The 232,273-nt window shown below is 42.6% G+C and overlaps 2 protein-coding genes and 1 pseudogene across 2 annotated transcripts in view; 2 read left to right on the forward strand and 1 right to left on the reverse strand.

Moving 5' to 3' along the window:
* RNF217 (ring finger protein 217) overlaps nucleotides 1-60,340 on the forward strand; it is a 130,523-nt gene extending 70,183 nt beyond the window's left edge. Inside the window, exons 2-6 of the mRNA XM_073627191.1 lie at nucleotides 27,798-28,031; nucleotides 30,226-30,390; nucleotides 43,847-44,048; nucleotides 45,967-46,038; nucleotides 49,661-60,340. Of these exons, the coding sequence (XP_073483292.1) occupies nucleotides 27,798-28,031; nucleotides 30,226-30,390; nucleotides 43,847-44,048; nucleotides 45,967-46,038; nucleotides 49,661-49,734 (747 nt within the window). The 3' untranslated portion in view covers nucleotides 49,735-60,340. The remainder of the gene's footprint in view (nucleotides 1-27,797; nucleotides 28,032-30,225; nucleotides 30,391-43,846; nucleotides 44,049-45,966; nucleotides 46,039-49,660) is intronic.
* A 20,265-nt stretch (nucleotides 60,341-80,605) lies between these two features.
* LOC141141527 (uncharacterized) lies at nucleotides 80,606-177,701 on the forward strand. Its single transcript, XM_073629130.1, has 10 exons — nucleotides 80,606-80,738; nucleotides 81,049-81,140; nucleotides 87,262-87,340; nucleotides 92,890-93,004; nucleotides 95,201-95,385; nucleotides 121,273-121,427; nucleotides 122,061-122,223; nucleotides 141,182-141,340; nucleotides 146,280-146,447; nucleotides 177,294-177,701. Exons 2-10 carry the CDS (start codon nucleotides 81,052-81,054, stop codon nucleotides 177,480-177,482), a joined length of 1,302 nt encoding a protein of 433 aa, XP_073485231.1. The 5' UTR covers nucleotides 80,606-80,738; nucleotides 81,049-81,051; the 3' UTR covers nucleotides 177,483-177,701.
* LOC141142006 (U2 spliceosomal RNA) lies at nucleotides 152,509-152,641 on the reverse strand (annotated as a pseudogene).
* Nucleotides 177,702-232,273: the final 54,572 nt, after the last annotated feature.

Genomic DNA, 232,273 nt, shown 5'->3' on the forward strand with positions numbered 1-232,273 from the left:
ACAACCAGCCCACCCCTTTGTTATATGCAGCTGCAAGGTGGAAATACCCTGCATGCAGCTCATTGGGCTGACAGGGGATGCAATATGTGACAGCTTCTCGCATCCAAATGTATAAAAAATAAGTTTCTTTATTGTACATTACGGGATACGGAGCATTGGGGTAACCACATGAGATCTTCCCCTTCAAGATTCCTGCCGCAGGACTCCCTCCACAAAAAAGGAGCCGTGTCTTCAACAATCATGGTGGACTCTGCCCAGCGGGCTTTCAGGGACTAGTTCTCCTAGTTGGGGTTTACTTTCCTGGACTTGTACAGCACCCTACGAAAAAACAGCTAGGCAAAATCATACATCGGATCCAGTGCGGACCGGCAACATTATAGGCCATCCTTGCGTCATCCTTGTCATCCTGTGCGGGGCCCAGGTACCATTCTGCAGTCATAATAGCCAGGGGAATGGATCTGGATAGCAACTAGCCTCCTGAGTCTTAAAGGACCATTTCGAGAATCTTGCATCCATGTGCATAGAAAATGCACAGCAGTGACCAACACCTTCAGACACCAGCAAAAAAACGGAGGTCTTTCCTGTATGGGAGGGGTTATACAGGGGGAACTTCCTGTCTTGTTTGTTTGCCAGTGTCCAAATCGGCTATAAGTGGTGCAAAACCTTGTTAGTAAGGAATAATAAGAGTTGCTCTGTGTCCTGTGATGTACTCCAAGGATTGGATTTTACAATCGAGTTTTTGACTTTACATACTTATACATACATATTAAAGGGGTTGTAAACCTTTTAGATTTAGGAGCCGTCCTAACTGGTCCGACACAAGTCGTTCCGACTTTAGAAATGCTCCCTGTACTACTTTGGTCCGACTTTGATCCTACTTCAGCCCATTGCCTATCACTGAAGTCGGATCAAAGTCGGATCGCCATCTCGCATGATCCGACATTCGGCATGCGACTTGTGCTCAGATGATCTTGAGGGGGAACTCCGCACCAAATTTTAAATAAAAAAACGGCATAGGTTCCCCCCTCCAAGAGCATACCAGGCCCTTGGGTCTGGTATGGACCTTAAGGGGAAACCCCCCTACGCTGAAAGAATGGCGTGGGGGTCCTCCCCAAATCTGTAACGGACCCTTATCCTGAGCACGCAGCCCTGCCGGTCAGGAATGGGGGTGGGGGACGAGCGAGCGCCACCCCCAGCAGCACTCGATTGGGGTGCATTCATGTAGCCAGGAATTCGCTACAAAGAGGCTTGGGGCTCAATTCACAGAGGTATTTTCCCTCTTTAAAATCTGAGATACAATAGCTCAAAAATTCAAAAATATTTTCCCATTTCCCATGAACCATACCAGGCCGCATGCCCTCAACATGGGGAGGTGGGTGCTTTGGGGCAGGGGGGCTGCCCTGCGGCCCCCCCACCCCCAAAGCACCTATGTCCCTATGTTGATGAGGACAAGGGCCTCTTCCCGACAACCCTGGCTGTTGATTGTCAGGGTCTGCGGGGCGGGGGGGCATATCGGAATCCGGGAGCCCCCTTTAATAAGGGGGCCCCCAGATCCAGGCCCCCCCACCCTTTGTGAATGAGTATGGGGTACATCGTACCCCTACCCATCACCTAGGGAAAAAAGCGTCAATGAAAAAACACAGTACACAGGTTTTTAAAGTAATTTATTAGGCAGCTCGGGGGGTCTTCTTCCGACTCCGGGGGTCTCTCCAGGGTTCTCCTCGCGGTGTCCTGATCTTCTGCTGACTCCTCCGCTATCGTCTGCAGCTCTTTTGCTAGCGGTGGCCCTGCCTTCTGGTCTTCTTGTCGTCTTCCCTCTTCTTCCCATGTTGATACAAAGCTCTCTCCCAGCTGGAATGCTCTCTGAGCGCTCCGCAATTGACTTATATAGGCGGTGACCCCGCCCCCTTATGAGGCCACTGTCCCGGGGGCATGCTGGGACTGTGCCGTCATAAGGGGGGCGTGGTCAGCATCACCCCGGGTGACCACGCCCCCTAAAACGTCCCAGTCCCAGCATGCCCAGGGACTGTGATGGCATAAGGGGGCGGGGTCACCGCCTATATAAGTCACACTCGGTGCGCTCAGAGAGCATTCCAGCCGGAGAGAGCATTCGTGTCAACATGGGAAGAAGAGGGAAGAAGACAAGAAGGCAGAAGTCCGGGGCCACCGCTAGCAAAAGAGCTGCAGAAGATAGCGGAGGAGCCGGCAGAAGATCAGGACACCGGGAGGAGGAAACGCCCGAGAGACCCCCGAAGTCGGAAGAAGACCCCAGAGCTGCCTAATAAATTACTTTTAAAAAACCTGTGTACTATGTTTTTTCCCATTTGACACTTTTTTTCCCTAGGTGAAAGGGTAGGGGTACGATGTACCCCATACTCCATTCACAAAGGGGTGGGGGGCCGGGATCTGGGGGCCCCCTTATTAAAAGGGGCTCCCGGATTCCAAATAAGCCCCTCGCCCGCAGGACCCCGACCACAACGGCCAGAGTTGTTTGGGAAGAGGCCCTTGTCCTCATCAACATGGGGACAAGGTGCTTTGGGGTGGGGGGGGCCTGCCCCAAAGCACCCACCAGGCATGCGGCCTGGTACGGTTCAGGAGGGGGGGGGGGGGCGCTCGCTCGTCCCCACCCCCATTCCTGACCGGCCGGGCTGCGTGCTTAGATAAGGGTCTTGGTACGGATTTGGGGGGGACCCCCCCACGCCGTTTTTTCGGCGTAGAGGGGTTCCCCCTTGAGGTCCATACCAGGACCCAAGGGCCTGGTATGCTCTTGGAGGGGGGAACCCATGCTGTTTTTATTATTAAAATTTTGGCATGGAGTTCCCCCTCAAGATTTATACCAAACACAGTGCCAGGCATTGGATCCCCGTTCATTGAAAGTCGGATGCATGACGGCTTCATGTCGCAGGGCAAAGTCGGAGCCAAAGTAGGACGGCTGTCGCGTCCCACCAGTGTGAACCCAGCCTAAAGCTGGGTTCACACTGGTGCGACAAACACTCCGACATTGGGAGCACATGTTGCATGACGTGTATAAATCAGTGGTTTCCTATGAGAGCTGTCTTAACTGGTCTGACACAAGTCGGTCCGACTTTACAAAAAGGTTCCTGCACTACTTTGGTCCGACTTTGATCCTATTTCAGCTCGTTGAATATCATTGAAATTGGATCAAAGTCAAATCATTGTCTTAACTGATCCGATTTTGGTATGCGACTTGTGCTCTGAGGATCTTGAAGGGGAACCCCACGCCAAATTTAAAAAAAAAAAAAAAAAGGCATAGGGTTCCCGCTCCAAAGCTATACCAGACCCTTTGGTCTGGATTTTTAAGGGGAACCCCCACGGCAAAAAAAAGTGTGGGGTCCCCCACCAAAAATCCATATCAGACCCCTATCCGAGCACACAGTACAGCAGGTCAGGAAAAGGGGGTGGGGGATGAGCGAGCAGCCCCCCAGAACCATACCATACCAGACCACATGCCCTCAACATGGGAGGTGGGTGCTTTGGATGCCCCTGTGCAACCCCCCCCCCCCCCCCAGCAACATGCCCAATCATGCCTACGGGCGGTGACGTCACAAGAAGGTGGGGCCTCCGCCTGCCACACAGATAACATTGATAGATCTGCAAGAGTCCTGCATGGCACCAGTGATCTGCTGATCGCTGGTGCAATGCTTTACAGGCTCCAAAAAAAAAATGCATTTTTTTGACTTGCAAAGAAAATGTGGATTTTTTTTTTTTTTAACTGAACATATCCTTTAACCACTTCAGCCCCGGAAGATTTGGCTGCTCAATGACCAGGCCATTTTTGCGATACGGCACTTAGTCGCTTTAACTGACAATTGCGTGGTCGTGCGACACTGTACCCAAACAAAATTGACCCCCTTTTTTCCCCACAAATAGAGCTTTCTTTTGGTGATATTTGATTGCCTCTGTGTTTTTTATTTGCGCTATAAACAGAAGAGTGACAATTTTGAAAAAAAAAAAAAAACAATGGGGGTTATTTACGAAAGGCAGATCCACTTTGCACTACAAGTGCAAAGTGCACTTGAAATTGCACTGAAAGTACACTTGGAAGTGCAGTCACTGTAAATCTGATGGGTAGATCTGAAATGAGGGGAAGCTCTGCTGATCTTATTATCCAATCACGTGCAAGCCCCCTCGGATCTACAGCAACTGCACTTTCAGTGCAATTTCCAGTGCACTTTTCACTTGTAGTGCAAAGTAGATTTGCCTTTAGTAAATGACCACCAATATCTTTTACTTTTTGCTATAATAAATATCCCACATTTTTATAAAAAAAAAAACACATTTTTTTTCCTCAGTTAAGGCTGATATGTATTCTTCTACATATTTTTGGTAATAAAACGCAATAAGCGTATATTGATTGGTTTGCGCAAAAGTTATAGGGGATAGATTTATGGCATTTTTATTATATATATATATATATATATATATATATATATATATATATATATATATATATATATATATATATATAATTTTTTTTTTTTTTACTAGTAATCTGCGATTTTTATCGGACCTGCGATATTGCGGTGGACAGATCGGACATTTTTGACACATTTTTGGGACCATTGACAATTATACAGCGATCAGTGCTATAAAAATGTGCTGATTACTGTATAAATGTCACTGGCAGGGAAGGGGTTAACACTAGGGTGCGATCAAGGGGTTAACTGTGTTCCCTCACTGTGTTTTAACTGTGGGAGGATGGGACTGTGTAGAAGGAGAGAGAGATCGGTGTTTATACATAGTATGAACACACAATCTGCCTCCTCTCCCCTGAGAGAACCGGGATCTGTGGGTTTATACCCACAGATCCTGGTTCTCACTCTGTCACAAGCGATCGTGGGAGCCCAGCAGTCATCGTGCCCGCCAGGCACTTGCATCGGCTCCTACCACGCTCGCCCCTAGTGGCCAAAAGGCAAAGCGACGTAAGGTAAAATAGTTTTGCCCAGCCGTGCTATTCTGCCACAGTGAAACTGCGGCGACTGGTCAGCAAGTGGTTAAGGATGTAAAAGTGCACATCAATCACCTGTCATACACTAAATATGTTGTGTGTCTTAGGCAAATGAGGAGGAAAAGGTGAAACGCACCTCAGGGCTTTGAACACCCAGGTAGCCACAACAGAGTGATATATACAGAGCCAATGGAAACTCTAGACTGTTCAGTAACCTGGAAAATACAATTTGTTTCTGTGTTGCTGAGTTGATAATGACGTTTGAGGGTCAAAGCCTGTTCTGTGGCTTGAAAAAAGTAAAGTGCTTTTATACCTTTTTCAGAGTTTTGTTTTGTTTTTTCTTCCTTTCAGCAAAATAATTGGTTGATTGTATTCCTCCTATAGTTCCACATAAAAATTTCTAATCATAGCTTGCTTGTTTGTAATTTTTTTTTTTTTTTTTGATTTGTGCATGTGTGCTGCATTTTATTTGCAAGTAGTATAAAAATATCTGTCATATTTACCAGCCTTAACCACTTCTGGACCAAGCCTATTTCTGACACTTGTTTACAAGTTAAAATCCGTATTTTTTGCTAGAAAATTACTTAGAACCCCCAAATATATATATAAAAAAAAAAAAAATATATATATATATATATATATATATATATATATATATATATATATATATATATATATATATATATATATATATATATATATATATATATATATATATATATATATATATAATATTTATTTATTTATTTGGGGGTTCTAAGTAATTTATATATATATAATCTTTTATTTCGCACTCTATTTGCGCAACGGTATTTCAAATGCAATTAAAAACTAAACAGTAAAGTTAGCCCAATTTTTTTGTATATTGTGAAAGATGGTTACGCTGAGTAAATAGATACCTAACATGTTACGGTTTAAAATTGCGCATACTCATGGAATGGCTGTACTTTAAAGTGTTGTATATGGAGATTTTTAACGGATACCAGTTTTGAGTTACAGAGGAGGTCTTTTATGAGGATTATTGCTATCGCTCTGAGGATCGTTGCGATACCTCACATGTGTAATTTGAACACGTTTACATTTGCGAAGGCGATATACGTATACGTTTTCTTTGGTGCACAGGGACAGGGAGCTTTAAAATGTAAAAAAAAAAAAAAAATCAATCAACTTTTATTGCTGTCACAAGGAATGTAAACATCCCTTGTGACATTAAGGCCCGGTTCACACTTGTGCGATGCGAGAACACCGCAAATCCACTGTGGGTTCCCACATCGCACCGACTCGCATGTCAGTTCACACTGCCATATGCGAATCGCTGGAGAGTGTCAATACATTGTTAATGACACCCCCAGTTCAGCTTGTATATCGCACTGCGAACTGACAGTTCGGACATGAATCGGATCGCATATGTGTGAACACACATGCATTCCGATTCTGGTCTGAACAGAAAAAAGGGCCCTGTGCGTGTTTGGACCGAATGCGGTGCGATATCGACCATACTATCTGTATGGCTGATATTGCACCGCACAGACATCGCATGTGAACAGCAGTGCGCTGCGAATTACATGGGATGCCTGGCATCGCACAAGTGTGAACCGGGCCTAATAGGCAGTGACAGGTACTCTTTATGGAGAGATGTGGGGTGGGGTAAAAGACCCCAAATCCCTCCTTTGCAGTATTCAAAACGCCAAAATCGGTGTTGTGAAATACTATGTCTGTCTGTCCTCTGCTCTCCTGCCTCTTTTCCGGGGGGAGGGGACATTTTCCATCATATCTATTTAATACATATGCTGCAGAGACCGCGCTGACTTAGTGAGTTGCCATATTTCTACAGTTTAAACCCTTTTACCTTTCTTAGCAATAAAAACTGACAGGGGTTCTTGTGCTGTATTTTAGTAGCGTTTTTTTGGGAAATGCGAAAATATTTTTTGAATTTTTGAGCTATTGTATCTCAGATTTTAAAGAGGAAAATACCTCTGTGAATTGAGCCCCAAGCCTCTTTGTAGGGAATTCCTGGCTACTTTAATGCACCTCATCGAGTGCTGCTGACAACCTAGGAGTGGAGTATAACTTGGAAACAAGAAGTGTTACATTTAACAGGAAGAGCCTAAACAATGACTCTATGACAGAATTCCCAGATATTTTTTAATAAAAGTCTGAGACCGAAAAGAAGAAGAAAATCTTTAACTCCTTCAGATCCGCGCTATAGCCGAATGACGGCTACAGCGGGGATCTGCTTTGCCGAGAGTACCTCTATAGAGGTCCTCCCGTTTGCAGCCTCGCCACGCCCCCCTGAAGGGGGCACGCGGTGCACGCTGTGATCACCTAAGTCAATGAGACTCTGGTGATCACAGATCCCAGTAAGGGGTCGATCCCAGCCCCTTACCACGTGATTAGCTATCAGCCAATGACAGCTGATCACGTGATGTAAACAGGATCGGTGATCGTTTTATTTTTCTTCTCACGCTGTCAGCGTGAGAGGAAATAAAGCCGATCACTGGCTTCAGTTTACTGGGACATCGGTCCCGAAGAGGAGCAGCATGTTATGTGCCCACCAGTGCCGCCTGCAAGTGCCGCAAATCGGTGCCAAAAATCGTGCCCACGTTACTTAAATGCCACCTATTAGTGCCCACAAGTGCCAGTCAATGCCCACCAGTGGTGCCAATCAGTGCTGCCTTTCAGTGTCACATACCAGTGCCCATCACTTCCACCCATCAGTGGCCACTGTTGGCATCAGGGCTAAGACTCTTTAAGAAGTACTAAGGCAAGGTAATGTGATGTTTTCAGGAAGCTATGTACTTCACTCTACAGGCCACTTCCACCAGTAATGATCTGTCTGCATTGCCTAGAGAAGCATAGAGATCCAGTGATGACGACACTGATTGTAATGGTTTGTAATAAAAACAGGTTTTATTTAAAATGTGTTAGCAGCAAGCTGATGGGGGGGGGGGGGTATAAACAGATTAAACTTCAGCTTTAAGGGGGGGCATGGGTACTGGACTGTGTACAAAGAATATGAAGCATAATATGAGATCCTAAGATTATTTGACTATTTTTTGCCTGGAATTCTGCTTTTATGATGAGGGGTAGGAATAGGATTTAGTCCAGCTTGAGTAAGGGCAGATGATTCATGCAACATTTACTTCCTGGAATCCATCTCCCCCTAACTCAGGCATGCAGGGAGGAAGGTGTCCTTAACTCTAGAAAGCCCATTCTCCCAATCTCCAGATAAAATAGATAAAATGCCCATGAAGACCCCTGGGATGTATGACGGCATTTTGGTCTAGGCCAGAAACCAAGAAATGGGGGTGGGGGGCTAAAAACATGTGAATATAATATACCTTTCTATCTATACAGTATACTAATGCTAGCAGCATAAGGCATAAAAACTGTTAATGTTGACTGGGAGAGAAAAGTTTCACTTTAAGGATCAGATACCTTGTGCACATTTACTTTTTATAAACTCCAGATGATGCAAAAAAAAAATAAATCTGTGTCTGGTTCTTACAAGATTGCCATAGGAATATATATAGAGATTTCCACAGTGATAGCAATGGCTTGGTGGAAAAGACAACCTCTGCTGCTTATGGTGTCCGTTTATGAAATAGAGATCAGCCGCAATCTTCAGGCTGAGGAGTATACACACATTATTTATATACATACACATACATATGTCTGAAAACATGTAATTACATGTTCCTTTAAACTTTAGTTTCACTTTTTGAACTTGGCTGCACCATTATCTCACAAGGTTTCCAGGCAGCCTATACCCGCTTTTACACTGATCGGCTGTCTTCAGAGGAAACACTTCTCTGTTCTCAGCTTCATAAACTGGCTGCAGAGGAGATCATTTTCCTCTGAGAACTGCCGAGAAATGAACTGAGAAAAAACTTCAGTTTAATAAACGTACACCAATATCTATTGTGGGGCTGAGTCTACTTGCTAATATCCTAGACCAGCCATTCTCAAACTTTTTAACATGGAGGAACCCTTGAAATAACTTTTTGGTCTCAGGGAACCCCTGCTAATAATTTTTGTATCTGCAGCCCATGGTACATTATTAAACTGATGATCTCTGGGAAGAATGCTTTTTACATTTGTGGCAAGTGAGGAAGAAATTGTCCTTTTGCTCAAGGAACCCCTAGCAACCTCTGGAGGAATCCTGGTTGAGAAAGTCTTTACTACTCTCTGAGACAGCCGGAGTGGGAAAAGGAATCCAGCCCTATTTCTCCTAAAGCAGAAACAATTGGCTTGGCTAGATTTTCATTATAAGCAAACCAGCCCTAAAGTAGTATTAAATACAAAACCAAAAATGTAATGCATTGCAGCTTACCAATTATTAGATGTGGTGGCTGTGTTTGTTTTATTGTTTGTTTTGGTTTTGTTTTTTTAATCTTTTTTTCCCTTTTTGTTTTTTTTACCTTGTGATCTGGCCAGAAATGCACCTTCTGTATTATAGTGCCCCCACTCTGGATGAGCAAGTACAGGGGGCAGAGCAGACCACGCCATTGTCAGTCTGAGGGGCAGTGGAATGTTAGATGGACCAGCAGATTTAGAGCCGAATTGAAGCCAAACTCCAGCTCACACTTTATAAGCAGTTACAGCAAACCACTTTTTTTTCCTTTTTTGGGATAAAGGTTTTACATAAAATAAAACTGTATTGTATTGTAAGCACCCCTGCCAGAATTAAATGGTTTGTCTCATCCCTGTAACTGCTACATTTGCAGGAGAGCTTGTTTTTTTGAAAAAACAGACTTACTGGCTGGATCACCAGATTGATATGAAAATAGAAGAAATGCTTAAAACATAAGTGCAGACACCTTATCTAGGAATTGATAAGCTGCAATATAATGTTTTATTTTGGGTAAATACTGCTTTAAGAGACCCTCTGTACGAGCCGGATATTATTTGGAAAATGCTAGTTACGCAGACTTCACTGGCTTTTTCAGTCATTGACCCGGGATATAGATGCAGCCCAGGAAAGTCAGAATATGGTCGGGCTCCTTACTGCATAATTATTCCAGGCCAGAGACTCCATGCATTGAAGCCAATCATCAAACAGCCAGGTAACTAGCATATTCAGAAAAACTGTGGAAAAAAATCGCAACATTCGTATTTCCATCATTCCAGGTTTCTTCTAGTGTTATAATTTTTGTGATTGTCAAGAATATACATTACCAACAAAATTGGTTCAGGAGTCACTTGAGTGCAGTTTTGTGTATTAATTTAAAGCCATTTTATTTTATAATCATTTTATATATGTCTGCAGCATGCACTGTGTAATCATTATGTTTATATATAAAAAAAAAAAAAGTAATCCTAAAATGCTTTCAATGGTATAAATGCATGTGTCTAATTAGCTGTTCTGCAGGAAGAAGCCCTATACAAATTGTTGAACAGTTTTTGGGTGGCTGGTAGAGAACCAGTATGAGATAATTGGCTCCTTTCTATGCGTTTGCTACTGTGAATAAATGTCATTTTCTGTGTTCTGGTGCTTCCTGTGTGCATGACTCAGAAGAGGACTATTTAATGGCTCATAGTTAAACATGTGAACATCACTATTAGCAATTAACGTCGGCCGAGTAGTTGTTAAGACCTCTTCCATAAAAAAAAAAAAAAAAAAAAAAAAGTATTATGGCTGGCGGGTCCCCAGAGTAAGCCTGCTTGAGAACACTTGTAATTGGCAGTCAGAGAAAGTGACCCACTACCTTATTAATAAGCTGTTCACCGCTTCCCCTGGCTGAGCATCAGACATGTTTTTAAGTGTACCTAGAGCAGCCCACAGACTCCAACATGCGAAAACATTGCAGCTTTCCAAGACTTCTTGGTCTGACAGTTCACCGGAAGGCGTATGAGATTATGTGCATTTACTATTTATAATATACAATGGTCTGTTACCCAATCTCATCCCTGAAACACTCAGGCTTCATTTCTAATTCAATTTATCCAGCTACTGCTAATTTGAGAAAAACAGCAGGACTGTGGCATATTTTGCCAGCAGCATTTTCTTCTTTAATGATATGTGATAAGGGCTCAAGCACATTAGCGTCTGTGACTGTATGCTGTAAAATTTGGGCAGTCTGCATATAGGGTTGTATGTCTATACATATTTGCACCTTTACAAAAGTACCAATGTTTACACACTTAAAGTTATTGCTTTAAGTATATTGCAATATGTTTGGTTCCTGGGCAGGGAAATACACCCACATTGTATGACATGCAGTCAGAGGGGCCTGTGTGCATGAGTCCTATAAACAAAGTCTAATATACATTGGTTTAATTTGGAATGTTCATATTGACTGTATTGGTCTTATGTTATAGCTATTTCATTAGATCTGAACTCCAGACAGATCTAGAAGGCACAGACTAATTAATCATTAATACATCATTTTATGCATTTGTAAATACAATCAATGTGTACACCTGAATTGGGCCTGATTTCAACCTGTTGCAGTCCCCATATAGTAGGGCAGGAGTGTTGGAGGAAGAAGTAACACAAGAAGCTAATCATTGTATGGCTGTTAGGAAGACCACACAAAGTGGTAGAGAGATGAGCTATTTACTTTTGCTGCTTTTACTTTCACTGTCCAGTCACAGGCTGGCGCAGACCCAGAACTAACTGGGCTCAGAGGAAGTGGGGTAAATTTATGCCAGTTGAATGATAAGTTTGAAGGCTCCTGGTTGCAGAAAAAAGTACTGCTCAAGAAATCTGGACTGAAGGTAAATATTGCAGCCAAAGCTGACTTTATGGTATCTCTTAAAGTGGTAGTAAACACCACGTGGAGACTTGTACCCACAGGTGAGCTTATAGTAAAGCTTACCTGTAGGTACAAGGAATATCTCAGAAATGTGCACCGTTTAAGAGATTATTCATGGTTTCTGCAGCTAGTGACATTACAGTGAATGTGCACTGTGCTCTGAAGAGACTGCGCACGGAGTGTGCCATCCCTTCAGAGCACTCTGCCATGCCCGTGGCTCTCGTGTTCATGTGTGGCAGTGACGTCATCGTGGCTTGGCCATTCATACGGCTAAAGGCTGCAAACCCGGAAGGAAAACCGGTTCAAGATGACAGCGGAGACAGCATGCCACTGGAGGGTTTTTGTTATAAGGCAAGTCTTTCATAATGTGCTAGTATGAAATGCTATTTGAAAATAGCATTTCATAGCATAGCATTTATTTTCATCTTCTGTTTGGCTGGAGTTCTGCTCTTAAATTATAGGGTGAAGTAAACTATAAATATCTACTCACCTAGATGTCTGTAAAGTCATTCGGATAAAGCTTTGCGCAAATGAACCACAGTTATTTTTCTTTATTTTTTTTCTTTGAATATTTTCTGAAACGGACCTTAATGGTTAAACTCCATTCATCTTCTGTGTAAACGGATGTATATTTAGGTGAGTGCTTTACCACTCCGTCTATAGTTGTACTCAATTTCTGTATTTCTCTGTGGATAAAATCAGCAGGTGCACAAAGTACATCTTCCAAAAAAGTTAGGATGCTGTGTAAAATCTATTTAAAAGCAGAATTCATTGATTTGCGAATCTCACAAACCTATATTTTATTCACAATTAAAAATAGAAAACCTATCAAATGTTTAAACTGACAAAATGTACCATTTTAACCACTTCAGCCCCAGAAGAAGGCTGTTGTTGACCAGGCCATTTTTTTGCAATTCGGCACTGCTCCGCTTTAACTGACAATTGCGCGGTCGTGCAACGCTGCACCCAAACAAAATTGACGTCCTTTTTTTCCCACAAATAGTTTTCTTTTGGTGGTATTTGATCGCCTCTGCGGTTTCTATTTTTTGCGCTATAAACAAAAAATAGCGACAATTTTGAAAAAAAAAAAAACGCTATTTTGTACTTTTTGCTATAATATCCCCATAGTTTATTTTTTTTTTTTTATTTTTTTTTTTTTTTAAAAAGCGAATTTTTTTCTCAGTTTAGGCTGATATGTATTCTTCTACATATTTTTTGTAAAAAAAAAAAAAAATCATATATTGATTGGTTTGCGCAAAAGTTATAGGGGATAGATTTATAGCATTTTTATTATTTATTTACTAGTAATGGCGGTGATCTGCGATTTTTATCGTGACTGCGACATGGTGGACACATCGGACAATTTTGACACATTTTTGGGACCTTTGGCATTTATACAGCGATCAGTGCTATAAAAATGCATTGATTACTGTAAAAATGTCACTGGCAGTGAATGGGTTAACACTAGGGGGCGATCAAGGGGTTAATTGTGTTCCCTGGGAGGTGATATTAACTGAAGGGGGGGGGCGGACTGACTAGAGGATGTGACAGATTGTGGTTCCTAGCTAATAGGAACACGCAATCTGTCACTCCTCTCAGAACAGGGAAGTGTGTGTTTACACACACTCGTCCCTGTTCTGTGTCTCCTGCTCACGATCGCTCGTGGCCGGCGGTCATCGCGACCGTCGGCCACGAGCATCGGCATCCACGCTATGCAGTGGGCACACGCGCCTGCTATCCAGATCCCGCGAGCTGACGTATAGCAACGACGGTTCGCGGGATCGTGCCGACCTGCCACCGTATAATGACAGCGGCTGGTAGGCAAGAGGTTACGAAACAAATAGGGATATTTTAAAATTGATGGCAGCAACATGTCTCCAAAAAGAGACCGGATATCAAAAAGCTAGCAAAGTAGCAATAAAAAGGAAGAACATTTTGCAAAGTTAGGTTAATTGGTAACTGGTCAGTAATATGAATGGGCATCAAAAGGGCATCTTAGAGAATCGTGTCTCAGAAGTAAAGATGGGCAGAGGTTCACCAATCTGTAAAAAGCTTCCTCAACATAAAATTGAAAAGACTTTAAATCATCATCTACAGTACATAATATCATTAAAGGATTCAGAGAATGTGGATAAATCTCTGTTTACAAGGGACAAGGCCAAAACGCGATATTGGATGCCAGTGATCCTTGGGCCCTCAGACGGCACTGCATAAAAAAAGGGATGATTCTGTGATCGACTGCATGGGCTCAGGAATACTTCTAAAAATCACTGTCTGTGAACATAGTTCACCATGCCATCCAAAAATGCAAGGTGGAGCTCCATCATGCAAAGAAGAAGCCATATCTGAACATGATTCAGAAACACCACCATCTTCTCACTTCTCACCTTCCAGCTGGACAGCTACCCTAAACATACAGCCAGAGCTACAATGGAATGGTTTAGATCAAAGCATATTCATGTGTTAGAATAGCCCAGTCAGAGTCCAGACCTAAATCCAATTGAGAATCTGTGGCTAGACTTGGAAATTGCTGTTCAGACGCTCTCCATCCAATCTGACAGAGATTGAGCTATTTTGCAAAGAAAAATGGGCAAAAATGTCATTCTCTAGATGTGCAAAGCTGGTAGAGACATCCCCAAAAAAACTTGCCGTTGTAATTGCAGTGAAAGGTGGTTCTACAAAGTATTAACTCGGGCGGGGGGGTGCTGAATACAAATGCATGCTACACTTTTCAGATATTTATTTGTAAGAAAATTTTGAAAACAATTTATCACTTTCCTTCCACTTCACAATGAGGTGCCACTTTGTTTTGGTTTATCACATAAAATCCCAATAAAATACCTTTTACATTTTTGGTTGTAACATTACAAAATGTGGAAAATTTCAAAGGGAGTAAATACTTTTTCAAGCCACTTGTATGTGCATATACATCATCTCATTGCTATGATGTCTGTTTTTTTTAGCTATACATTCTTTCAGAATATATACAAACAAGCCACTGATGCAAGAATGTACTGTAGATAGAACAGCACAATGATGTCCTTTCAAGTGACTGCCACCTTGGGAGTGCTTAGCTGTGGGAAAGTGTCTGAATAGAGTGCCTAGTAAGGCATATGAACTAGTGGCTGCCTCTGGATGGACTCTGTAGATGTATTCCATCACTCTTGTGGTAGCTGATTTGGTTGTCATACTGTGGCTAAAGACAGCAGCTGTACTGGATAAGATCTTAATGTGACGCCATGTAGTCTACAACAGAGCACAGAAGTGCTAGAGAGAAGGGTAAATATTCTATTAATTTGTTGGTTGGTCATTTTTGGCTATACAGCACAGATCAGTTTTTCAAATTCATATATGGGAAACTACTCAACAGCTGTAACAATTGTAATTGTTTTCCATTGTTTATAATGTCATGTATTTAATGTACTGAGAAAATATAGATGCAGCCGTTGCTGACCTGTACTTGTTCCTGATCAGCAGGTTAGAAAATATTGAAATGAATGAAGCTGGTTCACACCAGCTGCTGCCCTGCTCTCAAAACAAAAAATGTTAATAAAAAAAAAAAATATTTAAAATCATTTTCACAAGTACGCAGGCTTTTTTTTTTTGTTTACCTGAACTAGTGTGCTGCCGCAAGGGTTAAAATACCCTGTGATGGCAGTATGCTGGAGAGCCAGACTGCTGCTTTAATACACAATGTAGCTAGCAGCCCTGGTCTCCAGGGGTCTGACGTTTACGTTTGTATGTGTGTGTATATGTGGGGGTAGGGGGGGAACGTGTGTCTCCTCTCCTCCTTCCCCATCCACTCTACCTGGTAGCACCTGCTAAGCAGGTCCCGGGCCCACAGATGGGCAAGCGGAGCCTGGGATACATAGTGGGGGGGGGGGATACGCGTAGTGTGGGGAGCATTTGAGCAGCACCCTTAAAACTTCTGGTCGCCTGGGGTTTGTCAAGTCCTGCTCTAACCCTCCTTTTTTGTGTCAAGTAAAGCTTTCCTTTAAAAATATTGTATGAATCATTTACAAGATACAAGGCTTTCTTTGAATGGAGGGGTGGATAAACAACAGTATGGTTTCTGTGTATGTGAACCACAGCTCTCATAGTTGCAGTGCTGAAAGTATGGCGAGAGCTAGAGCACTTATGCACATCAAGCGTTTTTTCTTTTTCTGCCCAGAAGCTCCTCTCAAAAATGCACTTGTGATGGGTATTTTTTTCAGGCTGTAAACGCTTCTCTGTAAATCTGTATGTAAACGCCCAAATGTGCATGGACACATAAGTTAACATAGAGTTGCTTCTACAGGTTTAAAGAAAAAAATGCCAAACGCCTGTATAAGGAGCATTTTTTTTATGCCCAGTGTGCATGAGGCCATAAAGCTCAACTTTCACTAGGGTTTATTTCTGATACTCAATAAGTTTTACAGATGAACGGGAAAAAGTCAGTAAGCTTCTAGTAACAGGCTCTTGCCAGGAGGATTCATAGCAGTAATTAATGATCGCTTTCATTAAACCCACCTGTCTACACAAGTTGGCTGTCACTGCTATGCTCAAAGAGATTAACAGCTTGTAATAGCTTGTTTTCAGACGGTTCTCTTGTTACCTGGAGTACAGCTAAAATGTCCAACCTGTAACAAAAGCTTTGCTAATTATTATTTCATGAGACTTGCATAACTGCTTTAATCTTCCTTTGATACTTCATGTAATTGTGGCATTTAGTAAAAAGTAAAGTTTTATGTAAGTTTCTAACATTTTTAGGCAATGAATGGCAATGTAAGTATGCAATGCGTTTCAGTGCCCTACATTTTTTTTATGATGGCCTTATTGGCATGGTTTTGGCCTGTTAAAAATCTATAAAATCCACCCAGACCTTTTACTAGATCCCCATGACTAAGCTCTGGGGGGGGGGGGGGGGGGGGGGGGCGGAGTGAAACACGTTGGACGTGGCCTGGCAGGAGCCCAGGCTGAGGTTGTTTCTCTGATACCACCGTAGGACACTGTGGATGTGTGACACCAGGGATCTTTCTTCTCGAACTTCCAGTGTCTACAGGAGCTGATACGAGCTCCATCCCTTGCTGGCACTCCTGCAGTGGATGCAGCATCACCCACACTGCTCCCCATAGTGGTCAGGCCTTAGCGGCACACTAAACAAACTGTGGGTTACGTTTTACTAGATGCTGGTAGTGTGGGGAATGGGAGATAGAATATGGTGACATGTGTGATGGAAGATTGGAAGAAAAGAATATAGAACTATAGATATCATTTGTATATCACATATTACTTTATTGGACCAATTATATTACCAAGTTATAAAATGTCTGATATCTACAGTAGTCTGGAGAATGTGACTTTTTCATAAGACCCAAAAAGTCTGACATTCTTTAAACAGTAGTAAACTTGCTTAAAGAGTAACTCCACTTTTGTTGAGGAAAAAAAACATTCCCCTCTAGGTGATCTATGTATATTGCAAGGATTATAACAACCTTTGTTGCAGATTCCTACCTTTTTTTTGTTCTGAAGTAACCCCTGTATGTTCCTCTTATCTATCAGGTGTGCACCTGCAGAGCACTAATGAGGAAAGCAGCTGGCCTGTATCCCTTTAGACCCCTTTCACGCTGAGCCACCTAGGCGTCAGCGGTAAAGCGGTGCTATTTTTAAGTTCTAGCGGACAAAAAAGGGTTAAAACTGCCGCTGCCCCATTGTTTTTAATGGGCAGGGGCGCTTTAGGAGCAGTGTATTCACCATTCCTACAGCGCTGCAAAGATGCGGCTTGCAGGACTTTTTTTACCATCCTGCAAGCGCACCGCTCCAGTGTGAAAGCCCGAGGAGCGGTGCTCTTTACAGGCGCAATGCAGGTGCTATTTTTAGTGCTGTAGTGCCTGTAAAGCGCCTCAGTGTGAAAGGGGTCTTAGTGCAGACTTCTGGGAAAATTGGTGAGCCAATCACACAGGCAGGAAATGTTTCTGGGGAGTGGTCAGTACACATTCTGTGTACAGAACAACTCCAGGTAGCCATATTGCAATGCATTCTCAGAAAATTACAGCGGCTGCATATTGAAAAGGAAAGGTAATTTTTAATAACATTCAATTAAAATATGACTTGTGTCACAATTGTATATGCTATAATATTTTTTCTTTATTTGCAATATATCTTCCCCCACGAAAGTGGAGTTACCCTTTTTAAAAGAAAAAAAAGAAAAACTCCCTCCCAAGTTAATGTCATAATGTGCATAGTATGCATCATACATTGCATATAGAGGAAGGCATATTATTACCTTCCTCTGGATCAACTATGGGTGTTGGATAGTGTATATTGAGGTTTTCTATTTGAGGGTGTTGGGGGTTTTCTTTTTTTCTCTGTAGGTTGAACTGGATGGACAGGTGTCTTTTTTTTTTTTTTTTTTTTTTCCAACCAGATTAAGGCCTCTTGCACATGATACCCCCTGTTTGAGCATCTGCTTTTTCAGACATAATTTCAGGCGTGTCTTTTTGTATGCATTTGCATTTTCACGTATATGCATTCGTGCAATTTCACGCAAGCTTAAGCTCGCGTTCTTATTCTGTATAATATGCAAATGAGCATTTGCTTGAGGCGTAAATTACTGAGCAAACATGCAGATTTTTCTACTGAAGAATGTGCGGCGCTCGTTGACGCACCTGTGTGCATAGGCACATTACAAATAATGGGCTGTATTTGAGCTCAGTAAAAAAAAAAAAAAAAAACTTTTTTAAGCCGCAGTGTGCAAGAGACCTAACTGTGTAACTTACCTTTAAACAAAGCCCTCCAGCAGAGCGCTGTTAGTGCCGACAGGGCTTCCATTTTCACCCGGTCTTCCTTCTGGGTTCACTAGCTGTGGCCTTTTGAATGGGGCCATGTGCATGTCAGTCAGGGACATGGCACAGGTAAGCTTTATTATAAACGTACCTGTCGGTACAAGTGTCCAAGTCGTGTTTACTACCACTATTAGCAATGTTATAAATAACATTGTTAACCAAAGTGAGAGGTCTATTTTGTTAATTATGTTATATTGGGCCTGATGCCAACTGCTCATTAAATATAAACAGTATTCTTAAGAGTTCTTAAGACATCATTGAATGATCTCTTGAATAGGGTGAGCTCCTGTAACACAAATCATTGGCGTTTAATCCTGACATATAATATGTTACTTGCTTCTTATGTAAGCAATGACACATAGTAGATTTTACCTATAATTTGTCTATTTATACTGTACTGAATAATTAGATCCTCGTTCATTGGATTGGTTTGTGTGCTGCTCTAGCTGGCACTAAACCTTTTTTTTGTTTATTTGCATGTAATGTAATTAAGTATGACTAAGCTTTTAAACCTCTGCTGCTCCGTGTCAGTCTGTACAGAGGAAAATACTTCAGGTTGAAATTGTCAGTCGTATGTCAATTTAACATAAGCTGAACAGATTAAAACAGGACATCGGCGGGTCACAAGTTGCCTGCCTTGGCTTGCACCAGTTCTTACTAGGCTATGTCATGCAAAACAACAACACTGTTCTTTAGTCAACATTGATGAAGTTTGACCCCTGTAAAATCCATTGTACAGAATTGTGCATGAGTTAACATGCACTTTTTTTTTTTTTTTTTCTTTTAATAGTTGTATTTGTTTTAGTAATACAGGAGGTCCCCTAGTTACAAACATCTGACTTACAAACAACTCCTACTTACAGACTGAGGGAGACAACAGGAAGTGAGAGGAAATCTACCCCTAGGAAGGGAAATTCACTCCTGTAAGAGCTATTATGGGGAAAAAGTACCTCCACTGATGCTTTATCACCAAGGCTTGTTTCCACAACCCAAAATTTTCAAAATCCAATTGTCATTGGGACAGAAAAAGAGGTGAAATCTTCTGAACAGGGGCACAGACAGCAAAACAAATGTTACAGGGGTGATAACCCTTCCCTATGTTATCCAAAAAGCTTAAAAATAGTTTTTTTGGCTGGAGCTACACTTAAAAAATGTACCTGTTCCGACTTACAAACAGATTCAACTTAATAACAAACCTACAGTCCCTAACTTGTTCGTAACCCGGGGACCCCCTGTACAACATTTTCATTTATGAATGCCAAACCTGGCTGGTTTTAGGACTTGGTTAGCAGCAGACATCTTTTGCAACTGCTTTTTGAGAAAATGACCAACTGGCTGAGTTGAATTGAGCTTAGCGAGTTGCTATGTATGACTGCCATGTTTGCATGTCCAGGTTAAAGAGAAAGCATTGTGTATTTTCAGTGCGTGCCTATGTTGAATTATTATGGCAGTGTTTGTATTATTTCATTTTATGTTCTCTTACACTTTCTTGTACTTCCTTATGTGTGCTATTATTTTAAATGTAGGGATTTGTAGATTAGATTAGTCAGTTGAAAGAGCTCTGTAGATCCCTGCTAGTAGGAAAATCTAGTCTTTCTACTTAAGGCCTCATGCACACGAGACACTGTTAAACGTGCGTTCAGAGGCAGTTGGACACTTTTTTCAACTGCCCCTGAACTAATTCAATGTTATCCTGTGTGTCCATGTACACAGTCTCGTTTTTTGGCGTTTTTAGGCAGTTGTGTTTTAACCTCGTTTTTCCAGAAGCAAAAAAATGGGTTCAGACGCAAAAGTTTTCTGCGTATCAGATGCCAAACGCTGGTACTGCGTTTAGATTTTAGAAGTGTTTTTAAAGGAACCCTATTTTTTGGACCAGAAAACACAGAAATATGATGGTAAACTGCAGCAGAGAATGACATTTTGCGACCCAAATTTGGGGCCCCATATCGCGGGGCAACTTGGTGCTAGGAACCCCAAATTTGGTGTGCAAACACAGTTAAACTAGCACTACAACATATCCAAAGTTGGGTTTCCTAGCACCAAGTGGCCCCGAGATACGGGGCCCCAAAATCGGGACGCAAAATGTCAAGCACTTTTCTGCAGCAAAGAATGACAATTTGTGACCTGAACTTGGGGCCACTTGATGCTAGGAACCCCAGCTTTGGATATGTTGTAGTGTTCCACTGCGTTAGCACACCAAATTTAGGGTTTCTAGCACCAAGTGGCCCTGAGATACGGGCCCCAAAGTTGGGTTGCAAAATGTCATTCTCTGCTCTGCAGACGCTTCTAGATGCAAACGCGGTTAAATGCGGCATGCAAAAGTGGCAAAACAGGCGTTTCTAAACGCCAGTTTCAGCTTTTAAAAACATGTGTTCAGCAGAGTTTGCACTGGCGTCTCGTGTGCATGAAGCCTAAAGCTCTTCTGAACCTAAAAACAACAATGTAATCTGTTTCAGCCTATAAAGTGTATCTTACCCCAACATTTCATATTCATGATATGTGTCTGTTGTACCATGTACTTGTATAAAAAAGTATCCTTTTCTCTTTGTATTGTATTTGTGTGGAATCACTGGTGATCCTGCCAGTCCCCCTGCTTGCTTATTCAAAATGACCACACCAAGCATTAGAGCACATCCATCTCAGTGTGGTCAGTTTTCTTCTTTGCATTCTACTTGGGAGCACAGCCTTACTGTACTCCCATTGGGCACAGATAATCACTGGGAAGATCGGTGTACTGTTCTGCCTCTTGCTGACTCCCTCTGCAGTCTCCACATACCCCCCAGCACTCTAAAGCTATGTACACACGATAGGATTTTCCAACAACAAAACTGTGGATTTTTTTACCGAAGGATGTTGGCTCAAACTTGTCTTGCATACACACGGTCACACAAATGTTGTCAGAAATGCCAAACGTCAAGAACGCGGTGATATACAACACGTATGACGAGCCGAGAAAAATGAAGTTCAATAACCAGTGCGGCTCTTCTTCTTGATTCCGAGCATGGGTGGACTTTTGTGCGTCGGAATTGTGTACACACGCTCGGATCCTGCTCTCTAAAAAAATTTGCTTGCTGAAATTCCGACAACAAATGTTCTATGGAGCATACACACAGTCGGACATTCCGACAACGAGCTCACATCCAACATTTGTTATCGGAAAATCCTATCATGTGTACGGCCCATTTGCATTCTATGCAGCTCAGCATAAAGGTAGTGATCACTTATTACAAAAGGAAGAAAAGGTATTTAGAATGTGCTTATATTTCTGCAGTGTGTATGTGTATAGATGGATATAGGTCTATATGCATAGAGATAGTTTTGCCTTGCATTTGTTTTAAAAATGGGGTGTTTTACAATGTAAGGGTTCACTTTTAATATGGTGGCTGTGCTGGTTTTAATTTTACATAGGAAAAGAACATTTTTAACAAGTACTGACAATACCTGTTGGTCTTGCTGGAAATGTAATGTCCTTGTCACTTCCTGTAAGCAAAAACAAGGTTATCTATCTTGTGTACACCACTAATCCTATCACCTACCTTGTAGTTAGGATGAAAAAAATGCAGACACGTCCAGCTTGGATCACAAGCATGCCTGCCTCCATACATTGTGAAGAAATTAGCAGTGAAGGGACAGGAATATTTTACATTTTTGTTGGCCATACGTTTTTGGCAACATTTATGTATTATTTTAGACTTTTTTTTACCAAGTTGCATTTACATAAATTTGTGGTGTCTTCATATATGTGCAAAAAATTACGGCATGCTGTTCTTTTCTTAATCTCACGTCAAATCACCATAATGGTGTGTAAACTAGCTCATTGTACTGTACATTCGTTTTTTTAATTTATTTTTTGCATATTTGTACTACGTTTAAAAACTCATTAAACTGCATCTGGGGTAAATGAGCACTTCAAAACACCCTACCGCTTTACCCAATCGGGTCAAAGTGACAGTTTATTGAAAGCTACCGACTGACCAATGTACAGCAATGGCCTGCCTGCTTGGATACAAATTAGACAGGTCCTCATATTAATTTTGGTAAATCTAAACTTGATTGTACATATGGTCAGATTGTGTAATGTGTGTGGTGACCCTAATACTCCCCTTTTCCCCACTTCTCTGTCACTCCATTCTTTAGTCAGAGTTCATACCCTTTGTAAGTGCTGTCAGATGCCATTGGAGCTTGCACAGAGTTGATGACATTTTCTTCATGCAGTCAAATGCTTCCCTATCCCTTGAAGTATTTTGTGAGGACTATGACAGAGCAACGGAGTGGTTGCAGGTTGTAGCCAGTGTAAAGTAAGAATAGGTCAGGAGGAAGAGGGAGCCTTTCAAATCAGTTTAAAGTAAACATGTCATGAGAGAAATAGGATGCAATTTCTGTTAAAGTGATATTAAAGTCCTCTGGTTTTTTTTTTTTTTTTTTTTTTTTTTTTTTTTTTTAAATAACATTATACGTACCTGCTCTGTTGCAGTGGTTTTGTACAGAATAGCCCAGATCCTCCTCTTCTTGGGTCCCTCGCCAGCGCTCTTTGCCCCTCCCTCCTGCCCCCACAGCAAGCAGCTTGCTATGTGGGGAGCCATGCCACTACTCTGTGTGTCCATTCAGACACGGATCCGTGGCTCAGTCCCGCCTCATCTTTCTCCTCGTTGGCTTACTGACTATGGTAGCAGCAGGAGTCAAGGGCGCCAGGCCGCTGTCTCAGCCAATGAGGACTTCGTGGCTCTCGTGCAACATCGCTGGATCGAGATGGGGCTCAGGTAAGTATTAGGGGCTGAGGGGGGCTGCTGCACACTGAAGGTTTTTTATCTTAATGCATAGAATGCATTAAGATAAAAAACCTTCTGCCTTTAGCACCACTTTAATTGTACTAGGCAGTACTGTCTATTAAGAAATAATCCTTGTGCCAACATTAAAATTCATACAACGTACAGCATAAATGTACTTTTTATTGGGGTACATGAGCATCCTGTGTCCGAGTAGCCAACAATGATAGACCGCTAGAATCAACCGATATACTAATTCACAGCTTTGAGTTACAAAAATAGATATGAAAAAAAGAATGTGTACACCTCTAACACTACAAAGAATTTAAAATGACAACGTTGTCACACCTGACGGGCAGCTGCTGCAGACATGCATCCATACATACATCAAACACCCAGACCAGGAATTGGTTAAGTATATGGCACGAATAAATCAAACTACAGTAATGGGGATTATATCTACAAAATCAGCAGTGACAGTCCTGTACCCATAAGGTATTAATCTGGAGCTCTATGAAGCCTCTGAAGAAGCTCCAGTGAGTGAATCGCGTTAGAGTGATGACAATCTCTGGACCGGACTCTGCAGACATGTGCATCCACGCCAGGAAGTATCCGCGAGACACCATATGTGCGGGGAAGCAGAGATGAGGGGTGCACGGGAGACGGACCTATATGGAAGCCAGTCCTATCCAGGATTTACAGGAACACACCAGCGCTGCCGGGGAGTGGTAAGAATTTACCGACTGACTCCGTTTTATGCTTGTCCATAGGACATGAACTCACCCACATGCAGCCTGGCTTCGATCATTACTACTGCACGCATACTTCACCTGCCTGCACCCGCCCTCAGACCGGCCCTGCTCAGCCAGGCCAGCTGTCTGGTTTTGATTGTACCATCGGCTTGCAGACTTCTGCTCCTTACTTGTGGACTGACAACTTGACGTATATGTACAAGCAATAGACAGATCTGGCTCTAGCGGGCCTTCCCAGTCATCTACACCCCGTTAACTCCAGGTTACTACTGGCCACTCACTGGTTTTTATGGCTCCTGACGGATACCTTATGGGTACAGGACTGCCATTGGTGGTTTCAGAGAGATAATCCCTATTACTGCAGTTTGTTTTATTCGTGCCATATACTTCACCAATTCCTGTACTTTTTTTTTTTTTTTTATGTATGTGTGGATGCATGTCTGCAGCAGCTGCCTGTCGGGTATGACAACGTTGTAATTTTAATTCTTTGTAATGTTGGTGGTGTACACACATTTTTTTACATATCTATTTTTTTTGTAACTCAATAAAGCTGTAAATTAGTATACCGGTTGATTCCTCTATTCTTGTGGACCTGTAGTCTTCTTAATTATATACTGCTGCTAATCTGGAGGATCATGTTCCTCTCCTCCTTAAACCATTATTATAGGGGTGACGGTTTATATGATAGTACAAGGGGTATTTTACTTTAATATAGTTATCTTGATCTATCGCCAGCTGAGGTGAGGTACCAGTGGCACTTTTATTCTTTTGGTTAAATGTAAGGATGCTAGGCGGCAATAGTTGCCTGCATTTTGGCAACCAAGGATCCTAGGTGGCAGGAGCCACCTGTGTCCTACCAATTAATCAATGGGCTGCATGAACACACTATGCTTGTACGCATTTTAAATGTTATACAAACATTACTTGCTTACAGAGCTTGGACAACTTACTTTTACATTGTATAACTCAGGATGCCTATGTACATGAGCCCTAAATCATGGATGGAAACTTCTGAGAAAGGTACCTGGACAGCTCCAAAATGCGCAGCCACCACCCTTTTTGTGCTCCAGCAACATCTGACATCACTTCCAGCCCTGAGCTCCACTGAGATCCCTGGCTTCCTGGTCTTTTGTCCCGAGCTTGCTTTAAGGTTTCTGACATCTGGCCAGCGGCAGTGAGGCGGTTTCCTGGAATGACGTGATCTGCCATCCATCTATATGGGATCTCTACCAGGATGTGCTTATAACAGGCGCCATATTTTGCTAGCAGGGTGGATTTGATTTAAATCGACTCAATTTTAAATCACAATTTAAATCACTAGTAAAAAGGCTTGATTTAAATCATCACTTTTAAAGAGCAATTGTCATCTCTGTCCCACAGCGGCTCCTCCTCTGATTTGCTTTTTTTTCACCAACAGTCCCATTCACTTTAATGGGACAGCTGGTGATGCAGCAGTTGACACAACAAGGCGAGGGACGTGGCGGCAGCAGGTCTGCTAACAGGAGCTGCCATGATGGATCTGAAATGACAGGTGCTCTTTAAATGTAAGGACTTATTCTTGCTGGTAGTTAGAATGTTTAATATTTGCAAACAAAATGAAGATTTCCTATTTAGAATAATAAGCTGTCAAGTTAGTAAAACAGGGATTCAATCATACAGTTTGTAGCGTACATAGATTTGCAATTTTTTTTTTTTTTTAATCATTGATTTATATTCACCCTGCTTTGTGAGGTGTTTCTTTTTTATCATTAGTCTTTCTAAATGCAACATTTAGGTGTGAGTCTTATGGTATTCTTTTCAACTGGACATCCAAAATCTCTAGTATACAGTATGGATACAGACGTTTATTCCAAACTGTATACAGCTGCTTCAAGCTTTTCGGCCTTTGTTAGTGCGGTATATTACTTTATAGAAGAGATGATTTCCATATGTTGCACTGATGATGGCCAAATAGCCTGAAACAGCTGTATACAGTTTGGAATTAATGGCTGTATGCGCTGTATACCAGAGATTCTGGATGTGCAGTTGGCCACTGGGGCAAAAAAGGAACTTATTTGTATGGCTTTGCCCACTGCCCTAAAATCAGAAATAATCCTCTATATTTTGAAATATGGAATGGTATTTCTTACCAGAACCCGATAGTTCCGGGGAGGAGCACAGCAGCTCCAGCCGCTGTCTTGGGTCCTTATTGGATATATTGTTAGCAGCAGGAGCCATTGGCTCTCGTTGCTGCCAATTAAACCCAGTGAAACGGGAGCTGGGGGCGCGGCTGAGTGCTGCTGTCTGTGTCAATGGACGCAGCAGCAGGACTCAGGAGCACGCCCACATGAGTGCCCCCATGTAATGTGGCTCTGTGGGGGCACTCGAGAAGAGGAGGAGCCAGGAGCTGGCAAAACCAACTGCACAGAGGAGGCAAGTATAACATGTATGTTATTTAAAAAAAAACGATGCTCAACCACTTTTAGGTTAAGGCAATGTACTGTGGGCGGGCAGCTTGTGCAGGCAAAGCAACGTACGCGTACATCGCTGTTTGCTTCAGGGTTTAGGGCCTGGGCATGATTGTACTCAGTGGAAGGCTGTCAGCAGATCCAGGCCAATGATTCATGGCTGGGACCTGCTGATTGGTGGTATCCAATCACGGCCCAGAGACCTGTGTTAACAATCAACAGAGGGCTCTGTACAGAGGGACCAATCTCTGTTTCTTATCCCTGCGATCCAGTGCCGTTCCCAAGAGCAGAATCGCTGTTCTCTCCTTGGTGGACATGGAGGCCGCAGTGGGAACCATTGGTTCCTCCTGCTGTCAATCAAATCAAGTGGGGGGGGGGGGTAGGTGTAAGAGTTGCTCTTTATCTGTGGGGCCCAGCCGCACTATCTGCGTTTATAGACACAGAGCCCGACTTGGGAGCAAGCCTGCACATCTACCCCTATAGCAAACGCTTGCTATGGGCACAGACACTTAATAGGAGGAGCAGAGAGCATCAGGGGGGACCCTGGAAGTGGTTCTGGACCGCTCTGTGCAATAACATTTTAAAACCTTTTAGTAACACTTGAAGGTTATGACCACCAAATGGTCAATGTAACCTATGGAAAAAAGGGTCACAAAAAGATAACACTTTGCTTAATTGGTTAAAGCCTAACTTCAGCCAAAACACATTTTAGTTTTTTAATAGAGTAAGAGTGAGAATCTGGAATCTGTTTTTTATTGCTTACTTTGTCTACACTCGCCGTCCTGTCTGAATGACACCAGAGAGAATTATGGTGTAGGTGTTCCCAGCACATTAGGACACTGAGCAATAAAAACCTCCATAGATGTTCAAACCCTTCCTTACTCTACTAACTAAATGTGCTTTTGTTGCTGTCTTTGTCCCTATCAGTGAGAGATCCCACCTTTTCCTTGTCCATCCTGGCAGGAAGTGAGTTTAAAATCTCCAATGAGGATACAGATGGCAATAAAAGTCACCTTGCTTTTTTCTCCTATCAGCATATGTATATGCATCACAGGAGAATAACGCCTTGTTTTGCCCCCCTCTTTCCCAGTTTGAGATGCTCTGTATGATGGATTACAAGTCAGATTCAGGTAATTTAAAAATAAATGTACTTTTTTAAAATGAATACATAACCAAATTGTGTGTTTTTTTTTTTTTTTATCTGCTTGAAGTTTTAACCCTTATGAGTTTGCAAGCCCATAAATGGGTATTTTAACGTCATCTGATGTTTTGACTTCACAGGTGCAACTTGGACAAGTGGAGATTAAATGCCCCATAACCGAGTGCAATAAACATCTGGATGAATCCACCATCTTATACAGCCTGCCACATGATGACATCATCAAGTACAAGTACTTCCTGGAACTTAGCCACATCGACTCCAGCACCAAACCCTGCCCGCAGTGCAAGCACTTTACGACCTTTAAAAGGAAGGGTCACATTCCAACACCGACCAAAGCCGAGAGCAAGTTCAAAGTGAGCATGTGTAGCCAATGACACTTAGATTAGTGATCCTAAAAGTAGGGCACGGATTACTGTGGCATTAACAGCCATTTCATTTCAGGGGAAGTGCCTTGGAAATGATCAAAAAATGTTTAATTACAGGCTAAATGATTCTAAACAGGTTTAAATACCATCTGTATACCTAGCTTATATTATGGTTTTCAGTTTTATTTTTTTTATAGATCTTACCATCATTAATCACCTTTTTATAAAATGCATCTGTTCTCATGTCATCTTTAAGAACGTTTAAAGGGGAAAAGCACATGACAAATTTGCACAGGGAGAGACTAGACTATAGCATATTAAAAAATCATGAATAAATGTTGAGGCATCAGTTTGATTTAGCTGGTCTGTGTAGCCATAAGAGGAACGACCTGATTTTGAATTCTGTTTTCTTTAGAACCAAACTGAACACATTCCCTTTAGGATTATGAAGGGATCACATTCATTTTTAGCATACCAACCTATTGACTTAACTGTAGCATGTTAAAAGGTTTAAGTATGTGGAGCAGTTGCATAATGTAGTAAATGAACCTAATGTAGTATAAATTAGTTAGATAACTATACATTGCAATGCATGCTACCTATGCACTGTCACTGAAATTCATACCAATTCAGTTTATTTAAGGTTTTATTTTCATACAGGAACATTTCATTTAAATGATCCATTTTTTTTGTTCTAACTCATTATAACAGAGTATTTTTCTATTTTGTGGTTAAAGTTTTAAAGAAGTAAATTGGTATATATAAATATGATTGCAGCAGAAGTAAATGCAGGTACCGAGAGGAGCTAATTTTCCAGTGTGCATGAGAGCCCTAATACCTTCCTGTCTACAAATCTGTAGATTAATATTCCCCAGAACATTCACTCATATATTGTGGGAAAATGAATCTACACTCTTTTTAGGCTAGGGCTGTGTCACTGATAGCTCAGGGCCTCCACTGATTGGGAGCCAGTCGGCAGAGTTCCCAGTCATGTGATCACCATGCCTGCTTAAACTTAGGCTTTCTTTCCAGTCACAGCCGCTGAGCAAATGAGAGCACAGCTCAGTGCTCCCTCTTTGTACTGATAGGGGGCACTTACCCTAATGGCTATTCTTTGCTAGAGAGAGGACAGTATGGAGCTATGAAAAATATCAGAAGTGTTTGGGGCAGGCTTTACTCAATTTTACAAAAGGAGGTATATAAATGTATGTGCTTAAAATAACGGAATAGTGTTCATGGACTGCATAGAATAACCCTTTAATTCAAGATGTCATCATTTGTTAAATGTGCACTTTCTGTAAATTCTGAACAAAATTTTATCATGCATTTTTAACTTTGTTTTCATGAAAGTTTTTTAAAATATTTAAAAAACAAAACCTAAACATACAAGGTAAATTATGAGGGCAGTGGTCCAGCACGGTTTCAAATTGTGCACATATTATCAAGTACAGTACTTAATAAATCTTCTCCAGCCACTCGTGAGAGAAAAGTAGAATCTGTAAGGTCAGACTTACCTTCTTCCATATAATCAGGGGTAGGTAAAACATGGGTCCAACAAGGGAAATTGGGAGTTGCATATTGATTTATGACAAAAAAGTTATACCTTAGCTGACCATACACATCAATATATTAATTTGGTTGTATGCAATTTTGATGTGTTCAGGTCATACGTCATTTATGTCCAGTGATGTTGAACCTTGGCACCCCAGATGTTTTGGAACTACATTTCCCATGATGTTCAACTACACTGCAAAGTGCATGAGCATCATGGGAAATGTAGTTCCAAAAAATCTGGGAGGCCAAGGTTCGACATCACCAACCTAGTCTGTTCAAATTGCATCTATTCCATCCTGATGTGCGTCGTGGAATAGAATAGTCATCAGTGAAAGACTCTCCCTGGGTCCACATTTTACTTGTAGACCCCTTCAACATTCTTCAGTAAGTAAAGAGTAGCAAACTGTCCCGTTTTCTCATAGCATGTGGCCTAATTGGGGTTGGATGAATTGGCAAAAAGTGGCTATGTACTCTTTTGTATAGTTAGCGAATCACAAGTTCTTTGTTAAAGTATACTGGAAAACTGCAGTAACATAATTTTAAACATAATGATTAGTGTGCTGTCTGACCCTCTTTTATGGTGTCCTAACTTAAATTTACGTTTTTTCTTTTTATTTCCTCTTGCCAGATTCAGTGCCCATCTTGCCAATTTGTATGGTGTTTTAAGTGCCATTCTCCCTGGCATGAAGGTGTTAATTGTAGAGATTACAAGAAAGGGGACAAGCTATTACGGCACTGGGCCAATGAAATTGAACATGGGCAAAGAAATGCCCAGAAATGTCCTCGATGTAAGGTGAGTAATTACATGTTCAGGTCGTTCATGCATTTATGCTGGTAAAATAGGACTGCAATAATGCAAATGGAATTTGTAGTGCTTATTTAGCTCAATACAATGCAAAGAGAATACATTGCTTGGCATCCCGAAGGTTGTTGACGAATGCAGCGTTAGAGCTCACTGGAAGAAGTTGGCAGCTGTGCTTTTGGTGATGGATCCTTTGTTTTACGCTATGGAAGAGTCCAATAAAGGGAATTTCTGCTTTCCCGGATTATATTTAACAGTGCAATCTGATTTCTCACCATGGGATCAGTGAGACATCTCTGTGAATTGTTAGGCATTGTTTTGTTTTTTTTCCCCCTCTTCTTCATCTTTATGTAGGAAATGCTTCTGATTAAAGCCTGGCACACATGGACTGAGTACTGGTCAGTTCAACAGAAACCGACATTCAGTCTGTGTGTACAGCAGCCTTTCCGACAGAAGCCGGCCGAATTTCTGTCTTCTGTTCAATGGGCATGCTGGAAAAACAGCAGCCGACCAGCATCTGATCAGCGCTCACAGCCAAGGGCTGTAAACGCTTACTGGTGTGTTCTGGCAGGGGGCAGCAGTCCTCCTGTCAGAACACAATAGCTCTGCGGAGAGATACCATACTAGCATCACGTAGTACAATGAGCTCCTCAGACTCCTCATACTGTCAGTGTGTACCAGGCTTAAGGCTATATATCTATAGCTCTAGTTCCTGTGGCAGTTGTGGCTGTAATCTTTCTTTTGTCTACCTGACCTTGGCTTGGTATCAAAAGAGCCTCTAATTTTCCACTTCTTAATAAGTGATTAAACAGTACGGACTGGCATATTCAAGGCTTTGGATATCTTTTTAAATCCTTTGCCATCTTTGTAAAGTTTCATTACCTTGTTACGCAGGTGTTTTGACTGTTCTTTTCTAGCTCCTCATGGCTCAGTGTCTAGCCTGCTTAGTGCGTCCATGCAAGAGCTAACAAACTCATTGACTATTTATACACAGACACTAATTGTGATTTAAAAAGCCACAAATGTGGGAAATTAACCTTTAATTTTCATTTTAACCCGTGTGTGCAACCTTCTGTGTCTGTACCAAGGCCAAACATTCCAGGGTATGTAAACTTTTTATCAGGGCCATTTAGGTGATTTCTGATCTTTTAAAAAGGATCCAAAAAACGATTGGGTATGCAAACTTTTGAGCACGACTGTGTGTGTGTGTGTGTGTGTATGTATCTCTAGATAGATAGATAGATAGATATATAGATAGATATAGATCTCTCTCTCTCTCTCTCTCTCTCTCTCTCTCTCTCTCTCTCTCTCTCTCTGTCTCTCTCTCTGTGTCTCTCTGTCTCTGTCTCTCTCTCTGTCTCTGTCTCTCTCTCTGTCTCTGTCTCTCTCTCTCTGTCTCTCTCTCTGTCTCTCTGTCTCTCTCTCTCTCTCTCTCTCTCTGTCTCTCTGTCTCTCTCTCTCTCTCTCTCTCTCTCTCTCTCTCTCTCTCTCTCTCTCTCTCTACTCACATTTTTGTAAATATTTTATTATATCTTTTCTTATGACAACACTGAAGAACTGACACTTTGCTGCAATGTAAAGTAGTGAGTATACAACATTTGCTGTCCCCTCAAAATAACTCAACACAGCCATTTAATGTCTAAACCACTGGCAACAAAAGTGAGTACACCCCTAAGTGAAAATGTCCAAATTGGGCCCAATTAGCCATTTTTCCTCCCCGGTGTCATGTGACTTGTTAGAGTTACAAGGTCTCAGGTGTGAATGGGGAGCATGTGTGTTGAATTTGGTGTTATCGCTCTCACTCTTTCATACTGGTCACTGGAAGTTCAACATGGCACCTCATGGCAAAGAACTCTCTGAGGATCTGAAAAAAAAAAAAAAAGAATTGTTGCTCTACATAAAGATGGCCTAGGCTATAAGATTATTACCAAGACCCTGAAACTGAGCTACAGCACGGTGGCCAAGGCCATACAGCGGTTTAACAGGACATGTTTCACTCAGAACAGGCCTCGGCATGGTCGACCAAAGAAGTTGAATGCTTGGCGTCATATCCAGAGGTTGTCTTTGGGAAATAGACATATGAGTGCTGCCAGCATTGCTGCAGAGGTTGAAGGGGTGGGGGTTCAGCCTGTCAGTGCTCAGACCATACACCGCAGGCTGCATCAAACTGGTCTGCATGGCTGTCGTCCCAGAAGAAAGCCTCTTCTAAAGATGATGCACAAGAAAGCCCGCAGTTTGCCGAAGACAAGCAGACTAAGGACATGGATTACTGGAACCTTGTCCTGTGTTCTGATGAGACCAGGATAAACTTATTTGGTTCAGATGGTGTCAAGCGTGTGTGGCGGCAAACAGGTGAGGAGTACACAGACAAGTATGTCTTGCCTACAGTCAAGCATGGTGATGAGAGTGTCATGGTCTGGGGCTGCATGAGTGCTGCCCCCACTGGGGAGCTACAGTTCATTGAGGGAACCATGAATGCCAACATGTACTGAGACATACTGAAGCAGAGCATGATCCCCTCCCTTCGGAGACTGGGCTGCAGGGCAGTATTCCAACATAATGAACCCAAACACACCTTCAAGACGACCACTGCCTTGCTAAAGAAATTGAGGGTAAAGGTGATGGACTGGCCAAGCATGTCTCCAGACCTAAACCCTATTGAGCATCTATGGGGCATCCTCAAACAGAAGGTGGAGGAGCGCAAGGTCTTTAACATCCACCAGCTCCGTGATGTCATCATGGAGGAGTGGAAGAGGACTCCAGTGGCAACCTGGGAAACTAGTGAACTCCATGCCCAAGAGGGTTAAAGTACTGAATTTTTAAGCCCCATCATCCTTTTCTGCTATGCAAAACTACAGTTGTGCTCATAAGTTTACATACCCTGGAAGAATTTATGATTTCTTGGCCATTTTTCAGAGAAACTTTTCTTTCACTCATGGTTAGTGTTTGGCTGAAGCCATTTATTATCAATCAACTGTGTTTACTCTCTTTAAATCATAATGACAACAGAAACTAGGCAAATGACCCTGATCAAAAATTTACATACCCCAGTTCTTAATACCGTGTATTGCCCCCTTTAACATCAATGACAGCTTGAAGTCTTTTGTGGTATTTGTGGATGAGGGTCTTTATCTTCTCAGATGGTAAAGCTGCCCATTCCTCTTGGCAAAAAGCTTACAGTTCCTGTAAATTCTTGGGCTGTCTTACATGAACTGCACGTTTTGAGATCTTCCCCAGAGTGGCTCAATGATATTGATGTCAGGAGACTGAGATTGCCACTCTAGAACCTTCACTTTATTCTGCTGTAGCCAATGACAGGTCGACTTGGCCTTGTGTTTTGGATCATTGTCATGTTGGAATGTCCAAGTACATCCCATGCGCAGCTTTCTGGCTGATGAATGCAAATGTTCCTCCAGTATTTTTTGCTAACATACTGCATTCATCTTGCCATCAATTTTGACCACATTTCCTGTAGCTTTTGTAGCTCACACATCCCCAAAACATCAGCGATCCACCTCCACGTTTCAAAGTAGGAATGGTGTACCTTTCATCATAGCCCTTGTTGACTCCTCTCTAAATGTAGCGTTTATGGTTGTGGACAAAAAGCTAAATTTTGGTCTCATCACTCCAAATGACTTTGTGCCAGAAGGTTTGAGGTTTGTCTATGTGCTGTTTGACGTATTGTAAGATGTATACTTTGTGGCATTTGCGTAGTAATGGATTTCTTCTGGCGACTCAGCCCATCTTTCTTCAATTGCCTCCTTTATTGTGCATCTTGAAACAGCCACACCACATGTTTTCAGAGAGTCTTGAATTTCACCTGAAGTTATTTGTGGGTTTTTCTTTGCATCCCGAACAATTCTCCTGGCAGTTGTGGCTGAAATTTTAGTTGGTCTACCTGACCGTGGTTTGGTTTTAACAGAACCCCTCATTTTGCACTTCTTGATTAGAGTTTGGCATTCTCAATTCCTTGGATATCTTTTTATATCCCTTTCCTGATTTCAACTACCTTTCCCACAGATCCTTTGACAATACTTTTGCTTGCCCTGTGACTAAGAATCCAGAAACGTCAGTGCAGCACTGGATGAAAGATGCAAGGGTCTGTCAGGAGTCCAGAAACTCATTGACCTTTTACACACACACACACACACACACACACACACACACACACACACACACACACACACACACACACACACACACACACACACACACACACACACCCATCACAAGCAAACAGATCACAGGTGAGGATGGTTACCTTGTTAATAGCCATTGAAACCCCTTTATGTCAACTTGTGTGCATGTTATCAGGCCAAAATCACCAGGGTATGTAAACTTTTGATCAGTGTCATTTGCCTAGTTTCTGTTGTCATTATGATTTAAAAAGAGTAAACACCGTTGATTGATAACAAATGGCTTCAGCCAAACACTAACCATGAGTGAAAGAAAAGTTTGTTATTCATATTCTCTGAAAAATGGCCAAGAAATCATTACTTCTGCCAGGGTATGTAAACTTATGAGCACATTCTAAGTGAAAGAGAAAATATATATTAATATTACATTTTGTCCAGTAAAGACGCTTAGTTTAGAGGGACAATAATTAAACGATCACCGCTGTTCAGTTTGCTTTTCTTGTGAATGTAAGATGTGCTGTCAACTATTGCGTATAAAAGCATATACGCTGAAAAGAGCACACTTTTTTTTGTTTTTTTTTATTTTGAGGTACATATTCCTCTGAGGACCACAAGCAATGCTCCACAGAGGCTGATCGAGCCTTCTTGTGCTATGTATAGAAATGTATGTATAGAAATGATGTTATCATACATGGTCAGAGTCTCCACTGGGTCAGCATGTTAACGTTAATGCTCTTTTAAGAACGGAGATACTTTGACTTCCTAGATGTCCGTTTCCCCTCATATGAGCATCTGTCAGCGGATTGCTCTTTTAATGCAGATATGTCAAAGCATTCCATGTCAGAATCCTTTTAGCTGCTCTTGTGTAACCGGGTGAAGGTGATAGGTGAGCTGCTCTCTCTCTGTTCTCTTTTGTCAGCAGGATTGCTTTGGATCTGTATTTACACTCAACGTCACTCTCCCATTAATAATTTACATGGCATTGCAGCAAAAGGCTGCTTTGTAACCAGAGGTTATTTAACTGGGCCAGTCTTTCTTCCCAACAGCCCACAAGTGGTTATCTGTTTTCTAACAAATGATTATCATTCAAAATGTTTTCTACCACAGCACTAAAGTAATCTATTACACCTGCCCATTTCTTGACCTTCTAACCATCCCTTCCTCCATACTACAAAGCAACTCTGCTCCATCCACAGTGGTTTTATTTTTCATCTGTGTCCTCCGTATGTGATCTGTGTGTTTTTGAAAGACAGGACTGACAACTGCTTGTTCTTTGAGATAAAAGCTTTTGTTTGAGCAACACCTTTGATTTGACTAAAGGCCAAAGTTTACAGTTTCACATTGCCTAAGGTAAAAAAGCCTCGATGGCCATCTGATCAGAGCAGGTGGGGAAACCCCCAGTAATGAGCCCAACTCTGGTGCAGTCCTGAGCAGACAGAAAAAAGCATAAACACACTTTGTTATTGATTTCTACCATTGTTTGGAGTTGACGTTCTGTTTTCAGATGAAACACAAGATGATCTTCAGTGTTTTCTATAATCTAGTGCTAAAATAAAAGCTACAGAGGGCAATCGTTGAGCTAGATTTCCTGTAGGCAACTACTGTATTTATTGGCGTATAACACTCACTTTTTCACCATGAAAATCGAGTGCAAATAGCGTGTGCGTGTTATACGCCAATACTTCAAGTTTAGCTGCCTGGGAGGGGACAGGGACGAGCACCGTCAGATTACATACAGTGAGAATCTCCTGTTTACTTGGCGGCCTCTGTAATAGGAAGTCCCGTCTCCTGGGCCACCATTGGACCACTGTTCTGTCTATTATGGGATATTCTCATTTTATTTAATCTGTGAGCGCTCGTCCCGCCCCCCTCCCTGTCCCCTCTAGGCCGCAGATGGGCATCGATCAGGCTGCACTGATGGCAATGGTGAGGCTGCTGCATTGAAGGCAATGGTGAGGCTGCTGCATTGAAGGCAATGGTGAGGCTGCTGCATTGAAGGCAATGGTGAGGCTGCTGCATTGAAGGCAATGGTGAGGCTGCTGCATTGAAGGCAATGGTGAGGCTGCTGCATTGAAGGCAATGGTGAGGCTGCTGCATTGAAGGCAATGGTGAGGCTGCTGCATTGAAGGCAATGGTGAGGCTGCTGCATTGAAGGCAATGGTGAGGCTGCTGCATTGAAGGCAATGGTGAGGCTGCTGCATTGAAGGCAATGGTGAGGCTGCTGCATTGATGGCAATGGTGAGGCTGCTGCATTGATGGCAATGGTGAGGCTGCTGCATTGATGGCAATGGTGAGGCTGCTGCATTGATGGCAATGGTGAGGCTGCTGCATTGATGGCAATGGTGAGGCTGCTGCATTGATGGCAATGGTGAGGCTGAGGCTGCTGCATTGATGGCAATGGTGAGGGTGAGGCTGCTGCATTGATGGCAATGGTGAGGGTGAGGCTGCTGCATTGATGGCAATGGTGAGGCTGCAGACGGGCATTGATCAGGCTGCTGCATTGATGGCACTTGTGAGGTTGCAGATGGGCACTGACCCTTATTTTGCTTCAAAGTTCCTTATTTAAAATTTTAAGTTTTTTTTTTTTTTTTTTGTCCTGAAACTTCCCTCTTAAAATGAATGTGTGTGTTATACTCCGATAAATACGGTACTTCACTAGCATTTTAGTGTGTTGAGGCATTCACTTTTAAGGGACTTTCAATAGTCCTCAAAGCCCCAAAATGCACCTGTGCTATTTTTGCCATTGCTGTACATCGTATTGTACAGAGCATTCAAATGTGTGCATTGTGCTGCCCTTCAGCACAGAAGCATTCATTTCTACTGTATATGTCTGTTGGGGTGCCAGTCAAAATAAATAGTAATGCACCATAACACCACATATTCTGCATATTGCCCTACTTTATTGTAATGTATTAAAATGTAGGCTTTACCTTATGTTATCACAAAAAAAGGTGTGAAGCCAGCCTAGATGATATGAATATTTTGAAAACCTAGGTATTCCAGAAAGAGGCAGGCTCGATAGTGTGCATGGCATGTTAGATATCCATGCTTGATAGCTAAATAGGGAATGAGGAATTGTGTTAAAAGATGGGCAGCATTTTCTAATTCTTCTTGGGGTAATGCAGATGTTTGCACTCCCTGATTATACAGCATTCAGCCATCTGTCCTAGAAAACCTATGTCTCGTTATTGGGCCACAGAAACCAATACATTATTCATTTGATACTGTCAGTCCGTTTTCCCTGTCACCTTCACAAATGTAATCCGGATTACCAGGAGGATTACAGCAGTGGGTGGGATAAGCAGTTGGAGAATGGAATACCCTGTATTGCAGAACAGTTGGAGATTGAGAAAAGATAAAGTGTTTTGGAGGGGTGATTACGTATTCCATATGGATTGTAGATTACCAACTGTTACTGCTACATTCATAAAATTAGAATTCACACATTTTTATTTTTGTATATATTAGCCATATGTGGGTGAGTGGATGATTTCATTATTATGTTTATTTTTTGACCATCTGGCAGGATTGCTGTTGGTGACCTGGAAACTATATTAAACCTCTTACCAACCTGGGCACATCAGATGGACCATACGATCGCTATGAAATGCATAGTCAGATGCATTCACTGAAAACTAAAAATCTGATCAATAAGTAGACCTAGTGATGATAGCTGCTGGTTGTTATATGTAAAAGGCAAGCGTTCCTATAAAAGTCAAATTTAGTCCTTCTTTTCTCTTCCCTGTGTGAATTTTTCTTAGTGATTCTAAAGGTTGTAATTTAACAAATTAAATAACAAGCATGTTATACTTACCTGCTCTGTGTAATGTTTTTTTCACAGAGCAGCCCTATCCTCTTCTCTTCTTTTTGGTTCCTTCGCTAGCAGTCCTTGCTCCTCCTCCCTGCTGAGTGCCCCCAATAGCAAGCCTCTTGAGCTGCGCTCCTGTGAATGGACATAGTCCATTCACACACACAGCACAGCTCGGCCACCCCCATTAACTCTGGCTGTGATTGACAGCAGCAGGAGCCAGTGGCTCCCGCTGCTGTGTGAGCTAATGAGGAGAGGGAGACCCAGGACAGCCGCTGCTCTCACACACTTCGCTGGATCAAGATGAAGCTCAGGTAAGTATTAAGGGGGGGGGGGGGGGGGGGGGGTTGGGGTGGCGGCTGCACCCGGAAGGGTTTTTATCTTAATACATTAAGATGAAAAACCTTCTGTCTTTAGAACTACTTTAAAGGGGTTGTGTAAAGCCTCGTGTTTTCACCTTAATGCATTCTATACATTAAGGTGAAAAAACTTCTGTCACTGACCAGCACCACCGTTCTTATTCACCTGAACCCCATAATTCCTACGCCAGAGACATGCTCTACCTCTTTGGCCGGGCTTCTCGGCTCTTGATTGGATAGATTGATGGCAGCGCAGCCATTGGCTCCTGCTGCTGTCAAATCCAATGACGGGGGGGCGGGGCCGAGTCCAGCATTCTGTGTTTAAGGACGCAAATGCTGGACCCCATTTTGTATAATCTGTGGCATGATGAGTCTTTTGAACATGTCATTTTTTTTTCTACAAGTTTTTGGAAAATGTGTAAAGAAAATGAAAACACTCTTTGTGTTAAAAAAAAAAAAAAAAAAAATTGTCCATTTATACAATATTTCTAACACATAGCATGTACATACCAAAAATTACACCACAGAATAGTCTCCTACTCCTGAGTATGGTGATACCACATTTGGGAGACTTTTCTACAGCCTGGCCACATACAGAGGCCCAACATGCAGGGAGCAGCATCAGGTGTTCTAGGCGCATACATTTCTCAAATCTAAGTTGATTACACTTTTGTGAGGCACTGTAGTGGCATGGATGAGCGTGGATAGGGATGGTTGATCCATAAATGTGAATGAGTATGAATGGGATGGCTGGGTACGGCTGAGTACGGTAAGGCTGAGTACGGTGTGGATGGGATGGCTGAGTATTGCTGTGTGGCTGGCTGAGCATGGAGGGATGGATGAGTATTGTTGAGTGTGGATGGCTGAACATGGATGGATGAGGCGACACTACAGATTCAGCCCACAGCGCTGCTGCACCCAATCTCTCCCCTCTCCGCTCACACTGTACCGATCAGTACAGAGAGGGGAGAGAGGAACCAGACATGACGCCGGTTTGTTTACAAGTCACGTGGTAAACGGCTGGTATCAGCGGCCATTTACTGTGATCCGTGATGCCTGGCGGTCACGGATACTCCTGTGTGTGCACCCCACGTCAATGTAAGCCCTCCCAGAGCCTCGCTCCGGATGGAAGACTTTTTAGCCTCTATCGATATGAAGGATGCGTATTTACATGTACCTATCTTTCAGCCTCATCAGAGGTTCCTGCGATTTGCAGTAGATGAACGTCATTTTCTGTTTGTGGCTCTACCCTTCAGGCTTGCTACAGCTCCCCGGGTGTTCACAAAGGTCCTAGCACCAGTACTGGGTCTTTTAAGGGCCCAAGGGATCCTGGTGCTTGGGTACCTGGATGACCTCCTGCTCAGAGATCACTCATTACAGGCTCTAGAATAGAGCCTAACATGCACAGTGCGGTATTGGAAAAGCTTAGGCTGGATCAGAAATACTGAAAAGTCAGCCTTCAAACCAGCTCAAGGTCTAAAGTATTTAGGTCTAATCCTAGATACTGTCCAAGCAAGAGTATTCTTGCCACTCGGAAGAATCTATGCCCTGAAGAATCGGGTGCATCAGATAAGGGGCACCAGACAACCCTCCATTCGACTCTGTATGAGTCTTCTAGGGAGGATGGTATCCTCCTTCGAGGTGGTGCCCTATGCCCAGTTCCATTCCAGGCCTCTACAACAAGACATCTTGTTGGCTTGGAACCGGAGAGGACAAGCCCTGGATTTTCCAATGTTCTTATTTCCTCGGGCACGCTTAAGCCTAAATTGCTGGTTCCAGGATCAGAACCTGCGAAAGGGAAGATCCTTCCAGTAACTTGGAGAGTACTGACTACAGATGCCAGTCTGTCAGGCTGGGGAGCGACCCTAGAAGGGCTCACAGCTCAGGGGAAATGGTCAAGGACAGAACAGATCCTGCCCATCAACATCCTGGAATTACGGGCAGGAAGACTGGCTCTACGGTCCTGGATGGTGGAACTTCAGGACTACCCTATCGGGGTTCATTCCGACAGTGCCACGGCAGTGGCCTATATAAACCACCAAGACGGTACCAGGAGTCGTTCAGCTCTGAAGGCGGTGAACCACATACTAGCCTGGGCAGAGGGACATGTGCCGATTCTATTGGCAGTCCATATTCCGGGAGTAGAGACCTGGAAGGCAGTTCAGTTTATCTCAGCCGCCAGCAGATCTGCCCGGTGGAAGGGTCCCTACACCCAGGGGTGTTCCAGGAAATTTGCCAACGTTGGGGATGGCCAGAGGTCGCCCTACTGGCATCCAGGTTTCAACAACAAGCTACAGCAGTTTCTGTCCCGAACAAGAGATCCTCTGGCAATCAGAGTAGATCCTCTGGTAGTTCCATGGAGTCAGTACTCCCTGGTTTATGCTATCCCTCCAATCCCTCTTCTTCCACATTTGTTGCACAGGATTCGGAGAGAGGGAGTTCCAGTCATTCTGGTGGCACCAGCCTGGCCCAGAACGCCCTGGTTCCCAGAGAGTGAGACTGACAATAGACAGCCATGGACGATTCCACGGCGTCCCAATCTACTGTCTCAAGGTCCTATATTCCACCCCAATTTACAGTCACTAAATTTGATGGCATGGCTATTGAAGCCAGGGTGTTAAAGAACCGTGGCATCTCACGACCATTGGTGTCTACCCTAGTGAATGCTAGAAAAGCTGTCACTAGGAAGATCTATCATAAGGTCTGGAAGACTGATATTGCTTGGTGTGAAGCCAAAAAATGGCATCCTCGGAAATATGTGATTGGGAAAATTCTCTTTTCTACAGTCAGCTGTGGAACTCAAACTGGCTTCGAGTACAATCAGTGGTCAAGTTTCGGCCCTATCGGTATTTTTCCAAAGACCTTTAGCCTCCCATTCACTGGTCCAAACCTTTTTGCAGGGGGCAACTCGCTTGCCTCCCCCCATTAGGTCACCTATGTGTCTTTGGGACTTAAACTTGGTGCTGTCTGTGTTACAGAAACAACCATTTGAACCTATCACGCAAAGTAGCCTTCCTGATGGCTATCACCTCGGCTAGAAGGGTATCGGAGTTGGCTGCCCTTTCATGCAGGGAACCAGAATTGATCCTTCACCACGACAGGGTCGTGTTACGACCTGTTCTATCCTTTTTGCCAAAAGTGGAGTCGGCCTTTTATTTAAATCGGGACATTATTTTGCCTTCTTTTTTCTCTCAGCCTCGTTCGGCGGAAGAGAGTCGACTGCATTCTTTGGATATTGTCCGGGCAGTCAAGGTTTATTTGTCTAGATCTGTGGAGATCCAAGGATCAGACTCCTTTTTTGTTTTACCAAAAGGACCCAAGAAGGGGCAGGCAGCTTCCAAAGCTTCCATTGCTAATTGGGTCCGTCAATTGGTCATTCAGGCCTGTGGTCTGAAACGTAATGTTCCTCCCTTTAGGGTGAGAGCTCAGAGCTCATTCTACCAGGGGTGTAGGAACCTCCTGGGCTTTTCACCATCAGGTAATCTGTGGCTCAGATTTGTAAAGTTGCTACCTGGTCTTCAGTGCATACGTTCACAAAATTTTATCAAATGGATGTTCAAGCAGCTGAAGATTCAGCTGAGGATTAAAGCGGAGCGCCGCCGAAAAAATTTTTTTTTAAAAGTCAGCAGCTACAAATACTGCAGCTGCTGACTTTTAAAACATGGACACTTACCTGTCCAGGGCGCCCGCGATGTCGGCACCCGAGGCCGAAGCATCTCTCCGTCCTCGGGTGCTGCCGCCTCCATCTTCGGTAAGGGAATCAGGAAGTGAAGCCGTGCGGCTTCACTTCCCGGTTCCCTACTGCGCATGCGTGAGTCGCGCAGCGCAATACGGATGGTCCCTGCTGCCTCTGGGACCCGTGTGTTTCCCAGCAGGCAGCGGAGAGGGAGCAGGAAGTTGCGTAAATAACCGCAGATTCTGCGGCTATCTATGCCGGAAGTGGGTACAGATACCTGTAATATACAGGTATCTGTACCCCCCTCCCCCCTGAAAGGTGCCAACTGTGTCACCGGAGGGGGCGAGGAATGTAATGAGTGGAAGTTCCACTTTTGGGTGGAACTCCACTTTAAGCTTTCGCAGTGTACTGCAGGCTGCCGTATAAGGCCTGATGGCTGTTTGACAGAGTGTCTCCCTCCCCTCAAGGCTCTTGCTCTGGGACGTCCGAGCAGGTAATGAATATTAGCCTAACTCTGTGTCCCATGATGTATGAAAAAGAAAATGGGATTTTTTTCGTCAAATCCTTTTCTTTAAATACATCATGGGACACAGAGGTCCCTCCCCTCTTTTTGAGGATTCAGTGCTTGCTACAAAATTGAAGTACTTCCTGTATGGGAGAGGTTATATAGGGGATCACTTCCTGTCTAAAGACCTTTTGGTCCACCAGTGTCCATTCACCTGGAGATGGAGTATAACCCAGCAGGTAATATTAGGCCAACTCTGTGTTCCAAACTGGACATTACTGCATACTATAAAAGCAACATAAACTCTCTGAACTGGCTACAGTAATATGAGTACTGATAATTTTTTTTACATTTCTTGTACAAAAATAGTTTTACATTCTGGCATTTCTCAAAGAAAACTTGTATAAAAAAAGAGATCCAAGATGTTCCACTCCTGACCACTGCCCAATCTTGTCAGCATGCCTCTGCCCCCCTATGTGACTCAGCTTAGGTCTAGTCGAGTACAGCATTCTAGGAATGCAGGCGAGTGTGACCTATTCTCCTATTACCAGAATTGCCAGTGCTGTCAAGGGAGAGGTCAGGAACAAGGAAGCAAGTCAAAAGCCTGCTGTACAATGAATGAATGGAGTGTTATATATGCAGGTTATATATGCTATGGAAATCCTGTTGGAGAAATGTGTAGGGTGCCATTGCTGACATTACTTTTCAAAAATGCTAACCTGTTTTATCAGAATTGTATTTAATGACCTGGAACAAGTGTGTAAATAGTATTTCTAAATATTGTGTGACTTTATAGCTCATCATACTTGTTTCAGGTCAGCGGCTCAATAATCAGAGAAAGTAGCATTTCCAGGAGGTGGTCAGCAAAGGCAGAACCAAACAGAAAAGCCTGGAATGGTTGGTTGGCCCTAGTTCCACTTTATCTGGATATGTGCTATTATTGTGATGCTTTTTTTCCCCCAGGTCCACATTCAGAGAACAGAAGGCTGTGATCATATGACCTGTTCCCAATGTAACACTAATTTCTGCTACCGCTGTGGGGAGAGATATCGTCAGCTGCGCTTCTTTGGTGATCACACGTCAAACCTCAGTGTATTTGGATGCAAATACCGCTACCTCCCCGAGAGACCGCACCTAAGGAGATTAGTGCGAGGCTCTGTTTGCGGTGGGTATATGTATTACCGGCTTTTTTAAATTGCATATCAGTGCGCTGCTTAGGTTCGGATAAGTGTTTACATCTGAATTAAAAATGTGACATAACTTTAATATACAATCTAAGGGGTCTTACAGTTATGGAGTCCTTGTGTTTAAGCACATGTGGAAACCAGTGTGGGAAATCTCCATCCTTGTGTTTTTTTCTTTTTTACCAAGGAGATCTAAATCAGGGGTGGCTCTGTTCCCATAAACCTTGGCTTCACTTTGTTTGCTGTGTGCTAGATGCACCGAATGTTCAGTGGGCGAAACATATTGGCTGAAAATGGTGTTATCTGCATCTTCCTAATAGAGAAAAAGGTGATGATAATGGCGCAGAAAACGCACGCAATTTTGCTGCAATTTAACCATGATTTTACTGTACTCATAGTGTGTTTTTCATAGGTCATGTGACTCAAAAACTGGGGTGCATTATTGATGCAGTCTTGATGCATTTCAATGGGGAGGTGTGGTTTTTTTTTTTTTTTGGTATGGTGTTTTGTTTTTTTTTCACTGACCAAAAATGCAGCAAGCAAGACTTTTAACACGACAACTGAAGTGCAACGGAAAAGTGTGAAGACATACATAGAATTGAAAGGGATGCATTTTTCTTGAGCTTTTCTTGTGCCACTTCGGATTTGATTATTGGTTGGTACGCTAATATTAATGTCACACAATTTTTGGGATTTATTATTTAAGTAGCAGCGCTGAAATCTAACACTATAGTCGATTTTTGGAATCCTAAGCGCAGTGAAACACACTAATAAATTCAAATCATTTTTTTAAAAAGTCATTTTCGGTTTCGGCCAAGTGCATCCTGAATTTCCGATTTCCGCACCAAAAATGTCCATTTGGTGCACCTCTAGTGCTAGTTCTAGTGGGTGAGGGTGCACTGACACTGCATAATAGCCACTGATGAATATTTTTAATGCCCGACTCTGGGCATAAATAAAAAAATAAAATGTGTCCTCATCCCTCTATCCAACCCCAAACCTTCCCCACTAATGAGGAATATAATGCTCCATTTACATGAAGGTAACCTAATACACAGGAATGCTTACCTTAATCCTCGGGCTTCCTTCCCACCAGTTATGGTTGTAACAGCTTGTCCCTTGAAGCCACTCCTCTTGCCGTGTACAATGCAGAACCAGTGATAGTCGCCGATCTTGACCTGTACATTAAGATGTAGAGGTGCTCATTCATACTCTAGCACCAGAGACTGGAGGGCTGGCTGCTGTGGGAGGATAGTAAGGTAAGTATTTCTGTGTATTAGACCATATTTTTTTTTATAATTTGCATATATTCTTCTGCAGCTGAAGGGCTGGGGGTGCACCTTAAACCATAACAGTTACAGACCCCCAATTATTCTGGTTGAATGGTTTGTGATATTTGTAACCCCTAGACAGCCATTATGTCTGTGGTCATGCCATGATACTGGGTTTTAAAAACCATGAAAGCTGCAAGAAAAGGCTTTCATTTCAACAATGGAGCTGCATGCATGACAGACCAATGCCATATCAAAAAGCGATCACAACCAAAGTGCAACAAAGGAGTTTCCTCTGAAGGCTTTTCAGGTTTTTGAAACAGTGGTAAAAGCATGCAGTACTAAAGAGTCAATTGGCATTTGATCCTGGCACACACTCTCTAAAACTTGCTGATTATAACAAAGTATAATGGCCTCAGAGCTTTCTTTTATGACTGAGTGGCACGTAGATGCTCTTCCAGCCCTAAAGTCAGTTATATTAAATTCACTCTTAGCCAAATAACAGCTAGGTTGGGAGATAAGTGGTCATCAGAAGAAGTGGGCCAAGATATGTAAACAATCATGTAACACTTTAAACAGAATGAATTATTTAAAATGGCTGTTCTTCTTTTTTACTTTTTTTTTTCAGCCGGCAAGTTACTCATTGCACCCTTGCTCCTTGTCCTAGGTTTGGCTTTGGGAGCCATTGCAGTTGTAGTAGGTAAGAATATATGGTGTGGCACCATGTAGAGTAATAACTATGTGCTGTATATTACTGTGATATAATTCAATACTTTTGGTGTTTCATTAGCTTGAATAGTTCATTATGAATTGACATCTAATAATATGAATCTAACAAATCATTTACCATACCATTCTGCTGTTTGTGCAACAGTGTTTCTAATATTTAAAAGGTCAACTTGTTGCTCAGAAAAAGAACTTGGACAGCGGGCGCTAAGGTAACAAGTCATGTCCTGCTAGGTGAAAGGAAATCAACAAAGGGACTGCATACTTCACATATGAATGTTATGAGATGATCACCATGTAAGCCCATTAAAGAACGCACACAGTGTATGATATTCCGCAGGGCTTGTAGTGCAGTAACTTTGGCATTGGCGATAATCGGGCAGCGCAGAAGTAACTGTTAAAATCCACAATTTTATTTGTCCAATGACAAGAATGTCAAGCTCATACAGATAAGTGTGAGATTGTAGTGCAACATCTCAATAATTGATCATTACACAGAGGACTCGCTCAGAAAGGCTGACCGCACCACTTCCCATCTGGGCTCATCTCCACTGAGAGGCTCTGGCGGCCGCCAGAACTCCTCAGGACCACATTCTGTGTTGGGGAGACCTTTTCACAGCGCTACCCCACTTTCTGGAACTGGGACCTTGAGCACAGCGGTACAGATTATTGGTGGGGCAGCCTTTCTGAGTGAGTGTGTAATGATCATCTGTTAGGGTGTTGCACTACAAACTCTCACTTATGTGTATAAATGTGACATTCTTGTTGGTGAATAAAATTGTGAATTTTAACAGTTCCTTTTGCATTGCCTGATTATCTCTAATGCCCTCCACTACAAGGTCTGTGGAATATCATAGAATGAGTGTGCTCCTTAATGGGGTTACATCTTGTTGCTCAGCCTATTTTAAAACATTTTTTTCCTGTATTCTGAAAGTTGGCTATTTTCAACTTTGTGCACACTGACAGATGAAGTGCCTGGGTCAATCTGCTTTTTCTGGACATAATCTGAACACCAACTGTGCGTTCTCATGTTGATTTTAGGTTTCTGAAGTTCCTTGGCTTGTACAGTTGGATGGCAGTTCAAAATTAAATATTGAAATACAGATTACTCTGCAAGCCAGGTTGCTGTTGATTATATCAAAGAGCTTAACCAAAGGTAATAGGAAAAATTACTGTAGACCTTTGGGATTAAACATTAGCAACCAGCAGGGAAATTCCAACCACAACTTGTTGATCCCCGAGAATAGCCTGCTGGGTGTTTCTGCTGTGATCATAAAGAGGTCAGTTCTACACTGAAATTGCAACCTTATTTCTGGGTGCTCACAACTTGGTTGAATGACCTGCTGGCTTCCAATCTTGGATACTTTATTATTGAGACTTTTCATCAATTGGTTTCTCTCTCTTACAAATAGTAAAGATGTCATTCTCACACCCTGGATCCTCTAAATATTAGTTTATTCTATATTCTGAGGAGTTCGGCTTCATCAGTTGGCTCTGTAATGGTCATGGCAGTTAAGCCGGCCATGGACTGTTCAAATCTCGACCGGTTCAGTAGGACCAGCCAAGATTTGAACCATCTATGGGCAGGCTGATTGTACTCAAGTTGATCCATCAATCAACTTTGGTACAAACCGCATGCCAGATTTCTACATGTGATTATTGCCTAAGGCTATAGCCGCTAGTAGTAAACACTGTGTTCCCCCGGCAGAGAAGTGTTGATGGGCGAGTCGAGCCTAAGTCAGAACTGGGAAGTCAGTTTTGTAAATTTCACCATTGGAGTTCTTGATATTTGCAAGATGAGATTTACTTTGACATATTAGGTGGAGCTGCCCGGCTCCTAGACATATCGCAATCTTTACTAAACTACCACAAATTTGAATTAGACGAATTGCACTATCAGTTTAAATCTGCTACACACATTTCAGGTAAATCACAACAAAAAATATTTTTTCTTTCTGAAGCAGCCACAACTTGTTTAGAAAAGCCTGTCCCCTGTCAGCGTGCTGCATAATGGGGCTCTTGCACTGTGTGTGAAAGAAGTGGTAGAAATCCAGCATGCCACCTAAGAGCCCATTCACACAGGGGCAACTTTGGATCCGACTTCAAGTCGCCCCTAGTCACCTCAAGTCGCGCTACATGACTAAATTAATGTAAGTGAATGGATCTGTCTTAATGCACACTACTGCAGTCGCTCCGACTTCAGAAAAGGTTCCTGTACTACTTCAATCCGACTTGAAGGCAACTTGTACCCATTGATTTCAATGGAAGTTGCCTCCAAGTCTGATTACTGTTCATACTGAGGCAACTTTACAGGAAGCAGAAAAGAAACAAAGTAATTTCCTCCACTAAACAGCCAGCCTCCTCCTTCTCACACACAGCTGATAAGCTCTGATTGGCCACTTGTAAAGTTCCCTGTCCTGGAGGCGACTTCAAGTTGTGTTGTAAGTTGCCCCAAGTAGTGCTGTGATTCATACTCAAGTCGTGTCCAAGTTGCCTCCCAAAGTCGTGCTGGAAGTCGTGTTGCCCCTGTGTGAATGGGCTCTAAATCATAATACAGCAATCAGCAAAGCAGAGCTCTGACTCAGCAGGGAGGAGTGTCACATTTCTGCTAGGAGATCAGCGAGCAAAAAAATCCCACTTTACTGCTTTCTGTCAGGACACAGGCTTTTCTACTCAGAATGACGTTGCTTTTTAAGGAAAGCAAACTGTGATTTTTAACATTTTGCTTTGATACCCCTGCAATGCATTTAGCCAGTTTAAACTGAAAGTTCAATTTTGGCTTTTAATCTATTTTCTATTTAAATGCTTCTCATGCACTGAAGTCACTTGATCTGTGAAGCAAAAAAGAATATTTAAAATTATTATAAAGCAGTGTTAAACCTTCTTGTATCAAATAGCATTTGTGTGTACATGCATTTGCACTGCTTTTAATGTCATTCATTCTTAAAGCCGCTTCTAAAGGTTTTTCATATCTTTATAAATTGTCCCCCACTCTGATCAGGTGCAGCTCTTCTGGTTGGGGAACACACACACAAATTTGCTAGAAAGCCTTGGTGGGGTGGTACTACATGTCCCCTGAGTACTTCCGGTCACCTTAAGTGCCCATGCAAGCATGGTTTTATTTATTTTTCTGCTTTTCTATTAAAAGTCAAGGTCGGGCTGTTCTTTCAGTCAAGTGAACAGGGAAGTGGGCAGATCAAATGTCTTTGTCGCCAGCCAATCTGTGCTGCCCCTGCATGTTGGCACACAGAATGGTAGGACACAGCTGTGTAATCCTTAGGTAGGGAGTGCACACTGCGGTGGTGCCATAGAGACACCATTAGTGATAGGAGCCACCACAGCAGATGTAGTGTACTTAGGAAATAAAAAATTGTTGTTGTGCTGGACAGAAGTGACTTGGAACAACATGCATTAGAAAATATGATATAATGTGTGTGTGTGTGTGTGTGTGTGTAAGTTCATTCCGTTTATTAACACTAATTGTGCATTCTGTAGTTTACAATTCTATCTATCTGTATGAGATAAGATTGATGTTATTACCATTTCTAGTGAGCAAATTGGTGCGTCTTTTATTCCAAACTCTGATTTCTTTTTAGGGTTATTTGGATTGCCTATCTACTGCCTTTGTAAAAAGAAACGGAAAAGGACACGGACGGGTATGCCGTGGTAAGGATAGGGGACCGCCTAAAGCTTGAAACAGACCTGTGGGGGGTAATACTGTGTACTGGAGTTTTATCATCAATAAAACGCTGAATTCCAGAAGATGGACTGTAGAGCACAGTACCATTTGATGCTTTGCTTTCCGTACCACCCCCAAAGGCAGACCATAAAGCCACCTCTTCATGGTGCACTCCCAGCTGGATATGCCCAGAATTGCTGCTTCTTTTTTATTTGTAATATTTGTATGTTTATTTTGGAACATTATTTGAATTGCCATTCCCTTCCTAGAAGTGTAGGCTAAAGACTAGATTTCCATTGGTTAGACAATCAAATGAGTACTTTGGTTGGAATGTGAAGACTTGACAAATCCCGTCTCTCCTCCTAAAGCCTTTGTCAAAGAACCGAACTATGTAAGGAAAAGTCCAGTACCAGTTACTGAAGAAATCTTAAAGAATCCTGTAATTTTACAGAGCAAACTTGGTCAATCATCATCAGCATTGAAGTCCACGTGGAGCTCTTTACGCATTCTGTATGTGTAGCACTAAGACAACATTACAACAAACAGTTGCCGTAAAAAATTGGTAATTTATGGTGTACCAGCTAGCTTTTGACATGTTTGAGAAGCGATATGTCAGCGATAAAACAATTATTTTGTTAGGGGATAAAAACACTAAACACCATTCTGTATCACCTAGTCACAAGTTGACTTTTAAATACAATGTTATGATCACATTTATTTGTATGTCACACTTCCTAATCAGTAAGCTCACCACACATGTTTGCATTACCATAAGTGTAGTGCAAGGTCCTGCCTGATTAGATATACATTTTGAACCACAACACGGCCATATTAGTTTTGATCAATCTAAAGACTGTGCACAGATAGATTGTAATGTTTGTGGTGAGTTTAAACAGAGAAAAAGTGTGTTAAAGACAGGACAGTGCCATGTTTTCAGCACAGTAAAACCTATTGGGTCTCCTGGAGGGGAGGGGGGGGGTACTCAAGGCATCTTTTGTGTAGACCTGTAACAAAATTCCCTCTGCAGTTTGCTCTTGTTGGTTACACAAGTGAGCCATATTTATCATTGTGCCTGACAAAAAAAAAATGGTTTTGTTGTCCATCTCCTAATTATTTATTTATTTTTTTATTCTCCTTCACTGCATTGGGGATTGACTGTTGGAGGCTGGTTGCTGCAGGTTTTTCCATCTATCATTTTGGAAAATTATGTGCACTACTGTCACTACCAGCCAGAACTGAAATATGTACCCTGCTGAGTTCAATGCAAAGTCTTGTGACTTCTGGAAGGGACCAGCAGTGTATGTGTCAAGGTTTTGCTACAAGGGGGGATTCAAAGGCAAGTACACCACTAGCTGAAAGCAAGTATACTATTATAGTGGAAATCACAGTGGTGATATGTAGTGTGGAGTAATTAAAAGCAGCCAGCCCAGCCTCTTTACTGATATGACTACAGTAAATGCAATGTGCACCTGTAGCCAGCCTTTTGACATTAAGGACCCATTCACACTCTAGCAGTGTGTTGACTCATGCATTAACGTATGTTGCATGAAAGCAGTGCATCCATTTTGAATGGGCTGTCAAAGCATCACAATGCAGCCAAAGCCATACATGACCCATTTTTTAAATTGCATAGCATTTGCACTGTGGTGCCCTGCAGTGCTGGGATGCTGTGGGCACATTGCTGACTACTGTTTTGGTGTGTTAACGTGCCCCACAAAATGAATGGTACCATGGTATGCGCGTTGCAGTAACAGACATGTGAGTGGACACTTTAATATTTACATATTTGTGACAAGAACTAAATGCACTTTATAACAAGCCCTCTCTGACCTCCTGTAGCTACATAGACTAAAGGTTGGTTCATACCGGGAATCGCACAGGAACATGCTGTGCGTTCCTATGCCATTCAGTTTGCATGGGCTAAAATCGCACTGCACCACTCCAAAAGTAGTGCGTGCACTGCAGCCAGATAACATGGTACTTCTGCATTGGGGTTTCATTAACTTAACATTTACACCCTCTGCAGATCGCAACTGCAGGGCATTTTGAACATGGTGCAGGTAATGCACACAGGATGTGTGTTTCCGCCATCACGTTCTAGTGAAAACTGGGCCTGAACACAAGTTGTAGACAGAACCTGATGTTTGTTAACATCAGAAGGTTGGCAGGCTGCCAGGTCTAGAAATTTCTTCAGAGTGCTTTAGCTTCCAAGATCAGTGAGGGCTTGTTTTAAAGCTAGTCTATTACTTGTCGGGAAAGTGTAAAGATTTAAATGTCCGTAGCATAGCCAAACTTTAATTTTTAGATTGGTTACCAACTGTTATTGCCACTTCATTTTACACAGCCTTACTGAATGAAATTATGTGTGTTCTATACTCTCCCCTTACTCCATACAAAATGATTTAAATGGTGACCTTATTAATATATTCCTGTACAAAAATCATTGTAGCTACCCATAGCCCCAAAAATGTATCAAACACCTCTCTTTTACCTTTTTAAGCTGGGTGGGCTTTATAAAAGAAAATAAAAAATACTTGCATGCCCAGTTAATCCAGCATTGTTCTCATATAATCCACCACTGCACGCCTGGTCCAATGCTGCCACCTTTACATCTTTGGGACGCGGCTGTCTTCTCCCAGTACTTGCAGTCGCTCCCCGATGAAGCAGATCGATCTTCCAGTACTATGTGGCAGTTGATGCCTCCAGGAATATGTGATGTGAGATTGCACAGATTGTAGTATCTCTGACTTTTTTGTTTGATTTTTTTTCTCCCTAATTTATCCTCTATAATAAGTTAACCATGAGACTGCATATTGCATCTTTATTGAAGTCCAGTCCCAGTTAGCAACAAAAATGAGTGAGTATAGTTATGTTTGCATGTTTTTTTGCATCTGAGTAGTACTCTGTTAATCTGTAGATGACCGCCTTGAGAGTAGCATAAAAGATGAACCTTTTTGTGAAAGAGTCATAAATGCTGGAGAGAAGAAAAGTGTTAGTGTTTCCCAGTAGCCAATCATATTTGTAGTGTCTTTTTTTTTGAGAGCAAGTTAGTTTTCAATATAATTGGGCATAGATAGAACCTCTGCCAGGTGTCCCTGTGTAGGAGATTTGCTTTCACTTCCTGCCATTCCCTGGCACACAGTATGCCTCTGGGGCAGGAAGATGGGAGCTCTCCTCAGTAGGGACACAGACTGCAATAGAAACTTGGAAAACATTGTAATCCTTTTCCATGCAAATGAAGGAAATTCATTTTATTTCCTTCTTCTTTGGAAACATTTCCCATTGCTTCTGCCCCAAATAGGGAAATCTCTGTACCACGGACACCACAATTGATACCAGACTGAGGCATTAGTCACTCCACAAAATATAGATGTACTGTTCTCTGAAAAAGCATCCATATTAATAAGCCTCTTTGTGCTATTTCTATAGTTAAAGCAGAACTAAAATCTGTAAATACCTCCAATGCAACACCTGCAAAGTCTCTTGCCAGCCCTGACATCTTCTCCCCAAATTATTCCAGATGCTGGATCTTTAGCGGTCTTCATTGGCTGGAGAAGGATGATGTTAGACTCATGCTGGAATTCATCCCTGCACCTCTCAGATGACTGTATTGTACAATGAGCTACATATGCATAGCTTAGTGTACAATGTAAATGAAACTGAAAGGAGGAAGGGTGAGAATCCTTTATGGCAGATAGGACATATGTCTCTTCTGTAATAAAATGGCTTTTTGCTTGCAGTTTAAGGCCACAGTTCCACTTTAAAATAGTATTTTGTGAGTTGAACCATAATTCAGTCTTCATCTTCAAAGTTTCAAAAAAGTAATCTATTTTTTAGCCAGTAGTGCCTCAACTATTATTACCAGTGACACGGGAAAGTTTGAATTGGATTGCTGAATCCAATTGAAATTGGATTCAGCAATTTGAATTTCTACATACTGTATGTGGTGCCATACAGTTTGTGGTGCAATCTGTATGGTCCAGAAAACATTCAATGCCTATTTATCCATTACTACCACTTGAATTATGTGACATCTCAGGACAGTTCACAACAGAATCATGAAGGTTGCCAATCGCAGTAATGCCAACATGAGCAGCAGTGTTCACGTTAATTGCCAAAGATAGTATATTATTCATCCAATTGAAGTAGCTCACACACATCTTCTGTAGATGGGTTTTGAATGTAAAACTTCAAACAAAACCTGGGCTTCTTGGGATCCTCTCTTTAGTTTGTAGAAATGTGAGTGTCTGTCATCCCCTTTTTCCAGAAATACCCTTTCTAGTGTCTATAAGGCTGGCCATAGATGGAGCTATTTTTTTTCTTGCAACCACGGTTGCAGGAAAGAAAATTGCTTGATTCCACCATCAAAACAGTGAGTAGTAGGAATCCCTCCCACTGAGCCATTGTGTTCTCCCGATGGGGTAAGCCGCCCCCAACAAGAGAGTGCAATGATTATTGCTAGCAGCTATAACAGCCGCTAGCAATAAGCACATGTAAAATCCAACAGGCTGGTTGTACGCAAGGTGATCGATTTGATCAACTTGGCTCCATTCAGCCTGCCCATACATGGTTCCATTTCTCAGCCGGTTCAGCAGATTTGAACCGTCTGTGGCCGGCTTAAGCAATATTTTGTTAGATTATTTACAGGCCTGTACATATGTACTTACTGGAGGATATGAAAGAGTGAAAATAGATGTTGCTCATAGATATTTTAATTCTCTTTGGTGTAATGCAAGGTAGATGGTAAAAGCAAGGCCCCTTAAATTTGAACAGAACTTTAAAAAATGTTAAATGTGCCTAAGCAGTTCCCTGAAAATGTACCTTTTTACTCTGGATTTCCTTCCTGAAAAATAGCAGTGCACTTCCTGGTATGTAAGGTTGTCTATGCGCTACACAGCCTCATAAGCTATATATCTGCAGTGTAAGATATAGGCTAGGTTTCCACTGTTGCGACCCCAAAGTCGTGCGGTTTTACATTGCAACTTTGCAGTGTGATTTTTGATGTGATGTCATGCGACTGGTGAGAACCATGGGAGAACAAGTTTCACCAAAGTCAGAACAAAGTAGTACAAAAACATTTTTGGAGTTGCTGCAACTTGAGTCGCACCAATTAGAACTGGGACCATGGAAATACATGGATTTTGACTTGTCATGCGACTTCACATGTGTCAGGTCGCACAACAACTCGAACAACAACTGCCTCTGACTCCTAGTCTTGGGAGGCTTGGATGTATATTTGGTGATGTCACTACTGTGCTGTTCGCTGTTCTCCTTTTTGGTTTTGCACAGAGCAGCCTCTATCCTCTTCTGGGGTCCCCCGCTGGCACTCCTGGCTCCTCTGCTACTAGACACACACAGCACCGCCCAAAACCCAACCACTCTCTTCTCACAGGCTGTGATTGGCTGGACAAAGAAGGTTTTTTATCTTAATGCATAGAATGCATTAGGTTATTAAAAAAAAAACTCTTCCACTTTAACCCAAGCAAGCCTGATCATATCCACAGCAAAGTTAAAAGGATATCCATATCCTAAGAGTCATTTAATGTTACTCCACACAAAAACAGAAAACAAAACCACCCTGTACAATTTAAGTTGCCCCTTTATTGCAAACATACATACTGTATTGTTGTGAATGGTGGACTTGATTCAAAATCATTTGTTTAGGTCATTGCAGTCTCATAGTGATTAGGCGGCTATGACAATCCCAAACTAGCAAGCAAAATAATTGCCTTGATTTCCTTTTAACAAAAAATATATACACACACATATGGTAAAAACTTTCATGCAATAAAACACAAAATATGGCAACCCTAATGAGAGTTCCATTTCTTGTAGATGCCATTTATAATGTTTATTTTGCCAATAAAGTATAGTTAATGCATTATTATTGATTTTTTTAATGTTTGCCTTCAAGGATGTTTTAGTCAGCTTAAAATTCTGTTTAAGTTCCATCTGAAAGCCATACGCTCCTTATATAATGAACAATATTTAATTATAGGGAATTTAAAGCAGTGAATTTATAATGGGTGCAGTTAGGGGCCAGAATGTACATACAAACATTGTCTTAAGCAGAAGAGACAAACTGTTGTTGCCTTATTGCTTTTCATATTTGTTTTTCCATTGGCAGTCAGAAAAACTGTGCTGAGGGTACCCATGGACCCTATGTGTGATTTTGACACTGATGATGATCACACAGTGTATAGGGTAGAAGTGATCACAAAAGAATACCAGACATTGCCATCAATAGACTATCATCCAGGCTGGAACTTTTCAGTCAATTCTTTTTTTTATTTCATTGTGCCATTGTTCATGTTCTTTGGTATGATTGTAGGATTACATGAACTACGTATATATGTTATGTAAGAATATTTTTAGTGTGTCTGTGTATCTGTGGGTACCTTTAGCATGCATATGTAAATTAACCTATGTGTTAGATAAGTCACTCAATACGTTGCAGTGCACTGACTTTTATGTGTCATTTTTATTGAAAAGTTCTCTACAATTGTCTTCTAGTCATTTTATTTTTTAAATGTGAATCTTGTTTTCAAGGTTATAATTATTTTGACCTAGCGCCAAATAACTGTAAGATTATATAGAAAATAAATGTTATTTAATGTGTCACCTTACAGCCTCATATAGTAGCTATAATGAGACGTATTTTCGCTACTAAATAGTCTAAGTTGACCATGATCTAGAAATGAAATATTTGTATAAATCTGCAGTACTTGACCTTTTTAAACATGTTATTCCTAACAAATGACAAAACCAAGTTCTGAGTATTTCTGTTTAGAGGTGAGTTTTTTTTTTTTTTTTTTTGTTTTTGTTTTTTTGGTTTTTTTTTTTCGTTTTTTTGCCTATTTTACTTTGTTTCAAATTCAATTAAATTTTGAAATGCGATTTATTTCATTGCCGTAATGTACCATGGAGGTTCTGTTAAATGTGTAAACCTACTGTTGCTGTGTTTTTTTTGTGTTTTTTGTTTTTTTTTATGGTGGATGTCTCATTTGGGTTGTATAGAACATTCTAGAAAAGTTTTTTTTTTTTTTCTCGTATATGCTCTGTTACCAGCAGTGGACAATATTGTCCATATGTGGGCAGACTCATGCATGATTTTCCAAACAGCATAGCTAATAAAAAAAATTAATTGGTTTAGTGTACTGCTAATGTGCCAACCTAAAATAATTTTCAAAAGTACAGATTCTCCATTTGGCATTACCAGCTCTTTGACTGTGGAGACATTCTCTAACCTCATACATTTTTGACATTTTGTTTGAGCAATTTGTCTCAACTCGTCTCAACTTTTCTCGCCTCAACAGTTTTCCGTTTTTTTTTTTTTTTTTGTCTGTCTTTTTTTTTTTTTTTTAACTAAGACATCAGATGTGTCTCAAAATTTGGAAGAGTCTGCTCTTGTATGGATATATTTATCATTAAAAAGAGTTATCCATTTTTACCTTGTTAATTTATTACTGCACAGAGGGAAGAGGGCCGTATACTGTCCAGACCCTTCTTGTTTACTGGCTATTTTCAGATGGTAAGGTTGGCAGTGAAAGGCCTGCAACATGGCTATTTACAGTATTTACTAAATATCTGTTTTAAAGGATCCTTCTGTAGCTAGTATTTATAACCGCTGAATGAACCAGGCCTAGGCTCAGTACAGCCCTCATAGTTCTGTGCATAACGAGAAGGCCAGCCTCATGTGTGCTATTGCATGTCTTTTCAGGTGCACATCTTGACTTTTGTGCATTGACACCTTTAAGTAAATCCATGATGGGGGAAGAAATGCAAACCATTATTATATAAGTGCAGGCACCATTAAAACCTATTTAAACCCAAAAACAAACATGTAATCTATTGGTTCTTACCAGTCCTTAAGCTGGCCATACACTGATTGAAATTCAGCCTGTTCAGCGGGGACTGGACGAATTTCGATCAGTGTCTGGTCATACCCACTCAACAGAAGTCGATTGACTTCTGTCAAAGTGACAAGTTGAAATTTTTTTTCTCCATCAGTAGTGGCTGCTGCTGATCAGTGTGTTCTGACAGTGCAGGGTCCAGCTATCAGATGTCCCAACAGGGTGATAACTCCATCTACATTTTTTGTTTCCAGACTTTTTCACCGTTATTTTCACCTGGTAATCCTGTGAATAACACACTTTTTTTATCCCTTCATGGCTATGCTTTTTTTCTACACCGTAGAAGGTGAAAAACCTTCTGTGCTGCAGCTCCCTTCCCCCTCCCTTTTTTCTTACCCAAGCCCGATCCGATCCAGCTATGTGTATGAGCGCAACGGCTCCAGCCTCTGTCGCTCTCCTCATTGGACAGATTGAAAGCAGCGGGAGCTATTGGCTCCCGCTGCTTTCAGTCAAAAGCTGTGACGCGAGGGGCAGGATCATGTCCTGCTGTTTGTGTCCATGAACGCAGCAGCGGGACTCTGGATCGAGCCCGCTCAGGTGTTCCCATGGAAAGTGGCTTTCCATGGGGGCACCCAATGAAGAGGTATGGCCTGGAGTGTCGGCAGGGGACCCCAGAAGAAGAGGATTGGGGCTGCTCTGTGAAAAAAACATTGCACAGAGCAGGTAAGTATAGGCATGTTTGTTATTTTAAAAAAATAAATAAAATCAAACGTTTACAACCACTTTAAGCTGGCCATAGATGGAGCGATTTTCTTTCCTGCGGCCATTTGTTGTAGGAAAGAAAATTGCTAGTTTCCCCCAACAACACAGTCAGTGTTGATGGGTGAGTCATTCCAGCTGAGCCATTGTGTTCTGGTGGAGGAAGCCGTCCCCGCCAAGAGAACACAGTGATTATTGCTAGCAGCTATAATAGTTGCTAGCAGTAATCGCGTGTAAAACCTGACAGGCTGGTTGTGCCCAAGTTGGTTTACTTGGGTATATTCAGCCTGCCCATTCATGGTTCAAATTGTCTATGGCTGTTTTTAATAGTTTGCATAATAAAGATATTCTGTGTCATATCTTCACAGCTCACTGGAAGTGACAAGGACACTGCATTTCCAGCTAGATCAACAGATCTTTTCAATACTTGCTGAAAATGTTCTTAGTCTGAAAAGTGAAAACCGATACAGCCACCACATTTTTAGGATTTCTAAGCTGCAATATATTAAAAATGTATTCTTGGGATTAGACCCTAATGTGGTGCTTCTTCAGCTTCTGGATAAACAAGTATAGAGGTTTGATTGTGAGGTATGAAGTGGGGTTATGGCCTCCAGAACATAGAAGAAAAGCTTTGTGGGACATGTTCTATACATACCTGGAGTGCTGGTACCTTATGGTGCCTGCAGTTATGTCATACGGTTTTTCTTCTTTTCACATCACAAAGCTGCTCTGCTGATGGGATAAATTATTATTTTTTAAGGTATAACCTTTTTAGGAATATTTTCATTACATGCATGGTTACATTTGTTTATGCTAGAGTTTCTTTATCATAATTGTTTATGCATTTTACTGTTTTACTGGGAAATTATTCACTTTCTGGGTTATTCAATAATGTGGAGCAGGAGCAAAGTCTGAAGTGCAATACTCAAAGCAACTGCTCAGAGTCTGTCCTTTACTGATCGGGTTTGCCTTCTGATTGGTTGCTATGATTACTCCACTTTTATGCTTAGCGCTTTCCTCTTTGCATTGCTTATTGAAAAATCAATGTGTGTCTCTTGTACTGTAACTTAAAGTGGAACTTCATGGACATATGAAAAACGAATTTTAGCCCAGTTATGTATTCATTTAAAATCATTAATTATCTTTTAAATTAATACTACTATAAGCACCTAAATTCTGTTATATTATCTCCAACCCCCCCTCCCTACATATTAAAAAAACACCCCGGGAAGACATGAATAATAATCCCCCTGTTGCATTGTACAATGCTGCCAACTTAGGCAATGCACAGGAGGAGGAGGCACAGCAGTGCAGTGATGGCCAATCATAGCCCAGTCAGCAGATGGAACCCTGGATACTGCAGTAGTAAATAGCTGATCCTGAGTGTGCAGGGGTTTATGAATGACTGCATTGGCTAAACACAATATGAAGTATTTTAATAGGTAAAACTGTTCTTGTGTGCTTACACTTTTTATTTTAGCTGTTTGGCTGGAGTTCCACTTTAATGTATCTTTTTGGCATTACACACCATCATTTTCTAATGTAACTTATTTAATTATATTGTACAAGCTGCACTTTACAAGACAATATTAATTGCACATGATTTAACCATGGCTTCTAGCTGAATACAAACATTGGTTCCATAGGCTTCCATTTGGTGCTTTAAGTATGTTTTTAGATGTGTATGTATCTACAAATAGTATACAAATACACACAGCTGTTGCATACTTGTTTAAATATACTGTAGTGCCTTATTTCCTGAATTGTTTTCCTGTTAGTTATGTATGACAGTGGCCAGAATGTTTCAGTTTCTCCGTTTGAATTATTGTTTTGAGTAGATATGTGTTTGAGGTAGGTAAGCATTAACATGCCACCTTATTAAAAGAATTAAGATAGTAAATGCTGAACATAAAGAGACTTGTATGTTGAATAAATAAATGGTCAGGGTAACATAAATAAAAAAAAATAAAAGTTTTTTTTTATAAGCCTGTGTCATGTATTTCATTAAAACCATATATTGTATGTACTTAATTTTCATTTTTGCATATTTGTTTAACAAATCTATTATCCATTTTTTTTCCTGCTGACAGCGGTTTTATTAGACAGGAAGGAAAGAAAATCTGCATCAGGGACACAGACAAAAATATAAATCTAATAGGTGTTCTAACCTACCCCCTATGCTTAAAAGGGCATTTTTATTTGTCTATTTTATATATATAATATTTTTTTTTGTCTATGTTTTAAAAGATTCCTGTCCTTTCGTTAGCAGGCCAGGAATTGCAGGGAAATCTAACAGAGCCCTGGACAGCAATAAATAGTGGAGGGGAGCTCCAACCCTTCCACCTCTGTATCCAAAACTAAGAAAAAAGTTTTGGCTCTTTGACACTTTATATTGAAAGTCCAGTCAAATCCTACCTATTCTTAAACCTGCCCCCACTCAGATCCTAAGCCTATTCTAATGACACTGTGAAGCAAAAGATGTCTATACATACCTATGCTGAGGGGGCTCGGTCCAATCACATGATCAGCTCCCAACACCGGCTTCAGTGTAGAGGAGGGACCCCTGACAATGGATGGCCCATAGTAAGCCTATGGGTGATGTCACCGTCCATTCTCTGCTGCTGTTAGTGATCTCTCTTTACTGAAGCCAGCCACTGGAGAGATCATGTGGCCGGACAGGAGCTCACTTAGCATATGTAAGTATAGACATCCTTCCTTTCACAGAATAGTTAAAATTGGCTTAGATGGGGGTGGGAGCAGGTTTAAGTATAGATAGGATTTGACTGAACTTCTACTTTAAGGTAAGAGCACATTGATGATATTTTACACTGGCAGCAGCACTTTTTTTTGACTGCTTGCAGGGAACAGTATTGGTGAACATGGCAACCCAATCAGATTTTGGGTTTTATGCTTCTATCATAGAAATATTGAAATGATTGCTGTGAACAAAGATGATACTTAAAGGGTTTGTTCACCTTTTCAGAAAAAAATGAAAATATGAACTAACCCCATTACACGCAACATCTGTAGACAGTGTCAACCTGTCATTCATTTCTTCAGGCTTCCTGTCTGCAGCTGATTGCATAAACTTGGCTCTACCTGCTGCAAAACACAGTGCACACACCCAGTAATTCCCAGTAAACTCTGGGTTAGCTAAAGAGACTGCACAGCATTAGTTATCCCTTTTTCACATAACCTGATTGAAACTTGGGCCATGCAGTGTGATAAGTGATGAGTCACTGGTCTGGTCTGATGACTCATTCAGTTGGAGTTGTAAACATGCTTTTTGCAACACTTTACAGTATGTGAAAAGGAGCTTGGCTCTCCACCTACTGGTTGACTTGAATATATTATTTTATATTTCTTGACTTTTTTTTTTTGCAAACCATAATAAAAAAAAAAAAAAAAGAACGTATGTACAAAACCACTATATAGTCTTTATTTTGGTGTGTTATTAATTGATTGGTCTTAACAGTGTAAGTTTAGTTAAACATTAGGATTTTTCCGTCAGACTTACCTGTAAAATCCTTTTCTTGGAGTACATCACGGGACTCGGAGCAACCATAATAATGACTATATGGGTTATACGCCACCTACTGGTGGATGGACACTGGCAGTCAAACAAAGTCCACCCCTATATAACCCCTCCTACACAGGAAGGATCTCAGTTTTGTAGCAAAGCCATGAATATCCCCAAAAAGATGGGGGGAGGGGGGGCCTCTGTGTCCCATGATGTACTCCAAGAAAAGGATTTTACAGGTAAGTATGATGGAAAAATCCTAATTTCTTTATCGTACATCACGGGACACAGAGCAATAGTAACAGATATGTATGTAGTCCTAGGCAAATAAGCACATAAGTATACAGTTTAATGTAAATAAGCACATATGTATACAGTTTAATGCAAGTAAGCACATATGTATGCAGTTTAAACTGAGGATATACGAATGCATTACAAATGAAAACATGCCAGCATGCGTTTAAGCAATATGCATTTATGGAGGCATGCGTTTATATTTTGCCACGTATATCTATGCAACATGCATACAGACTTGTGCCTACACGTCTATACAAACATATGCTTAAAAAAAACTGCGTTTATGCAACATACGTCCACACAGATTCGCCATCGCAGCCAGCTTTGGGGGGCTGCATGCTGGGCGCCGCCCGCTTGTTGGGCTCAGGGGCCACAGGGCGGGGCCCTCTACGAACATGTGCCTAATGCAGGCTTGTATTCTATGCAAGTAAGAGAGCATGTATACTATGCTGCACCTGGGCCCATACCTGTTATAGTCAAGATTAGCCAAGTACATAGGCATCCAATGCAGCCTCTATGCTGCTTCAACGGCCTAAGGCAGTGATGGCGAACCTTGGCACCCCAGATGTTTTGGAACAACATTTCCCATGATGCACTGGCACCCTGCAGTGTAGTGGAGCATCATGGGAAATGTAGTTGCAAAACATTTGGGGTGCCAAATTTCGCCATCACTGGCCTCTTGCACACCTCTGCGCCCTGTCCTGCGACTTGGGACTGCAAGGTCCCTGACCAGTCGCACCACATGATTTCCATTGAGTACCCTTCCGTGTGACTTCAAGTCACAGTGACCTCGAAGCAACCCCTGCGCAACTCCGGTCTGACCTTGGTGTGACTTGAGGTCCATAGACCTCAAGATTACACAGGCACTGCTTCACATCGCTGCAAAATTGCATTAAAGTTGCAACCAAAATATGTGACTTTCAAATCACACAAGTGTGCAAAGGTGGCCACAAAACATGCTATTCTGTAGACAACTCCTTCAAGTGCACCAATGCCCATGGTCTTCCAAACATGTGCTTATGCCACATGTATGTATCTATGCAAAACATGTGTTTATTCAAGCATTTAGGCAACAAGCTTGCAAGCATGTATACTATACTGCATCTGCCCAACTGCACTTGGCCACATACTAGTTTTTACTAGTTTAGCACATATGCATGCCAAGCAGCCTTTTCCTGCTTCAGCCTAAAAGTATGCTCCTGCAGACCAAATGCACATTATTCTGAAGTTTGCAAGTATGCACTTGTTCAACTGCACAAGGCTCCATACCATTTTTGTGCCAAATGCACAGTATTCTGAAGACCCAACACTTTAAAATGCACTGCTAGGGGTGTATCGGCTTACAGTTGTACAGGCCCCCCGACTTAAGCCGTAAGTATGCAGTATATAATCATGACTTGTCTGGCCACACATTTCTCCCATAGTAAGTACTCACACTTCACTAGTATGCATGGGCTGGTGTTATGTCTCAAGACGCCCTGCGGAAGCTGTTGACCACATGGCTGTCTTAACATGGTTGCCCTTCCACTTCTTGCCTATATAAAAATAGGCCTTACTGAGCAAGCCTGCACCCTCTAGTGGCTTTAGAAGAAACAGCAGCCCACACCACTAAGAAGTACACAGCATGATTAAACGGCACACTGACCCCAGTGGCCACTGGGAGAAGAGACAGTCAGATCTCTTTCTTTAAAAAAAAAAAGAGGAACTGCAAAAATGCAGGAATCCATTCCCGCTGCAGGACTCTGAACATAATAGGAGTCCAATCTTCACCCATCACGATGAGCTTTGTCATAAAAGACCTTCAGGGATTGGGCCCCCTTAACCACTTAAAGACCAGCTTCGTTTTGGATTTTAGGTGTTTACATGTTTAAAACTGTTTTTTTTTGCTAGAAAATTACTTAGAACCCCCAAACATTATATATTGTTTTTTTTTCTAACACCCTAGAGAATAAAATGGCGGTCATTGCAATACTGCAAGAATCAAGGTTAACGGGACAGTATCCGAATGTTTCAACATACAAAATGGCACCAGGCAGGGGTGCCCGCTGTCCCCCTTGATATTTGCGATAGTAATCGAAACACTTCTGCGCAGAATTAGAAAGAATAAGGAGATAGCAGGGACGTATATAGGCCATATGGAACATAAAGTAGCGGCATATGCGGATGACTTATTATTTTTCCTCTCCGCTCCCCAGACATCTATAGCCGCATTGATGGTGGAAGTACAGGAGTTTGGAAGGGTGTCCGGTTTTAAGATTAATTGTGAGAAATCAGTCATCCTTCCTAGTCATGTCCCGATGGAGAGGTCATTGAAAGAGATGTATCCATTTTATATGGAATAAGGAGTCGCTGATATACCTGGGGGTACAGATTAGCGCAGATTATGAAATATTGTTTGAGCATAATATATTTTGAAAGAAATAACAGAAGAGCTAAAGAAATGGAAGGGTAAATACCTGACCTGGTTCGGGAGAATCAGTGCTATAAAAATGAGCATACTGCCTAGAATAGTTTATGTGCTGCGCACAGTGCCAATCAGGTTGCCAGCGACTCTCTTTAAACAAGTGCGCCGGCTGTTTGTGGCCTTTGGGTGGAGTGATAAAAGGCCTAGATTAGCTTACGATATCTTAAGAAGGAGCAGAGCGGAGGGCGGCCTAGGACTCCCGGATATAACATCCTATTATAAGGCCATGGCGCTAGTTAGAATACTGGACTGGTGCCATGACCTAAAGAGAAAACCATGGGTACAGGCAGAAATGTCGATGGCGGGGAGAAATCTGGCAGGAGCACCATGGATTCAAGGGCCATTGAGGGGGCTGTCACAATGGACATCACCGATGACCCTGAATTCACTGGAAGTATGGGACAGAATGAACAGAGAGGGTAGATATGCCCCACAGACCGCTCCTCTGGAGGGATTCCCTTGGTTCCCTCCGGGGGAGGAGATGGGAAGTCTGGGGGTCTGGGGTCAAGATGGGAATACTGGATGTGGTAAGTTTGCCCCTAGTGGAGCTCTATTATCACTGACAGAGATGATCTCGAGATTTGGGGAGACAAGAATGGCGGAATGGAAACATCGTCAAATGACGAGTTTCCTCAAGAAAACAAAACCGTTAAGACCCATAAATTCACTTACTGCATTCGAGAGACAGTGTGCACAGATATCGGAAGCTGGGCATATGTTATCTCGGATGTACAGAATGATCCAAAGGGAACAAGAAAAGAAACCCCCATACTTTGTAAAAGAATGGGAGAGGGAGCTGGGCCAAGTTTGGACAGATAAACAAATCAATAGAATAATATTGTTAACATTTACTACCTCCATAAGCTCAAAGGTGCAAGAAATGGCATATAAGTTCCTAGCTAGGTGGTATAGGACACCAGTAAAAATAGCACAAATCTCCTCAGCATCCAATGATAAATGTTGGAGGTGTTGTGGACAGAGGGGAACCTTTCTTCATTTATGGTGGACATGTCCAATAATTAAGCCATTTTGGGAATCAGTGGCCCCATGGATTAAAAAAACAACGGACTCCCTGGAGTTTGGGCCTATACAATATCTATTCCATGGAAAGCCCGGACCTGTCAAAAAGTATAGAGAAAGCATAACCCCACACTTAATAAATGCAGCAAAAAAACGAATTCCGAAGTACTGGAGACAGGACCGGATCCCGTCAGTTATAGAGTGGAGAAACGAGGTTAATATAATAAAGGAAGCGGAGGGGTGGATACATGTGGTTAAAAACCAAAAAAAGAAATTTGAAATGACTTGGGGCGAACTGGGAACAGTGTGATAAGGAGATAATAGAAGAGGGAAATATAAATGGGTAAGGGAGGAAGAAGTGGTATAGTCATTAAGATTAAAGAAATAAGAAGATTGGCCCTGAAGGAAAGACTTAAATAGTGATATGACTTCTCTAATGCTAATCAAAGAGGGAGGGGGGTAAGATAATGTATGATTATATGGATATGTTTTGGGCTTTTTTCTTTTTCTTTTTTTTTTTCTTTTTTTTCTTCCTTGTTTCTCTCTCAGGGGTTTTTCCTTTCTCCCCTAATCCTCTAAGAAACACTGGATGTTGGGGAAAAGGTATAAAATATTTTTTTTTTGTTGTTGTTGTAGGGTAAATCAGTCCTAAAATAAATACACATATTAATAAAGTTCATGGGCACTAGAAGTTCATAAGGGAAGGGAATGTCCCTCTTTCACTATTTTAATCACATATGCATGAATTATATAGTTATGAATTATAGGTATTTATTACACAAGAAGAATAAGGGGGAAACTCACTTTATAATTCTAATTAATCACGTGTGCACGGTGGGGAGGAGGAGTTGGAGTAAAATAATACGAAGGATGGGGGAAGTATCATATATTGGGTATTTTTTTTTTTTTATCTCACATGCACAAATTACGTAATTATGGATCATAGTGTTTAATGACATGAATTAGAATAAGGGGGAAATCCACCTTATAACCTTATTTAAATACATCTTATAATCTTATTTAATCACGTTTGTACACTGTAGGGGGAGAGATGGAATAAATTAATATTAATTAATATTAAGGAGGGAGGGGAGGGAGAGATCACAGAATGTGGGGGAGGAGAGTGAGAGGGAGGAGGGAAGGAAGAAAGAGAGAGGAAGGGTTTTTTTTTTTTTCTTCTCTTTCTCTGTATATGTAAACTTGGGTTGACGGGATAGGGGGGATAAATGTGGTAGTTGTGGAATGATGTAATTTGTAGTTTGTTTTTTTGGGGCTGAATGTAGGGGTATAGCATGATGGTATAATTGGTGTATATATAAATGGAATAAAACAACAATAACATTTTGATTATAAAAAAAATAAATAAAAGACCTTCAGGGATTGGGTCCCCCTTAATGTGGGGTCCACTCCCCTGGACCTGTATAGCACCATGCAGGAAAGCACCTTGGTCAGAACAAACGCTGCACAGGGTTCCATTACGCAGGGTCCAGCGCCATAAGGCTGCATTACAGGCAAACCTCGAGGAATCTTCTCTCCTTCCAATGAGGCTCGGGTACCATCCATTTTGGCTGATAGCTTTTTCAAATGGATCCGAATGAAGTCTATGATTCTAAATAGAACCGTCCTGACCTCCAAGTATGCTCCAAGAGCACATGTATTAGTGACCATTCCACCTTACAGACACTGGCTAAAAAATGGAGGTCCTTCCTGTTTAGGAGGGGTTATATAGGGTGGAGTTCCTGTTTGACTATCTGCCAGTGTCCATCCACCAGTAGGTGGCGTATAACCCATATAGTCATTATTATGGTTACTCTGTGGGTTACTCTGTGTTTCGTGATGTACGATAAAGAAATTATAGTTAGTTTTTGCTTGTTTTTGGAGAGTTGCGCCACATAAGAGTTTCATACATCTCCTTAGAAGTAAGACAACACAGCAAATAAAGCTTGCTTTGCAACTTGCAACGTCTAGCTATGGAATTCTTAAAACATTGGCACATCCTCAACAGAAATCAGCAGTGCTTTATTACTACAAGAAACTGCCAGGTCCTTGTCTGGAACAGGCCACTTGTTATAAGACTCCCCAAAACATTTGAGATGTGTGAGCAGTTTATCAGACATCTAGGACTAGTGGGTGCATTGGAATGTTTTTTGTAGTCTTGGCACCTATAAGAGATCTTAGACAGGTAGCAGTACTAGTGGGAGCTACAGGCCGTTCTTTCACTACATCAGTAAGAGCTAAAATGGTTTGCTAAGACTAGGAACAATGGCAGCTATTGCAACTCCTCATGGGCAAAATCATCCTTTAGGCTGGGTTCACACTGCAGACGGATGCGGCTGACAGCAGGGGTCTGGTGCGTCCCTGTTCTCCGTTTCAGGCCCGAATTTTGGCCTGAATTCGGACCTGAAATGGAGCCAAGGATGCACAGGAACTCTGCAATTAGCTCTGCAGCTGCTCTGGAGATGTGTGAACCGGCTTTATTGAGAGCCAGTCACAGTCTCCTGTCATGCAAATTGAATGGGGGGAAACCCCCATCCAATTTGCACCAGTATGAACCTAACCTTAAGGTTTTCTGAGACTCTTCATCGCCGAAGGCTCAGAGGCTGCTAAGGCCACAGGCAGATCAGATAACTCTGCAGTGAAAGGCATGGAGGTACACTTAGGGGTTGATTTACTAAAGACAAATAGACTGTGCACTCTACAAGTGTAGTTGCTCCAGAGATTAGTAAATGAGGTAAAGCTTCACTTTACAAAGAATACCCAATAACCTGCAAGGAAAATAAAAAAAAAAATGAAGTTTTGCTCGCCTATGGTTGGATGATGATGCTCATTTACTAAACTCTGGAGCAACTGCACTTGCAAAGTGCACAGTCTATTTGCCTTTAGTAAATGTACATTAACTACATAATGCTCTTTGGTCAGAGGCAGCGCACAAGGTTGCAGTATAATCCTCCAGGGACAGAACTGATTGGGGGGGGCTTGCTTATCAGAGCTTAAAGGAGCAGTGTCAGGCCTTTGCGAGACAACTCAGTAACTGTTAGTGGATCATAAACTGGTCTCACCCAGTACAGCAGGACTGCTCTCTTTGTGTTTGGTATCTGACATGTTGCACTGCAAAACATAGACACTGTAGCTTAGGATAAAAGGTTTTGGATATTTCCTAAACAACTGCTGGTAGCAAGTGAGGTTCAGATGGTGACCAGGTCACTGTAGGTGGGCGGCAAGGACCAGCTAAGGAAGAGCTGAGTGTGTCTCTTGTGATTAGGAGCAGTGGTAGGAAGGTCTTATCTCACCCTGAATGGCGGGAACAAGAGCAGGGAGTGTGCATGTGCCACTTCTATTGATGCAGCGCTTTGTCCCTCAGTGTTAATCCTTCTCTTAGTAAATCAAATGAAAAATAAGAATAACAATAGCGCCTATTAGTCCTATTTGCAAGGTAGTGCCTAGTCTGTGGCCCACACAGCCTGCTCCTAAAATTAGTCTTTAGAGCCTGGGTCAAACCAGAAGCTGTGCTGGACCTGGATATTGTTCTGCGGTAAACTTATACAGTACAGCCAAGTCTGTAGAGCATAACAAGGCAGAGCCCAAAGGTCACATTCCAGGTGAGCCTCTCAATTGTCCAGTTCAGTGAGGTCCAGGTACAGTTTCCAAAGCTTTTGCTGAGAATGTGCCAGTCCAGATAGCTGTGTAAAGAGACTAGCTCAAGCAGTGTGTAAGGAAACCAGGACTGAAGAAGAAAAATCTTGAAGTCAGCAAAAACTTTTTTTCTTAGTAGAGAAAAGGCATCCTCTAGGTCTCTAAACAAAGGGCCAGTTTACTGTTCTTTGGACTTTATAGGGTCCGGAGTGTGGCTAGTGGGAGTAGAAAAAATCCTCTCATCAGTGGGGGGTAAACTATGCCCCATCTTTAGTATTAAGGGGAGGAATGGTGCCCTATTCTTGGTGTCAGTGAGAGAAATAGTGCCCCAAGGGCCAGATAAAGGCTAGCAAATGACCACAGTTCCACTGTTGGGCACTAATTCGCAGCACTGGTGGTCTCTGTGTGGGACTGATGTCCCTCTTACATAAGGCAGTAATTGGCATTATTCTTTTCTCCTTACGCTGGCAGCGTGAGGGATAAGATCAAAAGCTGATGACCAGCTTATTTTTAGATCATGTGATCAGCTGTCATTGGCTGACAGCTGATCATGTGGTAAAGGACGCCAAGTAGCGCGGGTGTCAAGTAGATCTATAGATATATATATATATCTATAGATAGATATATCTTTTTTTTTCTGTCTGTAATAAATCTAAAGCCTCGTACACACGATCCGATAGTTGGCAGGGGATTGTCTGTTGACAGACTGTTGTCCTAAAATCTGACCGTTAGTACGCTCTTTCTGACAATTGTCCAACTTTCGGCCAACAAATGTTGGATGGCAGGCTAGTAAATTTTTGGCGGACAATGGTCTGTTGTCTGATTTTCGTGTAGTCAGTACGCAAGTCCGTCACACAAAAGTTGAAAGTACAAACATGCATGCTCGGAATCAATGCTCACCAAACATAAGGTTAGCAGAAGGAGCCCAAAGGGTGGCGCTCAAAAGCTGAAATTCCACGTAGTACGTCACTACATTCGTGTTTGTTGGCCGACAGTTGTGTGCCGTTAGTATGCAAGACAAGATCCAGGCACACTCCCTTTGGACAAAAAATTAGACGCTCGGTTGAGTCTTACTTCAATTTTGACATTTTCACTAAAAGATTTCAAGCCTGCCCACCATGACAAGGTAGACTCTTTTAGGGCAGGATCTACGCTAAATTACACTACGCTGACCTACTTGATGCTGGTCATCGTTTCCTTAGTGTTGAATACCTGTTTGAATTTGGCCCCTTGGGAAGGGTTGTAGAGGACACTGCTATGGGGGTGACCCTGCCCATAACCGCTGCATCCCCGCTGAGCAGGAAGATGACAGGTCCATCGCTGCACACTGTGCAGCGATGGACCTGTCAGAGCGCCGCTCTCCCCTATGGGGGATCGGATGATGACAGACCGTGTCCGTCGTCACCCGATCCGATAACGGATGGAAAAGTAGGGTTTTCCTCCGTTATACTTTTCGGATCAGAGTGGGTCGGATGTCAGCGGACATGTCACCGCTGACATCCGACGCTCCATAGGGATACATGTATGTCCGTTTTTCATCCGAAAACAGAAGGATGAAAAACGGACATACGGACTCCCCATGTGAAAGAGCCCTAATAGGGTAAATGCTGTGATATATTGTCACTGCATGCAGTCAGTAATATAATTATCCTTAAGATGAGATTACCTTCACTATCAAAACGGCCAGTACAGCGTCCTGGTGTGTTCGCAATTATGGACAATTGCTTCACCTATCTAAAGCCCCCCACCTGATTGGCAAAATTTTCAGCCAATCAGGAGCGGACAATGAGCGGCCCGTGCGCCTGCGCACTAGCCTCCGCAAGCGCCTACAACACCCATAGTGCTTTGTGTCCCTTAAAAGCATAGGAGGATGACAATCGTCCAACACACACAATCCAAGGCGTGGCTGGGGATGGCGAATGGTGTTGGGGCAGAAGAAGTGGGCGGGGAATAGGGGGGCGATGACGGGCCAAGAGGCGGGCTGGCCAGAGAAGAGGCCAGCCCTTGGGTGTCCATACAGTCACCGGCTGTGATAGGAGACAAACCCATCACAAAGAAGGGGCTGGCGGTCAAGCGGGATGCAAGGCATGCAGGGAACCAAAGAGATGAATAGGCTGGGAAGCACTGGGAGGGCGAGATTGAATTTGGGAACCAATGGGCATGCTCCAAAGCCAAGTGGTCCAATCAGCCATACATTTGTGGGGTGATAGAGTACACAACGCTGCAATGCAATACAATGGATGAAATTGAGCAAGAACATTATATTACATAAAGAAAAAACAAACAAACATACATTTCTAACCACCTTGAGTTATATTAAATCCAAAATATTAAAGAAAAATAATAGAAATTTAATGAAATTAATGTAAAAGGGAGTCAATCATACTTAGACAATTGAAAAAGGGAAATTCTTGAAAAGCCAATAAGTACATAATCCATTAAACAGGAATTACGGTGGCGGGAAGGGCATTAGCACATGTGTTAAGCCTATGAGATCGAAAAGGCTAATAGAGCAACAACAATCATGGCGGAAAAGTGAAGAGAGATGGAAAGAAGGGAGAGGACCAGACACAAGAGCCAGATAGGCCATAGGGCCCATTAAATTCTTGAAATGATTTGATAATAGAATAATATTAAATATCCTTACAGAAAGGATTTCTGTATAGGTTATAGCCGTTCCCTACTTAAACGAGCCTTTAGCAGAGTGGTTAAGTTGAACAGATGGGATCTTATCCACTCCAAACATCCTCCTAAATCCAATCAATCAGTTCGAGTTATAACTCAATTTTCTCAACAACATATGCAAACTAGAGCCATTCTTAAAAAATATTGGCCCTTGTTGACGGCGGATTCCTCCGTCAACAAGTATGTCAAAGCTTACCCTGAGATCACCTAACGACGGGCCCCCTCTATAAGGGACCAATTAGTTATGACTCACTATACACCTAAACAATCTGTTAAGGCCTCTAACACTGGTACTTTTTCTTGTGGACGCTGTGATATCTGCCCCTTTATTTTGAACTCTAAAACAATAAGTCTCCCCAATGGACAAATTCAGTCCACAAAACATCGTATTACCTGTAACACTATTGGAATGGTTTATCTGGCCCTGTGCGTCTGTGGATGTTTCTACGTCGGTAAGACGAAACGTCCGTTTTTCAGACGCATCAGGGACCATATCATGCCACTCCATAAACGATTGGCCACCACAGCTTTAAATAGACATATTGTTACACAACATAACTGTGATCCTAATGTGGTACAATTTGCAGCGCTCGAGCATGTGCCTACACATGTCCGAGGTGGCAGCATTGACATCGCCCTTTTGCGACTAGATACTAGGTGGATACATTGCTTAGATGCCACCAAATATCCTGGTTTGAATGAATACATCAGCTTTAAATCCTTTCTGTAAGGATATTTAATATTATTCTATTATCAAATCATTTCAAGAATGTAATGGGCCCTATGGCCTATCTGGCTCTTGTGTCTGGTCCTCTCCCTTCTTTCCATCTCTTTTCACTTTTCCGCCATGATTGTTGTTGCTCTATTAGCCTTTTCGATCTCATAGGCTTAACACATGTGCTATTGCCCTTCCCATCACCGTAATTCCTGTTTAATGGATTATTATTTTTCTTTAATATTTTGGATTTAATATAACTCAAGGTGGTTAGAAATGTATGTTTGTTTATTTTTTCTTTATAACTCTATAATGTTCTTGCTCAATTTCATCCATTGTATTGCATTGCAGCATTGTGTACTCTATCGCCCCACAAATGCATGGCTGATTGAACCACTTGGCTTTGGAGCATGCTCATTGGTTCCCTATTCGATCTCGCCCTCCCAGTGCTTCCCAGCCTGTTCATTTCCCCTTTTTTTATTAATTGAGCTATTTATCCTTATATATGTATACTTCCACAGCTACTTTCCAAGGTTTTTTATCAAGCCCCCTGTAGTCACACTAAGGCAGTGAGGAGGTGACCCTCACTTTGGAGGTATCCTGTCCGGCCCTTTGGGGTTCAGTGGGTATGTAGCAATGATCCTTGATTGATGTTATTTCCACCTTTGCTGGGACCTACTGGTTGGGCGATGTTGTATTTGTATAGTCTCCGTGCACCTTTGTCGGTAATCTGCACAACGCTGCCTTTTAGTACATTCAGTGTATTTTGTTATACTAATTTGAAATTTTCTTTTATAGAATTACAACCTAATATATCCCCTGAGGAAGCCAATGTATTGGCAAAACTAGTGGGGATTATCTGTTCAATTCCTCCATCCACTGGTTGTAATATACCTGCCTATGCTCCATTGTGTAACTTATAACTGTGTATGAAATGTACTTGCTCTTTTAAGTGATTTTTGTAATAAATTGAATTTTTTATATTTATTTTGTTGTACTTTCTGGAACCACAATAATCCCATCATTCCATTCCCTGTTTCTATCTATACTTTACTGGGATGAGGTGCCCTATCTAATCCAAGACACACATACCACCAACCCCCCCCCCCCCCCCTTCTTTCTTATCAACAGCTATGGGTCAGCAGAGAAACCTCCAGACACGTGGCGTGGCCAAGCAAGTTGCCCTCTACACACACTAAATAACATCTTTCCAACATCACCCTGGACATCAGTCAGCCTTCTCACTTTCCAGATTTCTTTACTAAGTTGCACAGTACTATTATGATGGATTTCTAAAGCAACAGTTTGTGCAGCACTTTAAAAGGAGACAGTACATTTACAATACAATTCAAGATGACTCAATACAATTTACTGATCCTCTAGTGCAGATGGATGCACATACAGTACCTCACAAACGTGAGTACACCCCTTACATTTTTGTAAATATTTTATTATATCTTTTCATGTGACAACACTGAAGAACTGACACTTTGCTACAATGTAAAGTAGTGAGTGTGCAGTTTGTATAACAGTGTACATTTGCTGTCTCCTCAAAATACCTCAACACACAGCCATTAATGTAAACCGCTGGCAACAAAAGTGAGTACACCCCTAAGGCAAAATGTCCAAATTGGGCCCAATTAGCCATTTTCCCTCCCCGGTGTCATGTGACTCATGACATCACGGAGCTGGTGGATGTTGGAGACCTTCCTTGCGCTCCTCCACCTTCCGTTTGAAGATGCCCCACAGATGCTCAATAGGGTTTACACAATATTTTTTACTTTTTGCTATAATAAATATCCCAATTTTTTTTTAAAAAAAAACAAATTTTTTCCTTAGTTTCGGCCGATATGTATTCCTCTACATATTTTTGGTAAAAAAAATCGCAATAAGCGTATATTGATTGGTTTGCACAAAAGTTATAGCGTCTACAAAATACGAGATAGATTTATGACGTTTTTAAAAAAAATTATTTATTTATTTTTTTTTAACAGCGATCGCAATTTTTTTCGTGACTGCGACATTATGGCGGACACATCGGACATTTTTTACACATTTTTGGGACCATTCACATTTATACAGCGATCAATGCTATAAAATTGCATTGATTACTGTGTAAATGTGACAGGCAGTGAAGGGGTTAACCACTAGGGGGACACAAGGGGTTAAATGTTTCCTAAGGGAGTGTTTCTAACTGTAGGGGGCGGGGACATACAAGGGGAGGAGACCAATCAGTGTTCCTCTGTACTAGGAACACAGATCACTCTCCTCTCACCTGACAGGACATGGATCTGTGTGTTTACACACACAGATCCCTGGTCCGGCCTGGTTAACGGGCAATCGCGTGTGCCCGGCGGACATCGCGGCCGCCGGGCACACGCACCGGGTCCCTAGCAATGCGGCGGGCGCGCGCGCCCCCTAGATGGCCGGGAATCCCAGGCCGTCATATGACATCCACCCAGGATGGGAGATCCCATCTGTGGACGTCATATGTCTATGGCTGGGTAGGGAAGTGGTTAAACAACTGTATGGTCTTGCCCACCGTGCTGCAGCTCAGTTTCAGGGTCTTGGCAATCTTCTTATAGCCTAGGCCATCTTTATGTAGAGTAACAGTTCTTTTTTTCCTGTCTTTAGAGAGTTCTTTGCCACAAGGTGCCATGTTGAACTTCTAGTGACCAGTATGAGAGAGTGAGAGAGAACATCAAATTTAACCCACCTGCTCCCCATTCACACCTGAGACCTTGTAACACTAACGAGTCACATGACACCGGGGAGTGAAAATGGCTAATTGGGCCCAATTTGGACATTTTCACTTAGAAGTGTACTCACTTTTGTTGCCAGCAGTTTAGATATTAATGGCTGTGTGTTGCATTATTTTGAGGGGACAGAAAATGTACACTGTTATACAAGCTGTACACTCACTACTTTACATTGTAGCAAAGTGTCATTTCTTCAGTGTTGTCATATTTACAAAAATATGAGGGGTGTACTCACTTTTGTGAGATACTGTGTGTATATATATATATATATATATATATATATATTTTTTTTTTTTTTTCGATATTAAATCCATAATAAATCTAATGCTCTGTACACACGACCGGTTTTGCCGTCAGAATAAACTCTGAAGGTTTTTTCCGACAGAATTCCGCTCAAGCTGTCTTGCATACACACGGTCACACCAAATTCCGACCGCCAAGAACGCGGTGACGTACAACACATACGATGGCACCCTTTGGGCTCCTTCTGCTAATCAGCATACAGACAAGCGTTTTTTCCGATAGTAATTTGTTCTGTCGGAAAAATATAGAACATGTTCTCTAAGTCTGTCTGAATTTTCAACGGAAAAGGTCAGATGGGGAATACCCATGGTCGGAATATACGATGAAAAAGCTTCCATCAGATTTTTCTAAAGGAAATTCCGACCGTGTGTACGCGGCATTAGAGTCTTTTAGTTGAATCAAATGGTCAAAAGTGAAACTGTCTAGAGAATTGGATTCTTTCTTCTGTTTTGTCATTTTTAACCAAAAGATTCCAAGCCTGCCCACCACGACAAAGTAGACTCTTTTAGGGCAGGATCTACACTAAACTACACTACGCTAACCTACTTGATGCTAGTCATCGCTTCTCTAGTGTTGGATACCTGTTTGAATTAGGCCCCATCCTACAACCTGCCTTCTTGCTTTACAGACTTGTATACCAACATCTACATAAGAGCTACTCTTTTTTTTTTTACACAAAATGGACATCAATTTTGGAATGGCTGATACTGTTACAATATGGCGGATGATGTGGTGGTCAGCAATGATCATCTGTAATTTCCCTACACATTTTACACTTCTTTGATCATTGTTGAGCACTCTTTCAAAGAAATCCACCCACATTAGCCTGGAATAACACAGGTGAAGTGTACATGCTGGGGGAGTCCTCAAGATGTGTCTATTACCTGATTAGATCTGTAGAGACACTAGGACTATTGCCACCTATCTTCCACACATATTCTTACCTATTGATCCTCTAATGCAGATGGATGCACATACATTTATCTCTTACAAGCCTACCAGTTAAAAGGTAGTGTCCTTTCCTGTCTTCACACAAACCTAGACAGGTAAGTTTACACAGAGATCGGAGACATGTTCCCACCAGGAATGAAAAGGCATAGTACTGTCTTTAAAGCGGTGCCACCCCCCCCCCCCCCCCAACAAAACAATTTAAGTCAGCAGCTACAAATACTATAGCTGATGACTTTTAATATTAGGACACTTACCTGTCCAAAGTTCCCGATATGTCAGCATCCCAGACGATTTTCGGATCGGCTGTTGGGTGCTGCCGCTGCCATTCCTGGTAAGGTAAACCAGCAGTGAAGCCTTTCCGCTTCACAGATAGTTTCCTACTGCGCATGCGCAAAGCTCTTTCTAATTGGCCCGGCTGCAGAGGAAGGAGGAGGGGGCCGAACTCTAGTGGGGCAGAGCTGTGACGCCATTTACGGAAAGGTTCCAAATGTGGCACTGGAAGGGGGGAGGAGACAGATATGCAAAACTTCCACTTTTGAGTGGAACTCTGCTTTAAACAACAATGAAGCTTCACAAAAGCTCACACTCTAACTAAATATGAAATAAGATGAACTCAGTGCTTCTTATCTGGCCCAACTGGTGACGTCCAGCCCGGGGTGGGTTCCAGGTGCAACCCAACATCCAGCTGCAGGGCTGGTGCAAGTATTTTTGTGTACAAAGGCGAAGGTGCATTTTGGTGCCCCCTCCACGGCACCCCCCTCCCCTCCAGCGGACAGAAGCTCTCTGATTGAAGGACTGTCTAAATGAGCCCGTTCATCAGAATTTGCAGAGTCCCCCCTCTCTCATGAAAGGGGAACTCTACTGAAAGGGGCTCTGGGCACCATGATTTAAGGGGGAACACTAGCAACTCTGGATTCTGTGGAATCTGTTTACATCCGACCGCCTATGAGGACATGGGCCAGTCATCCGTCTGCTATGTCAGCAGGGGATCAGAGGACAGATCCCCCGCTGAGCAAAGCCTGCCCTGTGTGAAAGGGGCTTTACTGTTGATGTCTCCTTTGCTCTGTTCCCATGGAGCTTCTTTAACTGTCCCCATATCTCTTTTTACCTTGCTCTTTTTATATGTCCCCTTCTCTGTCTCTATCTATTCTCAATGTGTTCACCTCTAGAGGGTCCCCATGTAAGTGAAGCCTTTGTTCACTCACCAAGATGTATACACTCCAAGCTAACCTATAGATCACAGAAATCTTCTCAACCTGAAAGATACAAAAAAAAAAAAAATACTACCAACATGCATACCATCTTTAACCACTTCAGCCCCGGAATGATTTGCCCCTTAAATGATCAAGCCCTTTTTTGCGATACAGCACTGCATCGCTTTGACTGACAATTGCGCCGTCATGCGACATTGTACCCAAACAAAATTTATGTCTTTTTTTCCCCCACAAATAGAGCTTTCTTTTGGTTGTATTTGGTCACCTCTGCTTTTTTATTTTTTGTGCTATAAACAAAAAAAGGCCAGCAATTTTGAAAAACAAAACAATATTTTTTACTTTGTTATAAAACAGATCCAATAAAAAAGGTACAAAATCTAATATCTTCATCAATTTAGGCCAATATGTATTCTGCTACATATTTTTGGTAAAAAAAATCCCAATAAGTGTATATTGATTGGTTTGCGTAATTGTTGTTGCATTTTTATACTATGGGATATTTTTATGGATTTTTAAAATTTTTTTTTTAATAGTAATGACGGTGATCAGCAACTTATAGCGGGACTGCAATATTGCGGCGGACAAATCAGACACTAAGCAACACTTTTTTGGGGACCAGTGACACCAATACAGTGATTAGTGTTAAAAAATATGCACTGTCACTGTACTAATGAAACTAGCAGGGAAGGGGTTAACAACAGGGGCGATCAAAGGGTTAGTGTCCCTAGGGAGTGCTTTCTAACTGTGTGTGTGGGGGGGTGCTTTAAAGGTAAGCTCCACCCAAAAGGGGGAGCTCCACTTGTCTGCCTCTTCCCCCTCCCACATTTGGCACCTATCATGGGGGAGGGCGGGTACCTGTTTTTGACAGGCACCTGTCCCCACTTCCGGGAGACCTGGCTGCAGTGAGGTCCCCTGAAAGTTCGCCCCCCCTCCTCCTTCCTTAACCGCTGGGTCAGTTAGAAAGGGCAGCGCGCTTCACGCATGCGCAGTAGGGAGCCGACATTGCTGAAATCCAGGACAGGTAAGTGTTTTAATGTTAAAAGTCAGAAGCTACAGTATTTTTAGCTGCTGACTTTTTAATTGTATGGGGGGGGGGCGAATCTCCGATTTAACTGTGGGAAGATTGATTGCTTAGCAGAAACACAGAATCTCTATCTTGCCTTGTCACAGACCAGCGATCTGCCTTGTTTACATAGGCAGATCGCTGTTCTGCCTCTGTCGGAACGATTGGCGGGTCCCGGTGGACATTAGGTCCGCCAGAACCCGCTGATTGGCTCCCGCTGTATCCAACCAGGAGCAGGTCGCCGGCGGCACGTGTGTGTGCCGCAGACCCAGAAGCACGAGATCACGTACAAGTACGTGATTTTGCACAGAAGATCTGCTGCCCCGCAGTATATGTACGTGGGACGGTCAGCAACCGGGTATGGTAGGCGCAGACAAAGCAATCAAAGCATATTTTATAAGTACAAGGAAGCCTGGGTTTTGTTTAACCACGCCCCTTAAGCACCCCCCACTAGTAAGACTTTGGTCACACCCACATTTTGCATAGCGCACCTTCCCTCCAGTGTCCCTCATTTTGAAATTCAACATTTGAAAAGCCTAATGCCCTGTACACACAATAGGATTTTCCGACAACAAAACTGTGGATTTTTTTCTGAAGGATGTTGGCTCAAACTTATCTTGCATACACACGGTCACACAAATGTTGAAATAAAAATTTGGGAGTGGGTCACACAAATGTTGTTGGAAATTCCGAACGTCAAGAACGCGGTGATGTACAACACGTATGACGAGCCGAGAAAAATGAAGTTCAATAGCCAGTGTGGCTCTTCTGCTTGATTCCGAGCATGCGTGGATTTTTGTGCGTCGGAATTGTGTAAACACGCTCGGAATTTCCGACAACAAGTTTTGCTGTCGGAAAATTTGAGAACCTGCTCTCAAACATTTGTTGGCGGAAATTCCGCCAACAAATGTTCTATGGGGCATACACATGATTGGACTTTCCAACAACAAGCTCACATCCAACATTTGTTGTCAAAAAATCCTATCGTGTGTACAGGGCATAAAGGTTTAGCGCTGAGCAGTTGCGGGGTCTACCAACATGGCCTTCGCCAACCTTCCTACTGCTAGCGTCTATCTTCCTTCAAAATGTAACATCCAAACAGCATCACAGTCAGTATACTATATTTATTTATATACGCTCACTTTATTGCTAAAATTACTGTGCAATTCAAGACGTAGCTGGGTGTAGTAAGATGTCTGCTGCCGTCTTCTGACTGCAGGTGTTCTGTCAGATTAGCAAACCTGGTAGCAGTGGAACCAGGGTTGCCACCTCATTCCTTTAAACCCAAACACATTTGAATTACACAGGTTCTGAGGCTAATTTAATGCCGATAAGGCACCAAGTGACTTTAATTACTGCCTTAATCAGCCACAGAACCTGTGTAATTAATATGTGTTCGGTTTTAAAGGGATGAGGTGACAACCCTAGGTGGAACACATGGGCAGCTGACAGAACGTCACTTCCGTTATATTATCTGACTGGTTCGCTATTCTTATAGAACAGCGGCTTCAAAGGCTCCAGTCGTTACTGCTCCGCTGTTTACATTATTATTATTTTTATTAAATCTGTTTTTTCATAATTCGGAGAAGGTTAGCAGTCTCACTACCCATGCCTCATTACTAAAGCTTAGTCCTGAGTGTGTGTCACTCTACAGAAGCATCTCCTCCCTCACAGGAAGTGACTGCTGCCTGGCAACCAGCACTGTGTCCTAGGCTGCTGCAACACACACCAACATTGGAGCTGCTGCTGCTGTCTGCTGGTAGTATACTGCTCCTCATAACCAAAAAGGACATCTCCTTTTAGCCAGGGAATTAGGAAATGTGATTCGTTTTCACCTAAACGGCACTGCACACATATTGAAGTCTACTACTTTTACCAATATAAACAGCTCGAGAGGATTACATTGTAATATGTAACATGAACAGCAGAGGGCAGCATTACCACAGCTAACACCTACAGACAAGGGGGCTGACATAGGGAATATGTCTGTGAAGTGGAAAGAATTAGCTGTATTAGGTATGTGATTGTGCGTTTATTAGGTTTTTACAAAGTGTTGTCATTGCTTACAGAGAATGGATTCTCCTACGTTTACCATGGAAGCCCAGTATATTAAGAATCTGCAGCAACAAGTCTATTTCCTTGAAATGGAGACCAGCTTTCTATATCCTTTTCTGTTCAGTTGATGAAGTTATGTAAGGTAAAAGGGCAGCCAAAGTAAACCGGTCGTGAGAGAAATGCAAGAGCTGCAATGTTGGTCTACTTATAAAAATGATAGTTGCCATATTTCTGAAAGCAGAGGCCCTGGATAATAAAATGTTGGCGGTTGCAATTTTTTTTTTGCAGGATATTTACGCAGCCATTTATCAAACACAAATTTTCAGGAATTTTTTTTATTTATCACAGGTACTTTATAGCCTTTCACCGGTATCGGTGGAGATACTGAGCAGTTGCACGAGTAAGGATGAGCTCCGGCATGTTCGCACACACTCCACGTGTAGAGCCCACCAGGAAGTCGGCACGGCGCTGCGCCAATCACAGGCAATGAGACATTTTCCCGATGTGCGGCTGCAGAGATCGGGAAATGTCTCACTGCCTGCGATTAGCACAGGTAATGGAGTGGAGTGTGCGAACACGCCCGAGCTCATCCTTATGCACGAGTACTTCTGCAAATGCGCCGATACCTAAAACCAATACCTTTTTCATGCGGTGGGCTCAAATTGCACTGCAAAGAATTGCATAAGATTTGAACAGGAATGCAGTGCGATTCTTATCCAAATTACATGCGGTTTTACCCCACCCCTTGTCATAGTGACTTCAGCCTGGGTTCACGCTGACACAGTGCAGGAAACCGCATGTGATTCAGACAGGAATTGCACTGCATTCCTGTTCAAATCTTATGCGATTCTTTGCTGTGCAATCACACAGCACGAAAAAAAAAATAGGTATTGTGAGTACTTGATGCCTAGCAGTGTTAATTTAGTCGACTAAAATATTTCCGTCTACTAAAATACGTCTAAAACTAAAATGGCATTTTAGTCAAAAGACTATGACTAAAACTAAATTGAAATTAGACGTAAAAATGAACACTGCACTACCACATAAGAATATGTAGGGGCATCTACTAAGCTTTTTCTTCTTTCTTTTTTTTTTTTTCTTAATATTTAATGTTGGTAATATTTTCAGATAATATGTGCAATGGCATTACAGCCAATAGAGTTTTTTTTAAATATTTTCAAGTTGTACTTCTTCTTGCCATAAAGCAATATTTTTGTTTGTTTATGAAACGTGGTTTTATTTATAAAGACAAAATATATCACAATGGCTAAATCTGTGTCTGTACTGCATGTTCAAACCTTAAAACCATAAATAATAAACATTTTATCAGATTTTTACTCCTGGAGTATATAATGTTTGGAAATTCTAAAGAAATAATGCACTCAAATTTAACTAAACCTAAAATGTACTGGCTATTTTAGTTGACTAAAATGTACTGGCGATTTTAGTTGACTAAAATGTACAGGCGATTTTAGTCGACTAAAATACAGCTAAAACTAAAACAATTCAGATGACTAAAATACGACTAAAACTAAAATGGCATTTCAGTCAAAAGACTATAACTAAGACTAAATCGAAATTTGATGTCAAAATTAACACTGATCCCTAGTACTTTATATAGCATTGTCAATTTACGCAGCGCTTTACATTTATATTGTACATTCAGTCCCTGCTCTTAAGGAGCTTTCAATCGAAGGTCTTTAACTCACATTCATACATACACATACTAGGACCAGTTTAGACAGGAGCAAATTAACCTGCCAGCATGTCTCTGGAGTGTGGAAGGAAGCCCAGGCAGGCACAGGAAGAACATGCAAACATGGGATTCGAACCGACAACCTTAGTGCTGCTAGGCAGAAGTGCTAACCACTTAGCCTCTTTTACTGCACACAAACACAATATAATACACAGTTTTTTGATACAATATAAAAGATGATGTTGCATCAAGCAACTAGATACCAAACATGTCCAGACCTGAAATTGGTGATAAACTACAGTAACTAAACGTTTTCATGGCTGACACTTTAAAAGCCTTGAAGCCATGAATTTTGTCCCAAGAATTATTGCTCTCACTCTGACATTCGTAGCAATATCTCATGTGGTGCCATCGCTGTTTACGTACACCTACTGGGCCTACACATGCGTGTGCATTTGTGCATGTGCAGGGGGACAGGGGTGATTCTAATTTTTTTTTTTTATTATTATGTGTACTGCACAAGCACAGCACAGCACAGTGTAGATTTTGGCATGATTTTGTGCTGGTACAAAGTAACTCCTGTGTGCATCCCAGTTATAGATGGCCAAAGACCTCCAAGCCAGAAGCACTCAGGATGCTTTACAAGGTATAGCTGAGCATAATTACACATTTTGGCAAAAGCTTCTGGGGGTCCCTAAAATGTTTGTGAGGTTTAGTTCGGCTTCAGTGCTGAACCCCCCCCCCCTCCTTCAGTGTATTCTGAGTATCTCTTTAGAAATTTGGTGGTAGTATTACAATTTTTTTATTGCAATTACTTCTGAATAAAACTGTAGAACTGAAATGTTCTATTATTTATACATCTGTACAAATCTCCTTTAGGGAAACCCAGAACACACAACATACCCTTCCAACCCAATCAAAGTACATGGTGGAGCATGAGGTGGAAAACAGATGGGCCACACTTTGGGGTTAAACATAAAGCTGGTTGGCATTTTGTATTACAGTGCAGCAAGGTGTTGAGCACTCTGGAATGACCTAAAGGGGATCAGAGACAGGAATCTGGAGGTGTCAGCTAACCACTGCAAGCAGGATTTCCCTAGTTTTTACCTCTCACATTTATGTTTTAAACAGGCTATTCACATGACTGTTGAAGCGGACTTTGCTGGTTTTATGGGAATGACAGACACTCCAGGGACGTGCAGTCAGGGGAGGCAGCCATGAACAAAAAAAAATGATCGAGCTTCGATGGACGTAGCTCAGAGACCTGGGGTCCCAGAGACCCCAAATTTGGGGTCACCTATAGTTCCGGAGATACAGGGCTCCTTACACAGCCTGTCAGAAGCTACATCCAGAGCGGCCAGTTTAAATAGAAGCTGGCACACGTTGTTTGCAGCAGACTAAGAGGATGACTTCTTGTCAGAGGCACTGTGCTCAATGGACAGCTTGGAGCCTTGGACCAATGATAAAGTATCATTGTTGCAAACTGTCCAATAAAAATGCTGCAGAGGAGGCTCTTCCCTCATTGCAGTGTTATAGAAGGGGGCATGTGTCTAAAAGACAAATGCTTCCTTCCAGCCCATCCCTCTTAAATAGAAGGAAAAACATGGGTTTATGGGAATTAGGTTTACCAATTACCAGTGGTGACCCGTCCAAAAAAAAAAATTACAAAATAAATATTTTTTTTTAACAACGACCCCTTTAGGAAAAAAAAAATTAAAAAATGTCCTTTAACTAAGTGCACTGTTGTCGGGTGCCGGACACAGTGCGCTATGGGAAGCGCCACGTCAATGCAATCACGAAATTGCAGATGCGACGCTTCATTGGTGGGGTTTGGGGCTGCTTTCCAGCGCAATCGATCGCACCGAGCAGCATCTGCCCGGCAATGTGAGAACAAAATCACTTCCGGCGGGCTACAAAAAGATGGCCGCTGTGAGGACTAATAACCTTGTGTTCAGTGGAGAGAGTGGAGATGGCCTCCCCTCTCCACTGAATACACAGAGAAACCAGGAACTAGCACAGACGCGGCTTGAAGGAGTGCTGTGCTGCCGCTGGGGACACAGATGTGAGGAGGACCCTGCTGCAGATGTGAGGAGGACCCTGCTGCAGATGTGAGGAGGTTCCTGCTGCTCCACTGGGGACACAGATGTAAGGAGGGGCTCCGCTGGGGACACAGATGTAAGGACGGGCTCTGCTGGGGACACAGATGTAAGGATGGACTCTGCTGGGGACACAGATGTAAGGACGGACTCCACTGGGGACACTGATGTAAGGAGGGGCTACGCTGGGGACACAGATGTAAGGAGGGACTCCACTGGGGACACAGATGTAAGGAGGGGCTCCACTGGGGACACAGCTGTATAGAGGGGTCCGCTGGGGACACAGATATAAGGAGGGGCTCCGCTGGGGACACAGATGTAAGGAGGGGCTCCGCTGGGGACACAGATGTAAGGAGGGGCTCTGCTGGGGACACAGATGTAAGGAGGGGCTCCGCTGGGGACACAGATGTATGGAGGGGCTCCGCTGGGGACACAGATGTAAGAAGGGGCTTCGCTGACGGGTACACAGATGTAAGGAGGGGCTTCGCTGACGGGTACACAGATGTAAGGAGGGGCTTCGCTGACAGGGACACAGATGTAAGGAGGGACTCTGCTGACAGAGACACAGATGTAAGGAGGGACTCTGCTGACGGGGACACAGATGTAAGGAGGGACTCCGCTGGGGGCACATGATGTAAGGAGGGACTCCGCTGGGAGCACCTAATGTAAGGACGGACTCCGCTGGGGGCACCTAATGTAAGGACGGACTCCACTGGGGGCACCTGATGTAAGGACGGACTCCGCTGGGGACACCTGATGTAAGGACGGACTCCGCTGGGGGCACCTGATGTAGGGACAGACTCCGCTGGGGGCACCTGATGTAAGGACGGGCTCCGCTGGGGGAACCTGATGTAAGGAAGGATTTTGCTGGGGACACCTGATGGCATCTGGTGGCAGGCGACGTGGCAAGTGACACACTCAGGGCTCCCACTGATTCTGCATTATGGTGAGTTGAATGATTTCATTTTATATTACAATGTAATAATAGAAATATTGCGTTTCAATCATCCTGACACCATAACAACCATGGTGCCGGGATGATTGAAGTGCTAACACTAGGTGTTTTGAGTATCTTTATCTGCTGATTGTTAAACTTTCTAGAACACACATATTTCTATTGCTGTGTAGGATCTGGGCCTGCTGTCCCTCCCTCTCTCCCTCCCTCTCCCTCCCTCTCCCTCCATCCCTCCTTCATCTCAGACGCTAACCACACCACCTTAAAGCCATGCTCACTATTCCACTAAAACCAAACCCATTTTCACCAAGTGGGAGGGGTCAAAAAGGAAGGGCGGGGTCTGGCACCCCCCCATCCTAAAACTTCACCAGCCGCCACTGCCCATAACCCCATGTTTTTCTCACACAGTTAAGAGGGAGAATCTACTGCTGCTGAAAAGTGCAGTTTTTGAAAATATAGTAAATTACCTTAAAAACAATATATAATAATTATTTGTATATTACTTACTTATGGTAATTAACAACTTGCCACCCAGGCCAATTCTGGCACTTCTCTCCTACATGTAAAAATCATAATTTTTTTGCTGGAAAATTACTCAGAACCCCCAAACATCATATATATTTTTTTATAAGACACCCTAGGGAATAAAATGGTGGTCGTTGCAACTTTTGTGTTACACAGTATTTGCGCAGCAATTTTTCAAACACGTGTTTTTTTTTTTTTAAAGAAACTTTTTCATGAGTAAAAAAAAACAAAAAAAACCTCTAAAGTTAGCCCGATTTTTTTTTTGTGTGTACTGTGAAAGATGATGTTACGACGAGTAAATATATACCTAACATGTCATGCTTTAAAATTGCGCACACTCGTGGAATGGTGCCAAACTTCAGTACTTAAAAATCTCCATAGGCGACGTTTTAACATTTTTTACAGGTTACATGTTTAGAGTTACAGAGGAGGTCTAGTGCTAGAATTATTGCTCTCACTCTGACGTTCACGGCATATGTAACCTGTGTGTATCTGGCTCTGATACTAGCCAGTGCCTCACCAGCCACTGACCTCACCGCATGTCCCTGAGACACTCCTAGATGAATGATCCTGGAGGAGAAGATCAATAAGATGGCCCTGAAAACTCTTGATCGTTTTTGGCTCCTCTGGGACAAGCTGTGGCTGGCTGCTCTTTCTGCTTGCTGCCAGGTTGGCTGAGTTCCTTGCTTCTTCCATAAATGTGCACCCTTGGATGACCCAAACTTGCATACTTTTACGCAAAAGGTAACAGTCATATCTTAATAATTCAACTGAGCCAGCACACTCACGGAAGCATGAAAAAAGGAAAAATGGACAAACCATACCAATCTTTGCTTTTATAAATTATATATTATTAGTAGTGGTTTACTAGCTAATTTTTTTGTACTAGAATTAGGAAATAGATTGGTCAAGTAACATACTATTAGAGAGCTTTTTCTTAACTCCAGATTTTCACTCGTGGGCAGACTAAAAAGGCCAAAGAACTTTCACCACAACTCACCATGGAGGCAGAGCACCTGTTCAGGAAATTGTTGGTAATAAACAATTTTTTTACTATAGTTTTAGTAAATATACAGCAATGCTTCTAGGGTACATACATTATGTGAATGAACACTACTTGTAAAATAAACAAAATAATTAATCATTTTAAATTATAGATTGTAATTCTATTTTAGATGGCCCTATGTACCTACATCCAAAAATGAATATAAAATAAGATGCATAAAATGATCATCTGATATTATTGCATATCAGTATCACATTAATAGCCTCCAATATGGCCCTGTCCTATGACAAATACATGCAATCATTTACAAATAAAACATAGAATTGTATGATTTTTCTTATACATCTTATTTTAAGAACTTATCATGATACAGTATATAATAAACATAGTTTTTACTAGCATATTCTTATTTAAATACTTTGTACCATGAAAGTCCCACTGTAATAAATATATCTATATAAATATATCTATATAGAGATATACAGTAGCTCACAAAAGTGAGTACACCCCTCACATTTTTGTAAATATTTTATTATATCTTTTCATGTGACAACACTGAAGAAATGACACTTTACTACAATGTAAAGTAGTGAGTGTACAGCTTGTATAACTGTAAATTTGCTGTTCCCTCAAAATAACTCAACACACAGCCAATAATGTTTAAACTGCTGACAACAAAAGTGAGTACACCCCTACGTGAAAATGTCCAAACTGGGCCCAAAGTGTCAATATTTTGTGTGGCCACCACTGGAGTCCTCTTCCACTCCTCCATGACAATATTACAGAGCTGGTGGATGTTAGAGACCTTCACCTTCCATTTGAGGATGCCCCACAGATGCACAATAGGGTTTAGGTCTGGAGACATGCTTGGCCAGTTCGTCACCTTTACCCTCAGCTTCTTTAGAAAGGCAGTGGTCATCTTGGAGGTGTGTTTGGGGTCTTTATCATGTTGGAATACTGCACTGCAGCCAAATCCCTGAAGGGAGGGGGATCATGCTCTGCTTCAATATGTCACAGTATATGTTGGTATTCATGGTTCCCTCAATGAACTGTAGCTCCCCAGTGCCGGCAGCACTCATGCAGCCCCAGACCATGACACTCCCACCACCATGCTTGACTGTAGGCAAGACATACTTGTCTTTGTACTTCTCACCTGGTTGCCGCCACACACGCTTGACATCATCTGAACCAAATAAATTTATCTTGGTCTCATCAGACCACAGGACATGGTTCCAGTAATCCATGTCCTTAGTCTGCTTGTCTTCAGCAAACTGTTTGCAGGCTTTCTTGTGCATCATCTTTAGAAGAGGCTTCCTTCTGGGACGACAGCCATGCAGACCAATTTGATGCAGCGTGCGGCATATTGTCTGAGCACTGACAGGCTGGCCTCCCATATCTTCAACCTCTGCAGTAATGCTGGAAGCACTCATACGTCTATTTCCCAAAGACAACCTCTGGATATGACGCTGAGCACGTGCACTCAACTTCTTTGGTCGACCATGACGAGGCCTATTCTCTGTCCTGTTAAACCACTGTATGGTCTTGACCACCGTGCTGCAGCTTAGTTTCAGGGTCTTGGCAATCTTTATGTAGAGCACCAATTCTTTCTTTGCCATGAGGTGCCATGTTGAACTTCCAGTGACCACTAAGAGAGAGTGAGAGTGATAACACCAAATTTAACACACTTGCTCCCCATTCACACCTGAGACCCAGTAACACTAATGAGTCACATGACACCTAATTGAGCCCAATTTGGACATTTTCACTTAGGAGGTGTACTCACTTTTGTTGCCAGCGGTTTAGACATTAAGGGCTGTGTGTTGAGTTATTTTGAGGGGACAGAAAATGTACACTGTTATACAAGCTGTACACTCACTACTTTACATTCTATATATATCTATATATAGATATAGTATTTTTTCCATATACAGTATAACTGATTATTTAATTTGCTTTATTTTAGATTTTGATTTGATGAGTGGATATTCTATTTTTAAAATGATCTGTAAGCAAACATATTGTACATCTTTTTGGTTTTCTGTACTATGGGGATCTCACAACTCTATGCAGCCTTCTGCAATAGAACCAGAGTTAAAAGCAGATCTTGAACTATCCTATACAAACAATGCCCATCCCAACTAAAGTGGTAAAAGACGTGCTAGGTCCTTAGCGTCACTGAAAAAGCTGCTGCTTAAAGCCCTGTTCCTCTATCGTACACATGCTGAACATTTTTTTGTGTAATCTCTGCCAAGGGGTTTAAGAGTGTGAAGTTCAGCAAGTAGTGGACTGCACATTAATCTTCCCGTTGACTTGAGTTTATGTGACTAATCTCTCAAGGTTTGTATGGTAGGGTGACTGGCAACAGAGGAAGCCGAGAAAAGCAGCACATCTAAGCATATCTTTGACCATTTATAATTACAATATATCATGTCACACACTCAGGGTATCTAAGGCTGCTTTTGTAATAGTACAAGTCCTGAAATCATCAACGCAGCCAGTTTAACCCTGCTAATTACTCTGCAGTGGCAATATGAATAGACTCATCCTCCTTTATATGTGACAAACTTGCTTTTTTGAATCAATTGTACAGTGCCTGTGTTTTGTATGCACCATTTCTACAAATGATAATAGCTTTCTAAGTATTGCACCATATATTTCTCTAGGAAATAGTATTCATAAAGCATAAAAATGGACATACCACATATTTACCAAACCTGTAGTTTGATTTACAAACATGTCCGGCAATTATTCAGATAAAACATTACAATAAAACTAACCCCTGACGGATTCTGATTTGCATTTCCATCTGAGGGCAGATAGATTAGTTCAGAAATTTTACAGCTGGATTTGCAGGCAAAGGGAGTCACAATTAGGAAAAAATATTGTACCACTCTTGGTAAATAGTGAAGAGTTGGATTTCTGTTAATCCTTTTCAAGTAATGTTTGATTCCAGTCAAGTATCTAATATTTTAAATGTCCTGCTCTGAGTTTCTGGTATGTTTTATAAAATTGATAAAACAAGCTGGTTTACTATCCAATTCGATTGTGTTCGGTTTTAACACACTGCCTGCTCCATACAACTCTTAGTAGGCCTGAATGTTCAGTGTAAGTAGGATTACTGCCCCCATGATTTCACCCCTCTGAGATCAACAGCACTGCAATCAGTCAGTTCCTTCAGGCCAGGGTGTTAGGTGTAATCCTGGACTCTTACCTCTCTTTTTGACTCCATATCCAATCAGTATCCAAATGTTGCTTTAACTCCACAACATTTCTAAAATGTACCCCTTCTTAACAAATTACTCCACAAAGCTTCTATTTTACCCCCTCATTATCTCTCACATGCACTATTCCAACTCCCTCATTGTGGGCCTACCTTTACACAATCTAGCACCCTTTCACTCCATCATGAATGCTGCTGCCAAACTCATCCGCCTAACTAACTACTCCATGTCTCCCAATTCCTCCACTGGCCTCCACTCGTCCACACAGAATTCAAAATACTAACCACAACATACAAAGCCATCCACAACTGTTACAAAGTTACATCACCAGCCTCATCTCAAAATATCACCCACAATAACCTCTTCTTTCTGTCCTAGACCTCCAGTTCTCTAGCTCTTTCATGACTTCCTCCCATGCTTGTCTCTGGGATTTCTTCAGATCCTCCTCCTTCCTTTCTACCCCAATCCATCCAGCTATCTCCTACTCTGTCCACCTTCAGGCAATGCTTGAAAACGTATCCGTTTAGGAAAGCGTATCCCACTTCTACCTAGAACTGGAATTTCAACTTTCTCCAGCTGTAACGTGGAAGGACTGCCCTGTCCTTACCGCCTTGTCACTGGAAAACACAGAAGCTGGTAAAGGAAGTTTTCTATTCATTTTCTCTGTCAGCTTCTCCCTCTACCAATGATAGCGTACCTCTTCGAGCAGCTCAGACGTGCTTAGCCCCATTAGCCTCACTGTTTCTCCGGCAGCCCCAAGGACTTCTCCCTGTCACTCTCAGGTGAGTGGGAGGAGAGCTTTGTACTGTGGTTGGGGGGAGAGGGTGTAATGGAGTGGGGGAGGGGCTCTGTACTGTGGGGAGCCCTTTGCAAAGTGTTAGTTTTGTTGCCGAAAATATTTTCGTCTACTAAATTAAGGCTATTTTAGTTAACTAAAATACGACAAAAAAAATTTAGATGACTAAAATACGACTAAAACTAAAATGGCATTTTAGTCAAAAGACTATGACTAAAACTAAATCGAAATTTGACATCAAAATTAACACTGCCTGTGCGTTACACACTCCTGAGTCCTGCGGCCTGTGCGTTACGCATTCCTGAGTCCTGTGCCCTGTGCGTTACACACCCCTAAAGCTTGTGCTTTGTGCAATTTGCAGTTCTGAGCCCTGAGCACACCTTCTGTTGGGTGTGGCTTTCTGCGCACTCCACTTTACCTTTCTCCCCCGAGATATTAAATATATATATATATATATATATATATATATATATATATATATATATAATTTTTGGTATAACACAAGTTTCAACCCATTTACTAAGCTCAATAAAAATTCACTTTCACAAGTGAACAGGCCTATACCTTTAGTACATGATCCCCAGTGAGCAGAAGTTTGAAAAATAGATTGGTACCGTATAGAGCTGCGTGATTAATCGTTAAAAAATTGCAATTCAACCCCCCTCACGATCTTAATACGGCATTTGCCTGATTCAGTGCAGAGAGTTCTCTGCTCACAGCTGAGCCTGCCAAGTTTATCACAACATTGTCAGTGCTGGGAAATAACTATAAACAAAGTATCATTTAGTTCTTTTAGATCAAAGAAATTAACTTAGGTCTGTAAATGAGGTCAGTTTAACCCCTTAAGGACTTTTTCTGACACTTGTTGCTTACAAGTTACAATCAATATTTTTTGCTAGAAAATTACTTAGAATCCCCAAACATTATATATATTTTCTTAGCAGAGACCCTAGAGAATAAAATGGCGGTTGTTGCAATATTTTATGTCACACTATATTTGCGCAGTTTTTGGAAAAAATACACTTTAATGAACTAAAAGAAAAACTAAACAGTAAAGTTAGCCCAATTTTTTTGTATAATGTGAAAGATGATGTTACGCCGCAAGAATCTTGATCTTTATTCTAAGCAAAAAAATCGTGATTCTCATTTTGGACAGAATCGTACAGCTTTAGTACCGTATGTAAACCTAATCTCAAATGTTGTAGCTACAGAGGCAGGCAACTTGGAAGTCCATTGCCTATTTCAGGCTCCCCAATGTACTAAGAATAACATGTACCCGATTTTCCTGGAACAGAGAACTGCTGTTACATTTTTTACCAGCAGCCTGTGATGTCAAATACTGCAAAAAATATCAGGACACTACTAAATAAAGCAAGTGACAGTGGTAAGATCAGGGAACGCTATAAAATTTCTAAGGGGGATTGTAATCAATTGAACAGAAGGATAGATGGGTGGTAGTTCTGATTTTAAAGGTAGTTTACATTTTAAAGGTATGTGCAATCTAGGACAGGGAAGATGGTTTTGCTGAAAAACAAGTGATAATGTTACCTTTTTTCTTAGGACCTTCGATCAGAGGGCGAAGGCTTGAAGCTTGAAGTGAAACGTAAAGATGCAAATTTACTAATGCTGCAGCGTGATCTAGAACATGTGAAAAAGCAAATCAGAGAAGCTGAAGGTAACTAACTCTATATTTAATTACATTACATTTACTTAGGGGCGGCCCGTCCATTAAGGGCTTTCAGGCGCATGGATTCCAATGCGGGGGGGCTGTTTTTTTTTTAAACATCGATTAGAGCCAGAGGCTCTAATAGCCTTCAGTATAGGGTGGGCTTGGGTTGCAAAGAGTGCGCTCCGAGCCCACCCAGATGTGTTACATCAGCGAATCAATATTCGCTGTTGTAACACTGATCCTCCTCCCAGCCAAACGGGAAGCGGGTTTTGACACCGATCACCCGATTGGCTGAAAGGACAGGCGATCCTATTGGACGCCTAGGAGGAGGGGAGGATCTGGAAGCCGCCATGAACGAGAGGACTCGGAGCCAAGCCGCTGCACCACGCTGCCTGCCACCCGCCACGATGGGGTAAGTGCCGGGCCGACCGGAAAACAGCGGGGGGGTGGGTGCAGCTACGGGGGTGGATGGGTGGTTGTTTGCCACCCCCCCAAAAAAAACCACCAACCGCCACTGCATTTACTAGAGAAGCAAGCGTTTTTCTGTGGAGGCCTGGGTGAAAAAAATACTCCTCAGTCTACTGAATGCTGCTTTATGTAGAACATGCAAGCACTTCTTTTTTGCACTGAATAATTCCATAAAATCTTTTACTGGGTAGACAAAGTATTTGAACTCCTTAACAGCAATGTAACATTATCAATCCATTCTAGTTGCACATGGATTTGTGTATATAAGGTATAGTAAAAACTGTAAAATGGCAGACAAGATTTGCCACAGAGTGAAAAGATTAGAGCAGCAATGAAGTGAATTTAACAGAAGTACCATTTCCTTAGCTGTATTCAACAGAGCTTGAACATTTAACGTTTTGTTATAAAATATATATATTTTTTGGGTTAAAAGCTAATATCCTATAATATCGTATAGCACAAGACACAGGCAAAGTATTCCTGGACCCTTGGTTATAAGCTCAAACCTTCAGGTGGCAAGCTTTTGAGGGTATACTTACTGGGCACCTCCCCTATAACCCTACCCCATGCCATGAATCCCCAGTTGTGTCCTAAGGTGAGGGACCTCTTTTTCTTCACTGAGGACCCGCATGACTCTCAATCTCAGTGTGACGTTGCACCTCTTACACTGGATCAGGAGCCGGCTCTAACACATGTCTCTGCATCCAATTCCAGCTGTATTTATGGCATGCAAAAAACTGATTTCCTAATTTGTAAAGTATGTTACACAACAGAAACATTTGCCAGTGCCCTGTCCTAGTAACTACCGTGTTTCCCCAAAAAAAAGCCCAGATCTTATATTAATTTTGTCAGCCAAAAACACACTAGGGCTTATTTTCGGGGTAGGGCTTGCCATGCAATGTGCTGTCTTCCCAGTGGTTACAAAATGCCAGAATCCCCTCTATCACAGGATCACATAATGCAAAAGGTGTGCGTTTCTGCAATGCAACCATGCAAATACCTTTTTCCATGGCCTGCCTGAGCTGTTTTCCACCGCTCCAAGCACTGAAGAGGGAGGGGGGGAGATCCTCCGCTGACACCCGGGAGAAGAGGAGAGCAGCAGAGATCAGCTGAGTCCTGCTCGGCGCTTCAATGGCTCGCCTGAGATGTCTTCCTTGGCTATAATTAGTGCAGGGGGAGGGGGGCCAAGATCCCCCGCTGACACCCAGGAGAAGAGATCATCAGGTGAGCCCTGCTCGGTGCTTCCATGTCCCGCCCCGAGCTGTCTTCCCCTCTCTAAGCAATGCAGGGAGGGGGGCCGTGATTCCCCGCTGACAGCTGAGAGAAGAGGAGATCAGCTGAGCGCCAAGTGGCGCCGCACCGAAGGTAACCGATACAACTCACAGAAACACACACCCTCCACAACATATACTAGTGCAGGAGAGTGGACTGTAGCATTGCACAACCAACCTAAACTAGGGCTTATATTCGGGGTAGGGCTTATATTTCAGCCTTCCCTGAAAATCACAGTAGGTCTTATTATCGGAGTAGGTCTTATTTTCGGGGAAACACAGTAGCAAGGAGACACAAACTATTTCCAACATTTAGATTAAAAATAGAGGTCTCTGGGGCATGCATCTGCTACCATCTTTGTTTTTTTTTCTCTAGCTTCTATCCATGTTAATACTATCAAAGAGTGAGACAATGGTAGTAACTGATAGTTATAAACAAATGTGTTTTGCGTTGTCTTTGTAGCTTCTTATTCTAAAGAAAAAAAGCAGTTGATGGAGGAGATTGTTCAGTTGAAGAAGACAAAGGAGCTCACTAACAGACAGATCTCACAGAAGGAGATGGACATAATGCATAGCAAACAAGAGTTTGAACGGGAGAGTCTCAACTTAGCCAACACTAATCAAAAAGTGCACGTTCTTCAGGCACAGGTAAACACAAACAGCATTTACAGGTTTATAATAAACATGTGATCCTAGAGTCTTATTTGCTTTAAAGGGAAAGTTGGTATATTTTTATTGAGTGCGTGTTTTAATGTGGCTCTGTTCCCTGCATTAAGGTAAAAATGTCCCAGTAAATGTATCCCCCACCTCCCTAAACACTTACATGAGTCTTTTTTCAATCCAGAGCCCATCTGCAGTGGTGCGCTCCCCTTTTTCTGTTCTCCCAGGTCACAGAGGCAATAGAGGCTTCTGTCAATCAAATCCTGTGAGGAGGACGCAGGGGGCAGGGCTGAACCACGCTCTGTGTATGTGTCTCTGGACGCACACAGGCCGGCTCGGGCGCGTGCCCGTATGACTACCCCCATAGCAGCCAGTTTGCTATGGAGCACCTGTAGAAAAGGAGGAGCAGAGAGCGCTGACGGGGATCCCAGTATTACCTTTTTTTTATTTTAAGATAAAAAAAAATAGCCTTTTAAAACCACTTCAAGATATTAGTGCAGTATTTACCTTAAAGCGGAGTTCCGCCGAAAAAAAAAAATTAAAAGTCAGCAGCTACAAATACTGCAGCTGCTGACTTTTAATATATGGACACTTACTTGCCAAGGGTGCCTGCGGTGTCCTCACCCGAAGCTGATCTCTCCCTCGGCTCCCGGGTGGAGGCACCGGCATCTTTGGTAAGGGAATCAGGAAGTGAAGCCTTGCGGCTTCACAGCCTGGTTCCCTACTGCGCAATCTCACTGGTCCCTGCTGTCTTCTGGGACCTGTATGTCTCCCAGCGGGGGGGACGGAGTAGGGGCCGGACATGGTGTAGATAGCCGCGGATACTGCGGCGGTCTATGCACGGAAGTGGGAGCAAATACTGAGATTATACAGGTATCTGCTCCCCCCTCCCCCCTGAAAGGTGCCAAATGTGACACCGGAGGGGGGGAGGAATTTGAAAAGCGGAAGTTCCATTTTTGGGTGGAACTCCGCTTTAAAGTGGTTCTAAAGTCTAAACATTTTTTTAACGCCCCACTATCCCAAGGGATTTGCACAACCTGGCTTTGTACATTCAGGTTCATGGCTTGCTGAGGGGGCACTCATAGCACCACAGAGCAGGTAAGTATAATATCTTTTTTTTTTTTTTTCTTCAAATAAAACTTTACACTTTTCAGTGGTTCTTCAGTCAGTTCTGCAAAAATGTAAAGTCTCCACTCACCTGTCCAAGGATCCAGCACTGTCCTCCCCCCATTCGGTTCTTCGCCAGTCTTTGGATCCCCAGCGCTGGCATGATATCGGTGGGTAGCCAGCTGTGACTAGACTACATGTGTCTTAATTCAGCCCACCAGGCCATTTCATGTGGCCCTTGCTCCTCTCCTGCAGCTGCGGCACCCCCTTCATCTCTGTCCCCACCTTGTCCCAGCAGTCGGCAGCAGAGAAGAGGATAGAACTCCTCCGCCAGATCCCTTGCTTTCTCGTGTGGCCTGGAGAGGCTTGTCTCTGCCCCGTGTCAGCAGCAGAGAAGAGGAAAGAACACCTCCTACAGATTCTGCACCTCTCTGTACAGCTGCAGCTCCCCCTTGTCTCTGCCTCCCCTGGTCTCAGCATTCAGCAAACTGGCAGCTGGCTCCAGCACTCCTCTGGTCCTCCTCCCGACCCTGCACTTTCTGCTTCCCAGCTTCTTCACTGCAGCAGCACATGGTAAGCAGGGCCGATCACCGGCGCCTGGGTGCAGAAATATTTCTGGCGCCCCCACATGGGCGTGGTCATCTTACCAACTCCTCCCCTTTACAAACGATTCTATGGCAACGACTCAAATACAGAGCTGCTCCTCTAAGAAGTCTTCGTTACCCTGAAATCCTCCCATGATCTCTTAACAATATAGAAAATACAGGAAGAGAGAACACTAATGAGACCTGGAGGGGAGTCTCTCTGATGCACACAGAGAGGGCTTCTGTTAGAAAGAGTCCCCAGACATAATACAGGATACGGTCAAAGACTGCAGACATGATACAAGAGATGGTCAGAGACTGCAGACATAGTACAGAAGATTATCAGAGACTGCAGACATAATACAGGAGATGATCAGAGACTGCAGACATAGTACAGGAGATGATCAGAGACTGCAGACATAGTACAGGAGATGATCAGAGACTGCAGACATAGTACAGGAGATGATCAGAGACTGCAGACATAGTACAGGAGATGATCAGAGACTGCAGACATAGTACAGGAGATGATCAGAGACTGCAGACATAGTACAGGAGATGATCAGAGACTGCAGACATGGTACAGGAGATGATCAGAGACTACAGACATGGTACAGGAGATGATCAGAGACTGCAGACATAATACAGGAGATGATCAGAGACTGTAGACATGGTACAGGAGATGATCAGAGACTGCAGACATGATACAGGAGATGATCAGAGACTGCAGACGTGGTACAGGAGATGATCAGAGACTGTAGACATGGTACAGGAGATGATCAGAGACTGCAGACATGGTACAGGAGATGATCAGAGACTGCAGACATGGTACAGGAGATGGTCAGAGACTGCAGACATGGTACAGGAGATGATCAGAGACTGCAGACATGATACAAGAGATGGTCAGAGACTGCAGACATAGTACAGGAGATGGTCGGAGACTGCAGACATGGTACAGGAGATGATCAGAGACTGCAGACATGATACAAGAGATGGTCAGAGACTGCAGACATGATACAAGAGACAGTCAGAGACTGCAGACATAGTACAGGAGATGGTCAGAGACTGCAGACATAATACAGGAGATGATCAGAGACTGCAGACATAGTACAGGAGATGATCAGAGACTGCAGACATGGTACAGGAGATGATCAGAGACTGCAGACATAGTACAGGAGATGATCAGAGACTGCAGACATGATACAAGAGACAGTCAGAGACTGTAGACATGATACAAGAGACAGTCAGAGACTGCAGACATAGTACAGGAGATGGTCAGAGACTGCAGACATAATACAGGAGATTATCAGAGACTGCAGACATAGTACAGGAGATGATCAGAGACTGCAGACATGGTACAGGAGATGATCAGAGACTGTAGACATGGTACAGGAGATGATCAGAGACTGCAGACATAGTACAGGAGATGATCAGAGACTGCAGACATGGTACAGGAGATGATCAGAGACTGTAGACATAGTACAGGAGATGATCAGAGACTGCAGACATGGTACAGGAGATGATCAGAGACTGCAGACATAGTACAGGAGATGGTCAGAGACTGTAGACATGATACAAGAGACAGTCAGAGACTGCAGACATAGTACAGGAGATGATCAGAGACTGTAGACATGATACAAGAGACAGTCAGAGACTGCAGACATGGTACAGGAGATGATCAGAGACTGCAGACATAGTACAGGAGATGGTCAGAGACTGTAGACATGATACAAGAGACAGTCAGAGACTGCAGACATGATACAAGAGATGGTCAGAGACTGCAGACATAATACAGGAGATGGTCAGAGACTACAGACAAGATAGAATAGATGGTCAGAGACTGTAGACATGGTACAGGAGATGATCAGAGACTGCAGACATGGTACAGAAGCTGGTCAGAGACTGTAGACATGGTACAGGAGATGATCAGAGACTGCAGACATGATACAGGAGATGGTCAGAGACTGCAGACATGATACAGGAGATGGTCAGAGACTGCAGACATGATACAGGAGATGGTCAGAGACTGTAGACATAGTACAGGAGATGATCAGAGACTGCAGACATGGTACAGGAGATGATCAGAGACTGCAGACATAGTACAGGAGATGGTCAGAGACTGTAGACATGATACAAGAGACAGTCAGAGACTGCAGACATAGTACAAGAGATGATCAGAGACTGTAGACATAGTACAGGAGATGATCGGAGACTGCAGACATGGTACAGGAGATGATCAGAGACTGCAGACATAGTACAGGAGATGATCAGAGACTGTAGACATGATACAAGAGACAGTCAGAGACTGCAGACATAGTACAGGAGGTGGTCAGAGACTGCAGACATGGTGCAGGAGATGATCAGAGACTGCAGACATAGTACAGGAGATGGTCAGAGACTGCAGACATGATACAAGAGATGGTCAGAGACTGCAGACATAATACAGGAGATGGTCAGAGACTACAGACAAGATAGAGTAGATGGTCAGAGACTGTAGACATGGTACAGGAGATGATCAGAGACTGCAGACATGGTACAGAAGCTGGTCAGAGACTGTAGACATGGTACAGGAGATGATCAGAGACTGCAGACATGATACAGGAGATGGTCAGAGACTGCAGACATGATACAAGAGATGGTCAGAGACTGCAGACATGATACAGGAGATGGTCAGAGACTGCAGACATGATACAAGAGATGGTCAGAGACTGCAGACATGATACAAGAAATGGTCAGAGACTGCAGACATGATACAAGAGAAGGTCAGAGACTGAAGACATGATACAAGAGAAGGTCAGAGACTGAAGACATGATACAGGAGATGGTCAGAGACTGCAGTTCCTATGGACGTTAGTAGATAATGGCCGATCGGCCTTCTCACCTGACCCAGCGATGGTTCCTCTGATCAGGAGTCAGCTCACTCTGAATTGCCCATGGTGACTCCGCTGGGTAGAACCCAGATCTGTATTCTGGCAATGACTGCATTCCTTTCTCTGCCAGGGATGGCACCAGGCTGTGTGTCTTTCCCTCTGGTGGCGCAGGGCAGTGGGGTTTCCTCTCTGATGGTGTTCCCTCAGCACTGCCCTCTCCCTCTGGAGTCCTGGGTGTACTTCCCTGAAAGCTTTCCCAGGCTCCTGTCTCTCTCTCTCTCCCATTCAGCTGAGCCTGCTGTGTGGGCTGCAGTTTCCGTGTTACAGTGGGGCTGCCAGTCCTCGGGACTGCATGTCCCACAATCCTCTTCTCCTTTTTCTATTCTATTTTTCCCTGGCTGATATAAAGGCGGGGGAAGAAACATAGTGGGAGGCTGTGCTGGCCAGCGCCGCTCACTAGTATAGCAGTGCACGTGTGGAGGAGAGGGAGAGGGAGGGGAAGGGGCGAAAGGAGAGCCCGCAGCTGCAGTGACGTCACTAGGGTTGGTGTCACCAGGTGCGGTATAACATGGTGTCACCCTCCTTCCACCAACTTTAGTCGCCCCTCAGTACAGACTCCCCCTCCACTAAGTATAGACCCCCCTTCGTCAGTGCAGACCCCCCACTAAGTATAAACCCCTCTCTCAGTACAGACCCCCCCTTCATCAGTATAGACCCCCCCAGGACAAACCACCCCCCCTCCATTAGTAGACCCCCACCAGGACAACCCCCCCTCCATTAGTACAGATCCCCCAGGACAAAGCCCCCCTTCATTAGTACAGACCCCCCAGGACAACCCCCCTCCATTAGTACAGACCCCCAGGACAAACCCCCCCTCTATTAGTACAGACCCCCAGGACAAACCCCCTCCATTAGTACAGACCCCCCAGGAGAACCCCCCCTCCACTAGTACAGACCCCCACAGGACAAATCCCCCCTCCATTAGTACAGACCCCCCCAGGACAAACCCCCACCATTACTACAGACCCCCCAGGAAAACCCCCCCTCCACTAGTACAGACCCCCACAGGACAAATCCCCCCTTCATTAGTACAGACCCCCTAGGACAAACCCCCCCCTCCATTAGTACAGACCCCCCACCAGGACAAACCCCCCTCCAATAGTACAGATCCCCCACCAGGACAAATCCCCCTCCATTAGTACAAACCGCCCCCAGGACATCCCCCCTCCATTAGTACAGACCCTCCCGGACAAACACCCCCCTCCATTAGTACAGACTCCCCCAGAACAACCCCCCTCCATTAGTACAGACCCCCCCCAGGACAACCCCCCTCCATTAGTACAGACCCCCAGGACAAACACCCCCCTCCATTAGTACAGACCCCCAGGACAAACACCCCCCTCCATTAGTACAGACCCCCAGGACAAATCCCTCCATTAGTACAGACCCCCCAGGACAAATCCCCGACTTCATTAGTACAGACCCCCCAGGTCAACCCCCCTTCATTAGTACAGACCCCCCCAAGACAACTCCCCCTCCATTAGTACAGACCCCCCAGGACAACCCCCCATTAGTACAGACCCCCAGGACAACCCCCCCATTAGTACAGACCCCCAGGACAACCCCCCCATTAGTACAGACCCCCAGGACAACCCCCCATTAGTACAGACCCCCCAGGACAACCCCCCATTAGTACAGACCCCCCAGGACAGCCCCCCATTAGTACAGACCCCCAGGACAACCCCCCCATTAGTACAGACCCCCAGGACAACCCCCCCATTAGTACAGACCCCCCAGGACAACCCCCCATTAGTACAGACCCCCCAGGACAGCCCCCCCATTAGTACAGACCCCCAGGACAACCCCCCATTAGTACAGACCCCCCAGGACAGCCCCCCCTATTAGTACAGACCCCCAGGACAACCCCCCATTAGTACAGACCCCCAGGACAACCCCCCATTAGTACAGACCCCCAGGACAACCCCCCATTAGTACAGACCCCCAGGACAACCCCCCCATTAGTGCAGACCCCCCAGGACAACCCCCCATTAGTACAGACCCCCAGGACAACCCCCTATTAGTACAGACCCCCCAGGACAGCCCCCCATTAGTACAGACCCCCAGGACAACCCCCCATTAGTACAGACCCCCAGGACAACCCCCCCATTAGTACAGACCCCCCAGGACAGCCCCCCCATTAGTACAGACCCCCAGGACAACCCCCCATTAGTACAGACCCCCCAGGACAGCCCCCCCATTAGTACAGACCCCCAGGACAACCCCCCATTAGTACAGACCCCCAGGACAACCCCCCATTAGTACAGACCCCCAGGACAACCCCCCATTAGTACAGACCGCCCCAGGGACAAACCTCCCTCTATCAGTACAGACACATAACACCCGTGCGGCAGCTAGAGAGGACAGTGTGAAGCCGCCCCGCCCGGGTGAAGAGCAGATCGAGACAGGCAGCAGCTTAGGCGGGAGTGAGAGACAGAGGAGAGAACCTGTGTCAGGCTGCAGGCACGGGCCGCCCCCCCTCCTCCCCCCAGCGAACTTGAGCGAAGTCACTGCGCGGCTGGTCTCTCTCAACACAGAGACCAGCCGCTCCGATCTCCGGCGGCTGCTCTCCTCTGACAGGAGGAGGAGGGAGGGGGGACGGGCTCTAGCAGTGAAAAGCACAGCGGCCGGACCTGCGGACAGAGCTATCCAGAAGTAGATCCAGAAGTGTCCAGAAGCACGGAGGGGAGAAGGAGGAGGGAGGGGAGCACTCTGGCACTTCAGCGCCCCCACCTCTCTGGCGCCTGGGTGCACTGCACCCCGTGCACCTGCCTGGGACCGGCCCTGATGGTAAGGAGGGTGCACTGTGATGTAAGAAAGAGTGGAGGACTCTTGTCTCCTGATGGTGGGGTGCTCTGGACATCTGCTGCTTACAATTATTAGAAGAATAATACAATTCTGTTCCAGATGAAAAGGAGGGTCTCACACCACTGGTATCATGCACAAGAAACTTTATTGGATACTGCTCAAACAGAACACCATGGCAGAACCATGTTCCATTTAAACAGTCTGCAATAAAGTTTCTTGTGGATGATGACAGCGGTGTGCATCATCTGTTACAGGAGTGTGAGTGGGCACCGTGCCGGTCTGCACCCACCCTTCACGGCTTATGTCTTAAAGTGTAAGTAAACCCTCCTATCGTTTTGAGCCAAGGAAGCTGCCATCTTTGCCTCTGTTTAATCTACAACTGCCATGATGCTCCACATGTGATCAGTTAAGACACCAGCCATTGGATGGTTTGACAGTTTGGTTGAGAGCACAACCAATGAGAGTGTTCAATTTACGGCACCTGCCGGAAATGAAAGGGTTTTATAGATGGGTTTACTTTTACTTTAAGTTAATATTAAAACTAGAAATAATCGAATGCAGAGGCAATAATTTAATATGATTAAAAAATAGATACATTTATACAGTATTGTACAGATTTGATGAAGTGAACATGCATGAGGGCAGACCATTTTGCCTGACATTCTTTGAACCATTAAAGGTAAATGCAAATTAACTAATACACTGCCCAACAAGAATTCTCTTGCCTTTGTGGCTGTGTTTGGTGAAGAGTCTAAGGATGAGCTCGGGCGTGTTATTTGGATATACCGTATTTATCTGCGTCTAACACGCACCTTCCCTTTAAAAGGGAAGTTTCAGGAAAAAAAATGAATTTTAAATAAAGGTCGGTGTCCATCAATGCAGCCTCACCGTTGCCATCAATGCAGCCTCACCGTTGCCATGAATGCAGCCTCACCATTGCCATGAATGCAGCCTCACCATTGCCATGAATGCAGCCTTACCATTGACATGAATGCAGCCTCACAAGTGTCATGAATGCAGCCTCACAACTGACATGAATGCAGTCTCACCTTTGCCATGAATACAGCCTCACCATTGCCTTAAATGCAGCCTCACCATTTCCATGAATGCATCCTCTGAATGCAGCCTCACCATTGCCATCAGTGCAGCCTGATCCATGCCGATCTGCAGCCACGGAGGGGACAGGGAGGGGGCAGGACGAACGCCAACAGATTACATACAGGGGAATCTCCTGTTTTCTCGACAGCCTCTTTAATACAAAGTCCTGCCTCCTATGATAGACAGAACAGTCGTCCAATGCCAGCCCAGGAGACGGGAATTCTTATTACAGTGGCTGCCAAATAAACAGGAGACCCTCCTGTATGTAATCTGACAGCGCTTGTCCCGCCCCCTCCCTGTCCCCTCCGAGGTTGCCAGAACGATAAATACAATATCTCCACTTTTGTGGCCCTCCGAGATTCGTTGGGGGGCCACAAAAGATATATTTTTACAAATTACCAGTGGGGCCCCAACTTGCCCACGGGCCAGACTTTGGACATGCCTGGCCTAGATGATCCGAGCAGAAGTGGGAGTACTTGTCAAAACTAGGTTCCTGCTCCCCCACCCCCCAAAAAAATAATATGCCAAAATTTGAAGAGGTGTGGCAGAAGAGGAGGAAGAGCAGAACTTCCCCTTTTGGTTGAAAATGTGCTGTAAATTTAAACTCAAGCTAGCTAATTACACAGTTGAAATACAAAATTATTTGAAAAAAGCATTTGTAAATTTCTCCAGCCTGTGCAGGGATTTAGAGCTTGTGTACACAGACTCAATGTATTGACCTTCCTTCTCCCAATCCTACTGTACAGGGCATTAAAAAAAGCGTGATATCAAGACAAATTTAGGTTGCATTTAAAATATATTTATTTTTAACGAATGCAAAATTGTATTACATTCTGTTTTTTTTTTCTTTTTATGTCTGCCCTTAGTGTAGCGCTTAAAGACTTTTGAATTTATTTACATTTTTCATGATCTTGCATATAATGTATAGTTGTTCTCATAAGTTTACATACCCTGGCAGAATTTATGATTTCTTGGTCATTTTTCAGAGAATATGAATGATAACACAAAAACATTTCTCTCACTCATGGTCAGTGTTTGGCTGAAGCCATTTATTATCATTCAACTGTGTTTACTCTTTTTAAATCATAATAGCAACAGAAACTACCCAAATGACCTGATAAAAAGTTTACATACCCTGGTGATTTTGGCCTGATAACATGCACACAAGTTGACACAACTCCTCACCTGTGATCTGTTTGCTTGTAATTAGTGTGTGTATAAAAGACAGACTCTTGCATCTTTCATCCAGTGCTGCACTGACATTTCTGGATTCTGAGTCATGGGGAAAGCAAAAGAATTGTCAAACGATCTGCAGGAAAAGGTAGTTAAACTGTATAAAACAGGAAAGGGATATAAAAAGATATCCGAGGAATTGAGAATGCCAATCAGCAGTGTTCAGACTCTAATCAAGAAGTGGAAAATGAGGGGTTCTGTTGAAACCAAACCACGGTCAGGTAGAACAACTAAAATTTCAGCCACAACTGCCAGGAAAATTGTTCGGGATGCAAAGAAAAACCCACAAATAACTTCAGGTGAAATACAGAACTCTCTGAAAACGTGGTGTGGCTGTTTCAAGATGCACAATAAGGAGGCACCTGAAGAAAGATGGGCTGCATGGTCGAGTCGCCAGAAAAAGCCATTACTACACAAATGCAACAAAGTATCCCGCTTACAATACGCCAAACAGCACAGAGACAAGCCTCAAACCTTCTGGCACAAAGTCATTTGGAGTGATGAGACCAAAATTGAGCTTTTTGGACACAACCATAAACACTACATTTGGAGAGAAGTCAACAAGGCCTATGATGAAAGGTACACCATTCCTACTTTGAAACGCGGAGGTGAATTGCTGATGTTTTGGGGATGTGTGTGCTACAAAGGCACAGGAAATTTGGTCAAAATTGATGGCAAGATGAATGCAGTATGTTAGCAAAAAATACTGGAGGAACATTTGCATTCATCAGCTAGGAAGCTGCACATGGGACATACTTGGACATTCCAACATGACAATGATCCAAAACACAAGGCCAAGTCGACCTGTCATTGGCTACAGCAGAATAAAGTGAAGGTTCTGGAGTGGCCATCTCAGTCTTCTGACCTCAATATCATTGAGGCACTCTGGGGAGATCTCAGACGTGCAGCTCATGCAAGACAGCCCAAGAATTTACAGGAACCGGAGGCTTTTTGCCAAGAGGAATGGGCAGCTTTACCATCTGAGAAGAGCCTCATCCACAAATACCACAAAAGACTTCAAGCTGTCATTGATGTTAAAGGGGTCAATACATGGTATTAAGGACTGGGGTATGTAAACTTTGGATCAGGGTCATTTGGGTAGTTTCTGTTGTCATTATGATTTAAAAAGAGTAAACACAGTTGGTTGATAATAAATGGCTTCAGCCAAACACTAACCATGAGTGAAAGAAAAGTTTTTGTGTTATCATTCATATTCTCTGAAAAATGACCAAGAAATCATAAATTCTGCCAGGGTATGTAAACTTATGAGCACAACTGTATGTTTTCTTGTTAATTACAAATGTTTGAAGATTAGCCACTAAGAACTCTCAGTGGCTCAGTTCAATTGTGCTGTGTGCCTCATTACTTAATTATTGACATAAGATATCAGTTACACAGGGAGTGCATTATTTTCAGTCAGCTGCATGTAAAGCCATTGTGAAGCACTGCAAGGCATGAAGCCTTGTCTTCATCACAAATTTAACAAATATAACCACCCACTTGTACAGACAGTATATAGTTTTAAATAATACATGATCAAAATATCTTTGAAACCTTAAAATATACTGATTACTTACATTGAGCTGATTTCTTCATGTTTACCTAAGAAAAAAAAAAGGAAAAACAGTAAAATTACCATATATTCTCTTGAACTACTTGTTGCACAAGACTTCCCTGTACGTCCTTGAGTTGCAGTGGTTATACTGGGATGATGCCTGCAGCTACAGGCATCATCCTAGTATTTCTTATCCTTTTTGACCTGCATTGCTCGTTTTTGTAAAAGTGGTCCTAGCTGGTAATCTGAATGTCCATGATCATCTCTTACTGGAAGCGATGAGTATTTTGTCACTTTCGGCTTCGTTTTTGTGTTTACTGGCTGGTTACCGGCCAGTGAAGCAGCTGATCAGATCAATCTGTGTCTGATTGGCTGCTTTGGAGGCCAGATGAGAAATCTGGGGTCTAATACACCCCAGATCTCTTCATAAAGAGGACCTGTCACAGACCATGCTTTTAAAAGGGGTGATGTTCATCCCTTCTGATAGCAATAAAGTTGATAAAAAAATGTAAACAGACAGTGTAAAAAAAAAAACCATTAAATAAAATAAATAACAAAATAATAAGAAAAAATATAATATAAAGCAAGCCTAGTGCTCGTGCGCAAAGGCGAACGCATGCATAAGTCTAGGTTATCGGTGTACCCACCACACTTGTGAGGTATCACCACAAACATTATAGCGAGAGCAATAATTCTGGCACTAGACCTCTTCTAGGCTTATAAAGCTTTGCATATGGAGATTTTTAGGTACCGTAGTTTGTCACCATTCCATAAGCATGTGACATTTTAAAGCATGACATGTTAGGTATCTCTTTTTACTCAGCATAACATCATCTTTTATATTTTACCAAACAATTGGGTATTATATTATGTTTTTGTGCATTAATATTCATTAACCACTTACGGACCACCCGCCGTCGTTATACGTTGGTACTTTGAAGAGGAGTATCGTTGTTATGGCAGCAGCTAGCTACCATAACCCCGGTATCCTCTTCTTTAGCGGGCGGTCTGCTTTCAGATACAAATTGGTCAATGCGGCGTATTTGCCGCAAGATCAATTTTATCGGCGACGAGAGAGGGCTCCCCCTCCTGCCACGCTCTGGTGCCCTCTGCTGCTTACCGGAGCCGCCAGCAGAGGAGGTGATCGCTGAGGCAATCATGTCCGTTCCCTTGTGTGGTATGAAGCTTAGTGAGAGGAAGATGGCCCTCACCCGTCTCCATACCATTGCAGGGCAAAAGCGACGTAAAAAAAAAAACATGTAGGAAAGAAGTTTCTGAATAGGCTTGGAAAGCAAGTGGTTAAGGCACACCTGTATTAAGTATTAAGCAACAAGGTTGGTAGTGGAAGTAGCACCAAACTACAACATTCATAACTGCTTACTCCTAACCACAAATATATAGAAAGTAAACTGTGCAAGTTGGTTAAGGTCTGATTTGTAGTTTTTTTTCTTCTTAAGCACTACTTATTCACACATATTTTGTACTTAAAGGAATTTCAATAATTTCAACAATAATTTTTTCGTTTTCAGTATTTTTTTTAAATACTTGCAAAAGAAATCGGCTCTATATTCAATCTCTGTTTCTTTTTTTTTTTTTTTTGTACTGGGGTACTTTGGGGTAGCTGGAGTGAATTTATACATTTTTGTTTTTCAGCCTAGTCCTGCAAGCATATATTTTTACTTGCCTGCGGTCCCTTGCACAACCTATTACACCACAGAATGAAAACTTAAATCTTAAATGTCCTAAAAAATGACCCACACTTGGGGACTGTGTTTTAGCACCCCTAGCTATGTACCACTGCTCTAGTGGCTAATCTGATAAATTTAAAGTAGACCTTTCTTAAAGAAACATAGGGGCTGCCATTGCTGAATTTCTTATGGAAATGCCAGTTACTTGGCTGTCATACTGACCTTCTGCCTTCATCAGTTTCCCAGTCACTGATGCGGTATGCATATCAAGAAAGTCAAAGTAAAGTCAGAAGTCCTTATCTGCATACTTTTTCTTGGTTAGTGATTAAAATTGTTGAAGTGAGCTATGCTTTTATGTACATAAACTGATACTGCTTTTATGTACACAAACTGATACTGCTTCACTGGACACAAAAAAATTAGTCAATGAATTTCTTCTATATATGCAGCCAAAGAATGCCCAGTATTTTATACAAATTTGGGGTCAATATTTAGAACATATAGATGCTGCAGCTATACAGATCTCATCAGTGGCATATCTCTAGATGTATACCTATTATACACTAATGACATTTTAAAGTGAAATAAAACCATTAGGAATGTTGGGGCCTCCAGCAGCTTTTTCCATAATGTGCAAGCATACTGAGCACATTGAATGAATGAATGAATGAAGGATTTGTAGAGCGCTGCAAATGCGAACTGAATCGCCTCAAGGCGCTAGAATGCGTTCTCTGTTGCCAGCTTCTTAGAAAAGGAAGGTCTTTAGTTTTTTCCTGAAGGCCATTGCACATTATGGCACGTTTACCTTGTAAATGCCCTTTTTGGCATTTTCATCTTCACCTAGTGTTCTTCCATGTTCAGAGTCTTTATCCTACTTGATTGGCCAGGCCAGGAGAAAGTGACTTCTGTCCAGCAAATCTGCAGACTGCAGACAGATTGGTGGGGTAGACCCCTTCCACTTGTCTTTAACTTGCAATCACAACTAGCAGCACAGGGGGAAAAAGCTGCATGGTGGTGCTAAATGCATAGACAGATCTGGTCACCATGTGTTATCCATCCCTTCTGAAATACACTACTGGCCAAAAGTTTTAGGCATGTCTGAAAAATGCTGTAAATTAGGAATTGTTTCAGAAATAGAAGTGTTAATAGTTAATTTTATTAATTAACAAAATGAAAAGTAAATGAATAGAAGAGAAATCCAAATCAAATCAACATTTGGTGTGACTGCCCTTTGAATGAGGTAAAGAGAGGCGCTAGCCCAATGTGTATAACAGAAAACTTACAATAGTGAAAAACAAGCAAGCAGTTTTACAATATTTTTAAATGACCATGCAGTCCCAATCCTTGAGGTAACTGTGCACTTGTATTAACAGTCCATTTTATGTGAATCCAATCACCAAAAAAAATAGCTGGAAAGCATTTCAAACCACCAAATGTGCTTTATCTTATTCATTTTGCTTAGAGCCATTGGGCATTTAAAGGGGGCAGCTGCTCATTTATCAAATTTACCAATTTTGAGGTGAGGTGGGAAACAGGTATATTTTTTTATACACAGGTGAGATAGTTTTATATTATATTAATTAGGATTTATAAGTTTGTATAGCTCACTTTTAAATAGCTTAAATAGGTGAGCTTAGGACAAGCCCAAAAGACATGTAGCATCGTACCTTCCGCAGTGCCACAGCGCCTGAGGGAAGAAGCGATGTAGAATGGTGGGTACTCTATACCAGCGGGTCAAATCCCTCTGTCTCTTAATGTAATGTAATCCCAGACAGACTGGATGATGATGTTGAGATCAGGGCTCTGTGGTGGCCAAACCATCACTTCCAGAACTCCTTCTTCTTCTTAACACTGAAGATAGGTTCTTATAACATTGGCTGTATGTTTGAGGTCATTGTTCTGCTGCAGAATAAATTCAGGGCCAATCATACGCCTCCCTGATGGTATGGCATGATGGATAAGTATCTGCCTGTATTTCTCAGCTTGAGGACACCATTGATAACCAAATCTCCAACTCCATTTGCAGAAATGCAGCCCCAAGCTTACAAGTTATCTCCACCATGCTTGACTGCTGCCTGCAGACACTCATTATTATACCGCTCTCCAGTCCTTTGGTGAACAAACTGCCTCCTGCTACAGCCAAATATTTCAAATTTTCTTTTCTTTCCACAAGTCCCTAGTGTGTGCTGGCGTTGTGGCACTGCAGAGGGAACGATGCTGCACATTTTCTGGGACTGCCCCAAACTCCAACCTTTCTGGTTGGAGGTGACCCGCACGATCAAGCACTTAACTGATGTTTCTCTGGAGGGGAATCCCACAGCCTGCTTGCTCCACCTTTCAGAGCGACCCATTAAGGAATACAAAACCTTCCTCACCATCCAGCTACTGAATGCTGCCAAGGCATGCACCCCCCTCTGTTGAGGATCGGAGAACCCGCCGGCAAAATCCCTGTGGTTTTCCAAAGTGAACGAACTAAGAGACATGGAGGATCTCACCGCCACCTTGCACAATAGGGAGGAGACCTTCTGTGAGACCTGGAGACCCTGGCAGCATTTCATCTATACGGACGACTATCTCCGTGAGGTTGCGCAGTCTGGCTGACCTCCTGGACTTGCCTTGCTACCTAGTCGGGGGGCGCTATCGCAATCTACTCTGCCTCACCTTTTCACCATCTACCGTTACATTCAGCTTCTTATCTTTCCTTTTACACCCCCTCACCCCCTGTCTCTTCTTTTTCCCCTCCTATCCTTTCCCCCTCTTCCCCTAAGAGATGTCCGATCCACTACCCTTTCCCCTTTTTGTACGCAACTCTGGACTGTCTTGATCAGATACTGTAAATATCTTACTGTACATAACCTGCTTCGCGAGTCCCAAATTCGAGCGGCACATAACGGCCCATAATGCATGCTTTGGCCAATCACAGCGCCCTCAGCTAAGAGAGCCATAATTGGCCAAAGGCAGAGTGCCTTTTGCCAATCATGGCTCAGGGGGACTAAGTCTACGCCCCACACTATATAAGGCCGCCTGCACGTCGGCCTCTTGTAGTGTGTCGTTGGCGTGGACGGAGAAAGAGTGTCATTTAGATTGAGCAGACATGCAGGTTATTCAGTTAGCTGCAGTGTATTTAATATATATACATCTATATATATACATATAGTTATATATATATATATATATATATATATATCCATTGCATACAGTTTAGCTATATCTCACTGCAGGCCGTTCCTGGTGTACTGTTTCTAATATACCTCAGGCAGGCAGGTGATTCAGTTAGCTGAAGTGTATTTAATATATATATATATATATATATATATATATATATATATATATATATATATATATATATATATATATATATATATATATCCACTGTATCCAGTTTAGCTATATCTGACTGCAGGCCGTTCCTGGTGTACTGTTTCTAATATACTTCAGGCGGTGTATACAGTGCTGTGCACCCATAGTGCAGTTGCTCATACTTTTCTGGTGGTCAATACAGTAGACCCATAGTTGTTATTACACTTCCGTTGGTGTACACAGTACCGTGCACCCATAGTGCAGTTGCTACTACTTTCCTGGTGGTGTACACAATAAATACAGTGCAACCATAGTTGTTATTAAACTTCTGTTGGTGTACACAGTACCGTGCACCCCTAGTGCAGTTGCTACTACTTTCTTGGTGGTGTACACAATACATACAGTGTACCCATAGTTGTTATTATACTTCTGTTGGTGTACACAGAACCATGCACCCATAGTGCAGTTGCTACTACTTTCCTGGTGGTGTACACAATACATACAGTGCACCCATAGTTGTTATTAAACTTCTGTTTGTGTACACAATACCGTGCACCCCTAGTGCAGTTGCAACCACTTTCCTGGTGGTGTACACAGTACACAATACAGTGTAGTGTTTTTTTGCTAAACAAAATTTACAGCATGTCCGGAAGGCCACCAAGGAGAGGCACACGCTCACAGGCCACTAAAAGAGGGCAAGCAGGCTCTGTGTCTACAGTCAACAGTTCTGGTCGTGTACGCGGTGCATCCTCAGCACGTGGCCGTGGGGCACGCTTCTCCTTTTTTCCTGCAGCTGACCATGTTATTGAGCCACAACATGCAGAAGAGATGGTGGAAAGGATAACAAAGCCCTCCTCATCCTCCTTATCCTCTATCACCCAGGCTCAGAGTAGTTTGCCTGCCAATGCAGCTGCCAAGCGGCCTATTCCATCAGCTCCATGTCAACAGTCACTCCTTCTCTAGCCCCACCATCATGCACAGAGGAGTCCCCCGAAGTATTCGACTACAGTGTCGGGTACATGCTGCAGAAGGATGTGCAGCAATTTGAAGGCTCCGATGATGGTACCCAGGTTGAGGAAGGGAGTAACAGCAGCCTAGAGAGAGGGGGTGCCCTAGAAGGTCAAGAAACTGGCAGTCATGTTCCCCCAGCTGCAGCATACTGCCAAGTTTGCTCCAGTGACAAGGAGGGATTAGATGATGAGGTCACTGACTCAACTTGGGTACCTGATAGAAGAGAGGAGGAGGAGGCACATCTCCAATGAGGTAGGATGCCCTCCAGGGGGCAGCTTAAGGGCAGCCACCCTATTGCATCACACCGCAGAGCTAAGCAGGTGCAGAGCGCTGCTGACTCCCCACATATTTCGAAAAGTTCTTTGGTGTGGGCCTTTTTTGACACGTGTGCAGTAGATTGCATTGTTGCTGTTTGCAACATATGTCTGCAGAGTATCAAGTGTGGCCAAAACAGCAGCCGCTTGGGCACCACATGCTTGACCAGACATATGACGACCTCCCATGCAGTCCGTTGGCAACAGCACTTAAAAGACCCACATCAAAGAACAAGGCGGACCTCTCCTTGCTCCTCATCAGTTGGGTTCTCCAACCCCACTATACCTCCAGTCCTCTCAGAAACCTGCACTGAGAGGAATGAAGGTATAGCAATAGGTGTCCTAAGTACTTGCAGCCAATCTGCTATCAGTACACCTCCATCTGATTTTAGCAGGCAAATTTCCCTACCCCAGTTGCTAAACCGTTGAAAGAAATTTGGTCCCAGCCATCCACATGCTCAGCGTCTGAATGCTAGCTTGGCCGAATTGCTAGCACTGCAACTTCTGCCTTTTCAGCTGGTAGACTCTGCCCCCTTTTGTGAATTTGTGGAATGTGCTGTACCTCAGTGGCAGGTTCCCAAACGCCATTTCTTTTCACGGAAGTCAATTCTGGCTCTCTACCAGCACGTGCAAGGCAATGTCTTGGCCTCGTTGGACAGGGCGATCAACAGTAAGGTGCGTATTACTGCTGACTCATGGTCCAGCAGGCATGGACAGGGACGTTACCTTTCTTTCACGGTGCACTGGGTAACTCTGCTGGCAGCTGGGAAGGATGCAGGACAGGGTTCAGTATTGTTGGAGCTTGTTCCGCCACCACGCCTCCAAAATGCTAGTAGTGGTGATTCTGCCACAGCTCTCTCCTCTACCCCCTCCTCTTCTTCTTCCTCTATGGCCTCTTCCTCTGCAGATTTCTCCTCTGAACCAGCGGTGCTTCGTAGGCGTTCAAGGGGCTATGCAAGCACTCAGGCAAAAAGATGCCATGCGGTGCTTGAGTTGGTCTGCTTAGGTGACAGGAGCCACACTGGGCCAGACTCAGCTCTGCAGGGGCAGGCCCAGAGGTGGTTGATGCCACGCCAGCTTCAGCAAGGAATGGTTGTATGCAACAATGGCACCAACCTCCTCTCCGCCCTCCGACAGGGATACTTGACCCATGTTCACTGTTTGGCTCACGTCCTGAATTTGGTGGTGCAGCAGTTCTTAAACAGGTACCCGGGCTTACAGGATCTCCTGAGGCAGACCAGGAAAGTCTGTGGTCATTTCCGCAGGTCATATAATGCCAGTGCTCGGCTGGTTGACATTCAAAGAGAATGCAGCCTGCCCAAGAACTGATCAAGGATGCATGCACTGTCCTGTCACCTTTTGAGGAGGCCATGAGGATGGTGAGCAGTGACAGTGCATGCATCAGTGATACTGTCCCTCTTGTCTTCCTGTTGGAGCACATGCTTTGTGGAATAATGGACAGGGTACTTGAGGCAGAACAGCGGGAGGAAGAGGAGGACTTCCTTACCTCTCAAGGCCCCCTTTATCCAGATACTAATATTCCTGCAGGCCCGCCAATCACACAGGAAGAAGAAGAGGTGGAAGATTGTGTCAGCACGGAGGTGGAGGATAACACGCAGCATCAGCAGCAGTCTTCAAGGGATCGTTTGCAGTCCCCAGAAACCCATGGAGTTGTACGTGGCTGGGAGGAGGTGGTTGAGGATCATGTGATCCTTAGTGACCCAGAGGACTCAGGATCGAATGCCCCTGCAAACCTACGCTGCATGGCCTCCCTGATCCTGCAAAGCCTGCAAAAGGACCCTAGGATTCGTGGTATCAAGGAGAGGGATCATAACTGGCTGGCAACCCTTCTTGATCCATGTTACAAGGGTACAGTTGCAGAACTTATCCAGCCTTCGCAGAGGGAGCAGAGGATGGAGGAGAGGTCCTGCATCCAGCGTTCTTTCTGAACGCACATTCAGTGCTGCTGGAGGCTTTGTAACCGATCACAGAGTCCGCCTGTCCACAGACTCTGTTGATCGGCTCACATTCATAAAAATGAATCAGTCTTGGATCACCAGCTACCAAGCACCTGATGCTGATGTAACCGATTGATTTTTCTATGGATGTGGGATCCCTTGAAGACTGCATATGCTGAGTGACTATCCTATTCCTCCTCAATTTTCATGATGATAGCTTCTAAGAATATTTTCGGTTCAGGGCACCACCACCACTACCTAAGGCCCAATTTTTCTGCCCCTGTTTAACAGGGGCATGTAATTACAATTTTTGATCAAATATTTAACAGCAGGGCTCGTTCCTGCGCTCAACAAGAGTATCTGTGAGGGGTTGCAGTGTTGTGGCACCACCACCACTGCCTAAGGCCCAGTTTGTTTGCCCCTGTTTAACAGGGGCGTGTAATTACAATTTCTGATCTAATATTTCACAGCAGGGCCTGTTCCTGCGCTCAACAAAAGTATCTGTGAGGCTTTACAGTGTTGTGCCACCACCACCGCCTAAGGCCCAATTTTTCTGCCCCTGTTTAACAGGGGCATGTAATTACAATTCTTGATATAATATTTCACAGCAGGGCCCATTTCAGAGCCCACCAAGAGTAACTGTGAGGGCTTACAGTGTTCTGGTACCACCAACACCTAAGCCCCAATTTTCCACAGAGTGTATAGGGCAGGCCGTATAGTATATACAGGCGGTCCCCTATTTTCAAACATTCGACTTACAAACGACTCCTACTTGCAAACGGAGGTAGAAAACAGGAAGTGAGAGGAAATCTACCCCTAGGAAGGGAAATTCTCTCCTGTAAGAGTTAATATGGGAAAAAGGTGTCTCCACTGATGCTTTATCACAAATCCTTGTTTCCCTAATAACCCAAAATTTTCAAAACCCAATTTTCATTAGGACAGAAAGTGAGGTGAAATCTTCTGAACAGGGGCACAGACAGCAAAAAAAATGTTACAGGGGTGATAACCCTGCCCTATATTATCCAAAAAGCTTAAAAATAGATTTTTGGGCTGGGGCTACACTTAAAAAATGTACCTGTTCCAAATTACAAACAGATTCAACTTGACAACAAACCTACAGTCCCTATCTTGTTTGTAACCCGGGGACCGCCTGTATACTGCTGTTCAGATCTAAATCTAAATCAATCTAAATTGATTTTATTTGTGTAGGAAATGCATTTGTTGCAGAACAGTAAAAGTGAGCAACAGAGGCATGACCAAAATCATGAATATTGATAATGAAACCTTTGAAATAAAGGAATTCATCACATGTAACTCTTCACATGTAGTGTACCTTTTATGGTGCCCATGTGGATTATTCTACGTGGGGCGCACCCAAAGACTTTTAAAGGTTCGGATTGCCGAACATTTGGCACACATAAAAAAGGGTTTTAAATACCATTGCGTATCCCTGCATTTTAAAGAAAAACATGACCAAGACCCATGTGTACTACAATTCTGTGGAATAGACTGTGTGTATCCATCTTGGAGAGGGTCAAATCGGGTGAGGGACTTATCTCAAAGGGAAACCCAATGGATTTTTCTGCTCAAATGTCTCTTTCCCAGAGGGTTGAATATTAAAGTAGACCTCAATTGTTTTATTAATAATTTTTGACTGCATACAACAGATTTGGAAGTTAATGGATTGGATCAAATTTGCTCTAATAGATAGGATAGCTGGAATTTTATATCAGTGATAGTTTTTGATTATATATATGTATATGCTGCATCGGACACTTTGAGTGTGTGGGGAGCAGAGAGAGGTTAATAGTTGTAAGTTTTTATTATTGTTTGATTTCAACCATTTCATATAGTCCATTTTAGGAGAAACATAATTTGGCACGTTATTGCATGTTCTAGAAGTGTGCGCCTATAAAGGGCAATGTATGGCATGTGTTTCAATGCACTCATTTGCTATAATGAGTATAAAGCATGTATAGTGATATAAATGATTTTGCATCTGTGATGTTCCTTGTATAATGTGCCTGTAACTGCTTGATAAAGATGTAATGTCGATGTATTGCGGGAATGGGGACATGAGGGAGGCGCATGCGCAGAATAGATACTTCCGCCCTTTAGTGGTATGAAGTGTATATAAGGATTGATTTCCGTGCCGTACAGCCAATCCCATGATTAAGTCTGTCCGACGAAACATGTTGGGGCGTGGCTGTACGGCAATCATCAACGTGTGACGTGATCCGCTACACCAGGAAGTGGAAGCTCGGGTCTGAGGAGTGGGTGAGATTATAACAGCTACAGCACACCTTGGGTCCGCCGCGACTGCAATACATCACTTTAAACCTGCATTGTAGTTCTTTGCAGTGGCAGTTTTGTGCTTGCTTTGCATTTGATTTATGTGAGAGTAATGGTGGAAGATTACGAAGTGTTTTAATAAACTGGTTTTACGTTATCATACTATTGGAGCACTCTTTATCATTTACATGTGGAGAGATCCCTTATATACATGGCTGGAGTTCGGAGAATATGTTTAACCCTTTCTGTGTGGTTTAAGGCGTATTTAGCCAAACACGAGAGTGTGAGGCAAATTTAAGCTGGTGAGTGCGTTTTTTGAGGGGAGTGAAATAACTGGCACATAGGTGTGGTGGATGAATAGAAGAAGATTGCACTGGAATCACTCCACTGAAATAACTTCATTGAATTTTTTAATTTTTTTCTTTGCTTATGGACTTTTTAACACAAAGTGTATATATGTATATAAAAAAACAATTTTTCACTTGTCACAGGGGGTGATATTAGCAGATTAAGCACAGTATTGTTGCTCACCATTGTTTAAAGAATTATTTGCTTTCACTTGTTATAGGGTGATAAGAATACTTGTAGCACATTTATTTTACTTTTTTGAGATAGATGATTTCTATTTCACTTTAGCACATTTAGTATTTTTATTTTAAGCGCCACTATTTTTTCCACTATTTTTTGTGTAATTTGAATAGAGGGATAAAATACTAGTCACACACTTCATTAATCCAAGTGGCAGCTCTAGGTATTAGATTTAATCTGTCCAGGAGTGCAGTGGTGGGACTACAAGTGGGGGCGGATTGTACTTGTTGACCATTAGTTTAGATTTTGTATTGATTGTTTTAATTGCACTTGCTCTTTGAGAATAAAAGAATTATAAAAAAAAAAAATTTCAAATTTTGACTCCTCAGTCTAGAGCACTTACTGCCATTTTTCTCCATCCGGTTCCAATGCTTTCAAACAGTAGTTGAGTCGCTAAGCCTTGTTTCCATGTTGGAGGTATGGCTTTTTGGCCACAATTCTTCAATGAAGACCGCTTCTGGTCAGACTTCTCCGGAAAGTAGATGGGTGTACTTGGTTACCACTGGGTTCCACCAGTTCTGTACTGATGGACATCTTCTGATGTCAAATGAAAGTAAGTATGATGTGTCTATCATCTGCTGCATTAAGTTTCCATGGCCGACCACCGCGTATATGTTCCTCAACGTTGCCCATTTCTTTGTGCTTTTTCAGAGGAGCTTGAACAGAACATCTTGAAACCCCGGTCTGCTTTGAAATCTTTGCCTGGGAGAGACCTTGCTGATGCAGTATAACTACTTTGTGTCTTGCCATGGTGTATGACCTGTGACATGAAACTGCCTTCCACAACCTCACCTTAGTAGCAGAGTTTGGCACCTCCTCACCCAGTTTTAAGCCTCCTACATAGAAGTTTCTGTTTCAGTTAATGACTTTGTTTAAAACTACAGTATATATAAAATTAATGATCATTAGAATCTGCTTGGTATAATTGTTTAATCGTACACCTGACTCTAATCCTACAAATTCCCTGACTTTGTGCAAGTGTACAAAGTGTGCAAATGTAAGAACTGACGCTGGTTTAAAGCCAAAGGGTAGTCACACCAAATATTGCTTTGATTTAGATTTTTCTTCTGCTCACTTTGCATTGATAAAAATAAACAATTAAAATACCATATATACTTAAGTATAAGCTGAGTTTTTCAGCACATTTTTTGTGTGCTGAAAATGCCCCCCTCGGCTTATACTCGAGTCAAGCGCTTTTCTGACATTTATGACATTTTCCGAACCGACTTTGGGGCCCGTATCTCAGGGCCACTTGGTGCTAGGAACCCCAAATTTGGTGTGAAAACCCAGTGGCACTACAACGTATCCAAAGCTGGGGTTCCTAGTACCAAGTGGCCCCAAGATACGGGGCCCCAAAGTTGGTTTGGAAAATGTCCTTCTCTGCTGCAGAAAAGTGCTTAACATTCTCCGAACCGACTTTGGGGCCCCATATCCCGGGGCCACTTGGTGCTAGGAACCCCAGCTTTGTTGATATGTTGTAGTGCTAGTTCCACTGGGTTTGCACACCAAATTGGGGGTTCCTAGCACCAAGTGGCCCCGAGATACGGGGCCCCAAACTCGGTCAACTGTGTCCATCTGCAGTCATTTCGGGACCCTTTGGGTCCAGAGACCCCAAATCTTGGCTGCAGCTAGGGGGCATCTAGGAACCCTTAACTACTGAGTTTGAAGTTCTGGAGACCTATGGCTGCAAATGGGCACAGTGAGGCATGCAAATGGGCACAGTGATGCTGCAAATGGGCATTGTTGACCCTCTTTTCCACTTATAGTAGCTGCGCATTTCTCACCCTAGGCTTATACTCGAATCAATAAGTTTTCCCAGTTTTTTGTGGTAAAATTAGGTGCCTCGGCTTATATTCGGGTCGTCTTATACTCGAGTATATACGGTATGTATATATTTTTGAAAGGATTCTTACTTTACAGCATTTCTTCACACTTGCCTAAAACATTTGCACAGTACTATATGTATATGTGAATTTAGTGGGGCAGTCCTTTGTTTTTTACACATGGGATAACTGTCACACTAGATGACCTATCTGGATCATTGGCCTTTGTATGAGCATCTTTATAATTGTTTATCATTCAAAAGTGTACACCACTAGGTACGCTTGGCTATTTTTAAAATGCTAGTCTTGCAAGAATAGGCAAATATTAAAACAGCCTTGTACATGCATGATGCCTGACTCATTTAAGTCTACAGAGGCAATAATGCTTGGTCCAGTTAATGGTACATTTGTATATTTATGATTTTGAACAAATAGAAATAAACAAATATTGAAATCCATAAAAAAGTGAAAAACTGATTGTTGTGGAGAAATCACACTTGAGAAATCCATAAATTTAGCTCCAATGAAAGTCATACAAATGGCAATTTCCAACAAATTCATCCACTTTTAACCAGCTACCATCTTTTAGTCCCAAAAAGAAGCAAAAGGATCACTGCAACCTACTGATAACAGGTGCTGGTTGAAAGTGGTTGGCATTGCCTGAAAATTGCTGTGTATAAGGCCAGGCATAGTGGTTTTGACAGGTACCCATTCCCACTTCTGGTCAGATTGCGGCAACAAACCACCGGACATTCTCTCATCACCCTCCCCCATCCAGAACTTTCTGGGACATGTCATGGCTCATCGTGGATTGCTCATGTTTAGTGGGCAGCCTGCTGTGAATCTGCATAGAAATGCCGGCTGCTCACAGTAACCATGCTGGTGCCAGGGACCTAAAGAAGTGGTTCAGGTGAGCATGTAGATGGACTCCTGGACAGGGGAGTGTCATTTAATTAAAGTGGAGGGCCACCCTAAAATAGAAAATGGCATGAAAAATCTTTAAGAAAATAAAAAAAAAACATTTGAAAAAGAAAAATGTTTTAAACTTACCTGAACCCTTGTTGCTAGGCAGTCTTCCTAATCTGCCTCTTTCTATTCCGTGGCGTGTTCTGCTCCTAGCTGAGTGGCCCCGTTGCTTTCTGGGAACTGTGTGTGTTCCCAGAAAACCACAAGGCTATTCACAGATCGCTGCGCCGCTTGCGTGTGCGCAGTAGGAAACTGGCAGTGAAGCTGAAAGGCTTCACTGCCTGTTTCCCTTACTTAGGATGGCGGTGCCGGGACCCGAGAGCCGAGGGACGGGTCAGCCTCGGGCGGCTGACATCGCGGGCACCCAGGACAGGCAAGTCTACTTATTTAAAGTCAGCAGCTACAGTGTTTGTAGCTGCTGACTTTCAAAAAAAAATTATAGTGGCCGGAATCCCGCTTTAAGTCATCAGCTACTGTATTTTTAATTTCATTTTTTTTTAAAAAGGGCGAAGAACCACTTTAAGGTTACAAGTACACGTAAACATTCACCAGCTCTTAAAACTTGGAAAATTTCTGGTGTCAATGTCCTGTTGAGCGTGTCCCTTTTTTTTTTTCTTTTTGAATAGCTAAAGCAAAGATTGGAAAATCAGAAAGAGATGGAAAACCAGCTGTCACAGAAGAGAATTGAGCTGCTGAAGGTGAATTCAGCCAGGCATGAAATGGAGGATAAACTTCTTAAACACACAGCAACAACCAAGAGCCAACTGACACTTGATTTAAGGTACAAAACTCTGTCCCCATCATACAGGTATTCTGTGTGTGTACATTGTACATACTGTATATTGCAGAAACACATTTTCACATGGATCACCAAGATACACACAAACTAAAATCAAACTAAGACCATTATTAAATAAACATGGGAAATAAACAAAATGACCATCTCAGAAGAAGGAATGGCATATTTGTATTTTTAAAAAAATGAAAAATTTAGGTAGACAAATAAGTCATTGGGGCTTATTTATCTCAGATTCACTGCTTTATAAATATGCATTGGTTTTGACAACTAGGCTTTAATGACCTCTGAGCATAAAGGGGTTAAATACAGCAGGTATTAGCACCTAAATCTGCCTTCATTTCATCAACTTCATGTAACCTTCTGCAGTGCAATATTCAGACTGAAAAAGGGCAGAGCATCAGTGTCAGTCAGTCTCAGGTTCTATTGCATTGCGCACTGTTGTCAGTCTAACATAAGGAACATGCTTACAGTAATGAGCTGACCTCATGCCCAGTCAGCAGACTGATGCAAGGGGATTGCACTTTATTTCTTAAGCAACAAAGATGGTAATGTCACCCTACTTGCCTTGAAGGGTAGCATATTTACAAAATTATGCCATTATACTTTCACTTATAGGAATGAACTAAGCTTCCTTCACCAACAGCTTCGAGAGAAAGATCTGCAGTCTGAACAGGACCGTGTTCTAAGAAAGAAAATGATGGATGACTGTGCATCCTTGGCTAGTGAAAATAGTGTATTGCAGGCTCAGTTATTGGATATTACCAAACAACTGGAAATGGTAAGATCAATGCAGCAAATGCTAGTATGAACAAACTTTAATCAGGTGTTCCTTAAACTGGACCTGTGGGATTTCCAAAATTCATAGCCTGGCTGTGACTGACAAAGTACCCAATTTGCCTGAAAATCTGAGTGATTGGGAAAGGTGAAAACCCCTGTCAGTTTATTTTCTGCTGTCTCTTTCCCCTTGCGGAGAATCACTTCATTTCCTATCCAGGGGATACAACAGGAAGTGAGAGGAAATCTCTCCAAAGTGAGAGGAAATCCCCTCTTAGAAAGTTGTAACTGGAACATTGCAAGATCCCCCCTCTATACTTCTAGTGAAAACTCTAAATATTTGGATTGCCCATGACATTTTGCCACAGTGACAATAATCTCTATCACAAAGAGCCTGTGTTGATGGGGTTTGGGCTCATATCGATGACCTCATTTTGACATCAGTTTCAGAAGCTTCTGAAATCAGCTGCAATTAAGTGACAGGTGCATATAACCTGACCTGCATTTGACCTGCTTCAAGAGGGTTTTGCATTCCCATAAACTTGTATGAGAGTTCAAAACCCATCTGAGGTGAACAAAATACCATCCACACAGGCCCAAATACAGAGGGTAAATCTCCCCAGCGATAACACAGAAAAAACACCCCAAAACTTGGCAAGAATTCTAAAATTTCTCTCTTTACAAAACTAAAAAATTAAAGTTTGGGCTATGCATACCTTTAGGTAAACAACACGCAGCTTACTCATGGTCCTCAAATCAAAGTCACAAAGAGTACAGCACAACACCACTGAAGTGAAGAAATTGCACTAAATTAAAATAAAAAAATAAAAAAACTTTTCCTATAGGTGCCTCAAAATAGCGTTTACACAATCCCCTTGTGGACGCACATTTGTGCCAAAAACCATAAATATATAAGGAAAACAATGTGCTGTCCATATATAGTGCAAAAATTGAAAATTAGAAATAGTGCATTTTAGTAAAACAACATTCTTCTTGAGGCATCCTTGATGTTGGAAGCTAAACAGTGGGGACCTTGAGTGGAGATTGTGAACAAGTTTTTCTTTTGACTGCTGGTGATTGCTGGGTTGCATTTTTAGGTTCTTTTTGGGGCCTTTCCTTGTAGCTTTTTAACACATTTTTCTGTCACTTTTTAAACAGATTTTTTTTCTTTGCTTCCTTCAGCCTACTAATTAGCGGGAGTGGTTAATTGGTTACAGGTGCTCGAGGCCTATAGAACTTTCTGTAGAACTCATTGTGAGCCTGCTCATCTTTGAGCTTGCTGGAACTTAGACCAAGTGGAACTGGACTAAGTGGTGAGTTAAAAAAAACACAGTTAGTGGCACATTGGCACCAATGACAAAGTCAGAGGAAGATGGAGTGTCCTAAAGAACAATTTTAGGGACTTTAGGGCTAAATTGAGGAAAAGGACCTCCATCGTAATATTCTCAGGAATACTACCAGTACATCGAGCCACACCAGAAAGGCAGAGGGAGATTAGGGAAGTAAACAAGTGGCTGAGGAGCTGGTGTAGTAAGGAGGGGTTTGGGTTCCTGGAGGACTGGGCCGACTTCTCAGTCGATCACCAGTACTATAGAAGGGACGGATTGCACCTAAATGAGGAGGGTGCAGATCAGCTGGGAATGAAGATGGTCAAAAAGTTAGAGGGGTTTTTAAACTAGGCGACGGGGGGGAGGGCCCAGAGGTAGAGATAGTCAGCGTGGAACATATTTCAGAGGGTAGTATTGGGGGCATTAGTGGTAGGTTGACTAAAGCACATAAACCCAAGATAAGTATAGTAACAAGTCCTAGTTGCAATCTCGGAACACCCAATAAGAGGATAATATGCAACCGGTCTAAACTACGTGGCATGTTCACCAATGCCAGGAGCCTGGAGGACAAGATGGGTGAACTAGAGCTACTGTTGTATGAGGATTTTGTGGGAGTTTCAGAGACCTGGTTCAACAGCTCTCATGATTGGCTGGCAACCATTCAAGGGATAGAGAGGATAAAAAGGGGGGAAGGGTATGCCTATATATCAAGAATAATGTACAAGTGAATGTGAGAGATGACATCACTAAGGGATCTTGGGAGGAGGTGGAATCCTTATGGGTAGAACTCCAAAGGCATGAAGCTAAGGGGAAAATAATACTGGGAGTATGCTATAGGCCCCCTAACCCGAGGGAGGAGGGGGAGATGGATCTCCTATGACAAGTTGGATTAGCAGCAAGGATGGGAAGTGTTATCATAATGGGGGATTTTAATTAACCAGACATAGACTGGGCGGAGGGAACCATTAGTCTAAGGCTCGCCAGTTGCTAAATGTCTTGCAAGGACACATTTATGGTTCAGATGGTAGACGCACTAACTATAAATAAAGCGTTACTGGATCTACTGATTACCAACAATACAGACCTGATCACAGATGTTGAAATATGGGGCAATTTAGGAAACAGCGATCACAGGTCAATTGGCTTCAGTTTAAATCACACAAATAGGAAACATAAGGGGAATACAAAGACACTGAATTTCAAAAGAGCCAACTTCCCTAAACTATGAACCTTGCTAGAAGGCATGAATTGGGATAAAATCTTAGGAACAAAGAACACGGAGGAGAGATGGGTTTGCTTTAAGAGCATATTAAATAAGGGCATTAGCCAATGCATCCCATTGGGTAATACATTTAAAGGGCGGACAAAAGTCCTGGATGGCTTAACTCCAATGTAAAAATGCATATAAAAGCAAAGGAGAAGGCCTTAAAAAAAGAAACAGGGTTGAGGGATCATCATCAGCATTCAGACGTTATAAAGAATGTAACAAGAATTCTAAGGTTGCAATTAGGGCAGCTAAGATCGAACACGAAAGACACATAGTGGAGGAGAGCAAAAAAAATCCCAAGAAATTCTTTAAGTATGTAAACAGTAAAAAAGGAGGACAGACCATATTGGCCCCATAATGAATGAGGAAGGGCATCTGGTTACAAAGGATGGGGAGATGGCGAAGGTATTGAATTTATTCTTCTCCTCAGTCTTCACAAGGGAATCGGGGGGCTTCAGTAACCAAAACTGCACTGTTTATCTTTATGACACATCACAGGAAGCACCTCCATGGTTAACAGAGGACAGAATTAAAATTAGACTTGGGAAACTTAAAATTAACAAATCACCGGGACCAGATGGCTTGCATCTGAGGGTACTCAGGGAACTCGGTCAAGTAAAATTGCCAGACCATTGTTCCTAATTTTTACTGACAGCCTACTGACTGGAATGGTACCAGCTGATTGGAAAAAAGCCAATGTAGCACCAACATTTAAAAAGGGCCCAAAATACATTCCTGAGAATTACAGGCCAGTTAGCCTAACATCAATAGTATGCAAGCTCTTGGAGGGGATGATAAGGGGCTATATACAAGATTTAATGATTTATTAATGAGAACGGTATCATTAGCAGTAATCAGCATGGATTCATGAAGAATCGTTCTTGCCAAACCAATCTATTAACCTTCTATGAGGAGGTGAGTTGCCATCTAGATAAAGGAAGGATTTTGCAAAAGCATTTGACACAGTTCCCTATAAACGTTTACTGTACAAAATAAGGTCTGTTGGCATGGACCATAGGGTGAGTACATGGATTGAAAACTGGCTACAAGGGCGAGTTCAGAGGGTGGTGATAAATGGGGAGCACTCGGAATGGTCAGGGGTGGGTAGTGGGGTCCCCCAGGGTTCTGTGCTAGGACCAATCCTATTTATTTTGTTCATAAATGACCTGGAGAATGGGGTAAACAGTACAATCTCTGTATTTGTGGATGATACTAAGCTAAGCAGGGCAAAAACTTCTCCGCAGGATGTGGAAACCTTGCAAAAAGATCTGAACAAATTAATGGGGTGGGCAACTACATGGAAAATGAGGTTTAATGTAGAAAAATGTAAAATATTGCATTTGGGTGGCAAAAATATGATGAATGCAATCTATGCACTGGGGGGGGGGACCTCTGGGGTAATCTAGAATGGAAAAGGACCTAAAGGTCCTAGTAGATGATAGGCTCAGCAATGGGATGCCAAGCTGCTGCTAACAAAGCAAACAGAATATTGGCATGCATTAAAAAGGGGATCAACTCCAGAGATAAAACGATAATTCTCCTGCTCTACAAGACTCTGGCCCGGCTTTACCTAGAGTATGCTGTCCAGTTCTGGGCAACAATCCTCAGGAAGGATATACTGGAAATGGAGCGAGTACAAAGAAGGGCAACAAAGCTAATAAAGTGTCTGGAGGATATTAGTTATGAAGAAAGGTTGCGGGCACTGAACTTATTCTCTCTGGAGAAGAGACGCTTGAGAGGGGATATGCTTTCAATTTCCAAACACCGAACTGGTGACCCCACAATAGGGATAAAACTTTTTCGCGGAAGGGAGTTTAACAAGACACGTGGCCACTCATTAAAATTAGAAGAAAAGAGATTTTACCTTAAACTACGTAGATTGTTCTTTACTGTAATGCCCTGTACACATGGTCGGATTTTCTGATGGAAAAAGTGCGATCTGATTGTGTTGTCGGAAATTCCGATCGTGTGTGGGCTCCATCGGACTTTTTCCGTCGGATTTTCCGACACACAAAGTTTGAGAGCAGGATATAAAATTTTCCGACAACAAAATCCGATCGTTTAAATTCCGATTGTGTGTACACAAATCTGACACACAAAGTGCCACGCATGCTCAGAATAAATTAAGAGACGAAAGCTATTGGCTACTGCCCCGTTTATAGTCCCGACTTCAGAACGATTGGATTTTCCGACAACTTTGTGCAGCCATGTGTATGCAAGACAAATTTGGCTCAAAATCCGTCTGAAAAAATCCAAAGGATTTTGTTGTCGGAATGTGCGATCAATGTCCGATCGTGTGTACAGGGCATAAGAGCGGCAAGGATGTGGAATTCCCTTCTACAGGCGGTGGTCTCAGTGGGAAGCATCGATAGTTTCAAAAAACTATTAGATAAGCACCTGAATGACCACAACATACAGGGATATACAATGTAATACTGACATATAATCACACACATAGGTTGGACTTGATGGACTTTTGTCTTTTTTCAACCTCACCTACTATGTAACTATGTAATAATGCATGAAAACATAAAACATTTATCATGCTCGAATTCCAGATCTCTTGTGTCCAAAAACGACATGCATAAGTGCTCCACCTCTGTGTATCCACCACCAGTCTCCTCTGCTGCTTACCTCGGTCAACTTAGACAGTGGTAAGGTCAACAAAAGCTGTCCCAGACACCTGGGTGTGTAAAATTGCAGCAATCTTCCAAGGAACAGTTGGGAATAGGTCTTCAAACGGTGCCTTTAGGTGCATGGCATTCAGCAGTATGAAACAATAAAAAGACTTTCCATAGTGTAATACGTTCAATAAAACTATTAAATAAGAAGTTGAAAAAGATACTCACAAACAGAGTGCACTTAAATCCAGTGTACAAGGTAGCAAGCAGAAATTCTCAATTAAAACATTTTCCCCTTAAGCATGGACATCTGGAGAGGATCAGTTAAAATGGTCGCTATGCTATTTCCAAGCGTGATGTCACATGGTCCTGCTGTGGCTTGCCCTTTCCAACCTCTGCTCCCTAGTGGCCATCAAATTGATGGGTGGCCTCACTGGCAAAAAGGATATAAAAAGAGAGACCAGGGTTTTCAGAAAAAGGGGATGCTCTGAAAATGTACTAAACATGCATGCACAGGTACTATGATCTGGGCATCTATTCTTCAGTGACAGCTAATCGGGGGTTAAAGTATATGTAAACCAACATAAATAAATAAAAAATTGCGCTAATCTTAAAAACAGCACCTTGTAAAACAATCCAGTTTAAAATAAAAATGAAAAGCAAAACATTTGTGTTTATACATAAAAAAACATTATAAATACCTTTCCTGACAGACTCCATAGCAGCATACCTGTGGGTTAACCCTGCCTCCACTCCTCCCCTCTAGGACCCCTCTCCCATAAATCTTTGCTCCAAGCCGGCGGCCGTGTTCCTTTTTTTTCCTCCTCCTAAGAACCGGTTTGGTTATTCGTTTGCCTGAAGTTTTTTTTCTGTTTTAAACCTGTAAATGTGAGTATTCCCTTGTTGGAACATAGGGGTTGATTTACTAAAGGCAAATAGACTGTGTACTTTGCAAAGTGCAATTGCACTCTGCAAGAGCAGTTTCTCCAGAACTTAGTAAATGAGGAAAATCTCTGCTGACTTCCATCATCCAATCATGTGCAAGCAAAAATGCAGTCATTCTACCAACACACTGGAAGATAAGATGTTAAACGGTTTCTGTTACTTGTGGCTCCAGAGTTGGTCAGCAAAAAAAGGAAAAAAAGCATATTATGTTCATGTTCTCATCATGTTCTCCCTGTGCCTGCGTGGGTTTCCTCCGGGTACTCCGGTTTCCTCCCACACTCCAAAGTCATGCTGGTAGGCTAATTGGATCCTATCTAAATTGTCCCTAGTATGTATGAATGTGAGTTAGGGACCTTAGAGTGTAAGCTCCTGGAGGGTAGGGACTGATGTGAATGTACAATGTATATGTAAAGCGCTGCGTAAATTGACGGCGCTATATAAGTACCTGAAATAAATAAATAAATAAATATTACAAATAAAATCTAACTTATTGAAGTTTTGCTGCTGCCCTCTGACACTGGCTCTGTATAGGGCTATTAACATTTTCAAATATTTTTAGGTACACTTCAGTGCTGAATATAGACATTTTTGCATGTTGTGTTCAGTGCTGTTCTGAGGAGTGTAACCCACTAATACCCAAAAATATAGTTTGTGTATTAAACTGAAAAGCAAATACATTTCTTGTAAAGCAGATGTAATCCTAAAGCAGTGTTAAAGATTATGTTGCCCCAACATTTCATATTCCTGATATGTGTCTGCTGTAGTATGTACTCGAGTACTTGTTTTATAAAGTATCCTGTTCTCTTTGTATTGCTTCCTCTATGTGAAATACCTGGTGTTAATGCTTTCCTATTTCAAACTGACGATGCTGGACATGAGAGCACATCCATCCGTGTGGTCAGTTTTATGGCTGTGCTGAAATCACAGCCTGCCAGTCCTTCAATGAGCAGATTGTACTGACACACATCCCTGCGCAGCCATTCACTGGGAATATCAGTGTACTGCTGCTTCTCCACCGCCACCTTTTTAGGCCCCTTATGCAGCTGAGAAGAGAGGTTATGTGATCACTTATAGAAAAGGATATACACAGTATATACAGTATCTCACAAAAGTGAGTACACCTCTCACATTTTTGTAAATATTTTATTATATCTTTTCATGTGACAACACTGAAGAAATTACACGTTGCTACAATGTAAAGTAGTGAGTGTACAGCTTGTATAACAGTGTAAATTTGCTGTCCCCTCAAAATAACTCAACACACAGTCATTAATGTCTACACCTCTGGCAACAAAAGTGAGTACACCCCTAAGTGAAAATGTCCAAATTGGGCCCAAAGTGTCAATATTTTGTGTGGCCACCATTATTTTCCAGCACTGCTTTAACCCTCTTGGGCATGAAGTTCACCAGAGCTTCACAGGTTGCCACTGGAGTCCTCTTCCACTCCATGACAACATTACAGAGCTGGTGGATGTTAGCGACCTTGCGTTCCTCCACCGTCTATTTGAGGATGCCCCATAGATGCTCAATAGGGTTTAGGTCTGGAGACATGCTTGCCCAGTTCATCACCTTTACCCTCAGCTTCTTTAGCAAGGCAGTGGTCGTCTTGGAGGTGTGTTTGGGGTCGTTATCATGTTGGAATACTGCCCTGTAGCCCAGTCTCCAAAGGGAGGGGGATCATGCTCTGCTTCAGTATGTCACAGTACATGTTGGCATTCATGGTTCCCTCAATGAACTGTAGCTCCCCAGTGCCGACAGCATTCATGCAGCCCCAGACCATGACACTCCCACCACCATGCTTGACTGTAGGCAAGACACACTTGTCTTTGTACTCCTCACCTGGTTGCCGCTACACACGCTTGACACCATCTGAACCAAATAAGTTTATCTAGGTCTCATCAGACCACAGGACATTGTCTTCAGCAAACTGTTTGCAGGCTTTCTTGTGCATCATCTTTAGAAGAGGCTTCCTTCTGGGACGACAGCCATGTAAACAAATTTGATGCAGTGTGCGGCATATTGTCTGAACACTGACAGGCAGACCCCCCACATCTTCAACCTCTGCAGCAATGCTGGCAGCACTCATACGTCTATTTCCCAAAGGCAACCTCTGGATATGACGCTGAGCACGTGCACTCAACTTCTTTGGTCGACCATGGCGAAGCCTCTTCTGAGTGGAACCTGTCCTGTTAAACCACTGTATGGTCTTGGCCACCGTGCTGCAGCTCAGTTTCAGGGTCTTGGCAAACTTCTTATAGCCTAGGCCATCTTTATGTAGAGCAGCAATTCTTTTTTTCAGATCCTCAGAGAGTTCTTTGACATGAGGTGCCATGTTGAGCTTCCAGTGACCAGTATGAGAGAGTGAGAGTGATAACATCAAATTTTACACACCTGCTCCCCATTCACACCTGAGACCTTGTAACACTAACAAATCACATGACACCGGGGAGGGAAAATTGCTAATTGTGCCCAATTTGGACATTTTCACTTTGGGGTGTACTCATTTTTGTTGCCAGCAGTTTAGACATTAATGGCTGTGTGTTGAGTTATTTTGAGGGGACAGCAAATTTACACTGTTATACAATCCACCAATCCATACAATCTACCAATCCTTAGATGTGGTGACTGCATTAGTATTTTCTTTTTTATAATCTTCCCTTTAATTAGGCTTTTTTATGTTTATTTTCACCTAGTGTCCCAGTCATGCAAATGCGCACTAGCGCACCCACTGGGGCACGCAGTGGCGTGATCCCATAACTACTGTGTCTGGTGGACACAAGGGATCATGGCGCTTGATGCCCGACCACTGTGAATGGCTGGGGTATCATGTGATCGCTTCATTGGTCATAGTGATCACATGATTGCAATGTAAACAAAACAGTCATGAGTCGCTTCCAGTATGTAAAAAAAATAGCGAAAAAGAAACAAATTGTATTTAATTTTTTAATTTTCCAAATTAAAGATTTCTTCATTCTCCAAAAAATTGTGTAAAAAAATGACAACTTCAAAAAACTCGCCATGCCTCTTACTAAATACCTTGAGCTGTCTACTTTTCAAAAAGGGGTCATTTGGAGGGTATTCCTACTCTCCTGGCATTTTAGGGCCTCAAGAAATGAGATAGATACTGAGTACATCAGGATTGATCAATATTCAAATATATACTGTACAGTATATACCATAGTTTGTGGACTCTATAACTTTCACACAGACTAAATAATATACACTGATTTGGATTATTTTTACTAAAGAACTGTAGCAGAATACATTTTGGCCTAAATTTATGAAGAAAGATTATTTATTTGCAAAATGTTATAACAGAAATGAAAAATGTGTTTTTTCTTTTTTTTCTTTTTTTTAAATTTCGGTATTTTTCCTTTATATAGCAACAAAATTAAAAAACCCAGTGGTGATTACATATTACCAAAATATAGCTCTATTTGTGTGAAAAATAGATTAAAATGTTATTTGGGTACAGTGTTGCATGACAGCACAATTGCCAGTTAAATTAGCACAGTGCTGAATAGCAAAAAATGGCCTGGTCATGAAAGGGATAAAAATTTCTGGAGGTCAAGTGGTTAAACTATAAAGCATGGCTATCTAACCAAGTGTAAATGTCATCCCTAAATAAATATTAGCTTAACCACCTCCCGCCCGCACTATAGCCGAAAGATGGCTGCAACACGTGCTCACATTGCCGGGAGGGCGTCTATGGACGTCCTCCCTTGATCACACTTCCCGTGCGCCCCTTGTGGTGTACATAAGCACAGATCTGTGATCGCTGTGTCCTTTGGACCGGGGTAAAGAGCCAATAACAGCGGCTCTTTACCATGTGACCAGCTGTGTCCAATCACAGCTGATCACAGTGTAAACAGAATTTGCTGGTTATCGGCAGTCCTCCCCTCATGCTGACCGTACATGAGCAGAAAAGAGCCAATAACCAGCAATCCACACAGGGGACATCTACACTGATAATCAGGGCACTGATCATCAGTTTCCTGATTATTATTATTATACAGGATTATCAATGCAGCCCCAAAAGTGCCCACATGTGCTACCAATCTGTGCCCATCAGTGCTGCCTGTCAGTGCCCATCAGTGATATCTATCAGTGCCATCTATCAGTTCCCTTCAGTGCCGTCTCATCAGTGCCCCTTCAGTGCCGTCTCATCAGTGCCCCTTCAGTGCTGCCTCAGTGCCCATCAGTGCAGCCAATCAGTGACTATTAGTGCAGCCTATTAGTACCCATCAGTGCAGCCTTATCAGCGCCTATCAGTGAAGGAGAAAAATTACTTATTTTGAAAATTTTATAACAGAAACTAAAAACTTATTTTTTTTCTTTCTTTTAATTTTTAATATTTTTTCATTTGTTTTGCAAAAAATAAAAAACACAGTGGTGATTAGAGACCACCAAAAGAAAGCTCGATCTGTCTCAAAAAAATGATACAAATTTTGTTTGGGTACAGCATTGCATGACCAAGCAATTGTCATTCAAAGTGTGACAGGGCTGAAATCTGAAAATTTGGTCTGGGCAGGAAGGGGCTAAAAGTGCCCAATATGCAAGTGGTTAAACAGCACCCTAAATAATAGATTATGAAAACTGAATCGAAATGGTCCTTTATGTTGTGATGGTTATGAGTGATTTTTTAGGGACAAGTATTGCAAAACCCAGACCAGCCCTTTTATTAAGTTAGAAACTAAATAAGTGTGTTATGGACCTGTCCTCAGTTGCTTTGTTACCATATACTACAACATCAATGCAATACAATATTCGTATTAGGAGATTGAGATATGAGAAGATTTCAAGAGTTTAATGTGTTAGTGCTCAAGATCATTCCAATGACAAGCTGTTTTTCTTCTTTCTGTATTGCATTGGCAAATGATTAAATGGGAGGGACACATACAGTAGGTGTTTCTTGCTTTCTCTCTTGACTCCCACTCACATTGACCTCTCAGGTTGCCAAGCAACAGATGGAGTTTTAGAATATTAAACATGTAAACATGTAAAATAACAGTCATGATCCACATCACATCCAGTTTCTGTTTTAGCAAGCATAGGTATGCAGTAGTATGTGCGAAAAATTATATATACAGCATATACAGTATGTAGCACTAACACCCTATAAGCCCCTGTAAATTTACCATTTTTTTCCCAAATCAGTGCAGAGGTAGCCAGGCACAGTGACAATCCATTCATTCTGGCTTAATAATCAGTCTAGGGGATATATTTTAGGTGTTATATTGTTGAGGAACTTGGATGGGATGTAAGGTAGTATGGGATACTCCAGAGTCACTGATCATTTACAGGAGGACACTTAAAGTGTTTGTAACCCTAACATTTTTGTTATCCTGGTCCTTTAAAGCATGATAGACAGCACAGTGCTTGTGCTGTGTCATTCAGCCCTCTCTATGTTCTAAAAAACCTGGTTGGTCCTGCCAGTTGCTTTGTCCCCATCTGTGCTGACCACGGTAATCATGGCTGCTGATCCATGATTACCATGGTCAGTTTATGTGCCTCCACCAGCCCGCTGCTCTCATTTCTCCCCCTCCCTCCCTGCCTGTCAACATTAATAAATCCTGTAATCCGCTGTTATTGTAATGTGCAGTGTATGTGTTTGTGTAAAATTATTGTGCAAAATACCTTTTTTACAGCGCTACTGAGTGCTCACGTGACCTCCTCCTGCCCGCCTTCTCTCCTCCCAGCTGACGTCAGCGGGGAATCTTGGCCCGTCCCTCTGCAGTGCTTCGACTGTGGAAGGAGAGCTTCGGCGGGTCATGTGAGCGCCCAGCGGCGCTATAAATAAGGTATTTTGCACAATAATTTCACACAAACACAGACACTGCACATTATATAATCCTGTAACAGAGCAGTTTACAGGATTTATAAGGACTTTATCTCTTCTAAGTCTCTTTAACCACTTGACCTCTAGAAGATTTTACCCCTTCATGACCAGGCCATTTATTACTATTTAGCAGTGTGCTACTTTAACTGGTAATTGCGCAGTCATGCATGGCTGTATCCAAACAAAATTTATATATTTTTTTCACACAAATAGTTTTTTTAGTATTTGATCGCCTCTGGCTTTTTTATTTTTGTGATATAAATGAAAAAAAAATGATACATTTTGAAAAAAAACAAAAAAAAAAACAATATCTTTCTGCTACAAAACATATCCAATAAAAAAAAATTGTAAAAATAATTTTTTTCAGACATTTTGTCCATATGTATTCTGCTACATGTCTATGATAAAAAAAGATCCCAATAAGTGTATATTGATTGGTTTGCGTAAAAGTTATTGTAACAAAACGTCCCACACTCCTCTTGAGTGCTTTCGTCATATACCGCTTCCTCCCATTCTGAATATAGATCAGATATTCCAACCGCTCACAAGCACAAAACAAGATGATACTTGTTTAGTTGCTGAACATGGACTGTTTATTAGAACCAAAATACAACTCTTATATACAGTAGAAGAGGAGGTCCCCCCTCCTGCTCATATTACTCTAACAATACATCTGTAACCAGAAACCTAATTAACATGAGCTAATTAACTAATCCCTTAAAGCAGCTGATGTGACTCCATGCCCTCCTGAGCATTGTTATGATTAATCAGGATTTCACTACAGGTCAGACTTGTTGTCACCGAGCTTCACACAGTAGATTATACATTATCATAATTATAAACACAGGAGACCTTCTCACAATAGCAGGAGCTCCAGCGCCCATCTCCTACATTGTACAGAGGCCAATGTGATCAGCTCTCTCAACTAACTTGTTTAGTTTAGAATCAAACAAACCAAGAATAGTCTTTACAGACAGTGGGGCAAAAAAGTATTTAGTCAGCCACCAACTGTGCAAGTTCTCCCACTTAAAAAGATGAGAGAGGCCTGTAATTGTCATCATAGGTATACCTCAACTATGAGAGACAAAATGTGGAAACAAATCCAGACAATCACATTGTCTGATTTTTGAAAGAATGTATTTGCAAATTATAGTGGAAAATAAGTATTTGGTCAATATCAAAAGTTCATCTCAATACTTTGTTATATATCCTTTGTTGGCAATGACAGAGGTCAAACGTTTTCTGTAAGTCTTCACAAGGTTGTCACACACTGTTGCTGGTATGTTGGCCCATTCCTCCATCCAGATCTCCTCTAGAGCAGTGATGTTTTGGGGCTGTCGCTGGGCAACACAGACTTTCAACTCCCTCCAAAGGTTTTCTATGGGGTTCAGATCTGGGGACTGGCTAGGCCACTCCAGGACCTTGAAATGCTTCTTACGAAGCCACTCCTTTGTTGCCCGGGTGGTGTGTTTGGGATCATTGTCATGCTGAAAGACCCAGCCATGTTTCATCTTCAATGCCCTTGCTGATGGGAGGAGGTTTGCACTCAAAATATCACGATACATGGCCCCATTCATTCTTTCATGTACACGGATCAGTCGTCCTGTTCCCTTTGCAGAGTAGGTATGGTGTTCTTTGGTTGCAACTCAGCATTCTCTCTCCTCCAAACACGACGAGTTGTGTTTCTATCAAACAGTTCTACTTTGGTTTCATCTGGCCATATGACATTCTCCCAATCCTCTTCTGGATCATCCAAATGCTCTCTAGCAAACCTCAGACGGGCCCGGACATGTACTGGTTTAAGCAGGGGGACACGTCTGGCACTGCAGGATCTGAGTCCCTGGGGGCGTAGTGTGTTACTGATGGTAGCCTTTGTTACGTTGGTCCCAGCTCTCTGCAGGTCATTCACTAGGTCCACCCGTGTGGTTCTGGGATTTTTGCTCACCGTTCTTGTGATCATTTTGACCCCATGGGGTGAGATCTTGCGTGGAGCCCCAGATCGAGGGAGATTATCAGTGGTCTTGTATGTCTTCTGTTTTCTAATTATTGCTCCCACAGTTAATTTCTTCACACCAAGCTGCTTGCCTATTGCAGATTCAGTCTTCCCAGCCTTGTGCAGGTCTACAATTTTGTTTCTGGTGTCCTTCGACAGCTCTTTGGTCTTCACCATAGTGGAGTTTGGAGTGTGACTGTTTGAGGTTGTGGACAGGTGTCTTTTTATACTGATAACAAGTTCATACAGGTGCTATTAATACAGGTAATGAGTGGAGGACAGAGGAGCCTCTTAAAGAAGAAGTTACTGGTCTGTGAGAGCCAGAAATCTTGCTTGTTTGTAGGTGACCAAATACTTATTTTCCACCATAATTTGCAAATAAATTCTTTCAAAAATCAGACAATGTGACTCTCTGGATTTGTTTCCACATTTTGTCTCTCATAGTTGAGGTATACCTATGATGACAATTGCAGGTCTCTCTCATCTTTTTAAGTGGGAGAACTTGCACAATTGGTGGCTGACTAAATACTTTTTTGCCCCACTGTATATCCTGGGAGATACTGTGGAAAAATATTACTGTCTATTAATTTTAAGTAATCCAAGATATATTTTCTCAGTCACCTTGTGCTAGGATGGCACAGGGTGACTTAGGCATAAGAGGTGCATGGGGAGCTGAAACAAGGGTTTCCCAAAGTTCCAAGGGATTCTGGGTTCCATGGGCCATCCTGTTACATCTCTCCCCTTTCAGCAGAAGACTAACACAGGAGGAGACCACAGACGGGTTGACTCCGAAGTTAGTCCATAGTTCCAGTCCTCTAATGCCTGTACCCACACAGTACCCCAAACAAATTGTTCCAAACAGAGCATTACTCATCCAGCCAACCTCTGCCTCTCTCATAGAACATACCTGCTGCTGGGGGGAGGTGCAGACTGGTCCTTCCCCCTGGAGTCCCTTTAGCTGCAGGAGAGAAGACAGGGTGGCTGGGCTTAGTCCGTCATGCTGTTGGGCATCTGGGTCGACTGCCCAGCATCCCTGGGGTATACAGGTGGAGACTGAAGTCCCATCCACATTTACAGGAAATCCATCCTCTGTTAGTTGAGGGCAGAGGCCAGCAGCACTCTGCCCTGTTGCCAGCCCTTCTGCTGGAAACCCCACACCATCTTCTCCGGCTAACTGTTGGGGAGGGAGGCTGACAGCCCCGGCTCCCTGGAACTCTGTAGTTGTTGCCGGTGCTGGGCAGAGGTTGGTAGCACTCTGCCTGGTTGCCAGTACTTCTGCTGGGTTTATGCTAGGGGAGACAGCAGACTCACCCACCGACACCAGATCAAGCTGCAGTTGTGAGGTGCCGATTGCATTCTCTCCTTGGGTCCTGATCTGCTGCTTGGGAGTGACCGCCACCTCCTCACCGGGGGCCTCCAGAACTGCCGCAGGTGTGGGGCAGAGGTCTTGGACTCTCTGTCCAGTTGCCAGCGTTTCAGCTGGGTTGGTGTCATCATTCTGGGGCACCGTCTGCTTTTGAAACTCCCTTTCACTGGTATTGTCTCCCAGGTGCACAAACCCTTGTTGGGGAGGGGAAATGGCTGCTTCTCCTCCCTGCATCTCTGAAATCCACTGGGAAAGAGGAACCATCACCTTCTCACCTCGGGCCTCTGAAACTGCCACGGGTGTGGATCAGGGGTCTGCAGTACTCTGTCCTGCTGCCAGTACTTGAGCAGGTGATGCATAATCTATAACATCCTCTGATGAACAGTCCATTAAGTCTATACATTCTGTAATCTGTGGCTAGAGAGATGAGCTGACTGCCCCAGCTCCCTGGAACTCCACAGTTGCTGCTGGTGCTGGACGGAGTTTGATAGCACTCTGCCCTGTTGCCAGAACTTCTGCTGGGGACTCCACATCATCCACTTCGGCTAACTGTTGGGGCAGGAGGCTGGATTCCTCCACTCCCAAACTGTGTAGCTGCCATTGGGGAGGTGTGCTGGCTGCTTCCTTTTCCGTTCCCTCATCTGGCTTCTGTGACAACATGTCTATGGTACCATCTTCCAGGTGCACGATCTTTGCTGGGGAGGAAAGACCGCTTTCTCCACCCTGGCCGACTGTTGGGGAGGGACAATGAACACCTTCTCTCCCTTCTCCCCCTGTATCTGCTACTGGGAAGTGATCGCCACTTTCTCACCCTGAGCCTCCAGAACTGCCACAGGTGTGGGGCAGAGGTCTTGGAACCTCTGTCTAGTGGCCAGCACTTCAGATGGGGAAGTTCCTTGCAACTCCACAGATACTGCTGTTAGTGTTGGGAAGAGCACAGTGAAGTTTGGCCCTGATACCAGCTCTTCTGCAGAAAAGTCTATCAAATCCCCTGTCTCTGCAACTGGTGTCTGGGGATAGAGGTTCACCATCTCCTGTCCGTGGAACCCAGAAGATGCTATCGGTGCTGGGCAGAGGTTATCAGAGCTCTGCCCTGTTGTCAGCACTTCAGCTTTGGGGATGGCAATCTCCAGATTTTCCACTGCCGATTCTCTGGCATGCTGCCGGACAGGTACATTCCTCCATCCAAGATCATCCCATGCAGAAACAGGATCATCAAGGTCAGTCAGCACTTGCTGCATCCACCATAAGACCTCAGCTTCCATAGCTGTGAGGGCAGGTTGGCAAAGCACACTGTTACTCTGCCACATTGCGGACTCTTCAACCAGGATTTTAGAGTTGTCAACTGGTATTTCCTGATAGTCCCAGGCAAAGGGAGCCCAGCCCTGGCGCTGAGCAGAGTCTAGCAGCCGTCTGTAGGCGATCTCCAGCTCCCATTCCGGAATGGCCAGAAAATCTATATCTTCCAGTGCCCAGTGCACTTCTGAGACGTTCAGTAGCCCTTCTCTGAAATCCATGATTTCGTCCAACCGCCACTCCAAATCACTCCCAAAGTTAGAGTCCCCTGACAGCTTCACATACAACAGTCCCAGGCTGCCGTAGCCAAAGTCTTCTGTTGGGCTGTCATCCGCTATCCAAGGGCATGCTTAGGATACATGCCACCGGAGGGCTCTGTAGCTCTCATCCAACCGCATCTCTGCCCAGACCAGCCTGCTGAATTCAGCTGTCTGCTCCTTGTGTGTTTTTTCTCCCAAAAACAGCACCCACAATCCATACTGCAACCAGTACCTTTCCTGGATGGAGGGGATAACTTTTCCCTGGTGTCGCTGCTCACGGGCTAGCGCTTCCTTCCAGAGTTCGCAGCGGATAGAATCAAACCATCCCAGCAAGATCTGCTCCGACACTGGTCCTCTGTGCTGTATCTGCATCTCTCGCAAACTCCTTCTGAATTCCTCATTCATGGCAGCTGGTATCTGTACCTCTCCTCTCCTGCTATCTGGACCTTGGATCCAGGTGGAGGTTTGGATGTCCCAGACTGCAGGAAGCATCCCACTTCTTGCCACCAATTTAACGAAACGTCCCACACTCCTCTTGAGTGCTTTCCTCATATACCGCTTCCTCCCAGTCTAAATATAGATATCAGATATTCCAACGGCTCACAAGCACAAAACAAGACAATACTTGTTTAGTTGCTGAACATGGACTGTTTATTAGAACCAAAATACAAGTCTTATATACAGTAGAAGAGGAGGTCCCCCCTCCTACTCATATTACTCTAACAATACACCTGTAACCAGAAACCTAATTAACAGGAGCTAATTACCTAATACCTTAAAGCAGCCGACGTGACTCCGTGCCCTCCTGAGCATTGTTATGATTAATCAGGATTTCACTACAGGTCAGACTTGTTGTCACCGAGCTTCACACAGTAGATTATATACTTATCATAAGTATAAACACAGGAGACCTACTCACAATAGCAGGAGCTCCAGCAGGTGTCGGCCCATCTCCTACATTGTACAGAGGCCAATGTGATCAGCTTTCTCCACTAACATGTTTAGATCAGAATCAAACATACCAAGAATAGTCTTTACATATATCCTGGGAGATATTGTGGATAAATATTACTGTCCCATTTTAAGTAATCCAAGATATATTTTCTCAGTCACCCTCAGTTACCAAGGGGTAAATGTGTACCTAGCTATGTGTAATATTTGTAAAGTATGCTGATTTTACTACTAGATCTCTAATTCTCATCCCTGCTTTGCACAGATGAGAAACAGAGAGATTGTTCTGTCTGTACAGAGCTCGGTGTTGATTGTCAACACCGAGCTCTGGGCTGTGATTGTGGGCAGAACTGGGTCTCGTCTTCTTTTTAGATACTATCCCAGAGAGGAATCCTACTGACTTCCTCACCCAAGAGATATGGTTTACAGCCAATAGAACTATGGGTTCAGATCAGTTTTCATAATGTCACAGGATTGCCAGATGCCTCCTTCCAGTATCCACCAGACACTCTTCAGTGAGCTCTCAAGACCAGGCTCCCAGAGGAGGGTTCTCTTCACTAGGTTCAGAAGTGGATCATTGGTAACATGCCTCCCAGCTGTGCCACAGCTGGGATCTCGATGAAAAATAGCTGGACTCGAGATAACTGCTGCAGGTGGGGGTAGCCACCCCCACCCAAACTAGTGGATTTCCTCCAAAAGGGAGAAGAGACCCCTCTGCTCTAAATCTCAGACTATTTATATGCCTCTCCAGCCACCTTCTGGGCACACCTCCCCAGGGATTGGCTGGAGCACAATACATATTTAGGCTGCCCTTTTGCCCTCTGTGGAAGGCAGGGGAGAGCAATCAAACTTACAGCCTGTGAGATCCAGAACAGCCAAAAGCAATCTGCTCCACTAATTACAAAGAAGCCAAAAAGAACTACATGTGCCTTACGTCCTAGCAACCAAACTAGGAGGGTGAAATACTGTATATCTGCAAAATACATTTTCATTCATAATTGTATATAGATCTAATTTTGTCATGTTATAATGCTTACGAAGTAGTGAGAGATAGCAATGGGAGTATATATTAACAGTACTACTTTTTGAATTCCAGCAGAGACAACTGAGGGGAGAGAATTATACTCATAATTCGTCTAGTGTTGCTCAGCTTCTAAGTGTCAAGGACAGAGAGGAGCAGCTGAGCAAGGAGTTAAAATGGCAGGAGGCTCTTCTGTTACAAGAAAAGGAATGTCTAAAAGATCGGATGGAGCAGGTAATTATGGCAAAACGACAAGGAAGGCAGGAAAAAGTCTACCCAAAATGTATTTTTAGTTTGGAATAGTGCAGGTAAGGATTAGATAGAACCTATGGGTTAATAAACCCCTATGTGATAGCATTGGGCAGGTGACAGGTACTCTTTATGGAGACATTAGGGGTAATAGACCCCCAATGTCTCCCCTGCCCTTCACACCATCTAACCAAGCACAGATCAGCTTGGTTAGATGTGTCCCTTGGCTGTGCTGGCCAGGAAAGAGTGCATCTGAAACCGGAAGTGACATCACTTCCAGTTTCATTGTTTGCATGTGAGATCGAGGCATGGATTTGCCTCGGTGTCACTGCAATGTGTCTCCCCCAGCCGCCGGGCACCGATGAGCATGTGGGACAGCCCGGGAACCACGGGAGAAGGGGGGACCGCCGGCGGGTGGGGGGGGGGGGTGAGGCTGTGTGAAAGTGATGTGGCAGCCATGGAACTGCCACATCACTTTCACTTTGAAGCCGAGAGCCGGCTGAACAATACACTACTGCAGCCATCAGCTTGTAATAAAAGGTTCACTCTTAGGACGTAAATAGTACACCCAAAGAGCTGAATTGGATATTGTCAAAAGTATTGGGCCTTTACACGCACATGAACTTTAACCACTTCAGCCCCGGATGATTTGGCTGCTGAATGACCGGGCCATTTTTTGTGATTCGGCACTGCGTCGCTATAACCGACAATTGCATGGTCGTGCGACGCTGCATTCAAACAAAATTGACGTCCTTTTTTCCCACAAATAGAGCTTTCTTTTGGTGGTATTTGATCGCCTCTGTGGTTTTTATTTTTTGCACTATAGACAAAAAAAAGCGACAATTTTGAAAGAAACACAATATTTTGTACTTTTTGCTATAATAAATATCCCCATTTTTTTTAATAAAGGAAATTTTTTCTCAGTTTAGGCCGATATGAATTCTTCTACATATTTTTGATAAAAAAAAATTGCAATAAGTGTATATTGATTGGTTTGCGCAAAAGTTATAGCGTCTACAAAATAGGGGATAGATTTATAGCATTTTTATCATTTTTTTTTTTTTTTTTACTAGTAATGGCAGCGATCTGCAATTTTATCGGGACTGCAACATTATGGCGGACACATTGGACAATTTTGACACATTTTTGGGACCATTGGCATTTATACAGCGATCAGTGCTATAAAAATGCATTGATTACTGTAAAAAACAGTAAAAAAACACTAGGGGGCGATCAAGGGGTTAACTGTGTTCCCTCAGTGCGTTTCTAACTGTGAGGGCATAGGGCTGACTAGAGGAAATGACAGACCGTGGTTCCTAGCTATTAGGAACTAACGATCTGTCATTCCTCACAGAACAGGGATTTGTGTGCTTACACACAAATGTCCCTGTTTTGCCTCTCATGCCCGCGATCGCTCGTGGCTGGCAGTCATCGCGACCGTCGGCCACGAGCATTGGCACCCCCGCAGTGCAGCTATTCCAGGCCCGCGAGCCGACGTACAATGACGGCGATTTGCGGGATCGTGCTGTATAATGACAGCGGCTGCTCGGCAAGCGGTTAATGACATCCCAGTCTTAGGGTTCAATATTGAGTTGGCTCACCCTTTGCAGTTATAACAGCTTCAACTCTTTTGGGAAGGCTGTCCTCAAGGTTTAGGAGTGTGTCTATGGAAGTGTTTGAGCATTCTTCCATAAGCGCATTTGTGAGGTCAGGCACTGATGTTGGACGAGAAGGTCTGGCTCGCAGTCTCCGCTCTAATTCATTCCAAAGGTCTTCTATCAGGTTGGGGTTAAAAATGGCGTAGGGTCTTCCGCCAGTGCATTCCAGGCCCTTTGGATCTGGTATGGACTTTAACCACTCGAGGACCGAGCCTCTTTCTGAGATTTGTTGTTTACAAGTTAAAAACAGTTTTTTTTGCTAGAAAATTACTTAGAACCCCCAAACATTGTACATTTTTTTTCTAACACCTTAGAGAATAAAATGGGGGTCGTTGCAATACTTTCTGTCACACTGTATTAGCGCAGCGGTCTTACAAGCGCGCTTTTTTGGAAAAAATACACTTTTTTGAATTAAAAAATAAGACAACAGTAAAGGTAGCCTAATTTTTGTTTTTATATTGTGAAAGATAATGTTACGAGTAAATTGAAACCCAACATGTCACGCTTCAAAATTGCGCCCGCTCGTGGAATGGTGACAAACTTTTAGCCTTAAAAATATCCATAGGCAACGTTTTAAAAATTCTACAGGTTGCATGTTTTGAGTTACAGAGGAGGTCTAGGGCTAGAATCATTGCTCTTGCTCTACCGATCGTGGCAATACCTCACATGTGTGGTTTGAACACCATTTTCATATGTGGGCGCTACTCACATATGCGTTCGCTTATGCACACGAGCTCGTCGGGACGGGGCGCGTTTAAAAAAAAAAAAAAATGTATCTTATTTATTTTACCTTTTATTTTTTATTTTTACACTTAAAAAATGTTGTCGCTTTTATTCCTATTACAAGGAATGTAAACATCCCTTGTAATAGAAAAAAAGCATGACAGGACCTCTGAAATATGAGATCTGGGGTCAAAAAGACCTCAGATCTCATATTTACACTAAAATGCATTAAAAAAAAAAAATTGTCTTTTAAAAAAAATCATTAAAAAAAAATGGCCCTTTAAGAGCTGTGGGCGGAAGTGACGTTTTGACGTCACTTCCGCCCTGCATTATTATGGAGACGGGTGGGGACCATGTAACAGGAGACAGGATGTGAGCCGATAAAAGTGATCTCGCGGCAGACCGCCAGCTGAAGAAGAGAATACCGGGGTTATGGCAGCTAGCTGCTTCCATAACAACAATATCCTCCTTCAAACAGCCGACGTAAAACTGCGGCGGGCGGTCTGTAAGTGGTTAAGGGGAACTCCACGCCAAAATTAAAAAAAAAATTGACATGGGGTCCTTCAGGTCTGGTATGGATTTTAAGGGGAACCCTGCGCCAAAATAAAAAAAAGGTGTAGGGGTCCCCCCAAAATCCATAACAGACCCTTATCCGAGCACACAACCTGGCAGGTCAGGAAAGGGGGGGGACAAGCGAGTGCGCCCCCCTCCTGAACCATACCAGGCCACATGCCCTCAACTTGTCCCCATGCTGATGGGGACAAGGGCCTCATCACCACAACCCTTGCCCGGTGGTGCAAGGGTTGTGGGGGGTCTGCGGGCAGGGGGCTTATCGGAATCTGGAAGCCCCCTTTAACAAGGGGGCCACCACCCCACCCCTACCAGATCCCAACCATTGTACCCCTACCCATTCACCAAAAAAAGCAGTGAAATGTGACAAAAGACAATAGTCGTTTTTTGACAATTCCTTTATTAAAAATGTCTTCTTCTTTCTCCTGCTTCTTCCTTCGGTCTTCCTTCGGTTTTCTCCTTCTTCCGGCAGCTTCTTCTTTCCCGTCTCTTCCCCATCTTCCTGCGCTTCTTCCTCTGGTCTTCTCCATCTTCCTCCAGCTTCTTCTTCCCCCGCTTCGTCCTCCGGTCTTCCTCCTCCGCCGCTCCCGCTACCGACCTGCTGCACATGAAAACAACAAACCTCCTCCGACGCTGCGGCCACCCGATCTGTCCGCAGCATATCATATATAACTATGGGGCGTGGGCGCCGGATGACATCAGCGGGAGACCCCCGCCCCCTTGTGACATCACTGACCCATCATGCCCCGGGCGGTGAAGTCACAAGGGGCAGGGTCTCGGAGTGACGACATCCGCTCCATCGCAGCATCAGAGGAGGTTCATTTTTTGAATGTTCAGCAGGAGCGTCGGCGGAGAAAGACCAGAGAACGAAGCGGGGGAAGAAGAAGCAGGAGGAAGATTGAGAAGACCGGAGGAAGAAGCAGGGGAAGAAGAAGCTGGAAGAAGAAGGAGAAAACCGAAGGAAGACCAGAGGAAGTTGGAGGAAGAAGCTGGGGAAATAATAAGACATTTTTAATAAAGGAATTGTCAAAAAACAGCTGTTGTCTTTTGTCACATTTCACTGCCTTTTTTGGTGAATGGGTAGGGGTACAAAGTACCCGCTACCCATTCTCATGGGGGGGCAGGATCTGGGGGACCCCAAAGCACCCTCCCCATGTTAAGGGCACGTGGCCTGGTATGGTTCGGGGGGGGGGGCGCGTGCCTGGATAAGGGTCTGGTATGGATTTTGGGGGGGACCCCCACACCATTTATTTTTTAATTTTGGTGTGGAGTTCCCCTTAATATCCATACCAGACTCAAAGGACCTAGTATGGACTGGTGGGGGGAACCCATGCCGGGTTTTTTCTTTGATTTTTACTTTATATTGCTAGGAACTGGCAATTCATTACAGCCGCTAGCAATTTTAAATTACATTTTTTCTTTTAGAAATGTAATTTTGCTGCGGTACAGTAAAAACACTGGAAAGATGCACTACTTTACAGGCATACTATAGACACCCCCAGGCATGATATTTAAAGGAAGTTTTAATTTTTATTGTTTCACTTCACTTAATATATTATTAAAATCACTGCTCCTGAAAAAACGTCAGTTTTTAATACATTTTTTCCATTTGATACATGTCCCCTGGGGCAGAACCCAGGTCCCCATACACTTTTTATGGCAAAGAACCTGCATATAAGCCTTCAGTGAGAAGGTCCCATTGACTTACACTATTCCCGCATGTGAGATCTGACAGGCATGTTCGCCGCCAATAGCGCTGCTTTCCATTTGTATTAGCGCCCAGTTTCTGAAAGTTGAAGTCTTAATTGGCCTTAATTGGGCACTATTTTCCAGGACTGCAGGATCATTTATCGGCGCTATAATAAATGACCCCCTATGTGTCATATTTATAAAAAGAAACATAATACATTATATGTCCTTGGTGTTCAGGCTAATAAACAGTTGCTGTTTCAGTTTAATTTTCCATGTTACAGATGAACTTGCTGCTGAGTGGCAATACACTTCAAGATTTAAATACAAATACTATAAGTAGTCAGATTGCTGAGCTGCAAGCTATTTTGGCCAAAGAAGAGCAAATCAACACAGAATTACGGAGAGACAAGACCTTGCTGGTTGACCATATTAGTCAGCTACAAAGTCAGGTAACAACCAATGACAATATAATTAATAATTATAACAATATTTTAATATTTTAAGAAATGTATTTCATGTTCATACTGTAATTGTTTGCCTTATCGTTACCTTCCAAAAACAGAGCCCAGACATCAGACTGAAAATAAATTAATAAAAATGTTGTCATGATAAATTGTATGATTGTTATTTTAATTTTAAGCATAACCGTGTTAAGCTAAATTAATTACTTTAACCACTTCAGCCCCGGAAGGATTTACCCCCTTCCTGACCAGAGCACTTTTTACAGTTTGGCACTGCGTCGCTTTAACTGCTAATTGCGCGGTCATGCAATGCTGTACCCAAACAAAATTTGCGTCCTTTTGTTCCCACAAAAAGAGCTTTCTTTTGAAGGTATTTGATCACCTCTGCAGTTTTTATTTTTTGCGCTATAAACAGAAAAAGACCGAAAATTTTGAAAAAAAATGATATTTTCTACTTTTTCTTATAAAAAAAAATCCAATAAACTCAATTTTAGTCATACATTTAGGCCAAAATGTATTCGGCCACATGTCTTTGGTAAAAAAATGTCAATAAGTGTATATTTATTGGTTTGCGCAAAAGTTATAGTGTCTACAAACTAGGGTACATTTTCTGGAATTTACACAGCTTTTAGTTTATGACTGCCTATGTCATTTCTTGAGGTCCATAGTAAAAAATAAAACATTTAAACGCAACCTGTGCCTAAAATATATATATGCCGAAGCATGGGGGCATCCTCCCACAAAAGGCAGGAGCAAATTGCTCCTCCACCCACTGCTGCCCCCACGCTTCGGCATATATGCTGAAGTATGTAACTGTGGTGGTGAAATCACCACCGACAGCGCTGGAGTCACTGCTTTATGTATCGTGGGAGCAAACGCTGTTGCTGTCAAGATAAATAAATCAGCTCTGCAGCTGAATGGCGTACCTGCTAAGCAAATGATGGTTAACAATAAAACAAAGTAACATTACAGTATAACAGTAAGCCTTACCATACCTGCAAAGCAAATACAAAAAAAACATAGTTTTTTTTTTTTTTTTTTTTTACACTTTTTTTTGTAACTTTAACTTTTGTAACTGGTACCAGGTTTGGGTCTCTCAACATGCGATGGCATCTTGGGAGACCCTGTGAAAGTGTGTCCTAGTCTGTGTAGTGCTGTACCCTACGCTAATACTAAACTAGTGTATGGTAGCGTTCAAAACATTCACCAATGCAAAGACCAGGATTGTCAGGACAGGAGGGACAATAATACTGGGTGTCACGCCTAAATCTGCGCTTGCTGCAGACACAACATCTTTTTTGGGGGGCTCGTTGGGTAGGGGTACTCGGGAAGACATAAAGAAAATGCCTCTCATGCAGCCGGCTTACTGCATTTGATTGGGAAAGGTGAGGGGGAGCACCGTCTGGAAACAGAAGGGCACTGACGATCTCTTCCTGGAATTTAAGGGATCCAGTCTGTCCTGAAGCTCTGTATAGCACATAAGCGTTCAGCAAAGCCAATTGAAATAAATAAACAGACACTTTTTTTTACCAGCGTCTGGCCTTACGGGCAACTAGGTATGGCGCCAACAACTGGTCGTTGAGGTCCACCCCTCCCATATTTTGGTTATATTCGTGGACACAGAGGGGTTTCTCCACAACACCAGTCACCAGAGTAATTTGGACCGTCGTGTCTGCATGAAGGGAGGTAGGAACGAAAACATTCTTATTATCCCTCCACTTCATAGCGAGCAAATTATTACACTGCAAGCAGGCTCTCTCCTCAAGCCTAAGACGGGAATCTACAAGCCGCTGGGGAAAGCCCCGGCGATTAGGTCGCACGGTGCCACATGCTCCAATCTGATGATCAAAAAGGTGACTAAAAAGTGGCACGCTCGTGTAATAATTGTCCACGTACAAGTGGTACCCCTTTCCAAATAAGGGTGACACCAAGTCCCACACAATCTTGCCCGCGCTTCCTATGTAGTTAGGGCAGTTTGTCGGCTCTACGTGACTATCTTTGCCCTCGTAAACCATAAAACTACATGTATAGCCTGTGGCAGAGCTTATACATCTTGAACCCCCGTATCTGGCACGCTTGCTGGGAAGGTACTGTTTGAATGACAAGTGGCCAGATAACTTAATCAGGGACTCATCAACGCAGACAACTTGATGGGGAGTAAACAAGTCTGCAAAACGTTGGTTGAAGTGGTTTACGAGGGGCCGAATTTTGTAGAGCCGATCGTATTCAGGGTCTCCACGAGGACGACAGAGTTCATTGTTGTTGAAGTGCATGATCTGCTCGTATCGTGCCCTGGCCATGGAGGCAGAGAACACGGGCATATGGTAAATTGGGTCAGTGGACCAATATGACCGCAACTTACTCTTTTTATTTATGCCCATGTTGAGGGAAAAGCCCAGAAAGAGCTTAAATTCGGAAACCGTAATTGGTTTCCAATCTCTGGCAAGGGAGGAGTGGGGAATAGTGGCAATGTGTTGACCAGCGTACAAATTGCTTTGGTCCACAATATATCTATAGAGATCTTCGGTGAAAAACAGTGAATAAAAATCTAGTGACGTAAAATCAACTGTTTCCACCTGAATGCCGGTGTCTTGCCGAGAAAGTTCCCTCGGCGGATAAGGACCCCCCCTGTACTGCGCAGGCGCAGCGCTTGCGCAGTATGAACTACTAGGAGCCGCCGAAGATAGCCGAAGCTGAAAATCTTCAATCAGCTGTACGCGGCGCCTGCGCCCTAGGTCCAGGTTCAAGCCCCACCATCCAAGTGGACCTAGAGGGAGAATATAAAAGTGCCGAGCGCAGTGAGGCCGTGCCCGAAGCGTGGCGAGCGAAGCGAGCCCGCGAGGGGCCCTCTTGCAGGCGCCATGTACAGCTGATTTCCAACTATTCGGCTTCGGCTATTTCCGCCGGCTCCTACTGCGCAGGCGCAGTGCCTGCGCAGTAGAGAGGGGTCCTTATCCGCCGAGGGGAACTTTCTCGACAGAACACCGGGTTGGCTAGTGAATGGGGGAAGTACGGGTGCTGCAGAAGTGGTGGGTTCCCAATTCGGATGGGCGAATGCAGCAGGAAGGGCACTATGGGCACGACGGGCCTGTGTTTGTCTTCTTGGTGGCAGCGGGACACTACTTGCGCTTGCCACCTCACCAGCTTGAACTGCACTTATGGGGCTTGCCACGTCACCAAGTGTTACTGCAGTGCTGGATATACGACCAGAGTGTACTAGGCCGCTGGTGCTTGCCAGTTCACCAGAAGGAATAGCGGTGCTAGTACTGCCCTGCTCCATACGAGGGACCTGCGGTTCTTGCACATCAAGGACAGAAGAAGAAGTTCGGGGTCTGGTACGCCTGACCTTGGCAGGGACCACAACTCCGTCGTCAGAGCTATCTGTCATGGAGCCGCTGTCATCTACAGGATCGTATTCTGAGCCTGAATCTGACAGATGAGTGACTTCCTCTTCACTATCTGTCATGCTCAGAAACGTGTAGGCACCTTCACTAGCATACCTTCGATTTGCCATTTTGGGCTCTAAATTTAGTGGTACACTAGTGAGACTCACAGGCAAAAAAACTCCTGACTGTTAGCGACTGTATCAAAACGCTACCAACAAAAACTGTTAGCGATCGCAGGGATCAGGCCTGACTCTCCGAATGCTGCAGTTATGTGTGTTTAGTGTTTTGTAAGTGACAGTGATCGATCGATACTGCACTTGGGTGGGCTGGGCTGGGCCGAGGGGCAGATCCCGCTAACACTGCGTTTTTGGGAACCCTAAACTGCTGGGGACGCTAGTATAGATCTGATCGGATCAGATATCGATCCGTTCAGATACTATACCACTAAGGGAGGTGTATGCTGCGTGCGTGGGTGTTAGTGGTACTGGCACTAACCTAACGCTGCCTGGGGCAACGCAGACCTTATCTGACCCTAAAAACTTAACTTATATCACCGCCGGGTGATTAGGGGGTTAAACCTTTATAAGATAATAAACGGCGGGTGCCCTGACACTATAATAAACTATAAAAAACAAACTAACCAGCGTCACCCATAACAGTTATACAGTGATCACTGGTGAAAGGGTTAACTAGGGGGCAATCAGGGGGTTAAAACCTTTATTAGGTAGTATATGGGGGTCGCTGTCAATATAAAACGCTGACGGCGAACATATATACTTACCTCCCTAACTAGCGTCACCTGTGTCACTAATACAGCGATCAGAAAAGCGATCGCTTAGTGACACTGGCGACGGGGGGGGTGATCAAGGAGTTAAAACTTTATTAGGGGGGTTAGGGGGGTACCCTAGACCTAAAGGGGGGTACCCTAGATCTAAAGGGGGCTAACCCTAACTGCCTTAACACTTATAACTGTCACAAACTGACACCAATGCAAAAAAAAAAACTGCTATTGGTGTCACTGTGACAGGGGGTACAGGGGTGGTGATCGGGGGGTGAAAAGTGTGCCTAGTGTGTTCTACTGAAAGTGTAGTGTTGGTGCAACTCACATTGTTGTCTTCTCTCCTCGTCGCCGGAACGAAAAGACCGGCTCGAGGAGAGATGACATCACTTCCTCTGCCGCTGTTTAAATTACAGCAGCAGAGGGCATCGGGGGGGGCGCGATGCGCCCCCAGCCCGCGGGAGGCAGATCACGTACCAGGTACGTGATTTTGCCTGCCCGTGCCATTCTGCCGCAGTATATCTGCGTTAGGCGGTCGGCAACTGGTTAACCTTTTCACTGCCCCTGACGTATGTCATACTTCAGCAAAGAGAGGATCTACAAACAAGCAGCCTGTAGGATTTTACATGCGATTGTTGCTAGCAGCTGTGATTGCTGCTAGCAATAATCACTGCGTTCTCCTGGCGGGGACAGCTTCCCCCACTGGGAGAACACAATGACTTTACGGGAGGGTGTCATGGAACCCCCTCGCACTCCGCTTGAGTGCTTCCGTCAGTATACAGCCTCCTCCAGTCTGAACATCAAAGATCAGATATTATAGCCGCCTGTTTTTTTTTTTTTTTTTTTTTACACTCTATCGAAAAGCCAGTGGCGTGCAAAACACACCTCAAAAACTTCCACCCGGTGCCAAAAAAAAGTGCCCACACATAAAGAGTGAAACACAAAAACGTGCAACGGGTGTACAGAGTCCTCCACTAGGGAAGGACCTTACCCTGATCCCCCGGGGCGTTAGGCTCCAGACAGGGACTGAGGTACTCAGACAAAGGGTCCATCTGGCCGAAACCAGGCGGACCCCCACAACTGGAAGGTCTGCCGAAGCAGACCGACCCAAGTACAGTGGGGCTCCCCCGAAGGGAGACCCCTCAAAGGAGAGAGTGAACCAAGCCAAAAGGCCTATGTCCACCCCCTCCCAAGACTTTCAGAGTAGACCCGAGGACCCACACCCTACTCGCCACACAGTGACAAAACGTGTATACAAAGACAACCAAAAAAAGACAAAAAGGTGACAAACAGGGGTAAAAGAAAGAGTGGGGAAGATAGTGAGATGGGAGAGTGAAAGTGGCCATTGTGCTATACAATGGCCGGCCCTCCGGCCAGGCATAAAAATTTCCCCTGGTCCTGGCCAAAAGGCCCGGCCCAAGAGGCAGGTGTGAAAAACGTGTGTTGTGGTGAAAGTGACCATGGTGCCATAAAATCAAGTGCTTTCACACCGTGACCATACGGCACCCCTGAACTGCCACTTCAGGGGCACATTCACCACTGGCTTTTCGAAAAAGCCCTGACTCTCCAGCCAAGACCACAGCAGACCCCACCACAGACAGGAAGGATATGGAGATCAGGAAGCCGGAAAGAGCCCTTTACCATCAGGCTCTGCCGTCGCTCCCATCACTCCTCCTAATTACATTCGGGAAGTACTTGCCACTCCCTCCCCCCCTTGCAAGGCAGGAGTAAGCATTCTCTCCCAAATAACTGTCTGGAGCTAGATCCGCCCCAATCCAGGCCAGAAGGCCAGGGTCCCGACCCTCTGGTTCAGACCCCGTGGTTCTCCATCCCCATCAGAAGGCTTCCCTTTCGGCTACAAACCGCTCCAGGTCACCTTCACTCCAGCAGGTTTTGCATAGCAACCGCAATCCCATCTGTATTTCGCCATAGATCAGGGACGGAAGCAAGCGCCACCTCCTGGAAACTGATAAGAACAGATACTACACTTGATCCTTGCCAAAAGGTCGAGAAGCAATTAGCAATAATCACGCCTCAGTTGAACCTCATTGGCTATGATACTATAGCCGCCTGTACAACACTAGCTGACACTAGCTTGTAGGAACATGGAATGTTTTATTGGACAAGGATACAGGCTTTTTATACACTTGCAAAGTATGTCAGTCCCCCACATACACAATAACCCAAATATTTACCCAAAACATCACACAATGGGTCAGATAACGAGGTAGGGCTGACTCATGGCTACTCCCCCCTTCTCTAGCAACTACTAGCTGACAATGATATAATTAACATGTTAATTAATGCCCAGCCAGGGCCAAATGTTATGATTATTCAGACATTCCTGCTTCAGGTGAGACTTGCTGTCACCAAACTCCCAAAACCAATACACAATGTTACAAGTATAAACACATCCCCCAAGAGTAGCATAGCAGAGACAATAGGTGTAACATTTGACCATGGAATACACATCTAAGCAATACTTTGATTAATCAGGACTTGCAGACGGCATGGCAATGGTCTACAACAGTCTGTGAGGCAAAGCTTATACAATGTCCCATCTGAAGTAATCCAAACCGCATTCTCAATGTCCATTAGTAGCTGTCCATCATTTTCTCGGTCACCCTGTGCCCCTAATAGACACAGGGTTACTTATACATAAGAGGGGCCTGGGGAGCTGAAACAAGGGTTTCCCAACCTCTCCAAGGGATTCTGGGTTCCACGAGCCCCCCCGCCCAAAGCGACTCCCGTTACAGAGAGATTCCCCCATCAACACTGACTGTGGTAATAGTGGATAGTGGGGTAATGGGGGAATCAAGCAATATTCTTTCCTGCAACCCGTGGTGGCAGGAAAGAAAATCTCTCTATGGCTGGCCTTAGTCTGGTAAAGGGAGTTGGAATATATCGTCAGGATCAACTTAGAAAAAAAGACTACTGTGTTAATGCTAGTCTTTGCTCCATCTATGGCCAGCCTTACATCCCATTACTATCACAAAGACATAGATTTATCCCTAAAAAATAATGGACAGAGCCAGTGCAAATCATTCTTGAATGCTGCAAGAGCCAAATGCGCACCCAGAAATACTAGTTTATAGCATATACACAGCCTAAAATATAAAACCAAGCCTCTAACTTGCACACAGTTGTGTCTAGCCTGTTAGTTTCCATCAGTGCAAGATTACAGAGCTACAAAGTACAGAGCTAACTTTTCTGACCCTTTTAGCAACCAGCCTGGTAATACTGTAATGTTATGCAATAAAGCCTGTGGCCACCAGATGGCACAATGTACCCAAATCCCATCTAAGTCATGTACATGCTGCATTACTTCTAAAGTATACCGGGAAACAATTTGTGCCATGTAAAAATTATTACTTATCACTGTATAAAGATGAAATCCCTAATCATTTTAGTGTACTTCACTATTCATTCATTGTATTTGTATGTACACTTACATAGGCAGGGGTAAGGATCTCTACAAGTCAGTGGGGCTTGTGGCACACAGTGAATGATTAGACAAAAAGGAGACCCCCTAAGATATGGGACTTTAAAAAGTGACTGTAAACATGTCAGTATAAAAAATATACATCTTTATTGAATATTAACAACAACAATGACAAAGAATAAAAATAGGGTCACGTCAATGTAGAGTCTATAAATGACGAGATGACGAGATGTTTATAGATTCTAGAGTGCTCTCTGACCGAGCGGTATTGTCTGGGATCCTCGCTGGTGTTACCAGGGAGTGGGGTCTTGAAGAAATCTTCTTCCTAACAGTCTAGCTGTGCAGCTATCTTTTCCTATGGTCATGTGAAATATCAAGGTGGCTTTCTGTGATATATATGACTCTATATGCTTGAATAAAAAACCCCTGAAGAAGGGCATTCAGCCAGAAATGTTGGGTCAAGTAAAGAGTTGTTCCACATGTATCTACATCTACCTATTATCTATGGATTTGTACATTGACATGACCCTATTTTTATTCCTTGTCATTGTTGTTAATATTCAATAAAGATGTATATTTTTTATACTCACATGTTTACAGTCACTTTTTAAAGTCCCCTATCTTAGGGGTCTCCTTTTTGTCTATAAACCAGGGATGTGGTGACTGTTAAACTGTACTTTTCTCTGAATGAGGGATTTTTCCTCACAGTGAATGATTGGCATGGTGCCCATTTATAATGGGCCACTGGCCAGAATAAATCTTTACTGCAAGCAGTGCCATGAGCATTCAATAGGCTGCTGTACCGTGTGCTGTAGTTTCTTTTTCAGGCTTAGAAAAAACTGAATAGGTCATGAATAGGTCCAAAAGGTAAGCTTAATAACAGTGATTTTAATTTTAAAACAAGGCAGGCCAAGTTGGACATATTTCAGGTAAAAATTGATATATTCTGTTACAACAAGACATTGTAAACTTTTAAATGTGACAGATGGAGGTAGAAGGCATTGGATGTAGATTGATCAGTATAGGCTATGTACTGTACTAAAGCAGCAAAGAACAGTGTTTTTTTTTGTTATTTTAAGCGGTTTGTTAGCTCCAGAGAAGTGGCTTTATCTAGCCTGAGATCATTCTCTGGCAGAGAGGTGAAAGCATATTCTCTGTATCCTTCTCCCACTAATTAGAAGTGTAGTTCCGCAACAGCTGGAGGGCCGTAGTTTGGACACCCCTGAATTAGACTGTAACATTGTAACTTTGTAGCAAGTCACAAGGTGGGAGGCACCAGCATTCACTTGACTGTGTAATCTCTGGGCCAGTATCTCAGCAAGTAAATACCGACTATGGACGATGCCTGAACAAAGCTGGCTCCACCATTATGGAGAGAAAAGCAGAGAAATCTCCCAGTGAAAAAAATTGACTCGATGCTAGGTTCTCTCTAAGGATAATTTTGCATTGCTGTGTTGTTTTAATACATTTTTTTTGCAAGCATTTTAACATGCATTTTCAGTATGCTGGAGAAGGTTACATCCAGTGTTAATTTAGTCGACTAAAACCAACTAAAACATTTTAGACGACTAACTTAATACCATTTTAGTCGACTAAAATACGACTAAAACAACTGAGATGACTGAAATACGACTAAAACTAAATGGCATTTTTGTCAAAAGACTAAAACTAAAATGCTATTTTAGTCAAAAGACTAAGAATAAAACTAAATTGAAATTTGGCGTCAAAATTAACACTGGTCTGTAGTGCATGTTCATACCTCAATACCATAAATAATAACATATTCGATTTTTCACTCCAGCAGTATATAATGAGTTTGGAAATTGTAGAGAAATGCTTAAATAATGAATTACAATTTAACTACACCCATTGGATTTTAGATGACTAAAATGAGTTTTACTTGACTAAAATCATTTTAGTCGGCTAAAATGACTTTAGTCGACTAAAATGTAGGGCATTTTAGTCGACTAAAATGTCCTGGAGATTTAGTTGAATAAATATGACTAAAACTAAAACACTTGCAAAAGACTAAAATGGGACTAAAACTAAAATGCCTTTTTTTAGTCCTAAGACTAATGCCCTGTACACACGGTCAGGCTTTCCGACGGAATATGTGTGATCGGAGCTTGTTGTCGGAAATTCCAACCGTGTGTGGGCTCCATCGGACTTTTTCCATCGGAATTTCCGACACACAAAGTTTGAAAGCTGGCTATAAAATTTTCCGACAACAAAATCCGTTTGTGTAATTTCCAACCGTGTGTGCAGAATTCCGACGCACAAAGTGCCATGCGTGCTCAGAATAAATTAAGAGACAAAAGCTAATGGCTATTGCCCCGTTTATGGTCCCGACGTACGTGTTTTATGTCACCACGTTTGAAATGATTGGATTTTTCGACAACTTTGTGCGACCGTGTGTATGCAAGACAAGTTTCAGCCAACATCCGTCGGAAAAAATCCAATGGATTTTGTTGTCAGAATGTACGATCAATGTCCAATCGTGTGTACAGGGCATAAGACTAAAACTAAATGGAAATTTGCTGCCAAAATTAACACTGGTTACATCTTACATTTTATGTCCAGCAGCATGCATCATGTATAGTGTGTAGTGTGTTTTGCTGTTCATTTCTTTGGTTTGGCTAAAACCCACAGGCAAACTGCAAGATTTCTTTTCAAATTTCTTGCATAAATCTGCAGTGGAAAAAAAATGTTCTCCTTTTTTTCATTCCCTTTAACCACCTCAATACAGGGCACGTACACCCCCTTCCTGCCCAAGCCATTTTTCAGTTTTCAGCGCTGTCGCACTTTGAATGACAATTGCGCGGTCGTGTTACACTGCACCTTAATTAAATTTTTATCATTTTTTCCCCACAAATAGAGCTTTCTTTTGGTGGTATTTGATCACCTCTGCGGTTTTTATTTCTTGCGCTATAAACAAAAGAAGAGGGACAATTTTGAAAAAACACAATATTTTTTACTTTTTGCTATAATAAATATCCAATTTTTTTTTTTTTTTTAACAAATTTTTTCCTCAGTTTAGGCCGATACGTATTCTTCTACATATTTTTGGTAAAAAAAAATTGCGATAAGCGTATATTGATTGGTTTGCGCAAAAGTTATAGCGTCTACAAAATACGGGATAGATTTATAGCATTTTTATTATTTATTTATTTTTTACTAGTAATGGCGGCGATCTGCAATTTTTATTGTGACTACGATATTGCGGCGGACACATCGGACACTTTTGACACATTTTTGGGACCATTCACATTTATACAGCGATCAATGCTATAAAATTGCATTGATTACTGTGTAAATGTGACTGGCAGGGAAGGGGTTAACACTAGGGGGCGCTCGAGGGGTTAATGTATTACCTAAGGAGGTGATTCTAACTGTGGGGGGAGGGGACTGACTGGGGGAGGTGACCGATCGCTGTCCCTATGTACAAGGGACACGCCATCGGTCTCCTCTCCTCTCTGACAGGACGTGGATCTGTGTTTACATGCACAGATCCACGCTCCTGCTGTGTTACCCGGCAATCGCGGGTGCCCGGTGGACATCGCGGCCGCCGGGCACGCGCACCGGGTCCCGAGTGACACGGCGGGCGCGCGCGCGCGCCGCCGGCGGCACGCACGCGCCCCCTAGTGGCTCGGGAAGGCGAGGACGTCATATGACGTCCTCCCAGAATAACAGAAGCCTCGTCCAGCCGTCATATGACGGTGGGCGGTGGCTTAGTGGTTAAATTAAGTTTGGACACATAGTAAACAAACCAGAAAATTACATTATGGATAGGCAGGGCCTCCATCAGGGGGGTACAGCCGATAAGAGGCTCTGGGGCCCGAGGGGCCTGCACGGGCCAGAAGAAGGCAGGTTGGGTGAAGGGGAGCCGTGTTGTGCACTATAGAAACGATCTCGCAGCTTCTGTTGCTCCCTGTGTCATTGAGCTCAGACATTGAGCTCTTTTCTGCCATCTCTGGCTACTATGTGCATGTGCACCCCTCGTGGGAGCTGCCTGTACTGTGCTCCTCTGTGTCAGCAATTTGTCAGCTTTGTGAAAACGAGCTGGGACTAGGTAGGAAGATTTCCTTTACAAGTAGGGGCTGTGAAGGAAAGTGAGGGGGGCTGTTTGTGTACAGGGAGGGGCCAGAGGCTTGTTTGCTTAGAGATTTGTGTATATGTGGGGCTGACATATATACAGGTGTGAGGGGGCTGGCATATATACAGGAGTTGGGGAGGGGGGTTGTCACGAGGGCCACGTACAGTGGGGCAAAAAAGTATTAAGTCAGCCACCAATTGTGCAAGTTCTCCCACTTAAAAAGATGAGAAAGGCCTGTAATTGTCATCATCGGTATACCTCAACCATAAGAGACAACATGTGAAAACAACGCTGAAGTACCGGAATTATTCCCTGCTGTATGCGGTGCATGCCGGCTGATCCGTCATCCATCTGTCCCTGCAGAGGGCCATATCTGCATGCCCATATGACCTTGCTATATAGGAGGTCCAACTTGTCCGGTAAGGGTACATCTTTATTACCCCTTGGATCCACTGGTGGCTGGAAGTCTCTTCACCTCCTTCTATTTCTCCCCCCACTCACATGGGATGCACTTAATGAACTGTGGATATGTGTTTTTTTTCCTGTGCGATATTGATTTTCTTCATGCAATTTCAAATCTTCAATTTTTCACCTTGAGTTGAACCTGAACACTACTCTTTGTACTTTTCTTCATGCTTATTGCTATGAATTGAATGTTTTTTATTCTTTGTACTTTTTATTGCATTTAACTTATTTTATATTAATTTTTTAGCACAGATTTTTCACATTGTCCATATCGTGTGGTATAGCGATATTTTTCACTTGGAGTCATTTTCCTTTATGATCCTATATATATGAATACTGATATAACGATATATATCATTTAATGCAAGCGCCCATTTTTTATATATAATTTGTTACCACAAATATCAGTGAGGTGTAATTTGTTGCAGCTGCAGTTATTTTTTCCTTGCTTTGTAGCGCAGGTTTTCCCCTCTCTCTTTTAAGCCAGTATATGTCCGGGCCAGTCTGAGGTTTGCTAGAGAGCATTTGGTTGATCCAGAAGAGGGTTGGGAGAATGTCATATGGTCAGATGAAACCAAAGTAGAACTGTTTGGTAGAAACACAACTCGTCATGTTTGGAGGAGAGAGAATGCTGAGTTGCAACCAAAGAACACCATACCTACTGTGAAGCATGGGGGTGGCAACATCATGCTTTGGGGCTGTTTCTCTGCAAAGGGAACAGGGCGACTGATCCGTGTACATGAAAGAATGAATGGGGCCATGTATCGTGAGATTTTGAGTGCAAACCTCCTCCTATCAGCAAGGGCATTGAAGATGAAACGTGGCTGGGTCTTTCAGCATGACAATGATCCCAAACACACCACGCGGGCAACAAAGGAGTGGCTTCGTAAAGAAGCATTTCAAGGTCCTGGAATGACCTAGCCAGTCTCCAGATCTCAACCCCATAGAAAACCGTTGGAGGGAGTTGAAAGTCCGTGTTGCCCAGCGACAGCCCCAAAACATCACTGCTCTAGAGGAGATCTGCATGGAGGAATGGGCCAAGATAGCAGCAACAGTGTGTGACAACCTTGTGAAGACTTACAGAAAACGTTTGACCTCTGTCATTGCCAACAAAGGATATATAACAAAGTATTGAGATGAACTTTTGATATTGACAAAATACTTATTTTCCACTATAACTTGCAAATAAATTCTTTCCAAATCAGACAATGTGATTGTCTGGATTTGTTTCCACATTTTGTCTCTCATAGTTGAGGTATACCTATGATGACAATTACAGGCCCCTCTCATCTTTTTAAGTGGGAGGACTTGCACAATTGGTGGCTGACTAAATACTTTTTTGCCCCACTGTACCTGAGGTGAGACCGAAGTAGTGGGGAGGCCTCCCTTAGTCCGAGATCTGACCTGAGGTCAAGTCCAGTTTGACAACAAAGTATAAAAGGGTTAATCAGTAGGAGATCCAAGCCAGGGTTGGTTCCAATCTGGCAGCTAAGTACAAAAAGGGGCAAAGAAGTAGAATGGTCAAGGTACAAATCTGAGGTCAATGGCAAGCAGAAATCAAGAGTAGTCAAATAGGTTTCCAGGTCACAACAAGTTCAGACAGATCACACACTAGCACAGGAACAAGGGGGGAAGAAGATAATCCAGCAATTTGGCAGTAGTTTGAGGTCACTTCTTGTGCACCTCCTGGGCATTTTCCCACCTTTTTCCATTAGGTTGAGGTCACTTCCTGTGCGCCTCCTGGGCATTTTCCTGCCTTTTTTCATCAGGCTGAGGTCACTTTCTGTGCGCCTCCTGTGCATTTTCCTGCCTTTTCCCATCAGGTCTTCTGCGCAGGTGCTGGTTGGCGCACTGAGGCGTCTTTGACGCATGCTCAGTTGGCACGGATTTCCTCTTGCGGCAACGCGCCATTGGTGCATGTGTAGTAAGCCCTGGACTCTTACAGGGGCTGACATATATATAGGTGTGAGGGGGGTGGCATATATACAGGCGTGGGGGGGCTGACATATATACAGGTGTGAGGGGGGCTGGCATATATACAGGTGTGAGGGGGGCTGGCATATATATACAGGTGTGGGGGGGGCTGACATATATACAGGTACAAGGGGGCTGGCATATATACAGGGCAGTTGGTCTAGAGAGGAGGCCAGTTTAATCCTGGACAAGAGGTCATCCGTAAGTAGGAAGAAATTATAGGCAGGGAGTATCATGTCCGTCGTTGGCGAGTTATCTGATGTGGGATACATGCGGGATAGAGCATCAGGTTTACAATTCTTGGATCCCGGACGGTACGTGATATGCATTTGAAATCGGGTGAAGAAGAGAGCCCATCTGGCTTGTTTAGGTCTGAGACGTTAAGCTGTACAGAGGTATTCCAAATTCCTATGATAAGTATAGGGTGCGAGGCTCCTTTCAATAGATATCGCCATTCTTCCAGGGCCAGTTTAATAGCAAGGAGTTCCCGGTCCCCAACATCATAGTTCCTTTCGGCTGGGGACAACCTCCTGGAAAAGAAGGCAACAGGATGCAACATGGCTGTGGCACTGAGAAAGGACTGCCCCAGCCGCAGTCTATGAAGCATCAACCTTCAACCCTTAAAGCAGGGCTGGGTCGTGATGATGAAGGACCAGGGCAGAGGTGAATTTCTTCTTGAATTTGTCGAAAGCCATTTGTGCTGAGGGGGACCACAGAAAATGGCTGTTTTGCTTGGTGTGTTGTGTGATAGGTAAAATTATTGACGAGAAACCTTTAATGAATCTTCTATAAAAATTGGCGAATCGCACGAACCTCTGGACGCTCTTACGGTCTGAAGGTACTGGCCATTCAAGAACTGCAGTTACCTTCTGGGGGTCCATGGATATACCAGAAGTCGAAATAATGAGGCCAAGGAATTGTTTTCAATCTCTCTTTATTAAGCTTTTCTTTAAAAACAGTTATACAAATACATATAAACATCCTTCATCCTCAACCTATACATCCTATTATTGCATAACACCCTCTTCTTAAAACATCTTAATTACTAATATCCTATTCTATACTTAACCAACTAACATATTTTCTCTACAACATCCGTTCGACACTCACCCACACCTATTCATCCACTCCTACTTTTCCATCCCTACACTCTCTTTAGTTCCTCTTTATTATTCTTCTCTATTTCACAAACAACAACAAAATAAGAAGAAGAAAGAAATTTTTCTCTCCAATCTCTACAAGGTATTCCACTGCCATCTACAAATGTTTCATTATCGACATCTGAAACTTCTCCCATTGCTGCCACATTATAGGCTTTTGCTCCTTTTCTTTCCCCTCTCTCATTATCTGTTCTTCCATATGTTGTATTTCATTAATTGCACATATCCATTCCATTATTTCTAGGACCGATTTGTTTTTCTCCATTTTCGAGCTATTATCGTCCTAGCTGCATTTGTCATATGGTGAAGAATATCTGTCTTTATGGATTTCATTGATCCAGGTATTATTGACAGTATCGAAACCTTGGTTGCATCTCGTTTCCGGATACCACTTTATATATTTCAAATATTTTATACCAGAATTCCTTCACCACATGACATTTATACCAAATATGTATCATTGTTTTATCCCATAGACATCTCCAACACTTCTCTGTATTATCTTTATTTATTTTATTCAAATCTACAGGACTCAAATACCATCTCATCATGATTTTTTAATTGCACCCTTGATGCTTAACTGCTATTGATAATTTATGTGTTAAAAAAATTGCTTTATCCAATTTTAATAATGATATCGGACTCTCTATTTCATTTTCCCATTTTTTTAATATTAGCTATTTCATTAATGTGTCCCACAGGAAATAAAAGTTTATAGATTTTAGTTTATGACTCGGGTTTTTGTTCTTCTATTAACACCTGTTCGAACCTGGACTGCTGTGTCAAAGATCCAATATATGTTTTTAATTGATAATATTGTATCCATTTATTATTATGTTCTGGCCTTATTTCATACAATTTTTAAAGTTTACCTTTTTTAGGGTCTGAACTAATCTTGTGTTCTCCATCCTGTTCCATTTAATAAAATCAACTGCCTTTACTGCTGGTGGAAATTCCGGGTTGGAGAACATTGGAGTCATTGGCCCATTCATTGTAGATAGTCCCCCCTTTTTCAATACCTTATTCCAAATTTTTAATGTTACCGATGTAAAGATAGTTAGGTCTTTTTTTCCTGGTCGAAATTGAGGTTTAATCCATGGGAGGGATTTTAGTTGTAATCCTATTATATCTTCCTCTAAAGTTATCCATTGTTTGTTTTACACATTATGAAACCAATCTATTATCCTTATTAATGATGCTGCCTGTGAGTATATTGCGAAATCAGGTAATACCAAACCTTCATCTTTTTTATTTCTGATTAAAATTTCACTTTTTATTCGTGGGGTTTTTTGGGTCCATATAAAACTACCTATAGCTTTACGTATCTGTGTTATTAACTTCTTTGGGAGGATTATAGGAATAGCTTGAAATACGTATAATATTTTAGGCAATATATCTATTTTTACTATGTTAATTCTTCCTATCCAAGAGTGAATTATCTTATAATATTTTTGAAGTGCTTTTATAGTTTTACCAATTATCACATGATGATTTAATTCTTGTAATTGGTTCAAATATTTTGGAATAATTATCCCTAAATATTTTATTGCTTTTTTTGCCATTTAAAGGGAAAGTCCTTTTGAAGGAGTTCTTGTACCTTATCTGCTAGGGATACATTTAACATTTCAGATTTTTCATAATTAACTTTAAAATTACTTGCTTTCCCAAATTTTTTAAATTCCTGTATAAGATTTGATATTGTAACGATTGGATTAGTGACATATATTAACAAGTCATCCGTATACACTGCCATTTTATAATCCTGACCTTTAACCCTTATCCCCTGGATATCCCCATTCTTCCTTATTGCTGTAGTAAGAGGTTCCATTACTAATACATATAACAATGGGGACAAGGGGCATCCTTGTCGAGTACCATTTGCTATTTCTATATATTCAGAAAGCATTCCGTTTGTTCGCATTTTTACCCTGGGATTGGCATATAATGCCATAATTTTACTAAGCATATTTGGTCCCTTCCCCAATTGAATTAAAAGTTTCCTCCAAAAACCGCCATCCCACCCTATCAAATGCTTTTTCGGCATCTGCCGACAAAAGACATGTTGGGATGGCGGTTTTCTGAGCATATTCTATTAACGTGCATGTTTTTATTATATTGTCCCTCGTTTCTCTCCCCATTGTAAAACCGGTTTAATCTAAATTTATATGTTTAAATAATATTTTTGCCAACCTATTAGCAATAATCTTAGAATATAGGCATATGTCTATATTTGTAAGAGAGATTGGCCAATAATTTCTACACATTGTATGATCTTTTTCTGGTTTGGGGATAAGAAAGAGATAAGCTTCCATCCCTTGTGGTGTAAAAGTTTGCGATGTCGATATGGAGTTATATATTTTTTTAGAATAGGTGTAATTCTTTCTTGAAATGTTTTGTAAAACCCTGGAGTGTATCCGTCCAGGCCTGGGCCTTTGCCCAGGACCAGTGCTAATATAATTTGTTATGCTGTTAACTTTCTTCTGTTGTTATTTCTTTTTCTAACTCTTCTGTAGTCTCTTTAGGTAGGGTAGGTAATGCTGTATCTTTAATATATTGACGTATTTCTTCTATATTTTTTCTTTCCTCTTCCTTATTTACTTGTGCCTTTATATTATATAGTTTAGAGTAATACATATGAAAAGTATTGGAGATTTCCCTAGGAGCATATGTTATTTCTCCAGAAGTTTTTAAGATTTTTACTATGGAGGTTGTAGATTGTTGTTGCTTTATTGTTCTCGCTAACACTTTTCCGGTCTTGTTCCCATATTGATAAGCCCTAGCTCTGTTTTTGTCCCTAAATCATAAGGACTGTTCATCAAACAACTTTTGTAATTCGATATGTTTATCGTTTAACATTATTTTAGCCATAGATTTACAATTTTGTTTGTGTATTTTTTCCAATTCTGAGGTTTCTCCCAATAATTGTGTTATTTTATATTCTTTTTCTTTTTTTAGCATCATGTTTGATGAACAGTCCCCTGAACACAAATTTTAACGTTTCCCATTTTATAGGCATTGCTGTTTAATCTGTTTTAATGAATCTGTATGAATTCTTCTATTGTTTGTCGAATTTCCTCTTCACATTTTTTATCTTTGATTAAGTTTTCATTTAGCCTCCATGTCCCTTATGGTTTCTTATATTCGTTTAACTTTAATTCCATATATATTGGGGCATGGTCTGACCAAAGAAAGTTTCCTATATGGGTATTTGAGGTCATCATTAACCCTGTTTGATCAATAAAACAAATTGTCTATTCTGTAATATGTATTATGTATGTTTGAATAATACGAATAATTTTTTTCCAGCTGATGTTTTACTCTACAAATATCTACCATTTGCTATTTTTCCAATAATTGTTTAAATTCCTTTAATTGTTTATTATTCCTATATGAATGAGTTGCTGTTGTATCTATTATTGGATCCATTATAAAATTGAAATCCCCTCCTAATATTACTACTCCTGCTTTTTTATCCATTGCATCCCCCAAGGCTTTTATTCCATTTTTAAATTGATCGTAATTTGGTAGATAAAAATTCATTATTGTAAACATCTTTCCATATAGCAGGATCCTTAATATTAAGGACCTACCATCTTTACCCTTCCAAATTTGCAATATTTGATGGGGTAAGTCCTTGTGAATTGCAATGGAAACTCCTCGTGCCTTAGAATATGGGAATGCATCATGAATCCATGTTGGATAATTTCTATTATATATTATGGGAATACGATCTAAACGAAAATGTGTTTCTTGGAACAAAATAATACTAATTTTTTGTTTATGAAATTTAAAATGTGCGCTTTTTTAGACGGAGAGTTAAGACCTCAAGCATTATATGTACTAAACTTCACAACATCCATAGAGGGAGAAGAGAGAAAAAAAAACCCTTACACCACTACAATCACACCAATCTAACTACAATCACATCTGTCTTTCACTCACTCCAAATCTAACTGACTTATCTCAAGTCTTTTTTACTAATTAGTAAGATCCCTACTAGGGGAAGTCTGAGACTGTTGACTAATCTGTTGCACGCCATTATCTTATTTATCATTTTTTTTCTCCTTTTTTCTTCTTTTCTTTCCCTTTAAGTGAGCAGTATTTATTAATTTGTTTCTTTTAGTTTTCATTTTAGTCTATCATTTTTGGGTTTTCTCCTTCTTTCCCCCTCCTCCCTACCACCAGGGAGATAGGAGAAAAGAGGGAAGGGGAAGGAAGAAGGAAAAAAAAAATTTCTTTCCCTTCCTCCTCCACCCCAAAAAAAAAAAAAAAAAAAACTCCCTTGATCCAAAGCACCATTTAAGAGGAAAGTGGGAGCTCAAAACAAAAGAAATCCCTTCCTTTAACATCGTTGTTATATTTTCAACATCCCCAAATATTCTTATTCATATAAATTTTCACATTAACATAACATTTTATATGTTGTCCACTTTCAAAAAAAAATCTCATTTGATCCAAAGGACCATTTAAGAGGGAAATGGGAGATAAAAAAAAAAAAACTCCTACCATGGGGGGGGGGGGGGGGGATCCCTTATTCCATTCCCTATATTTCTTCCCTATTCTTGTCTTGTGAAATGTATGAGGCCAAGGAATTGTATAGTATCTTTCTCAAACTTACATTTTTTAAAGCTTGGCATAGAGTTTATGGGCTCAGAGGCGGAAAAGGACTCGCATGTGGATGTGATGTGCCTCGAGGGAAGGTGAAAAAACAAGGATGTCATCTAAGTACACTATCATAAAGAGGTCAAGAAAATCCCAAAATATATCGTTCACCAAGTGTTGGAAAGTTGCTGGGGCGTTACACAGCCCAAATGGCATGACCAGATACTCAAAATGGCCAAACCTAGTACGAAAGGCCATTTTCCATTCATCTTCCTCTCTTATCCGTATTAAATTGTAGGCCCCCCGTAGGTCCAATTTTGAGAAGACCTTGGCGATGTGGAACCTCTGAATGAGCTCAGGGACTAGAGGCAACGGGTATCGATTCTTGATTGTGATACTGTTCAATTCTCTGTAGTCGATACATGGTCTTAAAGAATGGTCCTTGTTTTCCACAAAGAAGAGTCCAGCACCAGCAGGAGAGGTAGAGGGCCGGATGAACCCTTTCATAAGATTGTCATCAATGTATTTTCATAGGACTTCTAATTCAGGCTCAGAGAGTGGGAAGATCCTCCCAAATGGTATTGCAGAACCAGGAAGAAGCTCAATGGGCCAATCATACGGCCGGTGAGGTGGTAGGGATTCAGCCCCCTTCTTGTCGAAGACATCCAGGAAGTCTCTGTAAACCTGGGGAAGAAGAGTGTTGTCATCTGTAGAAAGGGGTTGAAATGTCAAACAGGGTCGTGGGAACAGTGGTGTAAGCAATAGTGTGAGTCGAAAGATACAACTTCAGTGGACCAATCAATCTGTGGCTGGTGCTGTCGAAGCCACGGTAACCCCAAAATAACCGGAAAAATGGGGGAAGAAATTACATCCATCCGAAGATATTCCCGATGGTCTGCTTCAGCGGTGGCCAATATGAGGGTGGTCTCATGGGTTATTGGACCTGAGGTTGGTGTGGAGCCATCTTCCAAATGAACGGTAAATGGCTAGGGCTTCTTGCATAGTGGGATTCCATACTTTTTGGAGAAGTGGATGTCAATAAAGCAGCTGCAAGCCCCAGAGTCAATAATGGATGTTACTCGGATTATCCGTCCCGGTATCTGCAAAGAGGGGCAGAGAAGTGAGAATTTAACAACGTACGGCAAAACAGATGGGGGTTTGAACCACTTACTCGGCCTAATGGGACATCCCTGAAGAAAGTGACCCGCTCCACCACAACACAGGCATAGATTGTTTAGACGGCGGCGTTGTCGCTCTTCGGGTGTGAGGGGTGCACGAACTAAGCCGAGTTGCATCAGTTCTGTGTCATGAATTGGGGTTGATGCGTGGGTCTCAGGGGTTCTCAGGTGTGGAGCCATAGGTACTTGTGGGAGCATCCATGTGGGATGGGCCATACCGGATCATTCCCTGCAACATTATCTGAGTCTGCGATCAAGCTGGATAGCCAACTGAATTGTAGGTTCCAATGTATCAGGGAGCCCCACTCTTGCTAATTCGTCTTTGAGGGGCTCAGACAGGCTTAAGTGAAACTGATGGCGCAAGGCAGCATCGTTCCATGCAGTGTCTGCAGCCCACTTGCGGAATTCTGTTACGTAGTCCTCAACAGGGCGTTTCCTCTGTTGTAGAGAGGTCAACACTGTTTCAGCCGTGGTGGTTCGTTGTGGGTCATCATAGAGCATTGCCATGGCCTCAAAGAAAGAAGACAGTAAATGCAGTATAGGACTCTCCCTTTCCAATAGCTGATGAGCCCATGCCTGAGGTTCTTCTGTAAGTAAGGCTACTACAAACCCGGCCTTTGTATCCTCTGAAGAGAAGGTCCTAGGCTGTAAGGTAAAGTATAGCCGACAGGCGTTCCTGAAAGCCTGGAACTTGTGGCGAACCCCTGAAAAGGGTACCGGCATAGGAACCCGTGATTCAGGAGCTGGAGTAGAGATGGGCTGCTCCATAGCCATACCAGGTGGTTCTGCAGGGCTCAGAACTGAGGTATTGGCCATTGCAGTCAGTCGACCATCCAGTTGAAAGTACCCCTCTTGTACGGATGTCAGGACCTGAGACACAGAGGCTACTTGTTAGCACAGGGCCTCGAAGATGGAAGCACTCCCCTCAGTCTCAGACATGGCTGGATTATTCTGTCATGAGGGCCACATACCTGAGTTGAGACTGAAGTAGTGGTGAGGCCTCCCTTGCACCTCGGGTCCTTGAAGCCTCTGGAGATGGAGACAGAGACTTGGTGGACACCAAGTGGCCTGGGTGCCAGGGGTGTGGAGCGCTGTGCAAGCCTTAGTCCGAGATCCGAGCTGAGGTCAAGTCCAGTTTGGCAACCAAGTATAAAAGGGTTAATCAGAAGAATGGTTGAGATCCAAGCCGGGGACGGTTCCAATCTGGCAGCTGAGTACAAAAAGGGGCAAAGAAGTAGAATGGTCAAGGTACAAATCCGAGGTCAATGGCAAGCAGCAATCAAGAGTAGTCAAATAGGTTTCCAAGTTACAACAAGTTCAGACAGATCATACATTAGCAGGGGGGACTGAAGATAATCCAGCAATTTGGCAGTGTCTGGGCTGGGCTTATAAAGGGAAGTTTGAGGTCAGTTCCTGTGCGCCTCCAGGGCATTTTTCCACCTTTTTCCATCAGGTTGAGGTCACTTCCTGTGCACCTCCTGTGCATTTTTCCCGCCTTTTTCCATCAGGTCTTCTGCACAGGTGCGGGTTGGTGCACTGAGGCGTCTTTGGTGCATGCTCAGTTGGCACGGATTTCCTCTTGCGGCAACGCACCATTGGTGCATGTGTAGTAAGCCCTGGACTCTTACAGGGGCTGACATATATACAGGTGTGAGGGGGGCTGGCATATATACAGGTGTGAGGGGGGCTGGCATATATATATACAGGTGTTGGGGGGCTGACATGTATACAGGTACGAGGGAGCTGGCATATATACAGGTGTTGGGGAGGGGGGCTGACATATATACAGGTGTGAAGGGGCTGGCATATATACAGGTGTTGGGGCCTGCCATATATACAGGTGTGAGGGTTTCTGGCATATATACAGGTGGGGGGCTGGCTGGCATATATACAGGTGGGGGCTGACATATATACAGATGTGAGGGGGCTGGCATATATACAGGTGTGAGGGGGGCTGGCATATATACAGGTGTGAGGGGGGCTGACATATATACAGTTGTGAGGGGGGGCTGGCTGACATATATACAGGTGTGTGTGGGGTAGGGCTGACATATATACAGGTGTGAGGGGGCTGGCATATATACAGGATTGGGGGGGGCTGACATATATACAGGATTGCCGGGGGGCTGAGTGCATACAGGTGAGGTGGATGGTGTGTGGATTCGGTGGGGTGGCCCAAGGGTAAAACCTGGGGAATGTTGGTGGTCAGGCTTGGGAGGGCACAGACCTTACAAAGCTGTGTAAAATTTCTGATGGCTGCCCTGTGGAGAGGGCCCTAAGCTATAATGAATATTGTACTAATAGATATATAACTAAAGTGTGCATTTTTTTCCCTGGAAATTGTGCATCAAGTAGCAGAGAAACAGTTTGTTCTTAAGCCTTTTTGTGTGCGTAGGGGTTATCATACACACCGTATGCATTTGACAAAATCTTTGGAGAAAACAGATTCTCTGCCAAAATATAAAACTGACACTAATTAGAGACTGTAATCAGTGGTTTCTTTCACAAGGTGTTTACATGCAGTAGGATATTAGACAGTACCAAGCAGTATAAATCATGTGTTTAGCAGAAGCTGCTTTGGAAGTTTGATCAGTGATATGGAAAGCAAGCAGAGAGGAAGTTGCACAGCACCACCCTAATGAAGTAAACCTCCATTGACCCTATGTTGTACTCAGTGGATCATGGCTGCAATAGGTTACAAAAGGTTCAGATTAAGGTAAGCAAGACTTTTTTTATTGTAGCGTAGCTGCTGAGTTTTCTGGGTAGTTTTAGAAAAGTTTAGAAAGTTTCAGATCTCGGCCGGTTCAGCAGGAACCGGATTAAATTTGAGCAGTTAATGGGCAGGCTGAATGCACCAAGTTGATTGATCGATCAACTTAGGTACAACCAGCCTGCCGGGCTCTCTTGCGATTATCGCTAGTGGCTGCTATAGCCGCTAGCAATAATCATCTTCTCCCGGCGGGGATGGCTTTCCTTGCCTACCCCCCTACCGGGAGAAGACAATTGCTGATTCCCCTGTCAGCACTGTCTGTGTTGATGGGGGAATCGTGTTTACAGGAAAGAAATTCGCACCACATATTGGCTGCCAAAAGCCGAAGTTCAAATCTCGGCCAGTTCAGAAGGGACCAGCCAAGATTCAAACCATGTATGGGCAGGCTGATTGTATATCAGTGAACGACTTGGGTACAACCAGCGTGACAGATTTTTAGGATGTAAGTATTGCCAGAGGCTATGGCCGCTAGCAATTATCACTGTGTTCTCCTGGCAGGGAGGGCTCTTGTGTTGCCATGGCTATTTGTAGTGATTTTATAGCAATAATATGGAGTTAGATTTTAAGTCCATGTGTTGTTACAAGCTAAGCTTACAAGCTCCCCATTGATATGTAAATAATCAAGTGGGATGGGTTTAGAAGCTGAGCAGAGGACAGGATGTGATGTAAGCAGAAGTTGAGGGGAGGGGCTTAGGTTTTGAAAGAAGCATGTGGTCAGACAAAGAAGTTGTGTTTTGGAAGACAAAGGGGTGTTGCCTTATGGGATTATGTGAAATCTCCATTAATCGCTGTAAAATATTGCAATTAGAAATATATTTCAGTTAGAGGGAAATATATTTAAAATACTGAGTGTTGTGTTGGTGTTATTGTAATTAGTTCAACTTCAAAGGTTGGCCTTTTGTTCTCCCTGATAACATCTTCCCTGGGTAGTAAACAACAGCCTTCTTTGACTCATCCAATCAGGCTGTGCCCAAAATACATTTACTAGGTACAGTGACCAGTTAGGGAGAATTATATTAGCCATACTACAGAAAGGAGGGGGGGGGATATAATGCTTTGTGACCAAGCTAACTCACTCTTTGGTGTGGGAACAGACAGCAGTCACCATGGGCTGACCTGAAATTAACAGGTAATCTAATATACTTGTATTTTATACTGTACTGTAAATATGGGTGTCGTGGGTAATTTGTAAATACCATGTAAGCCAGGAGACCTACACTGTACATTGTGTTGTAAATATTGTCTGGTGTGTACTTTGTATAGATTATGTAACCCTATTAATAAATGGCAAGACATGGCTGCTTCAAGCTAGAGGACTTTGGAGAATTTTGAGTTGGACTTTGACCAATGAACCATGAAGGACATTACATCTTGATTTCACCTCTAAGTTGAGGAACTGTTTAGATTACTTATTGCATACATATTGTACATGCTTATTTTGCTAGAAAGGCTTGTGCATGTTGTAGGCATATTTTGTAAGCTATGAATTGTGTTTTCAGTTGTATGTGCAGCTTTTCTGTTTAGTAAAAGCATTGATACACTACAGAAGTCTAAGCTACCTTGGCTTTTACCGCAAGCACCTTTAAAATAGACAGAAAGCAAAACAGCTCTCCACGCCCCTTCCACCATGGGAACACAATAGCTCCACGGGAGGGATTCCCCCATTAATTCTGACTGTGGTTGCAGGAAAGTAAATTGTATCATTTATAGCTGGCTTTACTGGCAAAATGTACTCCTATACAAGCATGAAGCTGCATGGATGTGCATAAGTTAATACCGATGGCCAGGATAAATGAATATTCTAGCCAATAGAGTTTATGCTCACGCACTTCTAAACGCCATACGCATGTAAACGTGCATAATTACATGACCAAACAAGCATTTTGTGCTGGATTTTTCTGCAAGCTCCTGGCAGAAAGATCCAGCATAGATGGGAGTATTTTAATGTTTTCGTGTACATCAAGCCTTAAAGTGATACTAAACACACACAGTTGAATTTACATTATTGCTTCTCTTTATATATGTGGATAATGGCACTGTATTTATTTCATTTAAAAAAAAAATCGAAGTACCTTTATTCAAAATCGATATACAGGTGTCATATGACCGAGCTTTTTCCCAGCCTGTCTGCAAGGAAACACCGGCGGGAGGTGCTTCTAGTCCTCTGCTGTTGGTCACATATTCAAAATAAAAAAAGGGACCTTCGAAATACAATGGAAAAATACATATTTAATATCAAATAAAACCAGGCTGTGTCTGTTGTGTGTATGTGCTTATAATATAAAGGAGGTGATTTCTCCATCAATCAACATATAATATCTCCCCCTCATAGTGTTTAGATGTTTAGTTGGCATGGGAGAGGAGGAGGGAGGGGGGGAGGGTGTATGTGCCCACATGTGTGACTCTATAGTCATATGGGCTGCACAGATGAGAACAAGGATGAAAATTAACAGGTTAAATAAGAACTGAAACTGTACCATGCTCAGTTAATTGTGGCAACGGCTGGTCTACACAATCTCAGGCTTCAGCAGGGACACAGACAAGGAGGGAGGGGCAGTTAACATTGCCATGTAACCTGACACGACTTCCTCTGAGTTAGACCCCTTTCACAGTGAAGCGCTGCAAAAACTGCTGATAAAATGCTGGTAGTCTTTGCTGCTCTTTTGCGTCACTAGTGGTGTGCTTTTTTAAGGTCACGTGACCTTTTAAAAAAAATGAAAATAGAGCTGTTTTTCAGCGGTTTTGAAGCGCTTTTAAGATGTATTGGAAGCACTGCCCATTCATTTCACTGGGCAGGGGCATTTTTTAGGCGCTTTTTAAAGCGCTCCAAACATGCCCCAAAGATGCTGCTTGCAGGACCTTTTTCACCGCCCCTCAAGTGCACCTTCACAGTGTGAAAGCTTCCATTGAAATGAATAGGAGGCAGTTTTCAGGTGCTTTTCAGGCGCTATTTTTAGCGCAAAAGCACCTGAAAACCACCTCAGTGTGAAAGGGGTCTTATAGACAAACATCCTAAAATTCATTCCTGAGGTTGCAAGTTTTCCAGCCGTTGGGGAAGGGAGCCCACATCAGCCCACATCATTATACCCCATCATATTTCTGAGCTGTGATGAGATCTTCCAGTGTTAAAGATTTAAGGTTCTGGAAAATTAATGCTGGAATTCACCAAACTGAATGCTTTGTAACTATAATACACTGCCTGGCTTTTGAACTTACTAACTAATCTTTTACCACTTCCATCAGCTCATTCCCCACAGTTACAACCTTTTGTACCACCTGCCCCACCCTATTAGATTGTAAGCTCTTCTGAGCAGGGCTCTCTTAATCCTCTTGTATTTTATTGTATTATAACTGTATTGTCTCCCTTTTATATTGTAAAGCGCTGCATAAACTGTTGGCGCTATATAAATCCTGTATAATAATAATAATAACTTAGGTCTGGCTTATTCAAAGACCCTTATTGACCATTCTAAACCAGCTGACCTCTCATAATTAGAGGGTAAGTTCAGACCAACCATATTTAAAGAGCTTTATCTGTGACAGGGAAGTCATGTGGAATGTTGCTAACAAATGGTATAGGGAGATATTAGTGTGTGGCTTGTAGGCACTAGCAGGTCTCTTTAAGTGGATGTAAACCATTTTTGAATATCTTGTAGGTATCAAAATCATGTGTATCTTAGAAAATTGGGGTGATGGAAGTGTTTTTTGCTTTTGTTTCATAGTTCATCACATCTGAATGCAGCTGATGTCCTGCATCCTTTTAAAAACCTGTTCCTTTGCACTACAGTGATAACAGGCTGCATGTGTTATTGACAGTGCATATTTTCTAATTGCTGTAGTCTGCAAAAAAAATGTTTCAATTGTGACAACAGTGGAATGTGCCTATGTAACGTGCATCAGCACAGAAGCTTCCTTTGGGAGAGCGTATGGCAGTGTAATTTATAAGCAGGAGATTGTGGGAGATGCTACCCCATAACACCCCATAACCTTTTATAATAATACCACCAGCTGTTATTTTCATGAAAGCTAGCAGTTAAAATAAAAATAGGCTTTCCAAGTGATATTATCATATTTTCAAAATGTTTTATGAGATTTTAGTGTTTCTGTTTATATCTACTTTAAAAAACTATACTTGAGATCTTTGAAACGCAATGCTAGGTACATTTTCGTATATGCCTTGTCTGTGTACACAGATCTCTACACCCAAAAATCTTTTCAAGGACCAACATCTGTCTGTAACAACTACTTGATAGCTAGCTCTTCAATTGACAACTTGGGAAGATTATAGTGAATTGGGCAGTTGTTAGCAATAATCCTTTTAAGAACTAACTTTTTTCACAGCATCCTTTGAAAAACAAAACTAAGAAACAGCATGCACCCAAAACACTGCCCACCCTCATCTCAGGTGCACCACAATCCAGCACCATATCCCTTTATACCAGATTTTTCCAAAATATCAGAGGTACACGGTTTAGTAAAAATTGTCCAGCATCAGTGCATTAGTGCATAAAAGTGTCCAGGTAAAATAGACTAAAACGTGTAAACATAAACAAGGCAAGTCCTTTGTAAACTAAAACTCAAGTGTCATATCTCAGAAACACTTAAAAAATTGACCAGAAGCAGGGCAGTTTTGTGAGGTTATTGAAGAGGGGAAAGACTTAGCCAAAAGAAAGGTGTTTTGTAATACTAAAAATAAATGCATGCTGTCCCAGATACTTCAGGACAGCCGACAAACAACAAGGTGGCAGTTTAATTATGCAGGCACAAATAAAGCAAGTATGTTTTCTACAAATAAAATACAGTTCAGTATATCAATTACATTTGTGAAAAGAAACAGGACAATATCTAAGCTTCTTGAGTAGGTCAAATAATAAATGCAAAATAAACGGTAACAAAACAATAAGACTGCAAAGGGGGGCCCACCAGCAGCTAAACAGCAACTACAGTTACAGCAACTACAGTTGGTGCTGAAACATACAAAAAAGTAGTCCTAAAAAGGATTATTGGGTCTCTAACCAATCTGCCCTATGTTGAGGGCTTTAGCTTTATTTTATATATTTTTTAACTCTTTTTATTGTCAAAGATATAACAATTGGTACAATAAGCATAACGCTCAACATAAGCGTATGTAAAAAAATAGGCTTTTTACATAACGAAAAGATATATCAATACATGCACAGCATAATATACCATAACAGTCCCAATACATATTCTCAACAAAGCACCATCTCAGAAACATGAAGGCTAAGAGCAATCAAATGTATCTTCATTTTTTAAAGAGTTTTTTTTTCGTAGTGTAAATTTCCTATAGCTTTTAGATCTGTTGTACAATATTTTAAATGGCCTCAATGAGATTCACTGTTAAGTTTTGGTTGCACAAATTTGAAACCTTATTCCAAAAAACAAAATAATTGGAAAATTTCCCCATCCCAAACATTGATCCAAAATTTGTCTTTTATCTCATATATCTACAGAACATTACCCTAGTAGAAATGTGAAACACCCGGGTGACCTATAGAAAACTTCAGATAAGCAGAATTTTTTGGAGTACTTATTTTTTTTCTGTGGTCCACAGCTGTTTTCTTAATGAACATAGATATCTGCAGATACCTAGTTGTAACCCTCTAATGTAGGGTGCCCACCTTTAGGTTGAATCAAAACAGTGCTAAATTTACGACATAAACTATTTCTCCAGCCTGATGGCATTACATCTATTTAGACGTCCTTTATAACCCTTTCCAGTCATATGAACTTCAACAACTTTTCTTCTGAAATCTCAGAAAAAAATACTTTGCTGTGAAGAGCAGATACCATAATGGACTGATTTCTTTTGTAAATTAAATGGCTGATGCTAACAACATCTAAATTGAGTGGAACACCTACAAATGTGTATAGAATGTGTGATGTTCCTTTAATAGGACTGTCTCCGTTATTAAAACATAAATAGACTTGTTATCAACCAAAAACATCTCAGGTAAACGCACAGAAAAAATTATGTATTTGAAAGGGATTACGTGCACCCTTTTTTTTCTTTTCATCAAAAAATCACAGACTTGCAGTGTTCCTCTGAACTTAATTGCAAATTTGACTACTTTAGAAAATGAATTTCCCTAGCACAGCCCCTTCCTCCTTGCATAGCCCTCTCCTCTTTTACAAGTGTCTAATCACTCTCTGTGCTGGCCCAACACTTTTGCCCCTCTCCCCACTTCCCTACAAAATCTTTTATGTAGCAGCCTGGGGAGAAGCAAAGAGCAATACAATAGATTGTCACTTGAGTGACAGCTCTGATTCTGCTGGAACTGCTGACTTCACATCCAGCATGGTGGCACCTAGCAGCAATCTCAGGGCTTTTGGATATCTATACGAGATGTTTTTACAGGTTAAAAAAAAAATCATAAACTATATTAAATGCACATACAGTATAACTTTATGGTAAGATTGTTGTCTAAATGAATTGTCTAGCAAAGGGTTATCTTTAATAAAAAGACAAATCATGTTTTAGGGTTCCTTCATAAACAAATCCAGAAATTTCTAAAAATGTCTAATGATCCCCTATATTTCATAATTTTCATCCAACAAAAGCCAGGCTATAAATATTAAATAAAAATTAATGTAATGGAAGTTGGGAGATAGGAGTGGGACAATTAACTGACACTATTTGAAATTACCTAAATTAAATCTGATCTGATCTGAAGCTGGTGGCAAGTTTAGTAATTCTGGTTTTCAGAAGCTTATCTGTGAAATTGTGAAGTCACCAAATGGAATAAACCAATTCTGAGATAAATACTGTTGTATTCCCTCAGTGGTGACTACAAAATTACTTATGTAAATTATGACTTGATTCCAAGAGATGGTCGGGGAAAGTCTAGAACAGATAATAGAAATAACAGAAATAATGCTGTTACTGTTGATGTAATACTGCTACTATGACTAGTACTACTACTAATGATAATATATTCCTTTTTTCTTTTTTTCATTTTCTTTAGATAGCAAGCAAGAAGACCGAGTTACTCCACATTTCATCAAGAATAGAAGAGCTAGATAAGCGATTGTCCACTGTGAGATCTGAAGAATCTCTGCACCAATCTCTGCAGTCCATCAGGTGGAGGGAGATCTCGGACTTGGCTGGTTCTATGAAAAAACACTCCAAGTCTTTAACTGATCTGTCCTATTAAATGAATTAGTTTAGCAGTTGATCACATCTGATTCTTAATCAAGTTTTATTTTTATAGAGCAGATTTATCCATTTCCTTTTTGCACCTCTTTATAATTACTGTTGAGCGTTGAACACACTGCGCTTGTGTTGTTTTTAATAAATAGTGAGCATCTACCTCAAAAGGTATGCTGAGGTACCCACAGTAAAAAATACTCCAATAAAAAAGAAATGCTGGTTGGTTTGGGTTTGAGTCTTATTTATTATATAGATAGAAATAAGCCAAACCGTTGTGAGTCCCCAGATACTGACGTGGATCTGCATTCCTAGATGATATGGATGAGAATGGCTTCACAAAGATTTTTTTTTTTTAATGAAAGACTTGTGAAAAAATGTAAATTTGTTTATTTACTGTTTACTTTTTATGTGTGTGAATGACTAAGGGTATTATGTACTTCTTACTCATTCAAATAGAGGCAGTGTCTGAGGGGCCCGTTTTTGGTAAAGGCCTGCAGACCCAGCAACCACCAGGTCAGGGTTATAGGGGAGAGGCTTTCGAACAATTGGAGGCATTAATAATTGTAACTTTCTTGGAGTTCTCAAACTTGTCTCAAATTATGATAATGTACTCGGGAACCTCTTGAAGAAAGTAGAACACAGGCAAGAAAAAGAAACCTACTTGCACATTTTCTATTATCATCCACACAAAACAAATTCATCAATATATGTGCATACTATGTTTTGGATGCCATACTAGCTGAAAGGCAAGAATCATATTTTTGTCTATGATTTTTGATGCAACACCTTATATATTACACTTAGAACAGAATGTTATTATTCTGCGATATGTGCAGTGAAAGAAAAATGGTGCATTCAAGAAAGGTTCCTGGAATTCTTTGATTTCTTGGAGTAGAATAGTGAAGAAATTTCCAAAATGATGCTCTCAAGATTGTGTGAACATGGCATCGGTGCCAAATACTGTAGAGGTCAAGGCTGTGATAATGGAGTCAACGTGTCAGGAATAGAGGTGTAAGATCCAAAATTCAGCAGTAGTATAAAGTATGTTGGCTGCGTGCAGTGCATTATTTAAATTGGTGTACATGGAGCTTCAAGCTTCTCTGAAATGAAGACCACCTTTGAAGTATAAATAGGCTGCATATTCTATCCAGCAACAGTCCTAAGAGATGGAACACATTTCATGAAGAAGATGGAGTTCCACAATTGAAGCAGTTCAGCCAATCACACAAAATCTTCCAAGTATTTTAAACGCTTTGGAAAGAGTGCTTGAAAATAAAAAAATGACAAATGCTGCACACTCTGTGGGAGAGCTATCAGATTACTTACAATTGTACAATTGTTCTGGCTATATTCTGGGTCAAGATCCTGCAAAGTTTTCAGGAGTGGAATAAAATCCTTTGGTCAAAGTCTGTATCTATTGACATACAATGCCTTGCAAAAGTATTCACCCCCCCCCCCCCCTTGGTTTTTTACCTATTTTGATACATTACAGACTTTAGTTCAATGTTTTTTTAATCTGAATTATATGTGATGGATCAGAACACAAAAGTCTGAGTTGGTGAAGTAAAATTAGAAAAATATATACCGTATTTTTCGCTCCATAAGACGCACCTGACCATAAGACGCACCTAGGTTTTAGAGGAGGAAAACAGGAAAAAATATTCTGAACCAAATAGTGTACTAAAATAATTTTGGTGTACTAAAATTGCAGACTGAGGAAACGATAGCCACCTGGCTCGCACTGACAGGATGAGGTGCATTCCACCGCCGTATGCTTGTATAGAGGCCCTCAGTGACATGGGCATGTCTTTCATAGTGACGCATCTTAGCTGGGCTGGCCTGTAGTTGTAAACTGTGCAGTGGGGTCTGGGAGAGTGGCAGGAGGGTGCTGTGAAGGAGAGGAGTCTGCCACATCCATAAGAGGAGAAGATACATCTGGCTCCCCAGAATCTATGCAGGTCCTTGATTTCACTTGCTTGTGGAGGGAGATAAGGGGTTAACCTCCAGGGCAGGGTTGAAGTTTGCTCACCTGTAATGACAGGTTCTTCTGAGCCTGCGCTTGCTGCTGGAGCCGAGTAGGAAGTCTCTAGAGGTCCAGCAGGTGGCGGTGCATTGTTACTCCCACTGCCATTTTGGTGAAGCCCGCCCTGCATGGTCGGGTAGAAAGCGATCATTTTTTCACCGCCGGCGGATCGTGGTGGCATCTCCACATGTCCGGACGGTCAGCAGGGTATGAGCATGCCAGGAGGCTAGATGGATCGCTGCTGGAGAGGTCCTGGCTGTGATGTTGAAGCCGATTCCCTTGTGCAGAGCGGAGCTCTGGATCTATGCAGCCATACTGCTCGGCAGCAGCGGTGCCTGGTCAGTATTCGCTCAATAAGACGCAGAGACATTTTCCCCCTTTTTTTGGGAGGGGAAAAGTGCATCTTATGGAGCGAAAAATACGGTACATAAAACTATTTTTCAGAAATAAAAAACTGATGATTGGCATGTGCATATGTATTCACCCCCTTTGTTATGAAGCCCATAAAAAGCTCTGGTGAAACCAATTACCTTCCGAAGTCACATAATTAGTGAAATGATGTCCACCTGTGTGCACTCAAGGTGTCACATGATCTGTCATTACATATACACAGCTTTTTGAAAGGCCCCAGAGGCTGCAACACCTAAGCAAGAGGGACCACTAACCAAACACTGCCATAAAGACCAAGGAACTCTCCAAACAAGTAAGTAATGTTGTTGAGAAGTACAACTCAGGATTAGGTTATAAAAAAATATCCAAATCTTTGATGATCCTTAGGAGCACCATCAAATCTATCATAGCCAAATGGAAAGAACATGGCACAACAGCAAACCTGCCAAGAGACAGCCGCACACCAAAACTCACTGACCGGGCAAGGAGGGCATTAATCAGAGAGGCAGCACAGAGACCTAAGGTAACCCTGGAGGAGCTGCAGCATTCCACAGCAGAGACTGGAGTATCTGTACATAGGACGACAATAAGCCGTACGCTCCACAGAGTTGGGCTTTGTGGCAGAGTGGCCAGAAGAAAGCCATTACTTTCAGCACAAAACAAAATGGCACGTTTTGAGTTTGTGAAAAGGCATGTTGGAGACTCCCAAAATGTATGGAGGAAGGTGCTCTGGTCTGATAAGACTAAAATTGAACTTTTTGGTCATCAAAGAAAATGCTTTGTTTGGCGCAAACCCAACACATCACATCACCCAAAGAACACCATCCCCACAGTGAAACAAGGTGGTGGCAGCATCATGCTGTGGAGATGTTTTTCAGTAGTCGGGACTGGGAAACTGGTCAGGGTTGAGGGAAAGATGGATGGTGCTAAATACAGGGATATTATTGAGCAAAACCTGTACCACTCTGTGTGTGATTTGAGGCTAGGACAGAGGTTCGCCTTCCAGCAGGACAATGGCCCCAAACACACTGCTAAAGCAATACTTGAGTGGTTTAAGGGGAAACATGTAAATGTGTTGGAATGGCCTAGTCAAAGCCCAGACCTCAATCCAATAGAAAATATGTGGTCAGACTTAAAGATTGCTGGTCACAAGTGTAAACCATCCAACTTAAAGGAGCTGGAGCAGTTTTGCAAAGAGGAATGGGAAAAAATCCCAGTGTAAAGATGTGGCAAGCTCATAGAGACTTATCCAAAGCGACTTGGAGCTGTGATAGCTGCAAAAGGTGGCTCTACAAAGTATTGACTTTAGGGGGGTGAATAGTTATGCACATTGACTTTTTCTGTTATTTTTTCTATTTGTTGTTTGCTTCACAATAAAAAAAAAAAATCTTCAAAGTTTTGGGCATGTTCTGTAAATTAAATGATGCCAAGGAGGGTGAATACTTTTGCAAGATACTGTATATGCTGCGAATATCATAGCTTTTTCTAAAGAAAAGAAAAAAAAAGTTCCCTTGGGAGCTCTACTGTCTGAAGCTAAAGTGTTTGCTGATTTCATGGAGCCTCCCAAGAAAATACTGAATATTTATCAGCTTTATCAAAGGAAGGTTGACAGAAATTTTAAAGCTCTGGACACTGAAAATGTCTTCAAAGATATTGTGTTCTTTCCAACAATGGATGCCATCTTTTCAGACTTGGATCAAAGTTTTAAGTCAGTGGAATAAGTCTGCATGCTGTTTGTTCCCATCTTGAGTCCGAGGATTTTTCAGATGAAGAAATTAAAATATCCATGCAAATGCTGATCTATATTTACTATATATTTACTATATGTTCACAGAATCCTTACTGGCAGTACTACAGCACTTTTCGTAAAATCAATGGAAGACCCATTTGCCAAGCAGCTGGCTCCTTGGATTTATTACATGCAATCTATTTGCTGCAGCTTGAAGGAATTTTTGGAGAAGTCTGCATTGCTCCTAGAATTTTTTCTACCCTTTCACTTTAAGTTAGGTCAGCCATACACGGTTCAAATCCTGGCCAGTTCCTGCTGAACCGGCCGAGATTCGAACTGTTAATGGGCAGGCTGAATGTACCAAGTTGATAAATCGATCAACTTGGATACAACCAGCCTGCCGGATTTTCTTGCAGCTGGCTTCCCTTGCACCTTCCACTGGGAGCTGACAATTGTTCGGCAGGAGGGATTCCCCTGTCAGCACTGTCTGTGTTGATGGGGGAATCGTGCAAATTTCTTTCCTACAACCTGTGAAAAAAAAAAAGGTGCAATGAATGGATGTAATGCAGAAGATGGATGGATATTGACCATTTCATTATATGTATGTTTCTCTTTTCATGTAAAACTCAGGCTAGCATTAAGTCCTGTACACATGGGCTGAATGTCGGGAAACATCTGCTGATTCAAAAAAAAACCAGCCGACATTCGGCCCATGTGTATGCCACCCAAAGTGGACCTACTCCCGATCAGCGCTCTCAGCCAATGGGAGAGAGCGCTGATTGGAATGTTCTGGTGGGGGGGGCAGGCGTCCCCCTGTGAGAACACAACAGCTCAGCAGGGGAGATCCCTATACTAACTTTGCATGGTTAGTACAGCGGCTCTGACCAGAGCTGACAGGTTTTTTTTTCATTCAACCCAGCGGGTTAAAAAAAATAAAATAAAAATAGTGTGTACCAGGCTTTAGTAAGGTGTTGACATCACAAGAACAATAGACAGAGAGTCATGTTTCTATCCTCTGTAAAACTAGGCCTGTGAGGCTCATCAGACACCCAGCTAAAACAGAGGCATGGTTAACTTCACAGGCACAATTCAAAGGGACTTTCCAAAAAGTTGTAACATCTTACATTGAACATGATATTGCACCCTAAGGTAACCATAAATGGATTAGTTTGTTTATGGCCACCCTAACTTTTTATTTTTTCAGATTTGTTTGTACCGATTTAACAATACAAACAATTGTGCTATGAATTTACTTTTTTCAATCTCACATTCAATTAAATGTTAGATTTATTTTCCATAAGGGGCACTTATTAAATGAAAATAACCTGTAATGTTTTGTCAATTTCTCTTCATTTCTTTGGAACATTTAGGAGTATTCCAAAGAATTAAAGGCTTGTGTTACGTTAAGCAAATGCCACAATTTTTTGACTGCTCAGTATACCGGCCGCTGCTGGTACCATGTGATCTCTGTGACCGATTACAACAGATCACATGACAATTGTAAACAATGAATGGCTTTGATTCATGTCATTCATTTTATTCTATTGTGTTAATATCTGTGATTAGTCACAGTGATCACATGGTACAGACAGAGCCAATCACAGCCCATCTGTAACATGTGTTTAGCTGTGGCCAATCATAACGAACCACAATAGTTAACACTGAATGAATCTATTTCATTCAGTAAAAATGGTTGCTTATAACAATGAAATTCACTGCTATAAGCAATCATAATATGTAAAAAAAAAAAAAATCCAGATTCCAATTCCTCCACCATCAGTCGTAGAGTCAGTCACCGATCTTGTGCCAGCATTTGATGCACTCATATTTTGGGTTCTGCTTGTCGATGGCTGACCCAAACGTGGCTCATCCTCAGTCGTTTCCTTCCTGACGCGAAAGCATTTGAATCGTCGCTTTTCTGCCCATGGCTTCTGTCCAGTACACTTGCACCAACATTTCATGCTTCTGTCACTGTGGTTAAAATGATTTTCATTAAAGTGAAACTCCAGCCAGGTTTTTTTTTTAAGTTTTGGTTAGCATGACAAGATAACCTTTAATATGAACCTAAATCTCCCACTGGTAATACTGTGATAACTTTGTACATGTCATACATACACGATATTGTCAAAAGTATTGGGACACTTGCCTTTACTCGCACATTAACTTTAATGGCATCCCAGTCTTCGTCCATAGGGTTCAATATTGAGTTGACCCACCCTTCGCAGCTATAATAACTTCAACTCTTCTGGGAAGGCTGTCCACAAGGTTTAGGAGTGTGTCTATGGGAATGTTTGATCATTCTTCCAGAAATGGATCTGTGAGGTCAACTACAGATGTTGGACGAGAAGGCCTGGCTTGCAGTCTTTGCTCTAATTCATCCCAAAGGTGTACTATCGTGTAGAGGTCACAACTCTGTGCAGGCCAGTCAAGTTCTTACACCCCAAACTTGCTCATCCATGTCTTTATGGACCTTGCTTTGTTCACTGGTCCAAATTATTTGGTGAAGGAGGGATTATGGTGCAGAGTTGTTATTCAGGGGTTGGGTTCCAGTGAAGGGAACTCTTAAGGCGTCAGCATACCAAGACATTTTGGACAATTTCATGCTCCCAACTTTGTGGGAACAGTTCGGGGGTGGCACAGAGTCCTGACCTAAACCCGATAGAACACATTTGGGATGAATTGGAGCATTACCAGTAAAAACAATTACAAAATAAATAAAAGTTAAAAGTCTCCCACTCTATTCCATTGCCTGTAGATGCGATAACTTTTGTACAAACCAATCAATATATGCCTATTGCAATTTTTTTTTTTTTTTTTTTACCAAAAATATGTAGAAGAATATATATTGACCTAAAATGATGAATAAATTTGTTTTTTTTATATATTTTTTTGGATATGTATTATAGCAGAAAGTAAAAAAAAATATATATATATATTTTTTTTAAATGTTGGTCTTTTTTTGTTTATAGCGCAAAAAATAATAACGACAGAGGTGATCAAATACCACCAAACGAAAGCTCTATTTGTGGGTAAAAAAGGACATCAATTTTGTTTGGGTACAGCATCGCATGACCGCTAAATTGTCAGTTAAAGCGACGCAGTGTTGCATCACAAAAAATGGCCCAGTCATTAAGGGGGAAAATCCTTCCGGGGCTAAAGTGGTAAAAGTTCATGTGCGTGTAAAGGCAGACATCCCAATACTTTTGACAATATAGTGTATATTATAGCACCTCTTTAGGTGAGTTTGAAAAGGAAAAGGGGAACACATGAAGACAATATAAAAATGTTAATTTTGATAATTAGAAGTAGTTATGATTTCCCATGGATGGTGTAGAACATTGGCTCTCAACCTCAGTCCTCGAGTACCCACAACAGGCCATGTTTGCAGGGTTTCCTTTATCTTGCACAGGTGTTTTAAATCAGAGTCAATGGCTTGGTATTTTGGACAGCTAATTTATCTAAGAGAAATTCCCAAAACATGGCCTGTTGGGGGAACTTGAGGACTGAGGTTGAGAACCACTGGTGTAGAAGACATACGGTAGTTGCCATCTTCTGTCAATTTCTTCTCTTTTAGTTATACATTTATCATCTAGCTTCAGATCTTAGATAAAATATCATTCTGCTGCTTTTACCAGCTGGAGAAGAGCCTGTACGACTTTGAAAGGAGGTAAGGCTGTAGTTCAGCTTTAAATTGTAGTGGTGATGAAGATTTGAGGCTGTCAGTTCTGCATCCTCAGAGCCATTTCCATAATCTCATTTTCCACTTTAGCAGAAAGACACACATTGATGTGCTTATTTCCTAGACTGAAAATGCCTTTGATCCATCCAACTTTTATAATTCCATAACCAAATCTATTGTACAATAATACACCACCTTCTCCAAATAGACATGGATATCACAGGACATCTGCCCATAACACAAGTACTTTGACATTTCAGTGAGTTTCTTGTGTCCTGTCATACCTTATTTCTCTGGTTTGTGTTATTGGTGCCCATCTGTCAGTCCTTCTAAAATATAATAAATAAGCAAAGACTGTTTGCATTTTGTTATTTTACAAAGTGCATTTTTCTTTCCTCTGCTCAAAGCATGATGTGGCAGATATAAGGTTAAAGGTTAAAGTAGCTGTAGGGCATAGATAAGCCTTCTAGAACTATGGAGATGCAAATGCTAGGATTAACCTGGGAATTTTGTCATAGTTATCAGGGAGATTGTTGCTCTCCCTGCCCAGAGATAGAGCGCATGGACAGTGGAGATGCTGAAAGGGATGTTGATTGACGGTCATTGCAAAAGCACAGAAGAAGACTCTCATTGGTTTCCTGCTTCAGCCAGGGGACTGAACATGAGTTTACCTCACCCACCACCAGACAGAGGGGAAAGATCTGCCAGAACCCACAGAGAGAGGGTATATACCTGGGATTCTGAGCAGACAGGAATGGCTGTGAGCGGGGGCAGCCTTACAGTTAACTTGGAAAGATGGCTTGGGAGTGCTGCTGCAGAGCTTGGGGGACTGTACTGTGCCTGGGCAGAGTGTGTCAAGATCCCTTGGCCATGTGCTGCTGTTAGACAGAGCTGCAGAGAGCCTCCAGAACAGATTCGATACTGTTCCGAAGTAGTCTAAAGGATCTTTAAAATTTGTGAGAGGCCTGATGGCCCCTTTGAAGTGTTCACATTTTTTTGAAGTGATTATTGTTGCTACCTTTACTGTTTGCTGAGGAGTTCTGCCAGAAGGGGACTATGCAGTTACTCAGTTGAAAGAGCGTACTCCACCACAAGTAAACAAGGGCCCCAACACTGGCAGGACTGTAGCTAGTTTCATCCTGACCAGTGGTCTAATTAGAGCATAGTATTGCAAGATACCGTAGATCATTTTAATGCTACGTCTGACTTTCATTACACTGCTGTCTGTTCTTGGCTATGGCAATATTCTATTTTGTGCTCATGTTGTTTGCACTTTTTCTCTAACCAAATTTCCTTTTCAGGTCTTTTGCTTTTGAAGGCCTTGTTCACATAGGGCGTATCAATGCATACCCCATGTGAGAGCTGTGTTTACCCGCATAGGAATGCACAGGTGTTCAGTGCATCCACATGCAGGCAGACCTATTGATTTCAATTGGAACACAGCAGCTGCACAAATATGGCTGCTGCACCCAATATGACATGTGTGTGGGTGCGTGCGGGTGCTATGCCCTGAGTCAACAAGGCTTAATAGAGCCAATATAATAGTTTCTGGTGTATCAGTGTTACTTAGGTCCAAATACAGGGTGGGCCATCACTGAAACAGGGGTAGAGTACCCAAACAATACAGCAGCTCCTCCAGGGATAGCGCTACAGGTGCATGAGTGTGTCCCTTCACCAAGGAATTTAGTGACCAAATAATAACATTCGAAGAATCAGGCTGACAGTATTACATGTGCAGCTGAAAACTGCCAAACTCTGCTTGCCCTAGCTTTGCTCAGCACAGCCTATACTGGAACAAGAGTAGCCCTTTTAATCAAAAAAGCAAAACGTCAGGCATTCATTAAATACATAAATAAAATACATAAATGTATGAGAACTTCTTTACCTCATTTGCATTTCTATGCATTAACTCGGAGTAATGCCCCGTACACACGGTAGGATTTTCCGATGGAAAATGTCCGACCGGAGCGTGTTGTCGGAAATTCCGACCGTGTGTGGGCTCCCTCGGACATTTTCCATCAGATTTTCCGACACACAAAGTTGGAGAGCAGGAGATAAAATTTTCCGACAACGGATTTTGTTGTCGGAAAATTCCAATCGTGTGTACACAAATCCGACGGACAAAGTGCCACGCATGCTCAGAATAAATAAAGAGATGAAAGCTATTGGCCACTGCCCCGTTTATAGTCCCGACGTACGTGTTTTACGTCACCGTGTTTAGAACGATCGGATTTTCCGACAACTTTGTGTGACCGTGTGTATGCAAGACAAGTTTGAGCCAACATCCGTCGGAAAAAATCCTAGGATTTTGTTGTCGGAATGTCCGAACAAAGTCCGACCGTGTGTACGGGGCATTAGACAGTTCTGGCACCCACAGCACAGAGAGGAGGATGACACAAATGTAAAACATATGTAAACCCCAGAACAAAAACATGATATGCTGCAGCTAACCTGTGCTTAGATGTGGTAAAATTGCTAGTTTTCTTTTTTCCTTGCTTTCTCTTTATTTTGACCTGGTGATTCTTCCAGTAACACACATCTTGTCTGAGGGTGACATTGCTCATTCACTGTTTTGTATCAGAACAACAGAAACCAAATAGGACTATGTGATCCCACCCCGCTCCTTTTGGGTCAGATGACCCCCAAACACTGAATTCAAGCCACAGTATACTGTAAAGACAGTGAAGCATGGTGGCGCAAGCATCATGATATGAGGATGTTTCTCATACTATGGTGTTGGCCCTATTTATTGCATACCAGGGATCATGGATCAGTTTGAATACATCAAAATACTTGAAGAGGTCATGTTGCCTTATGCCAAAGAGGAAATGCCCCTGAAATTGGTGTTTCAACAAGACAAGAGAAGTGGCCAGCCCAATTCCCGGGCCTTAATCCAATATAAAACTTGTGGGGTGACATCAAAAATGCTGTTTCTGAGGTAAAACCAAGAAATGCAGAGGAATTGTGGAATGTAAAAAATTTCATATGGGTACAGTACTGCATGACAGTGCAATTGTCATTCAAAATGTTACAGCGCTGAAAACTGAAAATTTACCTGGGAAAAGAAGGGGGTGAAAATGCCCTGTATTAAAGTGGTAAAGCATGTTTCAGTTTAAACATTAAATGTTTGAGTTTGTAAAGAAAATTCAGACACTGCTATTTTTTGGAAAAGCCTAAAATTCTTTTTTGTTAACTTTTTGTAAAGTAATACATTTCAAACATTTTCTTCATGTTTTGATTTGGAATAGACTGTGCAGTGTTCTTAATGCATTTGCGTGTATGGAACTAAAATCTATTATAAGGATTTTTGAGCTTTACTTTTTTTTATACACACTGCTAAAGATTAAAGGGGACCAAATAAGAGAGGTTTATTGTTAGGGTTCACCAACACTAAAGCCTCATACACACGATCGGATTTTCCAACGGGAATTGTGTGATTACAGGCTGTTGGTGGAAAATCTGATCATTTGTACGCTCCATTGGACAATTGTTGTCAGATTTTCCGCGGACAAATGTTGGATGGCAGGTTTATAAATTTTCGGCAGACAACGGTCTGTTGTCGGATTTTCCGAGCGTGTGTACACAAGTCCGTCGGACAAAAGTCCAAAGTACAAACACGCATGCTCCAAAGCAAGGACAAGCCGGAAGTGGTCGGTCTTGTAAACTAGCGCTCCTAATGGAGAATTAACATTTGTGACGGGGCAATTTATGAAATGTCAAAATACAGTGCACATTCTCCTCTTCTTTAATGGGATAATAATGAAGCTGCTTTGCTGGTGATACTGACAGAGTTCTGCCAAATGTATTTAAAAAGGCTTTATTTTTCTAGTGATATCAAGAATAATATTTTTTTATTTCGTTGGTCATGTTACCGCAACACCATTATCCCGTCATTTTTTATATCCAAGATACAACTATGTTGGTGTCCCTTGTTAATTTTACATTGTATTTTTTTAAATGTAACTGCCTACTCCCAAACTGTCATTTGAAGTAAAACACATAGCCAAGCATTTTTCTACACATTTTTTTTTATTGTGTATTATTCAAAAAATAAAATAAAATAAATTAGACATGCTGCCGGCCATCCAAATCAAAATTAAATAACTTAACCAAAAAGTGCATTCTATGCATACAAAAAGAAATAAAGTATAAGAAATAAAATCATAATTTAAAAAATAAACAAAAAGCAAATTAATAATTGTAGGGCTGAAAATCCCCAGCCCAGCGGGCTTGTTGGGGGTTTTGTGGCTGGAATTGCCACTCTCCACCATGCTGCTGTGGTGGGTGGGGCTGCTGTAGTGGGTGGGGTTGCTGTGGTGGCTGTGGAGATGGGGCATCAAAATCAGAAATATGGGTTTTGGAGGAAATTTGTCCACTCCCCCCCTTGTTGAGGAGCTGCAGCATTAGTTCCTCACACATCCTCCTTTGCTCCACATCCATCTCCCTCAACTTATTTGCCATCAGACACCCAAATGCCTCAACTGCATCTGGGGCCGTACTGATGGCACTAGTGGCGTGGCTGAGGAAGGCAGCTGTGGCCTCGTCCAGGTTCCTGCTCTTCCTGGTCCTTTTAGCAGGAGGGTGTAGTGGAGGGATCTGGGACTCTGGGCTGCTGGCCACGGGCTCCTCCTGACTGACACTTTCCTGTGTATGAAAATGGGACATAATTAGTTTTGTTTATTTTTTTTGTCATCAATCACACACAATTTTGAGCTCATGACTGTTGCAAATTGAATGTGGACAAATATAAAAGACTATCATTCTGACACCAGAATTTTTCATTCTTGTCCCAATCATTTTTGGGCACTACTGTCTATTGATATGGAAACCACTTTAAGTGAATTTATCCACTGAAAGGAATTCTGGTTCTGGACTGGTTCTGGACTGATTATCCTTGGTTAATTCAGGCAGACCACTGGGATCCTCGGATCCGTGAGAGACCACATGAGACACGGCAAACAAGCTGGAGTGTGTTCATACAACAGTAGTATATATACCAGTAAAAATACATGTCTAAGGGTTATTCAAACTTTACACTCAGTACTGTCTTATCAAGAGTTAGGCTGCTTGACTAGATAACAAGAAATAGCTGATAACTTGCTTACACAAATTTGGCTTAACCACAGTATCTCATAGGGTGTGGTTCTAAACAAACTTTTAAGCTGATTATGGCAAAACTCACACACACACGAAAAGTTCACTTCTACTTCATGAAAAATGGAAGATAATCTAAGATGGAGTCAGTTGTTTATACATTCTATTAAAATCCCCTCTTGTACTAGCTATGGGTATGCATGGTCTCCCCTCTTGGCAGATGAGCCCTGATTTAATGCTTTTCTGCACTCCTTCACTGTTCCGTTTCCTAACAGGATGGAGTAGTGTGTAGTGTGGTTGCATGACCCAGGGTGAATCAAATAGCCATCTCCACAACCATCACACAGGATGCTAAAGCTCAGAGACACGCAGGCATGCCCAGTACCGGCATAGGCACAACCTTTGAAAATAAAAATGTAATAGGGCGGAGTTTGCCCCCATGCTCCGGTGCTAGGACTCCCATAATGGTTGTCCCTGGCAAATAAGTGAAACATCTTGCTATAGTCAGGTAATCCAAGACCAGGAGCTGTGACCATTGCAGTTTTATGATATACAAAAGCATTACACATTTCATCATTCCATTTTACACAATCTGGCATATCGATATTTGTGGCTTGTCTCAGGAGTTTATCATAGTAGGAACAATCAGGTATCCATTGGCGGCAGTAACCAATTATACCAAGAAAAGACAGCATATCTTTCTTAGTAAGTGGGCGGGGTAGACCCACTAGAGCTGTAGCTCTCTTGTGACTGATTTTCCTCTCTCCTTTAGTGAGCACAAAACAAAGGTATTGAACAGTTTCCTGACACCATTGTAGCTTTTTTCCTAGACACCTTGTGACCATTATCTGCTAACCAATGTAACAGATCTAAACCATCCTCTTTGCATGCAACCTGGCTTGGACTACACAGCAATAAATCATCAATATATTGGATCAGGACAGAACCATGGCGGAGCGTCCAGGAATGCAAGGTTGTCTGGAGGGCCACTGAGTAGACTACAGGGGAGTACACATAACCCTGTGGAATTCTACACCATGTCATCTGGCAGTTTCTAAAACAAAATGCAAGTATTGGCTGTGTCTTCTCGTCCACAAGGACGAAAAAAATGTGTTTGTTAAATCAATCACAGAGAAATATTCAGCATCGGATGGAATGAAGGTGAGGACGGATGGCACATCAGGCACTATGGGTGCAATGGGTATAACTAAGTTTTTTATGGCCCTTAAGTCCTGCACCATCCTATAATTGCCATCCGGATTTTTAACTGGATTTATAGGTATGTTGTAGGGTGAAACTGTCTCTTTTTTTTTTAATTCCCTGTTTAGGAAAGTGTGTCACCATCGGAGCAATTCCCTCGGTAATCAGGCAATGTTATCTTTTACCCATACAAATAAACTACCTATACTCTTCAGACAGGACTCACGTAAATGACAGGGGCATAGTGTAGCACTGAGGCGCTGGTCTTCCTGGCATGCAGGACACAGACAACTAGTTAAGGTACACAAGGAGTCTAGGACAGGAAGGACCCCTATGGGTATTAGCTGAGGAGAATACAGTATGCCCACACATATAACGAAAGTGAGGGCCCTTGGAACAGCCAAGAGCTGGTAACACTCCACACAATCTTCCTGCACAACTCTTCTCCAGACTCACCCAAAACCATACAATAGGAGGCCAGACCTATAATAACAAATAGCCACGTAAAAACAGACAAACAGGAAACTCTAGGAGCAAATAGAGTTGCATGGTGACACTGGGCAGGAAACAGTGCTTGAAATCCACTTGGGGACACACAGATGTACTGCTAGGGACATTAACATACCTTAGCCTGAGGCAATGAGTGGAGCTTGAACAGCCAGGCATGCCTGGGTGTGTAATTAATTACAATAACAACAGGGGGGTTAGGCAGTCTTAAGCCTCGTATACAAAAGTAACATCAGTCCTTTACCCTATAAAGCCTTGGAACTGCAAATATCAGCATGGCTGATCTTTGGGAATAGGAAACAGCTATGTAACACCTACAACATTCACATGTGAAACCCAACAAACCAGGAAAAAGAAAACCAATCTTGTATAAAGTTGTCTATGGAAGCTGTGATTTCCTTTTGTTCTGAAAGCAATGAAACCCAATTATCGAATCTGAGGGATAAAACACTGCTAAGATTTAATGATAAACATTCCATTTTTTGCCTAGAAACAAAATAAACCACTGGTTATATACCTGTAACAAGTACATTAGCATATGAAAACACAAACATACATTACATTCCACAAAGAAAGTCTTTCTTATTTGTTTTACCAGTGCACTCTTTCTAATATAAAAAAATGTTTGACGTCAAACTAATTTTTACCACATGGATTTTATATATGGTATACCTGTGCTATAAAAAAAAAACCTATTGTTCACCATGATTAAAAAAAAATTGAGCAGCTCAAAAAACAAACATTTTTAATACGCATATTTGTACATTACTAAGGGGTAATTTTACTCTTTTCAGTTCACTCAGCTCACTCAATTTGCATGGCACTACAGCTGTTTACACACAGACAAGCAATGCAATTTAACCTGTGTCAAAGTAAGGGAGGAGGTCATTGCTCCTTAAACTATAATGCTGCGTACACAAGATCGGAATTTCCGACAACAAAACCATGAATTTTTTCCAAAGGATGCTGGCTCAAACTTGTCTTACATACACACAGTCACACAAATAAAACAATAAATATTCCTGCGCTACTCAAGTTTAAGAAAAAATTAATAAAACAAAATAAAGTAAAATTTGGTTGCAGCAAAAACACAGACAAGGGTCAAACCCCACCGAAGGAAAGTGTAAACAAAATCAATATATGGTGTTGCGCTCCAGATAAAGTAAACAGTAAAGTGCCAGGTGTGCACATAAATCCACATAATAATATTTGTTATGTCTCCAGGAGACCTTTCTCTCTCTCGAGGTTCAGAAAAGAGAATTCACCTTGTCATTTAATTTGTATATTGTGTTGCTGCATTATTAAGCTATAAATTATGTTTGTTCCAGGTTAGCTGTTACGCTTGCGCCACCTACTGGCCAAACATTAATAATACCTGTTTAGCCATTTAAAGGATCTGACATAAAAATCATCACTTCCTCTTTAGTCAGGAAGTGAAAACCCCTTAGGGATCAGCATTTTCAAGATTATGCCAGCTGCCTAGATGTTATCTCTCCCCATCCATGGCATCGGAGGTAAGCAGTCTACCCCTTCCTCCTCCACAGGCTATTAGGGAAAGGAGTTAGTCATTTCAGTTTCTATTTTATATGATGTTTACTATTGTATGGTAATGTTATATTATTCTTGCTGTTTTCAGTTTTACTGCATATCACGTGTCATTCACACTTGTATTAAAATATGCAACGTGCCAATAAAGAAAAAAAGGGGGGTATATAACCATATACCAGGATTGTGGGACTTTATGTGAAGCATATGACAGCCCAATAAAGATACAGACAAGAAAAAGCAGTCTATTATTGTGTACGCAGAAAAAGGTTATCTGCCTGGATAGCTACCCATAGACTCCTGGAGTATGGGGGGCGAGGCCAGGACAGTAAAACTCCGTCCAGGAACATTACGGATAGTGCAGAAGGGGAAGAGGTTTGGCCTCACGGAAGAGCTACAGTCTGCAATCGACTATACAGCCACTTTCATACAGCCAAGCAGCATACAGAGACTGCATCCCTATACTCTTACTGCTCCCACAGGCCACTACTCAGTCAAGCAGCCATGTCACGCAGTAGCACATCCTCACTCAGATCAAGAATTTACGGTTCCAGCAAGTCAGTGTGCCCATTTGCAGCCTCACTGTGCCCATTTGCAGCCTCATTGTGCCCATTTACAGCCTCACTGTGCCCATGTGCAGCCTCACTGTGCCCATGTGCAGCCTCACTGTGCCCATGTGCAGCCTCACTGTGCCCATTTACATCCTCATTGTGCCCATTTGCAGCCTCACTGTGCCCATTTGCAGCCTCATTGTGCTCACCTGCAGTCGTACCTTTGATTACTAAAACAGCGGGTGTCTACCGCTGTGTTATGCAGTCTGCTCGGCGGCCGTCCATTGTAACAAAGCCCTGCCTCCTCCTTGTCCGTGCACAGAACACTGATACACAGTTTCCCAGCATTGTATTAGTGTTCCTCTATCACAGACGAGGAGGCGGGGCTTTGTTATGAGGACGGACGCTGAAAAGACTGCATAACACAGCGGGAGACACCCGCTGTTTTAGAAATCAAAGGTACGGCTGCTGTAGGGTTCACTCAAGTATAAGACGAGGGGGGGGGTTTCAGCCTAAAAAATGGGCTGAAAAACTCGTCTTATACTCGAGTATATATGGTAATTAAAAAAAGTAAGCAATATTTGTATCTAACCAATATGTATATATGTAAATTAGCTGTCTGTATATGTGCTTTCTCCAAGTAGGTCTTGAAAAATCGAGATAATGTTTTCTCTAATCTTTGTCTGAATTTGTTTTTTAAACATGAAGTTAAATATAAAGCAGATATGAACATTCCTATGGGGGGGGTTGCCATTTATTTATTTTTGAAACTATTTTTTTCTGTTCTTTCAACAGGGAGGCACAAAAAAATGATGCTACAGACAAGCCACCAGAGGGGACGAAGGGAGGCTACCCTCGCTCGGGCCCCAACAGGGTAGACAACAAGGCCATCTTCCCCCAAAAATCATAAGTGCCAACTTCAAACACACTCACTTAGCCACCGACAGGGGTGATTCTACGTGAGCCAAAGGCCATGGGCTTAGTGCGGAACTTAAGGGGTAAAGAACACTTTTCTGGTTGCTGCCTGGCTCATCATTTCCCATTTATGCAGCCTTGCCAGGGTAGACATGAGTAGGCCCCAGGGATCACAGTCACACAGAGTATGCTAGAAACCAATGTGACTTGGGGTGGTTTAATGAATGGTATATTGATTCTTTTTAGAGGAAAGTGAGTGTGGTCAGCTGAACCAGGATGTTGGTTTTGAAGCATGGGATTTGAACCCTGGACCCAGCACAGACCTTCCAATTGTTGATGTAACATCCCCTGATGCAAGTTAAACAGAGGGCCAAAGAGACCCAGAAGTGGAAGAAACTATTTGTGAGCCTCTTGTTTGCGCAAGTAAGTATTCTTTGAATCTGGCTTCAAATATGTATACATGTCAAGTGTTTAGATGTCCAGACCACACACCCACTCCACACATTGACAAAGTATGTAGTGCCTTAACATTAGCATGGAGAAGGCATGGAGAAGGAAGAGGTGGAAGGAGCTGGCAGTGTTGCTAGGTACCCGAGTTTTGTAGACCCAGGCACCAGTGCCAAGATTACATAGTAGTTGCAGTGTGTACATTTCTAGTAGTGTAGGTGTCTGAAGGGCAAGCAGGTTGCAAGCAACAGTGGATTGGGTAGGTAAGTATTTAAACAATTTGACTAGTAACTTGACCATAATGCATTATGTAGGCTCTTGTTCCCTTAATACTTTCTTCTCTTCTTACAAGGTCACTAACTTCCAAGATGTACAATTGGCCAAATGAGTGCAGATATGATGCAGTGTTTAAATGATCTTGAGCAAATAAAGGAGGCTGCCACTGCTTTACAGAGAAGAATACGTGATTATCGACATGCTTGCCAAATTTTAAGTTCATCTGGCCTGGGCTGAAGTTTTGTTCCACTTGTTGGCTCCTGTTTGCACTTTTCATATTTAACATGTTTTTCTGACTTTTAAGCCCTGGTTCACATTGATGCTACTTGGAAATCGCGCTACTTCACTTGGAGTTGCGTAATTTCTAAGTAGCAAGGTCAGCGCGATTTCAGGTGCTACTTGATAGACATTTGTGTGGCTTCATGCCCAGATGTCTATTGAAGTCGCACCTGAAGTCGGCAAAAGTAGTGCAGGAACTACTTTTGCAAATTGATAATTTGGTGTTGCACCGATTGGAACAGTGTCATTGCCTCCAATAGGCTCCGACTTCTCATGCAATTTTATCTCTCAAATCGCATGACAAATCGCTCAAATGTGTACCTAGGCTTTAGTGTCCGAGGTCAGTGTTTCTCCACTCCACTAGGTACACCACCAGGTCCTGTTTTCTGTATTTTCCTCGGTATAAAAACAACTGTGTGAATTACTAACCTTAAAAATTATATCATCACCTGTGGCAAAAGCAAAAAATATAGAAAACATGACCTGAGAATGCATCTGGAGAAGGAGAGTTGGGAAACACTGCCCTAAGTAATGTTAATTGTAATCTTAATGTGTTTTTAAGAATCGCTAAGCCAAAATTTGAAGATGCCCACAAATTGTGCCAAAAGATTCTTATTTCCCTCATGATCCCATGCCTAAAATGTGTGTCTTTCCCTACATCTACCCTGTTTCCCCGAAAATAAGACCTTGCGTGATTGTCGGTGATGGCTGCAATATAAGCCCTACCCCCCAAATAAGCCGTAGTTAAAATCCTTATAGGTCTTATTTTCAGGGTAAGGCTTATTTTCGGGGAAACAGGATAGGGCTTATTTGGAGGGTAGGGGTTATATTGCAGCCATCACCGACAATCACGCTAGGTCTTATTTTCGGGGAAACAGGGTAGTTTGCTAAAGCCACAAAACACACAGTGGGTCAACATGTGCTAGCTCCCATCGTGGGGTATAAATGGACATGTTCCGAGGGTGCAACCCCTTCCTCTTACCCACTTTAGTTATGAGGAAGGGGTTGCACCCCCAAAACGCGTACATTTATACCCCGTGATGGGAGATAGCACATGTTGACACACTGTGTGTTTTGGGGCTTTAGAAACAAACCTGTTTGTACCTACACACATTTTAGGCAGGGGATCATAAGGGACATTTAACATTTATGCCTCTATGTGTATGTGGCTTCAAATTTTGGATTTTAGAAGGGTGAGTTCACCTCATCTGAGGAAGGCAACATCAACACAGTCTTGGGATACTAATGTCTCATATGGCCTTCACTTTACCAAACTCGAACTTTGTAAGTTCCTGAGTTGGGGATGTGTATCTGATGTTTTCAAACATGCCTGTATAGCCCCATATACATATACATGTTTATACACCAAGATAAAATGAAAAAAATGGGTGCGGCGACAAATCCAATATCAAGCACTATCACAACCTGATGCTGCTCCTAAAATTAGTGATACTACTAGGCAAAAAATATAAAACAGTGAAGGGCGCAACATTAGTGCAATACAAACAGACTTAATACATATAAAGTGGATATAAATGCAATTAAAATAAAAGTTCATATTGTATCCAACATTGCTATAAAACAAAAACAATGAATCTTCTAAAGGAAAATGCGCTGATGACACGCGCACGAGTGTGAAATGTATTGAAAGTGAGGCTCGACACGCAGCACATGAGTCCTCTGTTCCTGCATATAGCTGGGGGATGTACGCTGAGTGTTATACACACTCGCAAGTTGCCCGGACCGAACTCTGCTTCCCTCTACAGCTGCATCCCATTTTTACTTGTACCTTACACCATACGAACTTGGATTTGTAAGTGTTGCTTAAGTGTTGTTTTTAAGTCATTAAAAAGATGTTATTACACTATACGTGCCTTTCTGTGGCCTTTTATGAGGAGCCTCCATTTGCAGATGTTGTGGAGGAATTGGATGTGAGCTGATTGTCGTAAGGAGTTATATATATATATCTATATCTATATATATATATATATATAGATATAGATATATATATATATCTATATATACATACACACACATACACATCATTCTCGCTTGGATTGAGATCTGGGTGTCCTTATACAGCAGACTCATGCTGCAACATCCATAAAGGGAACATCGGATGAAAGAAGTCTGTCTGGTTTATTACATGCCTGGGGGTCACTTGTTGGCCGATATCATCTGGTGAGCACTTTGACATACCACTTCGGGTGAAGCACTTTATTTTGAAGCAGTTGCACTTTAGCATCATACAGTGTTTGGAGCACATTTAAGAAGATTCATTGTTTTTGTTTTATAGCAATGTCGGATACAATATGAACTTTTATTTTAATGACATTTATATCCACTTTATATGTATTAAGTCTGTTTGTATTGCACTACTGTTGTGCCCTACACTGTTTTATATTTTATACACCAAGATGTTGGTTTGTTATAAAACCTTAAAACGCACATGTGAATGTGCTTTGAGTAAAATGTCTTGGACTAAACAATGTGTGGCTTATTATTCAAACTTAATGCATTAGATACATTAAGAACAAAAACACTGTGTGTGTAGCAGACCCACAGCACAACATAATAGTTAGCTGAAGACGAGATTGTCACCATATGTAAAAAATAAGGTATGTTTGCACTATTGTATAAAATGGCCAAAATAAAGGCCATTTGAGAACCTATTATACAGATAAGAAACACAGACAACAGTAGTTCAAATGAAATAGGAGTTTATGATCAAATAAAAATATTATTCTGGATCAGCTACAGTTTGCTGCCAAGCCACTGCCCCTGTACCCACAAAATAATCCATGTATTTTTGCCGGATATCTCAGGCATTTTGGGAGGGCAACCCAGCATGGCCAGTTTCGAGAGCCATCATCACGCCCACCGACAGACGAGCTGCAGCCTCTTCAGCTGGGCCTGACACTGCGGGGTCGACATCAGTTGGCACTGAGGCAATGTAGCTGCTAGCATTCCTCTGTAAAAAATTGTGGAGGATACAACAGCACAATACAACATGGTTTATTTTATATTGTGCCAGGTTAATAGGTGTTAAAAATACCCTGAAGCGACTGGAGAGGATGCCAAAGGTGGTTTCAACCACCCTTCTGGCACAAGAGAGCCTATAATTAAAGATTCTCTGCTCTGGGGTGAGGTTCCTCATAGGAAAGGGCTTCATAAGATGTTCCCCCAGAGCAAAGACCTCATCTGCCACAAAAACAAAATTGAGGCCCTCAACATTGTCCTCAGCAGGTGGCAAATTTAAGGTGCCATTCTGGATGGTAAAACTGTCTGCATAATGACACCTCCATCTGAGTTGCGGCCGTTCTTCCCAACATCCAAAAACAGGAACTCATATGTTGCAGACACTACAGCTAGCAGGACTATGCTGCAAAAGCCCTTGTAGTTAAAATAATATGAGCCCGAGTTGGGTGCTGGGACAATCCTGACATGTTTGCCATCAATAGCACCACCACAGTTGGGAAAATTCCACTGATGCTGGAACTGGGCTGCAACATCCTTCCATTGCTGTGGGTTGGAAGGAAACCGTGGCGTCAATAAAGAAATAAGAAATGACTACTTCTGCACATAACATTGCAAGCAGATATGAAAATTCTGTGGGAAAAAAAATAAAAAAAAATCTTCATGTTACAAAGAATTGTGGGAAAAAAATACAACTTCAAAAAACTCACAATGCCTCTTACTAAATACCTTGGATTATCTACTTTCCAAAAAGGGGTCATTTGGGGGGTATTTGTACTTTACTGGCTTGTTAGTGTCTCAAGAAATTAGATAGGCCGTCAGTACATCAGGTGTGATCAATTTTCAGTGATCGGCACCATAACTTGTAGACTCTATAACTTTCTCACAGACCAAATAATATACACTGATTTGGGTTATTTTTACCAAAGATATGTGGCAGTATAAATGTTGGCCAAAATTTATGAATAAAAATTACTAGTTTGCAAAGTGTTATAACCGAAACAAAGAAAAATGCTTTTTTTTTTTACAAATTTTTCGGTCTTTTTTCATTTATAGCGCAAAAAATAAAAAACCCAGTGGTGATCAAATACTACCAAAAGAGAGCTCTATTTGTGTGAAAAAAGGACAAATTCATATGGGTAGCATGTTGCCTGACTGAGTAATTGTCATTCAAAATGTGAGAGCACTGAAAGCTGAAAATTGGTCTGGTTGGGAAGGGGGTTTAAGTGCCCAGTAGTCAAGTGGTTAAGGAACACATTGCTGACTCTTTCCTGCACCCAGCCTGTTCGTTGGACAGTGAAAGAGCAGCAGACTAAATGGAACTTCTCATTGTTGCAGATCAGTAAAAATAGGTCAATGAAACAACATAATAGCCAGTGAAATAGAATTTTCAAAAATGATCAGCTTTGGAAGCCTTCATATTCTCTAATGTATTGCTAGCCTCTAATTCTAACTGCCCCCCCCCCCCCAACAGTGCAGAGGCTACCAATCACACAGGCAAAAGTCCATTTATTCTGGCTCAATTAAAACTGGAGGATGTCTTTTTAAGATTTATTGCTAGTAAAACTTTTAACAGGGGGCAGTGGTGTAGCGTGGGTTGTCAGTTCCCGGGGCAAGGCAAGTAATTTGCACCCCCTAACCTGCAGACTTTTAGCACTTCCTGAATCCTTTCCCTTCCTACAATAGTACTGACCAGCCGGATTCCTACACTGACCACTACACTGACCTACCTGATTCCTACACCAACCAATACACTGACCTACCTGATTCCTATACTGACCACTACACTGACCTACCTGACCACTACACTACACTGTCCACTACACTACACTGACCATTACACTATCCACTACACTGACCACTACACTACACTGACCATTACACTACACTGACCACTATATTGTCCACTACACTGTACTACACTGACCACTACACTACACTGACCACTTTACTGTCCACTGCACTGACCACTATATTGTCCACTACACTGTACTACACTGACCACTACACTACACTGACCACTATACTGTCCACTACACTACACTGACCACTATACAACACTACACTGACCACTATACTGTCCACTACACTACACTGCACTGACCACTATACTGTCCACTACACTACACTGACCACTACATTGTCCACTACACTACAATGACCACTATACTACACTGACCACTACACTACACTGACCACTATACTGTCCAATACACTACACTGACCACTACACTCCTCAAGTCCCTTCCTACAATAGAACTGACCAGCCTGATTCATACACCGACCACTACACTGACCTACCTGATTCCTACACCGACCACTACACTGACCTACCTGATTCCTATACTGACCACTACACCGACCAACCTGATTCCTGTGCTGACCACTGCACTGACCTACCTGACCACTACACTGACCACTACACTACACTGTCCACTGACCACTACACTGTCCACTACACTACACTGACCACTACACTACACTGACCATTACACTATTTACTACACTACACTGACCACTATATTGTCCACTACACTGTACTACACTGACCACTATACTGTCCACTACACTACACTGTCCACTACACTACACTGACCACTATACTGACCACTACACTGTTCACTACACTAACCACTATACTGTCCACTACACTATACTGTTCACTGCACTACCACAGGCAGTGGTCTGAGCGGGGATCATCAATAGTTTCAAAAAACTATTAGATAAGCACCTGAACGACCACAACATACAGGGATATACAATGTAATACTGACATATAATCACACACATAGGTTGGACTTGATGAACTTGTGTCTTTTTTCAACCTCGCCAACTATGTAACTATGCAACTACACTGACCACTACACTACACTGTACTACACTGACCACTACACTACACTGACCATTACACTGGCCACTATACTGTCCACTACACTACACTGTACTACACTGACCACTACACTGACCACTATACTGTCCACTACACTACATTGACCACTATACTGTCCACTACACTACATTGACCAATATACTGACCACTACACTATCCTACCTACAGTATTCCTATACTGACCACTACACGGCGTGACTCTAGCTGCTCTTCTACTCTCTCTCTCTGGCTGAATGCTCTCTCTCCCCAGACCGTGTCCATCCTCCCGGGGCTAGCAACATGACTCTACTCTCACGAGGGAGTCTCACTTTTTCTTCTTTGTTCTCCATCGGTCTGGAGGAGGAGGAGAAGACAGCGGCAGCTCACAATTTCCATTTCTTGTGTCCCCCACGCTCTGCCATGTTCAGTCCCTGGCACCAATCCCAGTTGGCCATATGGGGTCATGTGTGGCAGTGGGGCTAGCCTGTCCACAATCACGGTAGCTCTTGGAGTCCCGCCTCTGCACATGACCCCATTTGCCCAATCACAGGATGCTGGAGACTGAACATGTGCGGAGGCGGGACTCCAGGAGCAACTGCGATCATGGGCAGGCCAGCCCCGCCGCCGCACATGACCCCATACGCCCAATCACAGGGTGCTGGAGACTGAACATGGCGGCCAGAGCGCAGGGACACAGGAAATTTAAATTAGGAGGAGGCAGCCAGTAGTGACACACACTGGCATGGAATTTTGCCCCCCTAAATGTTGCGCCCGGGGCCTAGGCCCCCTCCCCACACTACGCTACTGACAGGGGAGGGGTTGGTGTGGAATGGGTTACTCCAAAAATGCAGACTTGTAACAGGAGGATATGTTTCACTAGGTTCTTTGAACAGTCTTCAAGTCAGAAACAAATGAAAAATCAGAACTGAGACCCCGTAAGAGCTGTCTCTGAGAGACACAGTTGAACATTAACACGTATCATGCTACAGCTAGTGCTTACTGTAGCATGAAACGCATTAACTTTCAGCTGTATCCCACACTGTCCTCCCCCAATTCTGCTATGGCTGGGACCTCGATGAACATCGGCAGATTCCAGCAGAAATGCCTCAATGGGGCAGCAGCCCTTGAGGCTGGGAGGCAGGGCTTCTCTAGACCCTAGAATATTTGTCCCCCCAGCTACCTACTGGGCACATCTCCCCAGGTATTGGCTGCAGCACAATAAATATTCAAGCTGTTCATTTGACTTTCCCAGCCTTCTATGTTCTGGAAGCCTCCAGAATGCAGTGGGGAACCAATGAAACCTGCAGCCTGTGAGTAGTGCAGCCCAGAGAAATCACTAGGTGCTTCAATTACTACAGAGGAGCCAAAGAAAAATTTACTTATCATCCCAGCAACCTACCTAGGAGGGTGCTACAGTAAGTCTATGTTTTCCTTTAATAATTTAGGGAAGAGGTACATTATTCCTTGTAATGCACAATGTTGACAATGTAGGTTGACAGACGTTGGCAGGCATGGACTAATTTGGAGTTTTATTTGCTATCACTATGCTCTTCTTTCTCATTAAATCGAGTACTGTATATTGGATAACAAGCCAAGAAAATTGTATTGCAAGTTATCTAAAAAAAATAAATAAATCACTTGGACTTTATAATATGGCTTAATACCTTGTGCAGCATAAGGTCATTTTAAATACTCAAAGGACATCACTAATCTTAACCTTTTCAATGCCAGACGTTCATGAATTAAGTGCTTGCATTTATTAATATACATATTAATTTTAATAGAGTATGTGTGTAGGCAGCTAGAGCAGCAAATGATTATAACATTGAGGATAGGTTGTCATGGTTACCAAAATGCACGTCTTTGCCTGGCAGTGCAGTCATCATAATTCTCTATGAGCTGTACCTGGTTGTCAAACAGGAGGGTTTTTTATCTCTAAAAAGTGATTATGAATGTTCTACCTAAAACATGTTTTTTTTTTTCCCTTACATCCAGGGCAGTACATACTAGAATATAGATTATATGTACTGTATACATTACATTGTGCCCTTGACATTTGCTCACATCCCCTCCATTTGCTCTCATCTTTAAAGAAATGTTTATTAATGTAACAATAGATATTTAAAAAAACATTTTAAATGTAAAATAATAGGTATGTCCACATATTTTAGCTCAAGGGGAAAAAGTCCCAATGACCCTTATTCACCTGCTCCTCGCTTTTCATTACTTTTAAAAGCTTTCAATACTTTTTTACTTACCTAAGTCTGCTGTCACATGATTATCCACGACGCCTCTTCTGCTAATTGAGTGTGGTGATCAGAAGCAGCACTTCAGGCCAGATGACCATTCTTTATACTGCCCCCCCCCTTCACATTGTGACGTCATGATGTTACTGATGGAGGACTTCAGAACCCTTTGAGGATTCACTCAGGACCCTGGGACCCTGTAAGAACCCTATGACTGAAAATTCTGGCAGCCAATAGGCAGCACCTACATCAGCAGAAAACTTTAAGAGGAAAGCAGGCACTGCAAGAGGGGACCTTCAAAATGAGTGATTTTCTGATAATCATATCACAGTATCAGACGCAACCTTTTTAAGACTGATGTGGTTGAACATTGTGACAGACCTAGCCGGGAGAGAGACTTTTGGAGGGGACTGTATGCTAGCCTCTTGCCAATCGATCGGGGGCCCTTGCATTTGGGGGAAAGGTGCTCTTTGTGAGCTGTATGCCTGGGGACCCTTGAGGTGGTATTACTGTGGATTCGGGTCCTGGTCCCCCAGGACACACAGACTCTGGGGACCCTGGATTTTTCATATTGGAATAGTGGCTGATTCATAATGCTGGGACAGATACTGTTAGGAGATGCTGATGTAAATTCCAACACCTGTCTGTCTATTGTCTGCTAAAATGTGTATTGTAAATAAGTCTATACTATGGGATCTAAGAGTCATTAGATCCCCATTGTTATTTGTGTTAATTAACTCTGCTATTGTGTGAAGAAGAGTCTATGTTGATTGTGATAATGTTGATTGGATTTTCTGAACTACAAGACGGCCAGTCTGGCCTAACGGTCATGTCTGAGTCATCTAGGCTGTCTAAAGGGATTAGTTAATTAGCTCATGTTAATTAGGTTAATTAGGTTACAGCTGTATTGTTAGAGTAATATGAGCAGGAGGTCTGCACCTCCACTTTGAGTGTATAAAAGCCTGTATTTTGCAATAAAGGATATTCCTGTTTGAACTTACATAGAGCCTGCCTGGTGTTTGTTCTGAGATATCACAACTGGGTTAGAACGGCACAGAGCTGTAGTTCTAATCCCGGAGCATTGGATGACCGAACCATCAGACGTTGCAATCTGATTCAATAGCTGCAGAGGAGTGTCAGGAGAGTGGAATCAAGCGAGCAAAGGGGCTCGTTTCATTGGTTGGCAGCCGTGGGATTTGCTCTCCAGTTACTGGGACACTCCAAACCAGCCTGCAGGAGAGCCACGCTGAAAGACTTACTTGAGAGCCGTGGAGGGAATGGTGGGATCGTGCTTCCTTGCCGTGAACACATCCAAACCATCACCTGGATCCAAGGTAGCAGGATAGCAGGAGAGGAGAGATACCAGCCACCATGGATGAGGAATTCAGAAGGAGGTTGCGAGAGAAGGAGATACAGCACAGAGGACCAGTATCAGAGCAGGTCCTGCTAGGATGGTTTGATTCTATCCGCTGTGAACTCTGGAAGGAAGCGCTAGCCCATGAGCAGCGACACCAGGGAAAAGTTCTCCCCTCCATCCATGTAAGGTACTGGTCGCAGTATGAAGTGCGAATGCTGTTTTTGGGGGAACAGCCGAACCAGGGGTGGACAGCCGAGTTAAGCAGGCTGATCCGGGCAGAAATGCGGTTGGACGAGAGCTACAGAGCCCTCCAGTGGTATGTAGCCCAAGTGTGCCCATGGACAGCGGATGACAGCCCCACGGAAGGCTTTGACTACGATGGCCTGGGATTGTTATACTGGAGGCTGTCCAGGGACCCTGACTTTGGAAGTGATCGGGAGTGGCGTTTGGAGGAAATAATGGAGCACAGAGAGCGGAGACTGAATGTCTCAGAAGTGCACTGGGCACTGGAAGATTTGGAGTTTCTGGCCTTCAGGAATGGGAGTTGGAGATCGCCTACAAACAGCTGTTAGACTCTGCTCAGCAGCAGGGTGGTGCTCCCTTTGCCTGGGACTATCAGGAAATACCAGTTGACAACTCTGAAATCCTGGCTGAAGAGTTGACAATGTGGCAGAGTAACGGTGTGCTTTGCCAACCTGCACCCGCAGCTATGGAGGCGGAGGTCTTATGGCGGATGCAGCAAGTGCTGACTGACCTTGATGAACCTGTTTCTGCATTGGATGATCTTGGATGGAGGAATGTGCCTGTCCAGCAGAATGCCAGAGAATCTGCATTGGAAAATCTGAAGATTGCCGTCCCCAAACCTGAAGTGCTGACAACAGGGCAGAGCTCTGCTAAGCTCTGCCCAGCACTGATAGCATCTTCTGGGTTCCACGGAGAGGAGATGGTGAACCTTTATCCCCAGACACCAGTTGCAGAGACAGGGGATTTGATAGACTTTTCTGCTGAGGAAGAACAACCTGGTGAGCCTCCAGCAGAAGAAGAGCTGTTATTAGGGCCAAACTTCACTGTGCTCTGCCCAGCACTGATAGCATCTTCTGGGTTGCAGGGACAGGAGATGGTGAACCTTTATCCCCAGACTCCAGTTGCAAAAACAGGGGATTTGATAGACTTTTCTGCTGAGGAAGAACAACCTGGTGAGCCTCCAGCAGAAGAGGAGCTGTTATTAGGGCCAAACTTCACTATGCTCTGCCCAGCACCAACAGAAGTATCTGTGAAGTTACAAGGAACTTCCCCAGCTGAAGCGCTGGCAACCGGACAGAGGGTCCAAGATCTCTGCCCTACACCTGCGGCGGTTCCGGAGGCTCAGGAGGAGAAGGAGGTGGTCACTTCCCAGCAGCAGATCAGGATACAAGCGGAGAAGGGAGAGGAGGTGTCCGTCGTCCCTCCCCAACAGTTAGCCGGAGCAGATGGTGTGGGGTTTCCAGCAGAAGGGCTGGCAACAGGGCCAAGTACTGCTGGACTCTGCCCTCAACTAACAGAGGATGGATGTCCTGTGAAGGTGGATGGGACTTCAGTCTCCACCTGTATACCCCAGGGATGCTGGGCAGTCGGCCCAGATCCCCAACAGCATGGCGGAGTGAGCCCAGACACCGTCTTCTCTCCAGCGGCAGAAAGGACTCCAGGGAGAAGAGCCAGTCCAGGTCTCTCCCCAGCAGCAGATATGTTCTCTGAGAGAGGCAGAGGTTGGCTGGGTGAGTAATGCTTTGTTTGGAACAATTTGTTTGGGGTACTGTGTGGGTACAGGCATTAGAGGACTGGAACTACTGACTAACTTCGGAGTCAACCCGTCTGGGGTCTCCTCCTGTGTTAGTCTCCTGCCGAAAGGGGAGAAATGTGACAGACCTAGTCGGGAGAGAGACTTTTGGAGGGGACTGTATGCTAGCCTCTTGCCGATCGATCGGGGGCCCTTGCATTTGGGGGAACGGTGCTCTTTGTGAGCTGTATGCCTGGGGACCCTTGAGGTGGTATTACTGTGGATTCGGGTCCTGGTCCCCCAGGACACACAGACTCTGGGGACCCTGGATTTGCCATATTGGAATAGTGGCTGATTCATAATGCTGGGGCAGATACTGTTAGGAGATGCTGATGTAAATTCCAATACCTGTCTGTCTATTGTCTGCTAAAATGTGTATTGTAAATAAGTCTATACTATGGGATCTAAGAGTCATTAGATCCCCATTGTTATTTGTGTTAATTAACTCTGCTATTGTGTGAAGAAGAGTCTATGTTGATTGTGATAATGTTGATTGGATTTTCTGAACTACAAGACGGCCAGTCTGGCCTAACGGTCATGTCTGAGTCATCTAGGCTGTCTAAAGGGATTAGTTAATTAGCTCATGTTAATTAGGTTAATTAGGTTACAGCTGTATTGTTAGAGTAATATGAGCAGGAGGTCTGCACCTCCACTTTGAGTGTATAAAAGCCTGTATTTTGCAATAAAGGATATTCCTGTTTGAACTTACATAGAGCCTGCCTGGTGTTTGTTCTGAGATATCACAACTGGGTTAGAACGGCACAGAGCTGTAGTTCTAATCCCGGAGCATTGGATGACCGAACCATCAGACGTTGCAATCTGATTCAATAGCTGCAGAGGAGTGTCGGGAGAGTGGAACCGAGCGAGCAAAGGGGCTCGTTACAAACATATCCTCAGATCAAATAAAATAATCTTGCGTTGAAACTCATTCAGAAGATACAAGCTATCTGTGGCACTAATATTTATCCTGGTATTTACCAACACAGCTGCCTCACTTGTTAAGTCTTTGTCCACCGATACAGAGTTTGTGTACAAAAAATGCAGATCAGATATACAGTATCTTGTCCACGGGTTCCATAACACAGTTGCTAAGTAGTTAGCACTTCCACCTAGCAGCACTGGGGTCGTCAGTTTGAATCCCAACCATGGCACAACCTGCCTGGAATCTGCATGTTCTCCTGTGCCTATGTGGGTTTCCTTCAGGTACTCCGGTGTCCTCCCACATTCCAAAGACATGCTGGTAGGGTCATTGGCTCCTGTCTAAATTGGTCCTAGTATGTATATGTATGAATGTGAGTCAGGGACCTTAGATTGTAAGCTCCTTGAGGGCAGGGACTGATGTGAATGTACAATATCTAAGTAAAGCGCTGCATAAATTGTCGGCGCTATATAAATACCTGTTGTAAATAAATCAATTAATACATAACAGGTTTCTTTACACTAGGTATGATTTTTTTTTCCCCGAACAAAAACTACATTCACAGCTAGAATTCTGTTTGTTTTTTCCATCCTACTTCTTTGAATTTTCTAGTCACTACTGAACAAACGTTGTTTTGACCAACCTACCCATTAGAAACCTTGTTAAGAAAACAAAATTCTACTAGTGTAGGATCAGCTTTGGTCACGTACTGTATTAGGACCCTTGATACATGATAGTGTAATGCCACGTACACACGATCGGAAATTTGGCCAGCAAAAGACCGATGCGAGCTTTTGGTCGGAAAATGCGACTGTGTGTATGCTCCACTGGACTTTTGCTGGCTGAATTCCAGCCAGCAAAAGATTAGGAGCATGTTCTCAATTTTTCGGTCGGAAAAAGTTCCTATCCGAAAATGCGATCGTCTGTAGCAATTCCGACGCGCAAAATTCCTACGCATGCTCGGAAACAATTCGACGCATGCTCGGAAGCATTGAACTTCATTTTCTCGGCTCACCGCAGTGTTGTACATCACAGCATTCTTGACAGTCGGAAGTTCAGCAAACTTTTGTGTGACCGTGTGTATGCAAGGCAAGCTTGAGCGGAATCCCGTCGGAAAAGCCATCATATCTTTTTCTGACCAAAATCCTGATCGTGTGTACGCGGCATTACCCTGGTTGATGCTTACATTTCTTTCCCCTTTGTTTCCTTCCCCATTTGTGCTGTACCATTTTTCCCCCTCTCCCCTCCTCCTGCTTTTTCCCTTTTTTTCCATGTTTTGGTTTTTTTTTTTCCTTGCTCAATTCTACACACTAATTTTCACATAATTTTCTCTCTTCATTATGATTTTTGCACCCTCCTTCCTCTGCTTGGTGATGTTCAGCACCTTTCCTCTATACCCCATAGCCTTAGCTTGTATGCAGTGACAGCTAGATCCTTCTCTCAGAGATCAAGCTCACTGATTACCATAGTGAGAGTAAACAGGCTGCACATGCAAATGCTGCAAGCTGGGCTTTCTCTTTTAACTGATCTAGCAATGCAATCATTTTTATGAGGCTTGTCTTTCTGACAGGAAAAAATAATTGTTTTTAATTATCATTTATCAAAGTGATTTCCATCATAATTTCTAAATAAAAGAAATGAGTTGCTTGATTTTGACCAATGTTCAATCTTTTTAAAACAAATTTTTATTTAGCATAGTTGTGACATCTGGCCTGGGGCTGACTTGAAGAAAACTGGTTTATACAGTTTCAAACTTTTGTTTCACTTTCAGCACTTGTTGACTCTTAATGTTTGTAATTTAAAACAGTAGTTATGTATTTTTTTTGACTAGTACCTACAGGTTAGCGTATAATAAGGCTTACCTGTAGGTACATTGAATATCTCCTGGTGTTTAGGAGATATTCCCAATGGATGCAGCTGGTGACGTCACCAGTGCATGCGCTCTTAAAGTCTTGCATACTGTGCCAGACCTTCAGAGCTCCGCGCTGCAGCTGAAGGCTTTCATGCGCATGCAACCTCAACCCGGCTCCAGCCACTTATACAGCAGGAGCCCGCAAACAAGGAAGGAAGACCGGGTGAAGAAGGAAGCCCTGTCAGCGGTGACAGCGCACCGCTGGATGGCTTCATTTTAAGGTAAGTATTTTGATGCATACTAGCACATTATGCCATTGCCTTTGCAGGGGATTTTTTTTTTTTTTTTTGCCAGCCGTGGTTTACTACCACTTTAAGCAATGGAGGGGTTTAAAAGGGCACCCTTGTTAGTTGCCCTTAAACTGGCCCTTTGTGCAGCACACCTTTCTGAAGGCCAAGACTAATTTGTCAAAATGAGAAAATAGTCATTAGAGTGTACATCTGCCCATATAAGATGTCCGACAATTTGCACCATACAGTGCCTTGCAAAAGTATTCACCCCCTTGGCATTTTTCGTGTTCTGTTGCCTCACAACCTGGAATTAACATGGCTTGTTTGAGGATTTGCATCATTTAATTTACAGAACATGCCCACAACTTTGAAGATTTTTTTTTGTTATTGTGAAGCAAACAACAAATAGGACAAAATAACATAAAAAGTCAATGTGCATAACTATTCACCCCCTAAAGTCAATACTTTGAAAAGCCACCTTTTGTGGCTATCACAGCTCCAAGTCGCTTTGGATAAGTCTCTATGAGCTTGCCACATCTTACCACTGGTATTTTTGCCCATTCCTCCTTGCAAAACTGCTCCAGCTCCTTCAAGTTGGATGGTTTGCGCTTGTGAACATCCATCTTTAAGTCTGACCATAGATTTTCTATTGTTTTGAGGTCTGGGCTTCGACTAGGCCATTCCAACACATTTATATGTCCACTTAAACCACTCAACTGCTGCTTTAGCAGTGTGTTTGGGGTCATTGTCCTGCCGGAAGGTGAACCTCCGTCCTAGCCTCAAATCACACATAGAGTGGTACAGGTTTTGCTCAAGAATATCCCTGTATTCCCTCAACTCTGACCAGTTTCCCAGTCCCAAATTCTGAAAAACATCACCACAGCATGATGCTGCCACCACCATGTTTCACTGTGGGGATGTTTTTTCTTTGGGTGATGTGATGTGTTGGGTTTGCGCCAGACATAACATTTTCTTTGATGGCCAAAATGTTCAATTATAGTCTCATTAGACCAGAGCACCTTCCTCCATACATTTTGGGAGTCTGCCACATGCCTTTTCGCAAACTCAAAACGTGCCATTTTGTTTTTTGCTGAAAGTAATGACTTTTTTCTGGCCACTCTGCCATAAAGCTCAACTCTATGGAGCGTATGGCTTATTGTCGTCCTATGTACAGATACTCCAGTCTCTGCTGTGGAACTCTGCAGTTCCTTCCCTTAGGTCTTTGTGCTGCCTCTATGATTAATGCCCTCCTTGCTTGGTCCATGAGTTTTGGTGTACGGCTGTCTCTTGGCCGGTTTGCTGTTGTGCCATGTTCTTTCCATTTGGTTATGATAGATTTGATGGTGCTCCTAGGGATCATCAAAGATTTGGATATTTTTTTTATAACCTAACCCTAACTTGTACTTCTCAACAATATTGTCCCTTACTTGTTTGGAGAGTTCCTTGGTCTTCATGGCAGTGTTTGGTTAGTGGTGCCTCTTGCTTAGGTGTTGCAGCCTCTGGGGCCTTTCAGAAAGCTGTGTATATGTAATGACAGATCATGTGACACTTAGATTGCACACAGGTGGACATCATTTCACTAATTATGTAACTTCTGAAGGTAATTGCATTAGAGCTTTTTTATGGGCTTCATAACAAAGGGGGTGAATACATACGCACATGCCAATTATCAGTTTTATATTTGTGAAAAATAGTTTTATGTATATATTTTTCTAATTGTACTTCACCAACTTAGACTATTGTGTTCTGATCCATCACATATAATTCATATTAAAAAAACATTGAACTAAAGGCTGTAATGTAACAAAATAGGTAAAAAGCCAAGGGGGGTGAATACTTTTGCAAGGCATTGTAATAGTAATAATAAGTTAAACCATGGTGAGTACTTGTTGGAAGAGGTCTGTCCCCCCTTTCATTTGAGATTATATGGCTCCCCTGGCTGTAGAAGACTGGATGGTATCAGGAAACAGAACAATGATCTCCTGCGCTCCAGTGTTTTGCTAGACACAGGTGGTGTGATCCATTCTTTGGTGTAAGGCAAAGTTTATAATCTTGCAGCCCTTCTCAGAACAATCATACAACTAAAAAGAAATGAGAAAAAAGGAGGGCGCACCGAGCTAGCGCATTACCAATATAAAAGTTTTATTAAGAATATGTAAAAGCAATGGTACTACTCACAAACGAGCGTAAATATAGGCTTTTCTTATCAGTCAAACTGCATCCCTTGGCACCTGCAGACAGGACCCAATGACAGGAGGTATCAGATGGTACCGCAGACGGCTGAACTGCTGACCTGTTTCAGGGGTGCACCCCTTTCCTCAGAGCCTAGGTGGTCTGTGGCTCCTCTGTCCTGTGTGCCTCAATATATACATCCATATGCCCATGCCCCAGATGACCACTCCCCTACTAGGCCACGCCCATCTACATGAGCTGGCTCCAACCAAAGGGACGGAACTTTTTTTTTAGCAACCCGATACACTAATGCCTCCAAGAGCAAGGTGGCCAGCATACAAATCGATTAGCCACACAGATATTGCATAATACTAAAAAGTGTATTAGACATGGTAAAGACACGTAAGTTACCTAATGTTCATTGCAATAGCAACAATCTGACTGTCTGACTGATGCAGATGATAGATAGCACGTTCATAGCAATGCACAGCCTGATCCCCCCCAGAGGGGAAAGATGAGGCAAAAAAACTAACCTCATAACACTCTCTCCACGACTCTGTGTGGGGGGGTTGGTGGGGGGTGTCCGGCTCATGCGTGCGTAGAAACAAAAATGACGCCACATGAGCCGGAAGTGTGGGGTGGAACGCAGGGACAGACACACTTCCTGGTTCTATGGCGTGCGTTCCAACAGGTGCCGTGGGCTAATGAGGGACCCCAAGGCTAATGAAATAGATGGCAGCGAAACCCCCCCACCAACCTCCCCCGCACAGAGTCGTGGAGAGAGTGTTATGAGGTTAGTCTTTTGCCCGATCTTTCCCCCCTGGAGGGATCAGGCTGTGCATTGCTATGAACGTGCTATCTATTATCTGCATCAGCCAGATTGTTGCTATTTCAATGAACATTAGGTAACTTACGTGTCTTTACCATGTCTAAAACACTTTTTAGTATGATGCAATAACTGTGTGGCTAATCGATTTGTATGCTGGCCACCTTGCTCTTGGTGGCATTAGTGTATCGGGGTTGCTAAAAGAAAAAGTTCCGTCTCTTTGGTTGGAGCCAACTCATGTAGATGGGCTCCCCCAGCAGGCCAAGGGACCAAAGAGGATCCCCGCCCATAGGCTGAGACACCCCATCCATTCATGTCTGAGCTTGCAAAGCCCCTGTCTTATCTAATGTCACTAGCATAGTGCCACCTAGCAACAGAAGAGAAAGGGTGCAACAAGTCCAGATTTAGAGAGAAGTTAATTGATCTCCTAACAATTGACCAAGGCAACTATCGCCTGTCAACTACATTTGATAGCAACCCTGCCTAAACATCAGGGTTCTACATCCTCCCCCTGCCTAGGAAAACTACTTCTCGGAGTTAGAGAGAGAGAAGTGTCTTAACAGTGAAATTCATTTTAGCCTGGTTTCACACTTGTGCGGTGCGAATTGAAGCTCAGGTTTCACTGGGGAGATAACAATCTCCTGTTCAACAGATTCATTGCGTTTTTGCTCAGGATTAGAGAGCAGGGAGAGGGGGAGGGAGGGGGGGGGAGAGGGGGAGGTGTAGTGAGGAGAAAGAGAAAATCCTTGTTCAGAACGCAATGCATCTGCGAATCAGATGCGTTCCCATAGGAGATAATAGGCTTGTAGTTCGCACCGCAATGCCCAAAAAACGCACACGTTTTTTGTGCAATGCGCAGTGCGAATGCAACGGACATATGTGAACCAGATACATTCATATGAATGTATTTTAAAATGTCCTGCGAATTAGATGCGGTGTAAGCCGCATCTAATTCGCATAGGTGTGAACCCGGGCTCAGGGTACCTGCAGTAAACAGTTTTGAGTAAAATATATATATACATATATATACATATATACATACATACACACACACACATTTAGCAATTGAATATTAAAACCGACAATGATAATCAACAAAAACTCTTATGCCGCATTAGTTTGCCTTGCATACACGCAGTCAGGCAAAAGTTCGCTGAACTTAGACCGTCAAGAACGCGGTGACGTACAACACTACAATGAGCCAAGAAAATGTAGTTCAATGCTTCCGAGCTTGCGTCGAATTGTTTCCGAGCATGCGTACGAATTTTGCGCATCGGAATTGCCACAGACAGTCGCATTTTCGGATAGGAACTTTTCCAGACCGAAAAATTGAGAACATGCTCCCAATCTTTTGCTGGCTGGAATTCGGCCAGCAAAAGTCTGATGGAGCATCATTTACATTATCTGTTTATTAATTGCTCGACATGTTTTACGGATCACATTTACCGCGTCTTCAAGAGCTTTACTGTACATATACATGAAGATTAAGAGGTGATTATCATATAACTATGAAATAAAGAAGACATACATTAGTAAAAAGAGCATCTGCTGTGCGTAGCCCCCGAAATAGTCATCTTACCCAGAACGTAGAATTGCCAGAGGCCCAAGGGAGGATGACCCACCCCGGAGGGCATGGAAGCCTCTGACAAGGCACAGGACATCGGGTAAGAGCCTATCAAAAAATTAAGTTTATCTAAAATAGTGGCTTAAATGGGCCAAAATAGCATATATGATCAGGAGTAACAGAGGATTAATAAAGATATATAGTCATACCAGTGGGGCTTGGGTCAGTCAAAAGGGTTTCAATGTTCCCAGAAAAATCCCTACAGGATAGTTTAAATCTTTAAGGTAAAAGATATATGTGGGTCACTTTGCATATTCAGTACTACATCATGGGATTCTAAAAGGCCCATGCAGATGGATAAATATATATATATATATATATATATATATATATATATATATATATATATATATATATTGTGACAGTCCGGGGTAGTTAGCCTCCTGGCTTACTCACTGTCAGCTTCGTGCTGTTATAGTTGCGGGTCACATCTGCCTGCTACAGACGTGCACACACAGGCTGCCACCTGCAGTCTTAGACTCCGAGACCTCCTGTCTCTTTCTCCTGGAGCCGTCTCCTACTGGGACCCTCCCAACCTCCTAGGCCAGACTTCCTGCCGGGCGGAGCTGTCTCCAAGTCTGAGCACTGACCTCTATTTCTAGGATGTTTATGAACCCAGCCCACAGGTGTGCAATTAGCATTCCTGCTAAAATCAGGCACACACTGCTCATATGCACCTGTGATACGGGGTCGCATCTCCACATACATATATATATATATATATATATATATATACAGTACATACACATATACACATGTACTCTACCTCAGAATGTCTGTATATCAAACACGTGTATGTCTTTATGTGAGGATGGAATTTGGGACTTTTGTCTAAAAGGATATTGTTCAGGACAGTCTGAAATCACCACCTAAATATAGGGTGATATAGAGACATCAGTGAGTGTAACAAACAAAAGGTCACACTCACTGTTATGTAGTAAAGTACTCTAGATGCGTTTATCTAACCTTTTTTTACGTCTCGGAGTTTGCAGAAAAATAATTTAAACTCTCAAGCCTGAGAGTGAATGTCCTGGCAAAAACTGGGATGGGTGGGGGACAGGAAAGGAACAATAACAATACATGTGGCGTACCACATGAAGTAGATATGCATAACATACACATATATGTACTGTATATAAGCAAGTGGCAGTTCACACAAGGGCAGATAAATAACATACAGTATATACAAATTTACATGTGGCGTACCACCAAAATAGTTAAGGGAAAAAATACAAACAGTAGCCTTTTATCCTAACTATCTCTCTAATGTGTACAGTAGTGAGGAACATGAAAGGTTAGCATTGTTATCCACGTCGAATCACAGTCTCTCCTTGTCCAAGGAAGACGCAATGAGTGCAGGAACACCTGAAAGAGAAAAAAGTAGACAGCAAAGAAATGCATCCTATCCCTATGATAACACAGTGCAATATGTACATGAGTGAATCTTGAGTAAGTGTTGATTACCCTCAGCCGAGGGCAGCAAAGCAGTGTTAATACATCCTTTAATATGCCTAAACTACAATGATCTCTATATCTAAACACAAATACAAATGAAAATGGGCCCCACCCTCATCCGAGGGTGCCAACCCTTTTCATAACTATCTTACAGAAAACTTTCTTAGCATTTCCTATCAGATAAGTGCATAATGTGAACAAGGGCTCACTCAGGCTTACCCCACTCACGCACCTGCCAGCATGACTCAAGTGGGCATTCCCTGTATCTGCCGGTGTCTTGCCGAGAAAGTTCCCCCTATGGATAAGGACCCCCTGTACTGCACATGTGCTGCGCTTGCGCAGTACAAACTACTACGGCGATGCCGAAAATTGCCGAACATAAACAGCTGCGCACTGGCAGATCACCGTCAGCACACAGTCCAACACAGTCCCAGCAATACAGCCAAAAGGAATGGCACTAGCAACACTTTCTGTACAAGAGGTGGAGTGGCTTTCAGCGTAGCAACCTAACTCTACAAAGCAAATATTTGTAATCTATATGGCGTCAGTGAAAACACAATTCGATAGCATTTACCAGTAATATCTGGGATCTGGTAACTTCAGGGTTTTTCCTTTGGTATTTACCGTAGTAATGTAAAAGGTGAAAAACTGCAGTGTTTGTCCTCATGACACATCACAGGAAGCACCCTCATGGCTAACAGAGGACAGAATTAGAAATAGACTTGGGAAACTTAATATTAATAAATCACCGGGACCAGATGGCTTGCACCCGATGGTACTTAGGGAACTCAGTCAAGTAATTGCCAGACCATTGTTCCTAATTTTTACTGACAGTCTACTGACTGGAATGGTACCAGATTAGAGAAAAGTCAATGTAGCACCATTATTTAAAAAAGGGCCAAAATACATCCCTGGGAATTACAGACCAGTTAATGTAACATCAATAGTATGCAAGCTCTTGGAGGGGATGATAAGGAACTATATACAATAGTTTTAGTAAGGAAAATTGTATCATTAGCAGTAATCAGCATGGATTCATGAAGAATCGTTCTTGCCAAACCAATCTATTAACCTTCTATGAGGAGGTGAGCTGCCATCTAGATAAAGGAAGGCCCGTAGATGTGGTCTATCTGGATTTTGCAAAAGCATTTGACACAGTTCCCCAAAAACTGGCTACAAGGGCGAGTTCAGAGGGTGGTGATAAAAGGGGAATACTCGGAATGGTCAGGGGTGGTAAGTGGGGTCCCCCAGGGTTCTGTGCTGGGAACAATCCTGTTTAAGTTGTTCATAAATGACCTGGAGGATGGGGTAAACAGTTCAATCTCTGTATTTGCGAACGACACTAAACTAACCAGGGCAATAACTTCTGTGGAAATCTGTGGAAACCTTGCAAGAAGATCTGAACAAATGAATCTGGTAGGCAACTATATGGCAACTATATGGCAAATTAGGTTTAATGTAGAAAAATGTAAAATAATGCATTCAGGTGGCAAAAATATGAATGCAATCTACTCACTATGGGGCGAACCTCTGGGGGAATTTAGGATGGAAAAGGACCTGGGGGTCCTAGTAGATGATAGGCTCAGCAATGGCATGCAATGCCAAGCTGCTGCTAACAAAGCAAACAGAATATTGGCATGCATTAAAAAAGGGATTAACTCCAGGGATAAAGCGGTAATTCTCCCACTCTACAAGACTTTGGTCCGGCCTCACCTGGAGTATACTGTCCAGTTCTGGGCACCAGTCCTCAGGAAGGATGTACTGATAATGGAGTGAGTACAAAGAAGGGCAACAAAGCTAATAAAGGGTCTGGAGGATATTGGTTATGAGGAAATTAGTTATGCAAGCACTGAACTTATTCTCTCTGGAGAAGAGACGCTTGAGAGGGGATATGATTTCAATTTACAAAAACCATACTGGTGACCCCACAATAGGGATCAAACTTTTTCGCAGAAGGGAGTTTAAGGCCCCTTTCACACGGGCACCCTCAGTTTAGCCACGTTAAAAACGTATCAGTTCTTATACGTTGCTTTATCCGTCTTCATCCGTCATCCATTCCGTTAATCTCCGTTTTCATCCGTCTTTTGTTCCGTTAATATCCGTTTTCATCCGTTAATGGAGACATTTACATCCGTTTTTGTATCCGTTTTCATCCATTTACAGCAGTTTCTTTGAATTTAAGGAAATTACCCAGAAAGCCTTGCTCCACCCATCCTACATTGCCATGCGTGAACAATTTGCCGACTACTTTCTATCTCCATCAGGAGAAGTTTCATGGCAGTACCAATATATATATATATATATATATATATATATATATATATATATATATAAATAATGCAGTGCAAATTTTAATTTATTATTTCATTAATTTGGGTATTTCATTTATTTCATTGTGTTTTGATAGCATAAAAAGACACAAAAGCACATGATATGTTCAAAACAGTTTTAGTTTTATTATTCTGCATAACCCTTTTAAAATAAAGTTTTTTTCACTTTGTTTTTTTATTTGTCAAAGTATGAACTTTGAATTATTTCTTCAAAACGGATCTTAACTGATCGGACATTGACGGACATTGTCAGTTAACGTCAGTTAATATCCGTTTTGACGGATCTGGACGTAGCTTTGTACGATAAAAAAACGGATAAAAACGGAAGCGGAGGTTAACTGATGTTAACGGATGGTCATCCGTTTGCCCATAGGAATGCATTGTCGTCCGTCGACGGATGGAAGAAAAACGGATAGACGGTCCGTCCGTGTGAAAGGGGCCAATAAGGCAGGTGGCCACTCATTAAAATTAGAAGAAAAGAGGTTAAACCTTAAACTGCGTAGAGGGTTCTTTACTGTAAGGGCAGCAAGGATGTTCTTCCTGTAGATGGGCCGGTAGATAGGGATTAAGGATGGACCAAACGGACCCCTGTTCGGTTTGCACCAGAACTTTTGAACACCGCAAAAGTTCGGACCCAAATAACGAAACCCCATTAGAGTCAATGGGACCCGAACGTCAAAAATCAAAAGTGCCCATTTTGAAGGCTTATATGCAAGTCATTGAACATACAATGGTTATAGGAATCCGGGCCCTGCCCTGGGGGACATGTATCAAAAAAAAGTTTGTGAAAAACGTCATTTTTAAATGAGCAGTGATTTTTTGATTTTTAAAGTGAAAGCCTAAAAAGGAAAAATTCCTTCCAATATAGTGCCTGGGGGGTCCCCCTAGTCTACCTATAAAGTGGCAGATCTGTACCATGTCTAGAATCTGCTGCAACAATAATTGCATTTATAAAGCCAAAAAAAGATATTTTTCCTGCAAGCTGCCTTTATTTTGCTCAGCAACAGCTGGGGAGCCAGTGTGTATGATGAGGCCATGATGTAGTTCACTGGGAACAAGATTAGAGATTTTTTTGGATACATTCTTTGTATAGAACTAACGGGTGCGTAAAAATTGGTCTTTGGGCGTCGGTGGCGCCTTTCCACCATAACCCAATAGAGGTACTCTTGATGAAAGCAAGAATTGGCCCTGCTGTAAAAAATTGCAATGATATGCACCTGCCAAACAGGTGCAGAAAAATTGGTCTTTGGGTGTCGGTGGCGCCTTCCCACCATAACCCTATAGAGGTACTCTTGATGAAAGCAAGAATTGGCCTTGCTGTAGAAAAATTGCAATGATATGCACCTGTCAGACAGGTGCAGAAAAATTGGTCTTTGGGTGTTAGTGGCGCCTTCCCACCGTAACCCTATAGAGGTACTCTTGATGTAAGCAAGAATTTGCCTTGCTGTAATAAATTGCAATGATATGCACCTGTCAGACAGGTGCAGAAAAATTGGTCTTTGGGTGTTAATTGTACCCATGAAACCTATACCAAAAACCTATACCAAAAAACATTCCTCCGGATAAAATGATTGAACACCTTCAAAGCTAGGCAGCCTCAAAGTCCTGCAGAGATTTCACATCCCAGTGGCATCGGCATCATGGGCTTCATAGCTGGTAATCTAGGACTGATTCATTTTTATAATAAGTCAAACGGTCCACAGAGTCTGTGGACAAACGCGTTCTATGATCAATAACGAAACCTCCTGCAGCACTGAATGCCCGTTCTGAAAGCACACTGGATGCAGGGCATCCCAACAACTCAGTAGCATACTGGGCAAGTTCTGGCCAGTGGTCTATTGTCATGACTCAGTAAGGCAGTGGATCGTCAGCTGGAAAGCTCTCCGTCTCTGTTTTGGCCCCAAGGTAATCGTCCACCATGTGATGCAGACGCTGCCAATGGGATGTGGAAGCTGACAGCCCTGGGCGGCAAGGACTAAAAAAAATTCTGAAATGCCTCACTTAGGAAGATGCCTTCTCCAACACTCCTTTCTTGACCAACGAGAGACTCAAAACAATGTTTTCCACCACACTGTAACCTACTAGAGTCAGGAAAAATGTTCAGTAAAATCCTCTTTAATGTGTCCTCAAGAGATTTTATCCTCTGCACTCTCTGTGGGGATGGGATGAGTTCAGAGACCTTCCCCTTATAACGGTGGTCAAGGAGGGTTGCCAACCAGTAATCATCCTTCTCCTTTATGCCACGTATTCTTGGGTCCTTTCGCAGGCTTTGAAGCATGAGGTTGCCCATGCTCCTCAAATTTGCAGAGGCTTGAGAAGCAGACTCCTCGGGGTCACTCAGGATGACAGCATCTGGAACTTCCTCCTCCCAGCCACGTACTACTCCCAAAGGTCCTGGGGTTGGAAAGCCATCGCTTACAGATTGACGCATGTCTTCCTCTTCTTCAAAGCCTATGAAAGTGCCAGAATCCTCCTCCTCATCCTCCTCCCTGTGTTCTGTGACATAGGAATGATGGTGTCTGCATAAAGTGGGCCTTGAGAGGAAAGGAAGTCCTCCTCTTCCTCCTACTGTGACTGGACACAGCTGATCACATGGTAAAGAGCCGCTGTGATTGGCTTTACCACGATCTGTGATCAGCTGTGTCTCATGGACACAGTAATCACAGATGCCTGCAGATGTGCGCCACAGGAGGACGTCATATGACACCCTCCCAGCAATGTGCAACCACGCTGTAGCCGTCATCCGGCTATAGAGTGGTCGTGAAGTGGTTAAACAGCATTTTTTTTTTTTTGTACATGTCAGTTTTGCTGTACGAGGTTGTATACATTGTACAGATACATCACTTCACAGGCTGGTTTAGGGTATCCCTCAGGCATGTTATTTTTAATGTTGCTTCCTGCCAAATGGATAAAAGAAAAAAAAAAAGCTTTGGCACTTGTTTCCCAGGGCAGAGCCCAGCCCACATGTTATTTGTTTGATAATCTGGTGATATTATCAACAAGAAATTATTTGGCAGCACCAGGAAGTATGCTTCTCAGTCTCTGCTGGACCTGATATACAGTTTATCACTAGATCATGGGATTGCACAAATGAGCCCATTTATAAACATTATATATAATAACACAACACACAAGAGTACTTATTTCAACAATTTTATTGGATTATTCTATTGGCCATGGTGTTATTCAAGGGGCAACCTTAAATTAATAGTTAATAACATACTAAATAAAAATCCAGCCATCCTGGCATAACATGAAAACATCAAATCCAATGAAAAGAATACTAAAGCGCTGATACGGATGTGTTTGGGTGATGTGAAATCATTAAGTGATACAAGCTGCAACCAATCTGATGATAGTGCTGTGTCACCGTGGTTAAAAGGATAATAAAAATATATTGGTGTGCTAAATATTGAGTTCCCACCCTACTAAATAAATCACTAATGTGTCCTGATAAATATCCAAAATTGCCAGAGTGCTATGTGATAAAAGATGTGAATATAAACAAATATCCAAATTACCGGAATACTATATAGTAATCAATAAAATTGTGAATAGATAGCACAAATATAGTATCACACAGTGTGCTGTAAATGCACTATATCACTGTGAAATGAAAACATGCAAATGGGGGTCAGATACCCCTGCATAAATGAGTGACCACAAAATGCAAATTATAAATAGATATCCAAATTATCAGAATGCTATGTGGTATGCAATAAAAATGTGAATATATACTACAGATATAGTATCACACAGTGTGCTATATAAGCACTATATCACCGTAAAATAAGGACATATATATGGGGGTCATATACCCCTGCATATATAAATGACCACCAAATGTAAAAATGAGTGATGAATAAACAGCCAAATCTCTACTGATTCAGTCCTGTGAAAATGATATTCAGTCTTAAGCCTTTATATTCTCTTGCTGCTTTTCTCTAATTCTCCATTTGAATGAAATCCTATAAAAGAAATAAGAGAGCGCATCATTGCGTAATGATACAAGTACCATGAATCCATATACTGAATTAAGAACCACTCACATTTATGTAGTAGCTAGGGTACTTTAAAGCAATGGTCATAAGTTTTGACACTGCTCACACAGCATCTGTGTCTGCTGTAACAAACACTTCCGATACCGTCACTGGCTCCTCCTTGGTCATTTCACGGTGATATAGTGCATTTACAGCACACTGTGTGACACTATATTTGTGCTATCTATTCACAATTTTATTGATTACTATATAGTATTCTGGTAATTTGGATATTTATTTATATTCACATCTTTTATCACATAGTACTCTGGCAATTTTGGATATTTATCAGGACACATTAGTGATTTATTTAGTAGGGTGGGAACTCAATATTTAGCGCACCAATATATTTTTATTATCAAATCCAATAGAGTTACAATGTCCATTCAGGTATACTGGACAACTGAACCTCCACTAAATAAACACCATGACAAAACCTTGGCAAGAAAAAAGGAAGGTAGGTGGGCCTAACGGGCCTGGAGACTGAAGTAACCTGGGTAGCAACGGGCTCTAAAAAGCCACAAAAAGCATGGGCTTGCCAATTTAAACCAATCTGGGCCTGTTACTAGGGCAGAAAACCTCCCTCTAACCAATAGCAGCCCTGCTATACAAAGAATAGGGCAAACCTAGGCCCTTTGTACTGTCCCATGGTGTCCTGGTGAGTGCTAGGGCCCTTGCATTCTCTCGAAATATAGTGGCCATTCCTTACTGCCTATTCTTTGGTGGAAGATATCTGGTTAGTTGTATGTGGCTTTGTCATGTATCTGGTAGAGTTGATGAGAGGGCTTCTCTTACAACTCATGTCCAATAGCCGCTGGAGTTGGTGACAGGGTGTAACAGGACGAGGAGTGGCATTGGTGCCTGCAGTAGATCCTGATACAGCGGGGGGTCAGAAACAAAGTCTTCATTCACTGGAATGCTTTGGATGGTCCTACTGGAACAAGTGCAGTATGCTGGCACACAGGTGGAGCACAGAAACTTGCAGGTGCAAGAAGCAAAGCCATAGTCAAATCGAGCCAGAGTCAGAAACAACCAAGTAGCTGAAGTCAGAAGCCAGGACAGAATAGATATCAGAAGAGCAGCAAAGGTACCAAAGCAGCAGACAGAGGACAAAGTCAGGACACAAACCAAGGTCAGCAACAGAAGTTCAGGAGGCAAGCCAGATAAAACAGAGCATATCAGAATACAGGTCTGGTTACGAGTCTCAGGAGCCACCACTCGACAATTTTTAATAGGGCTGTGGGCACCAAAAGCTGGTGCTCGGCAGCCAAGCTAACTCATTCTTATGAGCTTAGGGGCATGTGCATGAACATGTACTGAACCAGGAGCTGCACTATGCACATGTGAAGATCTTGCACTTGATCTTCCTAACAGGCTTGTTGAAAAACACATTTCTAATACCTGGTAGTCCAGTCCAAATGTAGCTTTCTGAATCTCTGATGATCTAGTGCTCATAATACCGTAGATAACATCTGTGGTAGCCACTTGTATTACATATGGACACCCAGTCTCAATATTTATAACCCAACCAGCTGCCAATAAAATACACACCCCTGTGCTCCTCAGTAATGACATATACATATATCAACACTAGCTAATAACTACTCATGTTATATAAACATGAATAGGTGACCAGTGTTGTGAAAGAAACTGCAAATAAATCAATAAATGTAAATACACTCTTGAAAACCAAAAAGTCCAAAAATCTGCGATATGCAATCCTTTTATTAACCACCACTCTCATTCACCAAGTGCCCAATTCTTGCCTTAAAGAGGCTCACAAAAACTCAAAAAAAGTAGGTCATATAGTGCTTTCCCTTTAAAGGGGTAATCACACCAGCTGTTGGTTACATTTCCTTTCTTAAGTAGCTATTCCCACCTCACTCCTTTGTCAACTTCCTAGATCTTTGACTCAGGGACAACATTTAGAAAAGAAACATATCCATAGTGCAGTATCTTTCAAACACTTAAAATGTAATTCACAAAAATGCTAAACTTACATTTTATTATTAAAAGAATCATTATATTTTAATCTTTTATGCAATATTACAATTAAAGGCTCACTAAAAAAAAGAGACTCATTATATTAATAAACTCAAAGGTGTGATCCCAATAGGTTGATTCACACGTCCCCCATCACTTTCTCAGGGTTGGCTGTATAAGTACACAAGTCTCCTCATCCCTTGCTCCAACACTCGTATATTTCCAGAGGTACTCCAGACCAGTATTAAAATGAAAAAACCCTCATAGTGTAGTATAATAGTATTTCAGCATTAAGTGCAAATATCACTCACAGATTATAAATTATATAACCCCCAACTCCTCTGATATTACTGTGTCTCACTAGATGTAAATGACCCACTTTCCAATCACATGAGTCACTAAAATCATCCACACAAAAATCCATATAGGAGTACCATCACCTCAAATTACCCATTTCTGATCAATAAAGGGAAGGCTCACCAGGGAGACTTGACCACTCTTTTTTAAACTAGGACACAAACACATTCCTTAAATCGCCACAAAGGATCCCCTCTGTCTCCCTCCACTCCAGAGCAGGTATAAGGCAGGAATGTCAGTTCAGGACAATTTCTCAGCTCAGGACAGGACCCAGCTCAGCTCAACACAAATGAAATACTCCCATAGCGTAAATATCATAAGCCAAAGTGCTTTTACTCTATAAATACTACTACAGAACAATAAAAAATCCATGTTCCTTTAAAACAAGTTAAAAAAAACTACACTTCTGGGTGCGCATGCATGATGATGTCATTTCTGGATGACAGGTTTCATCATGTGACTTCTTCAGGATGTCTTCTTTTCTGGCCATCCACTAAGAGTTTGGCTGCCAGTGTTGTATGCTGCTGAAGGGCATAAATATTTGGGTGCTGACCTGTGAGGACAAGGAACCTCACAGAGGACAGTTATGCCTGAAAACAGAGTGCCAGAGGTGACTCTGCTGCTGAAGGATCCTAAGGAAAAGGAACTGAAAGCAGAGGCTGGTGACTCATTTAGGAGTATCACAGAGGCTTCTTCACATGGTAAATCTTAAAGGTACAGAATTCTGGTGTCAGTTTCAAGGCTTTTATCTGTACCAAAGTGTTCTAAAAAATAGTCTGTGCGAAACTCTGCACTTGGGTATCTTGTGGCCCTAACTTTCTTTCCTTGTTGAGTGATGCTGCTTAGTAAAATCAACTGCATGCCCCCATTTTCAGCCATGGACTCATCCTTGCGGTGAAATGCTAATCCACCTTGTCTCTGGGGGTCCACAAAATGCATTTGGGGTCGGGGATAAAATAAAAATGGGAATATTTGAAGCAGCTGGGGATAGGTTCAGTTTTTTTCACTTAAACATGAATTTCAGGCAGACAACATACACAGTTAAAATACTAATATTTGCATTGTCTTATCAGCCAAGAATATGTTATTCTGTCCAGCTACTTCTGTGATTCATACACCTCTGCCATCTAGCATAGCAAGAAGAATTACACCATTTTTTCTGTTAGGGATAAGGAGTACAGTAGTGTCAACTCCCCACCCACAGGCTGCTGGTTGGACAATCAAGGAGCAGTAACCTTTTGTGTATTTCCTTATTCCCCTTATTTCCTCTAAGCTGTTTTTGAACATGTGTATGCAGAAAAGCTTTACCAGCATCTACTACTTTACTTCCTTCTCTGAGTTCTACTGTGCAGGGAATAAAAGAGACTGATATCAAGATAGATTCAGGCACTTAAAAGTAAAAGTGCACTTTTAAGTCTGTGAAGGTTCCTATTTATCCAGCTTATGGAGGATAAAGAAACATACTGAATTAAAAGAGAAGTACAGCCAAGCTCGTTTGGCTGTACTTCTCCTGTGGATCACAGGAGTACATCTGAATCTCCAAATAAACAAAAACTTTGTCTGAATTTTGATTCGTAATTAAACAACTCGCGCATGTCTTTTGCTGGAATCTCATCCTTTTACCCTCTCCTTGTTTGGTCAAAAGTAATGTGGCTGGGCGAGCCCATGCCACAGTCTAAAATGGTAGTCTGGGCCAGATTTTGGAGGAAACAAGCACATTAATCTTTGCACGCTGGCACTTCCCAGCTCCTTAAGAGGTTTAGGTGGCCGGGAGGTGGGGCGTGATTGGCTGTCACGGTGGTCACGTGATCCGAAAAGTCCTGATCGCAAGCAGCGATCGAGAGCTTTCGGTTAGGCACTAGTAACTGTGCCGGGAGCACACAGGGCCCACGCTCTTGGCACAGATTTTTGACTACAATTCACGCAAATATGCGGCCTCTTGGCGCCAAAGAACAGGCGACGAGAGGCCACATCTTTGCGTGCGGCTGGCGCCAAGGGGTTAATGATGCAGTTGTGTGGTGCCTTCATGTTAGAGACAGAGTTAAAGGCCACTGCCCCACCCTCCCGAAGGGGTCAGTCTGTGAAGGGAGTAGTGAGAGGTGCATGTCTGCACCATACTTTCCAGGTCAGGACAGACCAAGGACCGTGCCTATGAAGGATGTAGCAGCTGGGAAATAGGATAAGGCAAGCTGACAGAGGTACAGCGGCTGATACAGCACTGGGAAGTGTGTTTGATGGTCAAGAGGACCAAGAGCCACAAAGTTGAATATTGTTTGCTGTATTGATGGCGAAACCCCCCTGCGTGGGAAGATATTCATGTGTGAACTTTTGCTTTCAAAACCCCCAACTTGTCATAATACATACTCAAATCCATCTTTTTCTCTGCAACTGTCACTGCTTTATGTCTAATGTATGTATTGTTTACTGCCAAAATTGAGTTCATTATTCTTTTTATGTTGAAGTCTACTCTGTAAATTGCTTTATAGCTTGTTTTCAAACATTTTATATTAATAAAGAACTGTAATAATTAATTTGTTTATATCATTCTAATGTTTGTTTTGTAGCATTCACGTTTTGCTGAAGATGAGATGATCATTTTAGGTGTCTTTAAATGTCTTAAAATGTATTTTTGGCTTGTGAAGGGTTGATCGTTTCTACTTCGTTGTAGTATAAAGTATAAGCAGGCATTTAATAATTGTGTCTCTCCTGCTTTCCATTGTGAATTATATAAAAATGTTTTGGTATAAAAAAACCTTTCATGTCTCCATAACATGATTGAATGCCTGTGCTGTGTACAGATGTAGTTGAATAGGGATACCTTTGTTCCAGAGATAACTGTATTTCACTTCTGTGGTGAATGCTTATTTTTAGGATCTGAATCATCTTATCGGCTTATCTACTGGAGTCAGGGCTAGAGTAAAATAGTTTAATTCTCCATTGGGATGCAAAAATGCTGCTTTATCCCATGGAATACCACACCTTGCATATACTGGTTTGGGATTGAAAACCATGGGTGACAAATGTTTTAACTGATAGGTTGACAAAGTGTGAATTTTGTAACAAATAGATCATAATCAGCAAAAAATGTGTGTCCTCTAAAATCAAACAAATTCATGGCTAGCTTGTGTCTGGATATGTAGTATCATGTGATCAAGTAACTTTTTGAATATTAGCCTTCTTCAGTATCTCTGGATGTGCCATTTTAGCATTCTTGCTTTGGCTTTTCTTATCCCAAGCTTCATCCTAACTGCCACCAAAATGACATACTTCTTTGTTTCTTTTATTTTAAATATATCATAACCCAAAAACAAATATTTCATATACAGTATTGCAATTTACCAATTCTTAGGATGATGCTGCATTAGTTTGATTATTTTAGGCACATTATTAGCAAGTACACAATACAGAAATACCTATTGAGCCTCTAGAAATCTTGTGTCCTGTGCTCTAAACTAAAATATCAAACAATGTTACCTGCCTTCCTAGCTGTCCTACCTGCAAAAGAACTTCTATGAAATGTAGATAAAGATAGGGGTGGGTGTTTATAATCCATATAAGGAGAGTAGCCTAGGGTGACAATGCTGCTCCTCCCTCCTGTCAGTTTTTCACAGCGGACCCGATCGGACTCGCCAGTCTCCTCTATGGAGCGGCGGGTGACAACAACATCCAATCTGATCCTATCCGCTAAATACAGACAGATGGGGATCCATTCCCTATCCGTCCCGTGGATTGGATGGTAGTCAGCTGTAAATGGACAGGCAGTCCGTTTGCATCCAACCGCCCATAGAGGGGATTGAGCTGTGTCTGTGCATGCTCTGCATAAGCGGAGCAGACATGGACCAGCCATCCGCCTGCTCAGCAGGGATCAGTGGACAGATTCCTTGTTGATCTGGTACAGTAGACTCCAAGGGAACCCATCCCATGTGTAAGGCCCCTATGAGTAAGTAACTAGGTGAGTGAGTAAAATTCAGTCACCCTATTTTAGAACTGGTAAGCTGAAATCTATTACATTTTTGTTTTTGGGTTTAGATACACTTTAAAGTTTCAGAGCAGTGTTGCCAACCGCCAGTATTTTTACTGGCAGCCAGTAAAAAATGGGCACTTTTCTTCTGCCAGTAAGTGCCAGTGAAAGAAAAATGTTGCCAGTAAAAAATATGGCTGTGACGCTTGGCCGAGACCATCCGAGTGACCGCTATAGTGTGTTCAGACTGTAACGGCAGTGTGGCACGTGAAGTCATAGTGCAAGCGAATGGAGCAGCCGGAGCCTCACGTGCAGGTCTGTGGAATGGGAAGGAAGGCAAGCCGGGATTGGACTGAAGGGTCTACCTGGCATGCAGAGAGAGGGTCACTGTGACTCAGGAGGGCACATGTCATCAGTGGTGCCACTAGGGTTGGTGTCACCTGGTGCAGTAGAATTTGGTGTTACCCCCCCAGGGCCACTGAGCAGGCTAGCACATCAGCACAGCTCTCCCCCCTGTGTAATCCCCCTAATGTAACCCAACCTGTGTAATCCCCCTAATGTAACCCTCCTCCCATGTAATTCCCCCTAATGTAACCCTCCCCCCCGTGTAATTCCCCCTAATGTAACCCTCTCCCCCGTGTAATCCCCCTAATGTAACCCCCCCTAATGTAACTCTCCCCCCCATGTAATCCCCCTTATGCAACCCCCCTAATGTAACCCTCCCCCCGTGTAATCCCCCAAATGTAACCCCCCTTGTGCAATCCCCCTAATGTAACCCCCTGTGTAATCCCGCTAATGTAACCCCCCATGTAATCCCCCTAATGTAACCCCCCTGTGTAATTCCCCTAATGTAACCCCCCCTGTGCAATCCCCCCAATGTAACCCCCGTGTATATCTCCCCTCCCTACATTTACAGACCTCAGATTAGCGTGGCTTTGTCCACACAAATGTCCCTCCATCTAGGCTTTGTCGGCTCTGAGGAGTGTAATTGTGATAGGCAGCCAGCACCTCTCCCCGCCTGCCTGCCACAATAATAGGCGATTGCAGTGCCGGTTCCCGGAGGACATGCGGGCTCCAGGGGCACTTGACTATGGGGCTGCAGAGCTGTCTGCCTCACCATTCTTTCTCCTCCTCCCTCCCCGAACATCGCGGGGAGCTAAGGAGCCACAGCAGAGATACCGGAGAGCGCAGGGGAAGGAGGAAGAGGAGAGAGCCGCAGCGCCTCTCTCAATCCAGTGCCGTGCGTCACCCGGGTGTGGCCTGCACCCCCGCTCCCCCCTAGCGACGCCACTGCGTGTCATGTTGGCGAGGTACCATCATCATCTGTGCTGCTGCACACTGATGTCAGTGTCATTTTGAGAGTCAATTTCACGTGTGTGTGTGCCGCCCATTCTAATTTGTTGCCCTCTCGATTCCTGTCCCTGAGCTACTTACTATATCGAAAATAAAATAAGAAATATGTTTTTGCCTTAATATCTACCTTAAATCACTTTGCTAATTGCATATTGTACTTGTTTGTAGTGTAAATACTGACATTTGCACTTAAAACTGTAATTTTGTAACTTTTGTATATGCCAGTAAAAACTTGACTATGCCAGTAAATTTGGGGTGTTGTGTCAGTAAATTGCAATCTGGTAGGTTGGCAACACTGTTTCAGAGGATTCTGTAGTCTGCATATTCTCAACCAAAAGTCACTCTGTTTTATGCGTGCCTTTTTGTGTTGGCTGTTATAGAGAGCAGCAACCATCAGTTTCCAGACCTATATGTCTCAGTCAAGTCATATATCTGTAACTGAAGGAACACCCTGTATTCTCACAGGAGCTTGATCAATGAGTGTTGACAGACTGGTGTTGAGTGGGTTATCATATTACACTGACTCCACTGATGTTATGGTGGAGATTCTTTGTTGCAAACACACTTGCTAGCAGCTCTTTTTTAATCTGTGCTATTTTTGCATTTTATGCAGCACTGGTCTTAAAGGTGTAGTACCACCCCTGAAAAGCCACTGGATGTGTGGGCATCTGTTCCTAATGTGGACAGCCACACTCTCCATCACACTATGAGGGTAAATGAAGGCTACATGCCTGGCGGGATAAAACAATAGCAGTTTTAGTAAGCAATAACAATTTGAACAGCATATACTGTACCAATAACACATATTGCAAGCAATTTAACGACAGAGTTATGAACAGAGCATATATCCAACAACCTGGATAAAAAAGACAGAGCTAAGAGTTCTGTACCCTGCCTAGGGCAGGGTCCTAACTAATGGGGAATGCACAGGGCCTTTAAAAGTTGTAGGCTCTCCTTGCCTCAATTGGCCAGTAGTTAACTGTTAGTGGCTGACGTTGGGGCCCAAAGTCTTTAGTGGAGTACTCAGAAGGTTTTTTTTTAAAAATCCCAGAAGAGGGGATGGAGTTCTCCAAAGAAACGAGTACCAAAGATCCCAGCAAGTGGGCAGCACTATCTTGGTAAATAGGAGGATGGGAAAGTTGGTGGCCAATAGGGATGAGCCGAACACCCCCCGGTTCGGTTCGCACCAGAACCCGCGAACGGACCGAAAGTTCGCACGAACGTTAGAACCCCATTGACGTCTATGGGACTCGAACGTTCGAAATCAAAAGTGCTCATTTTAAAGGCTAATTTGCATGGTATTGTCCTAAAAAGGGTTTGGGGACCCGGGTCCTACCCCAGGGGACATGTATCAATGCAAAAAAAACTTTTAAAAACGGCCGTTTTTTCGGGAGCAGTGATTTTAATGATGCTTAAAGTAAAAAAAAAAAAAGTGAAATATTCCTTTAAATATCGTACCTGGGGGGTGTCTATAGTATGCCTGTAAAGTGACGCGTGTTTCCCATGTTTAGAACAGTCCCTGCACCAAATGTCATTTTTAAAGGAAAAAATCTCATTTAAAACTGCTTGCGGGTTTAATGTCATGTCGGGTCATGGCAATATGGATGAAAATCAGTGAGACAAACGGCATGGGTACCCCCCAGTCCATTACCAGGCCCTTTGGGTCTTGTATGGATATTAAGGGGAACCCCGCACCCAAATTAAAATAAGGAAAGGTGTGGGGCCACCAGGCCC

Source organism: Aquarana catesbeiana, linkage group LG04, assembly GCF_042186555.1.
Source record: "Aquarana catesbeiana isolate 2022-GZ linkage group LG04, ASM4218655v1, whole genome shotgun sequence".
NCBI lineage: Eukaryota > Metazoa > Chordata > Amphibia > Anura > Ranidae > Aquarana > Aquarana catesbeiana.

Excerpts from the sequence above, each read along its gene's own strand:
- LOC141141527 (XM_073629130.1), top strand. The coding sequence starts at position 81,052 with ATGGATTCTCCTACGTTTACCATGGAAGCCCAGTATATTAAGAATCTG. Across the intron at positions 93,005-95,200 it reads GCAAATCAGAGAAGCTGAAG|CTTCTTATTCTAAAGAAAAA; the intron begins GTAACTAACTCT and ends TTGTCTTTGTAG. Across the intron at positions 95,386-121,272 it reads TGCACGTTCTTCAGGCACAG|CTAAAGCAAAGATTGGAAAA; the intron begins GTAAACACAAAC and ends CTTTTTGAATAG.